Genomic DNA, 288358 nt, shown 5'->3' on the forward strand with positions numbered 1-288358 from the left:
TTACAAAAGTCATATTTAGCAAGTGGTCTGGTATACTTTAATTTTTCATTGAGTAGAAATGTATTTTTTTCTACATTTATTATGCTCAGAGAGAGCTTGTTAGAGAATATGAAGATGTTTCTCTAACTATCTGATCTGTTCCAGATCTGTTGTCCATGACTGACTTGGGGTAAATGACTGTTTATCAGGAGGGCACCTTTTCCATTCCTGTGGCCGTTTATGACCTTAACATGGACCGGTTTTCAAGACAGAAACATGAACGTAAGTTTGATATGCAGGGCATTTCGCAAACATAAACGAACAGAAAAAAATGACCATTTGTTTCATAAAAATAAGCAAATGAAAGAAAAAACCTGTACTTGAAATTTTCTTTCAATTCGAAATCTTTGTGGAGGAGCCAGGAGTTTTCTGCGAGGTTGGGTCTCCTAGTAACATCAGCATTAAAAATATATGACATGCCTTCACTCAAAAGATGTATGTATGTGTATATGATGTATGTGTATACGATGTATGTGTATATGCATATGTATATGATGCATATATATATATGTATGTGTGTATATGTATGTGTATGTGTATATGTATAATTTTTACACTTTCTTTAGCTTGGTTAAAGTTGTTTTGGAGTGTCATTTTTTCCTTTATTTTATAGCTATTTTCTTTATTTACATTTCAAATGTTATCCCCTTTCCTGGTTTCCCCTCCAGAAACCCCCTATCCCATCCTCCCTCCCCCTGCTTCTGTGAGAATGCTCTCCCACTCACCCAACCACTCCTCCCACCTCCCTGCCCTACCATTCCCCTACACTGGGGCATCAAGCCTTCAGAAGACTAAGGGCCTCTCCTCCTACTGATGCATGACAAGGCCATCCTCTGCTACATATGTGGCTGGAGCCATGGGTCCCTCTTTGGGTGGTGGTTTAGTCCCTGGGAGCTTGGGGATCTGGTTGGTTGATATTGTTGTTCTTCCTGTGGGGTTGCTAACTCCTTCTGCTCCTTTAGTTCTTTCTTTAACTCCTCCATTGGAGACTCTGTTCTTAGTTCAATGGTTGGCTACATTGTCATTGTCATTTGTTCATTGTCAGACTCTGGCAAAGCATCTCAGGAAACAGTTATATCAGGCTCTGCTTAGCATGCAGTTCTTGCTGGGTTTGGTGACTGTATATGGGATTGATCCCCTGGTAGTGCAGTCTTTGGATGGCCTTCCCTTCCATCTCTGTTCCACACTTTGTCCTCACATTTCCTCCTGTGAATATTTTGTTCCCCCTTCTAAGAAGAACTAAAACATCTGCACTTTGGTCTTCCTTCTTGAGCTTCATGTAGTCTATGAATTGTTTCTTGGGTATTCTGAGAATTTGGGCTAATATTCACTTATCAGTGAGTACTTACCATGTGTGTTCTTTTGTGATTGGGTTACCTCAGTCAGGATGATATTTTCTATTTCCATCTATTTGCCTAAGAATTTAATGAAGCTATTGTTTTTAATAGCTGAGTAGTACTCCACTGTGCAAATGTACCACCTTTTCTGTATCCATTCCTCTGTTGAAGGACATCTTAGTTCTTTCCGGCTTCTTCTGGCCATTATAAATAAGGCTGCTATAAACATAGTGGAGCATGTGTCTCTGTTATATGATGGAACATGTTTTGGGTATATGCCCAGGAGTGGTATAGCTGGGTCCTGAAGTAGTACTATGTCTAATTTTCTGAGGATGATTTCTACAGTGGTTGTATCAGCTTGCAATCCTACCAACAATGGAGGAGTGTTCCTCTTCCTCCACATCCTCGCCAGCATCTGCTGTTACCTGAGTTTTTATCTTAGTCATTCTGACTGGTGTGAGGTGGAATCTCAGGGTTGTTTTGGTTTGCATTTCCCTTATGACTAAAGATGTTGAACATTTCTTTAGGTGCTTCTCAGTCATTTGATATTCCTCAGTTGAGAATTCTTTGTTTAGCTCTGTACCCCAATTTTAAATAGGGTTATTTGATTCTCTGGAGTCTAACTTCTTGAGTTCTTTATATATGATGGATATTAGCCTTCCATCAGATGTAGGGTTGGTAAAGATTTTTTTCCCAATCTGTTAGTTGCCATTTTATCCTATTGACATTTCCTTTGCCTTACAGAAGCTTTGCAATTTTATGAGGTCCCATTTGTTGATTCTTGATCTTAGAGCATAAGCCATTGGTGTTTTGTTCAGGAAAATTTCCCTATGCCCATGTGCTCAAAGCTCTTCCCCAATTTCTCTTCTATTAGTTTCAGTGTATTTGGTTTTATGTGGAGGTCCTTGATCCACTTGGACTTGAGCTTTGTACAAGGCAATAAGAATAAATTGATATACATTCCTCTACATGCTGACCTCCAGTTGAACCAACACCATTGGTTGAAAATACTGTCTTTTTTCCACTGGATGGTTTTAGCTTCTTTGTCAAAGATCAAGTGACCATAGGGGTGTGGGTTCATTTCTGAATCTTCAGTTTTACTTCATTGATCTACCTGCCTGTTTCTATACCAATACCATACAGTTTTTAACACTATTGCTCTATAATACAGCAAGAGGTTAGGGATGGAGATTTTCCCAGAAGGTCTTTCATTATTGAGAACAGTTTTCACTATCCTGCATTTTTTTTTGTTACTCCAAATAAATTTGCAAATTGCTTTGTCTAACTCTATGAAGAATTGAGTTGGAATTTTGGTGGGGATTGAATTGAATTTGAGGATTGCTTACATCAAGATGACTATTTTTACTATATTAATCCCACCAATACATGAGCTTGGGAGATCTTTCCATTTTCTGAGATCTTCGATTTCTTTCTTCAGAGACTTGAAGTTCTCGTCATACAGATCTTTCATTTGATTGCTTAGAGTCACACCAAGGTATTTTATATTATTTGTGACTATTGTGAAGGGTGTCATTTCCCTAATTTTTTTCTCAGACTGTTTATCCTTTGAATAGAGGAAGGCTACTGATTTGTTTGAGTTAGTTACATATCTAGCCACTTTGCTGAAGTTGTTTTTCAGCTCTAGGAGTTCTCTGGTAGAAATTTTGGGGTCACTTAAGTATACTATCACTTCATCTGGAAATAGTGATATTTTGACTTCTTCCTTTCCAATTTGTATCCCTTTGACATCTTTTTTTTTGATTGCTCTGGCTTGAACTTTGAGTACTATATTGAATAGGTAGGAAGAGAATGGGCAGCCTGCCTAGTTCCTGATTTTAGTGGAATTGCTTCAAGTTTCTCTCCATTTAGTTTGATGTTGTCTACTGGTTTGATGTATATTGCTTCTACTATGTTTCAGTATTGGCCTTAAATTCCTGATCTTTCCAAGACTTTTAACATAAAGGGATGTTGAATTTTGTCAAATACTTTCTCAGCATCTAATGAAATAATCATGTGGTTTTTATCTTTGAGTTTGTTTATATAGTGGATTATGTTGGTGGTTTTTCTTATATTGAACCATCCCTGCATCCCTGGGATGAAACCTACTTGATCATGATGGATGATTGTTTTGATGTGTTCTTGAATTCAGTTTGCAAAAATTTCATTGAGTAATTTTGCATCAATATTCATGAGGTTAATTGGTCTGAAGTTCTCTTTCTTTGTAGGAACTTTGTGTAGTTTAGGTATAAGCATAATTGTGTGTTCATAAAAAGAATTGAGAAGTGTTCCTTCTGTTTATATTTTGTGGAATAGTTTGAAGGGTATTGGTATTAGGTCTTCTTTGAGGGTCTGATAGAATTCTGTACTAAACCCATCTATCTGGTCCTGGGCATTTTTTTGAGACTTTTAATGACTGCTTCTATTTCGTTATGAGTTATGGGACTGTTTAGATGGTTTATCTGATCCTGGTTTAACTTTGGTACCTGGCATATGTCTACAAATTGTCCATTTCATCCAGATTTTCCAGTTTTGTTGAGTATATGCTTTTGTAGTAGGGTCTGATTTTTTTTTTAATTTCCTTGGTTTCTATTGTTATGTCTCTTTTTTCATTTCTAATTTTGTCAATTTGGATACTGTCTGTCTCTGCCCTCTGGTTAGTCTGGCTAAGGGTTTATCTATCTTGTTGATTTTCTCAAAGATCCAGCTCCTGGTTTTGTTGATTCTTTGTATAGTTCTTTTTGTTTCTACTTTGCTGATTTCAGCTCTGAGTTTGATTACTTCCTGCCATCTACTCCTCTTGGGTGTATTCTCTTCTTTTTGTTTTAGATCTTTCAGATGTCCTGTCAAGTTGCTAATGTATGCTCTCTCCAGTTTCTTTTTGAAATCACCCAGAGTTATGAGTTTTCCTCTTAGCACTGCTCTCATTGTGTCCCATAAGTTTTTGTATATTGTGCCTTCATTTTCATTAGATTCTAAAAAGTCTTTAATTTCATTCTTTATTTCTTCCTTGACCAAGTTATCATTGAGTAGAGCATTGTTCAGCTTCCATGTGTATGTGGGCTTTCTGGTGTTTCTGTTGTTATTTAAGACCAGCCATGGGATTGGGGATTTAGCTCAGTGGTAGAGCCCTGGGTTCCGTCCTCAGCAAAAAAAAAAAAAAAAAAGACAAGCCTTAATCTGATGAGGATGCATGTGATTTTTTCAATCTTCTTATATCTGTTGAGGCTTGTTTTGTGACCAATTATATGGTCAATTTTGGAGAAGGTACCACGAGGTGCTGAGAAGAAGGTATATTCTTTTGTTTTAGGATGAAATATTTTATAGATATCTGTTAAATCCATTTGGTTCATAACTTCTGTTAGTTTTATTGTGTCTCTGTTTAGTTTCTGTTTCCATGATCTGTCCATTGATAAGAGTGGGGTGTTGATGTCTCCCACTATTAATGTGTGCTTTGAGTTTTAGTAGTTTATTTTATGAATGTGGGTGCCCTTGCATTTGGAGCATAGATATTCAGAATTGAGAGTTCATCTCAGTAAATTTTTCCTTTGATGAGTTTGAAGTATCCTTCCTTATCTTTCTTTGATAACTCTTGCTTGAAAGTCAATTTTATTCAACATTAGAATGGCTACTCCAGCTTGTTTCTTGGGACCATTTGCTTGGAAAATTGTTTTCCAGCCTTTTACTCTGAGGTAGTGTCTGTCTTTGCCATTGTGATACATTTCCTATATGCATCAAAGTTCTGGGTCCTGTTTATGAAACTAGTCAGTTAATTCATGTCTTTTGTATTGGGGAATTGAGTTGATTGGTGTTAAGAGATATTAAGGAAACGTGACTGTCACTTTATGCTATTTTTGTTGTTAAAGGTGGAATTATGTTTGTGTGACTATCTTCTTTTGGGTTTGTTGCAAGAAGATTAGTAATTTCTTACTTTTTTCTAGTGTGTTGCGTCCTTCCTTGTGTTGGAGTTTTCCATCTATTATCCTTTGTAGGGCTGCGATCCTGAGCATGTTATAGTACCTGGAAGTTAGGCTTCCTCTCGGTATTGTGGGAATGGGTGTGGAGCCAGCACCCACGGTCTGCTCAGGGCAGAGGTTCAAACCAAAAGGACATATTTATTTATTTTAAGTTAATGTGTGTAGCTGGGTCGGTTTATGTGTACCACATTTGCAAGAGGCAATAAAGGCAGGAAGAGGACATGAAATGCCCTAGAGCTGGAGTCACAGACAATTATAAGACCAGATGTGGGTTCTGGGAACTAAACCTTGGTCCTAGGCCCTCTTATTAAGGTATTAAGCCCTCTTAACTGCTGAGTCCTCTCCACAGCCTCTTACCATGACATCTTAAGATGTGTAGACTGAATCATGTAGTGGAAAAGATGCCTATCCAGACCTTCAGACTTTCCCTCCCTGATGCTGTCCACTACCCACCCCTCAGCTTTGACATTGTCTGGGTCAGATAGGTGGGCCAACCCACCAGTGACAGAACTCAGCCTTCAGTGTGGATTGGTCAATGAAACTGAGTCATAGCACTACAGAGCCTGATGCCTGCAAACATGAAGAATTAAGCAGGAGGGTTCCTGTAGGACTTAAGTCCTCATTTTTGGCTGCACATTAGAATTGCTTGAAAAGTTTTGATATGCCAGATGTGTGCAGCCCAGTAAGCCAGATTCTTGTGATAGGGGATTAGACATAAGCCCTGTAGGACTCCCTGAGCAACTCTGCTATGCAGTGATGAAAGGACCCTCGGGTGTCACTGGCTCAATGCAAGAGAGAAACAAAGTATAATCTGCAAGCTTCCCCAAGGCCCTGTGCAGCCAGCTGTCCCCTCCTACCTCAGCCAGGTTCTTTCTGTGGGCAGTAGTTCAGTGTTGCAGCCACCTTAGACTAGAGCCTCTTGACTGCCTTGTCTCAGCTTCCAGGTATTACCAACTCCAGGGAGAATCTCTTTCCTCTACAGAGTCCACAGATACCACATCGGGATCCCAGTTGCCACCCCAAAATATCTAAGATCCTGGAGCAAGGCCTATTCCCTGGACACAAGAGACTCCCTGGAGACCCACCCATTTCCTTTCCGGCATAGAGTAACCAAAGCTCCTAGCCAGGAAGCACACACATCTGCAGACAGATGCTTGTGGCTCCCAGGCTTCTTGAGAATCTTAGCATATATTTCTGAGGAGAATAAAGGAAACAGAAATTTGAAATCGGCTTCCAATGGGGCTTAGCAAAAGTGGTGGATTTGCTCAAAATGACTCTGAGATCCCATCTTACATCTGTCAGAATGGAGAAGATTAAAAACCCAAGTGACAGCACATGCTGGTAAGGATGTGGAGAGAGGGGAACACTCCTCCATTGCTGGTGGGACTGCAAATTTGTATAACTACTCTTGAAATTAATTTTGGGGTTTCTCAGAAAAGTGGGAATAGTTCTATCTCAAGACCCAGCCATACTACCCCAGGTGGTATATCTAAAAGATGTACAAGGACATTTGCTCAATTATGCTCATAGAAGCTTTATTCATAATAGCCAAAAAATGGGAAACAATCAAGATGTCCATCAACCGTAGAATAGATACAGAAAATGTGGTTCATTTATGCAATGGAATACTACTTAGCTATTAAAAGCAAAGACATCATGAAACTTGCAGGCAAATGGATGGAACTAGAAAATATCATCCTGAGTGAGATAATCCAGACCTAGAAGAAAATATATAATATGTACTCACTTATAAATGGATATTAACCGTAAAGTACAGGATACACTATAATCCACAGGACCAAAGATGCAAAATAACAAGGAGGATTCAAAGGAGGATGGTAGAATCTTTCTCAGAAGGGAAATAAAATAGATATCAGGGGTGGATGGAGGGAATGAATTGAGTGGGAGAGGGGATGAGGTGGGGGTTAGGTGGGGGGTGATTCAGGTGCAGGAAGAGTCAGAAGAGAAGAGCAGGAATGGAAATCAGTGGTGGACAAGGTGGGAGCCATCGCTAGGACACACCGGAGACCTGGAATGGGAGAGGCTCCAGGGAGTCTATGATGGTGACACTCACTGGGACTCCTAGTAGTGGGGAGATGGAGCCTGAAGTGGATACCTCCTGTAGCCAGGCAGGACTCATAGTAGAGGGACAAGGATACCAACTCACCCACAAAACCTTTGACTCATAATTAGTCCTGCCTCCAAGATGTGCAAGGATGATGACAGAGCAGAGACTGAGGAAATGGCCAACCAATGACTGGCCCAACTTGAGACTCATTCCATGAATAAGTACCAATCCTTGACATTGTTATTGATACTCTGTTATACGTGTAGACGGATGCCTACCATAGCTGTTCTCTATTAGACTTCACCCAGCAGCTGACTGAAACAGATGCAGAAATCCACAGCCAAACATTGGATAGAGCTTGGGCAGTCTTCTGGTATTGCTGGGGGAAAGACTGAGGGATCCAGAGGGAATAGGAACTTTATAAGAAGACCAACAGGTTGACTAACCCAGACCCTTGGAGGCTCACAGAGACTGAACCACCAACCAGACCTAAACCCTCACACATATGTTGCAAATGTTTGGTCTTCATGCAGGTCTTCTAACAACTAGAGCAGGAGCTTCCCTAACTCTGTTACCAGCCTGTGGATCCTGTTTCCCTAACTGGGCTGCCTTGTCTGGCCTTAGTAGGAAAGGATATGCCTAGTTCAGCAGTGACTTGATGTGCCAGGGTACTTTGTACCCATGAGGGGTCCTTCCCCTTCTCAGAGATGAAGGGAAGGGGAATGGAGGAGGGGCCATATGAAGAGGGAACTTACGGGGGCTGTCATGGGGGATGTGAAGTGAATAAATATAAATTAATAGGGGAAAGGTGGTGGATTTGCACCATCCTTTTGGCTAGGAAGTGGTTTCAAGAGACTCCTCTCTCCTCTGCTGATGGGCGACTGTGGAAGAGTAGTGTTGAAGAAGTCAGGAGTTCAGCTCTGTGATGTCTGAAATCAGGATTGGTACATTAGGGACAATGCTGGTCTCTAGAGAAGGGCACTGTTTTCTATGACTGAAGTGACTATTGTCTTCTGATTACAGCCAATTGTGGCTACGAGTTTTGCCTCAAAGGAATACTAAGAAAGCTGTGATTATCTGACCCTGTGATTAGCATTCCCAAATCTTCTAGGCCCAACTGTACACATAAAGTTCAGTCATCAATAAGAACCCAGAGTCAGTTTAGCAGTACATCCACCCTCATATCCAATAAGAATCTTCATCCTCCATGGTCACCAGATGATGTCTTGTCACCCAGTCACTCAGAATCCCCATTAGGCCAGTTTCTTGGAATCCCTTCAGATGTTTCCCATTTTAACTATCTGTCTACTTACCCTCAGCCTGCTTTCTTCTATAATCCTTACTTCCTGCCAGCTGTCAAGCACGCATACACACACACACACACACACACACACACACACACACACACGGATGGATGAATGGATAGATAGATAGATAGTAGATAAATAGATAGATAGATAGGTAAATATAGGCAAACAGGCACATGCAGACACACATACACACAGAGAGACACCCTGCAAAACTCTATTGAGTTGTCCCTGTGCCTGTTGTGATAGCCCTGTGTGAACTCTGCCTTCTGCTCCTTCCCTAGTGTCTCTCCAAGAGGCCTTGCCTTCTGCTGAAAGGGAGAGGGGAGATCTCTGCTGCCTAGTGTCATCTCAGACAAGGCTGGGTCATATAATACTGATGTAGATATTACTATGAAGCGCTAGGGAGATCACAGTCCTGGGACAGCATGTTCACAGCCTATGGCTTATTCTTTCATCCCTGTACACTGCCCATGTGGTTACAGCAAGATCTAGCAAGGGCTTTGAGGAATTCCCACTGCACCACAGTCCAAGGGTACTAAGCAATGCATGTGGCAGATTTAATTAAACTTTGGAAACACTGCGTAAGAATAAATAATAAATAACTTTCTCCATGGCAAAATTCTTGGGAGCTTGTAATGACTAACAGGCATGCTGTGCTCCTGAGGGAAAGGAAGAGTCTATACACATTCCCCAGATTTAGGTGACCACAGAGTACTTCCTTCCTTTAATGCATCCCTTGGGTCTATTGTTGCAGAAAATACGCTTTGGAAAAAAACAGCTTCATATCAATTTTAGCTGCAATGCAAAAAGAAATAGAATGAGGTATTATTCTATGCAAATAATAACCACACTGTAAAGTGTTGAGTTTATGTCTGATTCCTGAGAAGCAAGCTCTCAGAGACAGGCTTTGCATGAAGATGATGAAGGGGAGCCGGAGCAGCTAGATGATGCCAGATGGTTCAGAGATGGGGGTGACCCTCCCCAGGGGCTGGGGCTGGCTATCCGCAGGGCTGCCTGGAGACACCTGCTCTATTCTGATTGTGTGGCCGTAGCTATCCTTGCTTCATAGACCACCAGTCATCATATCCCTCACCAGCCATCCAGGTCCCACCTCAAAGCCAACTTCTTTCCTGGGTAGATTTTTTTTAGAAAACAAGGAAACTTGATTGAAGAAGTTGACTAGAGAGTAGCTAGAGGGGTTGGGAGGTAAGGGGGAACATGGGGGGAATCAGGGCAGGTGAGATGGATGGGAAAGAAAAGTGAGATGCAATCTTCTAGAATATTCTAACTTGTGGCAACAGCTGGTTTTTCTGTAATGTAAGTGAACCAACTCTACCCGGGGGAAAGGCTTGACCTAGCCAAAGGACTCCATAGCCAAGCACAGTCCCTGTGGAGGCATCTGACATTACTCCTGCATACTTTCCATGCTAAATGCCCCCTAGAAGTTTACTTGTTAAAGTCTTGCTCCCCGGTGTGGGTCTAGTAGAGCTTCATGGGTTGCGGTTAGTAGGAGATCTTTATTTTCTTTTTAATTGATTTATTTATTGTGTGTGCATGTGTGTCCATGCATGCGTGTGTGTGTGTGTGTGTGTGTGTGTGTGTGTGTGTGTGCATGTGCATGTGTGTGTGATAACTGCATGCATAGAGGTCAGAAGATAACTTTCAGAAGTCAGCTCTTTTATGCCATGGAGACAAATGCAAGTATCAGTGGTCTTTACCTGATGGGCCATCTTCCAGATCCAGATGGAGGTCATTAAGTCATTGGCATGTGCCCTTGAGGAAGACAGTTGAATGCAAGCTCACCTCAGCCTCATTGAACAATGAAGTGAATGCTTTGGCTACTCTTCCACACATACCCACTATGGTTTGGCAACCCTACCCAGAGGCTGAGAACAATGTGTCAGTCTGATCATGGCCTGGAACCCATAACACAGTGCACCTAAACAAGTCTTCTTTCTCTATAGCTCATATTTCTGGTATCTTATAAAAGGATAGCACAAGTGTGTCCTTTAGGGAAGGAGTGGGCAGTACATTTTGGCATTCTCTGCTACAGCTCACTTCACAATGTAAAACATAGATCAGGGAACCATCAGGCAAGGTGTATGTGAGAAATATTCACAATGTGTTTATTAATACCAAAGGCATTAAAATATTGCCTTTTTATAGCTGTCTAAAATTAAAAATTTTTGTTCTCTCTATTTTTCAGCAAGTTGAAATTCAGAGTTTTGTATCTGAACAATTGTTTAAAATTTAATATTGCCATTTTTTTCTAGTAATCACCAGTTTAATGTGATTACCATCAAAATTTGCTAATGCATTTTGAGTAGATGACTGGTTCTAATCCCCATGGAAAAATAAAGGAAAAAAAACATTTCTACAACTACCCATCAACTGTTTATAAAGTTAGACTCACATTTGCCAAGGGACTAACATGTGAGCCAGTTTTTGCATTTGCCTAAGAACAATAAAAACATATGTTTAAATATGACATACATATGACCATCCACAGTAGCCCCACACCTAAGGACATGCCTCTCAAAACAGATATCAACATTTTTAAGTAGCACAATGGATAAATATAACTTGAAGTATCCAAACAACCAAATGCTACTCAGCAAAATCAATAAATCAATCAGGTAATTCTGTTTTATTTCTCTGCCTAGGTGGGTCTCAAATATGAACATAAAACAGAATGATAAACCACCACCATCAACAACAAAAGACATTCTCATCAAAAGAAGCCAGCTATAAGGAAGGTGCCCTGAATCTTCCATTCATGATCTATGGGATCCCAGAGCAGAGTTAAGTCAAGAACAAGCCGCTGAGCCTGAGAGGTGTATAGGAGGACTGTCCAAAATGGAATAATGGACCTTTCTAAAGTGATAGAGATCTGTTTTCCAAGTGTGTCTTCTTATATGTGAGAATGGACGTGCAGTAAGACGGCTAACCTGCTCTTCGACAGATTCGTCTTAAAGCATGAGGTAGCACTGGACAGACGAATGTCTGTACCCACAATAGGTGATACTTGCTGTGGTTTGCCCTGAAGTTATCTGTATTTTGATGCTAATTCCACTGCCCCAAGGACAGCTTCCTCGTCCAGACTCAGGAATCAGGTGACTTCACCAGAACCACCTCCCCATTGAATTTGTAAAGTACAGGTGAGGGGCAGGTACAGGATAGAAGGAGGCCTGTCATTGGAGGAGAAGGAAGGATGGGCGGGAGAGAAGTTTGAAGGAAGAGAAGGAGACTAGGAGAGAAAGGAGGAGACAGAGAGAGGAGAGGGTGAGAAGCCATGGCTGGGGATGTTAAGATTCTGCTCTGTGTATTTACAGGTTGTTATCAATGTTCCTAAGGGATGGATGGTACCGGGCTTTGTATGTTTAAGTGGGCAATTATATCTTACCAATGGGGTCAAAGATTATTGTGTTGTATGTTCTTTTATGTGTGGGTTTGAGTGTAGGAAAGTGTGAGGAAATGTGTTTCCGCCCAGATATCTAGCAGATATCTTGGGACACCGTGGTGCGAAGCAAGCCGGGTAAAAGACAAACCTTACTTTTTTATTTTTATATTTTTACAACAACAGTCTGTCGGCCTTCTGTGCTGTTAGTAGGAGTAAATGTCAGGTGATTTTTAATCTTCTCATGGCTGTTACACTAAACAGAAGCAATGTGCAGTCTAGCAAGATGCTGAGGAAGGACCCAACACAGGCACAGGTATGTGTAGGCTTAGATTTTTTTTAAAAAACCTACTTTTAATAAGAGTTTTTAATGCTTTAACATCTCCTTTAGCCCACCACCCATCACAGGTAGTAGAAAGGAAAGATTAATGGAGTCAAGGAGGATATGGACCTGTTTAGAAAGATTTATTTGGAGCAAATCTAACTTGCCTAGTCAGGATATCAGCAGTGTAGTTCACATGAATTGGCAGCAGCTTGATCCATTCTTAAACATTATTCACAAATCAGCGACCACAAGGCCTCACAAACACCATTTACGCATCAGCAATGGCAGGCAGATCCAGAAGAAACCCTAAGGCCCTGCCAATCTGCCGGAGTCCACAGAAGGGGCAAGACACAGTTGGAACACCACTAGAAGTTTTTTGGTTGTGTTTTTCTCTATGAAGTCATGACAAACAGTCACCAACAAAGAATGGTAAGGTGCAACAATATCATCTAGCATCATCCACTATCTTTGGGCTACATTTACATCTTTTTAAACATCATGTATTCTCTTAAGCATCTGCTCTAACAAAACATCATATGCCCCTTTTTCTAGGCTGCCTCCAGAAAAACTCCACGTGTCTGTTCTTAGCAAAACATCCTCCCACATGCCTGCTTCAGCAAAAATATGGAAGACAGCTTCCAGAGAAACATCACATGACACAACTGAGTCTCCAAAGAAACCAGAATTTTCCATTTCAGGTGTGTGTCAACAAGCATCTGTTGAAATGCCATCCACCTGCCACTGGATATGTTTCCAAAGAAGAGCCACACACATGCTGCAGACAGTGACGACCCTCGGTGGAACACTAGATGGACACTAACAGGGATGGATCACAACCATGGGCACTGTGGAGGCTGTCCTCAGCTGCTTAGCTCTGACTGTCAGAAGACAAAAACACAAGTATCTGAGTGACTCTAGCTTAGACTCCAAAGACAGACAAGCCCTCCAGGGTGCCACCGTGACAGCGTGACTTATCTTGATGGAGGCTATATTGATCAAGAGTGGACTTGGGGAACTTGATGAGGGATGGCTATCACTCATCTGCACAGAACTTCACACTTAGTAGAAGTTCAAGCTGGGCATTTATTATTCGTGCACTGTTCTGCACAATGGGTCTCTTGAAAAGAATCTATGTAGAAGGTCAAAAATGAAGAAAACCATAAATGTCCTGGTAGAATATGAACAGAAACTTAACAGAACTCAGAGAGACTGCCAGGATTGAAGTTGCATTGTCAAGACTGTCGGGGGACTCAGGAGGCAGCCACTGACCCCTCAAAGACCCCTGGGTATGGTTTTTGAAATTCCTTCTGGTAGAACCATGTGGGTGTTGGCTTACAGGTGTGTTTGTGTACGCAGAAGCTTAGAAACTTTAGCTCTGGTGGTTCCTGGCTGTGGTGGCTCCTGAGGACACACTAGTTTGTGTAGGGACAGACAAGTTCTTTGAATCCTTCACTACCACATTTACCAGCCATTTATCTGTACGTCCATAATGAACCAAGTCAGCAAGGCAACATCATCACCCACTGAAATCAATAGTTCTGCTTGATGTCAATTAGAGAGAGTGATAGGAAGACCGAGCCCACAGAGAATAAGCAAATCTAAACAGGCACCTGCTAGTGGCCTGCTCTACTAACAGAAGCAGGGAAAGTCTCAAAGAACAGGCTTATCCTGGCCTCACTGTGTTCTGAGAGGGGCAGCTGTTTTCTTCGTATAGTGTTGAGCTCTGAAGTCGTGTGTGTGTGTGTGTGTGTGTGTGTGTGTGTGTGTGTGTGTGTGTGTGTGTGTGATGTTCTGTGTGCGATATCTACACATGTTGATGTTAGGTGTCTTTCCTTAATTGCTCTTCGTCTTCAATTTTGGAGACAGGGACTCCTACTGATTCAACTAGGCAGGCTGTCCAATAAACTGGAGAGATCCACCTATCTCTGTGCCTCCAAGGCTGGGGAGTTACAGGCTTCTTATGTGCATTCTAAGTATCTGAACTTAGGTCCTTGTACTCATACCACAAGTGCTTCCTTCACTGACTGAGCCATCTCTCCTGCCCTCCATCTTCCCAGCCCTCTTACAGAATCTAAGCTATAAGAAATAATGGTTTCAAGCCATTCCAGGGAAAAATCAGAAGTCAGTTGTGTAGGTCCCTCTCTTTTTATAGACACATGTCATTTACTCAAATTTTGTGACACTGGGTACCATTTAACAGAAAAAATAAATATGCTCCTGTCTGCATATGAGTCTAAAACCGGTCTGAGAAGCTGATGCTGAGCTAGGTGTGTGCTGTCTGTACTTTGGTAGAGATCTGGAGTAGAGGGAAGAAAATCTAGACTTTGTTGTTTTTGTTTCTTCCTCTGAAGGTTAAGCTCCCAGCGCTGAGGAGCATGGAAAAGCTGGGCTTGCCCATCTGGCTTAGTTGCCACCTCCCTCGTGTTCAGCTTTTTCATTTATCACGACAGAATGTGTAATGAGAAGAGGTGGAAGAAAGTGTTTTCACTTGTCTGAGGCCTTCCATGCCACCCTCTAACTAGCTTCATTCATAACCGGCTTTATGAATGAAGAAAAGGGCTCAAAGATGTGGGGTGGAGCAGCTCACCCAGACATGATTGAGCCCGACTCCCAAGTCCTACAGGTCCATGCTTAACGTCCACCTCATGATATTTTTGAAAACCTTGTTTGTTTGTGTTTTTTTTTTAATTTTCTTACCTGGCAAGGCAAACCACCTGGTCTGCTTGCTCTTGTGGTGTATCTTGCTTGTGCTAGAGTCACTGAGCACCTGAGAGCCACCCAATTGCCTTGGAGATCTCCCATTCCTCAGGATGGAGGAACACTGAAAACTTGCACCCTTTCCCTCTTAGACGTACCGGTATCCATTAATACCATGGTGAGTGGTCCTTACTGGCATTGAAGATGTTAAAGGTTAAAGTGTCTTGAGGCAGTGTTCAGAGCCAAGGCATGGGTCCATGACTGGCTTAGGAAACATTATTGTTCCAACAACCAACGAGTAAAGTACCTAAGACATTTTAAGTTCTTCTGTAGAACTAGTTTTTATAAAACACACTCTGTGAACCCACAGGGAAAAGATAGGTAGGGCAGAAATGGTTTAATTTACACATTAGCAAAGCATCCAAGGAAACATGGAGCAGCTTGAGAAAACAGTGCTGCCAAGAAACGGGACTCAAATTCAACTCCACTCTGCAAGGAAAATACTTCTTTCCCGCTTGTACAGAGCATAGAAGACTGAGTCCTGAGGGCTCCAAGGTGGCAAGAAGTGGCCGTGCGGAGATCCTGATATCTCATTTCACCCACAAAGGTGTAGAACACCTTAACATTGTTTACCAGACATCTGGGTGGCCACTGTCCAGAGGGAAGGAAGAATTGGGACTGGGTCATATTTAAAATCCTGTCCTGTGATTGACATTTGCTGTGTATGGTCCTGAGGGTGGAGAGGGAAGATTGCTTTGTCAGCCAGCACTACGGTAAAGTTGAAAGATACCACACTGGCACGAAGAGGTAGGTTCTGGATTGGAGATGTGGCTTAATCAGCAGAATGCTTACCTCTCATCAAGCACAAAGACTTGGGCTCAATACTCAGCATTATGCAAACTGGTGTGCACTTGAAAGGTAAGGAAAACCAGATTCAACTACATAATCAGTTATAGGCCAGTCTGGACTCCATGCGATTCTGTCAAAAAATAAATTGAAAGGAAAGAAGGGAGGGAGGGAGGGGGAAGGAAGGAAGGAAGGAAGGAAGGAAGGAAGGACAAAAGAATGAGAGAGGGAGAGAGGGGGGAGAGACAGAGGGAGGAAAGGAAAAGGGAGAGGAAAGGAGAGAGAGAAAGAGAAGGGAGGAGAACATTTGTTCACAGACCAAGGCTAAGAGAAGTCAGAGGACAGACTGAAACACCTACAGGATTCATTAGAGTTGGAACCATGCATGGTGCATTCTCAGGTCCCCACATATGGACCACATCAACAAGTATCATGTGTTGACTCAGTGAGTCCCAAATGCATGTTAATTGCAGCAAAACCAAAATGAACCTGTGATACCCACAGGCAGTAGCGCCTTCTGCCTAGGGCACTTGCTGGGATTCTCAGTCTTCAGGACAGAAATCTGGATTCGGGATCCTCTTTGGGGAAGTAACCTGGTAACAATCATACTCTCAGTGGGATACAGAGTCATGGCTCTGCCTTACTTTGGGAATGGAAGTCTCTTTCTAGTGTTTGGCTCTTATGGCAGAAACCAGAGGCCAAGAGAAGAAACATCACAGTAACACTTCATCCGTCCCAGAGACCAGAGGTGAGGAGAGCCAAGCTACAGGAAACTTCTGTACAGTCTATTTACACAATGTTTCTCCCCCAGGCAGGCTCTTGGTTCCATGTGCTCACAAACGACCTCATTCCCAGGGTATGCTGAGCTTCATACATCCTCAGTTCAATGTCACCATGGCCTACATCTCAGCAAGGTCCTGATTTAGACAGGAGACGTGGTACATATGGGATAGATAAGCCATGCTAGGTAGATAAACGCAACTTAGAGGAGCATTGTGTGAAACAACTGACCTCTGTGCAGACAGACGTCACCTGCATAGAGAACTTTTTCTGGGTCTCAAAGGAGGAGTGGATGGTGGGCAGCTGGAAAGGCACAAGGCCAGTTGAAGAGAATGACACACTGATGAATGGCTCCCCTCAGCACACAGACAGGAATATGCAAGTGCCGCTGATGCCTCAGAGAAAAAGACATGCCAGGTATCAGGTTCAACACCATAAACCCCTCTACATTTCCCAGGAGTCATGTATGGGGGTGGGGGACTTTGAGGTGGAGAGAGACAGGAGAGTTTGTGGTTACCTCCTTCTTGGATTCTCCAGCAGCGAGATGGAGAAGGGGGGGGCGAGTATTGGAGGATATGGTCAGATTGAGAGGCTGACTGGCCTGACTAGAGCTAAGTAGTGAGGGCATGAGGGTAGAGGATGGACCAGGACATCTGGAGTGAACACTGGGCATCTGAATCCAAGTAGAGACTCAGGAGGCCAACTGTTTGTGGTCTGGGGAGACCACAGTGAGCTGTGGGCATTTTGATTGTGAGGAGTCAGCTATGCAATTGCAACCCAGCAGAACCTGAGCTGAGGAGTCAGGAGAATATCCCAGAACTGGATGAGGCTCCATAGGGAGGGCAGCTGAGGGGAGAGGTGTTAGAAGCTGAATTAATCAGAGGATCCTTGGTTGGCCAGGCTGGACTTAAGAGATGGCAGCAGGTACTAGAAGTTGGTTAAAGAGTAGACTCAAAATCATGGATTCCAAGGTAGAAGAAGATGAAGGTTGGCTGAGGCATATGTGGAAGTAAAGACAAACAGGGAGAGAGATCCCTATTGTCATTCATCATGCTAGGATGAAGCTCGGATTTTACTCCTGCCCCTGGCTATGACCAGTGATCACTAAGGTCTGGAACATTCTACTGTGGGTTCCTATCTGTGTGTGTTGATGTTTGAATTGAGCATTCAAAATGAATTAGGCTTCAAATGCATCCTCCTTCCCCAAATGAGCAAGGAACAAGCCCTACAAAATTTTTAACACATGCCCAGTACAAATCCACAGCATTTAAGACTCAGTCCTCATTAGACTTAAATGGTTCAGTCCTAAAGGATTAACTGAGAGTGAATACTACATTGTGCCTCTAGATCCAATCCAGCGTTCAAGAGACTCAGAGAGAGACAAGGTTGAGGATTTTCTAATGAGGATACCCAGCTTGCCACCCTCAGCTCCCAGCTATTCTCCTGCCCACATCCTTGTGGTGCCACCACTGTCCTCTGCAGCAGGGCTTGTGGGTAGTATTTGCTTCTCAATGTCCTGAGCCCATCATTGCCCACCCAGAACTGGGCCCTTTAAACCAGTCAGATCTTCCTCTCTGAGGAAACAGGACTCTGAGGCTTAACTCAGGCCAGCTCCCTGATCTAAAGGCACTACCACTCCACCTACAGAACTATGGATATCTGAGTCTAGGCTGAGCAAATGTGTATGAGCTTTAAAGGGCCATCTTGAAAAACTGGTGATCTTTGGGGCCTTTTCCCTTGAATTGAATTTGCCATTTGGTGACAGGCCTTCCTCTAACCAGCCCTGCTCATATGCAGGGATGCTGAAGTCCAATCAAGCCTCTCAGAATCATATCTTGCCTGAGTATTACTGAATAGACAAGACAGAGCTTAAGTAGTCTGACTCTGAGTTTCCTACATATGATGAGTGCCATTTTACCCAATGCAAGATGGACTCCTCTGCCTCCAGGAGCCCAAGCATATTTCCACAGCTACTCAGTCACTGTGGGTTAAGGTGGTCTGGAGAGCAACATTCCTCCTGGGATTAAGCTTTGGGGAACTCTTGCTACTGTGGTATAGCCACACCCATGGTGACAGATATGTCTTCTGTAAATGTTAGTCTTTCTTCCCAGTCCTTTGCACTAAGCTCCTGCCTGGTCTTGTTGCTCTTCAACCCAGTTGGGGTCCTCTCTCATTCATATGTTATAAACTGAAGGGGCATGGTGTGCTGAACTTTAGATACCCTACAACAACCTTCTCCACTGAAACATGCCAAACATGTGGACTTGTGCATGGATATACACACACAGCACACACACACAAAAAATATGCATACAGCCACACATGCACAAACATACATGCAACACAACAGACATATATGGGTATGCATATTCTTGTGTGAATCCACAAATAAATATTTATGTGTATGCAAATGTATACATACAGATGTGCACACCCATCTACAGATACATGCATACATTAGAAAAGGCATGTGTCCATGCATGAACACATAAAATACTATATTGCTTCATGATCACACATACACACATGCATACACCATCGGCTTCAGCTAGGTGAGAGAGTCCCCTTGGTGTGATGACCAGAAAAACCCATTGCAAGCTCAGTCTGACACAATTTTCTGTGATTACACTGGAGAAGCCACTGTGGCCATGGGCATTTTTGTCATCTGATGTGTTGACAAGATTGCTGCAGACCCTTATGTGATCACTAGTTAACAAAAAGAACTTTATGTGCTTTGGGGGGATTTCTCTAAGTGTTTTTCCATCTCAATTTCAAAAGAAAATCCACTTTGTGTGCAAACCTTGTGAAGAGACAGTCAAATGCCCTGGGACATAAAAGTGCGAAGGCAGGAGAATGCTCTGGAAGCCTCAGAGGAGAAGGCTGTGCATCTGACCAAGCCACAAACACCAGTGTGTCCAGCTTGCTTGCTAGAGGTTTTTGTGCTGTGGGGGTCGGTCGGATGACAGGTAGCTGAACCCTGGGTGGGTTCCTATTCACACAGCGCAGAAAAGTGCTTTTGAAGGTAGGGAAGCTTTCCCTTGATTTATTTGTTTGAAAATTTCCAGTAGGTACTGTCTGATCTGAAGCAATTCTGTTATGAGACAGAAAACCATCATGTGACAGAGAACACAAAAGAAAAGAACCCTCAAATTTTGGGTCCCCCTTGTGGTACAAGGTATGTTTACTAAATGCTTCTATCTTATGTTGGGGCCATCAGTTCTGACTTGCAAAGCCAACCTCTGGTGCAGGGTGGGTCATGGGGCACCTCAATACTTGCTCGGGTCCAAGGGGTGCAGGCAAACTCCAAGGAAAGGTTAAAGCCCCTCTTCCTCCACCCACCCCGGATAACTGATGATGAGACTCACAGAGTCATCCGGAGCATCCACCTAGCCCTGTCTCTCTGTCATATCATCAGGAGTAGAACATTTTATCTTGCAGAAACAAGGCAACAGACAAATTAATTAGACAACTGATAGTCAGAAGCACTGAATACAGAGTTCCAGACACCAGTGGAGAAATCCCACCCCCTTTCCTTTTATGAGGAAAACAAACTGTCCTCAGAGCATGTTTGGCTCTGAGCTGCATGGTCAGAAAATGGGGTGGGGGGGACTTTCTTATTAGTGTGGAAGAGGGAAACGCTTGTGCTGACTTGGCACATTTCTGACTGTGGTGGAGTTTCATCACTGTTAGAGAAAATACGCTCTGTTCCTTCTCACCCTTCTGTTGCTAAAGTAGCTTTGTGTGACTCCAGCAACTACACCCCCTGTTTTTATGTAATAATTAACAGTTGTATCCGGTTTCTTTGCCAGAGTGGGCATTCAAATTCCTTCTTCTTTGTCATGTGAAAGCAACCTGGGCCACCTGGGAATCTGAAAGGAAGAAGCCAGAAGCTGCTCTCTCAAAATGACAGAGAAGCTTCGTGAATGGTTGGCTGGTGTTTAAATGACTGACACATAATTAATAAGGGGAATGGTTCCTGTTTGCTCAGTATCTTTATGAAGCACAAGAGGCCAAATCACACAACAGTCACTTGGCAGCTTGAACTCATGAAGGTCTGGTAAGTCCCAAGAGATGTCAGGACTCCACATGAAGCCCTTGTGGTTTTAGTGAGCTATGTGTGTGATAGGGTGATTCTGTGGTTTTCTGTTATCAAGGTAGGAACAGCCAGGATTTCTCTAAAATCAGTGGGTTCAGCATCAGTGACAGACAACACTATCTGTCACTTGTGATAATCATGAGTTCTGGGTCTAGCATCAGGCTCTCACCCAGAACATGGTAGCCCACATAGTGCCTGCTGTATGTTTATGTTACTCATGAAGAGCATCACACTTGGTCGATGTCATACAAAGTGAGGCTATAGACTGTGGAAATGAAAACCAAATGGATGCACCTTCACACATGACAGAGCTTTGGTAACTGTCATGTAGAAGCCATCTCCACAGAGGTAACATGGTCCCACAGTGGTCTTGAGCCCTCTCTGGTTGACTCTTGTCATGGTGCCAGCAGCATTAACATGGATAACATTCTGGGCCAGTTACAGACTTCAGGCTCTGGTTGACTTGTCTTCCCTGAGCTCTTTGGTTCCATCTCCTCCCTCTTGACTTCTATCAACTTCTGAATAGTTAAAATCATGGTGTTAAGAGAAAGCAGAAATGGCGGGTCAGGGAGAGGAGAGGCTCTGTGGTACTGTGCACTAGCCACTTAGAAATATTCATTTGTGACAGTTAACAGTCCCAGAACAACTGTGAGTCCAGATAAGAGGAGAGAAGGGAGTTCTGGCAGTGGGCACCATGTAGAAGCTGGGACTGGGGGTGAGATGAGGGCTGTGACTCTCATGCCCTTTTGCCCCTCCTCCATTCCTACACAGGTGTTTGGAATGGAAAGAGAAGCAAAGACAAGCTGTAGACCCAAGAGTTTCTGCCCATTCCTCTGCTATGAGCTTTCAGGCTCTTAGGCAAGCCAGGGTCAAAGGAAAGCTTCCATGCTGCGTGTGGCAAAGGGGAGAGGAGAAACTACTGGATCCTGCTGGAAGAAAAAGCCTCAATACTTAGGGACTCACTGGATCTGGCAGTGCTTCAAAGCCTCTTCAGCTTCTATTTTAATAAGGTGACATTGAAAATGACCCTAAATTTCCTTTCAAACTCAGAAAAAATGAAAAATCTCTTCAGATATTCCCTGCCATAAAACTAAGTCCAAATGTTAGGTGAGGGAAAGCTAAATTATAAACCAGGTGCTTGTTGGGCTGCCCCATGACTTTAAACCCCAAATTGATGTAGTGAACACGGTCATTATTTTCTGTCAAGCACAGGAGGGAAGCGCGGAGAAATGGCTCGCGTACGGCATGTTCCTTTGATTTCTGTATCATCAAATGGTAAGAAGGAAAAATGGAAGGTACCGACCCAAATTTCAGGGATACAACTAAAGTGAGCTAAAATAAAGGAAAGCTCACCTCTCCGTTATGAATGTCTTTCAGAAGTGAGGGTCACTAAACAAAGAGAAGGCTTGTGCTGTCCAAGGTGCTGAAAATACGGGCTTAGTGCACCTCAAGCAAGCCCCTCTCCCATTCTGAGACTTGGAGGGATTCAGCTGTGGTAGTATCGATTGTCAACTGGATTTGATTGAGAAGTTTCTCAGAGATTTACAAAGCACACTTCTGGGTGTGTCTGTAAGGCTATTTCTAGAGATTAGATCACTAAGACTCTGACCTAATCAATAGATTAATTCCCTGATAGATTCACAACATGATGGCGATGGGGGGGCAGAGGGCGGAGGTGGTAGAAGGCAGGACATGGGGCCTAGGTACATGAAGTGACTCCCTGGAAGCTTATCTTTGGGGCTGTAGCTTGCTGTGACTTCTTCCTCTCTTAACTCTGACTCCTGCCCACTATGAAGTGAGCAGCTTTCCACATATGTGGCTGCCACCATAATGTTGTACCCAAGTGCTTGAGTGGAACCTTCTGAAACCATGAGACCAAATAAAGCTTCCTTCTTTTTATTAAAGTTGTTTCCGACATGTATCTGTTACACTAGTGTAAATGGGTCTTACATATTGACTGACAGAAACCAGCAGAACCTGGCTAGGTTACACAGCCTATGCCAAACCTTGAGCACACAGATTGTAATAAATTCAGAATGTCTTGAACCTCTCCACCCAGAAAAGAAAGAAAAATAGAAACCTCACCAAATCGAAAAACAGGCAAAACAATAACAACAGAAAGGAAATCCCTGTCCCCTGGAGTTTATAACTTCATTCTAATGTAGAGACATAATTAATAAATGGAAAGTAAAATGAGATATGTGGTAAACTGGGTTATAGACAATTGGGGAGAAACTCAGAAGGTTTAAAGGGGGCATAAGCTTTGGGGCAAGCCTGAGAGATGACAGAAGGCACAGCCAGGACTGGTCCCTAGGGAATGAGGCAATACAAACCTTAGCCAGTTGGTTGGTTTTTTTCCCAAACACAATGGCCAGAGAAGCTGCAAGAGTGACCGACAGCATGAAGGGATGTAGGAACACTGGTGGCCAGGGAACCCTGAAGGCCAGTGATGTCTTGTGAAAGGGTAGTCAGAGTAGAGAGCTGCCCAGACAGCAGGTGGCGCTGGGGACCAAGTCATTTGGTGGTAAGTCTTAAGAGCTTTGGATCATGAACATGCAAAGGAGTAGAGAAGGCTGGGTAAGGCAGAAGGGTTCAAAGGAAGAGTATAAAAAACTGTGCATTGAAGGATTTGCTTAAGGTAGAAAGTGAAGCAATCACAGAAAAGGGTGGAGGTGACACCCAAGAAAGTGAATGGGACATAGCCCCCATCCAGAAGCAGTCTTGAAGATACATATAGGGTATTTGGGAATGCCTTGGCAAATTCCAGTCTGAAATGAGAAAACAAAAAGCCAAACCTAGTAGTCCACTTATAGCCGGGGTCCTGTGTTGAGGGTCAGGATAATGAACAGGATGTGTATAAATTAGCTTGGGGTTGTATCTTTTAGTGAATGAATGCTTTGTGGGTCAGATCTGGGGTGGCAGTGGGCCATGGCAGGTGAAGAGCCTTCTGTGCTCCCTGTCCCAGCCACCCTCAGCCTGCTGTACTGCTGGAAGAGGGCACGGCTTGGTTGCCACATACTGTAGGCTGAAGTGTGAAAAGAAAGAAGGCAGAGAATGTCAGGCGTCCGTCCCTATTCTAGCTGCCAGGGAAGAGTCAGCATCCTGCTGATGTTTTTTATCCAGCCCTTGCTGTTTGGCAGGTTGCACCAATCTTGAGTCTGTTTTCAAATAAAGGATTTGAAGCTCGGAACATTGACAGGCAGCCTCTGTATGAGGGAGCTAGGACTCCAATTGCCAGATTCTTCATTCACACTGGTTTCCTTCCATCATACAGACAGAGAGACACCTGGTGAACAACTACCTCCAAGGGTGGTGGGAGAGTTTAAGCAGAGGCCTGGTCAGCATGGGTGAAGGTCATTTGCTGATGGAAGTGAATTTAGCCACGGTCCTGTGACCAGTCAGAGCTGTGCGTCAGCACAACCAGAGGGAGGGTTGGACAGTGTTCCTGAGTTGTATCTGAGCTATTTACTCACCTACCCTGGGATCCAGTGAGAGGACCCTGTTAATATATGTCCAGAGTCACTCACTGTTCCTCTGCTCCCTGTCATTAAGCCCATGCCCTCAACAGTCTCTGGGTTGCCTCAGAAGCAAAGAGGACAGTACTCTGAAAGAAACCCAGTGTCTTTTAACTGACCTGTCCCTGCCCACGTTCCTGGAGAAAGTCAGAGTTAGAGTTCACCTGCCACAATTCCCCCCTGGGTCTCCAAGGTGACATGGTACCTCTCTGTCTCTACCTCTGCACAAAGGAAATACAGATGTGTTTGTTCTCAAAACAAGCTCAGAAACCTTTGGTGCATGACGTCATCCCTGAGCGTTCACCCAGCTGAACCTCAGAACAGAGCTGGAGCTCCTCACTGCCTGGCGTCTGCAGTTAGCATCCTAGAAATTCTTCTTTGACCAAGGTTGATGCTCGAGGACATGGGTAGACTTTAGTGTCAGCAGAAACTTGGGTCCCAGGGGAGGATTCTGTTCCAGGTCACAACATAAACTCCTGCCTTCTTACAGACGTTAGACTTCCCTGGCTTCATCATCTTTCAGCTTCCTTCTGATCTGAATGGGTCCATCTGTCTCTCTGCCTCTCTGTCTCTATCTCGCACAAGAGCTTCTGATCCATCACAACACCCTGAATACATACTCCTCACTGTATCCACTCCCTGGCAGCCACTCTGGGGGATGTCATTGAACTGGGACTCCAAACATTCAGTTTTTCTATCACATCCTGAATTTCAGTTAGATGGCTCCACTACTAATTTATGTGTGTGTTCTTTTGCATAAATATCCAATTAACAGGTAAGTAAAGTCATTACTGTTAGTGCCAAAATTAGGGGCATCCTCTCCTTGGGTGGGAACAGCGTTTCTTCTAGAAGCTTCAAGCTGAGCTCTCAGGGAATCCATAGTTGCATACCCTGTGTCTGAGAAAAAGAAAAAGAAACAAACAAACAAAAAAAGACAGAACAAAATCAGAACCACCCAAATTCCCGCACTCTCTACTGCTACAGGCTATTTTATCTCTTTCATAGTCAGGAAGCAGCAACAGTAAGCACCCTGTTGATGATGCTTTCAAAGCTGAGGTGAGCATCGATGAAGGTCAGAGCAACAGAACTTACTATTCACTCACTCCAGTCCTCACAGGTAATGGTGGGGCTGTCTGCCTGGGAGACTCAGGGCTCTAGAGAATTGCTTTAGAGGAAGGGCAGCCGCTAGGCCCAGATTCTCCTAGGCCAGTGGACTCTGCTCCGGAGACTTCAGATCCCCAGTGCCTGGCAGTTCCCTGAGGTGATGATGCCAAGATGGTTTTACCAACTCCACAGGCTGACCCTGCTCACCCCTCAATGTCCTTTGCCTTTCTTGTAGGAGGTCCTGCTCCCCCTTTCCCAGGCCTCTCATCCATGCACTGTGTTTTTCGTGGGTTTACTGCTGTTGGCATCCAGTTATCCTTGGAGTCCCCAGTTAGGTGGATTCCAAGTCCCACATAGTGCCTTCCTCCTTAGAACAAGCTCTCTCGATGGGAAGGAAGTAGTTCTGAAGCTAGACTATCCTTGTCTGACAATAAACTTCCTGTGTATTCAGTAAGGCTATTAGTTTTGAGGAAAGTAGGTCTCTGCGATAGCTGGATTAGACCCACCACTGTGACATTAAGATGAGAGGTTTTTTCAATGTCCTCCATGCTGAAATCCCACAGAGAGTCAAGTAAATGTGCTTCCCTGTTCATCCCAAACCCTGAGCAATGCCCTCACCCAAATCCACCATTGCATGCTTTTCTAGAAGTGTTTGAAAATTGTAACGTGAAGAGTAAAAACACAGATGCTAAGCCTGACTCTATGTCCTGGCTCTGTCCTACCTAGATCTGTCATGAATTAGTTCACTCCTGTGCCTGGGGTTCCTTCACTGCCATTGAGGATAAGAATAATAGAAACACTGACCTCAAAGTCAGCCTTATGGGTTGGTGGAAGAAGTTTCTATGCAAGAGACTGAGACAGAACTGAACAACTGAGTACCTGGACTCTTTGTTGCTCCAATACCCGTCTCAGCTCAGTTCTGATCAACTTATCCTCTACACCACCTTCCTAGGGTGAGGGGCTGGTAATGATGGTAAGTTGGTGCCTAGGGCTCAGGTCTCAGAAAGTGAATGGTTGTGGAATGGGCCAAGTGGGAACTAAGGCTCTGATCTGATGAAGGTACACTCTCCAGGGAAACCCAAGAGAAAAGCTGGTATTTGTGTTTTCTTTCTCAAGTAGTATGCCTCAAAGAAATGGGACCAACGTCAGTCAGAGGAACAGCAGAAAGAAATGCTCATCCTGAGGGGCTCTCCCTCCCTGCAGGATGGAGATTGAGAATGAGAGGAGAAGGGAATACTGAGGAAGCACAGTAGCTGTTTCCCTGGCACTTCAGGAAAACTGCCTGCTATCAACTGCCATGCTTCAGTTAGGAAATGTCTGTTCATGGACACCATGTCCCAGGAAGCCTGCCCACACACTCAGCTCTTATCAGTCACTGGTCCTTAAGTGTCCCAAGGCTCTGAGAGGAAGAAAGGAAGGAGGAGAAAGGAGTGCTTGAAGGAGGACAAGAGACTGATGGAAACCAAGTTGTGAATCAGCACAAGACCCCCTTCAGGGCTCTGCACAGGTGAGATAGGCTATGTTGTGTGACTGTGGCTCTACCCCAGGATTCAGGGGTCCTGATAGAAAGCTTGTACCATCTGCATGCAGAAGCCAAGCTTAGCTCTGCAGGGCTTCTCTACGCTCTCTCTCCCCATAGGTACAGAGCATCTCTGTCACCTGGTTTGTGGATGTCTGACAGTGGATAGAGCTCTACCTGGTTCCCCTGTGAGGCCACGAACCTCAGAATGGCATTTTGTCTGCCCCACAGTCTCTAGCTCTTCCCTATCCTGCCCAAACTGTGCTTCCTTACAATGGAGACCCTAAGATTTCATGGAGAGATTGCCACCTTCCAGCAAGGACAACGGCAGCCTGGCTCTTCATGATTTATGGACAATAAAAGCTCTCACACAGAGAAAGGAGTGCTTGTGATGGCCGCATGAAGGGCCAGGCATAGCCCGCAGAGCAGGGGAGATGTTCCGGGGATGGGATCTTCTGCCACTGAGAGCTGTTTGCATTAGTGGTGTGGAATCTCAATGAGTCCTGATTTAGTCTTCGCCCCAGCTGGAGGACAAGCAGAGCACTCTGGGGAGGAACCCTCAGGACAAAGCAATAGCTGAGAGTGTGTGTGGCTAAAAACCTGGGCAAACAGCAGCAGGGGGCGACTGATCCTCGGTAATAAAGACTAAGCCCAAATGTTTGCCTCAGAAATGACTTGAAGCCTGGGGTGATAGCACCCAGGGTATAGGGCTTGCAAACACGAGTACCTGAGTTCAATCCCCAGGACACACATGAAAAAAAATGCCAGGCAGGATGATGCATGGGTGTAATTCCTGCCCCAGAAAGAGAGAGACAAGAGGATTCCTGAAGCTTGCTGGTCAGCTCCAGGCCAGTGAGAGATTGTCTCAAAACCATGGTGAATGACTTCCAAGGTTGGGCTCCAGCTTCCACACGCACATGTATGCACACACTTGCACACATATCTACACATCCGCACAAACAGTACACTCTTTCATTTTCAAAAAGGTGACTGCACAACTTATACTGATAGCAAACAGAATTCCCCTTTGCAAAACCACCCCGGACAGGGGGCTTTGCTAACTGCACTTGTGTTCACCCACTCCTGGCATGTGAAATGCGGCACCAGGAGGGAAAGAGCTAAAGATGGCTCACAGGGGTCATAGGCTGGAAGCATGCCCCAGTGACCGCTCCTTCGTTTCTCAGAAGAGACGAGAGCTCAGCGCCCATCGTATACTGAGGCATACCCGGCGCATACCCAGCATCTGGATATTGGTTCTGCCTTTGAGGCAGCCTAGGCTAAGGGCATGCCTGCTGCAGACTGCATACTAGGTAGGGTTGGCACGGAAGCATGTATTCGATGGGCTTCCCAGTGGGTTAACATTGGTGCAGAAGCTGCAGGCGCCCTGGGGGAAGTGGCATAAGGAGACATATGTGCTCTAGGGCACAGGCAGAGCATGGTGGCCGAGACAGTTTTGGGCCAAGGGCTCTGTACCACTGCTTCTGAGCTCAGCAAGGCAGGCTGGCACTGGAGGGCTCTGTCCAGGCCGTCATATTCAGTTTACTGAGCCACAGCTGATTAAAACAACCTGAGCATTGCTCATCTGAGACCTGGGGTCAGGGTGGGGGTGGGGATCTCAGACTTTCCAGTGGAAGGACACTCTGAAGAAGGCCACTGTGGGCAGTGTGGATCAAGTGTCCCTCCTGAGTAGTGTCCTTTCACATTATTTGGGCCTTTTTTTTTTTTTTTTTTTTTTTGAGAGGATGAGGCTGTGACACAGACACACATAATTGAAGTGCCCTCCCCCCACGTGAGAGACTGCTGGTGTTTACACAGTGAGGATGCCTAAGAGCCCTGACATTTTAGGTGCAGGCTCCCCCAATCTGACTTCAAGATCTGTCCCCAAGGTCCGGTGAGCTTCTTGTTTTTTTTGTTTCTTTTTCAACCTCAGCAAAATATGATAATCTCGGTACCACCTCCAAGGCTCCAGGAGACTCTGGTGCTCTCTGCAGAGTGATGGGGAGCCCATGATGCAGCCTTCTTCAGATACTTACTCCAGAGCTGGAGAACAGAATCACAGCTGCTTGAAGCGGATTTGTCTTCCTGCAACTGGCCAAAAGCCTTATCTTCAGTGAAATCTCCACATCTCCAGGGTGAGAAAAGCGTTATCAGCCTGTGTAAATATTAACAAGTTTGTTGTTTCCTCACAAGTTCATTGAGACCTGGGAACACAGCACAGTGACATTATCCAGGAGGCTGGCACTGCCATTGTCTTTGCCCTGGCACTTTAAGAAGAAGCTAACTGATCAACAGTCCTTCTTTCCTGGTGGTTTCTGCCAGTTTCTTTCTGATGTGAGCTGGGCCTGACCAACTTGCTATAATGTGGTTTGGGAAAGTTTGGAAAGGAAAGAATTCTCCTGGAAAAATATCTGGACTGCAGGAAACCTATAGGGCAAAAAACTACATCCCTGTGTCCTCTGGAAGAGAAACAGGATCTAGGCACACCTTCTCCCTCTGAGACCCTCAGAGAAAGCCTGGCACTGGCGTCTGGGCCTCAGACCCCAGTTGTATAAGCCAGTCTCTCAGGGCTTTAGAGAAGCAGCATACGAGGCTGCTTGAGAACAGGCGTTCTCAAGCCATTTCACAGCAATTTCACAGCTGCTGCTGCAGCTTCTGAGCACAGAGCTCACAGTGGACGCCTCTGCCCTGGATGTCTCTAGGAAGAATACCCATGAACCATTGTAGTCTGTGGGTCCTGCTGCTGTGGCTCCCACTCTGTGGCCAGATCTTTGAAAGTTTTCCTGTAGTGTCATTCAAGGCCAGTGCAAACCCCATGCATTCTGGTAGCCCATGGGCAAGAATGACAAGAAATTTGTCTGTTATAATGATCTCTTTATACCAAGACACACAGATCTGGGTCACATGACAGAAAGCAGAGTGTTCATTCTCCACCTTCTTAGCACCTCCACATTTAATCCACCTACGGGAGAGTTTCACATGTGCCTCTCAGAGTTTTCAACCACAGCAGACTAAATTCTAGTGACTCACACATTCAACAAGATACGATAATCAGAAGCATGATTCTATGGGAGTGCTTTGCTCACCTGACACGTGGCCAGGAAGTGTTTCACAAGTTGGAAGTCATAATGACAAAAGTTACTTCCAGAAAAGAAAAGATGGGCTGCTGGGATGGCCCAGTGTTTAAAGACCCTTGCAGCCAAGACTGATGATCTGAGTACAATCCCCAAATGCTTTTGGTCTTTGTCCTTCCCTCAGAGTCAAGATTCAGGTACAAAAGGTGCTGGGCACAAGTCTGGGGCCATAGGCTGAGCATCTTGTCCTATGAAGAAAGGTAGCATCTTCCAGCCACTTGTGTATGAGGAGCAGTCACTCCAGATATATAGGACCTCCTGATGGCTACTAATGCCCAGCTAAACCAAAGGACCATGTGGCCAACCCAAGGCATATGAGCTAGACCAACATCCATTCTTTAGATCACTGAGCATAGGAATGTTTGTTTGCTATGTGATGTACCTTGTGACTATAGCAGTTCACTAGTCATCGTAGGGTTCACGTGAACAACAGTTGCAGCTACAGCCCAATGCTTCTCTTCTTGGGGACTGGCTGATGACTAGAACCACTGAAACTTAGGTCATGTTTGAATGTAAAATATCTCGCACTGGCTCACATACTTAAATCCTTGGCACCTAGTTGGTGTAACTGTTTGGAAAAGTTGCAGGATCTTTAGGAGATGACCAGCCTCAAGCTCCCAATGTCATGGACAGAGTCCTTCCCATTTGTTTGCTATTATGGACTAAATCTCCCAAACTGTGAGTCAAATCAAAACTCTTCCTCTCTCGGTTTGTTTCTATCAGCGGCACACCAGGGAGACAAGTTATTAACTCAGGAGGGTTGGGGCACCTACCATTGGGTCCCTGGGGAGCATCCAGTCCTCTCTGGTGTGAGCCTTCCTTGATCAGACCCTGAGCACCTGTGCTTATCGGAAGTACAGGACTGCAGACTTGTCACCTTGCCTGGGGCTGGTTAGAAAGCTGTTGCCCCCTTTACAGTTTGAGTGGTAGCACTACGCATCTTGGAGGGAAAAAATGTAACTAGAAAGGTTGAACTATCTTCTTTCAAGAAATGAGCTGAGTATGGGGCCTTCCTGAGACAAGTTAAGCTCCCAGGGAGAGAACAGACCACTATTCTGAGGAGGGGCTGAATCACTGTGATTCCTCTTCCTGGAGTTGGTGTTGTAGTGGAAGGCAGCTCTGTTGTTTGATATGATCTAGCGGCACAGAGATGTAATGATCAGCACTGAGGAGATGAGGCGATGTGTTTTGTCAGTGATGAGCCACCCAGCAACAGAATTGGTGGAGTGGAATTAAGCAAGAATCCTGGAAACCAACAACACACCGACCTTCCATTATTCTATCTGTAGAGAAATGCATTTCTATAAACATTTTTTAAAAAAGGAGTTCATCCAGTTATTTCAGGATCTCCATTACTCTTGGAGATGAGACAGTTGGTCATTTAAAACAGCTTTCCTTTAACTGTTCAATGCCAAGGTAGAGAGTGAAGATGAGTCCGCCAGAACGAGAAAGACAGACTTGCACTGCTGACCTTCAAAGGCTTGCTTCCTATGAGTAGCCTCAGTCGCAGCATCCGGGCTGTGCTTTGCTTTCATAGATCTGAATAATACTTTAAAATATGTCTTAGAAACAGAAAGGTACCGCATGGGTCTTACTTTCCGGTGATTCAAAGAGGCGAGGGAAAGAAAGAACAAGAATGAGTTTCTCCCTGATATAGCTTTTAAAACTCCTAACTTCTGTAGACCTGGGGTTATAGGTGAAGGCCTAGCAGGCACAGGGAACGCTTCAGAAGTGGGGACTTTCACAGACAGTTTAAACATGACTGACACCCCAGTGAAGGAAGACTGGGTGACTGTGGGTGGCTCTGGTGTCTCCTAGATCAAGGTGGACCACAGCGAAGCACACTGGAGCCCTGCACACAGGCAAGAAGGGACATCACACGCATGTGTGTGGCTATCTTTCTCTTGACTGTACTCCAGTGGCTTTGCTTTAGTGACAATGACATGTTGACAACTAAGCTAGCCTTGACAAGCAGTCAGTGGCTCACTCTGCCCAGAGCAGTTTTTGTCTTTTTCTGCCTGGTCCAGATTTCTACCTCAGCCCTGAATAAGGTGTCTTCCCACTTGGCATCTATTTGTCGTGAAAGATGTAGAACAAGATCCCTATCTGAGGACTTTCCAGTCATGTCCTGCCACAGGTCTGCAAGCACCCCGGTGGTGTGCTCAGCACCAGCAGTTCATTCGTTCGTTTATTCATTCATCCATTCATTCATTCATTCATTCATTCATCCATCCATTCATTCATTCATTCACTCATTCATGCACCATGTGTTCGCTGAGTGTCTGGTTTTCAAGGATGGAATGACATTGCACAGTACGATGATGACGTACAGTGTGCTACGGGAGTGCAGCAGGTATGGAATGGTTAAGGAAAAGAATAATAAAATGTCCTTCATAGACGAAGATCCATGACTTAGGCTTTTAAGTCTGACAGTGTAGAAAGGAAATGGTGTAGTAACCCTAGGAAGGGCTTCTGTCTGGAAGAGGCTCTGTGTCACAGAGCAGCGAGCAGGGAATTCATGGTAAGAAATGCCAGGACAGCAAGCTGAGGGACATTCTAATGAAATGAACCAGCTTGGGCTTGCCTCTCAGTAATAGAGTGCTTGTGCAGAAGCACGAGGCCCTGGGTTCAACCCCACAGCCTGTCTCCCTACACACCAAACCTCACTAGGGAAACAGATCACTTGTTGCCAAGCAGGTAGGAGGGGTTTTTAAAATGGCAACATTTTGTGAAGCTGTGTGGGAGGAGCTGGCCTCACTCCTGGGCTGCCCCCATAGGCCCATGAAGCAGGAGTCAGAAGGGAGCTGCTCCACTGGTCCTGATAAAATCTGAAGGGACGACAAAGGTCTTTCTGACAGCTCTTCCGCACCAAGCACAAAAAGCTCGAAGCAAGCCCTCACCACGGGAAGATGGAAAACTCAGACATCATGTGGTTGTGAGGAATCATATTTATAAGAAATGTTTAATGACATGGAAAATCATGATGTATAAATACATATGTATGTTACAAAGTGCATAATATTATCGTCGTTACAGAGCAGAGCCATGCTTGGTTGCACACCTTTGGATAAAGAATGATGTGGCCTGACGCCGTAGCGTCTGCTGCAACCATAGAGTCATGTGCAGTGGTGGCCCAGAATAGACACACGGCCCAGGGGTATGTGGCTCTCTCCTACCTTTTTTCTGCCACCATCCCCAGGCTTTGTCCCTCCTGCTGGCATCCATCTCCATCAGGGCAAGCCATACAACAGCTGTTCCTCTTCTCTCTGCCTTTCTCATACAAAACTCTTAATGAGTTCACTGATTGATCAGCCTCATATATCTCATGTCTCATTGACTGTGATGACCCATGGCCATGCCAAAACTACTTCTGGATAAGACAATACTCTCTCCTGAAGAGGGTGTGGCTGTGTGCTGTGGTTTGAATATGCCCCTCAAATCTCACATGTTGGAAAAGCATTTCCCATTGTAGCTGTGTGGACGGGGACGGTCTGAAGGGGATCGTGGAGGGTATACCCCTGTGAATGGGTTTATCCATTCCTAAGACGATAGGCAGCTGGAGTAATGGATTAGCAGGTTATGAAAGAAGTGTCTTTGTTTGAAAAGAGAGATGGCTCCAGTACATTTGGTTCATCAGAGCCTCGATAGATGCTGGTACCGTAAGTGTGGACTTGTCTGGAACTATGAGCCAAACCAAACTCTTTTCTTCATGTTTCTTGATCTTCCTTATAACGCTATAGCAACATAAGATGGGCCAAGACATCATGTTCCACAAATGCAGCACCACTTAATACCCACTGAATTCCTGTTGATCTGTTTGGTCTGTCATGGCAAAATACCACTCCAAGCAGCTTAAATAATGAGCAATAATTGTCTCAAAGTTCTGAAAGTCCAAGGTCAAAGAGCTCACCTCTCCTACAGGCATGTAGATTTCTACCCTCTGAGTGAATCCTAATGTCTACTAATGAGGGTGCCCATCTAACAGGGTTAGGGCCCTAATTTTCTGCTGCATGTGCAACCTGTATGTCCTCTTTCCTGTGCAGCTAGCACTCTAATTCAAATAAAACAGAGAGGAACACAGTTCAGTTTATTGGTAAGGCAAAAGGCTCTTCCAAAAAAGAATTACTTACAGAGAACCTGCTGTTGAATTGATGGTGTATAATCTTTCACAATAGACCTAAAGTTAAGAAAAACATTCCAAAAAGAAAAAGAAAAAAGAGAAAAAAAGAAAAAAATTCCAGATTTTTACAGTGATCTTCTCTGTTGATTGTGGAACCATAGGTGAGTTCTAGTTCCTCCCTTGTGAAGCTGCAATTGCAGAGCAGAAGGAGGAAGCTGCGGGAGAAAACTCCAGGTAGGGCCATGGCCCTGTTTTTGCCAGGATAGTAAACTGCATTGTGTAATATAGAACTTTATAGCATCTGCAGTGAACCCCTGCCACATAGGTGAAAGCCACAACATCCCTAGGGCTAAGGCAGTAAGCGGTACTAAGGACGTTTGGGTTCCAACCGGTCAGATGAGGGCAAGGCCCTGACTTAGCACTGAGCCATTCTCTGAAGACCTAAGAAAATGCAATTTTGAAAAACAATGCACCATGGCATTTATAACTCGCACCAGAGAAAAACAGGTGACAGTGACACACACAGCGGGGAGCGAAGATTGAAGAGAGCTGCTGTGAATTTCTGTAGCCAAGGTGCAGCAGCTGAAGGTCGGTGGTGGCATTTTAATTATGCATGATTCCTATAAAGAATAATATATTATTATCAAGAGGTGATTGTTCCCAGAATACAAGAATGGTTTACATTAAAAATCAATCAATTTACTTCACCATATTGAAACAATAGGGGGAAAAATCATGACTTAAAGCTGGGCAGAAAATTCCTTTGTGAGGACCCCAGGGTCTACCCTGAAACAGTAAATAGAAAAGGGCCTCTCAGCTTCAGCACTGCCCCAAAGAGGGAGTGACCTTCCTACGACCTTGGCATCTCAGACCCTTCTGAATAAACTTTTGAATTCTATGATGCTGCCGAGTGTTTTGTTTATTTATTTGTTTTTGATTTTGCTTTTTGGCCCTTCCGGATCCTTGCAATTTTTATGTGACTATTCCATTTGATCTTAAGACTTACAATAAACTAAACAATATAACATGCTGTTTTGCCCACAGGCAGGTGGGCCACACAGACTGGATGTAATATGCAGGCACCAGTGGAAATGAAGAGTTACAGGGAATCGTTGCAAATGGCCAGAGCTTCTGGAAATCTGTCATTCTAGGCAAGCAGTGAGAACCCTGTAAAGAACTGTCAAATTCAGAATTCTTAAAATTAACTACAAGTTTGCAACAATCTTAGGAGCACTTGTTTGAGAAAAATGGTTGAATCTTGACGTTGTATCATAATATACAGATGACTCATATAACTTCGGAAGATAAACAATCTAATAAAAATGGTAAAAATATTTGGAAAGGCACTTCAATAAAGTATTACACTACATACACAAACTACACATTTTAAATAAATGCATTTTATCCCGTGCAAATCAAATCTAGTGTGCGAGTGATTTCGAATTTTAATATTAAAAGCTCAGCAACATATTTGAAACAGAATTTGGTGAGGGAGAACACAGGCACATGAAAAGTTGCTCAGTGTCTTTAGTGACTGTCCAAAGGTGGATTAAAACCCCATGAGTTGTGCAGCATTAGAGTGGGACAGTGTACAAGACCCTCTCAGGGGATGTGGGAATATCTACACAGTGACTGTCCAGTTACTCTAGTGCTGGCATTTGTCAAAACATTTTAAATGAATTTATTTTATTGCATGTGATGGACATTTAAATAAAATTTATGTAAGAAGCTGATCTAAAAAAAAGACTAAACTTATGAAAGGCAAAACCAAAACCATGTTCCTTCCAGTAAATTCTATCTCACAATTTAATGGACAAAACGCCAAGCATTTTTTAAGCAGCGTGTTGTGGAAATATTGAGTGCTGTGTCTCTGTCTCTTCTGTGGTGGTGTCTTATGTGTTAGTCGCTCACTGGGATGCTCTCAGAGGCAGCTGCCAGTGTGCACAGAACAGAGAAGCCACCCAGCAGAGGATCTCTTTCCAAAAGGTACAACTGAGAAGGTGACAATCTTGAAGCAGCCAACATTAGCCAGCAAAAGTACAGGACAGCAAAAGAGCCCAAGGCATCTCTGAAGAACCTGTGAGGGAGTTGTGGGCAGGGCGGAAGTCTGTCTTCTCCATGCTGAGTGGATTATGCACTGTATTCCTGAAGCAGAGTCCTGTAGTTTCAAAAGCAGGGTGCAAAGGATTACAGGCCCTGGTCAGCCTGCATTGTTGTGATGGGCAACTTTGATTGTCAACCAGAGAAGATCTGGACTCATCTCAGAGATAGGCCTGGAGGACAACCTATGAGGTCAGGTCCAGGAGTATTAGCAAGGAGAAGTCCCTCCCCAGAGTGGGCAGTACATTCCCCTGAGGGAGAAATTGTGCTGCCTGCCTGTCTGTACATCTTGCTGATAAGAGCATCTATTTCACGGCATTGATGACCCTGCCCTCCTTCACTGTCATCAGAGCCCCAATTCTTGGCCTTTAAGTACAGCTGGAAGACCAGCAGCTCTCCAGGGATCTTCCACCCTTCTGTGACAGCTTGAGACTGACTGCCAAGGCGTCCTGTTATGTGGACTGAAGACCTACTGTGCTCTCAGCCTTTCAGTGCCATTGCTGAACTACCCAGGCCTGACTCTAGTAAATCCATTCTTAAGAGATGAGGTGTGTGCATGTGTGATGTATATGCACGATTCATGACACTAATTCAGTCATGAGGCACCGAAGGAAGTGCTGGGATGTCTACTCTACTCTCCAGAGGAGAAAGCAGATGAACTAGAATAAAAATTCAAAAACACATTGTTCATAAAGACTGATGCATCTTGGAGCTTTTTATAGTTTTTGTCGACTTAGCTCAAGCACAGACATATCTGGGTGGAAGACCTCTCAACTGGGGAATTGTCTAAATCAGATAGGTCCGTGGGCATGTCCGTAGGGCCTTTTCTTAATTGATAATTGATGTGGGAGGATTCAGCCTGTTGCGGGTGATGCCATCCTTTAGAGCGGGTGAGCCTGGGCAGTACCTGAGCAAGCCAGGGACGGCAGCCAACAAGCGTCTTCTTCTGTGGCTCTTGCTTGAGTTCCTGCCCTGACTTACCTCAGTGATAGACTATAAAAAGAGACATGCAAGCCAAATAAACCCTTTCCTCCCAAGTTGGTTTTGGTCATAGTATTTATCAAAGCCATAGAAAGCTAAGACAACACAATAGCAGAGGAACAAAGCATGTTCAAAGGGATGGAAGGAGCAAAGAAACTAGGCACAGGGGAACTGGACCATGGCAACATAAGACAATTGCACCAGAGGAAATGACCAGAGGAGGAAGAAAACAAGCTTTCTGGTTTTCAAGTGTGAGAGACACCTCAGATCCTGTATCTTGTAAAAGGTGAGTTTTAGGAGATGTAGAGAACTTTTACCCACCAGTAACAGGACACAGATTTTAAAATAGGCAACAGACACAGTATAAAGAAGGCATACAAGGGCTGGAGAGATGGCTCAGTGGGTAAACCATTTGCTTGGTATGTGTGAGTGTTTGAACTAGGACCTCAATACACATCTGTAATTCTGCACTCCTACAGTCAAATGGGAGGCAGCGATAGAATTCCTGGAAGCTCGGTCTGGTCTATGCATCAATAGACTGGAGATCTAATTAGGCTGAAGGCAAAGACCGGCACATGAGTCTGTCCTTTAACCTTCACCCACACTCAAACACACAGACAGTCACACACACGGACACACACACAGACACACACACACAGTCACACACAGACACACACACACACAGACACACACACACAGAGACAGTCACACAGACACACACACACAGAGACAGTCACACACAGACACACACAGACAGTCACACACACACAGACACACACATGCACACACACATGGACACACACACATGCACACACGCACATGGACACACACACAGACACACACAGACAGTCACACACACAGACACACACGCACACAGACACATGCACACACATACACACACACATGGACACACACACACACACACACACTCTGAAACAAAAAAAGACATACAAAAGGCCAGTGACCAACACACACATAAAGAGAGGCTCGATGTTACTAATAATAGGGAATGGGACCAAAGTCTTAACAAATTGGTGTCTCCCCAAACTCATGAGGATGGCTGTCATAAAACTATGCAGAAAGTCACCAAAAGCAGAAGGATGCACGGCATCTGGGACTCTGAACTCTGGGTGGGCTGCAGGACAATGCAGGTACTGAGGAGCATGAAAATTCAAAACAGGAAGGCCATGCGATGCAGAAGGGGCCACTTTCGCATACATACCTCCAGTTCTTCTCTTCTTGAAATGAAATGAATGGCGGTGATGGAGGCATGGCCTGACATTTTCTCTGTGGAGAGAAAGCACAGGGGAGATCCCCACTTGCAGTGAGGGGGCAAAGCCCTTGCTGTGCTTCAGGCGAGCTTGAGCATGCTCTGCTGAGATGGGACTGGTCAGCAAGCACACAGACCTGTAGAAAATGATACAGAAAACAGGTACACACAATACTTCCATCCCACTTCCACGCCCATACGCTCTTCTAAATAACTTCTCACGGTCCACGTACCAACTGTCCTTTCATGCAGAGGCTTCTCACAGCAGCCCTTCCTGGCAGTGTGTGGAGTGATGAAGCTGTGTGTGGGCTGATGGTAATTAGTGCCTCAGGAGAAGTCTGTCCTTGGCACAGAGGAGGACTCCCTCCTCACTGCAGAGAAAGCATCGGCTCTGCTTGGATCTGGCTTTGTGGTAGGATGGTTGGGGCCTGACAGGCTGTGAATCCCCTCTCCTCATACTTGAAACCTAAGGGGGCAGCTTTTGCATTTGAAGTGAACCCCCTCTGAATATCCCATGTTATGACTTCAATGGCTTACCATCTTAGGTTTGCTAAAGGGTTTTGCAAATACCTTGGTCAGTCGAGGAGAAGAATGGGGCCATTTTACGATCTTCATTTTTTTGAAGGGTTGTGTGTAATCATCCCGAACTTTCCCATTTGTTCTGTTTCAGAGCGATGTGTTAGGTGGTGTCTGCATACCTGATTTGCTCATTACCACTCACAGAGGCCACACTGATAACATTGAATCGCTGTCTATTCTCTCTAACTCTCTATTCTCTCTAACTTGGGTGGAGGGACAAATAGATCTTCCAGTGTTGGTGCTGTCGTGGTCATGAATGCTCAAGCTATCTTGAGAGTGTAGTCAGTAGAGTAGGGCAAGACCAGGTGCACAGGACTTAACTTCTGGGTTGGAACTTGGGGAAAATGAAGAGTTACTGGTGACAAAGTATGTGACAGGTGAAGGCCTTGCAGGGAAAGAGGAAACAGCCTAATGTCCTCTTGGTCAGGGAGGGAGGCATGCCAATGAACTGGATGGGATGTTACTTTCTGGGATATCCTGAATAAGCCTGTGTTGGAGGGGTCCCAGGGGACGTCTTGCTCAGCTCCCCATGCTGGGCAGTTATTCTCCTCTCCCTCATTAGACTGTCTATGAGACTGTGTTGGCTCCTCCATGAAAGCTCACTCTCTGCTTGATTCCTTGAGTTCTCCATGTTCCTCATAGTCCAGTGATTCTTGGAGGGACCCCTCCCATTCTGGGGCATTAGTTTGTGTTCCTCAGCTCTGGACAATAAACCAAATCTATCACCAACGGCACATGACTCAAACAGGAGGCATCCATCTCTCCCACTTCTCATGACAGCTCCCTTTCTAGCTGGAAGGTGGCCACCTGCTTCTCTCTTCATTTAATGTAAAAAAATTACTCCTCCCTTTCTGTAGGGACACTAGTCCTTCCATAGGACTTACGACTCTTACCTGGTGGCCTCACCTCCAGACTTCCTCACCCAGAGGGTTCCAATCATGCATTAAGGAACATTGATAGCACTCACTGTACAGGCTTATGAAAGGAATAGAGGTAGCAACATGGCCTCCAGTAACCGTCAAGTGCAGACCCAGCACTGCCTGCAAACTCTTTTTCTTCTTTATAACCTACAGGGTGTGTCTGCAATCATGGGAACCACTTACCTCTCTGTCATTATCTTCCTGATAATTTTGTGGTCTTGTTTCAGCAGCTGAATCTGTTAGGAGAGTCTGGGATGAAGTATCATGTATATCAAAGCAACTTGTTTTCATATGGCGAACGATTTCTTCAGCTACCTTCACAGCAGAAGACATACCCCTAGGGTTAGTCCTGTGCTGGACAGGTCATTTCTGGTATTTTGAGGCATGCAGGCTTCCAGTGTGACCATCCACTATATTATATACCCCTTTCTAGCATCTGCAGAGCTGTAGGAGTACGGACATCTTTCACTTGATTTTTCTGAGCCAGGACACTCCCACGGGACTGCAGCTGCAGCAGCAGAAGCGGTCACCATGTGATCTTGAAGCATCTTGCTCTTGTTTCTAAGAGTGGTATTATTCTTGTAGTGCGGCTCATGGATCCAGAACCAAGGTCATGCTGGAGGGCACTAACATCAGTGGATTGGTTGAGAGCTGATTGCTGCTTGTCTTGATGTTCATGTATGGAGATTGAACACTTTGAAGGGCTGGGAATGGAGCTCAGTGGAAGGGTGGTGCTTACCCAGCATGCATCATGAAAAATAAGCTTGAGTGATCATAAACCAACACTCTATAGTTGCAGGAATAGCTTCTCACATTCCTTGAGGTGGAGAACATTCAGAAATTCATAATTGAGTCTTTGTCAGGTTTTGTGCTTTGTCAGAGGTAGGAGGTAGTTCTCATCATGTAGACCCTCCTGGATGAAATAGATAGAAGGCAGACAACCGCTGGGAGAGGGGAACATTTGCTTCAGGGCAAACACAGAGTGCCCAGACTTGAAAACTGGTGACCAATGGACTTGGCAATTTGCATGCTAAGCTCTAGGGGAAGTGCAGGCAGGGTCACTGTGGAACCTCTGCTGTGCTCTGTGATACCGTACTCAGTGAGTATATGTGGTCCTCTTAGCAGGCATCTGGTACATTTAGATACAGTTATGGAATAGCACACTCACATCTCCTCAGCCAGGGTGCCTTAGCCTAAGTCCTTTCGGGCACGGTCTCCCCTTATTCCTCAGCAGCCAGTATCTGAGTCGAACAGTATTCTGGCCTCTCTGACATCACAGATTCTGAGCACACTGGGCTCCACAGACATCATGAAGTCCTGGAGCAGACCTAGCAGGTGAATCCTGTTGCTATTAGGGAGAGTTAAGCAAGTGCTGAGCTCAACAGCAGTAGGCTGTCTTGGTGCCTGAGATGAGCAGACAAGAGGTTGAACTTGGACTTGGAATGGAGTCTCTAGACTTTGTAGTCCCCATGGAGACTCCAGTCATAGGTTGATATATTTTAAGAAATGTCTAGAGTAGTATTTTCTTATTGGACTGTTAATTGTTGATGATGTGCAAAAATTCTTTATATATATTGGGATTGGGGATACTTGTCTGATGTATGGGTTATGACCTTTTTTCTTAGGCTTAGAATTTCTTTTTCAAATTTAGAGTGATGTTTTCTGAAGGGTAACACTTCAAATACAGTATTGATGGGTACCAACTTCTCATTGTTCTTTTAAAATACTATGCTTTCTGTACCATATAAATTTTTTATCTACCCAAAGGCTTAATAGTTTTATCTGTTACTTTTAGTTCTATGATACATATTGAATGAGGGACGGATTCAAGATTTATTCTGTCTTCATGTTCTTTTACAGTTTTAGCCAACACTATTTTAAGACTCATTTTACTATTTTTAATTACGTGTGTATATATGTGCCTGTGTGTGTGTGTGTGTGCGTGTGCATGTGCGTGCGTGCGTGCGTGAGTGCGTGCGTGCGTGCGTGCGTGCGTGCGTGCGTGCGTGTGTGTGTGTGTGTGTGTGTGTTGGGTGTGTACTTATGAATGCAGGTGCACCCGAAAGCCAAAGGCATCAGATCTCCTAGACCTTGAGCTATAGATACCTGTGAGCTTCCTGACTGGATGTTGGGAACTAAATTCAGTTTCTCTGGAGGAGCAGTAAATGCTGTTAACTGCTGTGCTACTTCTTCCGTCCCGCCTAATACTTTTGACTGAGTGCTTTGTTTTGTTTGGGAGTGATTTCATACTCTTTAGCCCAAGCTGGCCTTGAACTTGCCATAGTTTTGTCTCTGCCTCCCAAGGGCTGGACTCAGAGGCGTATGCCACAGTGCCCTGTTATTCCAGTAAGGCTTCTTTTGTTTGTTGACAGTGTCCTCTTTCAGAAGGGCAGTCCTGTCCCAGATAGTCTTGCCCTTTGCCCTTACAGTGTATATTTGATAATAAACTTATCACGGTCTATTAAAAACCATCTCTTGATCATCTTAATTGCATTGAAATTCTGCATACATTTGTGAAGAATTGGTATATTTAATACATTATATTTCTATCTATAAAAGTGGTCCATTTCTCTCCTTCTAAGTGCTTTCTAAATGTCTCAATAAAGTTATACAATTTTCTCCAGGATGAAATTACACATTGTTTTTTTTTGTTGGTTTACTCTTATGGACCTCATCTTTTTTGTGGCTATTGTAAATACTGCATATTTTTAAATTATGTCCCCCATTTATTGCATACATTATGGAAATGCAAATAACATTTATATATTGATTTTTAAAAAACTTGCCAAATCCTATTTTTATTCTTTCAGCATCCACTGTAGAAATCCCGACATGAATATTTAATTTGGCAAAGTTAAATTTTAATAAGTATCTTTACTTTCCCTCCAAATTTACATGCTATTTTGGTCAAGTACTTTGGTTTTAGCTTAATTTGTAACCCTGCAAAGTGTTTCTTCATTATTGCGGCCTCACAGGACTGGATGGGTTGATGGACTTTCTTTCTATGCTCCAGCTTTGGGCCAGTGTTTCTAACCTTCCTCAAGAGGGGACTTTCCTTCCTTCCCCTGCACCTCACTTTGACTGGCTTCTGAGGTCTGTTACTTGTCCTGATGCCATTATTTGTTCCTTACTTCTCTTATTAGGTACTTTTCTCCTTGCTTTGACAATGCACAGCACAAGAAGCAACCTAAGGAAGCAAGGGACTCAAGGTTGGCTCAAGGTTGGAGATTACAGTCCCTCATGGAGGGAAGGCATGGCAGCAGGTAGCTCCGTGGTGGCAGGGATGTGCATCTGGGACTCCTCACCTCACATCTTGGAGGCATAGAGAGGAACAGGAGACAGAAGGCAGGAAGTAAGTGGGGCCAGGCCAAAATCTTCAAGGCCTATACTCAGTGACTTACTTCTTACCACAAAGCCCCACCTCTTAAAGGTTCTAAAACCCTCAAAGAAAGAGCGCAGCAGCTAGAGACCAAGTGTTTACACACCAGAGCCTGGAGGGGTGTCTCACATTCAATCCACTCATTGACTGCTCTCTTCTGGTCTCTTCTCCATCACTCATCTGTCTGGTGCTCTCCCTAGCTGCATGCTCACACTGCTTGATTTATGCTGCTCACCCTCACTTCCAAGATCATAAAAGCTGCCTGGGAAGGAGGGGATTCTGGGTAAATACTTCCTATAATTTTCAACTCGAGCTCTCTATTTACTTGTGGTTTTATTAGCATGTATTCATTAAATATAATGATAAGCTTCATATAGTTTCATGCATACATATGATCTGATTCGTATGTTTGTATTTTCTATTTTTATTTTATCATTTTACTTTGTAAGTGTGTGTGTTTCACATATGTCTGTGTACATGTGTGTACACATAGGCCAGAGGTCAATGTTGAGTATCTTCCTCTATTACATTCTTTTTTTTAAAAGACAGAATCTCTCATTATACCTAAAGTTTTAGCTGGAATGATGAGACAGCGAGCCTCTGGGATCTGCTTGTCTCTATCTTCTCAGAATTGGGGTTACACACATGTGTCCCCATGACTGGCTTTAATGTGGGTTCTGGAGATTCAAACTCAGCTCTTCATGCTTGCACAGCAGTCACTCTACCTGCCAAGCTGCCCCCCCCCAGCTCTCTTTTCTGATTTTTAATCCACACACATTGTGTTTCAAACCTCACTTTTCATGGAAGGCTTCATAAATTAATTTACACATTCACCTAGAAATTTTTAAAATAATTTTTCATTTTCAGCCTCAAGTTCATGATGCTATTTTAAAATATTTTTTAAAACATTCATGGCAGAGCCTTGTAACACATTTAAATTTTATTCAAATGAATCCCGCACACAGATTTCCCTGTAATTCCTATACTCTCTTTGGGAGATTTGATCCTCATCTCAATGTTTCCCTCACATCTCTGTCAGGAAACTTCTTCACTTCCGGCACCTTGTTTTGAGGTACACCACTGACCCTTCTGTATGGCAGCTCTTTGGGGTCTGGATTTAGGCTGTATCTTTCAGGTTTTTCTATCACAGGATGAGGCGGAATCCAGGGCCTCTGTGTATGTTTTGGGCTGAATTGTTGGCAAGAAGCTGTCTTCTGAACCAGAGGGCTGAGCAGGTGGGTTCTTCATGACAGGGTAGAGGAAAGTGGACAGAGGATCCTCAGGGCAGAATGAACGGGCTTCTCAAGAGACTTCAGGGCATGGAAGGCAGGCTGCCTGAGAATCCTGTGGTTTGAGTGCCAAGCTTCAGATGATCCCCTGACAGAGCATTGTCACTTTATAGGGATGCCAATTCTACCTGGGATTCTCTCAGGCACCAGACTTGATTCCACAAGGAAGCAATGGCATTGGTCACTTCTTCATGAGCCGATGACAGTCCCCACAAAACAAGGAGTTCAGCTTAACCAATTTTCTCTATTTGGGGTGTCCTTGCTGTTTACAAACATTTGGGGTTTCCCCGTCTTTGGGGACAATTCAGCCTTATATCTTCCAAAATAATAGCCAATAACACTAAGGATATGTATATTCCACACTAGGAGGGGTTTTGTTAAGACACAGAGTCAGTAAGATGCCCCCTCAGTTAGGGATCCAGGAGCACCCAGGCCATCACATCTAGGATTTCAGCCCAGTTCCAAGTCTAGCAGATTTGTCCCCAGTCTTGGCCTTTCCTCGCCTTCAGTGTCACCACATAGGTGGGTTACTGTCCCTAGAGCACATCCTCAATTACTGGAATGAGGAGGGTGACAGGTTATCCAGAAAGGAGTATGGAATGGCCAGGCTAGTCTTAAGCACATGAAGAAGTGGATCTGGGGATAAGTGCTGGAGAAAATGCCTTCGATAAAGCCTTATTCCTTTCTTCATCCTAAGGAGGTCAGGGGAGAAGGAGGCAGTCTGACCTGTGGAACAGCTGTAAACAAGAACTGAGGAAGCATTGGAGAACTAGGAAGACCTTGCAGAAGCACTCGACAGTGTCCCTGTGAAACTGCCCTCCACAGACTCTCTCCCCACAGCAGTTGGCAGGCTGTATCTACCCATCCCTAGCTCACTCAGTGTGAACTCATCAATAGATTAACCCACTAAGTATCTTCATGATCCCATCACATCTATAACCACACCTTCAACTCATGAGCCTCTGGGGAACTCGTCATGTCAAAGCACAACAACCCCAGGCCTCAGCCAACTCCTGTGACATCCCTATGTCCTTTTATCACATGTTCTGTCTCCTGGTGGGAGAACCCAGTGATGGTTCCAGATGAATTAGAAAGACACTGTGCCTGACACCAGGGTCACATTATTGAAGAAATATGATCACTTCTGTGTGATATAGAAGGCTACATCTGGTTGGTCTGGAGGATCTTTTGTTGTTGATTAAAAAAAAACTAGGTTTGCAGGTGTGTGCCTATAATATCAGTACTGGCCAGGGTGTGGATATGGACAGATCTCAGGGGCTCGCTGGCCATCCTGTCTAGCCAAATTAGGGAATGAGCAATTGAGAAAGATAGCCAGTATTGACCTCTGGTCTCCATATGAATATACACACACATGTGCTCACACCCACATATAAAAGTGAGTGTACTCAAACATGTACACACATGTAGACCCCACACACACACACACAAACACACCAATAACCCTTGTGAAAACCCAAAGGAGAAATACACCCTGGCTGAATCTTGACTCAGACCATGGACCTCAGCTCTCTTCACTGTTCTTCCAGATGTTCCTGGGACTGAAGAAAGATACAGATGAAATGGGGTGGGCAGGACTCAGAAGTGATCCTGGAGCTCAATCTGCCTCTGTGTGTATCTCAGAAAGGTACCACGTGTGGCTGCAATAGTGAAACCTGGATGGTGGCCTGGAAAACAGATTGGATAGATTCTTGCTGTTCCTTCTCCATAACTGGGTATCCTTGCAGGGGTAGATAAATGACTGAGCCATAGAAAAGGCAGATAGACTGATGGACAGGTAGATGACAAATAGATGATCATTAGGTGACAGATAAGTAGGTGGAGAGATGAGAAAGTTATTTTCATTACCCTTTATTCCGTGTGTGTGTGTGTGTTTGCGTGTGTGTGCACGCATGCATACATATGAGCATCTGGTGGGTGGGGTACCCTTCTGTGTTTTCTACTGAGTTTGCTATTGGGTAAAGAGATGGTGGATCCTAGGGTTGCTCTTTCCTATGAGGCAGCTCCATTGTCAACTTCACCTGCCTATGGAGGAAGAAGGACTTCTCCTCTATACCATTTCACCTCAGACCATACACAGATGGCTGGAATTGTCCAGCAAAATCTCTGAAAAGGAACCTTTCAGTGTGGATGGGACAGCCATCAGGCATTGCGTCTGTAGCTCTGATTTGACATCATACTCTTGAAAAGAGAGCATCAGAAAGAGGTAGGGCAGCTGGGAAAGCTTCCCTGCCCTGGGCTTCTGCACGTCCAGGGTTGCTGAAGGACGAAGTGGGCATATGGCACAGTGTGGATACCAAGACAGGGGCACTTCCCCTCCTCGAGCAAAGGATGAGACACCATAGAGGTTAAGAGAAAAAAACACAGAGTGGAGCCGGAATAGAAGTCCTTTCTCGAAACCTAGCCATTAGGAGCCTCAAGTTCCTTCTCAAATCAACCTCATTTCCAAACAGTGTGGATCCCTCACACAGGGTCCCAGTTCATATCTGTTAGGATAACTGAAGAACTTTCAGTTTGTGTGTTTAATCCAACTTCTTGTTACCTGTGACACAAAAGGTAACGTTAAGAGAGAGAAGGGCAGAGATCACAGAGTCCCCTTTCTGGATCCAAGGCAGGAATCTGTGCAGTACAAAGGAGTACTTAGGGTGACTCCAGAAACAAAGATCATCTGAGATATAATGGCCCATAAACCACTTGATCTGCCCCAGTACATAAACAAGAGAATAAATGAAGTTTAGGATATAGATGTTCAACACATTGAGGGGAAAGCTGAGAAGGGCAGAGTGGCCCAGAACAAGTTCTAGGTTTGGAATCATTATGCCGGGGGTCTCTCTTTTGAAATTATTTTCCTTAAAATGTAATACATATTTATTTAATTCCTTTTCAATTCTTCTGTAACATCATTTTAATCACAGAATAGTAGTCCATTTACATGGATATTTTATTGTTTCTATCACTAGTCTTTGATTTCCAATGGTTAATTTTTTTACACTATATGGTGTTCTGTATATTTGAAACTAAAATCTTAACACTGGACCAAGTACAGATCCCCAGGATGTGCTCATTTTCGTAGCCTATCTTCATTGACTCCCTAGGGACCATTTCACTGGGCAAGATTACACAATGTTAAGGTAGGTGTGTCCTTTGAGGTACGAGTCAGCCCAGAAGAGCAAGTCTGTAGCCTTCTTTTTAGTCTAAACCTCGTAGCAGAACTTCATTGAGGCTTCCAAAGGGGAGAGATTTCGGGATGACCTCAGTGGTTGAGGATGTGGGGACAGATGTTTTGGAAGGAAGGCTACTGAGCAGAGCAGGAGGTGGAGGTGTGTTAAGGCACAAAAGTGGCCTAGCTCTTCAATATCGCAAAGAAGGTCTTTTTGAGGCTTTGTCCAGAAATGCACTATTGAGAGAAATGTGCACCAAATGCCACCAGGACTTGGCTGCCTTCCTGAGCAGGCAGGGACCCCGGAGGCTAGCAGATGCAGGACTGTCTGGGGAGCAGGCTTAGGCAGCCATAGCAGTCCTAGCAGCGAGAGGTGTCACAGGCAGAGAAGCACAGTATTTGGGTCTGTTCTCTTTGCCAGTTTTGGACACTTACCAACGGTGTCCAGTTCTCATTGAGATATGTGCTCAGTGTTAGTGAACGCGCTCCTGCAGACTCTGCAGTATTGTGCAAAGCTCACACGCTGCTGTACTGTATGCAAGTAAGATTTGCAATCATGCATAGTAGGATCTGATCTAATGTTCTTTATTAAAAAAGAAATGATATAAAATGCACAATGACAAGATGAAACATACTAGATATACACAGCATACATGTCTGTTTCCACATCGTAGGAAGAAAGATGATAGAAGAACGTTGTTGGGCCAGGTACTGAAAGGGGTCTGTCACAAAGCCTGGCTTCTTCCTAAGTTCTATTTCTTGGGCCAACTCTTGTTGGAGGAGAAAACCAACTCTTGTAAGTTGGCCTCTATACACTTCTCTCTGTCTCTGTCTCTTTCTCTGTCTCTGTCTTTCTCTCTCTCTCTCTCACACACACACACACATGCTAAAGATATAATTTTTAAAAATCTAAAAATCAGGAAATCTTGTAGAGGGAAGTTCATGAAATGTTAGCATTGTTTTTCCCTGTGTGCATTGACACTGCTTTCCCGTATTGTCAAGATATCTGTACTAACACATAGAACAGCAATTACATCCCCCTTTCAAACACACCCTGGCCTGTACAGGTGCATCTTGCTTCCCTCTGTGCTTCCGAACATCAGGCTACTTAACCCCCAAACTGCTGCTCTCTCTCCACCATACTGGATCTGTGCATTGGAGGGCATCGGTGACATCCATGACTACTGACAGCTGTCAGTCTCAATTCCAGCTCCATCCAGGACCTTGCTCCTGAACTCTGGCTTGGAGTTTCCAACAGTGACAAAGACAGATCTTCTAGGTGGCCCAGGAACATTCAGAATGGCCTCTGGAGGGACAAGGCTGGGGAGACCTCTCACATGCTACTCTACACGATTCAGGGACTTGGTGTCACACTGTCAACTCTCCTCCCTCCAGCATCTACCAGCACCCAAAGTGGTGGCTTGCTTCTTTGGCTTTTGTCCAGGACTCTGTTGTGCCACCACAACGAGTTTCTGCAGCAAAGGACCTGATAAAATCCTTGGAGAGGCAGCTTGCGGGTGGGCAGGGAACTGTTGAGGGAAGCCTGGGCCCTGAACCTCCCCCAGCTTCCCCTGACAATATTTTAACTCTGCAGGCCTGCAAGGAAGCATTTGCATTTTTCCTCTTTTCTTAAAAAAATCATTCTAATCTTTCTTAGGAAAACAAAATAAAAAAAAACCCACCTTCTCCAGGTTGCAAAATCTCATTCCATCGACCTCTCCCTAACATCCCCTATTATTTCTTCCTGAAAGAGGATACACAACTCAGAACTCATTAGTATCTGAGGATAATTAGCCCGTTTTCCTCCTTCTGCGGATGGTCTGCTTACACAGTATTCTGTTTTTCTGTTTCACCTTCACTGATGTTATTGTTGGGTTTGTCTAAATATAAAGGACAACTTTTGGCTGTCAGGATGGTTGGACATGAAGCAAAGTCCCCACTGACTTTTGTAGGGAGATGGATAGCACACATGCATTTAATGAGGTGCCACTTTCTGTCCCATGTAGGCAGACACCCCTAAAGTGCTGACCAGTAAGCAGACACAGCCACTGCACTCCCACATCTCTTAAGTGGGTAGCTTAAGATCAAAGAGGGCTGGTCTGCTGGTTTCTGACCTTCAGCTAATGCTGCCTGGTTTGATGGTCATATCCTCCTGTACCACCTTCTTATTTCCTATCTCCTTGACCCTTATACCATCCTCATGACACACAAGTAATCTTCACAGGAATGATCATGGAGAATCCTCTTAAATAATCAGGAAGCCAGGGTGCCCAAGAGGAGAACTCGCATCCTCTAGGTATAAAGTTGTTCTTGGATTATATGGGGGCTGAGGCAAAGGCTGGGTAGCCGATGAAATGAGAACCTGAAGGAGGATTTAAACTCTCTTGAGCCTCCTCATAGCAATAAACTAGTGGGGGCTGGGTTTTTTCCTATGTTAACCAGAATCCAGCACAGAGCATGGTGCAGAAAAGTGGCTCCAAACATTGAGGTGCTTGGACAGTGTTGAGCCTGTGACAGTTGACAGAGAAAGACGAATGTGGCCATTTCGAGGCTCTTTGAGCCTGCTCCTTCTTTAGAGTCAGGGAGTGTCCAAGGTGTCAAGGCCTTTGAACACCAAACAGCCCTGGCAGGGGCTTAGCCTTTAGCCAAGTTAGTTAGCAGAAGCATTGTGTGAGAACCGGTGTAGATATTCCCCAGGATGTGAGGTATCCACAGGCTTGGGTTGACTCCCTTCCTTCATTCCAGGAGCTAGAGTTGCTGCAGGCACACAAGTTTGCTTTGCTCAGTACACACAGCCCAGACAAGGCCCCTGGGAGTCTTCTGTACCCCCAGATCACGCCAGGACAGGATGGATGAATCCTGTTCTGCTTCTCTACCTAGCAACTGGACAGCATCCCACTTTGACTGGGAGCCTAGAGACCAAGTCGGCCATATGACATGACTTGTGTATAGAGGCATACACGTGCAGCCTCCAGTGGATGACCCCAGTGCTCTAATCTGCAAAGCTTTGGGGCTCTACATGGAAAATAATCTTGTCATTACTCTGGCATCAAAGAGAGGGAGAAGCTCACAAAGTGTAAGTGGTTTGGGTGGAGAAAAGTAGCGATGTGCCAGCTATGTAAATCAGCATATGCTGAGATCTAAAAGAAATCATGACAGGCCAGGAGGAAGGTAGGAAGGTAGGCAAACCAGGAAAATGAGGAAGCAACCCTAGAAACTGTTTGGAGCCATGTGGGTGCTTCTGTTTCTACCAGGAGGGGCTGCTAAAGGGCTGAAGAGTGGTGAGTGTGCGCCCGACCTAGGCGTGTCTTTGGATGTAGCTGGGTGGACTGTACTTTCCCTGGGCCAGACGGTTTTCATAGGCAAACTCCTTCTGCTTGATACCTGAAGTCTGGTCAAGCGCTTTTAAGAAGGGCTTGGTCATAAGGTTGGGTGCCTAGGGTTTCAGGTTCTTTAGCACGTGAAAGTCTGCCCTGCTGTCGGCATGAACTGTTCAGGATTGGATTGGGGCTGGAAGCCGCTACCAGTTGATGTCAGAGAATCTGATGGAAGAGACCTGGCATTGGACCAGTCTACCCAGTGTTCTGCGCAAGCTAGGTCAGCACAGGGTCTGGGACCAGCGCCGCCTGGCGGAAACTGCTTGTGATGAGCGTAGAGTCTGGACCCTCAGCAGACGCCGGCTGAGAGGAAGGAAGCTCCGAATGGAGTGAGGTGGAGCAAGAGATTCTTTGACCCAGACTTCTGCGTGCAGCAGCACAGCAGCTTATGGCGAGGCATGAAGGAACTCAGTCCGGTGCCCGGAATGATTAAAGACAAGTTCACCGAGACCAAGCCCTCTGGACGAGGAGGCCACTTGTCTTGTCTGTTGCATCAGAGAGGGGAGAGGTTGGGAGTCTGTGGGTTAAAGCAGAGGCAAAGGAGGGCGCTGAAGCCAGCAGATATCCGGAAAGGGCGTTAGACCCAGTACTAAAAATTCGGATTTCATGGCACCGTGAACCTCTAGGGACTTGGGAAAATATTTTGCATATTTATTCAAGAGAGAAATCGACCCATGCCTAGAAGGGTCCAGGGCCCAGCTGGTGTCAACATCTGCAGTCTAGTATTCCCTCTGGGTCTGGGCCCTAGACTCACTTTAAACCAGGTAGATTATGCCGGCGCCCTGGGCTCCGCGGGTGGCGGGACCTGCTCCGCTCCAGCGCCGCCACCTCGGCTTCAGCTCACCATTGGGATCGCGAGCGGAGTCTGGAGCCCCTAATCCTGCCGTGCGCACCGTCAGCTAGAGCCATTGGCCACCAGTAGCGACAACGGAGTGGGCTAGGGACCAGAGTAGAAGAATCAGCCAGCTGGGTTGGGAGCGCCCCACCGTGCCGCGCTGTGTCCCCGCCTCGGGGGTCCGGGTCTGGGGGCGGGGACTGGGGCCCCGCCAGGCCCGGGGGTGGCGCGGGCAGGAGGAGGGGCTCCAGAGCGGGGCAGGGGCGGAGCGAGCGGCCGCAACGCGAAACCAAGAGAGTTCGCTCCGAAGCCCGCGCCGCCGCCGGCCCGCACCTCGGGCGCCCGCCGCCCCCGCCGCCGCCCGCGCGGGGGTGTAGGATGCTGGCGGGCGCCAGGCTCCAGCGGCGGCGGCGGCAACTACAGCAACCCCAGCAGCCCCGGTGGCGGCAGCCTCTCCCGTGGCCGATGAATGCAGACCCGCCGCCACCGCCCTGGGTTTGGATGGTCCCCGGCACCGCCGGGCTGCTCCGGCTTGGTGCCGGGGTCGCGCCCCCGCCGGTGCTGTTGGCCTCGGCGCAACCTGCCTCCGCCCCGCTGCTCCCGAGGCTGCCCGGCTGGCCAGCCCCGGGCGAGCCTCTGCTGCCCCTGCTGCCGCTGTCCTCTGCGCCAGACCACGCCGCCGTGCACCATTATCCCCTGCTCCACGGACAGGTAACGATTCCGGCCCCGATTCCATCCAGGCGAAGTATTGCGGGTTGCCCCGGTCCTGGGTCTGCCCTGACCCTCAAGTTGGCGCCTCTCCCTCCCTGGGTGGTCCTGGGTTCCCTACACCATCAGGACGCTGCCGCGCAGTCATACATTGGCAAGAAAGTTCATGCTTCGACGTCCGGCTTTGCTTTGGCAATTTTTTTTTTTTGCGATATTTTCCCTCCTAGCTCTGGTTAGAGCGCGTTAGACCCGGCAGCCCCTGGCTAAAGCCAAACAGCCTGGACTGAACTTTCCCCGGCGCCGGGCGCTGTCCAGAACGCGGTTCTGAAGTCCCTGCCGCCGAGCAGAGCGCTGCAGCCAACCGTGGCTGCCATAGCCTCGAAGTTAATACTTTTACAGTCTCCACCAGACTTGAAAGCAAGCTGCAGATCAATAGCTATTTCTGATTCTGATCTGGTCCCCCTACTCCTTCACATGGATTCAGGGAAGTGCTTAAGAGAATTCCAGCCACGGAAGGCAGCCTGGAAATCCTGCCATGAAAGCGTCTTCTGGGGGGAATTCCTCTCCTGCCCTCTGAATTCCCTTAAGCCAGATACCACTTTAGAAGAGTTTGGCATCAGAGACCCGAACAGCAAAGAAAAGTGACTGCACCTTTGATTGATGGTGGTGGTGCAACCTTTCCTAGCTTCGGCCAAATTCATTGTTCACTATCTGTGCAAATGAGTTTGAATCCAGGAATAGCATATATTTCACTCCGAGACTGGTCTCATTAGCACATTCAAACGAGCGTTCTGTCACAGTATACCTTTTCATTAATTTCAGCCCGCTACTACCTAGTGAATTTTTCTAGAAGATGTCATGAAACTCCTATAAGCTATTCCTTAGACTTAACAATAAGTATGCATGCTGTACTGGGCGTCCTATCTCGACACATTGCATTCGGCTTTATTGGATAAGCTCTGCTAGCTTTTGCCATGTTTAGGAAGGCTGCCATTTCAGAGTGTTACCACTAGAGGTACATAATGTCAAGAACTCCCCCACCCCAAAAAATCCCTGCCTTTCTCCCCGCAAAAATTAAAAAAAAACTGAAAAAAAAAAACAACTTAGCATTAGTCTTTTGACTAATGAACGAATATTTTCTGCTTTTCACTATCTAAATAAGGATAGGGAGAATGAGAAAGTGATTTTTACATATAACAAAACCAAAAAAAAATGTGACTTTGAAACAGAAGCCACAGAGTGTTCCCCCAACCTCAGGGTTACTGGGGTGAGGCCTGGGTGGTTTTAGTGGGTGACCCATACTCACTTGTCTGTCCCTTTCTGGGCTGGCTGTCTTATTTTCTGCAGTGAGATCTTCAGCGAAGTGGTCCTTACATTTTCTTTGCTGTAGAATCTGTTTGTTTTAACGAACCTTGGGAAAGTTACAATCTTAATTCCTTAAAAGAGTTTCAAAAATGATAAATGAAATGAAGCAAAGTGATATGCTGAAGGGGATGCCAGAGATAGAGCTCTGTGCACCCCATGACTGGAGGCTGGGAATTCAAAAGAAATGACCCCAGAGACAGCCTTTGCCCTTCCCATGATGGCTTCCCATCAGCTAAAACTAGAAAATCCTCTCTCTCTCTCTCTCTCTCTCTCTCTCTCTCTCTCTCTCTCTCTCTCTGTGTGTGTGTGTCTGTCTGTTACCCTTCCTTCCTTCCTTCCTTCCTTCCTTCCTTCCTTCCTTCCTTCCTTCTTTCCTTCATTAAGTTAGTCCTTTTACAAGCCTGTGTGATTTCTTTACCCCCACCCTCTTTTGTTTTCTTTCCTCTCCTATCATATACTCCCTCCCCATCAATCCCTTTCCAGGGTTGCTGACCTTAGTAGGGCTTGCCTCCTGACCTGCTTAGCTCATCTAGGTGTCTGTGTAACCAGGGGCTGAGGAAGTACTTGTGTGTCTCTCATTCTCGTATCTTGGAAGTTCTTTCCCAATAATCAAAGAGACTGAAATGATAATTTTATGAAAATCACGATATAAAATTTTTACAAGTTTCTTTGTACTTTATAAATGGTTATGGTATGTCTTGATTGGAAATGAGATCATTTTTCTCATCAAATTCCTATACTTTAAATCCCTTTATCTCAGAAGTTATTCCTGCAACTTTTGGTAAAAAAAAAAAAAAAAAAAAAGGCTGATGCTTCTTTCTTTCTCTCTCTCTTTTAAAATTTTGCATCCCAGTGGCTGTTTGGTGGTCATTCTCCGTCCATAGGACTAGCCCCCTCCTCTGCTGTGGAGTTGGTGCCCCTTTTCCCACATGTCTGCCCTTCTACTCTGTCACCTCCTGTTGGGAAAAGCTGGATAGATAAGAGGATGCCTAATTACAAGGTAAAGGTGCAAGCAATTTAATTGGATAAGTGGATTTTTAATTGATAAGTTGCTGGGTATCACCATGTTAACAGAAAACATTATGCATTTCCTAATTGTAATAGATTGATTATTTGAATACAGAGAGGGCTCATTTCAGGACCAGACTGACCTGTTCAGACATCTGCAGATAGGGGTAATTTTGATATAACTTGAATGAATGGATTGGGTTATGTTGAAAAAAGCACCAATCTCTGAATCAGATTTTTTCAGCCTTAAAATTTATAACCATCGACCAAACCCCAGTCCTAAATACTGGATGATGCAACTTTTCCATTTTGGGAAGACGTTTTTCTCATGATTCCCACTTTGTATTTTCTTCTTCCTGGTGGTTATGAATTCAAGTTTCCTGAATACCATTTACCTTCTTGCCTATGAAATATGGAGTAACACATTGACTCGTTCTACCACACAAAGCGGTGGTCTCATTGTGTGATTCTTCAGTGTGTCACCTGGCTGTTGGGCTGAACTGGCTAGGCTGGCAGTTAAAGATTAGCCCAGTCTCAGCGAGAAGACTTTTTCTGCTTCTCACAGCAGCCCTTTTCTGTAAGTTTTAGATCCACACTTTCAGGACATGCCTATAACACCCATCGTTTGACCGGTGAGCAATAGCATACACCCGTATCTTCTACCAAGTGATTTGTTTTAAATGGTTGTTTGCCTTTGTTTTGGACAGATCTTTTTTAATAATTCCTTTGCTCTGGACTCAACATGGATATACCCTGAGGAATCAGGACTCTTCCACAGCCATGAAAAAACTCATTTTCTGGCAAACCGAGTAACTCCATCTCTGTCTAGGCCCGCTCCTGCCTCCAGGCCTCTCCCAACTGTGGTATTAGCAGCTCAGCCAATACCAGGTCAGTGCCTAAGTAACAGTGATAATGTGACTTCTGTGCCTGTCTGTGCTAATCATAAGTCAGCTTGAAAATGAACTGTTGCTTTCATGACACAATTCTCTTAGCAAATTCTCTTATGACAGATGCATTGCACAGTGTGAATCTTGTTGAAAGGTTGAATCCGGTCACCCAGCTGCTGCCATTCTTCAGCTCCAGGGTCAGTTTTGAAGATGGGGAGGTAGCTGAGGGGTGTGTGCAGGATAACAGATGATATTGGCTATGCTCTGCTTTCATGACTGGACTGTGTCTTCCGCGACTGGTGAACAAGGACACCAGATGAACAAGCGTCTTTCACAGTGCTGCTGGTTTGGAGTGTCGCATGCAAGGATGCTTGTGGGGCTGCCGGGGACAGGTCCACGCATAGATTCTGTGCGTTTTGCATTGTCGACATGGGTGTCAGGGGTGACATATTCTGGAACACTCTACTTGGAAAATGAGCTTTGTTCTATCTTTGGAACCAAATGACCCGATAGAACATTGTCCTGTAACATAGCCCCGCCACCCCAGCCCCGAAATAATCCCCCGGTGAAATATTGCATAGTAAACCTGTATTGTAACAGGAGAATAAAATCATCTTATGAATTTTTAAATTGATTTTTTTTAAATCACCTTAACATACGATCATATTACAAAAGCAAATGTTGCCGGTGCCAAACTTGTCTTGCAGCCCCTTCCATTATGGAATATTTTATGACTGCAGAATTACATTATCTTCCTGTAATTTCCTACCTACCAAGCTTATCTCAATATGTGTCTCTAAAATTTAGTAATAAGAAGCTGGTCCTGTGGATACCAGCACCAGGGTGGGGGATGCATTTACTTCCTTCTCTGTTTGGCTGCATATTTATTCCAATTTGCGAGGACTCTCGTTTAGCAATAACTCAGGAAGAACAAGGCAGCAGGTCCCGCAGGCTTTTGTGATTCTCCGACTGAAAAGTGCCTTCAGTCCTTGTCGTTATTCATTGCTGATTGATTGAGATCTGACCGAACAACAGGTGTACGCGTGTTTGTAATGTCTCATAGAGTGACGTTCATGTTTTCTTTTTGCATTAATAGTCGTGAAAGATAACTTGATGACACGTGCTGTATTATATGAGTGTGCCGTGACTTTCAATGACTCTTGGAAGAATAATACTTCCCAATGCGTGGGTAATGTCGCCCAGTCTATCTGTGGAGTCCCTCCTTGCCACTAATAGCAGGAGACCATGCAGACATTACTCGGAATGCCTCAGTCTTCCCAGGAAGCACCGGGAAACCGATACCTTCTCAGGTTGCTTACTTACTGTGATGTGGCACATATCTTACAGTCTATTCAATCCGTATCAATTAATTTCACTGTCTGATTTGGGGATTAAAGGATGACAAAATACTTATTACAAGCATAATGTTATAGTAATCTTTCATTCCAACCTTTCCCGCCATTAGTCAAATCCTCGCTTTTAATCTTCCCAGGGTTTTCTCTTTTGTTTTCTGAATCCAACATTTGAGGCTTGACTTACCTTGAGGAAAATGTGGACCTGTCTCCCAAAGTGACTAACCATCGGATACATCTCCTTGAGATGGGAGTTTCTAGATTGCATCACTAAGGTTGACTTTTTGATAAGTTTCAGGATTCTCAGAAATTATTCACCTTTGAAAAGAACAAATTGAATAATGCCTGATGAACATATATGTAAGAAGTTATTTATGTGTTATTGATTGCCTAACAAAGTACTAGGGAGGGAGCAAGAAAAGGTGAAAGATAGAGTTAATTCCCAAGTCAGTGAAAATTTGAAATATATCACTTCAATTTTACCATGAAAGCTAAAAACTATACCTTTAATAAAGCATATATATGTAAATTATGAGATAGAGTGATATTAAAACAATTATATTTTATATCATATAATTGGATAATTTTGCATATTATATTTAATTAAAATCGCAATTTATATTCTACAGATATGCATGATTATGACCATGTACATTTTTATACAAGCACATAATATATCATTATAAATATAGTACATGATTGACATATTGTATTGGCCAACTTTGTTGTACATGTTTTCTATTCAGAATTCAGTGGCCTTAGAATCAGATATATATTATTGATTTCTTTCAAATTAGTCAAAGAGGCATAATTAGAATTTCCAGAGAACAGGAGAAGTGAGTCTTAAGCTCTTATTTTAAGCAGTGCCACTGAAGTAAGACTTTACTTTTCTTGGCTGGTTAGAGGTTTTCATGTAATATTGTTCTCTAAGTGCTGTTCATTCATGCATTGACATTTGAGGGACAATGGAAGGTGACATGCCAGGGACTCAAGTGGTGCATGCCTAGCAAGCAGTTTGAATAACTGTGCTATTGGCTGCCTTCCTTAGAGGTCACTGTGGATGGGGCGCCGGGTGAGGAAAGCTGAGGCTTAGACTAATGTCAGGCCTCCCTCATTTATGCTGGTTAAGAGTTAACTGTAATTTCAGAGGTTCAGTTCATATGAGCTCAATGTGACTGAGCTTGGAAAACTATCTGAAGTTTGACTTACTACAAAGGATTTCACTTGTTAGATAAAGCGTGTTCGTGCGTGATTGCTGTTCTACACAGAGCTAGAAGCAGCCTCCACTGCCTCAAATGTGAGGAGTTATGATTGATGTTGGTCTCTTTTTCTTCACTCTCCAGGCAAACCATAAGAGGGGGTAGCCATGAGAACTGGGCTATGTAGTCTATTGGGGGAATGGAAAACAATAGATCATAATCATGTGACATAGTTAGAAAAGATGGGGCACCTAGAGGGAAGCCTGTGGTGCTATCTGAGAGCAGCAAAGTAGAGTTCTAAGCCAAGCAGTAGATACGAAATGGTGCAAGTAACTCCAGGCAATGAGGTGATGCTGGGTTTGTAGGAGTCAATGGGGAGCCTAGATAGGACAGCAGTTACCAGGTTATGGTCCTCTGTATCCAGAAACATCCCTGAGAGCTTAGGCTTTATGAATGTCATGAGATTTTGCATTGTCTTCCCGTACGTCCTCTAGGAAAGCGGGGATCCATCCCAGGAAGCTGAGGAGTGTCAGGAGGCCTAGTATCGTCTCACTGGCCAGTAGACCCAGGATGCAAAAGCATGGAATCACAGCTGTAGAAAGCAAGGCTGTGATAATAATTAAGTGGAAATTATCCCTAATGATGGTGTTAATGGGCCGAAGTGAGAAGTAATCCAAGCCTCCTTCATTCCCAGCCCACAGCAGCTGATTCAGGGTAGGAAATGGGCAGGCCAGAAAGTGTCAGGGGTCAGGACAGTCCCCCTGATCAGGTTACGGGAGGCACCCTCGTCATCTCTCCATCCTCCTCTTCCTCCATGGAGCAGGTGATTCCCTGGAATGTGGCAGCATGTCAGGACACTATTCAGAAATAAAATAGCCCAGGCTGAAAGCATCAAGCAGTGGGAAAAGATCATTAACTCACTCGCCGTCCACTAGAGACACAAAATGAACAGTGTCCTGAGGGAAACTGGAGATTCATGTGAGAGCCCTCTCTATAGCAATAGCCACTAGCCTGAGATCAGAAAGTCTGAGTCCATAGGAGTGCAAACCACTCAAACTAGTTGTGCCATCCCAACTAGTGTGAGAGGCAGATGGGGGAGAAGGCAAAAGTCCAGCTGTACAGCATATAAAACTCTCTGCTCAGAGTTCTAAAGATGCAGAAGAAAGGCTTACACAGGACCTGGTCACCCTTTGGGGTAGGGCAAATTTTAGTATAATTTAACATGCATAAATAAATAAGGAACCACAGAAGATCAGCAAGGGTTGTAATAAAAAATGACTGCCGCAGTGGAAGAGCATCGGAAGAAATGAAAGAGGCAGGGCGATTCTGAAAGATCCTGATTAAAACCACCAAGGAGAACTGAGGGCAGTCTGCAGACATGCCCAGTGTGCCACGGTGACTCTGTAAAGCATCCCCTGTCCAGAGAAGGCGGTGGGCATGGACGTGAAAGGCTGAAGCACAGATCCTGATGCCCTGACCTTTGATAAACAGAGGGAAGGTACAGTGTTAAATGGGCTGAGGAAGGGCATCTCTGCTCCCCAAAGCCTGGCATAGTCATCACTTTTCTCATTGCTGTGACCTAATACCCAAGAAGAAGTAACTTAGAGGGAGGAAGGGCATGCATTTGGGCTCACAGTTTGAGGGGGGTGTGCATTCCATTATGGAGGCAAATGCCTGAGCCTTGGAGGTCGTTCCACACTCAAGCCACAGTGAAAGCACTATATAGGAGAGCTGAGAAAGGGGAATGGCTGTTAGCTCAGTCTATTCCACGATGCTAGGTCTGCTCTTCATGTTGAGAAACGTTAAGGGCTGTAGGCGAAAATCATTAAGTAATTATGTCTCACCAGAAAGCCCTGTTGGTACCCAAGTGGGGAAGGATTCTCTCAGAGCAGCAGGGGGCAGGGGGGCCGGTCCATAAGAAAGCAGCTCTCTTGCCACAACTGCTGCCTTCGCTCTGCCCATAGCCAGTTTTAGTTTTCTGATTTGTTTTTGTTTACGCTTGGGTTGTTGAAAAGCACAATATCTGCCTTTCAAAATAAAGCTTGGTGTATTTTACACTTTATATATCTCTGTGTGACTTCGGCACTTTGATTTCTATTTTCTTGTTGTTCCCTGCTTTGCAGTTTCTAGACTGGTGGCATTTATGTTTTGTTGACTTCTGAGTGTAAGGTGACTAGGAGTATGTCACATGGATTCTATTCCCCCCCCCAGCAATTACAAAATGAGATTTTAAATAAATCTGACTTGAGTTTATGTTTTGTTCACTTCAAATTATGAGACCACCACTATGTTAGAAGCCTTCTGTGAAACATGAGACATTTGGAAACATTCATCTTGTATAGTCTTATTATTTTCTTCTAACTTCTACTAAGAAGTAAATCTGTAAGAAGAACTTAGAACAAGGAAGTCAGGCTTCAGAATATTTGCAAACGTCAGCATTTGTGGTTAATAATAGTGGATAGATATGAATGCTTGCAGTTTGGTCACTGGAGCAAGCAAAAAGCTCTAAGCTATATTAAAATGCAAAAGCTCAAACTTTGCTGTCAGAACCCCCCCAAATACACAACTCAACGCAAGATTTCCTAAGTCTGCTGCTGAACCGAGACCCCACCCCCTAGGTAGCACAGGAAAGGTGCATGCTGTGCCCCCGTTGTGGTATAGGAATATAAATGGCCATATGTGGGAGCACAAATGCTAAAAGAGATGGCCAGGTACCCCAGAACTCAAAGACCCGTGGAAAAGTCATTGTTAAGGGAATGTGAACCCTATGCAGGCAAACATGACAACAGGGGTCATGTCCAGGTCAGCTCCTGAATATACTGACCCTCCCTCCCATGCTGACAGTTTGACACAAGAAGGTCTGCCATGCTCCCCAGAAGGACCATGCATGGCATTTTCTACTGTCCTACTTATAAGGGCTAGCATTTGTTAAGAGCATTACAAGACTTGCAAATCAAGCAAGAAATTCATCCATCAAGAAATAATCAGGAGAACCAGAGACCTGCAGACTGGCATTCTCAGCACAAACTGGTTAGCATCTTAACTGCCTGATTTGGGGGACAGGTGTAGGGTTTCATCAGAGATATGGAAATAAAATCATGGAAAAATGAAGAAGACTGTAACATCTGAGATGGGAAGAGGACTTTGATGGGCTCACGACCAGATGCGATGAAGCCAAGGAAGGAGTTTAAGGATGGGATGATCGAAATCCTGGAACTTGCATTTCCGAGAACGCAAGTGGTAAAATGGAGCCCGCATCCTCAGAGCTGAGAGATAGCATCAGATGGTTAACATATGTGTGATTGAAGTCCTAGAAGAACACATGGCACGACAAGCATTTGGAGAGATAATGATCAAAGGTGATACGAAAATAAATTCTGTTGTCAAACTGTAAATTCAAGAATCTCAGCCAACCCCACTGGAAAAGAGCAAAGTGAAAAGGAGACAGAAACCGACTGAGCGCTCGGTAAGTCAGAGCCGAACTTGTAAGGAAAAGACTCGAAGCAGGCCTGGAAGATAGAGAAGACACATTACACAGACAAGAACGAAGATAGAAATCTCACCAGTTTCATTGCCCTGAGGAAGCGATATGTTTGAAGGGCTTCATATTGTTAAAGATCTCTCCATCTACAACTTAGACCAATGAAAAACAAGCAGAACCTGAGGTGAGGTGCCATCCCAAATAAACTAGAATGGAAAAGAATTCATTGTCCTGATATCATCAGCTCGAGGAATTATAAAGAAATTTCTTAGGAACAAATAATGTAGCATCAGAGAGACATTTACCTCCCCTAGACAAGAGAGTAAGTGATGGAGATGATAAAGATTGTGTTGCTCTCTCTCAACTGCTCCGACAATAGCTGGCGGTGTCAAAGAGCCGTGAATAGCGGCAGAGCATGTCTGTACAGTCTTAAAATAGTTGCGAAATGCAAGATGCATGCTGGCTTCCACGAGGGTCTCAGAAGAGGAACCAGAAGTGTGAAATCAGAATGCTTTCGCACCATCTACTTATGACACACAGTGATAACTGAGAGTAAGTTCTGTAGACTTAAAGATAGACCTGGTACCTTTATGTACGACAAAATAATTGTAGACATAATCAATTCATAATAAATAGTTAACCCAGCCACCCGGGGATACATGGTGAGACTCTTGCTTAAAAAGCCAACAGACATACAGACAGACAGACAACAACAACCAATACAAAACCAATAAATCAAAAGCCGAGTGTGGTGATGCACACTTTCAGTCCCAGCGTTGGGATACAGAGGCAGGTAGGTCAGGTCATTCTGGTCTGTAGAGTAAATTCTAGACTACCCAAGTCTACACAGTGAGACGATGTCTCAAAAACTAAAACCAACATTCTCTGGGGACCCAAAGACCACTCTGGCTAGGGAAGCAGGTAAGCTAACTCCAGATTTTCACCTCTCTCTCCTGTCATCCAAATCCAATCCCCCAGTCTCAGCCCCAGCTCTGCAACAGACCACCTGCTCCAGATTCCCCGTCTCTCTGTTCCCGTCTCCAACAGAACTCACAGATCTTCTCCTCCAATCTTGTATTCCCATCCTGTTCTCACAGCTCCCTCCAACAAGCATCCTCTGGTAACCCTGGCAGAGAAAGAAGTAAATGGATGGAACTAGGAAAAGCATTCATCCTGAGTGAAGTAAGCCAGACCCAGAAAGACAAATACTATCAGTGCCTTGCTCAGCCATCGTCAGAGAAGCATCCTTCTGCCACAGATGGGAACAATACAAAGCCCCACAGCTGGGCAATATGCAGAAGAGTGAGAGACCTTGGGACACTTGGCCCTGAAGATTTCTCTCCACCAAATCCCTCTCCCCAGGGCTAAGGAATCCCTGTGGAAAAGGACGCAGAAAGTGTGCAGGGGTTGGGGATTTAGTTCAGTGGTGAGCGCTTGCCTAGCAAGCGCAAGGCCCTGGTTCCGTCCCCAGCTCCGGAAAAAAAAAAAAAAAAAAAAAAAAAAGTGTGCAGAGTCAGAGGGGACGAAGGACACCAAGGACACAAGGTCTTCTAAAGCAACACAATCAGAGCTCATGTGAGCTCACAGAGACTGAGGCAGCACGCACAGGGCCTGCTCGGGTCTGTGCCAGAACTGGTCCTGGAGCTGAAAGGAGAAGTGGACAAATGTCCCAGAATCTATCTCAAATTGATAATGAAGATTTAATTTTCTCCAAAGGAGTCTCACTGGGGAAACAACTTCTCATAAGGGTGGGTTGCGTGCCTAGCAGTAGATGACCAACAGGAAATAAACTCAACCACACCTTTGGAGGTCCCTTGCCTTATAATGTTGTGTCAGGACTTTAAAATAATCTATTTATTTATTTATTTGTTTGTTTACTTATTTATTTATTTATTTATTCCCCCACCCCTCTCTCTGTTACCCTATAGTCTTTTGCATGTAGATTATGGCTTCTAGTCTTGCATTTTTGTGGGATTCCTGAGTGCGTGAACAAGTGGGCTTCTAATTCTGTATCTGTTTTTTGTGCCTTTTCTTGGGTTCTTTTCCTTCTGTTTGCTTGTATATCCTATTCCAATGTGTTAGTTTTTGTTTTGTCTTATGTAATTATATTATTTATTATATTCTTTTCCTTTAGAAGCCTGCCTGTTTCCTAATAAGAGACAGAAGGGTAGATCTGGATGGGAGGAGAGGTAGGGAGGAACTGAAAGAGTAATCAGGATATATTCTATGAGAAAAAGTCTATTTTCAAGAAAAGGAAAAGGAGGAAAAAATTCATATGAGCAAATAAAAATGCACCAAGAGAGTTTGCTGAAACTATCTTAACCCCCCAAAAAATATGAAAAAAAATCTATATAACTATTCAACACAAAATCAGGTATTAAAAAGAACAAGAAAGACCATAACATAGGAAAACAAGATAGACACACGCGATAGATGCTCTGCGCTTGCACTCAAACACACGCTGTCCCCCTGGCCAGAGTGGAGCAGAGACTCCTGTCAGTTTTCCAAAGCTGAAACTGTGCCACCTTCTTGCTGCCTTACATAATATGTAAAACAAACTATAAAGTGGATATTGAAATGTGAAGCTTAACTCCCTGTTGACAGGCAGAGGTTTTCAGACTCTTAGCACGATATGCGATGTCTATTCAGAAACTTGCTTTTAATACAATGCCACGAACGAGGTAAAAGTTGAAAGGTAAAAGTGTGATACCTGCCTCAGAGTGAGTCCTGAGGACTGGGAGGAGGGGGATAACTAATAGGCGGAAAAGAATTCAGAGATGGAAAGGAGCTTGCATAATTAGAAATGCACGGAAAGTATGTCTGGAAGGACAGAGCAGTTCCAACCAGGAGTGTCCACACAGGACGAACATGGACAGAACAGAAGTCCGTGTGGCAGGTTTCAGGTGCAGCTGGAGGCTTCAGCAGCACCGCCTGCAACCGCAAGAAGGTGACATGTTTTCACCTTTGGAAAACCCACAGGAGTCTGCCCTCCACTCTGGCCAGAGCGACAGTTACAGACGTCCTAGGACAGAAGCCATGCGTTTATGTGCAAGTGTAGGGCATCTCTCATTCCCACATTCTAGGCTACAAAATAACCCTACAGATACTGAGTGGTTAAAATCTATATGAGTTATCTTCTGGCAAAAATAGCATTAATTTAGAAACCAGTAACGGAACAGAAAAAAAAATCAGAAAAATGTCTAAATACCCGAAAATAGAATAATACTCAAGTAACAATAGGTCACAGAGGTAGAGGGAGTCAGAAAATATTTTGATTCAAATGAAAATGAAAATCATTATAAGAAATCTTGTGGGGCACAGCCAAAGCAGGACACAGACAGAAATTTATAACATGAAAATGTCTGTATCGGAAAGGAAAATTTAAATCAATGCTTACCCTTAAGCAACTAGAAAAGAGAGAGCTTTCTTACCAAAACAAGCCAAAAGAACTGAAAAAAAACAAAACAAAACAAAACAAAACAAAAAAAGACATAATGACTTGGTTTTGTTTTCTGTTGCTATGATAAAAATGCTCCAACTTGGGGGAGAAAGAGCTCACAATTGCTGGTTATAGTTATTCATAGCAGGGAAGGCAGGGTATCAGAAGCATAAGAGCACCGGTCACATCTCATCCATAGCTAAGAGCAAAGAATAATGAATTCATGCATGTATGCTAGGGTTCAACTCACTTTCTCTGACTTAATCAAGTTCAGGATCCACAGCCTAGGGAATGGCACCACCCACTGTGGGTGGGTCTTCATAACTCAATTATCATAACCATGACAACCCCCTAGAGGCATTGCCCACATCCCAACTTGATCTAAGTCCTAAGAGTCCTAGGTGATTTTAGATGGTGTGAAGTTGACGATTAAAATTAACACAGAATATAAAAAGAGTAATATATCCAATGCCACAGATGGATGTCACTAGATTACAAAAGAGAACACAGAGGTAAAGTAAAGAGAGAGAGAGAGAGAGAGAGAGAGAGAGAGAGAGAGAGAGAGAGGTGCAGTAAGAAAGAGACCTCTCTGCCTCAATCAGGGGGTGCAAAGGCTTAGGCATGGAACACATATTATGGACAACGCTTTCTGCCAGAAGAAATTTACTGAGCTGACATCATCACTTCACCAAATAGTTCAACGAGACAGAATAGGGAGCAGTGTCATATCAGGCAAACATGTAATTTCCTTTACATTTTAAGTGACTTTCTATAATTTGGCACTAGGGGTATGCAGTTATGATGGCTGATTAAATTCAGACTTCCAACTCAAAGATTTAATGCATGGAAATAAAAGCTACAATACTTAAAAAAAAGGAAAGAAAATGGATGAGAGCAAAGCTGAAGTTTCAGAAAGATCAGTACAGTTGGTCCTCTTCTGAGTGGAGCGTAGGTAAAAAGGAAGCCAGTGACGATGAGCAATGTGAAGAACAAAACCAGCCATGACTCTAGGCTTTATACACAATGCAGAGAAAATGTGAGTCACTACCTTGTGGAGTGTACTCAAAGCTTTAACAAAATAGACGAACTCTTTGTACAGAACAAGCTGAGTGAAAGACGCAACAGAATGGGACTAGAACTGAGTGCATATGAGCAGCAGATACATTTAGAAGCCTTCCGGTGTCGGGTAATGTTTTTCTCCAACAGGAAAAATCTCCAAGATCAGAGAAGTTCTCTGGTGAGCTCCATCTGCTGTTTCCAGGAGAAGTACTAGGTACATTTACACAACCTTGTTCAGACAAGAGGATAGAAAAAAAAATGTCCCCCAACTTCTTTCCCTTAAATCAGCCTTCTTCTCTTACAAAAGCCACATGGATATTACAGGAAGGCTCCTGAGAAGCTTCACTAGCACAGATTTTAAAATGTCCAAGGGGAGGTACTGTGTCCAGCAGTGTACAGGGTAGGCAATGCCTTGTGACTAAATTGTAGCTTTCTGGGAATGAAATGTTAATTTAACATTAGGAAATGTTATTTACCAAAAATGAAAGAAGAAAAGTAGTAAGACATTTCAGTAGATTTAGAAAATGTGTTAAGTGGGCATGGGTGTGTGTGTGTGTGTGTGTGTGTGTGTGTGTGTGTGTGTGTGTGTGTGTGTGTGTGTGTGACTGTAATCTGAGCACTGAGGCTGAAGCAGAAGAATCTCAAGTTTGGGGTACAAAGTTAGACAGTATCTGAATATAAAACAAAAACAGTAAAATTAATTTTCCAACTCAACATCCATTCAGATTAACAAAGAAAAAGTAAAGCATGTGCAAGCAATGAGAGATTAAAGAATACCTCCTTGAATGAACAAAAGATGCTCCGAGAAAGCCACAGGTGATGCTACATTCAACAGCTATAATGGCGGTTTCCTCCAGGGGAAGAGCTAGGCAGGGACTTGGGCTTGCGTCACTTCCATGAGAAACTGTTCTAGAAGCTACAGGGGGTGCATGCAGACAGATAAAGAGGAAGGAACTGAGGAAGAGGGATACAGACTGTGTTCAAAGCCATCTCTACTTGAATGCAGACAGGGCATTGCCAGTGTAGACCACCTCAGGAAATCAGCCAAAAGCTCCCAGTACAGGGTTTCCCATGGTTTCAGGGCAACGCATCAATGTACAAATTCAACTGAGTCCCTGTGTTTTCTATGAACAGCTGGAAAAGAAGCTAAAACACACCTCAGATAATTAATATCCAGCCTGGGAGTTAATGGCAAGCATTAAAGAAATGCTTAGCAACCTTGAAGACTTCAGGGGGCAAATGAATGAATCAATTCGGAAGTACAGAAATAAACCTGAAACGCATGTGGAGTAATGGCGAGCCTTTCATTCTTGGAGATGGATGGAAATGTGAAATGGAAAGTCTCAGTGTAGACTGGTTTTCAGATACAGGCACAGGGAGTTAGAAGATGTAAAACAAATTATGAAAAAAGCCAATAACAAAAGAGAGGCAGATATTCATAGTGTAAACGATCATAAATAAATTAGATTGATTAAAAATGTTTCCCTCAACCCTGTGGACATGAAAAGATAAAGAGAAACATTTACTTTCTGTCACTTGTTGAACTCTCTAGCTTCCAGACTTCTCTAATTGGGTACGTGCTTGGTAACCACGTGTTGGCTCTTTCCCTTGCCTGTGAGTCTCTTCTATACCTGAAATATGTGTTACTTTCTATGATGTGTGTTTTGGAACACAGGAAATGCTGAAATTATATCTATTATGAAAGTGGTTGCCAATACTAGCAATTTTGCAAAATAAACAATAGAAACTTTTACTATGTGGATAAATCCCAATTATCTAGATAGTTGTAAAAATCTGAAATACAGAAGGTATCACTTTCAGTGATGCTGGCATCTGCTGGGATCAAGAGGAGCATGTTTCACAGTCATGGAGCTGTGTAATGTCAAGTCAGGCATTGACCATGGCATCAAGCCCATTGGCTTATTGAAAAATAAGCATACTCACGTCAGTAAACTACATGAAGATGCATTGTGGGATATGCCTAAAGGCAACAGCCATCTGTAACAATCTGAAATCTGGAACAAGATGTGGTTCCAGATATACAACACTGAGCTTCGCTTTCAGCAGTGGTCAAAGCTCCCAGACCTTCAGAGTCATTGACCACTTTTCTTCCAGAAGCTCTAGCCAAGAAACGTAACAACATGGAAGACCACTTAGGGATCCCAGAAATCTCAACAAGATCAACATTAAAACTCTCAGGATTAATTAAAAAGACAGCTCAACAAAATTGATTAATGAGAGATATATTTCCTTTATCTCAACAGCTTTGTAGACATGGCCATGTCAGACATGGGACCACGTTTGTTTGCAATGGCCTTAGAGAGCTAGCGGCATGTACATCTTGACAGAGCTGCAGGAAGTTTAATGTCTGCTGTTCAGAGGCATTTTCTTATTATGTGTTCTGTGAACAAATAACCCTGATGCCAGTATCTGGACGAAAATAAAGAATCCATTTAATTAGCATCTAAGGAACCCAGATGCAGCTGGTCTGGATGATGCTTACCTGTGCAAAGATCTTTTTATTTTAATTTACCCTGTTTTCTCAGTATGAGAAGAATCCGCTCTTTCTATACAAAGAATTGGAAATTATTAACTTGTTGGAGAAAAAGGGAACATCATCCACAGTGCCAGGAACTATCCATAAGTAGCACCAGAGTAAAACTATTTCCAGACATGCGCTGCACAAAAACACTTGAAGATTAAGTATCATTTCTTTATAGTAACTTTCCAGGCATTTAAAGGACAATAGAGAACACATTGTAGAACCCACGGAGATGCTTACATGCAGGGAAAAGACTTGTTTCTTCCTCTCTTCCTGTTCTGCTGTTTCCTTTGTTTACATTTTAATATGCATATTATTTTCATCTTTGAGAATTTTGCACATACATGCAATGTGTTTTAATTACATCCACACTCCCACTTTCCCACCTCCAAGTCCTCCAAGAGTCCCCCTTACCATAGACCTCTGTCAACAACTTGTCCTTTTTTTATTTATTTACCAACTGAGTCTAGTTAGTCCTGAACACTCGCAATGGGTCTGAACCCACCCCACTGAGAACACGGACAGTCTGTAGAGGCCACATCCCTGGAGTAAACCCACTCTCCCTCCCCCTAGTAGCCAACGAAAGCCAAAAACTCCTCAGTACCCATGAGACTTCAAGATCCCTCCCCAATTCATGCTGGGATTTGCACTTTCAAACTTTAATTTTTTTCTTTCATTATCTAGGACTTTGAATGCATTGTTGAAATAGTAATGACGTAAGTGTAGGCATACAAATAGTAGGACTGACTATGGCATTTGCAACGCCCACCTTGTTTGCTTGTTCCTCTTCTCCACTCCTGCCCCTAGTGAAACTTTCCATCCCCAGCCACCCCCTTCTATTTTCATGGGACATTTATTCTCTTACCCTTTACCCTGCTTCTTTCAAGCTTCTTTTTTTTCCTCTCAGGGTTCCCTTTCTATTTTCATGACTTACATTCATGCTCATGACCACACAGAAATGCACACACACACACACACACACACACACACACACACACACACACACACACACACACACACACACACGGGGGAGAGGGGCTAGGATCTGCATACCAGAGAGAATGTGCAGTATTATGCAGTTATTATGGTTCTAATGGTTTCTATTATCAAGCATAATGATAATATTATAGCGTAAATGATAGTAACTTGGGAAAGTCCCTCCATGTTAATTTGCCAGTGGTTACTTTTTCTCCCACGATGCAATGTTGATATTCTTGTGCAATTTTCTCTTATTCTACTAGGGTAATGGGAATTTTCTTTCCTTTTTCTCTTAACTGGTGTGCTGGTTAGTTGTTCTCAGGTTGAGACAGAGTGAGGAAGAGGGAATCTCCACTCAGGAATTGTCCTCATCCACTCGGCCTGTGAACGTATCTGTAAGGCATTTTCTGGATTGATAGTTGATGTAAGAGTGCCCATCCCCCTCTGTGCAAGAAAGCTACCTGATAGAGGCATTGGGAGCAAGCCAGAGAGCAGGGTAGGATTCTCCTTGATCTCTGCTCTAGTTACTACCTCCGGGTGCTTGCTTGAGCTCCTGCCTTGGCATCTGTCAATGGTGGACTGGGACCTGTAAGCCAAATAAACTCTCCCTTCTCCTCCAGTTTGGTTTTGAGCAGAGTGGATATCACAGTGTCAGAGAGGCTAACTGGGAAGAACTGGTTGTTTTACCTGGATTATGTAAATGTTAAATGACATGCGTTCCTCAGAAGAGCCCAAGCTCCTCCTGGCGAATCTTGAAGCCTGTCCTGGAGTTACTCAAGTTCCTTTGTCTAGCGTGTTTGATTGGGTGTGCGAAAGCGCACTGTGTCCTGTGACCGTCTATTATGTTTGGCGTGAAAGCTCACTGAGAAACGGCGACACTCCACTTGAATTCTTTGAAAGCTTTATATTACAATATCAGAATACAGCATTTGTTAAAATGTAGGGCTTGCCTGTTAAAACAGAACCTGGTCCTCCATTTGTGGTACGATTTTTAGCTATTGGTTTAATGCATTTCTTTTCAGTTGACTATTCAATCTTGTTCCTCACTCTGGTAGGGCTGACAGAGGGCGTGCACTTCCGAATCCATCCTTGCACTGAGCTCTGGAGGCCATATTCCTGTAGTCATCTTTCATGGTTCTGTATGGAGTACTACTTCTAACCCTGGTTGACGGTTGTCACACTTTGCATATGCAGTATTACGTGTTTGCATCTTGCTACTTTAGAAATCACTCATTCAACATAATTAACAGCTGCCTTTTTCACTGGTTCCTCCAAGAAGCAACTGTCAGATTCTAAGGTATTTTTCTATGCATTTTACAGCCTTGTGGACATGTGTGCTTTTCTGTTTGTTTTTGTTTGTTTGTTTGTGTTTGGGGGTGGGGGTGGTTAATCCTGGTTTGTTTGTTTCTCTTGTTTATGTATTTTCCCAAGTTGTTAAGACACACATCGGCACATCAGCTCCATGTATCATTTCACTACTTTCGAGAACATTCTTTTAAAAAGACTTTTTATTTTAAATTGTGTGTGGGAAAACTTAAGATGTGCTATTTTTGTTATCACTCAGTTTATTGATTTCTAAATTGTAATTTTATATCCTGTGGATTAAAAAAAGATATTGATCTTTATTGTATGTGGTGGTAGGTTCGAGTACCACAGCACACACGTGAAGTTTGAAGATGACCTTACAGAGTAGGCTGCCTACACATCGAGTGCTTTATGTCAACCTCGCACAAGCTTGGGTCATCCGTGAAGAGGAGAACTTATCTGAATCAGATTGGCCTGTGGGAGAGTCTGAAGGGCATTTCTTTGTCTGATGATTGGTGGGGTTTGACATAGATCACTTGGGCAGGGCCACTGCTGGGCAGGTGGTCCCAGAGTCTATAAGAAAGCAGAAAAGAAGGCATGAAGAACCACCAGGCAGCAGTGTTCCTCTATGGCCTCTGCTTCAATTCCTGCCTGTAGGGTTTGCCCCACCCTCCCTTCATGATGGACTTTGAGTTATAAGATGAAAGAAACCATTCCTCTCCGGCAGCTTTGGCCATGGTATACAGCAGTAGAAACCTAACCAAGAGACTTGGTTTCTGGGTATGAACTCAGGTGCCCAGGCTTTCCTGGCAGGCATGTCACCTGCTCAGTCACTTGCTCTATCAGGCTTCCTGTGGATTTTGTTTTCAAATAAAGTTCTGTTTAAGCATTGGGCATAGAGCGGTGTGAACTACAGCCTCCACAGAAAATTTCACTGGAGCACATTTTCGTTTGTGGAGACTTGTTAATAGTGCTTTTTTTCCAGTTTCTTCATCATTTTAAAGGTTCCAGCCATGTTCTTGAGCTGTGGAATAAACATTTCTTTAACATCTGTGGAGCACTTCCTTAAGCCAGAGTCCTACTCGTCAGAATGTTTGAGAGAACTTTTTTTTCCTATCAAAGGTAGAACTCTTTTTTTTTTTTTTCTAGCAGCCCAGGGCTAGTATTCCACAAATCACTCATGCCTGTAATCTCCCTCACCTTGGAGAACTTTTCTGTAACTATTTTATCTCCCCTGTCTGGTAAAACTTTTGTTTATATGTCCCCACCCACCTTCCAACTCCTAGAATTTGATGACTTGGAGCAGTGACCCCTGACCTCTTTGCTTTATTTCCTCTGCCCAGGTCCTTTGTAAACTGGACAGCTATGAAACACTATGAGGTCTGACCCTAGCCAATAGGAGAAGTGCACACTCACCACCTGCCTTATCCATATATATTTTTAAGAACCCAGCACAGCCCGCATCCTGGCATGCTTGCTCAGCCAGTTTGAGTTATGGTACACTGTTTTGTTTTTTGTTTTTTTAAAGGAAGTGCCTTACCAAGCGACTACTGCTTTGTTCCTGTGCTTCTCCGTGAAACATGGAGATCATCCTTGGTTTTGAACACCACCTGCATGGTTCACCATAGTGTGTGCATCTTTCAGCGTTGGGAGCACAGAGGTTTTGTATAGGTTGGCCTGGACAGGCTTATAATTATCATTATGTCTAAATTGTATTTTTTCTTTCTAAAAAATGTTTGCAATGAGTCCTCTGAACAACGGGAGGCGGGGAGGCTATCCCCAAAGCTGTTGCCTGTCCATGGGCTACGTTCTTCTAGCCTCAGTGGGAGAGGATGCACCTAGGTGTGCCAGGGTTGGGGAGGATACCCAGAGGGACCCCAGCCACTCAGAAGAGAAGGGGGAAGGGGTAGGAGGAGGATTGTGAAACGGGGTGACCAGGATGGGGGGCTGTGAGCAGGAAGTAAAGTGAATTTAAAAAGCATGAAATAGAGGAAGAAAACGTTTGCAGAAGGCAGCTAAGTAGTGCAGCATGGAGGCGATTTCTTAAGCTCCTCATGGTTTAGCGTCTTTGCGAGGATTCCATGTGTATTCGGGGATCATAGTTTTATTTTGAATTTTCCTTCCTATTCTTTGCATGGTCGCGTCACTTCCTACATGGAATATTGGGCAGACCCTCTGCCCTTACAGACTCTCTTCTTAGACCCTCTGCCCTTACAGACTCTCTTCTTAAACAGACCAGTATTTCTTTCTAGGATTGGTGTCAGCTTCATGCGTTCTCAGAGCTGAAATGAGTATTTTTGACATTAAGTGGCTGGTTTTTTTTCTTAATTAGCAATCCATCTTCTAGCTAGTGAGTTAGCCAATTAACATTTATAATGAATATCGATCTTTGAAGCTCATTATGACCTTATTGCTTTTTATTTTTATTTTTATTTTTTACTGCGGTTTCTTCTCAATTTTCTATTCTTTCTTCTCATATCTTACACTTTGCTGTTAATTTAACTTTGTGGTCATTTGAAGCTTTTATTATCCTTTATTGTCTGTAATTTATATCATAACTGCTTAACTCATAAAGTTTAGCGTTAAGTACCATGTTGCTTCACCCATTCCTGTTGAACACTAGACACTGTAACAATTTGATCGTGGCATCCATTTTTACCGAGGACTCAAGTTAAGGGTTGATCATTAGCATATTTTTGTAAACATCATTCCTGGTATTCTATGCTGGCTAAATATTTAGTTTTCCCAGATGATGCTTCCAAGAGTATTTTGCTAATAGACCTACTTAAGACACTTCTGCTCAAGGCTGCTTTCTGGTAAAATCTCTCAATATTGCCTCATCTGAAAAGCACAGATTTACTTTCCCTTATTTTCAAAGATTTTTTTTTCTGGGTGGAAATTGTTTTTTTCCCTTACTCTGAGAATCTATTCTATCTGTGTTTTGTGACGTGAATATAATAGCGTTGAGATTTTCTGTCAGTCTAATTGATACAGCGTGTAGGTTATCCATCTAAGTTCACAGTGTTTCAGAGAGTTTGCCCCTGACTTTATGGGTTCATCAGAATGTGGCCCTTTAAAAGGTCCTTCCCGTTTACAGGTTGTTCTTCTGAGGATTTTTTTTTTTCTCTCATCATTTCTGGGATGCTACTTCCCTCTCCCCTCCCCTGCCTTTAAAATTTTGGTAAGAAATTTAAAGTTTGTTATTCTAAATTCTCTCTCCATCTTCCTTTTGGGGCACTTGTCTTTCTTCTCTGGCCTTATTTAGGTAATATCTTAGGGGGTATTTCCCAGTTACTAAGCCTTTCTTCATCTACAGTGCATCTCCTGTTTCAACGACCTGAGGATCTTTCGCTTCCAATGGTTACATTTTTTCATCTCTAGACATTCTATGTCTTTAAAAAGCCCACTTCCTTATTCATTGTCTTGACCCACCCTCCCTCGCACTCTTAAAAACACTTTGCACACAGTTACTTTGTATTCTGTGCACTTCTGACCCCTGGAGAGGTGGGTGATGGTTTCTCCCTGTTGCTTGGCTGACTCATTGTAGCTCACTCCCTTCTCAGCTTGGTTTTGAACTCTGTCTGGCTAGTTGCTTATCCCCTCATCTAGGGATCTTCGCTTGTAGAACTGCAGAGCAGCACCAGCCGTGGGTTAGACACCCCTCCAGCAAGGAGCAGCTCCTGATTGCGTCTGAGATCCTGTAGCTTCTGCAGACCCTCATGGGTCTACCTTTGCCCTCAAGGTAGACCGGCCTCTTCTATCCGACACCTGTGGACCCATGGGAAATGGAAAGGCGCTAAACCATTGTGCTTAGGCTCACGTTTGGTGCCCTGGCCCTGTCCTCCCCCCCCCACCCCCAACCAGAGTTCTACTGCAGCTGCAGACACACCCTGGAGGGAGTCTAGCTCAGAGCCCTGTAGAAAATGTATTCTGGTTCAGCTCGGTTGCTTGTTGTTGTTCTTGTTGTTGGTGGTGGTGGTGGTGGTGGTGGTCCCCCCCACTTCCTGAAAGAACAGTCATTTTGGTAGCCTGCGTGCACTTACCTCTAAATTGTATAGTAAGAAATATTCTTCCAACAGAGAATACATTTTCGTCTCAAAGTATATAGCCTCCGATTATAGAGCGTGGACAGCCTGGCACACAGCCAGGCACACAGGTGCATAGATGCCTCTGGATAGCAGCGATCACCGCAGCTTTCATCTGTCAGAGAGGTGGTCCTCAGACCGGCATGCAATAAAGAGATATCTCATGGAAACACAACGTTCCATCCCATCCCGTCAGCTGTCTTCTCTGTCATGTGGGTAAGGGGTGGAAGTAAGGTCTCGGAGGCAGAAGGGATTTATTGCTGACTCTTTGGACCCTGGGGAGCACTTAGAGGCAAATCAATAACCAAAGGCACGATCCAGGCTGAGCATCCTCAGTGTGGCATATGTGGCAGACCTGCTGAGGACGACAGGGTGACAAAGCAGGCACAGCGGCCCGCATCCTTGTGTCTTACCCCTGAGGGTATCCTCTGAGAATCGCTTGGTGTTAGTTTGAAGTAGTGATTGGACAGACTCAGTGAGATTTTGGAGGTGGGGAGGCCCAGTCTTCATGGCGTTTCGCTCATGCTGCTTTCATTGCTTCTGTGAAGGGAGATCACTCTCCCCTTTCCCGACTGGGCCTTATGAACCATAGCACATTTTCAGAAAGAAAAAAAAATCCTCAGTAATAGTGTTAGAGTCTAAAATGCCTCCGTGCCACAGTTCTGGTCCCCTTAATTATATTTTTTGAATTCCTGAGAATGTGACTTCAAATAGAAGCCCAAGGAATTTCATAGCTTATAAACCAAATGTTTGGCTCGGCTGTGTGCTCTAGGGACAAAGAGTTGGGTGAGTTTCCTCAGAGTGGCTATGGGAGTGAGACTACTATAGAGCCCTAACCAGTGTTGGGAGATTGCACTAACCCTCCTCAGCCTCAAGGTGCATCTACCTTTAAAGAAAGGCAAAACAGAAGGAGGAATGTTTCCTTGTGGGCAGACTGTACTAATTACAGTTAACAGTCTAGTGACCTTAGGTTTCACCTACGGGGATACAAATACTTCATATAAGCAACAGGGCAGTCTCTCCTATGAGGAAAACACTCTCCTTTCATGTGCAGCCTCTCAGCACAGTAGGCTTTTCAAACTGGAAATGAGCCTTGAATGCCCTTTGTTGGGATGAGTCTATACCTTCATGGCTTAGGACTGAGACAGACTTTGGCTGTGGGTGGATTCCCTTGGGTACCCGGAACCAGGAACAGAGGGCAGGCCCTGCTGGGAGATCTGCACGAAAGGGATGGGTCCTTGTGATTTGTCTGCTGGATTCCTGAAAGGAGGATGGAATTCAGTTGGAAATAGAGTCTAGAATTTTCATATGTACGAAGAGAGGGAAGGCTGGTGAGCACTGGGGATAGAACACTGTGATGCTGAGGAAGAGACATCTGGGCATGGATGCAGTCGAGAGAAGCAAATTCTTGCAGAGGACCACAACGGTTACTTTTACAATGACATTTGGGACTTGCCTCTGAAAGGTCAAGATATGAATATGGAAGACTATAGAGCAGGAAGAGGAAGGTGAGGTGGCAGCTTGCTAAGGGAACATCTTTACTTTATACCACAGGATGAGCAGGCTGGGGGCTCTGGCTCCCAGAAGGACCTGACCCAAAGTGCTTGTGGAGAGCTGGGACATAAGTGTAGCCTGTGTACACATGAAAGGTAGAAAGGTATATGGAGAACAGGGGTGTGTGTGTGTGTGTGTGTGTGTGTGTGTGTGTGTGTGTGTGTGTGTGTTGTGCCCACGGTGGCTGGTATGAACACAGGCAAGAGGCAGGAAGTTCCTTGGGACGCTCAGGTTAGGGACAAGCCTCACTGGCCTGCAGGGGTTTTTCTGCTGTCGGTCTGTGTGGCTGAAGTGGCAGGAGCTTCCAATACAGCAAGCATGCTGCACTGCCTCAAAAAAGGTTTATGACTCATTGCTGGGCTCCTCGGGAGGAGCTATCAAATCTTCAAACCTTCCAGAGGCTCCAGGTGTCTGCTGGGGCTATGCCCTACTTTCACTGACTGCAATTCACTCTGTTGATGGAGGAGCCAAGAGCGGACCAAATGATCCAGCCCATTTAGACCAGGTGTATCTGTGGGAGGAGGGCCCCCCAGGAACTCACATCTCCTGGCTCAGCCAAGGGCATGGCTGTCCTCAGTCACCAGCTGTGAGGCTGAGAAAACTCTTCTGATAACTTCTGCCTCAGAGTTCCCTCGTATGCACTGCCCGGTGTATGTGGAGTTCTGGTCTAGAGGCTGACTTCCTGTAAAGGTGTCTGGGGATTTTAGGTGTACAGTCGTCTATCACAATGGACATGTTCATCTAGATCCAAGTCCTCAAGTCTTGAATGCAAACAGCCGCCCGCATTCACCTGGGGAGGTTCTGGAGCAGGCACCGCTCAGGCAGGTGCTGAAGAGAAAAGCATATTTGGTATCTCCGTTATGAAGCATTCAATCACCTTAATTTCATAACGAAGATCAGCACTGCAAAGCAGGAAAGTTCCTAAAAACCATAGGCCGGTTGATTGCATTGCTGTCTAAATGTGTCTCCGAAGAGAAAGTTGTGGCTCAGAATGATTTCCGGTGCTTTATCACCACCATGGGGCATTCCAGGCAGGTAAGAGGTGAGCATCAATTGTGTGCACATGGAATGTGAGCAGAGAGCTGCCTGGTGATAAACAGCCAGTCCCTGAACCCATAAGGAATCCTGTACCCAAACTTCTGTTCTGCAAACAAATAGGATTCTACCTTGCACAGGAGCTCTCTGTGTGTTAAGAATAGAGCTAGCCCACTCTACCTCTGTGAACACATCCATTCTTTAGTCTGATGGACTATCAGAACCATCACAGTCCATAGAAAACACTCTCTTAGTCCATAGATAGGTACTCTCTTGGGACTCTGCAGGGAGGGTACTGAATGACTTGTTCAGAAGATGAATGTCTCCGGCAGACACACATTTTAAGTGATCGAGGGTGACAGGGCACAGTGGGCGTCTTCTGAGCTTGGGATCACTCAGGAACCTGTTTGTGTATGTGGTGGAGGTGAGGGGGGCTGGGGTCTTGATGGACAGTGAATATGGGGGAGTCAAGGGGTTCTCATAAACCAGACCCGGATTCTGGTGTGGCCAGGGTGCCTGGGTGTTGTTACTGTTCTCTTTCTGCCAGGCCCGTGAGCCTAGGCTGCTACTCTCCAAGCTTCTTCCTATGATGGAGCCTTGGCTTCCTTCTCCAAGCCTTTCCACATTCTAGAAAGTCTATTGCCACCATAGGTATTGGTCAGGTGGACACTGGGACAACAGCTGGTCAGGTAAGCATGAAGCCACCATCATCACTTACGAAGAACATTGCTGCCCTGGCTTCCTCCCTTCCCTGACTCAATTCATTACCAAGCTGAGGATGTTCAGACTACTTAGTTTTAGCAGCAATTTGTTCTTTGGAGTACTGTAATTAATCTCTAGTTTTAATAAAACTGAATATTCAAATTATTGTGTACCAAGTTACATGAAATCATAAAATAATAAATTAGTATTTGTAAAGTGACAAAAAGAGCTAAATGAATTCTCCGCCTCCCTGGGATTAAATAACTTGTCTCTTAGTGTCGGCACTGGTAGGGCTGTGAGAGCAGTGTGCACTCACGCCTGTGCATGCGTGCATGTGTGCATGGGTGTCCGTGTGTGTGTGTGTGTGTGTGTGTGTCTGTGTGTCTGTGTCTGTGCGTGTCTGTGTGTGCACGCGTCCGTGTGGCGTGGGGACTAGGCATCTTGTTATCTATCCAGTGGGGAATGTGGAGGTAGAATAGTTTGAAAAGTGGGAACCAGTAGGCCTTTTGAACTCTGGTCTTCTGCTTCCTTCCTAAGATACCCAACAAAACTATTTTAGCTTTCAGACTCTGGAAGGAGACTCAGGTAAAATGGTCTTGATGCCCTGGGGGCAGGGGTGGGATGGCAGGATTAGTCCTGTCTTTGGCTCCTCAGTACTGAACTGGGAAAGGCATTTCCCCCCCAGGAGTTTAGGGAACAATGACCCTGAAGAAAGCATCTATCATAGGCCTTTGCTTGTCAGTTCACTTTACCTTGGGCTCTACTCTAAACTCTTGAGCCTGCTGGGTGCCACCCAAGATAACAATCCAGACTGGACTAAAGGGATGGGCAGCCTGAGGCATTTACATCTTTACCACCAGGACTGATTGGTGACAGCACTGGACAGAATGTCACCTAGCTGGTGCTTAGGTCCACCAGAGAAGCCAACAAAACATGAGCTATTTTAGGGACCTAATCCTGGTGCTTGAGAGGAGATTTGGCAATTTGGGGTATGCATACATACAGGTAAGCAGTGTGAGCTAGACACTGTGGAGGGGCCTACACCCATACCCAGCTCCTCAGGACCAGGTATTTGAGGCCAACCAAGGAACATTGTCCAACTGTGAGTCTGTCTTCTGTGTTAGTTCCTGTCTACTGCAAGAGGAAGCGTCTCTGACGGTGGCCGAGCAGGGCACAGTTCTAAGGGCATAGCAGAATGTCCTTAGGAGATATTTTATTGTTAATGTCCCCTTAGTGGAACAATGGTATTTGGTTTTCCTCAGAGTCATGGCTTATCCAGTCAGGCATTCTTGAGATCCGGGTGGGCCTGAGGGATCCATGGAGGACAAAGAGCTGGGAAGAAGAGGGGACACAGCTAGGGAACAAGTATGAGAAGTGAGTGGCTACAGGAGGCCCCAAGCATGTCATCTAGTAGAAAGTGGAACCTTCACGGGAGAGGGCAATAAGGACTGTGCATGAGTTAATCATCCCTCACTCGGTACCTGCTATGTATCTAAACCTAGTGTGGGTATAGGGTAAGGAAGCTGGAAGGAGGGGCGAGAAGGAATAACATGGGCTGAACATGGACAGCACCATGTGTTCAGATACCCTGGGGAGGAACCCGAACTCCATGTCTAGGTTCCTCCACAGTTCTGGCTACTGAGGCGGAGAAAGCGAACCCCAAGGCTTTGGCCCCAGGTTCCCTGGAGTCAGGTGAATTGGTGCAATAGTTTGGTCAGAGCTGTTCCTCAAACTCAGCAGAGAGACCAACAGAACAGATGGGAGCCCCAGACAGAAAATGCTCTCCACCACTTCCAGGGCCTCCAAGCTCCTGCTCAGGATGACACACACGGGAACCCAGGTGGGGTGTCCTGGTGGTGGCTCCCAGGATTGCAGTTTAGTGACACCTTTGTCATAAGGGCAATATTCTTCCTAGAATGAGGCTTCAAGGAAGGCAAACACGGGAGTGGCTTGTAGAGCTACCATGGGGAGGTCAGGCCAGAACCTGGTAATGACCATCTGTCACTCTTGTGTGAAGGCTTCCTAGCCTGTCCCTAGTTGGCAAGGGACTCTCTGCTTATGCGGCTCTTGGCTTGGTCCTACAGGGAGAGACTGAAAGAAGCAGCAGCTTTGGAAGGGCTCTGCCTGAGATGCTACCTGGGGTCTGAAAGGAGCTGAACTCTGGCTAGACATAGAGTATAGTGGACCCCAGGAAGGGTGCAGTCTTTGTCCTCACTCACCCATCTGGTTCTGGGTACCTGAGTACGTTCAGTTGTACATTTCCATTCCAGGTCTCTTTGCTTTCCCCCTTGCTCTAGATTCATGTCCAGGATGATACCCAGTGTTGTAAATTCTAGTGACTAGCTAGCAAAAGGTTTCTTCCATGTATGTTTTGAAAGGATACCTGACCTGGACAAGCTGTTAGTTGACAGTAGCCAACGCTGAAGAGCACTTTACAGCCTTAGTGCCTCATAGGGGTGCAGTCTGAGACAGCAGGACATTGCACACAGTCCCCCTGAGACTTCCTCACATTTAGAGGATGAAGAATACATTCTCAGAAAATGAGCCACTGGGGCTCAATGGGCCAGTCAAGGACCTCTAAGCGAGGCAAGGTGTCCAAGGCCTCTTAAGTCCAAAATGGCATCAAGACCATCCCTGTGCCTCCCTGCATTGCTCCATTGATGGGAGATTGCCCGAGAGTGTGGCATCCCTCATTCTTGAAGCTCATTGTCTGTGTCTGGGACAAGGAACCAGACCAGGAAAAGAAGTGATGACAAGGGTTGTCCTTCTTACCCGTCATGGGTGTTCTATTCAAATGACAGTCCGAGCATCAGGGTCCTGTGCTGCTGTCAGCCCTGGGAAGGCCGGTGAGATCGGTGCAGTGAGTCCTTGGGAAAGCCAGCGAGATCTCACTGGGCGTGCGAGTGTCGCCTATGGAGCTCAGCAGATGGTCCAGCACAGCTTGCAGGTTTGCCTCCTTGGCACCTTCAGCACTTGTAACAAGACCAGGAATTAGATGTCCCTTTCAGAAAACAAGCAGAACAAACAACAAAAACAAGCAAATATTGGCCGCATCATTAAGCCACAGTTCAAACACAAGGAGGATGGGGTTTGCATCAGCTTGTCTCATAGACCCATGAAACGTGTCGCCACTCTTCCATAGACACAGGGTTGGGTTCTAACAGATCTTCTTCCTTGGAGCACAGGAAACCAGTGCTCGCACAGAATGGGAATGAGGAGACTGTTGATGGCTTCTCCAGTGCCCTCTAGAGTCCCATGGTCTCTCCACCATGCCTCCCCCACCCTGCCCAACACACACTAGACCTCCTGGAGAGCCCACCATCCTCATCACTCAATCCTTTCTGCAGAAATGATTGCTGGTCAGTAGCGCAGCGCCTGAAGGATTTCCACCAGAGCTGAAACCATTTGCTAAGCAGACATCGCTAACGAATGGTTGTTTATTTCTTTGAATGCTCTTCTCAGCAGAGAGGGTGACAGCTGGTGCTCATCAGACTCTGCTCTCACCGTTCTGCTGTTTACCCAACACTCCACAACTTTGAGTCCTAAAGTTTGCTCCAATATGGGTGTCCTCCCTGACAGATGTGGATTGTCAGAGTCGAGGTCCCCTACTCTATTAAACACTGGATGTTGAATATTTAACATCTCGCTTACTCTGTAGCCACTGCTATTCATGACCACTAACAATAATATCTAAGGATGGATGCTAGACCCCCTTTGCCAGCATTCTCCATTTCAAAGCATAAGGAGATTTTAAGGGCTGGGGACTTATCTGTTGCAGTATATGCTGAGAGATATGGGAAGGTCCAGCCAGCTGTGGGACATCCCTGGTCCTATGCTGTGCCAGCTCAGCTCATGTAACCTCATGTCTATGGCTTTTGAGTTCCTGCTTGGGCACTGTCCCAGACCTCACATACATTCTTCCTTCTATGTTGTCCTAGGAAAGCAAATTTCAGCCCAAATACTTTCAGAGTCTGGAGGCAGGTTCCAAGAGGACAGTAATAGCACATCAGTTGCCCTGTAGGGTACATATAGAACCCACTGCCTACCTTCACTTCTGAAGGGAAGTGTCTTAGTAAGCCAGGGCTATTAGCAACCAGATACCTCCTGTGTCCATGGCCCTGAAGAGTCTGAGCACGTCAGAGTCTCAGATGTGTCTTTAAGGGGGGGTACATCAGGAAGCCCAGCTTTCCTTTGCCACAGCAAGGCACTTAAAGATCTTCTCTGTGTGTCTGTCTGAGGACTGCCTTCCAAGAGAACATGCAAACAGTCCCTTTGTAGTTTGAGAGCAAGGATAAGTGGGGTGGCCTTGACAACTCCAGCAGCAGAGAGTGTTACCAGTGGTCAGGGTCTGGGTCAGATGTTTACAGGGGTTTGGGCTCGTTGCCAAATAACTGGAAATAATGCTCACACAGATTTGCAAAAGCAGTGAGATGAATTTATGTGGAGAAAAATGATAGCTAAAATATAGAAGGTTGCACTGTTAAGATTGACAGTCACATGAGTTAGAATACTCAAGAGCCCTCGAGGGTACAGTCTAGGGTCTGTGTTATGGGTTTAAGGGGGAGGAAGGACTGGTTTCTAAGGGTAATTATCTACTTTGATTCATAGATTGAGTTATTTAATCATGTATGTACTATCCGTGCCCCATTCTGTAATGCATCTGGCTTTAATAACATCCACATCAATTATGTATATGCAAAAGATGATACAAAAGGGTCTCTCTGCATATGCCCTCAAAACCAGTTTAATACAGATTAACTCTTCTATTCTTTATACCTGGATACATCTGGAATAAACTTGAGTAGACACTGATTGTTACCAGGAGTGGGGAAACATCTTTGTTCAAAGATGAGAATGCATGTATCCTGTTGCAGGTGAGGGATGGTGGGGTTCTGGGTGCTTTGTTTGGGGAGGGGTTGTAGGTACAGTACATACAATTGAAGGAAGAAGTTTACTAAGTGCATTGTTAAAAGAGTCCAGGTGTACATAAACTCCAAACCCAGTGGGGGTGATTCCCAGGATGTAAACTGTCTCCTATGCTTGCTTGCCTCATAAGAACAAGGGCAGCAGCAGCTGAAGTTGAGCCCATACTGATGTGTCTCATGAACCCGGCCCCATGCTGCTTTCAAGGAAGCACCTAGTTAATTACTGGTTTGTTTAAAACATTGACTTTTATAAGTAATCCTTATGGGATGGCTGTGCTGGCTTCTGTCTTCGCTGGCTTAGCAGGTTTTTCTGGCTGTACCTATCTTATCTTACTATTTATTTACTCAACTAAGGGATTTTCTCAAGTCCTTTGGGGAAAGGCAGTTCCTGTCATTATTTATCAGTTGACACAGGTTATTGAGCACTTGCTTGCTTATACTCCAAACTCAGCTGAGAGGCAGATCTCAGGGGGCGCAGTTGGCATCCGGGTTCTCTTGGCTCCACACATTTCCTGGCTGGTGTTCTCAAGCAGCAGGTACCCAGCAGCATTTATCTATTTGTGTCCAGTGATGCCTCATGCCTTGCATCTATCATATCGTCTTCCAGTCCCATAGCTGTGTGCAGCTTGGCACAGAGATGCTCTGCTGTGATCCAGGACTGGGAGCTGAGATAGAAGGAGAAGCCAACAGCAGCCTCATTCTTTCTCCCACGCTTGTAAACTCTGAATCTCTGTGCTAAAGGCCACCAGTACTGTGAGTGTGAATTCTGTTTGTGAACTTGATTAGATTGAAAACAATTGGGGGTGAGAGTAAAGGATCCCTCAGGGTGTGTATGCCTGAGAGGACTTCTACAGAGGATTAAGTTGTAAAGGCTCAGATATTTGCATAGAAGAACGTCTGGATGGGTTCACAGTGGGACCATGTTACTGGTAGGTAGTGAATGGGAGGAGGCAGCGTCTGTTTGGAGGAGCTAGGGGCCCATGCCTGTGGTGTTGGCCTTTGGCATGGCCTAGTTCTGTACACTCTTACCTCTGCATCCTGTCTGTGGTGATGTAAGCTACTCTGCCATACCTTTCCTGCTGTGGTAGACCAAACCCTCTAAAACTGTGAGCAAAAGATATTGGTCTCCATTATGGTGTCATGCCAGGTGCTGGGTCACAGTAACGGGAAGACATAGGAAACACAGCGCTTTCCTTCTCAAAGCACCTTCTGTTTGCTGTCATGATCTGTGGCCTGTAGAGGAGGGTTAGCAACTACTGTGGGCCTCTCAGTGGCTCTGATGTCTTTGAGGTTAGGGGCCACAGGGGCCTGGGGCTCAGACAGTCTGAGGGAGATGGGACCTCTTCTCTCCCCATCATCAACCAACACTGGATCCACTGTCCATGCTGCTTGTTAACTTTTTGTCACCACTGGTATTTGACAGATATTGTAAAGACATTGGGAGGTGGTGCAATTTTGTATGAAGCAAAATGAACTCAACATTTTTTTTTAATCTCAGTTTTTAAAGGGAAGATTAATGAGTCATAGTTATTTTGCTTTTAAGTTGACAGATGATTTTTGGCAACAGAAATCACGTGGTGATTAAAAACGTTTTCATATTTCTAGCTGCAAAATGCTTTCACCTGCGTTAGCATCTGTTTCTTTTTATAATGGTAACTTTCTCTTTCATTAGTCAAGGTCACTTTCATTTTGAAGACTAGAGTAAGTTTATTTCAGAAACTTCACCAGGTGGCACATGGCTGAGATCCCCAGGCCTGACTCTGTCTTATAAAGGGAAGACATGATGACATGACGTCCGTGTGTTCTGCGAGGTTCCCAACTCATGGTGTCTTGCTGGAGCTTGCTTTAGTAGTACAGGTCTTTTTATTTTCAGACTACATTGTCGACTTTGGAGTGTATGGTCATTAACACTTCTACAGGGATGGAAGGAGGGTTCCACTCACAGGTCCCATTTCAGTCTGTCTCTGCGGCCTAGACACTGGTCTGATGGGAGGGGCTTCTGAATAGGGAGCTCATTCCATCAGAAGATCAGAAGACAATGGAAGAGAATTGAGCCTTTAATATGTACTGGATAGAGTAGGGGATCAAGGAAATAATGACTTTTCACCCTGTTTCTTCTTCAGAATGCACACAGAATACACAGTCTAGGCTGGGGCCCTAAACTTGAGTACTCAAGGTTTTATGGATCTTGACTTAGGGGTTGGTGGAGGCAAGGACCTAGAAGGGGAAGCGTGGGTCAGCATGGGGTTTTGTTTGATTCTTTGGGGTCTCTCTCACCTGTCCTCTCAGGTAGAGAGATTTGGATAGAAAGGTACAACCTCTGCCAAGGAAGCAAAATAGAGGACCATGACTATCCCTGGGGATGGGGTCTTGTCCCCTCCTTGTAGAACTTGCCTGTCATTTATACCTGCTGTGCACACAACCTGATCAGGAACACAGCTTCTGAGATGCCTGCTAGGGACATCCCTGGTAATTCCCGGAAAAACCACTCGCATTCTGTACTGACCTTCAGGTTCCAGTCTGTGAGCTGTGTCTGGGGGACACTAGCACACTAACCATATCTACAAAAACCTTAGGTCCTTTAGATGTCCCAAACTGTCCTGTCCTTCCTACACAGAGCTAGGTTCCCTGTGGAAGGCTGTTCCCTAGAGCTCTCAGTGGGCTCCATTCGGACAGGGCTGCAGAGAAGCTAGAGAAGAGGCAAATACTTCTTGTCTGTATCCTATGGCTCGTGAGGGACTGTGCTTGGGGGGCTAAGAGTCAGTGTCCTGGGCAACTGGTTCCTATAAGTTTCTGGATGGGCACAACTTGGGTCTAGTATGGATGAGAGACATTGTTGTAGAGTAGAGAGCCAGGTATTATGGAGAGAGAGTTCCCAGGAGCACCTGGCTGGGCAGGATGAGGGTCACATTGTGGAAGCCTGAGGGAGTTTACATTCCTCTAGTGTAGTAGGGGTTTCTGAGGACTCTTATACTTGGACCCTCCTACTCTCCCTGAGCCCCACCCCCACTGCTGCCTGATCAGCCCTCTGAACTTCTGGCATTTCTTCATGCTACTGAGCATATCACATGCCTAATTACATTCTAACTATATTTTCTGTAGCCATAGTGAAATGAATAGATGTGGATCCTTGAGGGGGGAGATGGCCCTTAGTAAGAAACACTCAAGTAAGACTTAAAGTGTATCAGAACATTCAAAATGTCCTTGTTAACTGACCTTACACACTGAAAGTGCTGACAATGTTTTGGCCTCCAGCACTGTTTTATGGTGACTGGAATGAAGTAATTTATTGGCTCAGCTGTGTACACATGGCGACTTCCAACAGGGAGCACCTATGACGAAGGTGAGGATGTGAATATGGCATGCGTATACAGTACTCTGTTTTCTGGGTGTCCTGATTCCTTGGCTTTTGGAAGCTGTGTGAGGATGAGGCTGTTGATTCTGTAATTCATTATGATGAAGGCAAACACACATGGGGATTTTGACACATTCCCTTATTGTTCAGACTTCCAACAGAGAGAAGGGCACAGGCCTCCGTAGGGAATAGGACACTTGCTCCATTTCACCAGTCGTCTATGGTGTGTTTCTAATCATAAAGGTGGTACATTCATGATAGCAGTGATTTCAAATGTGTGTATGGTAATACAGAACTCCTATAGTGAGATGGGAGATGGAGGCAGGAGAAATTCTGGAAGCTTCTGGGCCAGCAGTTTGGCATGCACAATAGCGAGCAAGAGACCACTTTAGACAAGATGGAAGATGGAAGCCAATGATGGATACCTGAGGCTGTCTTCTGTCCTCTAGGTGTGTGCCCTGTCACATGCCTGCCTGCCCATACATACATGATCATGCACACATATCGTACACATGTGCAAAGATTAAAAACAAACAAAAACAATGCCCCAGGCCACGTGACTCCTCAACTGTGTTGTTTACCGAAGGAACTAAAAAGCATGCCCATGAGAAAGTCTGTGGGCAGATGCTTATAGCAGCCTTGAGCATAATTGTCAAAACCTGCAAGCAGCCAGAACGCCCCTCAGCATGCAAGGGGAAAATTAACGGTGGTATGTGTTTATAATGAAATATTACTCAATGATAAAAAGAAATGTGCTATTGAGTCAGAACAAAGATAGGAAGGGAACTGCTGTGATGCTCACTGAGTGGAGGCAAGCCACCGAAAGGGCTGCACAATGATGCCTGGCAATTGCGTGATGCTCTGCAAAAGGCCAAACTTTGATGCTTTGGGATCAGTGGCTGGGTATGGTGGTGTGTGTGTTGGAGGTGAGGGCAGAACAGAAGGGGCAGGTGCAGCAGCTGCCTGTTGTTAAACTCTTGCATGGGATGCTACGTGAATACATCTCACAGCTGTCGCAGTCCACAGGGTGTATGCCAGAAAAGAACCCGTGGAAGGAAAGCTGGCCTTTAGTTAACAGTGTGTCAGTCTGAGCTGATGGTTGGTGACATGTAGCACCCTGGGGAGGGTGGTAATGACAAGGGAACTGTGGAGGGCTCTGGGGGAGCCCAGTAGCTCCTGCCAAGTTGTTCTGTAAGTATAATTTTAAAAGATGGTCTGTGCCCCTCTTAGGGAATTTGTAAATGTGGAAAGACAGGGAGAGAAAATCAACTATGATTCTGACACCTGGACATGTGCAGTCAGAACATCTCCCCACCCCCACCCCCCATGGCTATGTTTCTTAAATCTGATTTCACAATGTCCAATACTTTCTTAGTTACCTTCAGACTTCTCTCTCCCTTGTGGATACCTCCCTTGAGGTCCACATTCAACACCCTGTCTTTTAGCCTGTTCAGAACTCAGCCATGTCCCCTGATTGATCATATACAAAAGACAGCCAGGGTAAGACCTTGACAAGAAAGCAGATCTTTCTCCCATCTGAGCCTGCCCACTGTTCTGCAGCAAACCTTACCATCCACACACCCGTGTCCACCTGCCTCACCTCACCACTCTACCACGCCACTCTTCTTCACTTTGCGTCTCAGTTTCCTCGAAGCTCCTGTGTCACATGGGGCAGCACCTATCCCAGAACTTTTACACTTTCTGGTACTTCTTCCCAGGGACCAGCATGACTCATTCTCCTGCTCCAAAATAATTGTGCTATGGGTTCTCACCTCAGAAAAGATCTTCCCTCAATAATGACACTCATAGGTCCATCGCCCTTGACTTATGCCCACCAACCTACATCATAAAACCAACTTTGGAGAAATGTGTCCACTGTCCACTTCCTTTTGGAAAGGTTTTAGGAATTCAGGCATTCCATCTGGTCATTGCTTAGCACCTTGTCAACTCCCAAAAGATGATTGGTTGTAGGGCCATAAGGTTGATGTTTAAAAGTGAGTTTGCAGCTTGAATTGCTTACTGTCAGTAGCCTTGATATCATCCCTGGATTCTGTATTAGGATCATATGGGAGAGCCTGAGTGAGTACTGATTTCTCTGCTGGATTGGGGCAGGTGGCCAGCATCCTGAATCCCAGTGCTTTGGGACCCATTCCATCCTGACCTGGCCCATAATCACACCTTTCTGCAGATCCTCCTCACCTTGATCCTCTAGGGTCATCCTCCAGGTTACTTCAGATGACCCACATCACACATGTGTACTACAGTGACTCTATTTCCCTTTATGGTGTGCATGTCCTGGCTCTTCCTTGGTGACTTCAGTAACGTGGCACTTTGAGCATCACACAATGAAGTGTATGTATTGAAGGATAAGATTCTCTCTGGGGACAATGCTAACCAGTACAGAATGTCACTGAAGGGGGTGGCGTTCCATGTCTTCGAGGGTACTGTTATCTGAAATGGATGTGTACGTGTCACATGTGCTAACCTTGGTCTCTCTCCCACAGGTGGTTGCCATGACAGCCTTAAGCCAATCAGCAGGGGTCCCACCATCACCATCACTGCTGCCACAGCTGCTGCAGCTACTGCCATGGTCTCTGTAGACCCTGAGGAACTCCGGGGTCTGAGCCCCTCCATCATGCAGCCCTGCCATTTCCTGACATTGACCCCCATCAGAATCCCCCTCCGGACTGCCCCATTCTCAGGTAGGAACATTGTGCCACCTGAAAAGGTCATAACTGCTTTCAGAACTGAGAAGCAGGGCCAGCTGGGCCGAGGGGCTCGGTGTCTTGCCACTGTCTCTGGACACATGCCGTGGGTTTTTGGAGGCCAGATCAAGTGTATGTGGGGCATTCAGTTGGGATTGTGTGGTGCTTGCTCAATGCCAGACTGTACAAATACACATGGACTCCATGAAGCATGACTTGACAGTGTCCATGTGGCTTTTCGTATGTTCCTGTGTGAAGAGATAAGACCCCTTTGCAACTCATATAGATACTTCATGACCCTGAGATCTCAGCCATTTCCTTGTGTGGCGGCACATGTCAGAGAGCAAGGGTGGCTCACCCAAGTAAAACAACTGACGGAGCTAGTGATACGGCAGGTCTCACTGCTGAGCTCCACGCCGCTCTCCTTTGTCTTGATTTGAGCTAGTGCCGTGGGCATGTGGGAAGTCCTGCCCATCTGGCAGGGTCAGGGGGTGGCAAAAGGCATGATGGCCCCTGAAGCATTGGTCCTCAGGGTACTGAGCTTTTGTGGAGAATTGGAGAAGATGAACTTGAGGTATCTCAGCATCCTGAGGTGCAGAGGGTCAGAAGTGTGGGCTCTTGTGTTGTGGAATGGGTCCCAGGCTGGCCATATTATCTGCTGTGCCCATGTGATGTGCTTGCTGCTCTCTGTGCTGTATTTGTTGGCTGGCATCAGTGTGCCCCGTGTCCTGTGCAATGCTGATTTCTTCAAACACGATAGCAATGTCAGCTTGGAACGTTAGAGGGTGACTCTTCCATCCCCGAGTCTTAGCTGCTTTTGAGAATTGGCCGTGTGCTGTGGTAGAGCTTTTCCAGTAAGTCTTCCGGAGAGAGGTTGACATTCCTATATCAGTAATCCAAAGCCAGGAATTCTCAGCACTGATTTGATTCCATAGGTCAGAGAATTCCACTTTAGAAAACTTTATGCATGAAATTGTTTAAAACAGTATATGAAATAAACTCAAGCCTGTGTACATATTATAGAAAATGAATAAACTTGTGTTTAGACTTGATGTCTTATTATGTATATGTAAATATTCCAAGATCTGGAAATATTCCAAAGTTTGCAACCGAGCATTTGGATACGGGATGTTTAATTGCTGTACTCTCAACAACAGGGAAGCTATCACTAGGTGAGACACATGCATGCACATATATGCACATGTAAGCATATGCTATGCATATGTGCACCCACATGTTCTGCACATGGATATTATTTCACATGCATACAAGGCAATGATAACCCATGTTCCAGGTTTTTAATGTTCTTTCAGTTAATGATTATCTTCCTGGTGAATCTTACATGGTTCGTTTCAACTAGACCTTTGGCCTCTGTGTTCCTCTCTCAGGCTCATACACTAGCTGACTAGTAGCACGCTTATTGCCCAGAATGAAATCTGTATTCCATTCCAGTGTGCTCTGAGCTCTCATTTAGATGTGATGGGAACACGCCCTTGGGCAATCTGTGTTTGAAGCCCACATCCTGCTGTGTGAAGCTGGGGGCTAAAACCCCTCAGTCCACTGATGCATATAAAAGTTTATCTTGAAACTAGACACTGTACTGCCTGCCCTGGCTTTCCTTTCTAGCTCTAGTGAAATGTAGGGGTGTCCAAGCCAGGGCTTCTTTGGGAGGTGTGGCAACCTGGTTGTGTTGGCCAGAGTCTCTTGTCTGACTGGGCACAGAAGGCCGTTGAAGGGTGCTGGATTTAGTTCTTGTGAAAAAGCCACCTCAAGTGCCTTTGAGCTTCTGAAAGGAGCTGGAAGGATGCACGACTTGCCCATCGTTCTGATTAGCTTTATGTAAACTTGACAGATGCTCAAGTCATTTTGGAAGAGGGAACCTCAATTGAGAAAGTGTCCCCACCAGATTAGCATATGCACAAACCTGTGGTGCATTTGATTGATGATTGGTGTAGTGGGGGTCTCAGTTCACTGTGGGCTGTGTCACACATGGGCTGGTAGTCGTGGGTGCTATAAGAAAGCAGGCTGAGCAAGTCATGGGGAGCAAGACAGGATGCAGCACCCCTCTATGGTCTCTGCTTCAGTTCCTGCCCTGACTCCTTCAATGATGGACTGTAATCTGGGACTTGTAAGATGGAATAACCCTTTTCCTCTCCAAGTTACTATATATATATATATATATATATATCTCGCAGCAATACAAACCCAAACCAAGACTCCTGTTAAGCTCTAGGCCTGTTTCTAAGCTACTTTCAGGAGTCCATGGAATGAGAGAAGTAGTGAAGGAACAACTTTTCAGAGCACCAGTTTGCCAGGAAAATCCTGGCACCCCTGCAAATGGTGAGCCAGGCTGGGATCAGGAAGAAGACAAAGTCCTCACTGAGCTCGGTGTGGAGTGAAGTGGAGGAGACAGGCTTAGATGGACAGAGAAGGCAGGTCTGACGCAGCATGTTGCCTATGCAAGCGTCTCTGCAGCCTGTGGTATATCTGCAGTGAGCAAACTGTGCATGATGGAAGGGTAATTCCCATTTAAGATGATGAGTCTGCCTAGTGCGTGATGTAAAAAGCCAGAAGCCCCAGAGGCTTCATACAGTTTGGGTTAATGAGGCTCAACTGAGGACAATTTTGCCTCTTGGGGATATCACACAACCACTGGAGATGAATTTTGGTTATGTCAGCATGTGTATGGGGGTTGGATTCTGCAATCCTTATGACAGCCCCATGTCCTACCTCCATATAAAACCCCTGGTTTAAATTAGAATATCATTTACAAAACTTTGAGACCTTGTATTGGGGCAACATGGATAAGCTCTGCTGGGCAGGGAGGACAGTGTGTGTGTGTGTGTGTGTGTGTGTGTGTGTGTGTGTGTGTGTGTGTGTGCATGTGCATGTGTTCCATTAGCTGAAGTACGGGAAGGAAATATCTCCGTGAAGACAAGTAAGCCAGAGGAGTTACACTGTCTGTAGCCCTGGTGTGTGTAGAGTTCTAAATGTATTTTCAAAGAGCCAGGGGCCAGCTCCTAGCTCAGTTATAATGAAGCTGTCTCCTTTGATGTGTAATGTGCATGGCCAAAGCCTGTGGCTGCTCTCCATGGGCCAGACACCTGTGGAACTTGTCCCTCTTCTGGACTGTGTGTCTTTCCTGTACTCCTGAGTGAAGGATAGGTTACAGATGTGGGTCTGTGGACTCAGTGACATCCCTGATCCAGCATCCTGTTGGGTCCTTGTTGGGTTGAGAAGAGCTGCTCTGTGGAATCTAATGCTGCTGGTCTCTCACCTGTCCCTGAATTCCACTTGGGGCAGAGGGCAGTAGGAGCAGGGTCATTTGGAGACATCTGTTCAGCTGACAGGGCAGGCTGGTGGCTGAAGGAGCCACCAGGGAAGGAGAACAGAGCAGGGACCTTCACTTTTCACTGTTCCTCAGGGTTTCAGATTACAAAAGCAACATAAGCAGGGGAACAGAGGTCTTGGGCATCACAGTCTGGGTGCCAAGGACAAGAAGGGGGGCAGAGGATGTGGAGCAGAGCCCACATGCCTTTCTGGTGTTTCCAAAAAGGACAGGCCTGGCTTGCAGTCACTGGACCAAGTTATGCTAAGACCTTTGCTAGGAAAAGTGAGTCAGGTACCTGATGCCCTTCCCATCAGATGAAGTATCTGACATGGCTTTTCTCCAAAGAATGATAGAGTTGATTTTTAAAGTGCAACCCACCCTTTCCAAGGCTCTCAAGTGAGGAAGGTGATATGGGAGCATGGAGACACTGTCTCTAGTATCGCCAATTACGATCAGATACAAATATTAGAAAGTACCATCTGCTGCAGAGACCGTTCGCCACCTGTTCTCTCGCTTCCAGAACTATTTATTGGTTTAAATTTAGCATGCCGTTTTGCCCCAGAACAGCTGGGCAGTGACGATTTTCTTTGTCTCCCAGTGACTTGCCAGCTAAGCCACATACCAAGTTCAAGAACTCCCAGGGCATCAGGGTCGCCCATGGCCTTTCAAGTGATGGCAGCTCTCTCATTAGGGAAGTCCACAGCTGCTAGGCTACCTCTGACTACAGAGAGCCAGCCGCTTGGGGTAAAGTTGGCCTCTTTTTCTATTTTATTATTATTTTTAACTACATGAATTATTCCTTCCTCCACTATAATAAAAAGTGTCATAATACATATTATGGTTTTAGAGATTTCCAGAGACAAAAATTCATAAAGCCTGTAGCAATATAATCACTGATACTCCCAAATGCCTGGCACCTGGATGGAGGTCACTCTGCCTAGAGGGAATCATGATTGAATGTAAACAAGCGAGCAGAAGGCTCTGGGTAGTTATTATTTCTGATGGGGAGCTCTATAAGAATGCCCTGAGCAGGCAATCCTACACGAAGCTGTGGGGGAGGGGCAGAACTGACTCTGTGGGAATCCTGTTGCTGGGATCTCAAAGAAAGGACTGTGCACACTGGAAGTCCTCCACACCACATTGCCCACTTCCTACCATTACCGCCCAGAACCTCCCATTCCTCACTCCTTCTCCAGGAATCTACACACTTTGGGGGCGATATTTGCTGTCTCTGCCATGATATCCTACCCACTCTGTCTTTGAAAAGGAACCTGGAAATATATCCTCACCCCAAAGGACTTTAGTGCTGGAGACATCTGCTGCCTCCCTGAAAGGGGGCTGACAGGACACAGCCATTGATCTCTCTCCACCTGGCCCCCTCCATTTCAGAGGTAATGAACCCCTACAGTCATTTCCTCTGCAGCTTGTGAAATGCCATCTTCTCCTGTAGATGTGTCAGCCCTGGCCAGGCTGGATGCTGCCTAGTGGGGTTCTGCTGAATTTAACAGAAACAAGATGCATTTACACATTCTTCTGTGACTGTGTTTTTGTATGTGGTCCTTAGTGTGTCCCTAAAACTCATGCTAGCAGGTCACCTGTTCACACAGGCTGCATGCTTGTGGCCGGCAGGGGGGGTGGTGGTGGTTGGTGGGGGCATCGGGGACACTTTCAGAAACGCCACAGAACACTGCACCTTCCTTTTGAGAAATGCTTTCTTTCTCTGCTTCTGACTCCACTCTGCTGGTGCCCCTCCCAAGAGCCTTTGCCAGGTCCCTAGAAATGACCCATTCACCTTCCGCATTCCCATGGCCTCATTCTGGAAGGAACTCCCTCAACCTGATATCCTATGTTTCCAGAGGTTCCTGAGTTTTTCATAATAGATCTCAATATGTGTATATTATAGAGAAGGCAGAACCCCATGTCTTCTCTAGTCTTCTAGTAAGTAAACTGATTGCATGGTAGTTCAGAGCAGCAAATATGCCCCCATATGCCAAGCAACTGTCTCAATAGCTTAGGCTGGACCCCTACTCCAATCTTAGAGTACTCTGTCTGTGGTCAGCTTGGGATGTTGCCTCTCTGTACTCTTCTTATCTCTAGCACAGCAAGCCCCCTAGCTGCCTCAGGGCCTCTCAGCCTCTCAGTGCCACATATGGCTGCTTGACCACCACCGAGACAGTGGTGGCCAGGAAGGTGGCCCAAGACCCTGTTCAGCAGTGCACTCTGGGATAACCACCTTCACTTTCTTGTATGCTGACTTTGAGACAATTATCATGGCCAGCAATGATCTTTGGTGTTAATATTTGCTTAGTCTCACCTTCCCCTCTCACCTGGAATGTCTGGTTCACATGTCTCTTTCCACTACATATAACCGGGCTTGAAGAGTTGTTGTCAATACTTCTCTGCTGCATGGCTACAGCTAATGCCCCATCACGGCCTAGTAGCTGGTGCACACATTGAGTGTTCAGTAGAGAGACCCTGGAGTGAGAGCCAGCATGGCTATCCATTTCCTGTAGGACTGAAATGAAAAGTACCTTCCTCTGAAGACGTCTATTCCCACTGGAGCCTGCTTCTGTAATGAGTCATGCTAGAAGCAGGTGTACTAGCTTTGAACCATAGTCATCCTGGGTCTGGTAGGAGCCAAGCTCTCATCACAGAGATGGGTTCAGGACAACTCTGATCAGGTTAGGAGGAGAGTAAGACTGCTCAGTGAGGGGCTTTGAAGCAAGGCCATGATCCCTCCCCTGTTTTCATGATCTCTGCCTTTCTGAAAGCCAAAATTTTCAGCTGAAAGATTCAAGGTTCTCATGTAGCCTGAACCATTACACTGAGGCCAGTGGAGACTGAACCTGAAAGCCCATGTGAGTGGAGGGTAGGATGGCTAGAGGAGACTTAGCCCTAAGCCCCATGTTGATGGAGGGTAGGATGGCCAACACTGAAATGCCTTTCAAGGATCTCTGGTCTTTCTATTGCATCCAGTGTTTCACACCAACCATAATTCACACCCAGTGTCAGGACCATTGTGTTACCCTGATGATCTGGCTGACTTAATGAGAGGAGGCTGGTCTGGAGGTGGTTAAAGTATGCTATAGGGTGTCAAAGCCCCTGAAGCCTGGTGATGGACCATGTTTTGGGGAAAGGTGATAGTCACCTAAGGGATGAGGCCTTGATTGGATTCTGTGAAAAGGAATCTCTCACAGCCATGCAGATGTTCTTCCCAAATGTGTCTACCCTAGTCTCTGAGGGAAACTAATGTACTCATAATTGAGTTTAAAAAAAAAACCCTCAAAATATACAAGGAAGCACTTTTTCATCTCATGTTGTGCATTTCTGGCATTTAGTAAGTTGGCTGTACTGTGTGAGCATCCGGCTGCCTTATCCCAGCACCATTTCCTGATCTGAGAGGAAGACTTGTCTATACCAGGTATCAGTCTGCTTCTGCTCAGAGGCAACCCTGGATGTTTCTACAGCCTTGCCTCTGCTGGAAGTGCCTTATAATGGGGCTGTAGTATCATGATGCCTGTGTCCAGTGTCTCCCAGGCAGTCACAGATGTTTTTCATTTTACTTTGGAAGAATCTTGGTACCAGGGATCTGCTTCTTGAAGTCAGAGCTCTTTTGTCCATTTACTTGGATTTTTTTAATTTGTTGAAAATTCTTAATAATTACATGAAGTTTATCACCAACATAGGTGTCAAGTTTTCTGTACTTTGCTGATTCAGTTTCCAGAAATTTCTTCTTCCTGTGGCATTTGTGCATTTCTTACAGGTCTAAAATTTAGTGATAGGAGGTTATTTCTGGGATCTTCCTTCTTTTAATGTCTAGCTATGTTATGCAGATGCTCTTAAACAAGCAGGTCTTACTACACAGCAGGATTCAACTCTACCTTCTTTGCCCAGGGATGTTCAGGACACCTCAGCCCTTTGTTCCAATAGCCACCTACTTCCATTGGGTTTCTCCCTCTGCCTGTCTAAGGCTACTGAAGGAGACCTGAATTTCCTGTGTCTTAATCTCTGATGCTTTACACAGACTCACTCACTCGAAGGTTCTGCCTTATGTTTTACTGTCTGTGTTTAAACCATTTGACATGCATTATGAAATATGTAGATAGTGGAATGGTTAGTGTAGCTAACCAAATGGGCATCCACCTCTTATATGGGTACCTGATTTTTCCAATCTCAAGACCATCTATCATCCATTTGAATAGTAAGGTCATATTATACATTTGGTATTTAAAGATCTATCTATCTATCTATCTATCTATCTATCTATCTATCTATCTATCTATCTATCTATCTATCTATCTAATTTGCCTGTATGTATATTAACCTGTGTAAGTTTATATATACCACATATGTGCAGGAGCCCTCAGAGGCTAGAAGAGGGCATTGATTTCCCCAGAACTTCAATTACAAGCATATATGAGCCACTGTTGGGTGCTGGGAACCAAACCCAGGTCCTCTGCAAGAATAATAAGTACTTTTAACCACGGAGCCATCTCTTTAGCTGCACATTTGGTCTTTAAACTTTGTCCTGAATAGAGCTGTTACTGCTCCCCCACCTCCGACTATTTGTTTAATTTATTTTTTCTAGATTTGCCATGTAATAATGTCATACACTACTTTTCTCTCCATGCCTGGTTTATTTCATCCAGTGATACATCTTCTGTGTATACATCAGCTTCTTCAGTCATTCATTGAATACCTTGTCACTATAATTTGACTCTTGGGAAGAATGCTACAAGGAGCAGGGATTTCTTTTGAAGATGACCACTTCATTCCTTTGGGTATATACCCAGAGAAGGGAAGTCTAGATCATAAGGTAGTTCTTCTTTAACTTCTTTTGAATCTTATGTGCTGTTGTCCATCATGGCCACATGGACTTCTGTTCCTGCCATCAGTGAGCAAAGGTTTCCCTCTGGAGCCCGTGTACTCTATTCTCCACCAACGCCACCATAGCAGGCTACTCGGTCTCACAGTAGTCTTCATATCCATTCCCTGATGGTGGGAGATGCTACCTGCCTCTGCCCCTACCTTCTGGCCATTCAAATCCCTCCAACAATGAGCAGTCTCTCCTATCCACCCTTTTGTTAACTGTTATGTACATTTTCTTAGAATTATCTTATGAGTACTTAATTTTTTATGTAAATTCCCACTACATATCCAATTTTCACAATTTTTTCTCTTATCCATGGGCTTTTTTTTTTCTTCATTTAGTTGATCTTGGTGGAAGTAGAGGAGGGGGAGATAACGGGGTTTTAGTGAGAGGCAGCACTCAGTGTGGTGGTCCAAGATGTGATGGTTCTACTTTCAATGAACAGAGAAGTGGGTGGGTGCTAGGGTGGATGCTGTGAAGGTTGGGCCAGAGCACAGGACAAAATGTTTTAGGGGATGTTAAGCAGGGCCTTGGAGAAGTTCCTAACCCTTCTTTGGGATCTGGAAAGCTGTCCTTCCTCTACACTCCATATCCTGTTGTCAAGTTTATACTGTGCCAGTGGACTGAAGAGAACTTGCCTCAGGACTCTGGCTGTGCAGAGTAGGGTCTCAATTTCCCTGAAAGTAACATGGGACATAAATGGAAGCTGAGAAGAGTGGGAAATGGAATGTACTAGAAAGTCTGCAGCTTCCCATAAGTAAATGGACTCAGATTGGGTCTCGGGCTACTCAGCTAGCAAAGTTCCACATTTTCATTGTCTTAGTCCTAAGAACTAGGGGTGGTTCAGTAAGGACAGAGTGCCACTTTGACACCTGAGGCCTTGAACTCAGAGCTCTGGGACTCATAAGTGCTTTCTTGCTCTGTCTGTCTCTGTCACTGTCTCTCTGTGTGTCTCTAGGTCTCTGTATGTGTCTCTCTCTGTGTCTCTGTGTCTCTCTGTGTGTCTGTCTCTCTCTCTCTCTGTCTCTCTCTCTGTCTCTCTCTCTCTCTCTCTCCCCTCTCTCCCCCCTCTCTCTCTCCTCTCTCTCTCTCTGTCTCTCTCTGTCTCTCTCTGTCTCTCTCTCTCTCTCTCCTTGCTGCTCTCATTAGGAGTGGTGACAGAGGATCTGGGGCTAGCTTCTCACCCTCCTGTGGTCTTAGAGCTGACACTTCCCTCTGCTTCTCCTCAGCTGAAGCCCCAAGCTGGCTCTGAATCAAGGAACAGCCAGGAATATATGCAGAGTGTCAGACTAATTTGGGGACAGTTTGTACCACCTGTCCTGTCGTAGCTGTGACAGGTTCCTGGTGAGGATGGCCTCTAGGTTAGCAGTTGGAGAACTATCAGCCTCTTTTCTGGCTGCTGATTTCCTTTCCATTACGTCATTAATTCCCCAGGTATTGATATGATGAGTTTTCACTTGGACACAGTGGAAGAGAGCACAGATTAGAAAATTAAAGTAGCCTCAACTCCATTAGCCTTAGGTGAATTCAGCTCTACAGGCAGCCTGTGAGTAATGGGGAGGGTATGTTCTGTGTCTGTGAGATTCTGTACATGCATTTCATCCTTGTAATGGCTAATCTTCAGCTTGACAGGATCTGGATTCTCCTAGGAAACAAGACCCTCCCCATGCCTTGAGGAATTACTAAATCTATGGCCACACTATCTGTACGGGATTATGTTGATTAGGTTAATTGAGGTGGATGGTATCTAGGTCTTCTGCTTCCTGATTGTGGATGTAAAGTGATCAGGTGATTCATACCCTATTGCCTTGATCCCCATTAAGATGGATTGTGTCCTAGCCTGTGAGTTGAAAATAAGCCCTTTCAGGAGACAGGAATATCAGGTTCCTGTCAGCATATATTTCTTGGCATCAGCAATATTGTCTGGGTTTGGTGGCTGTATGTATGTGGGCTGGATCCCCAGGTGGAGCAGTCTCTGAATGGCCGTTCCCTCAGTCTCTGCTCCAAACTTTGTCTCTGCAAACCACCATCCAAAACGTACACATGGACAGACCCATGGCTCCATGCATATGTAGCAGAGGATGGTTTTGTTGGGCACCAATGGGAGGAGAAGCCCTTGGTCCTACTAAGGCTTGACCCCCAGTGTAGGGAAATGTCAGGATGGGGAGGCGGGAAGGGGTGAGTGGATGGGTAGGGGAACACCCTCATAGAAGTAGGGGGATGGGGGATGGGATAGAGGGCTTATGGACAGGAAACCAGGTAAGGGGATAACATTCGAAATGTAAATAAATTAAAACAATCCAATAAAAAGAAAAAAATGAAAATAAGTCCTTTCTCCCTTCAATTGCTTTGTGGGGGTGTTTTACCACAGCAACAGAAAAGAAAACTTAGACAGTCCTTTTCAAATGATGGGCTGGAGACTCCATCAAGAATCCCAGTCAGCCAGCACGGTGGTCCTCCTGAAAGTCTGTAGAATATGGTGGCACACAGGGCTCTGGTGGGCTGTCTCGGCTTCATCCATCTCATTATTATAACTAATACACAGGCAATGTGTTAGCAACTTTTAGATCCTTCTATTAGTTCCTTTTCTGTTGCTTTAATAAAACACCATGGCCAAGCGTCTTAGTCAGTGTTCTATTGCTGTGAAGACACAACATGACCCAGCAGCTCTTATAAAGGAAAACATTTAATTGGGTCTGGCTTACAGTTTCTGGGGTCTAGTCCATAATTGTCAGGGTGGAAAGTGTGGCCATATGTGGGAGGACATGGTACTGGAGAGGGAGCTGAAAGTTCTACATTTCAGATCAGGAGGTAGCAGGAAGAAAGAGAGACGCTGGGCCTGACTTGAACATCTGAAACACCAAAGCCCAACCCCAGGGACACACTTCCTCCAACAAGGCCACACCTTCTAATCCCTGTCAAGTAGTGCCACGCCCTAAAACCAACCATTCAAGTCTTTGAGCCTATGCAGACCATTGTTATACAAACTGCCATACTAGGGCGGTTAAAGAAAGAAGGGTTTGTCTGGGCTTAGGGTTCTGGAGGGATAAGTGTTCATCTTTTTTCTGGCAGGCTTCCGGGACAGCAGGTGGCATGAACAATAGCAGCAAGCTCACATCTCCACCTGAACACAGGAAGCAGAGAGAGCTCACTCAAAATAGCATGTGAGACCTCTAAGTCTGCCCCAGAGCCATAGTTCCTCAGTAAGGCCACACCTACTAATCCTGCCGAGGCAGCCATCCACTCAAATGCATGAGACTATGGAGGACATCTTCCAAACCTCCACAGTCCACTTGCTTTCCCAGAAACCCAGCCAGGTCCAACTGGTGTCTGCTCCCTGTTTCCGGGTGCTCAGTGGGGGTGGACTGTTTATTAAGCAGAGAGGCCTCTGTTTGACCCGTTCTCTGAGTAAGTACTGAGCATTGTTTTCTGTCCACACGTTTTTTATTTGCCAGGTTGATGTTTTTGCTTCCTGTGATGTTTTAGGAAAGAGAGGCCAGGATTTTGGGCTTTGCATCTACAGACTGCTCATGTGCAGAGTCCATGTGTGCACACAGGCCTGCAGGTGCAGTGCTGAGCCAAGTTGAGCCAGGGGAGGCAGCCGGATGGAACCATATTTTGCTTTAACTGGAGCCCTGCACCATATGGCAGTGTGTACAGGTGGAAGGAAAGTGTCTGAGGCTTTTCTAGAAAGAAAAGAGATTGCGACAATCACCAAAAGAAGGAATACACTTCTTCTGCCAGGACCTGATGTATTTGTGTCCATGGGAGGAGTGACCATCTTTAGGTAGCTATATACAGCACCTAAGACCTGAGGAGAAGCTAATTTCTGGGGTCTGGATGGCACCAATGGTGAACCCATCAGTGTCTTTCCCTTCTGTTCCTTCCTCCAATTGATTGGTGTCTGCTATTATGGCAGAACAGTGCCCTTACATCTGTTTAAGATAATGGGCTTTTCTGAAGAAAATATAAAGAGACGATCTGGCTTTTCTTTTGACTTTGCCTGCTCAGTAAGTCAGTCAGCCACTCCCTGCTCATGAGCCTTTTCTGGACAATCTGAAGTGAGTGCAGGGAGGCCACCCGTTTCCAAGAGGAGACAGTTACCTACATCAGTTGACCAGGTCATTACCTCTGATCTTCCCTAGGGATAGTTAGTCCTGTCAAGAGCTGGCCTGAGGTCTTATTAGGGGCTCAGAGCAAACAAAGCCTCTACCGGGTAGGACACTTTGGAGCTTAGTCCGACTTGGAATGTGGGCAAGTCTTAATGTCTGTTCTGAAAGCGCCCCACTCTAAGAGCCAGGAGACACAGTCTTTTCTCTTGCATGTGTCTGGTAAGGGCAACTCTTGTGCCTCTGCAATACATCTGGGTCAAGACTGTTAACCAGACGTCAAATGGAAGCAGGGTGGTCGCAGGAAGAGATTATTATCTTGTATTATCTCTGTGAGAACTTTACAATATTTTGCCTGGGCATATGAAGCCATTTGGGTGTGAATTTATTAGTTCTTGGCCAGTCATCTGAGCAGGGAAGCACCATAGCCACTATGCAGGTGGGAGAGAGATGCTAAAGGCTTGGACAAAGCAGATGGTGGAGGATGCTGTGTAGAAGTCGGATCTGGACCAACCTCATTTAAAGATATAGGCAGCAGGCTTGTTAGTAGAGCATTTGGATGTGAGGGAAGTGCAGTGTGGGGTCAAAGGTCATCTCCAAGGCATCACTCTGCCAGGAAGAATGCATTGATTCTTGAGCAAGCTGGGCTCTGTTCACACGGAGCCGAGTGGCACTTCTGACCCCGATTCTTCTTGTGGATACCAACTTTCCCTTCCTTAAACAAGATTCCTCCCAATAAGATGTATATGCTTGCCCATCAAAATCTCTCCCCCTCCTAATTTTTTTTTTTTTTTGGACTCAATTCTGGCAAACTTGGACACATCTACAGCCTCAATACTGCTCCTGTCAAGGTCACCAGCAGCTTGTGCTTTTCTGTATCTGAAAGGTATCTCCTGTGTTGCCATTACCGAACCTTTGTCAGCATTTGGAGGCCTTCATCACTTTCTCCATACCCCTCCCCGACACCGTCCCTAGTCAGGTTAGCACTACTTTGTTATATGGAGTACCCCATGTCCTGAGCTGTTTTTTGTCTTGTCTCTAAAAGAACTGACTAGGCTCAGTCCTGGGATCCCCTTTCCAAGTCCACACTCTACTACCACAACTCAGCTGCCAAAACCACCCAGTCCCACAGGTCCAGTCATTGTCCCATGAATTCTGCTCAGCCTGACCACTTCCCTGACTCCAGACTCACATGCTGAGATGTCTCTGTGACTTGTTCACTTGCATATTTAATGCCCACATTGCATCAAATGGATCTCAAACTACATTCCAACCTCTTTATAATTTTATTGAGTAAGCTATAATTTTTATTGTACTCATTTTTCTCAGGTGACATCTGGGGAAAGAAGTAACAGAAAGAGACTCTCTGGCATGGAGTGTAAAGATGGTGTTATGCTATGCAGAGTGGCTGTGGGGCAGGGCAGAGCGGGGGGTGGGGACAGGGCAGGGCAGGGAAGGGTAAAGATTCCTGGAGGCTCATACCAGGATTCTCCTAGAAGCTTGCTTGGAACAGGGAAGAGTGTGGTATTTGCAGGGTCAGCTCCGTACTATGGACCTGGTATGACTACTATTACCCATCAATATGTTGTCAGGAAGTTTATGAAAGATTCATGTGCTCTTGTAAACATACCCATGCAAGACAAGAAACCAGCTTTAAAACAAAAACAGCTTAAAAATAGTCAAGGACTTCAATGGCAGGTGGGCACAGAAAGAAATCCTCAACACCATTAGCCATCAGGAAAGTGACAATGACTGCATTCTCATCCTTTGAATTTGTTACTTTTCTGCTGTTGTGATAAAACACCACGACCAAGGCAGCTTACAGAAGAAAGAGTTTATTGCACTTATGTCTCCAGTGGGATGGGGTCCATCTTGTCAGGGAGCCATGGCAGCAAGCAGCAGGCATGGGGCAGGAGCAGGACCCTGAGAGCTCACACCTCCCAATACAAGCACAAAGCAGAGAGAAAACTGGAAAGGGCACAAGGATTTTAACCTCAAAACCTGTCCCCAGTGAATCCTTCCTTTAGCAAGGCTAAACATGAACCACAAGCCTTCTCAAACAGCTACCAACTGGGAATCAAGCGCTCAAGTGCCCCAAAACCATGGGGTAGCGAGCATTTCTCATTCAAACCACCACATCCTAAAATCATCGAAAGGAAAAACGTGCATGGGTGATATAGCATTGGTGAAACTGTAGAGAAATCAAGGCTGTCCGTTCCATCAGGGTGGCATTGCAAGCTAGCAGAGCCCTCACGAGGGAGCCAGGCAGCTCCTCTACAGTTGATACAGGGTTACCTTGTGATCAGAAGGTTCACTTCTAGGTACAAACCCAAGAGATGTGCAAACACATATGCATTTCAAATTTACTTGCAGGATAACAGGCTCACAAGAACAACCCAGTGCCCATCACCTCATGGGTGGATATAACATGTGGTCTGGATATAATTCATCATCCTAAAAGGAGTGAGGGCCCATGAATGCTTCAACATAGACAGGCAATGAAAAGAACTGAAAGTTCTCACGAATCATGTGTTCTAGGACTGTTTCCTTAAATGTCTAGATCTGGTCTAGATTGATAGACCAGATCACACAGAGGTGAGGTTTTGTTGTTGTTATTTTGTTTCATTTTGTTTTTAAAAGGAAGATTGCATCTAGGTGACAAGTGAGGAAGTGGACAGAGGAAGACCTGGGACTCCTTTTTAGCCATGTAATTTCTCACTGTGCTTGTGATGATGGGCACATGATCCTTACTTTAGTACCAGTCACTCATTGTGTGCTGTAAATGGGTGAGATGTAAGGTATGTGACTCAATTACCTGCTTATAGTGAGGTCCACCTATGTAGCTATGCTGGAGGGAGTACACACACACACACACACACACACACACACACACACACACACACACACACACAATGTGCACATGTACAGAGAGGAGGGAGGGGGAAGGAGGGAGGGGAGAGGAAGGGAGGAAGGAAGAGAGAGAGAGAGAGAGAGAGAGAGAGTGAGCTTACTGTTTAGAATGGTCTAGAAAAAGTGGGGAATCACTACAGATCACAAAATTTAGACATCTCTTCTGATGGTAGAGAAGGCAAGGGTGCCCTGCTTTTCACCAATATCACTTCAGTTCCCTATGGGGCCAGAGCATGGATGCACTAGCCAGCCTGCTGCTGCCTTAGAAACCAATAAAGTCAGGGCTTTCCCACCTTGACAGGTAAAACTAGTAGAGGGAGAAGACTGCCTGCCCATCCTCCATTCTCAATTCTTTTGGGGACTTGGGGACTCCTCAGACTCGATTTACAGGGAAAGTTCATTGTTTCTTTCAGACCAGCCAGCATCCCTGGGACTGGATTCTCATTCCGGTGTAATCCCCTTCTTTAATTATGCCAGGGACACAGAACAGTGGAGCAAAGATGACACTATGTCCCCAGAATGTCCCCAGAAGGAGAGGTACATCCTGTATGCTTAGAAGAAGCTGAGTAACCAAGACACTGGGAACATGATGTCCAGAACCATCCACCTGCTCATCCAATGGGGACTTCCTGCTCGGGTCTTTTATAGAGTTCAGTCTGTTCCTTTATAACCCACTCTGCCCTGCTTCCTGGGCCTGAGGAAGGTGTCCCACAGGCCCCATTACTCACATCTTTCTATCTCTTGTTTTCAGCTTGGCACTGGACAGCCCTGTACCTGGGCTAAATATTTAACTACTAGCAGACTGGAATCCATCACACCAGCCTCTTCAGAAGGGCCCAGTCCAGTCCTGGCCACTGGGCTGTAGATTTCTGGGGAGGTTTGGTATACATGTGGTATGGCTGGTGGGTGTCTTGCGAGCATGTGCTGATGGCTCTTCTGAGCTCCACATACCTGCCCTGGACAGCTATGTGGATGGATAGTGTGAGATACTTTAAAGGGGAAAAGGGCATCGAGGAAGAAAGGAACCCGTGAGATAACCAGGCACTTTAGAAACTCAAGCTGGTTTCAACCTCCTGGGTTTTATTTTTTAATTTATTATTTTAAACCTATTAACAAGCTATAATGTTGGCTGTTATTCCCCAAAATAATTAATCATAGACAAACTCAGAATTCCAAAGAGGTTAGGCCAGGCAACCCCACCTAATGGATTAAATACTATAATTAATATCGCTCTGGTGCCTCCTCTCATTGGACTCTTTAATTACATTCTGCAGACTATTTTCCAGCCTGTGGCAGAGTCACGGTTCCTGCACCCCGGGCTGGTGGCAGTCATACCAATGAGCCCCTCCAGAGGAGCTCAGGCCTGGCAGGCTTCCATCAGCTCAGGTCCTTTGCCAAGACGGTCCTGCGTCCTTTAGCAGAAGGATTAGTTCCTGTGGGGTGTAATTGACACCAATGGTCCCACAGTGTGGCTATGTCTATGGTGAGAGCTTTCAAAGCTTGTCCTTGTTCCACCGACAGAGCCCCACAGGTTCATCTCCTTCCTCGTGCACTGGGCCCTGGTCTCTTCTCTACACTTGACTCTTCCAGGTCTCATGTTTTTACTCCTCAGAGTGTCTAGGGCAGGATGATATTGGGCCACCTCTGGGCAGTTGATGTAGAGCAAGCTGTAGTCCTCACAGGAGGATATGTTCAAGGCACTAGGCTGTATCCAAGCTCCTCTGTCGTCTGGGGATAATTGACTTAACCAGGCCCTGTTATCCCTATTGTACTGTAACGTCCGGGACAACAGTATTTGGGAGCCTCTTCAGCCAGCAACTTAATCTGACTTTACCTTGATCTTAACCTGAAGAGTTAAGAGTGTGTGTACAGCACTTTGAAACTTCTGACACCACAGTCTAGGCATGGCCAGTGAGGACTGCAGCATAGTGGCTAAGCTTGTAGTCCTCACTGCCCAGAACACCTGAAATCTCATCACCTTCCCAGACTGCAGAGAGCAGAGCCCCACCCTCAGATTCACTACACATGGCTACTCGCCCAGGTTCCCACATTGCAGGGACACCTGTCTCTGCCTCTTTCTCTGTCTGTCTCTGTCTCTATTTCTGTCTCTCTATGTCTTTGTTTCTCCGTCTCTGTCTCTCTCCTTTTCCCTTTCCTTTAAATGCATGAAACCCCCGAGGCCTGAGCCTTTGACATAGTAGGAAACACTCATCTTTTTCCCTGGACATTTTCTTGGTTTTTCTTAATATTTCCTTCATATTTATCTTATTCAGATGCACCATAATTGTGGGGCTGAAGACCAAGCATCAATCCCTGCCTCCCTGTCCTTCCTCTCTTAGGTGACGCTGCTTTTGCGTTATCCTTTAACACTAGCTAGAGTGTTGAGCTCTTTGCCAGTTGTGTCACCTTTGAACACCAGCCATCGGCACTCAGTGAGAGACGAAGTTCACATTTAATATCGTTCTAGAAGGAGAGGCATCGCCTTCTATGTACCCAGACATCCAAAGCAGAATGGGCCGTGATAAAAGCCAATTGAATGGGTCAAAGGAAGTTGGCCGGTCTTAGGGAGGGTGTTCTCCTCTTGATACCAGATACAAGCTTCTGGGTTTAGATTCAACAACGGGGAAACCCACGTGTGAGTTTGAAATGCACCTCTTCTAGAATCACAGCAATTATAAGCTTAGACCTCTATGGGGCTGTGCATGCAAGCCTTCTTAGATAACATTGCCTCTAGCTAAATTGTCTGCTAGATTCCAGAATCAATCTTTATTTTTACAAGGTCTTATAATCTGGCCTTTGGTTCAGGACTCATTCCGCTTTGAAAATCATTCACTAAGTGAGGGTTCTGTAGCTTGAATATGCTTAAGTGTGTCTCCAGAGGTGCTGTGTGAAAAACGTGGCCCTCGGAATGAGAGCCCAAGTGGTGACAGAACCCTTAGGAGACTGAGCCTACCACAAAGTAACTATGTCACTGGGGCACTACCCTCAGAAGGAATTGGTACTTTACTGGTTAGTTCTTATGGGGTGGCAGCTAGAATAAAAAAAAAATGACACAAAACAAGACAGGTTCTCATCTCTGACTTCCTGTCTTTTGCTAAGTAGGAGTTTCCTTTTCCATACACTCCCACCATCATCCCTTTTACTGAGATGTGATACGGCCAACGGCCATTACCAGAGCCTATATAGTGCTCTAGTATGTGTATAGTACTGGCTGATTGTGTGTCAACTTGACCTGAGTTAGAGTCATCAGAGATGAAGGAGCCTGAGTTGAGGAAACGCTTCCTGAGATCCAGCTGTAAGGCATTTCTCAGTTAGTGATTAGTGGGGGGAGGCCCAGCCCATTGTGGGTGGTTCTGTCCTTGAGCTAATGATCCTGAGTTATATAAGCAGGCTGTAAGTAAGCCAGGGGAAGCAATTCAGTAAGCAGCACCCCACCATGGATTTGGCTTAAGGATCCTGCCCTGATTGAGCTCCTGTCCTGACTTCCTTTGGTGACAAGCAGTGATGTGGAATTGTAAGATGAATAAACCCTTTCCCCCCAGACTTGCTTTTCATTGTGGAGGTTTGTCACAGCAATAGAAATCCTAAGACAAGTATCGTATCCAGCCTTGGGTATTTTGTTACAAAAATGAAAAGTATACTAGACAGGAAGATTGGGAACTGCGGCAACAACAACAACAATGACAACAACAACCAGTTGTCAAAACCCAGTTTTTCTAATTCAACAAGGCTTAGTCTCTCTCCATTCTACTTGCATACTGAGCTGTCCTTTGCTCAGTTTGTCATCTCAGATCTTATTGTAGGCAGTCTATGGAAGCAAGCTGACAGCTCAGGATTTCCCAGTAGCCATCTTCCAAAGGCTTTAGGGTCATCATACTGGGTCCTCCAACATGTCCCAGAAGTAGCACGGCTGACTCTTCTGAGGCCACTTCCCTTGGAGCTCTTTTTCTGCTTGTGAATTTTCCTTGTTCACTTTTAGCCTTGTCAGTTGTTTCCTAATGAAGTCTCTACCTGGTCCAGAAGAAAATGACTTTAGTAACTTTTTATGTTTAGCCTGAACTGCAGCCCTTTCCTGTATCTGTTTCTGAGCCAGGCACTGGACAACAAATACCCACAAAACACAGTGGGTTAAGACAACCTTGGTCACTTAACTTTCCTGTCCACACATATCTGGGGTGGGCTCAGTGGGGCATTTAGCTTGCCTCTTGGTAAATGGTGGTGTTTTGCCTGTAGGTAGAATGATCCAGTACAGTGTCACTGACCAGCCTGAGTGGTCATGTGTCTCTCTTCTCCAAAGCCACATTCCTCATATTAACCGAGACAGAATGATTGGGCTGAGGAAATGGCTGATCAAGATGGAATGGCAGGCTTTCATTAACTAGCTATGGTGAGCTGAAGATTGGTAATTTCCCATTGGTCATCCATACAGCTTTGAAATATATTTTTCTTCTTTCACAACAATATTCTGGTCTAGGGGCTTCCCATTTAACAGGTGGTGAAGCTGGCCTGGGAGAGAATAAATGTCCCAAACAGTTCTTCTAGGATTCTGGTAGGTCTGAAAGATGTTTAACGTAGTTCAGCTTGTGGAAGAAAACCTAAGAGCATCTGAGAAGACAGTCAGCAGCTCCAGTGGGCAATGGGTCAAGTCAACCTGTCACAATCTTCAGAAAAGCATGCTTTCAATGATCACATGTCCACAGGCAGAGCTGAATAGAAACTGACCCACATGTAAGGAAGCCAAGGGGACAAACACAGCAGACGAACCATCTCATCCCTTTCCAGTCACCCATCCACCTGCAGGTCTGACAGAATTGCATTTCTGGCAAGCATAGCTTAAATGTTCTTCACGTGAACCTGGACAGCTGTTATCATAACCCATGCATCAGAGTTAGGGCCTCAGAGCACAGTTGACAGGAAGAAATAACCTATTGCTTGGCTGTGTGAGTTTTAAGTCAACCCAGGGCAATTGCTGTGATTTTGCTGTGGTGGCCGCTCCGACTCCAGGGCCATGGAAGGCATGTGGTGTAACAGAGCCCTTTGTCTGTGTTTACCCGGTCGTACTGAAACTTTGGAATCTATTGGAGGTCATTTATGGAGCTAGGCAGAACCTCAGCGATCTTGGCTCAGCTCCAGATCTGTAAGACTAATGGTCTAACCTATGCTTTATGGCAGAGCAGTTGGGAAGGTTATAAGAATGGCAGCAAAAGAAAGCACAGAGTGGTCTTTAACGGGTGAAAGGTGCAGGGTGTATCTGCTCTCTGCTACTTCATGGGTTCTCCTTTTTCCTACACTTTATCACCCAGTTTCACCCTCTAACCCTAGACATGAGAGAAAAGGGGAGAAAGGAATTAGGAAATTCTCTGAATCTAATTTCTTTCTTTTTGTTTCTTCTTTGACTGGGGCTACTTACAAACTGCAGCCAACCTCCCCAAACAACCAACAGCCATTGACCCAATCTCGTGGGGCCCTCACATCAATATGCCTTCTGAAAAAGTCCCCAGAGTTCCAAATGTCACGCAATCACACAGACTGTCTGCAACTGGTAAAAGCATTGCTCTGTTAGCGCATAAGGCAAATCATAGTCAGCAGCTGTGGACAGTCCGAAGCAACCCCATGTCCTCACATCTGGGATTAAAACAAAAACACATTCTTATAATATTTATGTGATATTTATATTTATAATAATGAAGAAACCAATGTTCCAGAATCCTCACTACAGCAGGGTCCATTTACCTATTGATTGTCCCTTAGCACATGTCTCTTTCGAGGGGTGGCTATAAGAACAAGAGAAGGAAAACCCAACACACATGTGCTTTCAACTCTCCACTAGCTACTCTCTCAGTGGCAAGTGCAGCCATGCTGGCCACACCCAGAGTCAGGGAGACAGGGGCAGGTAGAAGGACTGGCCTTAGAGACTCAGGCTAGGGACCATCACTAGAGACCTGGCCTCCAGAATGCAGCCCTGAATACCATTCCACATAATCATCCTTAGTTTCCGATACTTACGACTAAGTGCCCTTTAAATAAATTGTAATGAAAATAAAAACACTTAAACTTCACATAAAGTGATGAGAATCTCCTGTGGAGTGGTGATTCTCTTGCCTATAACCCGAGGCTCTGTTGCAAATCACTATTTTCTATTATAAATCTGCATTTTCTAGTATGAATTTTCATCCCAGTTTTCTGAGGTCTAATTTCTGCTGCCATGCTTTGCTTTCTTATTTTCAAGTATGTTAATAATTACATTCTGCCTTAGACATGCCAATAAGTTTTATGGTTTTGTTCCCAAACTAATCCTACGAGTTAACAAATAGGCACGCTTTGATAATAGGACTAGGTAGATGTCATTCCACCGGGAGCCACAAGCCCTGCGACTGTGTTCACATCCAAGGCATATGGACACACCTACTCATCTCTTATGTGTCTGAGACCATGCCACTCTCTAGGCTGTGCAAAGATGAATGGCTTAGTTCTTCAGATACTTCATTTGTCTGTCCACCGGTGTGTCCTTCCTATATCCCCTCCCTTCCCTTTGTTCTTCCCAGAGTTACTTTCTCCTGCCCTCACCAAGAACTTGGTGAAGGCTTGTCTTTGTCAGAACCTATGCTGGGTACTCAGTATAAAAGCCCCGAATCCTTTCTCTCAAGAAGGTTAGGGGAGCAGAAAGAGATAGATAAGAATCCAAGACTTGATTCCATATCTGACTGTCATCCATGGACGAGTTAGCCTCTGCTTTTCTAAAGGAGGTCGTGGGATGTAGCTTTGTGGTCTGAGCTGACCCTGGCATCTATGCTGGACTTCCAGTGCTGCTCCTAACAACATCTATGCTTAGAGTGGGCATAGCAAGGAAAGCTTCAGGCTTGGGATGTGTTCTGAAACAGTGTTGTGCAATTCTCCGTGGAGTTAGTGTCATAGGGACAAGCCAATAACTGCTGAGCTCCTGTGATGAGTAGGGCTTAGTTCCATTCTAGGCACCAGTGTATCCATGGCAGTCCAAGAAGAGGACTATTGACTCAGTTCACATACCCCATTTCTGACCCCATTGCTGTGCACGTGTTTGCTGGGGGAATTCTCTTTTCTTGGGGAGGGTACTTTAAGTAGTTCTTCCTATTCCAGGTCCTGGAGGGTCTCGTCTTTGGCTAGAAGCTGGTGTTGGTATCTCTAAACACAAGGGAGAGGCTGCCATTCTTACTGTGCAGAAGCCCGGGCAGGAAGTCAGCTGACAAGGTTTCTACCTCCCCAGAAATCATACCTGCTAGCATCCTTAGTGTCTATAGTCTCCAGTGTGAGGCCCACGGAAACCCCCCTGTAGAAATGGCTGCGAATCTCTCCTGTCCTCTACCCATCATCTCTGGGGTCAGTTCTGGTGTGCTAGGGGGTAAATGGCTGGCTTGCCTAACAGCCAAAACCCCACCCATCTGGGGCTGAGTTTGATTTTCCTGAAAAGTGTTGGATTAGCACCACACTTGTCTCCAATATTAGACCACTTGTCAACGTTGCAAAGAGCTTTCTTTAAAGGCAGCAAACAAACAAATGGGTAGCAAGGGGGAGGAGTCCTTTATTTTAGGAGATAAGATGCATGCTGACATTTAATTCTCATTTTATTCCGAGCATCACTATAAACAACTTCCGCAGGATGCTCTTTGCTATGTGCATATCTTTGGTCCCACATCAGCAAACAATTTATAGGCCGTTGATTATTTTTAATATCTGATAAAGGCTGCCTCTCTCACCGAAGGCATGGAATTACATTTCAGAAAGGCAACTGTAATTTTCCTTCTGTTCCAGTGGGAAGGAAAGGCCCCTTAGGGTTTGATCTCTGGGCATCATCCTGTCTCTGCTCTGGGAAGTCTGTGCTGTGAGTCTGAGTCTCTGGAGAAGTAGTGTGTTGCTCGTCACTGGAGGAAGAAGCATGCATAATCCTGGCCCTTGGGTGGGTAAGGATCTTATCGTCCACGTATAAATGGCAGGGAGGCAGAGAAATGAGGTGGCCTCCTAGGTGAGCGGGGACATCAGCATGCAGCCAATGCTTCTCAGAAAACAGCAGTGACCAGAATGACAGATTCTGCTCTACACTAGGTAGGAAAGGACCCCAGACAGCAAGGTGCTGGGTTAGCATGAGCCCACCTGTGTGAGGACCGGAGGATGAACCTCTCTGGGGCAGAATCACAGTACTGGGCTGGAGTACTTTCTTGTGTGATGTAGGAGGGCAGAAAGGGGGCAATGGTATTGCTTGTCTGGGGTAGCTGTGAAGCTATTTCTGGCATAAAACCCTCAGCATTTGAGGTGATTTGAATAGGTTTGGCTCCCATGGACTTGTGTGTTTGAATGCTTGGCCCACAGAGAGGCATGTCCTTATTAGAATATGTGTGGCTTTGTGGAAATGTTTCACTGTGGGAGTGGCCTTTTAAGTCTTCTGCTCAAGCTCCACCAAGTATGAAAGGGAGCCTCTTCTTGCTCCTTCTGGCTCTCTGTGGATAAAGATTTAGAACTGTCAGCTCCTTCTCCAGCACCACCTCTGGCTGGATGCCACCATGTTTCCCACAGTGATAATAATGGACTGAAGCTCTGAAACTGTAAGCCAGCCCCAGTTAACTGTTGTCCTGTATGCAAATTGCCTTGGTCATGGTGTCTCTTCCCAGCAATGAAACCCTAAGATAGGACTTCTGGAAGGTTCTTCACCAGGGTTGTAAATAGAAAGTGTTCTACTTCACAGACTCAGGACACACAGAGGTTACATACAGAAGAAGGGAATATGGAGGCATTTCATTGGCACAGACACAGTTTCCCAAAGCCCCTGCCTTGGGGAGAATTTCCTCCATGTTTCTGGTGGCCCTGGTAAAGTCTCTCCCTGGCTGCTGTCCTCCCTTGTTGAACTGCCCTCATCCCACTCCTAGTGTGTGGAAAAGCTTCCCTTAGCATTTTCTATAGACTCACCCACAGATGTCATTCTGACAGAAAGAAGACTCCTTGTTTACACTCAAATGCTGGCATGTATTTCTTACTAAGGTGGCCATGCTAACTGGAGGGCCGATGGGAGCCATTTGCTGTCCTGTCTTAGTGGAGCCGGGTGGGTGGGAAAAAACACCCTGCAAGGCATGGAAGGCAATCATGGGTCAGGATGTGAGGACTATGAGCAGTGAGAGAATCGAGCAGAATCGACTGTTGTTATCCTTGACGGTTACTTGACTTGTCCAAAACGCAAGCCCCCACCCTTTGGGGGGTAAAGATGAGACAAGTTCTTGCAGCATGCTTGATGAGGCCAGTTCTCTAGGAGGATGTGGTGATTGGCAGAGGGCGAGGCTATTGAGCAGATGCCCAGAGGGAAATCAATAGAATATCTAAACAAGGGAAACACAGATCATGAACCAACAGTGTGCACTCAGAAAGAATGAAGGGACAGACACTGATACCCACGAACTGTGAGGGTCAATGGGTGAAGACCCTTCAGGTTTGGCTCATCTGCAAAGCTGACATTTTATAGCCCTTTGACACCTGGCTCCATTGACTCCCCCTGATCCTTCTGACCTTGACCCCACTCCAGCAGTTCTTTTTTCTTCCTTCCTTCCTAATGGAAAGCTATTGAAGTGGCAGGGAGGTGATCACACAACATCATGCCAGCTACTGCTTCCCTCCTGGCTTGCACTTATTTTTCTTTAATATCCCAGCACAGGTCTCTGGGACAGTTCCACCAATCTACCCTGGCTGCAAAGCTATGAAGAGGTTTTAGGTAGATGTTCACTGTTTTCAGAGCTCCTGGCCTTCTGTAAAGTCCCTGACGGGCAGTCATTCAATAATCTCTTGGGCTCTGTCAGCAGCAGCTCACAGCACCTTCAACCACCTCGCTTCTCCATGGGATTCACTCCCCTCTGCCTCCCTCTAGACCAGGAGAGCATACTGACCAGCAGCACCTGCTCAAGGGCCATGCCGAGCTCTACCTCAAAAACCCAGCATTAGGATCCACTCCAAGCCTTCCTGTGGAAGAATGGCCCTTTGGGAGATATTAGTAACCACCCATGTACTATATGCAATGATGGAGTTTCATGTGTAACCCTGAAACCATTCTTCTACAGATTTACATAATCATATATGATGGAACTAAGTCAATACACTTGGAAGTATACTTATTTGTCTTGATTAATTCATTCACTCATCCATTCATTTCAATGATTACTTCTTAACGCTATGGTAAAGGTAAAGAAATGTTCCTGATCCTTAGAAAAAGTTGGGACGTAAAAAGGAATTCTCACTGGGCCTTAACCCAGGAGGAGAGACATACACTGAAGGCATGGTTTGCTACTAGTATACTAGAAGGTGACACATATTCTAGAAAGTGGGCTCTTTAGGAAAGAGGGAGATGGCCAGGGTGCAGCAAGGCTGTGCTGCTGGGATTGAGGTGGCCCATGATAGCACGGCCTGTTGGCCACATCTTAGAGTTTACCATGTGTCTCTATGGGCAGTATGTTCTGCAGAGAAAATGGAATGGCTCATATGAAGATCAGTCAGCTAACACCGCACATCTGCGGACCAGCAAGATGCTAGGGAAGGAAGGAGAGGAGGTGGGCTAGAGGCCATTAAAGGCTGGGTTACAGAAAGATCTATGAGACAGCTGTTTAGGCCAGGCAGAGTTCAGGACAGAGGAATAGCGCAGAAGGAATGTCATCTCCCAGAACAAACCACGGGAGTGAGGGCGAGGCATGCAGACAGGTGTTAATAGGATGAAACATGCAGAAACAGTGCATTGCCGAGACCTGCAAAGCAAGTGGATTAGATAGACTTTTTCTTTGTGCCAGCCTGCAGGGACATGTGTATATGCTCTCACTTATCCACCTTAATACTCGTCTTCTCCGAGTGTAAGCTCCTGGTGGAGTCTCATTATAGACACAATTACCTCCATTCAGCATCCCCACTCCTGGAACATCAGCAGCTGTGCTTCAGAACGGGAGGGCGAGAGCTGATGAAGAGATTTGCAGCTCTTAGCTCAGTGGGGATGGTTGACACGGAGTAGATGCCATTTTAAAACTGCAAACAAGTTGAACAGGAGGATGTGGGGAAGGGTCCAGTGATGAACGGGCATGGTACTTCCTCAAGTGTGATTCTGGAGATCCTGCAATGCTAACATGACCTCCCAGCATGTCCCATTGTTGTTCCGAAGCTGTGCGCTCTGGCTAATGACTAAATAATTGTTTTAATTAAATTGTTAAGAAGGTGGCATAGTAACTTATTTACTGAAACCACTGAACGTTGGTCCTGGTTGAATTTATTAAGCCATGAATCGGGATGGAGGAATGTGGGCCTGATATGCACAGGCTTTGAGGGCTGTTGTCCAGGGATGGGATACCATAATAAAAACCCTCAGGTTGCCCATAAGCAGGACATCAGTATCTTGGGAGGCAGGTGTATTGGAGTGTATTCTGGAGTCCCATATCACCTCTGTTCCGATGAGCTTCCCTGCATTGCAGAGCGTCTTACTTACCCTGAGACATAATGTGAGGTGTTGCTACAGTTACTGCACCTCTTTAATTAAAGGGTGGTACTTTATATACATGTAACTGCTCTCTCTCTCTCTCTCTCTCTCTCTCTCTCTCTCTCTCTCTCTCTCTCTCTCTCTCTCTCTCTCTCTCTCTCTGTGTGTGTGTGTGTGTGTGTGTGTATGTATGTGTGTGTACATGTGCTTTTATATGTGTGTGCATATATTTATATGTGGGGGTGTACATATTCCTTGTTCATGTGTGTAGAGGCCAGAGGTCAACCTCAGTTGTTCCTTTATTAAGAATAAATAACAGTTCTTTACCTTTGTCTTCCTTTGGGACAAAGTCTCTCCCTGGCCTGGAACCCTGATTTGGTGAGGCTGGGCCAGCTCGCCCTGGGGCTCTGCCCCCTTTTTCACTCCCCTTGTTCTGGGATCACAGACGCATGCTACCACAGTGTGGGTTCTAAACTCAGGTTCTCACGCTTGCCTGGCAAGCACTTAACTGACATAGTCACCTCCACAGCCTATCACTGCTGATTTAAAGTGATAAATGCATGTATTTCCAATTGATGAGTTTCACACGCAGTGGGAGGACCCAGAGAAAGACTTGTAAGCTAACCCCATCCAGCCCTGCCAGCCATACCTCTTCCTTCAGCCTTTGGGGGCCCAGCCCGGTAGACCCTTTCTGTGCTACAGACCCATATATAGGGCCTCTACATGGGTCGTGTCTCATTTGAAACTTAACCATCTCTTAGGAGTCTCCCTTATTGGTGCATAGAAATCCACCCAATTCTGTTCAAATGAGAGTTCTCAAATGTCAATTGCTAAAGCCCTTGCCTAACAATACCACTTTTACATTTTGGCAGAGCAAATACTACACACACAACTTTGTCCTTGTTTTCCTTGTTTCTGGATCTTCGGGACACACTGCAAACATGGGTTTCATTAGGTGCAAAATAAAGTCTCTTCAAAAGGTGTGCTATGTCTTTCCATATTTAAAGGTGGCCTATGGAAAAGAATCTCCCAGCCTCAGGATCTGAGAAGTAGGAGAGCCATTTCTCTGTTGGTCTATGTTTCTACAACAGTCGGTACCATTTTATCTTTGGTTTAGTGTCTATGGTTCGTTCATGTGGTTAGCATTGCAATTGTCTTAGAAAATAACTTTATTGGCATTTCTCTAGGCACTGGGCTTCACTGGAGGTGGTTTAGGTATAACTGGTCTTGGCCGATACCTGTTTGACCTGTGAAAATGCAAGCACTGTGTGGCATGCAGGTCCCTCGCTACTGTGACCCATGCTGGCCTACAGGAACATGCCTCCCCAACGGGCTCAGCATCTTTTCTACTTAGTGTGACAGACGCAGGTCAGGGGAGCGGTAGAGCTCCCCAGGGACTTCTACCCCATCCTTGGTCTTCCTTTAGCTTTGATCAAGAAAGACTGAGTGGATTCTCATGTTTCAAAGACAGTGTAGGCCAAGGTAACAGTCTTGGTTTCTCGTGCTCACTAGGGAAAGTCAGGCCATACATCTGCTCAGGGCTCTCTCAATAAAGGACACGGTGATGTATTCAAGTTCACCACTCTCAGACTGGTGTACCTCAGACCTAGTGAAGAACAAGATTATCATTTCTAACTGCAAGGATCCATGAAATTGTGTGAGTAAATGTAGCCAAGTAAGCTACAAGGCTTTCCGACTGTGTGCGTCAATCAGCATGGGGTCCTGGGTACAGAGGTCAGGGCTGATGGCAACAGGAAACATAGGAACAAAAGGAGTGATGGTCAGAGGCCAGGAATACTTAAGGAGTGAGACAATTCCCTAAAAGGTTAATGCATATGAAAATGGTAAATGCTGTCCAACATGTTGTTGTTAGTTTCACAATTTATGTTTAATGTAACATTAAATGTGTTATAAACTCATCTATGAAATGCAGAATTAACTAAGAAAATGGATGAAAGAAAAGAGTCACAAAAACCAGGACTGAGAAATGTGAAATTGAGTCTGCATATGTATTTATATCTTACTTATTGAAATGTGACTGTTGTAGAGAGTTGTGGAGATGGCTCATTCAGAAAAACGCTCAGAAGACTCAAGTTCAGGTCCCCAGTAAGCATGTCAAAGCCAAACATGGCAGCACACTCCTCACCTTTAGTCCCAGAGCTGGAGAGGCAGAGACTTGGTAGCATTCTTGGGGCTGGCTGACCCTGGTTGACTTTCTGGGTTCACTGAGTCATCCTGTCTTAATAGGGTAGAGATGGATTGAGGACACCTGACACAGTCTCTGGCTTCTACAAGCAAATGTATGCATGAGTATGTCCAGATGGACACACACACACACACACACACACACACACACACACACACACACATATTTGTATGTGATGACTGTGAAAAAAACCTCAAGTAAAAGTGAATTCAGGAGTTAAAAAACACAGTAAGAGTAAAATCAAACAATAGAAACAGTAACTGAAATCTTAAGCCTTCGCTATACAAACTCCCTTCCTCTAAAATTTCTCCTCCTCCTTCCCTGTTTCTCCATCATTAATCCCTCCTCCAGCCATTTCATGACTCCATGCAGGAGAAGCTGTGACACAACCGAGTGATAGACACTGCTGTCAGCAGAAAAAGGCTCTCAAAACTCTTGGGGAGAATGAATCCCTGGCCTTGGGGATACTTGGTGTCCCCAACTGTGATTCTCCTTCAGAGAATTGAAGGCACAGGGCCTTTCCTCTGAGCCGTTTGTGGAGGCTAAAGTCACCATCAATTTGCTTTTTCCGTATTAGAGAAGAGAGGTTCTTACAAGTCTTTGCTCTGTGAAGCCTTTGAAAAAGCAACTCCCCAGGCTGTACAGTGCTGTGCCACGTGATAGCACACAGAAGTACTTACCTTATGCTTAAGTAATGTAGTGAGAACATTACACGTGAGCGTCTGCTGCCGCCCTGTCCTACCTTTGCGAATGAAGGGAGGGAAGGAGAGAGGTGAGATAGGAGTAAGGGGCTTTTCCTGCTTGCTGAGATTTGGACCTGAGATGCTCCCAAGGTCGTTTGATTTGGAACCATGATCCCCAGGGCTTGGATTTTCACAGGTTGCCTTCAGGAGCTGAGTGGATCACGTGGGCTCTCAGCTGATGACAGAGCTCTGATTGAATTGCAACTGAGGGCATTTGAGGGAAGCTGTAGAAACTAGAAGTGGACCTGCTTGGAGGGACTAGGGAAATGAGTGTGAGTCCTTGAAGGGCATAACCTGTCTTTGTCTGTCCCTCCTCCCATCCCCCACTTAGCCAATACAAGATGAGAAGCAGTTTCCTACAGATCTCTGCTTGGTGTTCTACCTTACCAGCAGCCTGAAAGACATCAACCCTAAGCCACCATGGAATTAACCATCAGCCAAAACAAATCTTTCATTTTTTTAAAGGCATCTGTGGTGTGGTATTCTTGCACATCAACAGCAAGATACCTTGTACAATAATACTCTTGGCAGCCACTTCTGCCAACAGACTCTGAGCCTGCTACACCCCCAAGTTCAGGCTCGATGGGAACCTGACAGCTTCTTTTTGAAAACTGATTCTTCTATATACTTCAATGTACACAAAATGAAAGGCATACATTTTAAAGCTTTTGCCAGGACTTCTCAGCTGTCATGGTTTGGGTGGTGATGGTGGGAGTTGTGGGTTGTTTGTTTCTATGATTTTGTTTGTTCGTTCCGGTCCTGGAGATTGAACCTAGGGCTTGTGCATGTTAGGCAACATCCCCAACTCTTCTTAACTCCGTTTCCAGGTATGGTTTCACCTTGTTTCTAAGGCTGCCCTCGAACTCCCTCAGTAGCCTGAACGGATCTCAAACTTAGAATCGTCTGGCCATAGTCTATTAAGATCCTAGGGTGACAGACCTGTGCCACCAAACCCATGGTCATGTTTTGGCTGTCCAGTGGTGGAGTGCCAGGTGCTGGCATTAGTCTTGGGTGCACAGGTGATTTATGATGGCTTCACAAATGGGATGCCCGAGAGCAGCATCTTGATCTTGGGTCTGTTGGGCAGCTGCCCATTTTGGCCATTCTTCTCCAGGGTGAGAAGCTTGGCTCTGTTGCCTGGGTTTCCTATCCTTATCTTTTGTGACCTGGTTTCCTCACCTGACTCAGCTGCTCATTACTGTCCAAAGTGCCACACTGTAATCAAGGCGAAGTTTCCCACAGTAGTCTTGGGCTATGTCCCAGCTCCCTTTCAGGGATGTCAGTCTTGTTGATCTCTAGCCACACTGCCCACACAGGAGTTGCTTCAGGGTTAGTGGCTGAATCCATAAATGAGTGTTAAGTACCTTGTGAGTGGGATTCTTCTCCATCATATGTTTAAACATTAACAATGACAATTTCAGAAGTGCCGATGAAAATGAAGGTCAATATTTAAAAGTGTGGCCCAGGGTACACACATATGTCCGCCTCATCTGCATATGCAGACACAAACACAGACTCAGGCAGGCACAAAACGGGCATGCCTAACACCAGATGCTTAATTAAGCAGGGAGAGCCCTGTCCTCTTTACAAAATGGTTTAATTATAAAAGTGTTCTTAAGTAGTGAAATGCATTTAACCCCAGCCAGGTTAAATGGGGTCACAATTGAAGTATTTGAACTTGTATTTTAGGTTTATATGCTCTGATTAAAATAGACATTCTTTCCCTGGACCCCCAACTGTCCCCAGCATTTAGCTCTGCTGTGTTACAGGTCACAGAAGATGCGACCCCTGAACACAAATGTCACTACTTCTTGCAAACAACCAGAGACTTTCAAGGTAGTGGCTCGGCTGATGGTGGCCAGCAGAGTCCTCAGGGTTATCTAGGAGTGTCTGCATCTTGGTAGGCAGTTTCCATTCACTGTGCTGTCTGGATCTTTGGCAGGTGGCTGGGATCTTGCCAGGGCCCCTGGAATGTTACCAGTAGGAGACAGACACGTGTTGGTGACTTTCCTCATTTATCTTACAAAATACCTGACAAAGACAACTTACAGGAAGGTTTGTTTTGCCTCACACTTTGAAGATACGGTCCACAGGGAAGGGGAAGGCATCATAGCAGGAGGGTGTTGTCACTGTGGGTCCAGAAGCAGAGTCAGGAAGGCGACAGAAATGATTCATGCTGCTCAGATGGCTTTTGTCCTTTATCCCATTTTATTATCTTGGTCCCCAGCCCATAGGATAGTGCTGCCTACATTCAGAATAAGTCTTCCTTGCTCAGTAAACCTCTATGGGGACATTCTAACAGACATGCCCAAGAGTGTGTCTCCTAGGTGACTCCAAATCCAGTTTAAGTTGACTGTAAACATTAATCATCATAGCAAATACTGCTCAAAATCTACTCAGCTCAGGGACAGCTCAGGATGGCTGCTCCTCTTGTGCTTCAAAGAAATCTTGGCACTACAAAAGTCTTCAGTTGTACTTATACATTGTACTGACAGGGACGGGAGCCTCAGCAAACCAGAATCACCTGTCTTGGAGTCAGTTTGTAGACATGGTGAAGGGGACAGAGCTAGTCAGGTGCTAAGAGGATGGGGGTGGTGGGGAGGCGGAGGGGAAGGGAGAGGGGGAGAAGGAGGGAGGAGGACTCCTGAGGGTGGGTAGGCGCTGGGGCTGGGTAGGCTGGGTAGGCAAGCCTGGAAACTCTGAACAGGAGCAGCCTTCAACAGTTGCTTCCAGGCTATGTCAAATCATCCATTCAGAAGATAATTACTCAAATTAAAATTTAAATATTTGATGGAAACTGAGAAAGTTTTTTCATCTATTTAAAAAAAAACAAGAAAAGGTGACATCACTCATAAGGGACGAATATGTTAATGAATGTGGTAGGTAGTCTTTTCTGTGGTCATAAAAATGTGACCTTAATTCTCACATCTATACCATGGCCATCCATTCAACCTTAAATGGCCAGTTCATGAAGACACCGGCTTGTCTAACTGATACACTTCACCTTACCTGGCACTTTGGTTGAGTCTGTATGCTGGATCCATAAGTGGCCTCAGTGTGCACAAGCTTCTCCCAATGGCTCTAGAGGGGACAGCTCTGGGAGGTATCATTGCCTGGGTGGGTAGGTGGGTGGGTGGGCACTCCTGCAGCATGAGGCCTCTGGCGGGACAGGGTCCCTCCACATCCGCCTACCTCATGGCATTCCCAGAGTTCTCTGTTCTTGTTTGCAGCTTCACAGGAGAGGGAAGTCTAGATCCCCTCCTTCACAGGCTCAGGAGAGAGAGTGGTTCCAGGGTTCAAGAGCTGGGATAGAATTAGATTAAGCCTGGTTACTTTTAGTTGCAGCAGTAAACCCCTTGCTACAGAAAGTCTCCTTTTCTTCAGCCATTAGCCATTCCCCATGGAAGATGATATCTTTGAATGAAATATCATACCCACCTGTGGCCAGTGAGGGCCAAAGAGCTTGCCCAGAGACAAAACAGACCTAGTTGTCCAGGTGAGTACTATTTGGGCCGTCCTCATTGCCCAGAATCCACCTGACTTGGCCACAGGCCTCCTCCCTCTCTGCTGAGGGCCACCAGCAGATGACAAAACCTCTCTCTCCTGTTTGGCTTCTGATTTGGAAGCTGGAGGCTTTGTTCCCTCGTAAGTTTTAGACAAACATGAAAATACAGCTCTTTATCTGTCCATCTGCCCCAGGCAAGCTCAGGATACCTCTTTGTTTAAAATGAACCTAGTTTTTGTTGCCTGTGCTTTTAAACTTCTAAACTATAATTATTTTTGATTACATATATTTACTATGTGGCTAATTTACCTTGAATAGCTTGGAATTGCATTTGTGGGCTGCCCCCACCCTCTCTCACACACCAGCTGCTGCATTGATTATTTCCACCTCCTTCAGTTGGCGGCCTAATGAGAATGGGCTTCGGTGCTCTGCAGAGCAGAGAGCCCACTTCTTCTGCATGCTGATTTCCGTGGCTGGAATTCCAGTCTTGGTGGTTCTGAGGGAAGGCTTGGAAGTGCCAGCCATCACTTTCCGGATCATGCCATCATTCTGGGAGGTGGGCACCTGTGTCCGACACACCTAGAGTTCCACTGAGCAATGATGGGGCCAGTGAGTCTTAAAAGAAGCTTCCCATGGGATCCAGGGTGCACCTCTCGGAGACATGTATTCTTCAAGATACTTCGTCTCATTTAGATGATGTAAAGCAAAGACATAAACGGTGAAACACATTGCAAGGCACCGGGGTTCATCTTAAAACTAACCTAAAAATTATTTGCTGCAAGGTCATGGAGACAAGGAACACTGTTCATGGCTGTGCATTGATATGAAATCCTCCTTTTATACTCTGCCCAGCAGAGCATGGGCATACTGAGGTGAGCACCTTAGTGCTGTTGTGTCAGCGCTGGGGTACCCCTTAGTGTGCTTCTTAGCTTATTGGAATGAGATGGTGACTAGGTCCTATACTGAGTTAAAAGCACCCTTGCTAAGCAGCAGACATGAGGCACTGTGTTCTCAGATGCTGACCTAGAAACCATCGGTTTTGAGAAATGAGGAGTACCCTATCTCTACACATTGTAGAATGATATGCCTGCAAGATTAGTATATTTGTCTTCTCTAGGTTCTGGTCTGCAGCCCTAGCTGGTGACTCTAGATTTAACATGATGTTTCCTATCTCTTCTGTGGACTTTGCTATCAACCATGGCTTTCCTCAGCCATGCAGAGGCAAATTTAATGTGCTGGAACCGTTCGGTTCTCTTCTGAAACCTTCTCAACCAGCGGACAAAAATTCAATAGGAGTGAGTTAGAGTCACAGGTCTGTGGGGCCTGGGTCAAGGGCTGCACCAGGTGGGAGCTCATTCACTGGCAAAATGAGCTTTCCAAGTTGGTGTCTCTGGCATTAGAAAGCAGTTCCCAAAGCAGATGTGTGTCCCAGAGCAATGCTCGTGATGTCTGGGACTTATATTGTCCCTGTGGTCAGACTCACTGACTGGAAGCATGGGAATCACCCCAGTGGCCTCCCAGGTCTATCTCTAGTTCTGTTCAAAGGAATGACAATCTTTGATGGTCTGTCCCTCCATCCTGGTAATTCAGAGAGGAGTAGAACTTGGGTTTAGGGAGAGGCCTGTCAAGGATTATGCAGCTTACAAAGATCCAGTCAAGATCACCTCTGTCAATAAAATAAAGTAGCTGGCTGGAGATTTTAGGATTGGGATGGGAAGGCAGCCACTCCCTGTAGTTGACATGAGCCTCAGTGTATCTCCTGTGACCTCTGAAGAGCTCTGTCATGGAAGGGGGAAATTTCTACATTGAAACAATCAGTGAGTAAGGCCAGGAGGACATCAAGGGTATGTCCATGGGAATAGTCATGTCTAGGGTTGCAGGGACTCAATGTTGTCCTAAGTGGCCACCCAGACAGCTCTCAGTGAGGCTCATGTGGAGAAGGCTCTGCATGCTGAGGACCTGTCCAGAATGTTCTCCTTATGAATCAAGGCCCTGCTAGCCTCTTGAACATCACAGCAGTGGTGAGCTTGGATTGCTCTTGAGTTTCCTATCTGCCCAGTGAGGACATACTGTGTTGAGGACAAGCATGCTGGGTAAGAGGGATGACAGTTTTTAGACTTAGGCCCATTGGAATCACACATGGACTAAAGTGCAGCTGTCACAGTCTGAATGGAAATATCTGTGGGTAATTTTTGCAGTGTTTGTCACATTGGGGCCTTAGGATGCCCAAGCATGCACCATTGGCTCATTGTTCTGATGGATGGCTGTTTTTGATGTGCTAATGCTTGCATGCTGTGGCGACACAGCCATTCTAATGGCCTGGAACTTGTAAAGGAGTCTGTATTGACTGTGTAATATGTCACAGGCCACTTTCTGGAAGGAGGGATGTGGTCATTGTGTGGACTGTGAAGTTAGCTTACAACTTTCTCCATAGGAACAAGGTGAAGATCCCTGGGAACTACAGGAAGTGGGAAAGACCCCCCAGGGCTACAGCTGTCTTTCATCACTTCACATGAATGGTGAGGCCATTAGCCCAGATGTCCACATGGAATCTACCACACTCAGGAGCTCACAGTTCTGCTGGGTTTTTAGAGCACCATGAAGGCAAATCTGGAGTTTTCATTTGTCTTAGAAGAATGTAGGGGCTGGTCAGTGAGCACTGGATTCCTGGAAGTGTCCCTGCGAAAGATGGGAGCTGACACACCATTTCAGAGGAAGTGAAGTGTGTGTGTAATGAGCTGTGATAACAAATACAATCTTGAGCACAAGCTCAAGTGTTTTAAATGTACAGATGCCAGCCCTAGATACATGCCATAGTAATCCTTCCTAGGGTGCCAGTCCTAGATACATGCCATAGTAATCCTTCCTAGGGTGCCAGCTCTAGATACATGCCATAGTAATCCTTCCTAGGGTGCCAGCCCTAGATACACGTCACAGTAATCCTTCCTACAGCCTCACACGGTCTTTAGCTTCCGGCTTCTTTATGGCAAGGTCAGGCTGCTGTCTCCTTGTTTCTTGGGTTTTCCCTCACTGCCTTCCTTCTTCCTTGATCCCGCCCTCAGGGCTCCCTTGTAGTGTTCTTTATCTGATGTTAGGAACACACACAGCCCTGGGTTCTGTTTGCTGGTGGTGCTGGCCTTCCTGACTACCTCTGCAGTGGGCTCTTCCTTGACCCGGCCATGTCCTTTTGTCAGAATGAAAACAGCCTCTGCATAGTCATGACTCCACTGACTACACATCAAAGGAGAACCTATGGTGAAATCTGAAAAATTAGCAGGAAAGAAATCCTTTAGGGATCTTTATAAATTAAAGAGCTATAAACGTAGAGTTAGTAACACCAATGAAATTTGCCTCTGAAAGAGAGATGATTTCTCTGATAAAAATTTCATATGCATTCTGCTCAAACTGACTCTAAACTGCCCAGGATTGGAAATGACAGTATGCTTGCTTTAAACTCAAGCACGGAATACCAGAAACTGCACGTTCTTTCAGCTGCAAATTCTAGGCAATCCAGTGGGGTATTTAGATTTAAGACATGGAGGAAAACACACTCTTCAACCGCTGTCTTCATGAATGTAGATAAGAAAGAGGTAGAAGCTGCAACTCTGATCCCCAGACCCCTCTGTTCTGGCTACTCGATATTTTCAACTTGACACAAAGCAGAGTCACCTAGGAAGAAGGACTCTCAACCGAGCAATTGCCATATCAGAGTGGATTATGGAGAATTGTCTTAACTGATGATTGATGTGGGAATGCCCAGTCTGCTTGGCGTTGCGCTTCAGCTCCTCCTCTGAAGGATTGTGACCTGAATTGGTAAGACACAGAAATTCTTTTCTCCCAAAATTGCTCTGGCTAGAGAGTCTTATCAGAGCAACAAAAAGGAGACTAGAAAATAAATAGGTACCAGGAGTGGAGTATTGCTGTGATGGACCTGGCTGTGCTGCTGTGTGGAAGCATTTGGAACTTTGAGCTGGAGCACTTGGAACTGGAAAAGCCATTGAGTGCTGAGAACTTAATGGGCTGTGCTGTGGGAACTTGAAAGATGAAAAATATTGAAATACATTCAGGCAATGGAAGCCCGACTTATGAAGTTTAAGACAAAAGCAAAGATTTTGTGTGATATTTTGGACTAAGACCCTTTATGCGATGATTAGCTGTGTTTAATGAGAGTCTAGCATTACTGTGTTAAAATATGCAAATAGGAACATGTTTTCTCAGGGTTAGCACATGGAATCTTTGGCTGAAGAGGACTAAGGCTGTTGCAGGATATTTGATCACACTATAGAACTCAAGATTGTGTTATTTACTAAAGCAACAACAGTGTGATTCAGTCTTTAGCACACGCCTTTCTTCTCCCTGGCTGGAATACAGACATGCCCTTAGCACATGCCTCCATCTCAAACAATGAAGGTAAGTTAGTAGAAGGAAGCATCCATGTTTGAAAGTGATGTCTAATTGAGTGGCAGACAAAGTGATAAATCTCAGAAAGGTGTGACAGAATAGGATATGCATAACTCTCACAAGAAGAGAGGGAAAATGAAAGATACCTAAGGGGCAATGCAGAGAGAGAGAGAGAGAGAGAGAGAGAGAGAGAGAGAGAGAGAGAGAGAGAGAGAGAGGAAGGAAGAAGAGGAGGAGGAGGAGGAAGAAAGAAGAAGAAGAGGAGGAGGAGGAGGAGGAGGAGGATGAAGAGGAGGAGGAGGTAGTTTTACAGAGACAGGTTGAAGAGAGAACAAGCTAGACACAGGTAAAGAAAGAAGAAGCCAGAGAATGACAAGGACCCAGAAGATTAGGACAGATTGCTAGAGTTAGTTTGAAGTCAAACAGAGCAATTCAGGTGAGGCTAAAAATGAAGCAAGACTGAATCAATCAGCTTGGAGAGGAGTTTGAGCTAGTATTAGCCACCCAGAGATTAGAAAGAACTAGAAAGGGGTGAGCTTATTCAGCAGTAAGTCTCAGAGGCTGAAAACATTCTAGGCCTAGATAAGAGTGTATGGAGGCTAGATGCTTCCAGAACTAGACCTAGGTTAGCAGATGAATGCAGTAAGCCTTGGAGACAACAATTACATCAGATGAATAAGAGTCACATTAACATCAGGCTATATCTTATAAATGTGTAAGAGTTGCCCACACAGTACTGGTTTTGAAAGCATGAAACCTTTAATGTGGAAAGAAGCTGAGGCTTGGCACCATGTGGGAGGGTATACGTCTTTACAGAGAGGCACCGAAAGGGGAAGCCTCTGTTGCAGTGAAGATACCAGGGTATTAGAGATACCAAGACAATGGAATGGACCAAGGATAGTGTCAGTTGTCATGTAGAGTTGGCCTTCCCCTATGAGACAAGTTGTACATGTTGTAAATGGCAAATCCAGAGGACTGGGACTGTCCAAGCCCTTTGGAGCCATGACATATCCTGGTCAGGTACACTGGTGTATGGTTTCTTGGAAGTGGAAAGAGCTGGGTCTGAAATCTGGATTGTCTACATCATGAGCCAGTCACTTGGCTGTCACACTCAATGTGAAAAGGGAGGCTCTTGATATAAGGGGAGTTGAGAGCAAAAGGCAGTGAAGGCCAGACTAGCCCACCTGGATAGGGACTCCATATGTTTTACTAATATCCCAATAACTGGACTAGACACATTTATCTATGTATTTCCCAGAAAGCAGGAACATGTCGCATAGGAAAATAGACTATGTAGATGGTAGAGAGGAGAGAGGGAGATACAAAAAAGGTGGGGGAGGGGAATTCAGGAGGGAGAGGGAAACTCAGGCATCTACAGCAGCCTTCATGCTACTGTAGCTACACTTCATTACTGCTCACTTCTCCTTGAGTCATTCACTGTGCTTACAACCCATTCACTCTGCAGTCTGTGGCCTGTAGCACCTTCTTTTCTAGGGTTGCTACCTCACTGCTCATTGTTCATAGTACTCAGCCTTCTCTCCCTCAGGGAATGTTTGCTAGCTCCATCTGTCTGCAACATGTATGGTATTGGAGGCAATTGAAGCTTAGACGTAAAGGAATTTCTCTAGACAAGGCACCTATAGTACTAATGGGCATATCTGCTCCCAGAGAGAAAGGACAGTGGCTGGCAATCACTGTTGTTCTAAACAGCTCTGAGAACAGGAGCTAGGGGTGACCAAAGGTGGCATGCGAGAGAGGATGCCAGGCATGGAGGTTATCAGAAAGCACAAGATGGTCACTTTGTTTTCAATAGCTGTCATAACTGTGAACTCCTGTCCCACACTGACCTTGGGACAATGGAGGCACCTGGAGACAAAATGTCCACTCAGCCTACCCCGTCCAAGGTGGGGAATTGGGAAATAAACACAATGGTTTATTTCTCTGTTGATGGTCTGGTGACTTGGCTTCTTACACTAAAGCCTCTGTTCAAACCACTTCCATCCCAGGTATCAACGATAATGCTGGCTCTCATGCCTCTGCCTTCTGTCTGGGTTCTGCACACACACACACACACACACACACACACACACACACAAGTGCACATTGCTTTTGGCCATTGTTGTAATGGAAATTTTTTCTCAGGACATGATAGAACCATTGGCCACCATGAAGGAAAATTGTTTGGTATTTTATAAGACTTTCCAGAGATGTAGATGCCTTTGAGTCAAGTTGGACAAGATTAGAATCCCATCTTTGGTCTTTGATGCTCTCTGTAGGGTGAGTAGCATTTCTTTACAACTCCTCAAGATAATCATGTGAGAGTCTCCTCTGACTGGCTTCTGGGACATACTTAGATTTCTTAGGCTGTGTTTTACTCTTTTAGGTAAATTTGCATGAGTTCAGAATGAGTCACTTTGGGCAAACAGCAAGGGTTAAGAGGAGCTAAGGATCAATTTGCCCTGTGCTCTTGAGGAGAAGGAAGAAGAATGAAAGAGGCCTGCTTTGACCAGGATCCTGGTTAGAAGGGACGCTGTGCAGGGGGTGTGTAGAAGGATGGTGCAGCTGTCGGTAAGAGAATCTCCCAAAGCATGAAGGAATGGGCAATGAATGTTTATTGAAATACAGAGAGAAACAGAGAGCTCCCAGAACAACCAAAGTGAGGGAGAAGTTACTTAACCTTATGGTCCTGGGATCCTAAACAGGGCCCATGACTAAGGGGCAGGTGGATATCACATTATCTTGTTAAGTAGAAAGTTTTACGGGCTGAGTTGATTTTCGTAAGACTGTCCATTTGTGTAAGGTGTCATGGGTCGTTAAGGTCACTCCAGAAGTCTACACAAAGTACCATGAGTCACCAGGATTATGACCTGATTGTTCAAGCTTGGTAATTTTACTTCTATTTTTTTTAACCCTTGGTCTCCACAGTTCCTTGCAAGAGGACTTTGGGGAGGTGATCACTCAGCCAGCTATGACCTGGACCTCCATAGGTCCTCAATATTAGATTAGCACTGATGGAGGTGGTGTGAAACTTATATAAAAAAAAGCAGACAGAAACCTCTAAAAGTAAAATTGTTCTTTAATTAAAACATTTGAAGTGCCACCTTTTCTCTATGGAAGCAACACTGTGCTCATGTGGATTGGAGGGTTTTACAGGATGGAAAAGGGGCTGGAAATTCCCAGCAGGGTTAGTGTGTGGAGACCCTGATCAGAAGTTTTCACAGGTAATGTCAGTCAAGTCAACTTCCAGAGCCTCTCAGTCCTCCTCGGGCTTTTAGGTCATTAACCCTTCACGTCAGACCCTAAGGACAGATTTTAAAAGGGGGAAGGTAGCATATTCTCTCATTAGCTACCTCTTGTGGAGGGGGATGATGGAGGACAGGACTAGACTCTCTCCCCAGAATCTAAGCAGGCACACACTGGATTAATTTTATATAGGAGAGTTTTAACTTGATCAGCTGCACTGGATCGTGGCATTGCACGTATACTCTCCTAAAGAAACTTAAAAAAATAATCATCAGAGGACTGAAAATAAGTGATTCGGTTGCAGACTGAAACTGAATATTTTTAATCTGGTACTCTCATCTTTGAGCCCCATTTCAAACCAGTTTGGGTTTGTTGGTGCAGAAGAAGCATTGTTCTTGAAGGAGATCACAGAGCCCATCCTTAGTAGTGGTCAGATCCAGTCTCCCTTAATTGTGAAGTACCGCCACAGCTGAAGAATCACGTTGGCCTTGAAGTTGGTGAGGCAGAGAGAAGCCTTAGTCCATCTGCTTAGTTATGTGTCCTAATACAAACAAACAAACAAACAAACAAACAAACAAAAAACCATTCAGAGTGGCAAGAGGAGTTCACCTGAACTGCATTTAGAAGTTCGGTGTGTGCAGGTATCTCTTAACTGCTTTGCATATCAGTTAGAATGTGTCCCAGGAGGGCCCATCGAAGAGTCCATGATAAAACTTTACAGATGACAGAGATACAGAATATGACACAGTCATTTGGTGATCACATGTATTCTTAGATTGACCTTCGTGAGGGAGTGAGTGTTACAGCCTTGTGGGGAACAGTAAGAAACAAAGGGGACGAGGAAAAGTTTTAATGCAAGTTTCATTTGCTGAGGTGGAATGTAATCCTACAGCTGGCTGGACATGTAGCAGAGGCCTGTAGCAGGATAAGGTAACTACAAGCAGCTGCTTGTTACATTAGACTCCTGCATGAGGAAGAAGCACCTGGAAGCTTTGTTTAAAAAGTCAAAGTCGGCATCTAAACGACAATTTCAAAGACAAGTAGAACCCCACTGAGTCCTTTCACACAATCTTCTCGCACTGTCTCTGGGACATCACTTTGGTATCCTGAATACTTTCCAAAACACATTGAGCTTGGTGACAGAGTATCTGGCAGGCTCTTTACATCAGGGAACATGGGTGATTAAGGTTTGGAAAGACACATTATACCTGTGAGAAGAACTCTTTGAGAAAGCGATAGTGTTCCACAGTTGGTAAACACAATCTTTAGATTTGGCCATCCTTAAGAAAAGCCTGTTTTCCTCAGCTCTGGGTAGATGCTGCAGCTGCCAATACAGCTGAGGTCTTGTACTATATCTGGAATCATTAGTGAGGAATAGCTGTCCAAATAACATTTCATACTGCTAAGCATAACATCTGAAGACTGCAGTTCCTTGAACGGCTAAAGAAACATATGGATCATTCTGATCTTGGTTATACTTTCCTGCAGGGTGGTTAAGACCATGCAGGTGGCTCCAATTAATTTCTGTCTCTGTACTGCCAAGGTCAGTTGAGGATCTGGTCCTCAGGGAATCACTTGGGCTTGAGAGGAGCCTTTGACTCCCTGAGCCCTGAGTTGTCCGTATCTGTGAGATTGTGTAAGGTCTTGCGTGGCCTGACTGTGGCTTCCCTCAGAAGCACTGAGGAAATCTCTCCTCTGTATTGACCTCCTTTGCAGGAAGGATGCTGGTTAGAACTCACTGAGTAGGTCTCCATGGCCTCCCCGAACAAGAGAATAGGTGACTGTTCACACTTACAGGACATTTTGAGATGGACCACAGTCCCCTGGGACTTCAGTGATCTTGGAAGGCAAGAGACAAAATATTCTCCTGTTAATCCCTCTAACTGAATTAGCATGGTTATTTAACATCCAGAAGATGAATCGTACTAGTTTGGTACTTTCAACTACTGTATAATATTTTAAAAATCTGACATTCACTAAACTTGGACAAGAAATACATTTTAGCCAGTCCTGATTACTATTGATCCTTGACCTTAGAACTTTAATGCCACATATTTCATCTCTAAGTCTTATCCTTTATATGCCTTAAATAACTTACTCGACTTTCATAACTTTCAAGGGACTTCTACATTTTTTCACTCTGAAGCCATATATTCATTTTAATCCTCATACACACACATCCTTCTTTACTAAAATAATTTCTGTTTTCATACTTATTTTTTAGTTGCTTAATACCATGAGACACAATAGCATTAACAAATGAATTTACTGTCTGTTGTGAGAATATTCTTCCTGGGCGAGGGGGATCTAAGCAATATCTATCCCCCTTTCATCAGGTTTTAATGACAGACCAAAGTAACATTTCATCTAAGTTCACCCTTAGGAACCAGTGGGTGTACTGGGCTTATTTCCAGAAAGTTGGTAAGATATAACAGAGTGTGGCTTATGGAAGCAGTCACACTGCAAAGTCTACTCAATATGTGTGGGGCCACTGTACATTCACACAAACAGATCTCTCTCTCTCTCTCTCTCTCTCTCTCTCTCTCTCTCTCTCTGTCTCTCTCTCACACACACACACACACACACACACACACACACACACACACACACACACACACACACACACACACACACACATTTTTCCTTCTGTTTGTATAAAACTGTCTGGGATGGCCTGGTCATCTCCTCTTTGTGAAGGAGTATTCACATTTAACAAATTCAGCTTAAATCATTTTAGGCCAGCACAGCCATCGGTGTAAAGAGGGCAGTCCTTTAACTCAGAAGAGAGTTAAAGCACTTGTGTTCATTTGTTTGTTTTTAAAGTCACCATAGTGGTTAAAAACATCCTTAACATGTTTGTATTTATGTATACATTCATTTACATGTAGTAAGAAGATATAAGAGAGGGTGATTGTCTGATAGGAAGATGTGTCCTGGAGTAGACACAATCACCTCTTAAAGTTAATTTATGCCCTCAGACATCTGGGAGCATGCTGTGGCAACCAGAACTGGGATGAGGATTCAGGAGATAACATCCTGACAAGGACTGTATGATTACATATGTCTTGTCACTAAAAGCAGATTTTAGAATTATACAATTAAAACCTCATGTTAATTGTTCCAAAGAAAGATTTAGGATCATCTCTAATACTTAGACACTTAGACATCTCTATTTTATCTATTATACCAATGGTGTGGGAAGCTACTGAATTACACTGCTTTGTGGGTAGAAAGAAACAGTTATTGTGGATCAAGCTAACAAGGACACATCTTGGATGTTTCTGGGCAGAGAGGAGCAAAATTGTGGAAAAGCAAGCAGAATTTTTATGACAGTCAGTAGGTTGGGGATCTGAGCTGATACAGGCTGTCAGAATTGATGGGGAACTAGGTATCCTTGGCCAAGGTAGGGGACCTTTAGGAGAAAGTTAAGGGAGGTTCCTTGAGAATTCAGGGTACCTGCCTTTAGACTTGTTTACTTGACTAAAGTCCTTCTGTTTGGACAATGCCACCAGCACTACCATTTATGTTGGGTGTGTGTATTCATGGTAGTGGGGACTGTGGACCTAAAACCTGTATGATCATATTAAATATATATGATTTGTGTTTTATCAGTATTTTAAGTATTTTTTCTTTCCCCCTTAATTCTAGTTTTATTGTAAACAAAGTGAAGTTGAGCCAAGTTAACAACTTTAGTTTACATGAGCATTTACTGACAAGTCAATTTTATATTACACGTTGTACATGTAGTACATGTTGTAAAAACCCTAATCACCTGTAGTCTACATACTTTAGTCATATGTAAGACAATGTTAATAAGCCAAGATTTCAAACATTATTGTTTGTTTGAATTGTATTTTTTATAGTCCTCATTGTGAAATGCAAATATAACTAAGATCTTTAGCAAGCTTATTAAGAGTGAGCAGAAACAAAGGCAGAAATATGCGGTCAAAGGGGTGTGGGAGCATTTTATCTCAAGGGAAAGTGGCCTGGAGATACGAGGTGGAAATGTTAGGCACTGAGACCCAGCAGAGCCTACCAAAGAAGCTGTCAATGGCAATGGCTTGTCTACAGCTTGACAATTTATCCTTCGAGTCTCCACTGGGACCTGTGGATCTCACAGCACTGTTTTTCTTTGTTAATATGCCAGTTTTAGAGGAATGTGGCCAAGAAAACTCTTTGGTTCTCATTAGAAGCCAGTAAGTGTATCATGGACAAAACTGTATCAACAAATAAACACTAACATAGCAAAGAATACCTTGGAGGTGTGTTTTCTCCTTAGAGAAAATGGTGATAAAGTCACATGGCATTTTCCCTTTTCAATGATATTATTAGAAAGACTGTGGCCAAGTCACATGGTTGCTTCCATCTTGATGAGGCCTATCAGCCTACATGGTATCAAACTACAAGGGTATTTCCTGCTGAAGGTCAATTCTGTCACGTGGTAAAGTAAGCCCATTCCCCATTAGGGCATTCTAAGTCCCAGTGGAATCTACACTTTTGAAAATCAGATATGGATAATTAGACCTTTAAAAAAAGACACCAGTTCGGTTAATATGGCTATAGAAGGAAATGGTACCTATGGCCTAGGCAGGTAGTTAAGACAGAGAAATGAAGGAATCCCATGTCCTAGCTCAGAGAAGCTGAGTCTATAAGTGGCTGGTGGAGTAGCATCATCTCTCAGAGTTGCTGAAGAGTAACTGCTAAACAATGTTAGCTATCCAGTTCCAAACTGTGGTAAGAACTGTGCTCTCTTACTCTCCTTTCCCAGCTAGAGTCAGGGACTAGCCTAATCCAGAACATGGGTTTGGAGAACAAACCTGTGAGTCTGAAGTTGGAAGGCAAAACCCATTTAGAGCCAGCATCTTGGCTTAAACAGTATGGGAAATTTTACTAACATTACTTAATATGCTCTGGTATTGAAAAGGAGAGGGCTTATTAGCCAGTTTAGCATCTAAGAGAGAGAGAGAGTTTAGGGAAATAGGTTTAGCCATTTGAGCTTGTAAAACCTAAAATGGAGGAGTACATGGGACAGAAGTGAAGAAAGCAAGGAGATTTGGAGGTGGGGTTGTCAGATCTTTCGTTACTCTGTCTTATAGAATTATGCGAGTCAGCGTGATTTGTCAAGTCAAAAGCATTATCCAATTTGTGTTGGGTGTAGACCCTGGTGGACAGGCATACTAACACCTTGAGGTTTGTTTTAAGACAAACCAAAGGTGTGTAGGAATGGATGAGGCCCAAGGTCTATGGCCAGTCCTGTTATGTAAAGTGTTCTACTTCTGATAGAGAAGTGAGTTGTTAGCCAGGTAGCATGTGAGAAAGAGGGGGTTTAGGAAATTAGCCTTACAAGCTGCAGTGGTAAAGCCTAAAGTGGAGAAATAAAACAGAAAACAGGAGTCACCTTGGGCAGGGTAAGGATGAGGCTAGTTTCTGGTAATAAGCCATATCCAACAACCAGAAAGTGGCTGAAAATGGATGATTGGGGACTTGAACTGGTGTCCTCAGTTCCAGCAATCTGAAGGCAAAACCAAAAGACTTTGTGCCTTAGTTGTGGTTTTATTGCTGTGAAGAGACACCATAACCAAGCCGACTCTTATAAAGAAAGACATTTAGTTAGGGGCTGTCTTACAGTTTCAGAGGTTTAGTCCATTTCCATCATGGCAGGAAGCATGGCAATGTACAGGCAAACTTGGTGCGGGAGGAGTTGAGAGTTCCACATCTTGATCCATAGGCAGCAGAAGGAGATTGTGTCACACTGGCCAGACCTGAGCATATATGAGATCTCAAAGTGACACACCTTCAACAAGGCCACATCTACTGCAACAAGGCCACACCTCCTGATAGGGCCACTCCCTATGAGCCAAGCATTCAAACATAAGAGTGTATGGGGGCCAAACCTATCCAACCCATGACATTCAGGGTCTGGACAAGGATATCAGTCTAGGCCACTCTTGAGTGAACCTTGCCTTGGTATGTGGATGTTGAATGTGCGCATGACAAATGTCAGAAGGCCTCTGTTCTGAAGGTCAGAGGACAGTGAAAGAAAAAGATGAAGCAGGTCACAGAATTGCCAAGCTGAGTTTATATGGCATACCGAAACCCCGGAAGTTTCAGGTTGTGGCCGGTAGATGTTAAGCCCTAGTAAATTTGGTGAACAGCCATGGTATAGGTCTCAGAAGAGAGAAGGAGAAAAGAGGAAAGGTCACCCAGATGGAAGGGTTGGAGTATAGGATCCCAAAACCCCTACCGGTTTTCAACACCAAAATCTTAGATTGGGGTTGACAAAGGAGTCCTAGAAATGAAACGAAATAATAAAATAATAAAATAAAGTAGGCTTCTCCAGAGCGACCTGTTCTGTAATCAGAACAACTGGAGAGCTGGGGTCTCTCCATCAGAGTACTTTATGTGTGTGGCTTGGGGACCTTCGGGTTGTATAGGATTGAAAAGGGAAACTTTAGAGATGAAAAGTCCACTTACAGGCCACTCCCAGCACTGACTTTTTGGATATGATATGACTATCTTTCCCACAGGCTGCTGGCAAATCTATGGTTGAGAAGGTTCATCATGACCTGACCTCTGAGACCCTCCTTCAGAGGCCAATCTTGTTTCTGTTTTGCCAGGTCTGGAGAGCACCTTGTCCTATAGCCCCAGCCAAAGTAGATGGGAGATGAGGTTGGGAGAGGGCAGAGGAGCAGGGCGAAAGCCAAAGTGATCATACCCCTCGTGTCTCACCTGTAGCTTTCTGCAGATATGGATGAATGGCATGGGAGGGGAAGTCAGGAAGCAAAGGGTCCATGGAACAGCTAGGATGGAGCACAGGGCCTGAGATGGACACGGCGGGAGTCAGTGGAAGGAAAGCACATGGAAGGGAAAGGGATACAGAAAAGGCATGAGTCCTGGGAGGGGGATGGGATGTGGGGGAAGGGAAAGGTCCTAGAGTACCAGGAGAGTGGAGGGAGATATAAAGGAGGAGAGGGTGCTATAGAAGGGAGGAAGAGGCTGTGGGTGAAGGGAGAGGTCCTTTGAAATACTTGGAGGAGGGAAGGTGTAGGATCGTGGGTAAAGGAAGGGTCCTAGAGGCAGCTACTGCTTTTCCCAATGATCCTGGCCACAACAGTGATGGACGGAGAGGCTGGCTCTGTGAATTATCCCTTCAGTGAGAACACTTGTAACAAAGCTGATCCTTGGCCCAAAGCATTCATTTGTGTCAGCTGAATCCATTTAGGAAACGACTGCTTCAGAATGGATCTTTTCTCCCTGGCTCTACATGGCAAGGCTGCCTGAGACAAAGATCTCATGGGGCCTTCTGCGATTATGGTAGGCCTGTGTCCCCCAGTGGCTTGATTGTGACCACAGATCTGGAGATAAACATGGGGTCTTCCATTGCCGGTTTGCTGAGGAGTCTGTGAAGGGAAATAGTTCTCTTGATATTTTTCTGAAAACCACCTTACTCCAGTAAGCTTTGTGGCAGATGCTGACATGTTTGCTGGGCCCTGTGGAAAGTTGGTGTGGCAAGGCTTTGTGGTGGTTGGGATGCCTTCTGTTCCCACACAAGACCAAGATTCATTAGGGGCTGTGGTTGGAAACTAGCAGGCCTAGTCTTCATTTTATCTCCAGCAATCAGTAGATGGGCATCTTGCCTCTGGCAACTCAGCCTCCTAAAGCCTCCAAGCCCATAATCAAGGGTGAATGGTAAGGGTTTCCCGAAGTTGTGTGGATCAGTGAGGATGAGTAAAAACATCAGGACACATGAAACACAGGCCATAACACCAAGATCCCTGTATAACCAAGTAGCTTCCCACCCACAGTGGTGCTGGCAGCTGACCTGGGAGCAACAGGCCAAGCTTACACATGGAAACATGACTATACATACAGCACATACATGTGTTCATTCACTCATACACACACACACACACACACACACACACACACACACACACACACACACACACTTCACCCATACACTTTGGCGTCATAGCCTTACTGAGCCTTTCTGAAGCCAATTTTCCCAGTGAGAAAATCAGAAGTTAAAACCTTGATTAAAAGTTTTCCTAACATCAGGGGACATTGATAGATGCTTTAAAAAAAATCCCACTCAGCTCTGGAATACATCCTAAGAGGAGCTCACAGACCATACCACCCACTTCTCTATTCCACTCAAGTGCCCTGGAAACATGTAAGGCTGTATCACAGCCCTCCAATGTGCAGGATTCAATCATCTCTTCCCAGACTTCCTGAATTCCCAATTTAAATGTCTTTCTTTTTAGGCAACTTGTGTAATTCACTTATGACTGTTTTGTGTCCACACTCAATGTCTTCTATACTTGTGAGTTTATTTTTCACAGCAGTCATGTTATGTCATACTGTCTGGGTTCCAAGTAGATGGAGCACATTGGGGCCACTAGGGCAATGTGAAATTTTTAGTGATCATTCAGCCCCAGCCTGGATGCTGAGGAAGAGTGGATCTGTCTCTAGAAGGTGGGGACAGTTAGAATGTAGACACCCAGGAGCAACTGTGGTATACATTAGGTGCCATGCAGGTACACTGCTAGTGGTTGACTACTACAGCGTCCTCTTCTAGGTCTGGTCTTACTTGCTCTCCTTCTCTGTTTAGAACATTCCAGCAATGCATGGTATTTGCTCCTTTCCAGGGTTGTGGTCACACACATTCGGCGGTGTGTATCCACATCTGCATGTGTGTATGTGTGCATGTTCATGTATGCAGCATGTTTGTGTATGGGGGCCAGAGGTTGATGTTGGGTATCTTCTTCAATTGCTCTCCACCTTAGGTTTTAAATCAGGAGCTCTCGCTGAACCTGGAGCTTAGCTTGTCTGACTTTGTTAGCAGATGTAGTCCTGATCTATATTTCAGCATTAAACTTCGGTAGAGTGAATAACATGTGTCTTGCTGATGACTGATGACCCAGGCTTGATTTGAAGGACATGGAACCTCTACTCCAGGCTGCTCTAAGGTCAAGCTATCTGTTCACTTGCCCTGGAACATGCCATGTACCAGGGAGAGCCTTCCAGTCCGAGGCACACAGAGTGTGGCTACCCATGCTTCTGAGCAAGTAGCCAATATGCTACTCTGAGCTCTCAAGCCTGGTCACTGCTCTTCTTGAAGATGTGGTCATACATGGAAAATAACTTCATGTTTCCCGGCAACCATTTTAGCATATTCTTTTCTTTAGATGCTTTTCCTGTTTCTGATCCACTGGAGAGCAGGGTAAACCTTTGGTCAAGATGACTTATTGTTATTAGCAGTTTTCTGTAAGGCTCCAGTGGTGTAGTGTGGGGTGTGTGTGTGTGTGTGTGTGTGTGTGTGTGTGTGTGCGCGCGCGCGCGCGTGCGCGCGCGCTCAGCTCCTTTGCCTAACCATTCTGTCTGAGCAGAGATCATTGTTGTGATTTGAATGTGAATTGTCCTATGTGTGTTTGAAAACTTGGTCCCCAGCTGCAGCTTCTGTTTTGAAACATTGGGAGGTAAGGTTTAGAAAGAGGAAGAGGATTTCTGGGAGCCAGGCCATAGATTTCACATAGCTAGGCCTGTGTCCTGTCTTTTCTCTGTTTCTTAATTCACCTACATTGGAAAGGCAGCCCCACCCTCCTGTGGTCACAGCTGCAAGCTGCTCCTGGTGTCATGCCTTCAGTACAGTCATCAACTGCATTCTCAAATCAAAGCCAGGACAAATGCTTCCTCTCACATCGCTCTGCTTGGGTATTTTGGAACAGCAATTAGGAAAGCCCCTCATCTAAGTGAGCATCTTTCTAAGAGCTGAGTTAGAATGCAGGTCTCCACATGTGACTCTGGAAGGTGATTGTTGTCCCAGGCTGGATCACAGTACTGACTGTGGAGCCTAGATGACATTCTGGTTGGAGTCCCTGCTGTCCATGGACACAGAGCCTTCACAAGGAGCTAGGCTTTTGCCAGCCGTGCTGTAGAATCTTCAACTAAACATTTCCATTCCTGGTGAAATATAAAATTCGAGGAGATTTTTCTCCCAGCAGTTGATGCTTATCTGGTGGTGTGCTCCCAATTTAAAATGCTACCTTCAGCTTAGAAACACCCTTCTATCATTAGCCATGCACTTCCAGCTCTCCGTGGGGCTGTGTGAATTCAATGTGAGCACCCTTCTAGGTAAGGGGCTTAGAAGAATCCATGGGTAATTTATAGTGGGAGTGGGGTTTCAGATCATAGAAGTGGTTGGTGGTGCATCTGGGGGCCAGTAACAGCAGTACCCTTAGATCAAGTGGTGGTGTGTGCAAATACTGGAACTTGAATGTGTCACACTAGGCAACAATTGATGCTGATTGACCTCTTTCCTTACACTGTAACTGTGGGCAGTCTGTCCATATCTGCTCTGAGCTCCAGATTTCCCATCTATAGATGGGGTGATACTCAGGCTGCATCAGACCACAATGGAAATTCAAGGTGGTCTGTATAAAGGGTGCAGAGGAGTGTTTGTCCAGCCCTGAGTTTTAAATCTGTCTATCAGCATGCACTTGATGGCTCTTGCTACCAAATTCTTTCTTTACTCCTGTGGTCTGAAGAGAGAATTTGGTTACAGCTGAGGAAGGAACCTGTCAGGTTTCCTGGCACCAGCTGGGTTTTTCCTCACCAGAGTTGCCCTTGCTGCAGTGAAACCAGGAAAGGCCTGGGAAGCCACAGGATTTCCTACTGAGCATGGTCACCCAGGACAGTGTCTCTGTTTCCTTCCTTTTCTTAACCAATTCTAAGAGCACAGCCAGCATATGACCCTATGCTTTTGTGGAAATGAATTCTCACGTAGGTGTACTCCCAGGATTATTTTTAGCAGACACACTAGGTGGGGGGCTTGGAAGCAGGAAACACAAAGGTTTGTGGGACCATGGAACCATACCTGTCATATAAATCAATTCATCACATTTTTCTGGGGACATAGGTGTGGATTCTGAAGTATAGACAGTTGACTGGAGTCCCAACTGTTGCTGCAGCTTTCTAACCCCAAGTGCTCAGCTCCTTAGAGTCACTTTTTTTTCCATAGCTGGGGACCGAACCCAGGGCCCTGTGCTTGCTAGGCAAGCGCTCTACCACTGAGCCAAATCCCCAACCCCTAGAATCACCTTTAAATGGTTTCTTGGAATTTACAAATATCTTGTCCCAACCAGAATAGAAAAATTGGTATTATAAATTATGATCCAGATTATATCTACTTTCTGCAGAAATTTCTAGACCCTGGAAGCCAAATGATTTACATTCAAGGGTGAATCTGTACAGATGTAACCTCTGCCTTTCTTCTATGCCCTGTGCATTTTTCTAGTTCCAGGAGTTGAAACTGGTACAGTCTCTTTCCTCTGGTCCCCAGAATGGCCTCAGGAGGACCCCTCTCATCTCTGGGACACTATAGACTTGTGACCAACATGGGGTTCTCATTGCTAATTTAGTCTGCTGGAAGTTGATCAGGGTACAGCTTGCTTGGATGTGTGCTCCACATGGGAGGACAGGGGTGTTTTGGGCAAATGAATGATTACAGTCTTGAGGTCCAAAGTACATCTGTATATCAGGGGGTATGGTATACTTCCTCTTATAGCCTACCCTACATTCTATAGGCCAGCACCCATGGCCCATTCTAACCATGCAAACCATTCAGGCCTGAAGTATACATGCCCTCCTCTAATAAAATGCACAAGTATTTGTATCTGTGGTTTCTCCTCACATTCACAGGAGGAACAGTGGTGTTGTCCATAGGTTTGTGGATGTACAAAGTAGAGTTGGGAAGTTTCAAAGGGCAACTGAAAACATTTCTGATAGCCTGGACTCCCATGTCTTGGTCAGCTGTTCTACTTTGAAGGACACAGTTATAGACTGGCTGGGTAAAGCCTAACATATAGATCTGACTGAAATGTCTCAGTGTACGATGTCTAGATGGATGAAGGTTGCCATCATTCCTTTGTACTAGATGAAGTATCCTACCATGCATGTGAACTAGATAAATTATATCCCATTATGCATTTGGGCCAGGAAATGAAGTTTCCCACAGTGAATATAAGCTGGCTGGATGAATGAAGCACCCCAGCATGCGTGTGGACTAGTTGAATTAAATTTCCCATTATATAGTTGTTCAACTTGAATGAAGTTTCCCATCAGGTATTTGAGCTAGATGCATTAAGTTTTCCATCATGCATGTGGGAAAGGTGAAAGAAGTTTCCCTATGTTTGTTGACTAGGTCAATGGAATTTCCTATCATGCCTTTGGAAGATAACGTCAAAACTATCAACTGCAGGCCAATGGTGGACTTGAAGGAAGGAAAAGTCCATTACTTTCAGCACCTTCTTGTCCCTGTCTTGCAGATTGAATGTGAACCTTGTGTCTGAGTCAGAGTTAGCGAGGAAGGGTGAGAAGAAGCAGCAGACACAAGTTCAGTCTGTAAAGTGGGGTCTGACGCCCAAGCCCAGGTATGAGACAGTCATTCTCATCCACCAAGGGATGAAGATGATGGACACAGTCCCTGTACCTCATGTGTGTGTCACACAGTCCCGGAGGTTTAATCTTGGAGCTTTTCTGGACTGGAGGTGAAATCAAGGTCCAGCTCAGCAGGGGATTTTAGCGGTGCTGACGATGAGCCTCCAGCCAGGAAAGACAATTTTCTAATCTACAACATGATTTCACCCATCCCCATGTATATACATCAGTCTAATTTTCAATGAAATTTCTCTTTTTGGAATACCTAACCTTTAGGGACACTAAGTAACCAGTTTGTTCCAGGGATCCCTCATTTCTGTCTCCTGCACACTGGGATGGATTTACTTCAGTTCTGGGGACAAGAACTCCAGTCTTAATGCTTGCGTGGTAGGTGCTGTGCTCACTGAGCCATCTTCCTCCCCCTTAATTACATTTTAATTAGCTTTCAAAGTAATGGCTTTCCAGATGGCTTTTTCATATGCCCCTAGTTTTGAATAACCATCCCTGTGCTCTCTTCTCCTCTATCCCCCCAACCCTCACCCCATGTGATATGAAAGTAAGAGAGGGAAATGGTGAGGGTAGAAGGGCAGAAAGTCTTTCTCCTCTTGGCTTAGCTCAATGCACTGTGGCTCTAACTTGCAGCTTGAGGTGCAACAGTAAAATCAGCATAGATTTCTGTTTTATGAATGAAATCATAATCCTATCACCAATCCCAGCAACCTCAGTTTGGCAAATTTCCTTTTTTAAACAGAGAGTGTTCTCACTTTATCTTAAAGGAAACACTTACCTACTTCTCTTTGTCACACCCAAACTGCCTGCATCATGAATCTGGGGGGAGGGGCTCTTGCTAAGTAAAATAGGAGGATACATAAGTGCCACTGTTTTCTGGTGGTCCCTCTGACAACTGAGAGAGCTACCATGTGGTGAAAGAGCCTAAAGAGCAGGTGGTGCATTTATGCTGCAGAAAGCAGTGAATTCTGGGTTGGAAGCTTGGGACATCATCCTGTCACACAGAACAGCAGAAAGAGGAAACATGGATTCTTTGATTCTTGAATTTTCCATTGAATATTTTCAGACTCAAGTTGGGTTAGGTAATTGAAGCTAAGAGTAGCAAAACTAAAGATGCAGGATCATCTTGAGCTCCACGCAATCCTATGGGAAAAGGTCCGTGAGGCACTCTGGTCATGGTCTCTCCAGGTTGGGCAGCTGAGGTACCTAGAGACTTGGCATCTCTTCAGAGATCACGGAGCTGAGGGGCAAGAGAAGTTTCCTCTGATGCCTCCTTGTGTGAACCTACAGAGGCATGGTGTGTTACACAAACCTTAGAGTTGCCTCATTTTACAATTTGGAGTAAAGAAAGCTATCTAGGGGCCCACAGATCTTCTCAGCAATAGTGAAGAAAGGACTCTGCTTCGGGCCCCATTGATCTGGTGACTGGAGGCTTTATGGCTCTGACACATAGCTCTTTCATCAGAGTCATAGGCTGTGCCTCTGGTGCTCCTGTGTGTGTCTGCTTCTTGGTCTGAATCCCACTCTCATGGTAGCAAACGAGGCTGTCTATACAGGAAAGCCGCTTGTTGTTCTTCATACTTCTTTGCTTAGACCTCTAGTTCTCCCAACTCACACTTGACCTTCATTGAACTCATTGTGGAAGATGACTAAAGAGATCCTGAGCAGGGGGACATTATTTATCATGGGGACTTATGAAACAGAATATGTTCTAGCTAATCTAGTTCCTGGTATAGCCTGGACTCGGGACACCAAGCAGAAGTTAAACAGGAAGCTTCAGCATGGTAGATGTAGTAGGGCTGACGCTCAGCATGTATGTTCCTGATCTGAGGCATCTACTGCAACATGAGCTCTACCTCCAGCTTTCTGAGGACCCAAAGTGGCTCCTGGCTTTTTGGAGGCCGAGCTGACCTCTTGGTTGCAACTGAGGGTAAGCTTGCTGTCTTCTAGCTTTTTCCCTGCCCCACCAGCATCCCTAGATGTGCAGGATGCCAGTGTGAAGGAAGGACTCTGCTTAGGGCCCCAGAGGTGGTTCTCTGTGCACAGCAGAGTTGGAACAATGTCTTGGAGGTATGATTTTGATTCAGACATGAAGGTGCCTAGCAGTGCCTCCTGTGAAACTATAAATCTTGACTGGAGGAAAATGAGAAAATGGTCCCGTCATGGAATAACGACTTGGTGCTTTGGCAGTTTGCAAGGCCTACTTGATTTCATGTGGGAGGCTGTGCGCTGTCACTCCCAAATTAATTTTTGGAAAATGAGTTATTGACTGCAGATATAATTTATTACTAATAAGCAAAATATGCTTGTAGCCTGGGCATGACGGAGTAGTGAGCAAAGCTGGAAGACAGAAGTATAAAGAGGGAGAGGAAAGGAGAATGGAGAGGAAGGGAAAGGAAGGCAAGGAAGATAAGGAGAATGAAAAGAAGAAAGAACGGGGTTGGGGATGAGAAGGAAGGAAAAGGTAGGAAGAAGGGGGATGGCAGAGAGAGGAGAGAGAGAGACAGAGAGACAGAGAGAGACACAGAGAGAGAGAGAGAGAGAGAGAGAGAGAGAGAGAGAGAGAGAGAGAGAGAGAGAGAGAGAATATGAATCAGGAGACCTGCTAGACATCTCTTGGCATTGTCATGGCCTTGTATCACACACAGTGGTATGTTTTCCTTGTCCCCCTTGCTGCTGTGCAGTCTGGAGGGCTGGAAAACTTGGCAGAGCTGGGTCATACCCCATCAGTGTCTCACTGAGGGTACTTTCCTCAAATAATCCTCATGCCTCATTCCTCCTTGAAGCCAACCATAAGTATTGGCTTTAGATGTCTGCGATGGAACTTTTTGGAGAGAGTGGTCAATCACAGGCGACTCTAGCTACAGAGGGGATTGCAGTGAGGAGTACAGGGTGATCTAGATGAGGGCAGCACAAGAGAGGAGTGTCCCGGAGCTGCCATCTTGGTATCTGAGCTGATGCAGGAAGGACACACCGTGTCCCTCTCTATCAGCTGGCTACAGAATGAACCAATGACATCTCTCAGTCTTCTTGTCAATGCTGTAGAGATGATGAGAGAAGGAGAAAGGCTTTGAGTCTTGGGTAGGGCTTTTATTTCCTCCAGGTAATCATTTCTCATGATGCTCTTTCTCCAGGAAAAAAAATGACTTTTTTTTTCCCCAACAAATTCAGAAATGTGTCTTCTAGAATTCTAATTCTCACTTCCAGTGGAATGGCTCCTCTTGTGAATTTACAGGGACAGGATGTGGTCTGATCAAAGAGGGCTGTGTTTCCAGGTGAAAAGTGGCTGTCACGCTGCTGGTCTGAGTGTGGCCTAATTCGAATTTTGATACATTAACAGGCACTATTTTAGAAGTGTTTATATTTGAAGATTAATATTAAAAACATACAAACTTCTTTATGTTTAAAGTTATTTAAATAATTGCATGCATTTAGACAATTACACAATGGTTTATTTCAGAACTTATTTTAATGGCTCCTTAAATAACTGTGAAGCATAATTGCTGCCCAGCTCTGAGGCAGTGTATGTGGCTGTGGTGGGAAGACAGATGGGCCCTCAGCTGCCAGGTCCTGTGGAATGAGAGTCAGGGTGATTATGCAGAGGAGGTGGCTGGCTCCAAGAGGGCAAAGGCGATCCGTTCTATATTTATAAGGACATTTATCTAGAATATTCACACTTGTAATGATAGGACCATTTCACTGGTTATACCATGGGTGTGTAAAAATGTTCATTAACATTCTAATAGCGGTCTCTTAATGCTTTTTGAAACAACATTCCTATTTTAAATTGTAATTACAGTAGGCAAGAATCCACTTTATTCTTCACATTAACTAGAGATTATCGGTAAACCTAGTCCATGTTTCTGTTCAAGTAATTCATGACTTTCCAGAGTCTGGATTATTTGCTTAAGCTGGGCTAAGACAGGATGTCGAATTTGAAGATGTCTCTACCAGTTCCCTAGAAAAGTTGACCAAAGATGGGGCAGAGGCACTGGTGAGCTGGCTCTGGGCGCTAGCTAGACTTTGATGATAAGACTATTTCAACTATAGGCTGAAAAGGATTCTGAAGATGTGGTATAGGCAGACAGTGGGCTTGAATTCTACTCTGTGCCTGCCCTGAAGGACCATCCCCTTACACAGCAGACACCTCTTCACCAGCACTGAGTGTAGACACATTCAACATTACATAGACACTTTGCTCATCTGAAAAGCAGCTGTGAGGACCACCTCTCTAAGGACACAGCCTTGTTTTTGAGGCAGGAAACCTAGATGTGTTGGAGCTAGATGCTCAAGTGGTCAGGTCAGAGGATGGAGACCTGGGGCATCATTACAAACAGTGGTGCACCTTTTCTCTAGCTTCTACCTGTGGTATGCATGCACGCATGCACGCATGCACGCATGCATGTGTGCATGTGCATGGGTGTGTGCATGCGTGTTTGTGTGTGTGATTTCGGAATCAGGTTTAGGAGAGGCCCATGGATAGCAGTCACCTATAGAGTGACAGCACAAAGACCTGCTTGGGAATTGGGGATGGATAGATTTGAAAGTGAGGTTTCGCTCACCCTGACCCTTACTTGGTATCAAAGACCTCCTGATCTACCTGGAAAGACTCCCCTTTCTCCCTGGTACTGTGTAATATCTATTGTAATCTTGGGACTTAGCCTATAACATTGGCTCACCCATGACTACAATGTCCCTATCCCCTTACTGAGTGCATTTCTCTTTGGGGCTACTGAACCTCCATGTTCATGTCCTTTTATCATTGCAGTCAATTTACAGGGAATGAGGCTGCAACTGGCCCTTCTTCACATGACATTTACTGAGCTGAGCTGGGACACCCTGACTGTGTGGGCTCTGCACTTAGGGTCTGTGTTATGCCTGGCCCATGGTCAAAGTGGAAAAATTCTAGGGAAAGTGATGGACTGTCCACAATGCTGCCTTCTCATAACCACCTTGCTCAAGATCTGCCTTTCTCTTTGTGGCTTGCTGATTTTCTAGATGACTTTAGATCCTGTATGTGACTTCTGTCCTTACTGCCTGGGTGAGCTGAGGTAGGAGGACCTTGAAGACAGCTGCCCCTTAGCAATCTCTCTCTTCCCAGCTATGCTATACATAGCCCCCATAACGTTGACCATCCTTGGACTTCATAACCTATCTACAGAGTGATTCACTCACACCTTTCTTTCCTTGGGGTTCTTGGTTGATGCTACCCTTTTCTGGGTGCATGGTTCATTTGCTGTCTGCGGTGTTTTTAATGTGCTGGAAAGTACCCTTTAAGCCCTTTTCCTCTCAGAGGCAGACTCTGGTGCTTATGAAGGTAGTGTCTGTGCCTCCCTTGCTGTCTACAAAGATTCTTCAGAGACTGTGGAGACATGGGGTGGGTGGGACCTGCCTGCTTTGCTATAAGTCACCAATCACATCCCGAACACTGTCCCCACACTGGTGGCCCTGCTGCCTCTTATCTCCTATGTGCCACTCCTTGGGAAGGACAAATTCTCTGTGGGTCTTGATCCTGTAGGACTGTAGTCTTCAGGAAAGTGACTCAAGTGAAGGGGAACAACAGTCTTTCTAGAGAGGGATGAAGCATGACAGTGGCCCCAGTGACACAGAAAGTGGCTTGCACATTAGCACTGACCTAGCTTCCAGGTTAGTTAGGAAGATTTTTTTTCTTAATAAATGTTCAGTGGGACCCTGACTTCTGTGGTGTGAAATATGGGCTGGAATGAGATAATTCCCTAGAGAAATCACTGTCGGAATGACTCATGTTTAACACAGTTGTCTGGATGCTGTTTCCAGGGCCTTCCTTTATCTCCTCTTTTCTCTCACTTTTTGATTTTATTGCCATTTTTTGACATTAGGAGAAATTGAAAACCTGGTTAGATTTCATAGCTCTCTATTTCAGAAGCAAGTGACATGGCCAATAGCCCGGTGTGTCTAATTCTTGCTTTACAATGGACCCTCACTTCGAATTTTAATTATATGGCATTCCACACGGGAGAGCTGTTGGGATAAAAGAATAAATTGCTAGGATTAACATTTTCTTTCCCTTTTTAAAAGGAATCAGTTATCAGTCAGTAAAGACAGTAAAAGTAGGTATGTTGGAGTTGGACAGAGTGTAGATGGGCTTGATTTTATGACATGGCTCGCTTGGTCTGGCTTGGCTAGATTCTCAGAGCAGACCAGAATGAACAGAGAACAGTTTGAGACTCAGAAACAGAAGACAGGAATGAATCCCATTCTGGGAAGGAGTCAGCCCTCTGCTGAGAAGGACCCTGCACTTCAGGCAGGAGCATCTCTGTGCTGGGACCTGACACCATGCAAACCTTGGAGGACAAGCTCTCTTTTCACATCCAGACAGATTGAGGAGGTGCGGTCAGGTTCCTTTACAGAATCAGGGGTTAGCGACCATCTGAACACTGACTCTCTCGGTATATCCCTCTGCAACTTCACTTCTGTCTCTGTATGTCCCTCTGCGACTTCACTTCACTCCCTCATAGTATCAGCTTTACCAACCTGGAAGCAAGAGTCGGACTTTTCAACTTTCAAACATAGTTCTATTTCTCAATAGTACTTGGACAAAGTGTCCCCAAAATCACTCCACACAGAGCCTCAGACTGTCATCTTAGCTAGAAATGGGAGTCTTTGCAGATGTCATTAGTTAGATGTCTGACATTTATATAAGATGAGAGGACACAGACCTATGGACCATGTTATGTGACGATAGAAGTAGAGACAGCAGCCATAAGACAGGACATACCAAGAACCATAAAAGCTAGGAGAGGCAGATGCCCACCCTTGGCCCCTCACAGGAATATTACCGTGACTCAGCCTGGGAGTTACACTTTGAGCCCCCACACTACAGGAATGTGAGTTCTACTGTCCGTAAACCTCAACTTTGTGACAATTATCTTGGAAAGATCATGGTAGTGAATGCCACTGACCAAGGACTTACATTGGGGACAGAATAACCATCTACTGTCTAGACATTGTAGTTCCTGTTCACAGGCTACAGGCTGGTTGCTGACTCACTCTCTCGGACCTTACGGGAGGTGGGAGGGTTCTAGTGAGAGGTATCCTGTACCAATGCAGGGGGCAGGGTGCACTCTCTTGAGGAACTCCTTGTCCTGAAGAATAACTCTTATCATAAGCTCCCTGGCTTCTTACAGACACCAGAGGCAGATGCTTAGGCAAATACCCTTAGACTCAAGGACATGAACTTTTGGGAGCACTAAGTAGATAGTGGTGGTTTCAATGAAAATGGCTTTCTATAGGCTCCTAGAGAGTTGCACTATTAGGAGGTATGGCCACTTGTTGGAGGAAGCATGTCACGGGGATGGTCTTTGAGGTTTCAGATGCTCCAGTCAGGCCCAGTGTCACTCTCTCTTCCTGCTTCCTGTTGACCCAGGTGTAAAACTCTTAGCTACTTCTCCAGCACCATATCTGCCTATGAATGGCCATAGTTTCCACCGTGATGACAATAGACTAAACCTCTGAACTGTAAGCCAACCTCACTTAAGTGTTTTCCTTTATAGGGAGTTGCCATGGTCATGGTATGTCCTCACAGCAATAGGACACTGACTAAGACAATTGCCATATAACAATTGTCAATGTGGCTTCACACTTCTGTATCCCAATGCTCCTATCCTAGACACCATCAGGCCAAGAATCAGCACTTGACTTCTCAGTGAAGTGTTCTGGAACCCATCTAGTTTGGCAATACAAGAGCCATGTGACCCCACCACCATGACTATAGTTAAGGGAGGGAGCTATATTTCAGTAGCAAAATCACTAACCACGTGAGGATTACACTGACCAGCTGAGAATCCTGCTCCTCCTTGAAGCATTTCTGAGAGATAACAATCTATCAGTTGAGCCCAATGGTGTCCAAGAGGCCATATAGGACTTCAGTTCAGGAGCCCAGCAGAGGCTGCTGGGCTGCTGAGACATGAGTCCTAGGGATTGAAAACTGCCTGACAGGTGGCGTCAGTCATACTGTCTCTCTTCCTTAGTTCTACCAGCACGCTGTTGTTTGCTCAGTGAGCCATACCCTGTCCCCACCATGCCACAGTGGAGACAGATGCAGATGGCTGTTTACTCAGATTCTCTACCCATCCTGAGCTGTATGGCTGTAGCTGGAAAGTGACCTGGAGTATGACAGCACAATCTTTCCCTCCCCTTTCCCCCATGTCCCAGGCAATTCAAGGCTTGGTCTCCAGGGTGGGCAGTTTCACCTTTGATGATATGACCACAGGGTACTCCAGATTCTTGGCATGGCCTTGAGAAACAGAAAAGCTTGGAGGACATAGTTCTAAGTTCAGCCTTTATGAATGCTGTTCCTGGCAAGTGTGGGATGAATCTAACGAACCAGACTTCATTGTAGTTTGACCCTCTTTCCAGTGAATCTTCAGACTAGAAAAAGCCCCTCCACTCTATACTTCCTCATTTAAAGTACTTGTCCAACACATCTCAAGACAATGGGTCATTGTGGCATTCATGTTTATTAGCTCTTTTTTTCCTTAATCCTTTTATTTTTGAGATTATAATAGTTACATCACATCCTCCTCTTTCCTTCCTCCAAACCCTCCCATGTCCACCTCTTCTATTGTTCTCTTTCAAATTCATGACCTCTCTTTTGAAACTGTTGTTACACTAACACACACACACACACACACACAAATATATATGCATGCCTAGATATATAATTACAACATACTCAGTCCATATCTACCAATTCCTAAGGATTTCAATACTTTTCTCTTTAAGTTACAAAAAAAGGCATTCTTTAAATTCTTTAAAAATAGAAACTACAACTCAAAATTTATCTATCCTTTCCAGTTTAGAAGCACAGAGAATCCTCTATTCATAATGTGGAAGAAAATTCTAGAAACAGTTTTTTCTCAGCAATGAATTTTGTGCATGTGCATGTAAATGTCCACAATAGTAGTGATCTCTCTCTCTCCCTCCCTCCTCCCTCCTCCTCCCTCTCTCCTCTCCCCTCCCTCCCTCCCTCTCTCTCCTCCCTCCCTCCCTCCTCCCCCTCTCCCTCTTTCCTGTTAGGGACTAAATTCAGAAACTTTCACCTGAAAACTAAGAACACAAATTCTACACAAGATTTTGTACTGTTGTCTGTTCTGCAGAGCTTGGGGTCATACCCATGACCTTGCACTTCTGGGGTGTTAAAAGCTTGAGATTATTAGTCCACTGATTTCTGTTAGATGACATGAGTGCAAGTGCGTCCTATGGTGACATTGCCGTCTCCAGTCTCCAGTCTGTGAAGTTTTCAACAGGTATACACATTCTTGATTTGTGGTGGAGATATTCTGCTCCCAGTGTGGACACTCATAGGCAGTGGCTGAGACTTTTTAAACTCCTTCATGGCAGCTGGCAATAGTAGAACACAGACAGTATATTTGAAATAGTAGTCTCGTTTTTCCCTTGTGGTACAAGACACTGGGTCTATCCTAGAAACATTGTCAGTAGGTCTATCTTCAAACCTCCATCCACTAGACTTGGGGTGGAAAACCTTGTCTCTCCCATCCCAGTTCACATAGCCTGGTACTTGGTGGTCCTTTCTAACATTTCCTGTGTGCTCTTTCTTCATCCCCAGGAGAATGCTGGTAGGTATTCTGTCAGCCCAGGCCCTTGTGAACCCTGAAAGTGAGATAAACTCCGTGAGACTTGACAGAGTGGCCAGTAGATCTTACACTTAATGACAACTGGATGTGTAGAAGATCCTTACAGGTCCCCAGAGGATGACTGGTGAAGATATTCAAGGGACAGAGCTCAGAACTGGGAACAAAGGATGGAAAGGGTGTGGATACCAGAAAGCAGGGCAGAAAAAAATGTAGCATGTCTCTCTGCTGATGCATTAGGCTCCATTAGCATTGTGCCCATAAAACAGCGTGCTGACATGGAGAATGTGTGTGTTAAAACACTGAGCAAAAGGAATGATCCTAAGTTGTCATGGATGGTTTCTCAGAAACACTAGGAGGCCTGAACTCTGAGATTCTCCCTTAAGACTCTGCCAAGGAACCATAGTGCTCCTGGTATTGCTCTCTCATGCTTTTGAGTTCCTGCAGAACTGGTCAGGTTGCTCCTCTGCCTCCCTGAAGCTACATGTCCTTCCATTCTACCTCTCTCACAGTTCCCATCCTGCCTGGATAGACTGTGTAGGACATGCCAGGGTCCAGCCAAGGGGACATGATTTGGGGAGTCTTCTAGCTTTGCTGCTGTGGGAGGGATAAGGGACTCTGCCAATTTTCATTAAGGCATAGCCTACCAAGCCAGGCATGACTTCCCTTGGTCCCTTACACATGCCAGGAAGGTACAGGCTAGACAGCATGTTCTGTTGTCAGTGACGCTGAAGCAGTTGACTGTGGGAGCAGGCGGGAACAGGGCCATGTCGGGGCCAGGTAACCTGTACAGAGGTAGAAGGTGGCCCATGGCAATTTCTTCCTTGATAGACATGACATATTTAAGCAGTGGTTCCATATGCCACCTTTGCTTTTGATCTTTCTTAATTTTCAATCTCCTCTCTCTCCTTCTCATCTTCTCTTTCCCTCTCACCGTTTTGTTTCTGAATTCAGGCTCTGGTGTCATGTTAGTAGATCTTCTCCTGGACACCAAGAATTAGATTTCTACTTCTAGCTGAGACAAATACTTGTCCTCAGGCTTGTGCCTCAACTTACCCTTATGTTGATAACTCAAAATAGCCAAAGAGATATTTGGAATGGTCAAAAAGGAAAATTGCCTCTGTGGATTACCTGTCTTGGATTTCTCCAGTTTTCTTCTGTCCGCCATGGACCTTGGATCTGAGTGTCTCTGGCATGAATTGGATAATGGCACCTCCTGGAAAGAGGGACCCATGATCTCCTGGTTAAGCGCCCATTTCCTAGGCACTCTATGTTGGAGACCAGCAGGGCACACTTATTCTTATTGTGTTCCCTTCTGTTAGGCAGTGCTTTAATCCCCACTATTTCAACTCATAAACCTTGCCATTGATGAGACTAATTGCTTCAGAAACAGCCAGGGAACTTCACAAGCATTTGAAACACATAAATAACACCACCAATTAGCCACCATGGTGCTGAAGCTCTCCATCTTCTTGTCAAAAGCTGGAGCATGCTTTGCTCTAATTGCACCCGAGGAGGCAGGGAATGGCAAAGTCCCTGCCACCCCTCGCCCAGGAAGTATGCTGGGGACCAAAGCAGGAGGCTGCTTTTTAGGAGGCAAAGAGAGACCAGGGATGGAGGGCATACCTTTGACTCGTGTCTAAAGGGACCCCCTTGACAGCAAATCAGGCCCATGAGCACAAAACAAGCCTGGGGAAGAGCACAGAAGGCAAACCTTGATAACACCGGCTCCTTCTCTTCTCTTAATTGGCACGTGGAGCTGAGTCCTTCCGAAGCTGCTGGACACAGAGCCTGGTGGGTAACAGATACATTGGGCCGGCGAAGGAGATTCACAAAGTACAATGGTCTGACCCTCCACTTAGGACAGGCTATGGTTGAAGGATAGCGGAGGGAGGTGTGAAGTTACTGCAAACTCAAGATCACAAGGAGACCCAGGAAGACCCTTTATCCAGATGCAGCAAATATCCTAAGTCTTGGTTTCCCAAAATGAAGCCAGGAAAGATGATGCTTAGCACCGAATGCCAGGGATGTCCTTGCTAATGCTCCTCTGAGCTCAGAGCAGGGGCTCAGTTCTAAGTGAGACAACTCATGGATGTCAGGAGTGGGCCGTCAGGCTGAATGCTTCCTGCTGGGCCAGTGGCATGCATTCTCAGGTTTAGGATAACAGAATACAGATGGCAGACTTGAGGTAGAACAAATCTCTTGATTTTAGATTAGCTTGGACCCTGGAAGATGTATATGTGAATATCTCAGTGCACACATCCAAAAATATCTGAGCACCCAGGGTCCCGTGTTCCTTGGTGCTAACATTGCACTCTGTCTGTTTGGAAGAGCATCTTCACTAATCTCTTAGAGGATAATATGCAGGCTCTGAGCAGGCCTGATTTCCTTCCTCTTATATGATTCCCCAGTAACCCTGTTGGTCTGTCTCCTACAGCTATCTTTATTTCTGCTGCTGGCTTGACTGCACATTCACACCTCAGAATGGGTGACAACTGTCCCTTGCTGTGTTCTCAGAATGAGAGCTGTGGCAGCTGGTTCTCATTTAAAAGTGGTGCACCCCTGTCTGCCATTTACTGCTGAGCCCTCTACATGACTGTGGCTTTGTTCTGGTAGTGGAATTCCCATAGCAGCTGTCCTGGCTCTTGGTGGACACTGTGTCTCTCTGCTTGTTTAACTTCTGGCTTGTTTCTCTTTCATTTGATTTTTCTCCACATGAGAAGTGGGAAGGGCAGGTGACAAGCCCATTTGTCTCTTCCTGTAGATAGCAGGGTAGTCACTTTTATATTCTTCTATGAGCTACGCATTATTGATCAGGCAACTAATGTATGTCGATCACACAGCTGATTTATAATTGATTGAAGATTAAGAGACATGGCTTCAGTTCCAGGGCTCACAGACATGAGATGGGTCCATTATGTGTGATGCACAGGAATGGAAATATGCGCACCATATTTAAAATCACACAGGCAGTGAGGAGCCTGCTCAGTGAGGCAGCCTGGGCACAGGCTTTGAGGGGTGTGAGATTGGGACTCCCCACTTAGAAGAGGAGGCCTTTATCAGGCAAAAATGGAGTCCCCAGAGTCTGAGCCATAGAGGCCAACGGAGCTGTGTGGTAGTTCACAGGAACAATCTACGTTCCTGTCATTTGACGTACAAGTAATAGAGATACAGCCAATCTATAGAGGCTGACTGAGCCTCGCCTATAAACAAGGATTGTGAAAAGAAATGTTGAGGTCAAGGTTCCAGGAAAGTAGAACACACAGTCATCAACCATTCCAACCTGTAATCAACACACTGTCCTCCATGTGGTCCAGAGACCTAGGGAGGACAGGTCTCTAGTTCATCTTGGGGAGAAATGGGAGCTATGAGTAACAGAGATTGGGGTCAGTGTCACTCTGGAGAAATGTGGTCATGAAGTCTCATGGGAAGGGCTGTGGACAGGGGTGAATTCCTGAGACTGAGACCTGATGAGGAAGAATGGGATTGTCTTCTAACCTGCGGAGAGCAGGGAGAGCCACTGAAGGGCAATCGAAGCCCAAGGTCAAATTTGTAAGCAGAAGTGTTAGTTTGTGGGCCAGAAATCCTGATTCAAGTTTAACAGGGAGTGAGGAATCCCTGGGGTACAGGGCAATGGAATATTAGAAAGATGGGCCCTGGAGAGGTGCTGTGCTTTCCAACCAGAGGGTCTTGTTTTACCAGATGCTTCAGAGTAAGTTAGAATTGATCACTTTAAATTTTTAATATCACTAAATGAAATAGGCATAAAAGTTGCAAGTTCCCGGGAAAACGCCTAAGGCCTCTGAAGCGATCAGATCTCTGCCGTGGCTCATGGTGTTAGAACACAGCCAGCTGCTTTGGACCTTTCTCTCCCCATCCCTTGAAAAGCACTGTCCTTGTCATCCATTCGCCTGGCTTTGGCAGAATATCTTTCTTCCACATAATGGGTGGTTGGTTTGCTTTGGTGCCAGCCTGAATCAGATGCTATGGCCTGATGTGACAAATGACATCTGTGTGCACAGAACCGTTCCCATCCTTCAGTGCAGGGCCCACGATCCCAAGCCTGCATTCCTTAAAGGTTATGTTTGCCTTAAGCTAATTAAAGCCATTTGTATCAAATGACTGGGATAGCTTGCCTTTTGAAAATAGAGAAAATAACTGAAGAAGTTGGTTAAGAAAGTCTGAGTTAATTTCATCAACCGAGCTGAGAACTGCGCTATTAATTTTATTACATCTAAATGCGAGAATAAATCAGTTAGGTGAGGATTGCATTTCCATGTAGATTAGTCTGCAGAAGTCAGCACTGACTCAATCCGAGCCCTCTGGAGGAGAGCGGCAGGCTCGAGCAGCAAGCGTGTAAATCAAATCCTACTCCCTCAACTTGCACGAGGGTGCCCAGTGTTCTTCTGAAATCACCCTTTGCTTTCATGGTGTGGGCCTGCCAGCACAGTAAGTACTAATGTGCATTGTTCTCAGGCTGCCTAAGTATCTGTTCATTTAAATCATGCAAGCGCAGTGCCCTAGGATGAATTCATCCTAATTCCTGAGTTATGGCTGGGTTGTGTTTAGGTGCTTGCTTCCACTTTATCACACTGGGAAGATTTCCCAGAAATAGCCAGGCCATGAAGATACTCTCCATGGGGTGCCTAAGACTAGCTTGAACGAATTTATTTTGCCCAGAAGGCACTGAGATCCTGTATTGGGACCACCTACTGTACTGTGTACCATAGGGCACCATGGATGGATGCATCTTGGTCCAGAGCCATCATCCTGTTTTGTGATCAGAAACATTGAAATCCAGAGAAGAAAACCAGGTCTCTTTCATGGCCTCTGAGTGGCTGAATTGGATTTTGACACTTTGCCCATCTCACTTTAACCTGTGGCCTCTGGGTGGAGCCCATATCTCTCTCTCTGGGAGTAATAGGCAGTATCCTAGCCTGTCTCCAGATTTCTCAGATCAGGTAGAGGGAAAAAGGCTTCCCTCATCGGAACCAGCTGCAGCTCTCTCCTTCCTTCTCTTTGTCCTGGTGTCCCTCTTCTTCAATGTCCTGGCAGAGAACTGTAGGACAATCTCCCCTGGTGATCAGCCAGCTGAAGATCCCTTGGCCCCAGGGTTATGAACTCTAGTGGACAGTGCTGGAGGCCATGCCCTTCCCAGCCAGAGGTCCAAAGAATCAAAGAATAGAGTGGCAAGACGGAGTATTTCTTAATACAGCATATACCCTAGACACCCAGCAACACTGTCATCCTGGGAGTAATGACATAGCTTAAAGCAGGATCCACTCTGTGGTTATAATTACCCCATTCTAGAGATGCGGGTGTAACAAATCTCTCTCTCGTGTTACAATTGCTTTAATATTGAATCCCATTTTTACAAAATGTTCCTATTTGATATAATTTAATGACACAATTTAGAAAATTAATATATTTAATCATGCCTTTCTCTTCTATATTTGGCTGAAGGTTATATAAAAAGGTACTTTGAGGAAGTTTTAAAATATGAAGTGACGGATGCCCCCTGCCCGTATTTGGATGTTAGGACAGACATACTTAATTTTAACCTTGTCATAGGTTAGACAAGCACTAACTACTCTTAAAGTCTCATCTCTTCTGTAAACTCATAGTGGGCAGGAGACAGGCGACTTAAAAAAATCTTCAGTGTTTTGCGGTGCTGGCCATTTGGTATTGGATACACAACTGGTACAGGTGTGCTCTTCCCTAGAGAAGATTATTTCTCCCACTCTTGGCAATCCTTCGTTGGTTTTAGGAATGTGTAGTGTCTATGTCTGTCTGTCTGTCTGTCTGTCTGTATGGTGTGTGTGTGTCTGTGTGTGTCTGTGTGTGTGTGTGTCTGTGTGTGTGTGTGTGTGTGTGTGTGTGTGTGTGTGAGAGAGAGAGAGAGAGAGAGAGAGAGAGAGAGAGAGAGAGAGAACCTACTAATGTAAAAGATGACGTTCGGAGGGAAGAGGGGGAAATAAGAGTCTTCAATATGTCAATAAAGCGTGTTTCTATTTGCTTGTATTTGTAATATACTATATAATATTCAGTATAACATGCTCTGGAAACACCCACCCATGTTTCCAGCTCTCACAGGCCTCAGTGACCTTCTGCTCCCACCATAGAGAGAGGCAGGGGTGGGCATTAGTAGAAAACCATGACAGTGACAAGACTACTGCCTGCTGCCATCAGCACAGGCTGAAAGACAGAGCTAAAGCCACATGTGTGGGAATTTTGGGGACAGCAGCCCAGGGGCAGCCTTCTTGCAAGTGTATAGATGTGTCACAGACTCGTGTCCATGAAGTAGGTACCACACAGCTATGGCGGTGCTTTGTTTTCACGTCACACGATGAACTGTGGCTCTCTAGAGTGTAGTGCCATCATCCCATCTGTTGACTCGGAGTCGACTTAACGAAGGCAAGAACTAACAAGTGAGGATCAGCCTCCCCAGAGCATTTGTGCTGTGATGGATACTTCTGATGGGGCCTGGGGATCCCATGGGTCCTTGAGATAGGCTTTGGGGAAGGTAGCATAAATTCTTACTTGAATGTCTTTCGTTCCCCCTAGCTGAGCTTTGATGAGTGGGATCTCAGGCATCTCACGCCTGGTTCTGAGTGGTTTTCAGACAGCTGGAGGATCAGTAGATTGGGCCGTGCTCACAGGAGAGGACAGCGGAGTGCTATGGGAACAGGAGTTGATGCGCTGCCCTGGGAAGAGTAGATGGTGGTGTACTTGTGTGCTATTCTATAGTGTTGTGCAGTGGGGCCCTTGGCAGTGTGCTTGTCTCCACTAAACTCCTGGGAATTTCAATTGTGCCATCATTTGCTTGAGCATACCATCTTTTACAAAGTACGTATGTAACCTGCAGGTATGAGGGTTTAAAAGCACCTGCCACAGGCCACAAGCTTCCTGCTCTGAGAAGCCCCCATCCGCACAGTCCTCAGAGTCTCTTGTTCTGTGATCTTGTGGTGGGCTGTGAGGATGAGTTGTGGAATTTTCAGGCACCCAGGTGAACACCCTCAAGTGATTCGTGGCCCCTGTGAAGCAGCTGGTATTGCAGGTCCTGGGAGGACACCGGGAGTTTGAAAATACCTTGAACCAGGAGGAAGGGAAAGACTTCATAACTCTAAGAATGTAGAAGCTGCTAGATGTTTTTTAAGACCATAAACCAGGGACACATCTACAGATGAAAAATAAATAGGAACTGATCCAAAATCATTGAAGAGGGGAGAGGTGCTGGAGTATTTATTGTACTGCCCTTGCCTGGATGGTAAACGGAAAAGCCACGTATACCTGTGATGCTGCAAACCAGCAATTGTATCTGCGAATATGTATGTGTGCGCATGTGTCTGTGGGAGTGTACATGTGTCTGTGGGAGTGTATACCTGTGTATGCATGTGTATCTTAGTCTTGTCTTTTTGTGTACATCCATGTGTACATCTCCTTGTGCATAGCATCGGCAACTTAGAGAGTTGGAGAGCTTGTCCCACTTGTGCCAGGCCAAGTACTAGGGTACAAGTATGAGAATCCTGAGCTTCCCAGAGCACCAGCTTCCTGGAGTACAGAGGAGCCTCTTCAGATGTGGGGAGGGAGTCTCAGCTTTCCCTCTCCCACAGCTGTGATCCCATACGTTCCTTGAATGGTGGGTATTGCTTGAATAACATCTTGCTACTGAAACGGATTTCCGATTTGGGGAGAAACTGCTACACTTGTCAAGGTCACATGAATCTCTCTCTCCCTGCCCCCTTCTATCCCAGCCTATGCCTCTGTCTCTTCTTTGTGCCTGCCCTTCTGTAGCCCTAGCCCATTTGTTTGTCCTCTCCCCTCCTTCAAGCCTGTGGCCAGGTCCCACTGCTGCCACTTGCTGACCCCAGTGTGCTTGCAAGATGCGTACTTTCTTGTAGGAATGGTCTAATTTAATGTTTCCGCCTTTAAAATCTCCACTTCAGGCTGGAGATTACAACCTTGTTACTCTTGAAATTGTGCAGGGTCACTTACTGCCCGCTAATTCTCCTCAGAACACATGATTATGGAGGTCAGAAAGGTAGGCTGGGAACTGGCTCTGTGCTCACTTTCTGGATCCAGAATGTACATGATATCAACTTCCTCTGGGCACAGCACATAGCACATAGAACACAGACTGCATCTGGGGTGGATGGTAATGGTGCCCTGGTGGCCTGTAAACAGCTCTCTGGGAAATACATGGCATTGTCCAGTACATTCATGGATACCGAAATGTATTTGCCACACTCATCATCAAGGAGCCCTAAGTGTATCTCAGGTTCTCCTCTCTTCCTGCAGTCCCACAGGACAGCCATGTTATATCCTCCTTCATATGGCTGACACTGTAATGGGTAGTGTTTCTGTATCTCATGTGGTCTGTCTGCATCAGGCATCAGTATTGTTGCTTGCAGGTTCTGGAATGTTCTAGGGAAACTGGTGGCCCATTTCTTCACAAGCTATTCTGTCCAATGGTGACATAGAATTCCCCCACAGTCAAGTGAACAATGGAGGAATGGAGAAACTGTTGTCTGTTACAAGGCAGAGTCACAATACAGGGTGGGTCACCTTCAGGGCTGGGATGGATGGTCTTATAGCCCGGGATCCCCACACCTTGAGGAAGCTCAGCCCTGCCCTCCTGTCTGAGTGTTTTACCACCTCATTGGCATAGGAAGTTCCAAGAAAATAAAAATGGGTGGAAAATCAATTCTCTCTGTCACTTGTCAACTCTGAAATCACAACCTGTGAAAAATTTAGGAGGACTCAGAAGTGATTTGCTCTGCCATGAAAATGATCTTCAGTTTTGTGGAGCTTCAGGAGGTCCCTGGGGCTGTGCTGCAGAGCTGGAAGCCGGGAAGGCTGCAGGATGTCTCACAGATGAGCATTACAAGCCCAGGAGCCTGCACTGACAAGACCCCGTGTCCTCTAGATGACTGTAGGTCTTGAGCAGAGCTTGGCAGTGCCTTCATGGAGTGGTGGATATTATTCTGCCATTTCCTTCCTGGAAGGAGGTCTCTGAGGCTGTGCTGGTGTAGCTATCATTGTGCTCCTGGCCTTGCTGGCAGGGCCGATTCTTGGCCTGAGCATCCTGGGATGGGCTTCTCGGTCAGGAAGTCAAATCCTTGTCCTGCTCCTGGAGCTGGGCATCAGGATAGTTCTGTCTTCTACTGCCATGCCACTGGATCCTGAACTCTTGTTTTGATTTTTGGCTGCACCCCAAAGGATTCTGAAGAACCCCTTTGTTCCCTGGCCAGTGTTATAGTCCTCAGAGAGCACTGATTGATAGTATCACATCCCTCATCCCCTCTCCATCAACAAGGGAGCACTATGTAGGACCCGAGAACAGTAAGCTGATACCCACCAGTCCACAGCTCTGGCTCATTTCCTCCCAGTCTGCCCTGTCATCATCCTATTTCTCCTGACCCTCAAGATTGCCAAGAAGAAAAATCAAAGGGGAAGCCCCTAGGGAGCCTTCAAATCAAAGTTGGGCTTGATCAATAGGCGGATTGCAGGAAAGACATTACCATCAGGCCTTGCTCCTAGGTGGAAATATATTCTGCACTCCCCCAGGTACATGGGGGCCTGAAGTCTTACAACTTGTTGATTTTGCTTCATAAACCAGCTCTCTCTGCCACTTCAGGGAGTCCTTTACGATGGCATCATTCGAGTCTGTGGAGAGGCCCAAAGCAAAGAGTACTTAAGCATGTCAGAGTGGACCCTGGAAGTGGTCTGTGGAGAGCTGTAGAGTAAGCACTTCCACAGTGGAATGGCTGAGGTGCAGACCCAATTATGTCTGGGGGCCCAGAGAGCTTCCCCCATGCCCCTCCATAGGGTCTGCAAAATCAATGGCTGTTAAAAAGAGTTGGCGATTAAGGAAACCACACAGGGCAAGGTGCGGACATTTGTCACAGGTATTCAGGGGATATGTGTCTGCTATGAAGGGCTTTAAAATGATCATCAAAAATATTTTCTCCAAGAAGCACTCAAGAGGACCAATATAAAACCATGAATCTCAAAGGCTCGGCTTTAAAACCAGATCTTTCCAAAGACTAACTGTTTCCAGTAAGATAAAGACCTCACTATACTGTCTTAAGATAATGGGAGAATAAATATAAGCCTTGCTTCCTTTGTTCAAGAATAATATTTTAGTCACCTGGCCTTGCTGTCCATTCTACTGATTTGTTTGGCCATGAATATTAATTCACATGCATGCATGCCTTTTACCATGGTCACAGCACTGTGATCATAGACTATGCCGTGTAAAGGTAAACCCAGCCTTGCATCTTCTTTGCAAAGTCTGTCCTGTCCTGCTCTATACAGCTTGCTCTTTATGACATTTGGAAAAAGTCCAAACCAAATGGCTCGTGGCTCATTCTTGGGTAATAAAAACCCATCCACTCACTTCCAGTCACAAAATAGCTCTCAGTTCAATAATTAAATATGTGGAGTCCAGGGCAGTAATCAGAACATACAGCTTCCCCTCAATTGGCTGTTCTCTTCCCATACCTGGGTCTGCTCTGGGCTGGGTCACTGTGGGCAAGGGGTCAGTCAACTTATGTTTACCTCACTCCTTCTCATTCTGCACATGAGGGCTGCGTGCAAGGTGGAAGGACAGGGCCCCAGAGGGTCACCCTCTCTTTCCCATAAGTGCTCCCTGTGACTGCTGCATCTCCCCATGTCTCTGTAGTTCTGATGTCACAGTCCCCTGGACACAGGTCCATGTATTTCTTTGGCTAACCAAGACCTCCTGCTACAATTATTCACAACCACATACACCTTAGTCCAAACCATTAGCCATCCACTTTTTTAGGGTGCTGGTGAGGCAAACTAAGAGTCCCATATCTGTCTCTAAGCCTATAATAAACTCCACTTTGTGCTCCTATACCCTGGGTCGCTAGGCCGGACCTAGAACTGGAGTTTCTTATAAGGTCCAATGAATGACAGGAAAGTGTTTTGCCCTTATGACCACACCCACATCTTACAATACCTCCCTCATCTTGACCTCTTTGGGAGGCAGGAATGAGTTTAATAGCTTGGCCGATGTCCTGTCCAACATGTCTCCATTTTGAGACTCCACTGAAACTGGAAAGCAAGCTGAAGATCTTACTGGATTAGAAACATGTTCAGTTGCCTAGAGAAGTTGTAAAAGCATCAGGCCTTTTGCCATTCCAGGACCAGCGTCAGTGACAGTGACTGAATCTGGAAAGCGAAGGAGCAAGGATACTACCACTATTAACTGAATGGCCTTGCACCTGCTTTATGCCTCTGAGCAGCAAAGCTCTGTTGACTTAAATCCTTAGAGCATTAAATCCCCACTTTAGGCAGGAGAGGGAGAGAGAGCAGATGACTGGGTGGAGAAGCAGCAGACTGGCACAAGGTTGACACCAAGGCCCATCTATCTGTGTGCATTTTAAATGAGGTTTTGATCTTGGAGGAGGGTCACAAAACAAATGGTTGTATCTCTCATCTGTGTGCCCTTTCTTTGCTGGTCTGTGGGATGGTGATGTAATGACTTACTGAACCTGCTCTGTGAGAGGCAGAAATGCAATTGCCCAGTGTGGAATCAGGGCAGAGACCTGTGCCCAGGCCTTCTTCACACTTTGGCAAGGAATGAGCTTAAGATATGACCCCAGCATTAAAAGTCTTTTCCAATCTATCTATCTATCTATCTATCTATCTATCTATCTATCTATCTATCTATCTATCTATCTATCTATCTATCTATCCATCTATCTAATGTGTGTGTCTGTAGAATTCTCTGTGTATAACATTCTTTGTGTGTAACATTCTGTGTTTCTAGAGGTCAGCTTTTACTTCTGAGCAATCAAAAAGGCACAGCTAACTCCCTCCCTCCTGTCCTCCCTCCTTATTTTGTCAGTACTGGAGATCCAGTTCCAGGCCTCATACATGCTGGGTAAGAGCTCTTCTTCTGATTCCCATCCTTTTACTTTCCCAGCCAATCTTGAAATGGATAAGTAGAGGGTTTGCCTAGGCCTAGGGAATGTGTCTTGGTTGTGGCTGTGACTAGTTGTGCTGGAGCTCTGTCTGCCATTAAGGGTATGGGCATAAGCTCAGTCCTGCACATACAATGACATGAGGGAACCATGACACCAGATTGCATGCTTGGCTTGCTTGCCTACAGCTTAAACTAATAGTGACTTCTTAAAATGCAAGTACTGGCCATCAGACCTCTGGAGAAAATGTCAGCCAGGACTTCTCAGAGTGACAGTGGTTGTCAAGGGGCCTCATACTTAGGGCATCTCATAGGCATCCACACCCACTCCTTCAAAGAGAAAAGAAGCTGGAGATGAAGCATCCATCCCTTCCTGCCCGGTCCAGATGCTGTGCCTCTGTGCTACAGAGTTACCTTTTCCATGGTCAGAGCTTCCCAGCTGCTCTGTCAGAAGCACAGATGCTTCAGTGAGTGTTCTCCTCCTCACAGCTTCGGGACAGGCTCCTCTGCAGCTGCCTGACTCTGCAGCCACGCCTTTAGGGTAGATACTCACAGTGAGAATGCTGGTAACCTCAAGTCCAGTGTAGGAATCTGATTGGCGTGACTCCAACCACCAGCCAGCGTGGAATGGGTAGCAGAGGGTGTTGACAGTGGACAGGGTGTTGTCAGTATACAAGATATTCGCAGTGGTAGATCAAGAAAGATTGCACGTAAAAGGTGTCAAAATGGTTCTCCCACTTCGCCCTGCATGTTCCAGCTCCATCCTGCAGGCTTAGCTGTTTTTCTAGAGGAAGCCATTCGTCCTCAGGTCAGCACTTTTGCATGTTTTTGTTTGCACGGGCGTGCACATATGTGCATATTTATGTGGGAGAGAGAGAGAGAGAGAGAGAGAGAGAGAGAGAGAGAGAGAGAGAGAGAGAGAGAGGCAAAGCGGGGGGAGCAGAAAAGCCCTAATGTCGTGTCTCTCAAACCGAGAGAAGCCTGCGCTTGCTTCTCTGGTGGTCTTGCTTTCTGTTGGGCTGGTATGTGGTTAGATAGTTTGGTTTCCCTTTCTAGTCTTGGTTTTTAAAATAGTCATCCATCTACTATCTTTTACTGAAAGCATTTGCTATTGTTTTAAGGCATTGAATAGAAATATTTTGGAAAAGAAATTTTAAATTTCAACTTGATTTTCCTGTGGCACTTTGCCAGATCTGGTCTTTTGCTGTATTGCTTTGCTCACACAATTATTGTTCAGATGTCTTGGACTCCAGCCAATGGAAAAAGCCCTTCCCCATTTGATGATGAGGAAGGGATAGCTAGAGGTATGGTCACCTGGGAGTCCTGTCCACACCTGGCAGAAATGGCCCATGATGGCCATGATGACCATTAGCTATCAAAGGTTTACTGAGGCTGGCTTTGTGTCCCATATTGTTCTGTGGCCTTATACCTCCCCAACCCAAGTACTCTGGCCACACAGCATTACCAAAGGTGATTTAGACTACGCTGAACACAGGGCCGAATGAAGTTTGATGAGATGGAGGAGGCTCCCAACTGTCTGGACAGAGGAAGCACGTGGAAAGCAATGTCGGCCCGATTGGCACATGGACCTGGGAACATAGAAGCTGAGCCATGGTGGTGGCTAACCATTTGCTGGTAGAATTCTTATCACCTCTCATCATGTGCTGACTCGCTGGCAGGACTGTTCCAGTCCTGGGTGCTTTTCGTTGGAGACACTTGCTATGTACTTGTTCTTCCTGGGATTCTTCATCTACAAGATTATGGGGGACAGAGTGGGACCAGGCAGCATCTTCAAGGACAGACTGAAAGTAGGGCTACAGGGAATCATATACGCGGATGTTATGGGTGGTCTTTGACTGGGTCAGGAGAGTGCCCAGGGGAGAGACTCCTGTCTCTGAGACTCAGCATCAGGGTCACATTGTCATTAGGCTATAGCTGAAAATCTAAGACTGCAGAGACCGCCTCTGTACTCTGCAATGTTGGGAATCGATTTGGGGATTTCAAAGCCACATTTTTGTCTGTGTTTAATTTTTCAAGTCATGACGGACATGACAAATGGAGTACTAATGACTATTATTTTGGTCCCACAGATAAAAGCAAAGAGCGCAGCCGTGCACCCCGTCCCCCTGCTCTAATGCTACGTGCCCCAGAGAGGAAAAGCTTGGTGGGAGACAAAGAGGATAAGGTGAGTGTCATGGAGACACAGTCCCCGGGGTCTGGGATACCTGGGGCCGGGACACTTCCACACATGTTCCCACAAGGGGTTTATAAAATGGCTTTTCCAGTCTGCCCTGCACTACAGCTGAACCCAGGCTGGCAACTTCATATCCTGAGGGAGAACAAATCCCAGACAAGGTCTGGTAGAGCCCCTTTACCAAGTAGAGCTCATGGGTGGGATCCTGTGGGAAGGAGTATGGCTTCCAGCTCAGTTCACACTGCACCTGTTTTCAGAATGAAGAGAAAGCAGGCATGGGTCAGGTTTCTGCAGACTTTCAGTTCAAAGTTAGGCTTTGACTGTTAAAGAAATCCTAAAGACATAGCAATTTTTCTTTAAATGTTCTAATTTCAGGCCACCCTTTCAGACATTTGTCAGATGGCCTTTTAAGACCTGCCTTGCCTCTGAATAAGCTGGGATTCCCCTATGTCACTAAACTTGAGAATAACAAAATCACAGGGTACCTGCCCTCTCCAGGGTCCTGGAGCCTTTGTGTCTCAGACATTTTCTTCTTACTTTCTTCATGTGTTCCTACCTCATGCCCACTGGGAGTGCTCTGTCCTTCCTGGCCCACAGTTACCTTCATCCCAGGATGTAGTCACCCGGAAGCTTACCTCTCCTCACCCACCTCTAGTATCAGTATTGGATGGTGAGCACCAATCATGAGTGTGTGTTGGTACAGATTAAAATTTGCCCCAGGGGATGAGTTTTCCAGGAGAGATTAGCACATCTCTGCCAGAATTACACATTAATTACATAGCTAGCCTCGCTGGTGCCATTCGTAAATACTGGCTTGATTACTGGATTCTGCCAGTCTGATTCACTTTTATTACTTCCTCGTCAAGCAGGAGTTTTACACTGTGATTAGCCATTTTTATCACCAATAGGAAATCATAACCAGCATGTGCCTCGTGAAGAAGATCTTGGTAATTAGCTGGAGAGAATCCTAGCAGTGCCAAATTTAGAAGTTGGTACTATCACAAATTACACTCTACCATATTTACTTGAATAATTTGGTGCTTGGAGGCTGAGTGCTATGTTCTATTGTTCAATTAACTTCCAAATGAAACCCCCCTCCACTTTCCCTAATTGGATTCACAATATAAACCCTGGTCTTATTTATGCGTACGTGTATATACGTGTGTGTATGTGTGTATATGTATGTGTATGCATACACACACACACACACACACACACACACACACACACTCACATATATAAAATTTGCAAAGACAAGTGCTTCTTAATACTCCCTGTTAAGCCAATTATTCATCCTGATCTTTTTTTTCTCACAGAAAACAAAAATATCTTCTACTTCCTGAAATTAAAAAAAAAATCCACAAAAGTTTTGTTTTCATACTTAGGAATGTAAAGGATGGCTATAAAAATGAAAAACCTATGTGTTAAATGAAAATATCAACCACAAAGAGCAGAGGCTACTAGAGACCCCAGAAAGATATGGGACGCACATGCACAGGTGCATCATGGGTATAGTGCTCCAGTCACCATCTTCTCAGATTCATCTAAACGTGCAAACAGGGCAGGTCATTTTGTCACCATCTGCTCCCTGTTGGGAGGGAGTACCTGGCCCTTTTGATAACACAGTCAACACAAAGCGACTTTGTTGCCTATTAAGGATTTTACAAAAAAGCTACACTCAGCAGATTCACCTGTCTTTGTCTGGGTGGGGATATGTGCACTGGAGCGTGGGTGCCCAGGAAGGCCAGGGAGGATGTTGGATTCCCAGGAGCTGAAGTTACAGGTAGTTGTAAGCTGCCCAAAGTGAGCACTAGAAACTGAATGCAGGTGTTCTGCAAGGAAAGTGTATGCTCTTTTTTTTTTAAACATTAAAATGATAGATTTATTCAATGTATTATAGCAATTAAGAGAAAAATTTCATAGTTTTCAATCTTTGATATAAAATTTCAATCGATATAGATTGAACTTGAACATATAAAATAGGAATGTTGTTTATTAAATTTATGATTCTTACATCCTATTTTTTGATTATATTTTTTATTGAAAATAGATTTTTTTACACAATATATTTTGATAATGTTTTCCTCTCCCCCATATTCACCTAGATCTTCTCAATTCCCCTTCTCATCTGAACGCCCCCTCTTTTCTTTTTTTCTCCATCTTTATTAAATTGGGTATTTCTTATTTACATTTCAAATGTTATTCCCTTTCCAGGTTTCCAGGTCAACATCCTCCTAACCCCTCCTCTTCCCTTCTATGTGGTTGTTTCCCTCCCCATCCTCCCCCCATTACTGCCCTACCCCCAACAATCCCATTCACTGGGGGTCCAGCCTTGGCAGGACCAAGGGCTTCTCCCTCCACTGGTGCCCCTACTAGGCTATTCATTGCTACCTATGAAGTTGGAGCCCAGGGTCAGTCCATGGGTAGTGACTTAGTCCCTGGAAGCTCTGGTTAGTTGGCATTGTTGTTCATATGTGGTCTCAAGCCCCTTCAGCTCTTTCAGTCCTTTCTCTGATTCCTTCAATGGGGGTCCCATTCTCAGGTCGGTGATTTGTTGCTGGCATTCGCCTATATATTTGCCATATTCTGGCCGTGTCTGTCAGGAGAGATAAACATCCGGTTCCTGTCAGCCTACACCTCTTTGCTTCATCCATCTTATCTAGTTTGGTGGCTGTATATATATGGGCCACATATGGGGCAGGCTCTGAATAGGCATTCTTTCAGTCTCTGTTCTAAACTTTGCCTCCCTATCCCCTCCCAAGGGTATTCTTGTTCCCATTTTAAAGAAGGAGTGAAGCATCCCCATTTTGGTGATCCTTCTTGAGTTTCATGTGTTCTGTGCATCTTGGGTAATTCGAGCATTTGGGCTAATATCCACTTATCAATGAATGCATACCATGTGTGTTTTTCTGTGATTGGGTTACCTCATTCAGGATGATATTTTCCAGGTCCATCCATTTGCCTATGAATTTCATAAAGTCATTGTTTTTGATAGCTGAGTAATATTCCATTGTTGTATATGTACCACATTTTCTGTATCCATTCCTCTGTTGAAGGGCATCTGTGTTCTTTCCAGCTTCTGGCTATTATAAATAAGGCTGCTATGAACATAGTGGAGCATGTGTCTTTGTTATATGTTAGGGCATCTTTTGGGTATATGCCCCAAAGAGGTATAGCTGGGTCCTCAAGTAGTGCAATGCCCAACTTTCTGAGGAATCTCCACACTGATTTCCAGAATGGTTGTACCAGTCTGCAATCCCACCAACAATGGAGGAGTGTTCCTCTTTCTTCACATCCTTGCCAGTATCTGCTGTTGCCAGAGTTTTTGATCTTAGCCATTCTGACTGGTATGAGGTGGAATCTCAGGGTTGTTTTGAATTGCATTTTCCTTATGACTAAATAAGTTGAACATTTCTTTAGGTGCCTCTCAGCCATTTGATATTCCTCAACTGTGAATTCTTTGTTTAGCTCTGAACCCCATTTTTAATAGGGTTATTTGTCTCCCTGCGGTCTAACTTCTTGAGTTCTTTGTATATTTTGGATATAAGGCCTCTATCTGTTGTAGGACTGGTAAAGATCTTTTCCCAATCTGTTGGTTGCCATTTTGTCCTAATGACAGTGTTCTTTGCCTTACAGAAGCTTTGCAGTTCTATGAGATCCCATTTGTTGATTCTTCATCTTAAAACATAAGCCATTGGTGTTTTGTTCAGGAAATTTTCTCCAGTGCCCATGTGTTCGAGATTCTTCCCAACTTTTTCTTCTATTAGTTTGAGTGTATCTGGTTTGATGTGGAGGTCCTTAATCCACTTGGACTTAAGCTTTGTACAGGGTGATAATAATGGATTGATCTGCATTCTTCTACATTCTGACCTCCAGTTGAACCAGCACCATTTGCTGAAAATGCTATTTTTTTCCATTTGATAGTTTTGGCTCCTTTGTCAAAAATCAAGTGACCATAGGTGTGTGGGTTCATTTCTGGGTCTTCAATTCTATTCCATTGGTCTACCTGCCTGTCTCTGTACCAATACCATGCAGTTTTTATCACTAGTGTTCTGTAATACTGCTTGAGTTCAGGGATAGTGATTCTCCTGAAAGTCCTTTTATTGTTGAGGATAGTTTTAGCTATCCTGGGTTTTTTGTTATTCCAGATGAATTTGCAAATTCTTCTGTCAAACTCTATGAAGAAAGTTCCACCAGAGAACTACTAAACCTGATAAACACCTTCAGCAAACAGGCTGGGTATAAAATTAACTCAAATAAATCAATAGCCTTCCTCTACACAAAAGAGAAATAAGCTGAGAAAGAAATTAGGGAAACACCCCTCATAATAGTCCCAAATAACATAAAATACCTCGGTGTGACTTTAACCAAGCAAGTGAAAGATCTGTATGATAAGAACTTCAAGCCTCTGAAGAAAGAAATTGAAGAAGACCTCAGAAGATGGAAAGCTCTCCCATGCTCATGGATTGGCAGGATTAATATAGTAAAAATGGTCTTTTTACCAAAAGCGATCTACAGATTCAATGTAATCCCCATCAAAATTCCAAGTGTAAGCTCTTAACGTCTGAGCCATTGATTCAGTTCCAGCTTTAGTTCTCTTGGCCAATGATTATCAACCTGTGGGTCGTGACCCCTTTGGGAGTCAAATATAAAATACCCTTCATATCAGATATTTACATTACAATTCAAAATACTAGCAAAGTTATAGTTATGAAGTAGCAAGGAAATAATTTTATTGTTGAGTTTCATCACACAGTGAAGAACTATATTAAATGTCACACAGCATTGGGAAGGTTGAGGACCATTGCTCTTGGCTCTTATAGTAACTCAAGGTCCTTTCTCAGCACATTAGAAATTTGTGCCTAGGATGTCCATAAAGCAGTGCATTTGTGTCTCCATGTCCAGAAAAGTGACAAGGAAAACAATCTGTGGCTGCTACATTGTCCTGAACTTTGGTCACCGGTGCCAGGCATTGGTGCCACCGCTGCCTCTCTCACGCCGACGTCTTGTTGGGTGTTTCTACCAGTAGGATGAGTACTAACTACCAGTAGGATGAGTACTAACTTCATGTAGATTTGGTTGGGTACATGGTCAGCCATGGTTTCCCACACGTGAGTTAAAATCCACTGTCATTATTGCTACTAAACTCAGATTCTAGAATGCCAAGGTGATATTCAATTTTGTAACCCTCAGTTCAGAACAGGTTGTCATTTGAAACAATCCACCCACCCTTTAATCTCACTTGAATTTCCAGATAGAAAAAGAGGTCATCACCTTTGTTGTGGTTTTGAGATCAAAACCATGCAAACTTATGGGTGTGGCAGGGTTAGAAAGGTCTGTATCCCCAGAATGTATGCTTTCTGAATTCCTTTCTTTCCTAGAACCATGGCAACGTTGTATTACTGCCTGTTTACTTTTGAAGAATCTCTTCTCTTGATGCTGCTTTTCCATGGTGGGAATTAGCTCATTGTTGATCCAAGAATCCATGACTGTCTTAAGTAGGACAGCTAAGTACGGCAGCCTGACCCTGGCTATGGATCCCTATTGAACTTGTCATCATCCAGAGTTTTTAATTTCCAACAAAATTTGCCTCCTCATCCCAGTTCCGTCTGAGAAGAATACAGAAAAAGGCATGCTTCTGCTGTTTTGAACTGGAGAGTATAAATCATTTCTTTCCTAGGAGATACAAAGTTCAAACAGCCCTTATTTTCTAAATGGGGAGCAAAAAAAGTGACACTTTCCAAACCTAGCTGGGCACGAGAATCACATATACCTTGAAAAATAACCCCATTAGCTCTGTCTGAGCAACATGATCCAGAGAGGTGGGAGTACAGCAGCCTCCAGAGCATCCAAACCTGTTTAGGACTCTGATCTCCCTTGAGGATGGCAGATTGAACCAGACGTGGTGGCTGACACTGGGAAGGCTAGTACTCAAGTGGCTGAGACATGAGGGTCACTGCAAGTTTGAGTCCAGCCTAGACTACATAATAAGTTCTAGAAGAGCCTGGAGGGGGCGGGAGTTGTCACTTTGAACCCAAATGTATCGTAATGAACCCAGATGTGTCAGCCCTGGTTGTGTCTAGGATACCTTGGAGGGTGGAGGCTCTCTGACTCTGGACATCGGGATTTCATGGCACATGACTCCAGCCCACGAATCCTGGATATGAGCACAGTGATATTTTTCTACCCGTTCCCTGCACCCCAGAACTGCAGCAATCTCATGACTCCCCCTTGTCTCTGGATCTGAGAGCAGACAAATGGGGATCCTAGAGGCTGCCTCTTGCAGATTGCTCTACCTGTGCACCTAGTGTAAGCCATTGTCAATCCAAGCCTTCTTGTGATTGCTCAAGCTAAGAGCCTCCTGTCTGTGATGTTTGACTCTGTAGTCATTGCTGGAGACAGCTGAGTCTGCCTGGGACTTGGTTACTTTCCACTTTTTTCTTTTTTTCTTTTCTTTCTTTCTTTTTTTGTTTTTTTTCTACTGAAACTGAGACAGTGTTCAGAATTAAAGCAATCATCTCTCATCTTCTCTTTCATTTAAAGGAGCCTCCGCCCACATTGGTAAGAGGGGAGGATACTGCAGCAAAAGGCAATAAACCGGTGGCCTCCACGCCTGTGCCTGGATCCCCCTGGTAAGACACCCCTAAAGCCAAGAGCTGTAAGACACAGCTTCGTGCTGTCCCAGAGTCTGCTTAGTATCATCAGAGAGAAAGTGCATGCTTCTTAGGCACATTATGCTTAAGAAACACAGTCTGCACCCCCGGGCAGGTATAATTCTCCACTTTTGTCACATCTGTAGAAAGGGAAATGGCACTTAATGATGAGTCCCTCCATCCTGGTATATTTATATGTATTGAAACAGCAACACTGCTGCATATAGATCGGTGAGAGTCAGCGGCTTGAGGTAAATGTAGCATGCCAGGAGCTGCTAAGGATTTTCTACCCTCTCCTGTGAGGAGGAGCATCGGGAAGTAACTGTTAATTAAAGCTGTGCCTTGTTCTCTCCGGCTGCCCTGAGAGGATTCCTGATCTCTGAGTATGCCTTACTCCAAAGCACCTTCCACGAGGGAGCCACAGTCTTTGGTTTTTAAAAGTGCCCTTTTCTAATGGAGTAATTTGGAACCAGGATAAAAAGGTTATTATAGTAAAAATTAGTTTTAAAACCTGACAATTGGAGTGCAATATACAGCTGGGAGGAAATGCTCAATCCAACCAAGAGAAATAGCAGCGACGGCATTAGGATAACGTGCCCTCCAGGAACAGCAATGGAGGTATTGGAGTGATGTGTCCTCTTGGAGCTGCAATGGAGGTGTCAGGGTAATGTGCCCTCTGAGAGCTGCAATGGGGGTTTTAGAGTACTGTGCCCTCCGGGAACAGCAATGAGGGTATTGGAGGAATGTGTCCTCCTGGAGCTGCAATGGAGGTGTCAGGGTACTGTGTCCTCTGAGAGCTGCAATGGGGGTGTCAGGGTAGTGTGCCCTCTGGGAGCTGCAATGGGGGTGTCAGGGTAGTGTGCCCTCTGGGAGCTGCAATGGGGGTGTCAGGGTAGTGTGCCCTCTGGGAGCTGCAATGGGGGTGTCTGGGTAGTGTGTCCTCTGAGAGCTATAATGGGGGTGTCAGAGTACTGTGTCCTCTGAGAGCTATAATGGGGGTGTCAGGATGTACCATTCTCTAAGAATAGCAATGCTGTATCTGAAAGAGTGACTTACTCATTGTCTCAGAGCCTCCCATCCACCATGCAGGGCTTATTGGGCCCATGGCATGAGCTGACTATCTACCCTACTTAGAGAAAGGGTGTCCCTTCCTTCTATGCAGGGCAATGTCCATATTGTAGCATTAGTGACCTGCTGCTCACCACCTCCAGTTCTGCCTCTGGACACTGCTTCCCCAAGCCCATGGTCCCCAGTGCTTTGAGAGTCTCTTGTTCAATTCTGATTCTAGACACCAGACTATGAGTTGACATCACATCTCTGGGCTAAAGGCTTAGTCTCTGGAGGCTACTTCATAAAGATGCTAGCCTGCAGGCAGCCTCAGCAGGCTGCCCACACTCTGTATAGATGACTATAAAGACAGGGCCTCCCACTGCCTCCCTTTGATTTCAGTGATAATTCTCTAGAGTGACTCACAGGACTCAGCAAAGTGCTTAAGTGTGATTAGCTATGATTGTAGCTTTATTATAAAGGATATGACTCAGGAACTATGAGATGGAAGAGAAACACAAGGCCCTGTAGTTGGGACATGGCCTAATGCTTCTATGACTTCTTTGCACACCTGGCAAGTGAATATATTTTCACATCTGAAAGATCCCCAGCTTCTAGTGTCATTTCAATGGCAGAGTCCCTGTGGAAACATATTTAGATATGTCTTTGGCCGAGCAATTTAAATCAGCCTTACCTCTTTAGGAGGCTATGGTAGAGCTCCAAGCTCTTATAATGAGATATCACAATCTATGGAGACAAGTCCCCATCTTGAACATACTAGCAAGAAATAAGGTATGGTCAGAGGGGCAAAGCATGCCCCTGTCTATTCTGTAGGTCCCAGGAATCTCAGTAGTTCTAGGCTGGACCCAGAGTAGGCAGGAATCTATGAATAGAAACATCCATTGATCTTATCTCATGCCATAGCTTCTATGGAGCTTCCCTCGGAATAATGTGTCTGCAGATATGACCTTAAACACTAGACCCTAATGGGATATGGGCCTGGCTGGTGGGTCGTGTGTAGGCTCATGGGTTGTATGTAGCTCTCTCATTCCCCATGTGAGGATACTTGGCCTCCCAATTGTTAAGTCAGAATGTAAGCCTTCTTGCCTTGAGTATCAGGAGTCCCTTGAGTATCACATGAACATGATATAAATGAATCTCATTCTTACTACAGGAGGTGTTTGGGAATCACAGAATGAGGACTGGGTCCCTATGGAATGAAGCATTCTCTCTCAGGAAAAGGATCACATGACACCATTGTAGGCTTCTGAAAGTGGAGCCAGGTTCATGATTCTTCTAGAAGATAGAATGGATGAGCGATTTTCTGGGGTGACTAGGAGCTGTAGCTGCAGCTAGAGAGGGTTCAAACCTAAAGGGAGGGACAGAACCTCGGGGGCCCCACTGAGTACACAAAGTCCATGACATTCCGTTGCCTCAGGGTGGTGGAAGTCTGCCCCTGGCCCTCTCCTCTTTGGTTGGCAAGATGCTATTAGCAGGGACTCTGCAGCAAAGCCTGTGTTGAGGAGCACTAAACACCAACACATGGATAGAAGGGCTCATTCCATGAACCAATCAGAATTGGGCCTCCTCACTGGACCCTGTGCAGTATTACAGAGGGTGAAGAGGGTGATGCTGCTTCCCTTATGTCCTTTGCTTTGTGTGTTCCTAACTCCAGCACTGCTGAAGCTACAGTTCCCTGCCCTTTAGCTAAGCCTGTGTGTGCTGGGAGATCTCACCATACCTGAGAGGGGATTTGTACTTGCTCTGACAACTAGAGGAACCAGGATTCTCCACTGAGAATAACAGCTTCCTGGTCTCACTTCGTCCGCTAATGTGTTTGAGAGGAACTGTGCAGGCACCTGCACGGACAGACTCATTGAGCCTGGTATCGCATGTATGGAGTCTTAGAGGCCAGACTCTTGCTGACAGCACCGTCTGCTCAAGGATGGAGCTTCTTCTCCACCTGGGGAGCCATGGCTGTCTTCCCCAAGAACAGAGTTCCTCCACATGTGGAACTGTGACCATCTGTTCCAGGGATGGAGCTCCTCCATATGACAATCTGTCTCCAGTATCTCAAGTCATTGCTGCCATCACAGTGACAGTGAATCCTCCGGGGCTCACCAGTGTCTAGTTAGCCCTGGTCAGCCAGGTACTCTGGGAATCCCTGGAGGCGCAGGAGCAATAGTGCATCTCTCGGACCCATCTCTGCTCACATGCACCATCTGTAACAGTGGTATCATGGATCCTCGCCGTGGGAAGTAGCGGCCACCTTAAACTAACTGCTAACAAGCCACTCCATTCAAGTCAGAGGACAGAACCTCCTTTGTGAACATGGGCAGGGCCAGGACAAGTACAGCCTGGGGGTAGGGGTGGGAATGCCCCATCACCAGCTTCTGTAGATATGGATGCACATCACTGCCCAAACCCAGGAAGCTCTGAGATCTGTCTCAGCAATGGAGGCTTAGACCACAGTCAGCCTGACAGCATTTCCTGAAGGTGATGCTCATCTAGATGTGGGCAGGCCATGGCTCTTTCTTATCCCCTCAGGGCACTGGCCCTTCTGTGCTCTAAGGTCAAGAAGTTTCTGTGCTCAATGGTAGAGCGGAACAAAGGATAAGGTCCTGCACCTGGGGTCAGGGCCGCAGCAGAGTCTCTGGAAGGGGACACTTTAGCGAAAGTACAGAAATCTTAGAACAGAACTCCCCTAAGGACCCATGGCTGGGACGGTTTTCATAAAGGCAGAACTGACATGGCTGCAAGAGCCTCAGAGCTGCCTGGGAAACTGGAAGCAGAGCAAGCAGAAGCTGAAAAGTACAAGTCAACCTGTTGAGTTTTTATTCTGTCTGCATACTTTAGCAAACCGAACTGAGAAACTGTTTGATAGGACATCCAGTAAACAAGACGTGAGTCTCATGCGCATAGGTGGAGGAGACTATTGAGTGAAGACGGACAGTTAAAACCATGCATTGTGTTTCTTGTTTGTGTCCATCCTGTGCAGTACATCTGGCAGACTACTCAGGTTGAAGAAACAACTTCAAAAGCATGAGAGAGAAACAGGTGGCCCCTGACTGCTCACAGGGACTCTCTATGCTGAAGAACTAGTGAGTCGAAGCATCCCGAGACATCCCTAACCATGAAGGATCCTCTCCTATAGTCCAGTTACCAAGATGGCCAGACCGACGGTCATTTCACACACATTAGTGTAAACTTAGAAACACAAAGCCGATGCCCAAATAAGAGGGGATCCAGGCTCCTGCCCATTCTCCTCTCAGGGTGGATGCCAGTTTAACCATGAAAGGTGTTTCCAGGTTCCAAAATAACATCCTCGCCCAACTCTTCATTACAAAACGACACAGAGCTGAGCACTTTCGGGTGGTTTGAAGAGACTCAGGTTCCAGACACAGCTTTTAGGACATTGAGGAGGGAAGTGTGTGTACCCACTTACACACAAAGTGAAGCCCCACCTGGGGAGGCTGAACTAGTGAAACACCTCCGAAACATTCTCCCATTCAGCATTGAAATGCTTTTCTCACAGTTATTGATGACACAGGGACATTTCAAAGGTAATGGCTAAACAAAGTGTAAAATCCATGAGGCTTTGGCTCAAAGGGCAATAAATGTCAGCATCAATGATTAATTAGCATCCGAGAGTCATTTTAGAGATTATGGATTTATAAATAATTAGCTATTTTCATGAAATTTAAACGATGTGTACCGAACATTTCACATCAGTTCACTTTTCTAAGTAAGTCCAGGTTGACATAGTGCAAGCTTGGTCAGCGACTTACCACCAAAGTTCTTAATGAGTGCTCTGGGAAGAGAAAGATATGTCCTGTCAAGGAGTCAGGGGACACGGTGTTATCATAGGCACCCCTCCGACAACAGCTGGGTTCTCTCGTACTTTGTTCTGGTCCTAAGAAGAAGGTGTAGTTAAAATACTTGCCCAACCGAACATGGTGTATTGCCAGAATCTGGTGCTTCTTGTCCCACTGAGAGGCCAATGGCGGGCAGGCCATGTTGGTTAAGAGACATGTTTGGGTAGAACCTCTATAGGTGTGGCTCCTAACCTGATTCTTCGAACAGCTGGGTGGAGTTAGCCATCCTAGGCACGCTCTCTGTCCCTGATTTTGTGCTAATAGCATGGCTTTTATCCTGACTTAAAATATCACTTGATCTTTTAAGACTATCACAACTATCAATTAGTTGCATACAGCTTTATAAAACAATAGAATCCCTGGATGTCTAGCGTTACAAGTATTGCGTTTATTTGACTTAAAAGAATCTGCATAAAATCCTGTTCTTGGATGAAGTTGGCAGAGCGCTTCAGAGAGAGAGGGGAGTCGCTCCTCAGGCATGACGAATATGGATGTTTGACTGGAGAGAGGTGATTAGGAATCACAGTTATTAACGGAGAAGCGGGCTGGGCCACATCAGTGCAGTGTCAATTTCAGATGTGACATGTGATCACGCTCGCTCAGCTGCGAGCAAGCATCACTCTTCTTTGAGTACATACTGCTGAAGGGAAACCAAATGTCACTTTGTCCCCTTTGCATAATTGAGCCTTTTATTATGTCAGAGAAGGGACAGGTAAGGTGTTACTGCTGGGGAGGGGAGCTGAATGCTGAGTTAAATGTCAAAGTGCTTAGTTATGGCAGACGAAAGAGGAGGCAGGAGGAAGCTACCACTTAGACCCAGGCTGAAGAGGCCTCTGGAGGCTGCCTCCTGGGTGGGTGAGGGGAGGATTAGTAGCTCCAAGCTCTGGGTGGTTTTTAAAATCAGTCTCCACGATGCTATACTTGAGTCCTGAAGCAGTGCTAAGCTGGAAGACTACTGTGGCTCCTCGCCTGTGATCTTGACTGCCTTAGACTAAGAAGGTCAAAGGTCAGGGTAGCTGTTTAAAAATCAAACAAACCCCTACAGTTTATGGAAAGCTAGGACCCTGGTAGGCAAGGACAAAGAAAGGCAGTTTTATGCCCTTACATGACAGACCCTTTAGACAGCCTGGACCCCTTCCAGGTTGGTTTACCTGGTTTCTTAGTGAAGGAAGGCTTGAACCCATGTCCCAAAAGGCTGGATGAGGAGTGGTAGGAAACTAACAGGCTGGTCAGTCTGCTACTGCTGATAGAATGAGAAAATACGAGTCTATGAAACAGCTAGGGATAGCTAACTGCAGCATTGTCAAGGCATGGAAAGAAGTGAAAAGGACCAGCCCTGGGTACGCAGTGTTGGAGCCCAGGTTAGGCACACCTTGAGGAGTCATTCCTGTAGCTTCTCTGGGTAGAGCATGTGAGTAACAGGCAGGATTTTGTCAGTGCTCCATAGCGCCCTCCTCCCTCCCGGCTTCTGTTCCCACCTCAGAAAGTAAGTAGCAGAAACAACAGCACATGAAGGAAGGCATTGCCTTCAGGAGCTGGGCCTCGATTCCATGTTGTGCCTCTGCAGATCCCGGAGAATCATCCCTCTGGCATGCAACAGTCATGTTACAAAGCTATATACATTCTCAAGCACCGTGCTGCTGGCAGTCATGTGTCAGCTGCTTTTTATCCCTGCCCTGAGTGTCAGATACAATGTTTCTCCTCCCTATGAATTCACTCTGAAAGATATGGGGGGTGCAGGGGAGGCAGGGCCAAAGTAGTTGTGTTAAAAAGTATGTTTCTCTCGCCTTGGTGATCAGACTCCCCAAGACTCATGGTCCTCTTCCTCTCCTGCAACTGCACCACAGAGGACCCAAAACCGTGTCCAGGTCAGTCCCTTGTAGAAGCAAAGTCCCAGAGATCAAAAGGGACAGGGGGGCTGTTTACCCATTGAGGGCATACCAGATACAGTGAACTTCATCCAGAAGAAAGGATGCTTGCCCTGGACAGAGCATGCAGCGCTGAGTTGGTAGAGCAAGAAGCTGCTGGTTTCTTAGAGAGGGAGACTTGAACCCCTGGAGTTTGTCCTGGGTTAGTGGAGGCAGCAGGCCAGACTCGATTCCCCACTCCAGTGGGCTGAAGAACAGTGGTTCTCCCATACCTCAGGACTTGCTGTTCAGAGGGAGACTTTATAACTAAACACCCTTTTCTAGAACAGATCAACCACCACCAGATCTCTACACATGGGGCTTCTCACTGTGGGGATCCTGTATCAGACTTAAATAACTCCAGGGCACTAATTACATCCGCCGAGATCTAGGGACATTTTGAGAGAAGAGGGATATGGCTGCCATCCAGGAGTTATGTGGCATGATGAGAGAAGGGGAGCTATCCATGTACTTAAAATGGGCATAAAATGAAACATAAAATTAATTTTGCATGTCATAGCCAGCTCCGTCTAGTTGAAATCAACCGGAACAAGTGGACGGGCAGATTTCCTCTTGGGAACCCCATCTATTTACCTGTCGCTGGCTCTGCAGTTCAATTCCACATGCTTCCCCTGGGCACAGGGACGGGTTCTTCGAAGCCTGGATATAAATGTGTACTCTGTTAATTGTCACCACCCCCACCAGACACTGATGCTCCATTAAGTCTCTAATTAGCCCCATTCCTCCCTGGCTTTAGAAGTTCGGTGGTGGCAGGATGGGGAGGGGACAGGAGATGTTTCCTCCACCTTGAGGAATGGAAGAGCCAGCTCTTCCTAGGGTGGGATGGCCTTGTGTGCCTTTATAGTTGAGCAGCACTTTCTAGAGCCATTGCCTCCCCAGGGAACTCTGAATGTGCAACAAAGATTCATCTTTGTAAAAAATGAGGCCTGGGATAATTTGGCCAAATAAATACACATTTTGAGGTGTAAAGTCTTGTTTCTTCAGTGAATCAGAGAGCTTGGGACATGAAGGGGAGATACCTGGGAACCCAGAGATGCTATCCGAGCCTCCCAGCAGAAAGATTTCGAGGTTCGTGTCTGCAAGGAGCCTTCCATCTTTGACTTCAGGGAAGGAACATAACTGCAGAAGGCTATGAGCCAGGCTCCCTCATGTTGATCTGGACAATGGTGAAATTCAGTGGTCCTTTCCAGAGATCATTCTAACCTGTCCTTTGCTCCCTCCACTGGAGACCATGTGCCCAGCAGCCCTCTCCTCTGTTCAGCCTAAACTCTAGGGAGCCTGCAGTAGAGTAGGGACTCCTAACTCTTCACCACATAGCTTCCTGGACCGTCTACATAGATCTACCTGCCTAGATGCACCTGTCTACACCCAGTTGTGGAAGCAACCTGTCCAAACCAGACACCCACCCTTTTCAGCTCTGTTGATTGCTTTGAGCCAAGTTTCCAGTTGATGGGAGATGCCTCTGTGTGGCAGCTCAGGGTCCACAGCCGACCTGTCTGACACTATTAAACTCCAGTGCTATGGACAGGACTCCTGTTTGTCTCAACCCAGAGACAAAGGATTGTTTTCACCCATCTGGTTTCAGCTTCTCATCCTCTAGTCCTCTCATGCCTGAGCCGCCTCTGACCAGAGTTCTACCAGAACTCAATGTGTGGCCCTCAGCCTTCTGGACAGCTAGGGTCTTTCCACAAGCAGAGATCCATCTGCTCGACATTAGGAGAGACTGCAGGAGCCCTGCTGGGGACTGGGATTAGCTGAGACTACTGAGTGTTGTTCCCGCCCCACCAGCTTGAGCTTGTCCCTTAGGGTTGACCTGAAACTGCCTTTGAGCTCCCTCCCTTGGTACCCTGCCTCTTCTCTCAAGCCCCGTTCTCCAGTAACGTTCACACAAATGCCAATGCACTGTGGCATTGATTTAACAGCCAGTACCTCCTCAGCTCAGCAAGTGGTAATTGGCTGGACACTTCTCTGTGAGCTTTTCTCATCAGTGCTCTGTGGCAGGACCTACAGAGACCTGAGCCTAGGACCTGAAAACCTGGCAGCAGGTGTTGGGAAGACAAGAGCCCACTGAGTCTGTTGTCATCTCAGCAGCTGCCACCAAACTCCCCTGAGCTTAGCCCTCCCCAAGCATTGGGATCATCTTGAGCGGGGCTCCCCGGACACAGTGCATGAGACACAGGTGTAACTACTACTTGTTCTCTAAGGGGTCTCCAGGGATGGAGAAGAAAGAGACCAGGGTCTCAGAGAACATGGGATATATGTGGAGCCCAGCTCTGTCCTCTTTAACCCTTTTCAGACAATCAAGGGCTTTAGAAAGCAAACCAGAACATCCAGATTCCTGTGCATCCCACCCAGTAAAATAAGTTAGTAGAAAGGGGCCACGGCAGTGACCATGATTAGAGAGTCCTGGAGCCAGCTTATTTAAGAATAAGAACTAGAAGTTAGACATGTAGCTGAGGGAAAAGTTCTCTTTTAGAAGGGAATAGCTTAATAAATGGGTCCATGGTAGGACACCCTTGGTAGGTCCACATAGCTCACATTGGATACAGGCCTCCAAGGCCATGTCCCAGACCAGGGACCTCTCTCTTCAGAGTCAGTTGCTCAGCTCTGGGTAGGAGCACAAGGCTAAAGTATGATGCCAGGTCCCAAGTGACTATGGAATTATGGGATACATTAACTTCCTGTGAGGATGGTGCCCCCTGCTTAACTGCTGAGGTGGAACCATGGGAACAGATCCCTGTCTCCTGGAGACACCACACAACGGTTCAAGTCTTAAAGAGACAGAGAACTAGGGATGCTTCTAGAATTTTCCACTCAGGCAAAGTTCAGTCAAGCTTCAGGATGAAAAGATAATCCAAGTAAGAATTGCAAATGGCTCACCCTAGCTAATAGTCTCCTCTGCCCTTCTTATGACATAAACTGAGTCGCCTCTTATGTTCCTGGAAGGCAAGAGCAAGCCCAGAGCTGAGGACAAGAGGTTGAAAGGCAGGTCTTTCTTCCAGTTCAGACCAAGCTTGGGCCCTGTTTAATGGAAGTTGACACCAACCTGAGGGTTCTTTGACCAGTCACAGCAATGTTTATTACCAGAAAATGCCCACTACACATTCCCGAAGGCCACAGAGGGCTCACTGCACTTGGGGAACAACATGGAAACACAGACAGTTGGCATGCCTGGAGGGCAGGCTCTTAAAAGGGGCTCTCTTCTCAACGCCAGTAATGGCACCTCCCTCTCTCTCTCTCTCTCTCTCTCTCTCTCTCTCTCTCTCTCTCATGTATACATCTAATTGTATCCTCAAGTCTCCTCCTCCCTCATATGGACTCTATGAAGGTATGTGAGACCCATCTGTGACTCAGGACATTTCCCCATCACAAGATCTTCATTTAAGTCCTTTGTCATGTGAGCCAAGCCATTTGCAGGTTCTCAGGTCTGAATGTGGACCTTTGAGGACCATCATTCTATTTATTCCACCAGGGACCTGATGTAATCAAAATAAGATACCTGATGGGCCTTCTCAGGTTGTAGGGTCCTAATCTTTGCTAGCACATGGGAACCAAATCTGGACCCTCAGCACAGCTCATAGAAAAAAGCTAACAGGGCTAAACATGGAGTGGGTTCCTCTGTGCAAACACGCATGCTAACCTTCTAGGATATGTGAGCAAGACATTGAGAGATTGGCAGTGTTTCATTATACCCTACAGGCGGCCAGTGGCCCTCTCTTGGATGGAGTTTTTGTATGCGTAGCCTCTCTTCCCTTTCCTAGCACAGATAAGCATGGAGAAGGACATGTCGAGAGAGGGGTATGGGTATTGCTCTTCTCCATGTGTGTCTCTGAAAGTGACTAAGGAAAGTCTTCAACTTTCACAGGTGTGTGGTCTGGACGGGCGATGACCGGGTTTTCTTCTTCAACCCGACCATGCAGCTGTCAGTCTGGGAGAAGCCAGAGGACCTGCAGAACCGTGGGGACCTCAAGAGAATCATCGAGGACCCACCGCACAAACGCAAGCTGGAGGCCTCAGCAAGTAATTAGGAGGGAATGCAGTACCACTGGGGAAGGGATGCGCTCTGTCTGGGGGCAGGAGGAGCCATAGCTGCTGTCCTGGTTATGCTGGGAAGCAGTTCTAATGGAGTCGTGTTCAGGACTGCAGACTCACAAATTAAATTTCCGTTTCACTTCACACTGAAAACTTGACCCTCTCAAGTGGTGGGTTTGGGTTTCTTGCTGCATCCCATGAGGTCATTAGTGCAGGGACAGTACAAATGGCCACTCGCTGTCCTTTGGCTTTCATTCCATGCATGTGCTGCTCTGCTCTGGGGAACAGATGTGGGCAAATGAATGTGTTTCCTTCAACCCCACGGCTCACTCTAGCCCCTGATCATGGAGGTCACTGTTAGGTATCAATGAAGCCCACACATAGGGTGGGGCAAGGAGCCTTCTGTCCTGTAGAAGGGGCTGTTAGGCAAGGAAGCAGCTGTTTCTGAGCAGCCCTGTGAGTCCTAGCTCACCGAGAGTGAGAGAACACCCGGCACCTTCTGAGAGGCTCCTTTTCAAGAGAGCAGATATATATGATTTATGAGTGATGAATGGGAAACTCTGACTCCTCAAGCCCATGGATTAAAATAGCATCATCTCAGAGGTGTGCTGGGGATTGAACATGTCTCACATATGCTAAACAAACATTGTACTCACTGCCGAGCTGTAGCACAGGCCTCTTTCTGCTTGTTATTTGTATACAGAGGCTCATTAAGTTGCCTGGGTGATCATTGAACTCGTAATGTAGCCTCCAAAGGCTTTGGACTTTCACTTCCCCTGCCTCAGTTGTTCAAGTGGATGGAATTAGAGGCCCACACCAGGTCTCATCTCCATGCCATGAGTCATTATACACTCTGAAGAAAGCCAGAAGTCTGGGCATGAGATCTGGACTCATTTTAAGGCAATTGTTGTTTAGTCTTAGGAGGTATTTTTATAGAGCTTGTAGTGTAGTTTTATTTCACATTAGCTAGCGCTGAACAAGATGGCATCGACTCCCACTGACTGTTAAATCAGAGCTATTTAGAAGGCTGCCCATTCCAGCCTTCTTAGCTCTCTTCACAGTACTAAGTGACATGGAAGCCTGCACCCTTAGGAAGCAGGACTTAGTCTTCAATAAATGAGAATCAGCAAACGTAGCATGTCTACGTCACTTAAGCAGAACATTTTCTGGAGAGTTTTTCTAGCTGATGTTGGGAAGATAAAGATATCCTAGGTGTATATTTTACTGAAGAATGAAAAGATCCTGTTAAAATGTTTCTATGTCCAGGGATGATGAGACTGGGCTTGTGAGTGCTTTTGTTTTTTGATGAAGTGATGTCTGAACTAGAGGGAACATTTTCATCCCCAACAAGGCTTTATAAACCCTGCAGATCAGAGGCTTCTGGCTCTCAGATGAGAGAAGGTACACAGGTCATAGAGAGCAAGAGGATTTCAAGTCCTTCGAGAAGCTGTTGGCACATCTTACCCTGGCAGTGATGTCATTTTCTGTGTGGATGGTGACAGTGCTCTTTGCACCTTTTAAAAGATGTGGCCTCTTCCATGAACGTGCATGTGCTCCCTTGATCTCCCCCAACAGACTGGCAGGAATGAGAAGGAAATGAAGTTAAAGAGAGTTAAGTGAACAGCTCCTCTCCCACTTCTGTTGTCTGGACCAAACTGGGCCAGATCTGAAGAGTTAAGGATGAGTCTCTAGAGCGTCTACAATGTCATCTCCGGAGGGGACCGTGGGCAGAGGAAAGGAACCTGAATCACCTAGGTCGTGTCCATCAGTGATGCTGTGTTTCACCCCAACAGGGATTACAAAACATAGGTACAAAAGCAGAGCTGAGTCCCATGTCTCACAGATGCATCCAAGAATAGCTTAGCATAAGACCACAATCTGGGGACAGTATGTATTTGAGGCTAGGTAATCAGGCAATTTTAAAGCATGCGCCCACAGAGTCATTCTTCCTTTTAAGAGATGATCTTGGGCAGTAGGCATTTTTTTCACACAATTCTCATTGTTTAGTTTTTGTCCATTTTTTGGTTTGGTTTGGCTTTGCATTCTGACCATAGTTTCCCCTCCCTCCTTTCCTCATAGTCCTTCCCAAACTACTCTTCTGTTCTCCCCCAACCACTCCTCCTCCATGTCTCTTAAAGGGCAGACCTCCTATGGATATTAACCAAACCTGGCATATCAGGTTGCAATAAGACCTGGCACCTTCCCTTGTATTAAGACTGGAAGAGGCAACCTAGTAGGAGGAAAAGGGTCCCAATAGCAGGCAAAAGAATCAGAGACAGCACTGCTCCCACTGTTAGGAGTTCCACAAGAAGACCAAGCTACACAACTGTTATAGATAGATAGATAGATAGATAGATAGATAGATAGATAGATAGATAGATAGATAGATAGATATAGAGATATAGTATAGATATATAGTATAGAGATAGTATGAATATAGATATAGATATAGATATAGCCTATAGGTATGAATATAGATATGATATAGATAGATGGCATGCAGACTCTCTGGTTGTTGGTTAAGTCTCTGTGAATCCCTCTGAGCCCAGGTTAGTTGATTCTTCAGGATTTCTTGTGGTGTCCTTGACCCCTCTGGCTCTTACAGTCCTTCCTCCACCCCGTCTTTCACAGAATTCCCTGGTCTCTGCCTAATGTTTGGCTGTGGGTCTCTTCATCTGTTTCCATCCACTGCTAGATGAAACCTCTCTGATGACAGTTGGGCTAGGCACCAATCCATGAGAATATCACTTGGAATCATCTCATTGACAATTTTTCTTTTGTTTTTGTTTTTGTGGGTGTTTTTGACAGTTGTGTTCGATAGACTTCCCAGTGGAGGGATTGGAACACCAACCTAGCCACATAACCTTCGTTGTGTAATTTGTGTTGCCTACAAGATGTGGTAGGGTAGGCAGAAATTATGGGAGTGGCCAACCAGTGACTGATCCAGCTTGAGACCATGCCATGAGTGGGAGTCCACCACTGACACTGCCTGGAGGGCCAGGACCCAGAGGCTGGACAGCCCAGAGATCTAAGATAGAATCAAACATGACTTTCCACGGAATTCTTAAGGACATGAAAATGGCTTCCATTTTCAATTTCTAGTAAACCTGTAGTTAAGAACCTCGAACTCTGTGAGATCTGACAAGCAGGTAGGATTATTTCTGGAGGATTAATTAATAATTAATTAATTAATTAATGACAAGAGAGGAGGGATGATGATCTCCAGCCCACTGCAGCCTCATGGCATTTTCGCTGGCTGCTGGTTCTCCATGTTTCACAGATGATGTGGCCTTGCTAGTATTGCTAGTATAACAGGTTCCAGGAAAGTGGTTCTCAGTGGTAAATTTTATTTTATATTTTCTTCAGTTGTGATGCAGTCTGGATTTGAGTGTATTGATACATTGCTTCTTTCTATTCTAAACAGAACAATTCTGTCCTTCCCACTGTTTCTAAGAGGTAAATAAAATGAATAAACTGTACAATGTCAGACACATGGATCAGCATCAGTGTGTGTGTGTGTGTGTGTGTGTGTGAAAGAGAGGGAGAGACAGAGAGACAGAGAGAGACAGAGAGACAGAGAGACCGAGAGAGAAGCACATAGACGTGAGTAGATGTAGATGTGATAGTATATATAAATGAGGGGGAGAGTGTGAGGTTTGGTGTATGAGTATGAAAATATTTATGTGTATGAACATGTGAAAGTGTGTAAGAGACAAAGGAAACAAGAGAATTTGTATATATGAGAGGAAAGTTGTATGTGTGTGAGTGCATATGAATGTGTAAATGTATATGAGTCTGCATGTGTTTATATGTATTAGTGTATATAAATATGCATGAATGTACATGTGTATGTATGAGTGTACATGTTTATATGTGTGTGAGTGTATATGTGTGTTTATATATGGTGTATGCATTTGAATATGCATATATGTATTTGTGTTTATGGGAATGTGTATGTGAGTATGTATGTTTATGTATGTGTATGGTAAGAGTATGTGAGAGTATATGTGAGTGTTTAAGTATATGTGAATGTATGAGTATACATATCTACATGTGTGTATATGAGTATGCATGTCTATGTGTGAGTGTATGTGTGTGTATGATAGTGTATATGCATGTATATGTGAATATGTGTGTTTTGTGTGTGTTTGTGTATATATATGTGTGTGTATGTTCATATGTGTGTACATGTGTTATTTATATGTGCATATAAGAGTGTGTTTATTGAATATATGTGTCTGAGTATATATCCATATATGTAAATGTATGTAATATGTGAATAAATGTCTATATGTGACTGTGTATGTGAATGTACATATGTGTATGCATGCATACATGTATATGTATATGTATATGAATGTGCATGTGAGTGTATATATGTATATGAGTGTGTGTGTCCATAGGTATGCGCATGCATGGTGAATATTGATGATATAAAACAAGGGAGTGGGAGTTCTCAGGATCAGTTTACTGGGCATGGCCCAAGTACTAATCCTTTGTCACTCAGCAGGTAAGGAGGGAATCCACCTTCTCATTCTCCTGGTCTTGCTGAGGGATTCGGAAAAGATCTAAATTACCCTCTAATTACTGTATAATGCATCCAGATGTTTTATAGCTCTGCAGTTTTGCTGTTGAACTAACGTGAAATGAGAAGCACTGGTTTCACTAGAACCCATTGCTACACTCTAGGAGTGTATAAACTCCTCCCATCAGACACACTTGCAATTGTGTCTCCATCACACTGTTCATCAAGCCTATCAGAAGTGCAGTTCTTTCTGTGGTAATCAGCAGCTGCAGTATCCACTCTTCTGGGAATGATAGGAATCTCTCGCCCATCTGGCTAATGTACTGTCAGCTTTATCTCCTGGAAGCCCACCTGCTCTGTCCACAGAGTGCATTCTGTTCCTGCACTGGGAGGTCCTTTCACTAGGAGGTCTAGCACAATGTAGCATTAAATATCAGAGTGCATTAAAAAACCTGACCATTGAGCTCTTCCTCTGAGGTAGAGGAGAGGCAGGAAGAATCAGGTAGTGATTGCTCCATACTCTCTCCTCCTGTTCTTTCTCCTCTCAATGGCAGAAGAGTATATGAGGCCTGCATATGGGACAGAGGCATCAGGCATCTTCTTGGCAGAGGCTAGAGAAAAACATGTAACAAGGGGCTCCCTTACTTGCTTCTGGAAAAATCAAACAGCCCTGCAGGCTGGCACCACAGGTTTTGAGCATGAGTTGCTGATGTCAATGTAACAAACTACCAAAAGTTATCCTATAACAAAACAAAAGACCAGATTTCAGTAGGAGAGAGCAGTCCAGTGTGAGTATCCTGGTGCTGGCAAAATATGTCCTTGCTGAGGCTCAGAGGAGTGACTATTTCTCCTCTTCTCCGACGTCCGTGGCCCTCTGATTTTCTTGCCTTCTTCCATCTTCAAAGCATCTGGGAGGCATCTCCATTCTTTCTAACATTCCTCCCCCTTCCTCTTTAGGCACTTTTCATTATCCAGGACAACTCGGTTGTTACAGGACAATCCCCCATCACTAGGTGAACTGCATAGAAACTGGGAGTCTCCTCTCCGAGTGATCCTAAGTATTTCCCAGTCTTCAGACAAGGTTGGCAACATTGTTGGGAGACAGCTCTGCTTTCCCTGATCTCTGTACCTACTTTACAGAGGAAGGAATCACAGAGCAGGGATCTTGATCAGCTCACAGGTCTTTCATGAGTGGGATCAGGATTGAGGCCTGGTGGGTCTGACCTGAGGCTGAAGAAAAACTACTTGAGTAGGCTTCACAGGTGTTGCCTAGCTGGTAATAAAGACAAGCAAGAGCTCATTCAGCATCAATTGCTGTGCAAATATTTTAGTCATTTATATTCAGGACAAGTGTGGATTCACAGTGACATGCATTTCACTAAGTAGGATAAAAATCATCCTGAGGGTAAACACAGCTGCAGCTGGTGAAGGGGCTACTTCCTCGGCATTGTGTGGCCAAGACAGTGTGTACTGGGTCTCCACATCACAAAGGGACCAGGTGGCCACTAAAAGGCAAATGTTAGAACCCTCCCCCCCCAAAATGAGGGTATGTTTCATTAGCCCAAAAAGAATCAGATAAATGCGGGAAATTTTATGCTTAGCTAGCTTTGTCTGAGGGACTGATGCTTACACAGGAGCTCAGCATGGTGTATTTTTCAATCATCCAGGCCTCTGGCTGATAGTTTTACAGTGAAGGCAACAGGAACCTTGTTTTCTAGGGTCTATTCCAATGGCTATATATATTGGTCAATCTCTGGTCTATGTGACATCAGCTAAACAGGGGGAGGAAGCCGTGGTCTCTTGGAAGAGTCCCAAATGGACTTTAGCAGGTAACACTGGATAGGAGTTTCCAGCTAGGGAATGAAGAAGTCAAGTCAAGAGGAGTGGACCCCAGGGATGTTATGGTGTTATGGATGCTACCACAACACTTTCTTCACAGCTGCATTTGGCCTCCATTCATCAGGAAAGGCTAACAGGGAGTTGAGGGATAAGCCAGTGTTTTCCCTCTTCTTCAACCTGTGTCATCTTCTGTGCTTTCAGTTCTGCCTGTTATATGGAACTGTACAACGCTCATCAGTGTGGTCTCCCCAAACCAAACTTCTACCAATTTCTCACCTAGGATAAGAGAAAAGGAGGGAAGAAGGGAACATAGTTTTTCTCTAAACCAATCCGTTTTTTAAAGTTGGGTTTAATCAAGCCCAGGTTTGACACTTGACAGTGCCTCAAATAGTGAGCACAGGCCAATCAGGAAGCTGTGTGCCTTCTAAGGGTGTGGAAACCAAGCACAATGAACAACCAGATCAGTGGCTTTGATCTACCATGAGATAAAGCTCATGGCATTGACCTCACATATTGAATACAAGCATGTGGCATGTGGTAGGCCCTGAGACAAGAGGAGCAGATCAGTTTGCAAGACCCAGCCACCCATCCCTGAGCTAAGAAGAGGAAGCCTGGAAGGTTCACTGTGGTGTTAGAGCATAGGATATAGGGATAGCACACTAATTGAAACCCTTGAAAATGATATTGAAGATATGTCTTCAAAGATCTCTACCAAAAGGCTGAGTTTCCCCTATGAATTTCAGCAGGGAACCTAGGTCATCCGAACAAAGCAATCCATAGAATCCATCTCCCAGCTAAACCGCTTGCAGCATCAGCCCCCACTCAGCCCATGCTCTTTCTCAGCATTAGCTTCATTGCCATTGCATTGGTCCCATAATTCAAATGTGCACTAGGAGTGCAGAGAAGACAGTGCTAGCACCTGTGGATGTCTGAGTGCAGTGGGCGTGTAGATGGAGCTGTTGTGCAGTGGACTTAGTATGACTACATCCTCCAAGGCTTTGTCTCTACTGTAAGCTAGCTTCCCACTCTGCTGTAGTCATCTAATTCCATGATGGTTTCTGCTACTAAAGAATCCTGACTTTTCCTGAAAAGGCATAAAGAAAATGTATCTGGATTAAGGTACCATCAGATAAAAGAAAAGACTGTCCAAGTCCGCTTGTAAGGCTATGCATTTACTGTGGTTGCTTACATGGGTAAATCAAAGGCAACCATATTGGCAGCCAGTCCTCTGGGTCACTTAAGCACAGGTTCATTGGTGAGAGTCCTACTTCAGTAAATTGTTTCTCTCTCATATAATCTCATAAAGGAAGGACCCCATAAAGGCCTTATAAAGGTCTCATCAGAGTCCCATGAGCCTTGTAAGGCACACCTTCCACAAGAAAATTTGAATAGACTGAGGCTGGCTCATGAGCATGCTCACAGCTACTCTGCTTCATGATAGTAGTGAGCATGCCCAGTGTGGTTGGAACTGCTCTCTTTGTTCTAGCTCTTTAATCTTTCCACACCTTCTTCTATTATGTTTCTTGATGTCCCTGAAGCCTTGGAAAGGTGTCTTACACATACATACATACATACATACATACAGAGAGAGAGAGAGAGAGAGAGAGAGAGAGGCAGAAACAGAAAGAGACAGATACAGAGACAGAGAGACAGACACAGAGATTCACACACCCAGAAAGAGAGAGACATAGTGACAGAGACAGAGATACGGATTCACATACATATACAGAGAGAGAGAGAGAGAGAGAGAGAGAGAGAGAGAGAGAGAGAGAGAGAGAGAGATTTTTTCTTCCATTTATGGCCTAGTGTTAGCCACTGTGCTGCAGCAATGGAATAGACATTTGTTCTCAACAACCTCAGTCTCCATGAGTGAGACCTCTGCAGTAACTGTTGCCCACTGTCAAAACAAGGCTCCTTTGACTCTGAGCCTACAGCAGCAATATCTACATGCATAAGCAAGATGTTAGGAAGAATTTGACAGGCACATCCCATCTATTTAGCATAACAGTAGCAGAAACCTCCCCTCTGAGGTCTGTGCTGTCTGAAGTTAGGCATTTTTTTTAACTGGATTATAGTGCCAAACATGGATTCCCTCCTGTGGACCAGACCTTAAATTCAACCAGGAAATAGTTGGTTGTTCCTATAACATCTGTGCCACTGTTGTACCTATGGACATACCTTGCCTGAAATGCTGACAAGGAGGGGTGACCACCTCTGCCTCTACAGGTTGTGACTGCCTGGAACTCAGGTACAAATTGCACCTTGAGGATCTCACTTGAATGCCCATTTGTCTCACCTACCACTGTTGGACTCTATGATTCCCAATTAATTTCCAACCACAGATTACTCCTTATGCATGCTGAAATAGTCAGAGTGACCCTTCCACTCCGAGAAAAGAACATTGTTTCAGAGATACAGGGGATTTTATGCTGGCTAATGAGTGCCGTTTTATGAATTCTATAGCTTAATGTGTGTTTGTTTATATCAACATATATCCACATCTTCGCAGATCGTCTATTGTGTAATTTCATATTATTGGAATTGTGATATCATCATGTACATACATCTTAAATTCTTAATATTGTGAAATCTTCCTCTGAAGGGCTCAATCAATACACACTCCCACAGATGTATTCTGCACTAGCACTGTACATCACCAGAACTTAATGTAAAGCTATTCTTTATTTCAGTTGGCATTTCTTTAATTTTGAGTGAGTCTCAGGGATTTGTCAGCCATTTGTTTTGTGTTTCTGGGAATACATTCACATTTGACTTTCTTGTTGAATTATAGGAACTCCTGTAAATTGAGGGATTAATGTGTTTGACTATAATCTTTCCCCTATTTTTCTTGAGCTCTGATCTTTTCCATAAAACAGTTTGCTCATGATTTTTTTTATTCTGAGAAAATATATGTAGCAAGAAGTTTACCAGTTAGCCACTTTAAAATGTACATTTAGTGGCATTAAGTTTATTTATAATGTTGTATACCATCACTACTCCTAAAGCTTTTCCATCTTCCCAAAGAGAATCTCTGTCAGGATTTGACAGTAGCTTTATGCTCTCCTCCCCTTCGCTCCTGGCACCTTCCTATCACTTTCTGTCTCTAGAGAAAAAATGCCTCTACGCCATGCCAGAAGGCTGTAGATTAATCCACGTGCATCTTGCCTGTGTCACTTAATGCAAGGTTTGCAAAGTTTATTCGGGTTATAACCTGTTTTAGAACTTCATTCCTTTTATGCAGAATGACATTCCATCAGGAACAAACTCTGCATTTTGTTCATTAGTTCATCTGTTGAGGACATACCTCATTTTCACTTTCTGGCTGAGTGCCACAAAAATTAGCAGAAAAAATGCTGCCCTGTGGCTGGAGAGACACCTAAGTAGTTAAAAACACTGGCTCCTCTTGTAGAGGACCTAAGTTCAGTTTCTAGCATCTACATGATAGCTCATAGCTGCTTTTAATTCCAATTGTAGGTGTCCTGAATGTATATGATGAATATATGCATCTAAGAAGTTATAAAAATTATTGTTGCCCTATTTTTAAACCTTTTAGGCAGTAACTGAACTGCTTTCCATAATGTTCATTGTACTGTTTATTGTACATCCTTGGTTGCAAGGCCCACAGCACTTACCCTCTTTCTCTGCTGACATTTGTTTATTTCTGTTCTGTTGTTCACGTTGTGAGCATACTTACATCCACCATCATGAATTTGAAGCTGTGTGGAGTCATGTGTTTGATTTTCATTTATTTAATAATTGATAGCCTTAGGCAACTTTCCCTGGGATCCTTGGCCATTGTAGATTCCTTTTTGAAGAAATGTCTACTTAAGGCCTTTCTCACATTTTAACTGGGTTGTTTTACATTGTGTTGAGTGTTAGGCATTCTTAGACTTCCAGTTGTTAGTCCTTTACTGGGCATACAATTTACAACATACAATTTGCAATTTCCACTTAGCTGGGGGGTGTATCACTCCACTGGTATAGTGTGTGGTGCACAAATTTTTTTCCATTTTGAGCTTGTACAATTTATTAGTTTTTCACTGATTATGGTTTTTAGACTTTTTTTAAACTACATATGTCCTTTGGGGGAAAGTAAGTGTACATGTGCAAATGTAGGTGCCCACAAAGTCCCAAAGAGGGTGTTAGGTCCCTAGCGCTAGCTCTATATAGATATTGGGAACCAAACTCTATCCTACGCAGGAGGGGTACGCACACTTAACTACCAAGTCATCTTCTCAGCCTCCCACATTGACTATACTTCTAGTGTCATAGTTAGGAGATTATTGTGAGATCTAATGTCTGAAATTTTCTCTTTGGTTTTGTTACTAAAACCCTTTGGATTCTAAGTTCTTTAGTCTATGTCCACTCTATCTGAGTGAATGCAGACTATGCTTCTTCCAGACTGACCTTGTAAGTTCTTTCCTGTGTCTCTGTGTGCCTTCTAAACTGGTTCAACTAGACATTCTGGGTACTTTCAGGTGGAAACTCCTCAAGTATTGTTCCTACTTTGTGGGAATTGCTGACCTGGCTTGCTGTTGGCTGGTACGAATCACTTCTGACTTTTCATGTGAACCTCATGTAGTATGTTGTCTTCTCTGTACATGATTGGCAGCTGTTTCTGCTCCAAAATCCCTGAAGTCAATGGAGGACGGCAACCTCTCCCAGCATTGCCCTCATAGATAGCAGTGCTCGTAGACTCCCAGAGAGGTTGGTTTTGATCACTGGCAATGGCAGTGAGACCAACCCAATCAATGTATTTTGTGTGAATTCCTCTTTGACATTGTGCTTTTAAAGTCAGTCAAAATTGCAAACATTTTTATTTGTGATTTATGTGATTTTATATCTGGGCAGAAATTTTCTACTCATGTTGAGATTATTTGAAAAGATCAAAAGGTCTCCTAAACAATAGCCGACATTACACACCTTTATGTTGAATAGCATCTGTAAATACTGGGTATCCTTTGTACTTGACGTTATCATTCATCATGGTCTCCCTGGAGTGTGCTAGGTGAAAAGCTAGAGCTGTCCCCATTCCCCATGATATCTTGTCCCTGTATGTCTGCTCACCCCTAAGCAAGTCAACACTAAAGACAAGTTGATACAAACTGGTCAGTCACTTGTCACAGTGAAACTAGAATCATCCCTTTGTACACACAGGTAGGAGAAGCACTTAGAAGACAATGCGCAATCTCATGAATGAGCTAAAAGCCTCCAGATCTGGCCCTCTCATCTTACTAACAGATGTATAGCCTATGCTGAGAATGGAGTTATGAATAGACTGGTTGAGCATAGTCAACCGAGGCATTCCTAGGATCCTAAATGCAGGCCATAAAAAGTGTAGAGTTTGATATTTTATTTATTAATTTTTTATTGATGAGAATTTTAAATATGAGTATCATGTGTCTTGATCAAGTACACCCATTTATTCCTTTCCTCCAACCCCACCCCTACCACTACCTTTCCCTCCCAATGTCATAGTTCTCTTTTCAAGTCAAAACAGCTCATAGAGTCCACTAGTACTGCCAGTGTGTTCATGGATGTAGGGTCATCTACCAGAACACAGGTAGCCTCTCAGGGGACACATCCACGAAGAAAACTGCCTCTTCCTCTACCAAGCAGTCATCAGTTACCAATAGTTCTTCAGCTAGTGGCAGGACTTTCTGACCTCCCCCACTCTATGATAGTGTGAAATTCTATCACACAAACACACACACACACACACACACACACACAGAGAGAGAGAGAGAGAGAGAGAGAGAGAGAGAGAGAGAGAGAGAGAGAGATATGAAATTACTGTTCTGTGGGGATCATACTTGTTAACAGCAGGGGCACTAGGCCTTCCAGGAAGGACAAGGCAGTGAAGAGCCAAGGGGAGGATATGACCCAGGTAGCAAAGTAGGAACCTGGAGGCACAGTCTACCAAGCTGACTCTGCCCCTACCCACCCATGCTGTCAACATTATGATTGACTTACAGAGATGGTGAATTTGAGAGTATACAGACACAGAAGCAGTAAGCAGGCTAGGCCACCTCTTGTTATACGGGGATGACAATCTGCACCATGGGTCAGAAATGGCAAGACTCTGGAACCATCTGTCCCTAATCCCTGCTCTCTTGTGGCCATACATGAAATCCCAGGGCACCAATACACACTTGCCATTCTGCCATTTTATGCAGTGTTTCCGGGGCTGTATCATGCAGCTTGGAAACAGTAATGCATCTCCCAAACATTTGGGCAGTCTGTAGTGAGATCATATGGTATGCTGCACAGGTCTGGATAGAGGGAAGCCCTGGGTACCAGGAGACCAGTGTGGAGAAACTAGCGCCTCAGCAGCCAACCGACAGAGAAGCAGTGCTCATACCAGCTTGGGAAGGGCTGATCCTGAGGATGGGACAGTGGTTGGTTTTTCTCTTATTTACTCATTAAGCATCTGAAGAGATGGTGATATCTGGAGGCACAGGGGCTGGAGATGGCCTCTGTGACATCAACAGTCGGGTGTCTTTTCTAATGAAATCCAAAGGACAAAGAAAGCAAGTTCATGCAACTAGTGTCTGTGTCTAAGAGAAATCCAATTAGTTTTCAGATGGGCTGGCTTGAGCACCTCAGCTGCCTGCTGGCTTCCAGGGCACCAAGTCTCACCCTTCAGCTGTGTTATTGTGATGTTTCTTTCAGCTGAAAGCAGTGATGGATCCAGTTCAGAAGATGGCAGTGAGGATCAAAGTGTGAAAACCAAGAGGAACAGGTAGGTGGCACTGTCCTATCCTATTGTGTCTTCCCTTGATGCTTTGGTGTTGTGAAGAGAAAGTACTTTGACTGCATTAAATTTGGACAAAAAAAAATAATAATAATTTAACTGGGAAGCAGATGGCCGGATTATCCCTTGGTACCTGCTCTGGGAACCTCAATGAAGTTCAGGGTCACATGCTCAGCTTCCAGAATCATGAGGAAGTGGCCATGGTGGCTCACTGCTCAGTGCAGACCTATGCTGTGTAAGATATTCAATCAAGGCAGGCAGTTCTGCTGGACATTGAATCTCTGGGTCTTGCTTGGAATCCATCTAACCCTTGTCTCAAAAATTCCTCTGCAAGTAAAACTATGGGCCTGTCTGCAGAAGTGCATGTGGCACTTAGTGACATTCAAGAATCTATCAAGCTGTTTTGTCATTGAATGGCTGCAAGCGTGAGGTGGGAAACCTGTCCCTTCTCTTTTAATGGTCTCCAACAAGGCCACTGGTCTGTTCTCTGTATACTTAATATCATGTATAGGGGCTACTCTGGGGCAATGTAAGTATCTAAGCCCTCAGAACAGGACAGATAGAAAAAAGGATGGCCGCAGGCACCTTAATGGGCTGAGAACAGTGGGGTTCAATCTCCAATGCCAAGCAGTACTTCTAAGGCTACGTCATGACTTTAGTTGTCTTTGGCATAGATAGGACCTGGATCTATATCCTACTGGAACCTGGGAGTTGCTTAGGCCCATCAGGCACCTTCACCAGTGCACCTGACTTCTGTATCATTTCCTCTCTGGAGCTCCTTCAGTTTTGAACCAAAAATTCAAAGGTGCTGCTCAAGCATGTTGGCAGCATTTCCTCTTCTAAAAATGTCCATTAGAAGAAGCAGACATTTGTCCTAACAAAGAATGGGATTTTGCTCCATTATCCATTTTTTGCTTCTTCACTCATTCATCCTGAGATATTTCAGTAAGCAAAGGAATGGTGTGGGAACCAGATGCTAGGCCAGTGTTCCCAGACAGCTGAAACTTTGAGTGGATTCCTCTTTCCAACGAATACACCAGTTAAATTGGAGGGAGAACCAGGGGAGTTCAGAACCAAGAGGAAGCCCACAGAACTTTACAGAATTAAGTACTAAATTTTAAGCTGAAAAAGTATGCAGGTAAAGCACTAAACACTGTTTTTCTCATCCCTGGGCTCCTACATGCTGTGCCTCCCTCTGGAGTTCGTGCTGGGTGTATGAAGGGTGAGCTGTCACGAAGCAGGGACGGGAACTCTGTGTGACCCTGGGACCAAACCTCTCATCCCAATCTTAGGGTCCTTTGCCTTCTGACTGCCTCAACTCTTGTCCTTAAAAGGCCACTTTGTAGGAGGGTCAAAGAGTACTCGTGTGGCCACAGGAGACTTTTATGCAGGGGCTTTGCTGGTTCAAGGATTCTAGGAATGGGAGGAAGGGCAGTTTTTGGGCTTCCATGCCCACACCATGACTGGCAGCCAAGCTATCCCAGCTGGTCTGTGTACCCACACCCTGAGTTTGAAACACGAGACAGCTCCCCATGATGCAGGGGACATGGACTGGCCTCAGATTCTGAGCAGTTGGCATTTAAATAACAGCAAAACATTAATTCCAGTTTTAATCATCTGAATGACTTCCAGAATTAAAGACTGACTTTGAAACAAGCACAGATGTTTCCTGTGGAGCTGCTCCAATGTCTGCAGTTGTGCACTGCACATCCACTGCAGCTGTAGGAGGGACTGGTGCCTGTCGCATGCTGCTGTGCCTCCAGGCTCACCTGGTCCTCACCCAGGCTGTCTTGGGGAGACTGTGTCTGCCTAACAAACTCAGGCAGGAAATTGTTCTGTAACCATGAAGCAGACAGACTGAGGATCTAGCATATTCTTGGAAGCTCTGGAAATCATCCATTTCTGGGCTGATGTATAGAGAGACTGGGTCTTCCCTGTACTTGCAGAAGGTAGGTTTGCTCTACCTTCCCTGATGTGCAGAAGGTAGGCCACCCACCTTGTGTTCAAAGAAGTTAAGTCTTCCTCTGTATGTGCAGAGGGTGGGCCTGGCTTGCATGTGTTGAAAGAGGGTCTGGTTCATTTGTCTGCCTGTACCTCGTAGAAGGCAACCCTATTGTGTCTGCAGCTCCACTACGGTGCAGTTTCTAATTACACATTTTTCTGCAGTGCCCATGACATTTCATGCCTCCACTGCATTTTGCCAGTGGCACCTCAGAAGTCTTGGCACTATATGCATTTGATATTGCAGAATATAATCTTGACCTGTCCTGTTAGTATAAATAATTTTTTTTATACTTTCCAAAGCACTGAAAACTCTCTTACAAGGGGTAACTGCTGGCCCACTATGCCATGTTATATGGAAACAGGGACTAAATGATGATGATGGCGATTCTAGATTCTTCGCCACCCCTGCATTTTTGACGAGCTCTGGCACAGCTGATACCCACTTGGGGCATTCAAACACAGATGGAATTAAATTGATTGTGCAGATAATGTAGGCGCAAATGATACTTCTCCTAAAATTCCCTTGGAGGAGAAATATGTCACAATGACAAGCTTTCAAAACACAAAAGTATTTTAAACTACCTGGTGAGTGCCATTTCCGAGGGCTTGTTATTTACTATTTAGTGGAATGCGTTCCTGATACAAACTCATCCATCTTCTCTGGGACCAGAAAATTGACTTACTGCTGTGCGTCCTCTTCTCGTGCAGTGCTTGGCAGCCCTGCCACTTCCTACCTTCTGAGGAGTGGCTCTTTTTATTGTTTGGGCCTGCTTTTGGAGTGTGCTATCTATTTTAGGGAGTTGAGACTTTATTTCAAATTCAAATGGAATCATTTTGGGGAACTCAGCCAAAAAGATGTCTTCTAGTTTAGAAATCAGAACTGAAGTAAGCACAAAACAAGATAGGGACGTTGTCATGGGCATCGATGGCAGCTTTGTCCTGAGAAGCCAGGCTTTGCCAATCAGGAATAGCAGGTCCCACTGAATAGATGAGAATTGTCCTTCAGTTACCATTGGTCCCTAGGCTTTGATACAGTTTTGCCATGACACTGGTATAGATTTCTTCCACTAGGTTCACTAAATGATGGGGTCGTGTTGCCTCCAACATTTGGGGGTGCAATTGATGGTTTTGGATGCACAAAACTGACTGTCTCCTGCCATAAAAGTGTCAGATCAAGGAGAGAATGTTGGTGATGAATCTGGATTATCAACTCGCCAGGATTTAGAATTACCTAGGAGGCATTCCTTTGCATGTATCCGCAAGAATATGTCCAGAAAGGTTTGACTGTAGGGGAAAGATCCACCCTGAATGTGGACCACAGCATTCCACTGTCCGAGATCCCAAACTGGTTAGAAATGAAGGAAGTACCACATTCATCTCCTCTAACCTCCCAACTATAGACACCGTGTGAGCAGCACCTCACTTCTTTGCCATCAAAGCTTTCTCTGCCATGATGAACTGTGCCCCCAACCTTCGTGTCAAGATCAAGTCTTTGATGGGTGTTTGGTCATATCTGTAAGAAAAGTAACTAACATAGGTATCTTTTGCAAGTCATAGACAGCTCTACCTGAAGACCCAATATGCTAGAATGAGTAAAAAGTGACTCATTTTGTTGCTTTTTCCAAATCTGCCTCTACTGATTGACTCTGAAAGACCAAGATTTCTCAGATGGAACTGAAGTATAAAGCAATTTCAGACCCTAGGAAGAGGTGGGTCTTACAAAGTCTCTCTTCTACCCTTGTGATCATAAGAGTCTCTTCCAGAAAACATATGACTATGATTCATCTTCTTGTAGGTAATTATTCCAGACATGACCTTAAGGCAAGGAGAGTCCTTTCAGAACAAATGAATGTCATCATCCAAAAGACAAAAACAAGAATTTAATGTAACTTTAGATCTTAGGCCAAAAAGGCCAAATGGGAGATTTTGAAGCTCCAGATCCCTAGACAGTCCTCAAGCCAAGTCTATCCTGGAAAGTGTTTTCTGGGTTTGTGGGGAGGTGCTTTCTGTGCAATCAGAGAATGGTTGTCACCTTGTCAGCAGGAAAGAGGCCAATATACTGAGTCCCTGTCCTCACAGTGGAAGCTGAGCCCTTCTCCTTCTCTTAATTAATTTTCTAAGTGCTGTGACAAAATACCACGTCCCAGGTAACTTATACAAGAAAGCATTTAATTGGACCTACAGTTCCAGATGATTATAGACTATGATGGCAGGAACAGCTGAAAATTCACATCTTGATCTACAAGTAGGAGGCAGAAGAATTCATAGGAATGCATGTTCAGTGCCCCTAGTGACACATCTCTTTCAACAAGGCCACACTCTCTAATTCTTCCCAAACAGTTCCACCCACTTAAGACCAAGTATTCAAACACAAGAGTCTAAGGAGGTCATTCTGCAAAATTAAGTGTTGAATGTGGGATCTGTTTAAAAATTCTGTACAATGATGCTTTGAAATCACATCTCTTGAGGTTTCCCTGGATAACAATAGAATTCTCTTCCTCTCTGTGCCAGCCCTAGAGGTCTGCCTAATTCCCTGGGGACCTTGTGAGACAAGAGAAAGGGTGAGCTCTTTGTGGTCTTTGTCATGTGCAGTGATGAACAAATTATTCACCTCCACTACCTTTTAAGTAATCCCTTTCACTTAATTTATTCTTTTAGGTGGACAATTGACTCTACATAGAAATCTGTGGCTTTACAAATGTACTTGGGCCTGTGCCATATCATTAGATGTTCCACACAGGACCCTTCATTGACATCTGCCTGTGAGAAGACTGAGTGCAGAAGCAGCTGTTTGTCATGGGATTTCAATTTGTCTTTTTAAAGCTACAAAATGAACCATCCCCTGAATTTATTTGCTTGCTGAAAGTGACGAAAAGACTCACATATTTCATAGATGGGGGAGGGGCATTAGCCAGGAGACCACTGTAACAGTCTTTGGTGCCATGTCTGGATGTAGGGTTATTACCTTGTGGGTGGGGTCAGGAGAAGTTTTTATTTCCCATCAAGCTTTTCATTTAAACTAAGTGAAGTCTAAAATCTGGATGGTATGAAGCCAGTCTAGAGTGCCTGGCCTCTCATTGTTCTTTATTGGTTCTCAACTGTTCCCTACTTAGCTGTCATCCATCTCACTTATACCCAGTGTGTAGTGAGCACTTGGCCTTTGTTGTCCCTGTGATCTCCATCCTGCATGGGAAGGGAGCTGGCAGGCATCCTTGGGGTGACCCAGGCTGGCAGAGAACTTGGAGATGAAATCATGCCACTTCTGATCTTCCATTTCATGAAGGGGACAGCCCATTGCAGAATCTCCTCCAAAGGTCTCTGCTCGTATGCTTGGCTCAGGAACCTTACAGTTTGGTGGTTGTTAGAGAACCGTGGACCTTCCTGGATCCTGCAGCATAGCCCTATGCACAAGCAAACCCTTCCCCATATCTGTGGAACAGCAGCAAACCATTCTTATATGAAGAAAGGAAGCCATTCTTTCCACCCCAAGGTTCTATCTGACTGGTTTGTCAGTCTATGGACAGGGCCCTACCTACTGGGCCCCAGTATGATTCAGATCTGATTGCATCCTCATCTTGCTAGCCTGATGCAGAATTCCAAGATAATGCTAGGTGAGCATCTCCTGCCAGATAACCATGCAATCTCAGGTACTGTGTTGAGACTCAGGAAGGCAGGTAGAGTGAACAGATGAATAGGCAAATGGAAATCTCTAGATGACATGAATCTGGCCCTCTTCATTTGCCATATGCTGAACAGATATCCCTCATCACCTAGTGTTTGGGGTGCACAGACAGAGGCATAGAGGACAGCCCATGGTCTGGGACCTCAGGGTTGTGTTGTACTGGTGTGTGTTTCTGGTTCTGGGACTACGCATCCTTTACCTCAGCACCCAGCTTTAATATCCAGCTCTACTCTGCTCCTGTCTTCTGATTCTCCCTTCTGCCTGGGATCCAAAGAGCTCTCCACTCTCAGAACCCCTTCCCTCCACCAATTATCAAGCTCCAAGGTCCAATTTAACCGTTTGCACAGAGAGGGAAATTTCCATCACTTCACAACTTTGTCCATAAGACCAGCAGCCCACAGACCCAAAGGACAGTTAGGCTTTCTGAAATTGCTACAACTTTTTGAAATTGCTAGGCAGTTTCTTAAGTGTGCAAGTAGTTTGTGCAGTATGTGAAATGGAATGAGGCAAAGCTGGCTGGCTGGTGCTCACAGGAGGGCTGGGGTGTGGTGATTCCTTTCCATAGGGCCATCTACATCCGGTAATCTGGCAGAACTCAACTAGTCAATGTTTATTGTGTGGTTATGATCTGCCAGGGATTCTAAACAAATCACCACAGGAATACAGAAGGGCACTGTCAACTGGGCTAGGAAATCCACCACTCTTTTTAAAAAAGAATAAAACTGATTATCAACAGCTTAGCCATTCCAAATCTTTCAGAGGCACTATGGCTATGTAAGTCCCTCTCTTCTCATCTCCCATGAAGGACACTGTGTTTTCCACGTGACAAATAATAGGATATTTTTGATCCATGTGGTTGTTACTCTATTATAGAGACCACTCTGTTTAGGGAAGGAATGCAGTATTAATTCTAGTTGATCACCAGCCAGCAAGCCAAGATAGCCAGTGTGTGGTCCTGAAGAGGCAAGCTACTTCAGGGCCTTCCCTGAAGGCAGGATAGCACCAAGGAGAGGATGATGTGAGGAAAGAATGTAGGTACATTTGTAACACAGATTAGACAGAGCCATTCCATCAGAGCACCCAGTCCTGGAACTGATGGGAAAGAGAAGCCAACAGACTCTCCTGCATTAGGGAGATCCCACAGTGAGGAAAGCAAATGACTACTTCCAATTTCAAAGACGTGGCTATCTTAACTTTAATTGCAGAAGAATTTGATACAGTAAACAAAATACACCTAGCCCTCACAACCTGAAAGCTGCCACAACCTCCAGTCACCCAGGAAGAGTCAGTAGTGGACTGTGTACACTGGGTTGGACTGTAGGCATGTCTGGGTGTGAGGGATCTTTAGTTCATGGCCTACACAAATACTGTGTAAATTTCATTTGTAAATAATTTAGAATAATGACTAAATGTAAGCATTAAAAAGAAACCATTAATAATCTTCTAACATTATCATGTGGTCTCCAGTCATAGAGTATTGAAGTTTCCTTGATTTGTTTTTTGTTTTGTCTTGTTTTTTTTTTCAAGTTCATGCTTTAAACAAATATCTCAATCAAGTTCAGATCCAGCATACTGTTGCTATCTTGTGTAAGTTTCTTTTAACCTATGGATTTATCCCATCCACTCTTCATCTGTCACTTCATTGTTACATTATAATTTCTTTACAGAGCAAGGTACTATGTAGTCTGGACCATGTGACCGTGTACCGTTGGGTTTATGGTGGGCAGGAATATTGGCTGGGGGTGCTGGAGCTGAGCCCACCTGACCATGCCATTCTAGGATATAGCGGGAAACTGATCTGTTCATACTTTTTTCCAGACTGGCAAACACTGGTGTCTGAATTCTGCACTTAATAGTTTGACTATTGCTTTTAATGTTGTTTTACTTTTATTTATTATTGTGTTTGTTTATGATGAGTGTGGGGAGATACATGCATGTTATGATATATGTGGAGGTCAAGGGTATCTATCTCTGTTGAGTGGGTTCTCTCCTTCCTCCTTTACATGGGTTTTAGGGATCAAGCTCAAATCATCAGGCTTGTGTGGCAAGTACCTTTAACCACTGGCCTACTTTCTGTTGCTATAATGAACCACCCTAGTAATAAACCTCTAAGGGGAGGAAGGATTTACTTGGGCTCACAGTTCCAGGTGTCAGTCCATGATTATTGGGAAGTCAAGAGCAGAGAAAAATGAATGTCTATGCCCTCTTTCTGTGCTCAACTCCATATTCCCATCATATAGCTGTAGGATCCTCTGCCCCTCTGCCTAAGTGACAATGCTGCTCTCATGGTGCTGGGTTTCCCCACATCAATTAAATGAATTAAAACCATCCGTGTGTGTGTGTATGTGTGTGTGTGTGTGTGTGTGTGTGTGTGTGACAGAGAGAGAGAGAGACAGAGAGACATAGACAGAGACTCATAGACCCAGAGCCAGAGATACAGAAAGAGACAGAGAGATGAACAGACAGAGAGGGGTGAGGAGGTCAGAAGATAACTTTGTGGAGGGTTCTCTCTCTCCATGTTTGTGTGGGTAACAGGGATTGAACTCAGGTGTGTGCCATTAGGCAGCAGCCATCTTTACACACTCCCAGGTCTGTCTCACCGGCCCCTCAACTTCTGTTTCTGTTAAGACACCATCACCCTTGGTTACGTTCTGACTACTATGTTTTTCTGTTCTGTTTTCCTTTTACTTTTAAACATTTCCTGGATTTTCTTAGATCCCCTTTTCAGGTCTTTATTTTTGCAGTAGCCTCCTCCCTTGTGTGTCCTGTTCTTTCTTGTGGTGCTGTTTAGGATCATCTGTTATACTCTTTCTAAAATGTTCAGCTCATTTCCTGTAGTTATGCTTCCCTCAGGCTCTTGGCTATGCCATCCTTGCTTCCTTGCTGGTGGACACACTATTTGGTCCTTATTCTCATCTGTGTGCTGGCTCTGAGTGAGACTAGGTTTCCATTTGCTTGCCCACATTGAAACTATGTAGTAATGGGGTAGGGTTGGGGTCGTGCTGCTGACCTCTCTGAGTAAGGGACAGTCAAGTCCTGTGTCCTGGCTCTGTGCTGTCTTCCTCACAGCTTCCTTTGCTGCCCCTCGTGCTTCTGTCTGTCCTAATTTCTCTTCAGCAGAATCTTTAATCTGGGAAAGGGGTTGTCACAGCCCTGCTACTCTAGCTCCCCCTTTATCCCTTGTATTTTTCAGCAGTTTAGACATTAATGGCCGTGTTACATCAGTCACAATTTGAAGAGCTTCTCCGGGTAAGGACAGATCATCTCTAACCCTGGGCCTTTGCTCACTGTGGAACTTCGCACTGGATGGTGCTCGGATGCTTAGGGTGTGCAGGCTCCATCTGCCTTTTCTCAGGCAACTGCTGATGCTGAAGACCTGTGAGCTATGATCAGGTGGTACCCAGTCTCAAATCAGTGTGTCAAGATAACTGTGGCTTTTTGGTTTGTCTGTCTTGCAACTCTGTCTACTTTTGGCTACGGATTTAAGGTTTTAAAGAGTAGTCTCTGCCTTTCCTGTATTGATCACAGGAGGTTTCTTTTCATTTTAAGTTAGATATCCAAAGATCCCTGTATTCTGAGATGTGTGTGTCCATGATCTGTTTCTTTTCTCTAATAGTCCCCAAAAGGTATAAGGTACACAACAAAACCACCACCACCACCATAACCAACCACCACCACCACCACCACCACCACCACCACCACCACCACCATCATCATCATCATCATCATCATCACCACCATGGCTATTATGCTGCTTGAAGGCAGTAGGCAGAATCAGGGCAGCAGAGATCTTTGATTGTTACATGCTCTGTGAATGGTTGATCAGTCACTATCAGTAATGCTCCAAGCACCTACTGGTCTCCTGTGGCCAAGACCTGATCTGGTTGAAGGCTTCCTTGAAAGTGCATACAAGCTCCCTGAGCAGGCTTGTCTGGGAAGTTAGTGCTGAATTTTATTTCGACTGCAATAGATGTCAACTTCCAGACCCACCTTCATGTGCTCCCAATAAGATACTGCAGGGTCACATTTGAGAAACTCATATCTACTAGTGATTATGACTGTGACCACTGGGAAGACCTTCCAGATTAAGCTAATCCAAGCACAAGAGAAGGACAGGAAGGACACAGTGCCTGACAGAGCCACTCATGAAACAGGTGTACCAGCAAGTGCCTGCTTCTTGGTTAACTATAAAGATGTCTTGCTTCTGGTAGTACCAGGAGTAAGAGTTCCAGGTTCACAAGGATTCCACCACAAGTCAAAAAAGGTCACCACTACCATCAATGAAAGCAGTACCATTTGCAGATCAGCCATGGTCCAAAGCAATTTGAATGCATTATCTCAACTTAGAGAGCTTAAAACACAGAGAATTGTAAGCAAAGGACTTTTCAGCAGATAGTTCATAACAAGGGACCCATGGTTCTTTAAATGACAAAAGTCTTTGCCTTCAGGGCATGCTGCAGGGCCACCAGGCACAGCTGTGTCCTGATCCCATGCTCCCATCCTTTCTCATTCTGTCTCCTTGTCTAGTGTGACACCTGATTCAGACTGACATTCATAACCACAAAGTCAGCAGGCACAAGAGGAGATAAAGAAATGTGACCACCCTGAGGATACACAGGACAGCTGCCCAGCCATGGGAGACCTGCCTAGCCTGAGGCAGAGTAGATACAGGGTTTGGTGAACATTGAGAACCTTCTCTGTAAATCATCAGGGACAATTATTCATTAGGGAGCATCAGGAAAGCTCAAAAGAGCACAGCAAAGTGGGATGGGGATGTGTGGTTATCAGTAGTTAGTCAGACAAGACCAACAATCAGTGAAGTTAAGGCCAAAAGTTAGGTTACCTCAAAGCCCTGGATTGACCCCTTTCGTGCTTCTCCAGATGCACCTTGATTTCCTCTTACCGAGGGCCTGTGCTGTATTAGGCAGAGTTTCCTCTATATAACAGCATAGGAGCAGATGCTCTGCACAGCCCCTTAGCACATTTCCAGCTTATAACTGTGCCCAGGTCCCACAAGCGTAAATTTTGCCTATGGCCATGATCCACCCGAGAGAGGCATTTGTCCTGGTGACAGCATCAGCTTTGAGTCCATACCTGAACAGTACAATGTGGGTGGATGGGCAGAGTTGAGGTTCCCTTGCTCTGGTCTTTTCCAGAGCCCTTGAGCCCTAGATTGATGAACAGACCTGCTTTACAGCTGCCAGAAGCATTCCCCTGCACAGCTCAGTGTGGAGGCTAAATGCCTGACATGGAGATCGCTCAAAGTGTGCTACATCTGAAGATCATTTGTTACACTGCACACGATAAGATGTCTGAGGCCCCATAAGGCAAAGAGATTCACAGAAACTTTGATTCCTGCAGAATTTTATATTGTGTCTAACACCAGAGTTACAGGCTGATGATATTTTGATGATAAATTCCCAGGCATCTTTGCTGGAAGACAGAATAATTCTCCCCATTTATTAAGTCAAATAAAAGGGGATATGTTCCCAGAAGGACAGAGGCTGGAACTCATCTGGGGAAGAGCTAATGTGGATAGCTCGAAGCCATCATAGAGAGTGCCACCACCATAATCACTATTGTGATTACATATGTGTGTGTGTGTGTGTGTGTGTGTGTGTGTGTGTGTGTGTGTGTATAGAGTGGGACAGTGAGGACTTTGGCTTATCATTCACCATCATCCCTGTCATCATTTCCATCATTGTCATTAGCACCAGCTTCATCATTATTGTCACCATCATTACCATCATTGTCACCACCATTATCATCATTCCACCATTACTTTTGACATCATTGCCACCATTACTAAGAGCATCACCATAGTTACCATTATCACTACCACTGTTGCCATGTTACCAATAGCATCCCCTATCATCATTACCATCATCACCGTTGTTACCAAATTCCAAATCAATACCATTCACAGACTAAATTGTTTGTTTAACTATATAATATCAACTTAAAGAGGGTATTATACAGAGAATTATAAACAAACACCAGACATTTTTACTTCATTTAATTTTCCCAAATCTAAGTATTAAAACGTTATAGATAAAATGAACGCAATGAAGAAACAGAGTTCAGGGACAGACTTGCCTGAGGTTTCAGTACATTTTAGGGCCGGGTCTAAAGTGTGTGAGACTGCAGAGAGCAAACTACTAATTAGTGCCCAACATTCTTCCCCCGACCTCACAAGGTGAAACCTATGTTATTGCTAGTGGGGGCATAAAGACAAGAGGAATGAAGAATTTTATGTGCATCATGGCAGAGGTCTCTCATGGACCACACTGGGACATCCAGCCTTACTTGAGCCCTGATGCTTCTCTCTTGGCTCCTGCTTTGTATGCAACAGTGAAAACTCAGAAGTAGAGTACATTTGCAAAGATAATTTCATCTCATAAATTCCTTTGATTACTCTCATCAGTGACAGTAGAACTCCATGGCCACACATTCAGAAGACTTATACATGTGGCAGTAATTGCACAGTGGCCAGCTTCTTCAGTCACCAGTCAACAGCGCTAAGACAAAGCTGGGATAGAGTTAGGTAGTGAGGACTGGGACTTACAGGTGTCACAAGAAGGAATGCTGACGACACCAAAATGTACTCTTTAGGAAGTGAACCTGGAATTGTACTTCATTCAATGTCCCATACTAATCATCTCTAATGAGATACAAGAAGAGAATAAGAGCTTCACTGCCCTTTGAAGACTAGGGGTTGTGCTATGCAGTTGTGGACTATAGATATGGGAATGGCTTTTTAAGTAAAACAAGATGTGCCCCATCTTGCATAGAGACTTCATTACTGGGACAAGGGAGTTAAGGTTCTCAAGGCAGGTCCCATGCATTACAAAGACAGCCAGGTGACATGCAGAAGCTGAGTTAGGCCTGGATGGATAAAGGGTAAGATGACATCTGAAAGACTATGACAAAGATGCTCCAGGGGAGCAAGAGAAGATGGCATGGACTGCATGAAGAAATTCTGCAAGTGATGAGTACATGAGAGGCCTGTGGCTCCTAACTCAAGGTTGTGCCCAGAAGACACACATGAGAGTCACAGGCGTGCTCCATGAGGCCTGGAATGCAGGACACACTGACCCTGTAATGATACAAGCTAGAACGCACCAGGGATACCAAGAAATACAGAGGAGCCTACAGTTGAGCAGAGATACCTCAAGAGAAGCTGAGACCAGCACACCTAAGAGTGAACACAGTACCAATGACCAGTGAGCTGGGTGTTCACTTCTGGTGGCATAAGATGGTGAGAGTGAGTCTGGAAATGTCTGTCCTGTACACCACACTCCAAGTCACTAGAATGCTGATTTCCAGCCCAACTTCTCCCAAGCTGACCACAGAAAGGAGCTAATCTCACAAAAGCCCCAGGTCTCACCCAGCGACGATGAGCCTTGCTGTGTTGAGAAAGAGGAAGGGTAACAAATACAATATTAGTACATCATAGGTGGCCTTTCACAGATCAGCATCCAATGCTAAGCCCTTTAATGCATCCAGTCAAGGCATAGACAGAGCACAAACACTGGCAGCAGGGGAAGGCATCCTAGGCAAATTCACATCAACCTAGTGTCCACGTGATAGAGAAAACCAAGTGTCTGGGTCTGGCTACAGTATAGAACCATGTCAGTCGCCTTGCAGGAGGGCTTCTAGTGGGATTCGCACCTCCTGGTCAGTTGGCACATCCTTGTGTTGATGGCTCCATCAATATGTTTCCATTCAAGGTGTTGGATGGTTTCAAATATCCATCAAGGAAAGAGTCATTAAGGAATTATTTTATATCTAAAGAGTCAATTTGAAATTCATTTGAAGAGACATAGGTGGGCAAAATCAGTTCTGCAAAATCTGGACAGTAAATATGTTTGTGCTCCCGGGCAGATCAACTAAGGTTTCCAGAGCTACTACTGAGGCCTTTCTCTGGACCTCATGCCTTGAAGCTAACTGGGCCAAGCGATGAAGGGTTTCAGGAAGAGGGAACCTGACACCAACACGTTTCATTGGGATCCTCATATCCATGAGAATGAAAATCAGACTCTTCTGGTTGACCAAGGAGACTATAGGGAAGTGGTCCCTGTTGACCCTAGTCCTGCCCTCTTATGCCCCCTCCGAAGTATCTTCTTGTACCCTTTGGAACATTCTCTTGGGTCTGAAATGTTCTTCTGGGTACCCAAGAGGTGCCTCTTTGCAGCATTTGTTCCTGCATCAGCCCCACACCCTCCCCCACTCTAGGCTTCTTTCCTGTTTAACTTCTCTAATGTTTAGTGTCTCTAAATACACTAGTGTCTCCTAAGTAGCTTGCTGTTCTGTGTCCTGTCCATAGAAGAAGAGCCTTAGTGGGGAGGACCATTAGCTTGGTGCTGGGAGCAGGATTCACTGCAGACCCAGGAGACCGTGTGAAAAGCAGGGCTCATGTGCCATTGGATGTGCCCTTTCAGTCAGTAATTCCAGTCTAGCCTCATGATGGCTGTGTGGAGTCAGAGGACTCTGTGGGGTCTAAATCCTGTCACACACATGTGGGCTGAAGAGGCCATGGCAGGCCTCCCAAATTCGTACCATGTAAAATAGGGGTCACTGGAGCTAATTGTGACCACACCTTTCTGACCCATAACTGGGTGCTTTACACATCTGTTCCAATATCCATACCAATTTTCACAGATAGCTCAAGCCTACAGGTCAAAGACTCTGTCCCAGCAGAGTAGCTCCCACTGCAGATACCAATCGTAAGTGGCCTTAGGTGTCTTCATCCATATCTGTTGTGATAACTGAGTGAGTATCAGAAACTGTCATTTATAAGGACTAGGGGTTAATTTCAGCCACAATGTAGAGGTTTAAGACCTGATAAGGCAACTTTTGACAAAGCGTGGAAATTCTGAATTCTGCGCTGTCACAGGGCAGCACAGGGGGACACAGAGTACACTTGCTACCCCAGGAATCTTCAGAATGAAGCCAGCTGCTCATACCCTTACCCTAACCTCATCTAACTCTAATCACCCATTGAAAGGTCTGCTTGTCCCATTGTCCATATTTCCACAGCAGTGTGATGAGGCTATCCAAATATTTGCCCACATATTCACATTTGGCCACACATGTGGCAGCTCCCTGACCACCTCTTAGGTTTACTAATTTGCCAAAATATCACAGTATTCGCCAAAAGTGACATACTTTTACACAGCCATAGTGAGGGGTCAGAGCTGAAGCCCTCATGTAACAGGATGTAGTAAAATGTTCCTTAAGTGGGCCTCTGGCTGACTATTCCCAACACCGTGTTATTTTAACAACTTTGCAGAAATATGAGGCCTTTGGGTAGCCACGATCCAGGGTAGAACATGAGAAGAGAGAAACTGTTACAGCCAAATGTTACCACCTTGAAAAGAGAAAAGCTGCTGTCTGAGGAAACAGTGTTGCCAAGACAGTGGCTGCCCTGATATTCACTGTTTCAGTGGTGTAGATTTAACAGGACCCCATTGTGTCACAGAACTATGCTGTAGGAATGTCAAGATCATCTCGTTAGAACTTCATATCTTACTGAAAAAAAGATCCAGAGATTTCCACAGCTTGGCTAGGGGCGCACATGAGGCAGTCTCACTGTGAGGTGCAGGGCACATTATATATCACATGTTCACACTGGCACTTTCCCTTGAGCCTATCAATCCACAGAACTCTATGCTAGTGCTAGCATCATCCCAGACAACAGCTCTCTCTACACAGGTGGTGACCTCATGGTTCCAGTGGCCCAAGGCAACCATCATTTCTCTCATGTTCAACCCTAAGGCCTTCCATTCCTGAAAAGCTGTTGTATGATAGGGTAGTGGGAATGTCATCCAAAGGCCCAGCCCAGGAACACCTATACTATGTCCTACTACGCTAGAACTTCAGCTCTGTCTCCCACCATAACTTGTGTGTATACACCTCTCCTCGATCCAGTTCTACCAGACTACATGGCCCAGGTGAGGAAGGTACTTGGCTTGCAAAACTCTATGTCTGTTACAATGCAGGTCACAGGGAGAACACATGGATGTGAGGGGTGGCATGGTTAGATAACTCTGAGGGAATGAGCTCCAGGAGCTCACATTTGAACATAGACCTCATGGCTTTGCCCGACTGATTCTAGTTCTAGTCTGTGCATTTTCCCATGTGGAGAGTAGGACAGAGGGCATTGATGAGATGGGCTGGTGACTCAGGCTTGCAAAGTGAACTGAGTCCTCCAGACTATAATTGTCATCAGTTTGAGTGTTGCCATTTGGTTGCTTGGGTAACTAGTTTAGTCTTTAGATGGCCCCACAGGGAGGACCTAGGTGAAGGAGGCATCTGAAAGGCTGTGGTGATCTTAATGTGCATAGAACAGCCAGGGGAACACAAGAGCCTCTCTGCAGAGATGAGATGATCACCTCAGTATCTTTCTGCCTAAGAGAGGAAATAGGAAGGAAGTAGTATGTTCTTCCTTGGAGTTAAGAGACTCTGGGTTGCTGGCACCTATAGTTAGAGAACATCTTCTGTGGGTGAGGGGTTGAACAAAACCAACCCCTCCTAAGTCCAGTTTGAGAGGGGTTGAGCTAGGACATTTTCCAAAGCAAGATATGGGACGAGTACAATTTCTGTCCAGCCATTTACCTGACACCAGAGCAACATGCCATGCTAGGTACCAAGCTGGGTGCTCAGGTGACTTTCTTTCTGGGCAAAACTCAAAATGAGCAAGATTTAGCATCCACAGAAAGCAGTCAGCCTTACCTTTTATTAGAGATATAAAGTCCATTCCAAATCGAGAATGCAGACATACGCTCATATTTTTGCATTTGCTTCTAACCAATCCAGGCAAACTGAGAGCCCCCTACTCTGGAAGGCATTCAGTAGCTCTGAACAAAATATTTTGTTGGGTAAGCAATAACAGGAGATCGTGATGTGCTCAAGGTACAACAATATAAGTCTTGTTTCCACACTTCTATTTTGGGCTAATGAAAACTTACTACAAAGAAGTCCTAATTATATCTTTGCCGTGCCGTCATAGGAGAAGCAAAGACAGTACATTTCCCTAAAACAGCTGATCTATAAATAAAATCCCCTCATACACTCAGCACCCCTTGCTGTTCCTTCACGTATTTCCTACTGGTTTGCAATAATCTGCACTACAGCCTTGTGAGCCAAGACCCTTGTTAGGCACAGAATGCTGGATGCTCTCAGAACATGCTAGATGCAACAACAAACAGCTCCACAGAGCTTAGCTCCATGTGTCTCCCACATGGGTACTTGTGCTGGTGTGGATAGTCTGTCTTCAGTGTTGTCTGTGTAACCTCAGTTTGCCATCACTGGCCAGCTTGATCTGGGAGCAGCAAGGACAAGGGTACTGCAGAGGGGTGCCTGGTGTTGGGGCCGCCCAAGCAACAACATGACTCAGCTAGTCATTTTGAACAGCCACTGCCATGGCCTGACTAGAGACAGATATGGGACTTGAGCTAGGGAATGGACCCTCTGAGAAATCAGACTTGTCAGGGTAGGGCTGAAGTCAGGACTACAGGACAGGGCAGGGGCCAAACTGCATCCTACATGATGAGGGTGTCATAGTAGTTTGTCTGGGAGGAGAAGATGGTGTGTGGAATAATGGTATCAACTTGGGTCAAATATTTTCTTGCAGATGTAGGCATGCATGTATTCAGGAAGGCTCCCAAGTGTTTCTAGAATAAGGCATGTGCTATGAGAAGGCCTATCAGGGGCCCCATTAACTTGACAAGTATACCCCAAGTGGTATATCAAAATGGGGGACCTCCTTTTTCCATCTTCCATCTGTCCTCAGGCAGTAGACATTTCAGAGACTGGTCTGTGATTCTGCCTCAGCCTTCACCTTCTTGGGACATGAAGCTGTAGGCCAGGACTTCAATCTCAGTCTCCTCTCAGAACACAGCAAAGCCTTTTGCCTTGAAAGGCAATCATTTCTTTCCTTCCTTCCTTCCTTCCTTCCTTCCTTCCTTCCTTCCTTCCTTCCTTCCTTCCTCCTCCCCTCCCTCCCTCCTCTCTCTCTCTCTCTCTCTCTCTCTCCTGTTTTGTTTGTTTGAGACAACATCTCATTTTGTAGTCTAGGCCTCACACTTGTGGCAATCCTGCTACCTCAGCCTCTCATGAGCTGAGACTGTAGACTCGAGCCATCAGATCTGACTCCAGAGTCTGTTCCATGAAGAGTACTCTCACAGGGATTTAAAGTTTCAATGGGAACCAGTTCCTGGGATCTCCTTAAGCATGGTGAACTCTGTGTCTTGTGCCCCTGAAGGACTGAAAGCTGTGAGAGCCCTGGACCAGAAGACACACAGCAAGTGGACAAGGGACCACAGACACCACCCCCACAGATTCTCCTGCCCCTGGAAGAACGTGTGACCCATTTCAGAGACATGCTGCTGGAGAGAGGGGTAAGAACCCAGAACAATCATGAGGGGATAGAGGGGAAGAGCAGGGCTCTGGGAGGGGGAGGGAGCTTGGGAAGAACTGGTCTTCCCTACCTTTAAGTAGTTCAAGGATTTCAGGCCTGAGCAAACCAGGAGAAGCTAGCTGCCTCTGCTTCCTGTCTTAAAGCAGAGTCTACAAGGCACAGGCTGCTGGGATGACAGAAATGTACCAGCCAGTGTGGGGAAGATTTCTGCTATCCCCAGGCCTGATTTTAGGGCCAGAACCTCACAGATGACCCCCTATGGGTATCTTCACCCCACAGGGAATCTCACACCTCTGGATTAATTAGACTGTTTTTAAGTAAAGCGATTTCTGAGTCTCATTTTGAGTGGAAGGAACTGCATGTGAACCTCCTTCCAAGGACTTTTATTTCTTACTTTGGCTTTCGGGCACAAAATGAGCCAATACAATATTGTAGCCCAGTCGGGTTTCTTCACCGAGTGCAGCTGAACACAGAAGGCAGTAATGAAGTCTGTGTGAGCGTAATTGTAATGAATACTACGGTAATGGCCCTGTGAATACAAAGCAAATTCCCAAACTCTGCAGCGGCAGACTTCTCTCTGCCAGGTTGTCTCCTGCAGACACCTTTGCCTTCTCTGCAGCAGACACAGAGAGGACACAGAGCAGGGGTGTGGGAGAGGGCAAGGGCTGGATCACACTCCCACAGCAGGCAGAGTCCAGCTGAGCACTGGGTGCTGGCCAAGGAAAGGAAGATTGGAGGCAGGGACAGCTCCTCAAGACTAGCAGAAAAGCATTCACCCCCACTTGTCCATCAGGTAGTTTTCTCTTGGCATTATGAACATGAGCATGTATACCTATTATGTACCTGTCACTCAGGATGAAACCTGTTTTTGGTCTCAGAAACGGGAAGGGTCAAAGGTGACGGAGTAAGAATGGGTTCAGGTGACTCACTCATGTCTAGCCTTAACAGTGGAGCCTAGTGGTAAGTTGATTGTACAACATTTCAGTCATTTCCTTCACTCAAACATCCTCCTCAGTCTGTCCTGGGACACTCCATGTGGGCTCCTGTCCCTGCCATGGTATAATTGCTTGTGCCATGACAGACCCGAGGGCACACAGGATACACTAAATCATTTCCTTGGGGTTTCCTGGGTGTCCTGTGGAGGTTGTTTAAGCTGTGACTGGTATCTTACTCATGTGCACCCAGCTGACTCCTGTAAGCATCAACGGAGCTTGTGGATTGTGTGAGGAAGATTTGTTCCCTAGAAGGGCTGGCTGTTGTTTGCTTCACAGATTGCCCCACAGAACAGACACAGGATGATGTGGCAGTCGTTAGGAGAATGGACTATACATCCATCTCCCCCAGGGCCAAGTGCTTGAGTTTAGCTCTGTGGCCTCCAAGATTCCTTGAGATTCTCTCATATGCTACTAAACTATCTCAACCTCCTGCTCTCTACTCTGGGGAGCTTCTAGTCAGGAAGACCCTGTCAGATCATTTCTGCAGGGTTCCAGTCAGATGGGCCAGCATGGTACCATGAATTATTTTTAAATTTTACATTTATTTACTTCTTGTGGGAGTGTGTGAGCCCACATAGGACACACAGGACACGGGACACATATTGAAGTTAGAGGACTACTTGATAATCACTGTTCTCTCCTTCTACCCTGGGGATTGGACTCAGGTCTTATGGCACTGTAGCAAGAACCCTTAAGCCATCTCTCATGAACTTTGGAGAATTACAAGGGGGAATTTCACTCCATTCTGTATTTTGGAAACTATTGAGTCCAATTTCTTAACGCAGTCTTCCAACAGTTTTCAGGGATAGCGATCGCTAGCATTGCCTTCCTGGGCAAGGACTGGGTGGGGTAGGATCACAGAAACCTAAAAGTCTCCAAAGAGTTTTGCTGGAGAGATTTTCCTGATATTTCGGCTCATGCTTAACTCATCAGGGTGGATAATTCAGCTCAGCGTTTGATTTTGAGAAGCTCATATAAAAATCAGCAAGAACAATAGGTGTGTGAGAATCAATGTCCCAGTGCCACACTGACCCCAAAAAGGCCCGAGAACTCCTTCAGTTCTGGAGTGAACAGGCCAATCCAAGTTTACTGCCCCGTCATAAAGCAGTGCTACCACCGGCGAAACTCAGACTTTATAAAATATGCCAGCCAATTTCATAAGTCACTCATGCTCATGAGAATTTGATAGCTCAGCCCAGGAGACTTCTAGCTGCTTAAAGAATGAGCCGTAGAAAGGTCACGCTTTATGGACTGAGTGATTAACAAGATTTTTATATTGCATTTGCTGAGTACGTAGTTCAGAAACCTGTGTGCTTATGCAGTGATGAAGCCAGGCATGGAGGATTTCTAATGCTTTCAAAAGACAGGTCTTGGGTTTTCCCAGGGGATTATGGGCTAGGGAGGGGCTCTAGTTATGTGCTTTTGTAGCCGGCAGGAGATGGCTCAATAAAGGTTTCTGTTTTATTTATTTAGTTCTTGTACAAGCACAAATCACAAGGGGACTTTTTTTTAAAGCCCTATTTAATTGAGTAGCAGGTTGCTGGTTTTCTCCTGCCTGTTTAGCTGAGTCCATGAGAGAAAGGGTGTTGGGAGTGTCTCTTTCTATAGCATCCTTGGTGCTTGTGTATCCAGGGATAAAGGGAGAAGTCCTTTGCTGGACCTAAGCAATGTAGGAGCTCAGAGCTGCCTCTGGGTGCTCCCAGAATCAGTCTGTCTGAAGAAGTGAACTTCATAGACATTGGCCAACACCATGGCCGACTCCAGGAGAGGCCCTGGAATTTGAGTTTACAATTATGTCAAAATACAGAAAAGATTGATTAATAGGTGCACTCATCACATAGTGGCTCTTGATCACATTGAACAGCCTGGATCACTATGGAGTCCTTCTGAAGCCAGTGTGGACAGTGTGGAACAGACAGGCTCCATAGTGAGCCCTTCAGCTTAAAGGCCGAGGGGACATGGTACCCATCCCAAGTCTGTGCACATGAGCATCAGTCCTCAGCCTGTTGTGTGTCTGGTTCCCCTTCCTCCCTAAGATACACAGCAAATGGCTATCATCTCTGTAGAGATTTGGCAGGCACTGGGCCAGGATGGTGCTGAAAAGAGGGGCTTATTGTCATGATCACAGGAGAAGACGACATGTGTGTGGTTCTGAGGACAGGTGTGTGTGCTATCCGATGGCCTTGAATTTTAGGAGGAAGCTTATCTGCTCCATGTTCTTGGGGGCAAGTCTTAAGTACCGTGGGGATATGACCTTTCACTAATAAAATAAAATGGTATAACCTATGCTTACCATGGAAAATAAGAGATGAACATACCAAACTGCTTGTTAGTAAATTAATCAATTTGGCAAAACTGTACTAAGATCAGAAAGCAACACAAATCTTACCCTAAATGGGGACTATTCACCAGTGGAATATACTTAATTTCAGACTTTTTTCCTTAGAAATGGTTTTTAGGTGATGGGGTACATATGTAGTATTCCATGGCCCTGGGTTCTATGCCCAGGACCTCAAAACTATAAAATAAAATTTAAAGAGACTTTTAAAGAGTCAAGACTGAAGACTTTTATAGGACATCTGATAGTGAGTTACATTGGACACACCTGAACCAATTTCTTCTTCTCAGTCAATCCCATCAGATTCAACCTTCACAAATGTGTGTGCACACTATCTGTTCTTGTAAGTAGCTCATAATTGAATTAGTATGAACTCTTATAAAACCTCTCTCTATATCTTTCCATCTCTGAGTGGTGTGTGTGTGTGTGTGTGTGTGTGTGTGTGTGTGTGTGTGTGTGTGTGTTTGATATTGGAAAACTTCATAAAACAAAGCCCCTGGAAAATACTCTTGATAAATCATGGACTATTTGATAGAATACTATTTATTGTCAATTTGGAAAGCCTGCATCTCAATTCATGTGCTGTATTTTCCAACTTTGCTCTTTAAATAATATACATTTTCCAACTTTGATCTTTAAATAATATACATTTATCTACACACATATAAATGTGTGTGTGTTTGTGTGTGAATGTATGCTTCTGCATGTGTCCATGATTTATTTCCTTCTGAATATAAACATTTGACTTCTGTTACAACATTGTTTTTGAAGAGGCTGATTTAATTCAGCATAGTCTCCTACCATCGATGTCTGAGGACTCCCAAGAGTTCGTTTTGCCAGCACACTCGACCAGCACTGAATAGCAAGAAGGTTAAATATTTGCCACTTACTGTTTCTTTCTTTTATTTATTTATTTTTTTTTGGTCCATTTGTTTCTCTTGGCCTCTATGCTTTCATTTCTCTCTCTGGATGGGTTGCTCTGGGAATTGACCACATAACGACTCAGGTGTGACCCGAGCCTTCTCTCTAGAAGCAGTTGGATAATGCTGCAACCTGTGGGGAACCACGGTCACCTGTTCTGATTTCCAGATAGGATAAAAGTCCCTAATGTGAAAATAATCTTTAGATCGAATGAAGTCAGTTGGGTGTGGAATGACCAGGTACAATTTTATTAATAAAACTATAAATAATTGCCAAAGCTATTATTTGGCAAGACTGCAAGCCCCAGAGGTGGGGCTCAGAGTGATACATTCCAGTGTGAGGACAGTGCATCGTTACTGGTGGCAGCCCTGTCTTATGCCAAGGCTTTACTTCCACAGTTCACCTACAGTTCACCTCAGCTTATCTGGCCTCAGGGACCAACCAATTTCTACTCCCTGAGGCCCACTCCCACCCAAGAAAAAACACACACTTGAACTCCAGAGAGGAGTCTTGTGAAAAATCTGGGAGTCTCCTATGTTCTGAGGACCCCAGTGGTTCCCAACTCAGTTGTGCATTCTGCACTCACTTCTTAAGATATGCGGACTGTGCCAAGCCCTTGTGCTAGAGCTGTGCTTAGGAGACCTCAAACATCGACTACGACTTCACATTCAGCAACGGAGAAGGCAACCTCCCTTATCAGGCCTGATACTTTTGTCCCATCTACAACCATCTATACTTAGCAGGGACATCAGAGCCATAAATAGAGTTCTTGAAACATGCTCAGGGAGTCCAATAAAGAAAGCAGCATTCAAAAGAAGCAAGATTCTGTCCCTACAGAGCATGCAGAAATTAAGATGACAGGCCACAGGAAAAGGGACATTGGGAAGGCAACCTATGCTCCTTCAACATAGTCCTTCCATGTGGAATTTGAATCTTTAGGACTTATGTTCACTATTTTCCTCATTGCTGTAACAAAATACCTGAATAAGGTAACTTAAGAAAGAAAAAGGCTATTTGGCCAAAGGGTTTGAGGATAAAGTCTGTCACAATGGAGAAGTGCAGAGGTAGGAGAAGCTTGAAGCCCCTGGTTGTACTGCCTTCTCAATCAGGAAGCAAAGAGTAGATAGGGAGTAGGGGCTGGGCTATAAAATATCACAGCCCATTTCCTGTGACGTACTTCCTCCAGCAAGGGTCTACCTCCTAAAGGTTCCACAATGTTCCAAAACAGCTCCATCAGCTGGGGCCACAAACCCATGAACATGGGGAGCATTTCACATTCAATTTCCAACAGAGCTAATGGGAAAGATGTCTCTGGGGCCTTCTTGAGCATGGCCAGCAGTCTGTCTTACCTCAGAGCCCTTCTGGCCTACCTCAGAGCCCTTCTGGCCTCTGTACTCAGGGAGGAAGGACTCTGTATCCTTGCATGAGAGCCAAGAGTGGAAGGAAGGGAGATGTTGGGAAGGGTGGTGTGCTCACATGAACTGAAAAGATACTTGGAGGGTTGGGGGACACGTCATAACCAAGAGACCCAAGGGTCTCTCAGCAGCTATGGCAACAGGCCATTCCACATACCTGTCTGTTTTTCCTGTGTGTTTTAACTTACTTAAAATAATTTTGGCCATATCATTAGATTGAATACACACTTTATTCATTGTATTAGAGTATAGGAAGGGGCGTAGAACACTTACCTTTACCTCTGCTTGTGGACCTCGGGCTGAATGGAGGAATGGACTTTTGGGGGAGACTGTGACCAAGGCAGGCCTTGCTTTGGAGGTCCATGGTGCTGTCAGGAGTTGAGTGTCCTAGAGTTAGATCACTTCCTCCGAGGGCACTTCATAGCTAATGAAGAAGAAGTCATTTCTAATTGGCTAAGTAGTCGAAGTCCAAGTTGAAGGCAGTCATCGCAATAAAACAGGGAATCAAGAGAGACAATATAGTGCTTTGTAATCAAATTTAGTGAAGAACATTAGTGTCAGAAGTAACTGGGTTTGTGTCAGGGATGACAATCAACTCTGTGAGGGGACCCCAGCTCCTGACTGCCAGGCCAGCTGTCAGTTGCTGTCAGTGATATCAAGGATAACAGGCTTGAAGCCTGACTATGCCAGAGAGGCAGTGTGAATACATGGTTAGACACTGTAGATCACACACTGCAGGAGTGAATGGCAGCACCCAAGTGAAGGCATCCGGTGGGACCCAATGTGACTATTAGTGCCTGGATTATCTACTCTGCCAACACCTCTTTGGAGCTGGGATTTATCATACAGCCACCACCTGAATACCAGCACATTTCCCCTCCAGAGCATCTGGGATTCCCAGATTCAATGTGATTCAAGGATCAGAAACTATAGGGCCTTTTAACTGGGAGGATGAAGGGAATGTTCTGCTTGCTATGACAGGGTGGTTAATGACAGCTCTGGTCACTCCCACACGCCTGCTCAGGTCTGACCCACAATAATAACCCCAGATGGCCAGGGCCTGTCAGTGCCTGACAGGACCTGCGTCCTTGCACTTTTGGCCAGCTTTGAACATGCCTGATCATTTTGTTTAAATGAAATCCATTTGTCTCAGAGCTGAATCATCCTCAGGAGAAGCACAAAATCCGATTTCCTCAGTTTCTGGAGAGGCTTGGTCAGTGCTGGGACTGAGGTGGAATGGTTTCCTCTGGCTGTGCTTTGTAAATGCCCCCTCCCAAATGCCTCAACTCCTCCAGCACTGCCCTCAAAGTCCGATGGGGCCTCCCCTACTCATCTACAGTGTGGGGAACTAGGTAGCCACCAGGATTTGGCATACTTTGAAGGAATGTTTTCCTCTACAGACTTTATTTGACTAAAGTAGATGCTCAGGGGTCCATGGGTCTCACAAAAAAGCAGGTCACAGCCAGGTTGTCTAGGAGGTGGCCACATTAGAACTGAGAAGGGATGTAGGATTAGAACAGGAGGTTTCTGGATACCCAGCTGAAGAGGAGATGGACTCTGCCTTCCCGTGGAGAATTACTGATAAGAGCTTAGGGTGTGGGTGGAGCAAATGATGCTGGGGATGGCGAACTACTTGGAGAGGACGTACTTCACCCAGTGACCATCACCAGATGCTGCAACCCAAGGTCATTGTCTGGCCACTCCATCTGGGAAGTATTTCTGGATTTGTCTACAGGGTTGTTTTCACATGTTGACCAATGGAGATCTCAAAATCCAAGTTCCTGGAGCTCCAAACAGGTCAGCTGTTCCTCCTGCATAGGGGATACCCCTTTACCCACACCCTATTCAACACTAGCTTCTCAAGACACAGTACTACACAGTACTACAAGACACAGTACTACACAGCCTCGGGGTCTCATACTAGCCAGCCATAGCCTGGGAGATTACTCTTCAACACAGGCTTCAACCTGCATTTGTCAGGATAGCACACTCCCTCTCCAGTCACCTCTAGACTTGTGGCTTCCTCTCAGGGCCTGGGTTCAGGACAAACAACCTGGTTTCCTCAGTATGGAAGTGATGAGATAGCTTGGAACTCAGTTGGCAGAGATAAAGTACAGGAAATCCAACTGCCATCTCTGGTTACCTAGATAGTGGATGGACATGTTCTTGTTCTATGGTTATTAGGATATGTGACAGTGATCACAGAGTGTTGCAACAGAGAAGACTGACATCACATGTCACAGTGAGATGCAGAGAAAACACTGCAGGAGGTGGCCTGAATGTTACTGAAGAATTCAACCATTTGAGACCAAATCAAGTAAAATGCTAGATAATTAAAGAAGCATCAGGTGACAGAGGGTGGTAATACCGTCAGGAAAGCAGCAGTGAGTGGCAAGGGTCTCTGGACCCACAATGGCCCTACACATGAGACCTGTCATGACCATGAGTGAGATGATGGGGTTGGTTTATCACTGTAGATTGTAGCCAGGATGAGAGTGTCTTTTTTTTCCTCCTTAATGGATGACAAGCTCCTCGGAGAAGCTTTATGGATGTGTTTTTACACTGCCTTATTATACCTCCAGAACTCCCCAAATCTACACAGTTTGTCACAGTATGTCAGCGTGTGACATACTTGATAGTCATCCTCAGACCTCTCTGAGGGACCCTTCCCAGGTGGTCACCACAGTAGAATGTGCAGATCTGGCTGAACTGGGTGAGTCTGGCCACAGCTGTCTATCACTGCTCCAGATACACCCGTGGGAGTCACTCTCCCAGAAAGCCCCTGCACCATATGACATCAACAATGTGCCAAGTGCTCAGTCATAAAACATATTCCTATGTGCACATGAATCACCTCACCAGCAAAAGAGCTTGTGGGATATACAATGAGAATTTTGACTATTAAAGATAGAATTGTTTATTAGGAAAACCTGTCTGGAACAATGTACGTGCACACTTGTGTTGGTTGAAGTAGGTCCTTAGCCAGGAATATCTGAAGGGTTTGGATTGTAACCTTTGTGTCACTGTGACAGGAGAACAGTTTATCTTGACTTGTATCTTCAGTCCATTCTGGTGGGGAGCCTATGGTAGAATGCTCAGTCCACAGTGATGGGATTCTGTAGCTATTCCTATTACTATGGAGCTGCAAACAAAGCAGGAAGTGGGTTATATATGCCATTTAAAGGATTCCCCTGGTGACCTACTTTCTCCAACTAGGCAGTATCTCTGGAAGCCTCCACAGCATCCCAAATAAGCTCCCTGAACTGCATAACACGTGCCCCAAACAGGAGACACGAACAGGAACATGAGTGAATTCTGTTTTGTTAACTTGGTTAGTTTCTCTCCCTTCCTGCCCAAGGTCCCACCCCCCATTTTGTTCCCTATGATTTTTCCAAACATGTATCAGATCTGATCTTTGCCCTTAGGATAACATCCAGGCTCAAACCACCTCAAAGTCCCCTGCGTGAGCCTCTGCGTGTCTACTTGTCCCCAGCTTCCTGTGAGCTCTTTCACTCCAGGCCTGTTCAGTTCATTTAATTTCCACCTTCTCTATAGCTCATGAATGCTACCCCTTACAACCATGCACAGCACATCTTAGAGCATCCTCCAAAGTCCCTCCCTAAGCCTGGATGAGTATCCTTATTTCCGAATGGTCCTTGAGAACCTCTTAGTTCCATCACCTGTGTTACCCAAGACAAGGGACTGTCTCATACCAGGGTCTTGATTTATTTTCTCTCCATCCTTGGTATACAGCATGGGGCCAAGGCAGAGTCAATATTAAGTCAATGTTTTTAAATGAACAAATTATTTTTAAATGACTTAAATGTTCCCTTGTTTATCAGCTGAGAATCTGGAGGTAAGAGCTTCTCAGTGGCCATGTACCAATGCCTAGCTGTCAGCTTCTATTTTTGTCCTCTCATTAAGCAAACTAGGGCTTTGGAGAAGTCAGCTGATTGCAGGGCTAAGGCCCACAGTGTACAGAGGAACTTGGAGCCCCGGAAACACCAGCAAATGAAGTAGTGCCCTCGAGGCAGGATATGAACACAGCAGAGTCTTAGAGACTGGGGCCTAACCACAGACCTCTAGAGAGCTGGATTTGCGGTAGCTGGGCAGCCTCGAAAATGAGGTGACACAGGCTAGTCATTGAGGAGATGAGCATGCATCAGTTTGTCCTCACAGCTATCAAAACAGGGCAGAATAAAGAAGTCACTGTGGGAGATGGAAGGATATCCCCCCAGAAGGATTCCAAGTCACCCATAGAGGCAGAATAGGACCTCCTGTATGGGAGGTGCACATGGCTCCTGCAAAAAATGCAGTATGCAAAGTATGGAGAAGTGACCTACTTGCTGCTCAGCCTGGGTCCTGGGTTCCCATCATTAATGGATCACAAGCATGGTGTAAACTCAAGATACGATGTGCTGAAGCAGCATGCTGGCTCTGTGGCTGAAGGAGTTCTATAAAAAGCCAGAGCAACACATCTGCCAAGGACCCAGGTAATCAAAAACAAGGAGAACCTGGGAAAATGACCCAGTGTAGAGGGACCTTAGCAGACGTGAGACTCCGTGGACCATAAAATTCTAGGACAGGATGTGCCTAATCCCGTAAAGACTTAATGACCCCAGGGTGAGGGGATATATGGGTGGCCCCCCTCTCAGAGGTGAAGGGTAGGGAAGATGAGGGAAGAATTCTTCGAGGGGAGTACTGGGAGGGGGCAACATTTGGGATGCAAATAAATAAAATAATTAGCTAAAAAAAAACAAAATCCAAATGATCTGGGGGCTTTTGTTCAAAATGGCGGGCTAATTTTTGTATGGTACCACACCAAGCTCACTGATATTAGATTTCAATATGGGGGGAGCACTCTCAGAGGCAAAGTGGATGGAAGATGGGATGAAGAACTCTGGGAGTGGGGACCAGGAGGGAGGTAACATTTAGAATGTAAATAAATAAAATAATTAATTTAAAAGTGACACATGGAAGTGGCTATGAGACCTTTCTTGAGGATTCTTCGACATTTTCTATAGGTCTGTACAGTACTATGAAATGTAACCTACCTAAATAGAATAGAAAGAGGACTGTTTGCTATTAATTTTAAAATATCAGTTGGAAGTCTGCTAAGACCAGACTATTGCCGGGCTTCCTACACTGCTGTGACCTGGCCTGCAGGGCTCTGAGGACATCTAGAAGAATCCTTTTAGCATTCAAGATGTAAGGTTGAAATGCCTTCTCCCATTCCTGCAGGCAGCATGGGTCGGGGGAGGGTCCTGGAAGATGCCAGAAGAAGTAGTAATGTCGTACATCTGGAAATTAAACTACCTCATATTTTCCATATTAATTTTCATGGTGTGTCTGATGTATCCCACATTCCTATACAGGACACAGTCCTGAACTCACTGTACCATTAATGCTGCCTTTAACAACAACAAAAAGAAAGGAAAGAAAACAAACAAACAAACAAATAAACAAAAACAACCTGTTGATCATTTCAGCACACTCCAGGCTCAGAATCAAATGCTAACAGCAGCTCTATTGAATATCTTTCTCCAGGTGTCAGCGTTTTCTACTTGGGAGAAAGAATTGCATAAAATTGTGTTTGATCCACGGTATCTCCTGCTAAACTCTGAGGAACGAAAACAGGTAATGCTGGGCCAGGCGAGTTGGCAACTTAGGGACAGAGCTGAAAGGCTCCTAGCTAAGTCTGCTGCCAGTCTGAGGGCTTCGGGGTGACATTGGAGGTACAGGGGAGTCTCGTGCCTGGAACTGTTCTGTTCTGCTGTCTGGTTGTGACCCCTGAAGGGAATGACTCTAAGATCAAATTGAAAAGCTTGGAGCATCAACCACATTCCAAATGCTGCACTCAATGTGTTGATAACACCACTCTACCTAAAGGGACATGCTGTCATAGGAACACCAGGAGTGGCCAGAGACCAGAGACAAAGAAAGTAAATGATATGGTCTGGAAAACAGACGCCAGAAAAGGTCAGGGCTGGGCTGGAGTGAGTGCTACCAGGCTCTTCAGAAGAATGGTTTGCTCAGGCTTATTTGTGAAGAAGTTCACAGAGTCAGCTCTGCCTTTCCAGGTTATGTAGACAGAGGGATGACTGGGAGGCAGGAGGGTATGCTGTAGGTAGCCTGGGAGAGGCTGAGAACACCACCCTTCAGTTGGGGCTGTGGTGCAGCATGCAGGTAAGACCTTTAAGGACAGAGTATTATACCTAGAGTCACTAAGCTGGCAAGATTCCTCTTGAGGTCCTGCCATTCCCCTGCTTCCACCTCAGGTATGTTCAGACACAACACAACTGCAAAAGAGGGAGGAACTTCAGAGTTAGCAGAGAGGAGGAGTTGTTCTCAAGGATCTCCAGAAACCTGCTGATGTGTGAGCTGGCAGATTCTTATCAAGATCTGGATAAGTCATAGAGTGTAGTTTATATTGAGTCTGCCACTGGCTGTAAGCAGACACTGAGATGGCACAAATGCAGCCCCCATGGCCTCAGCCAGCTGCGACCCTTTGTCTCTCCTACTTCTTAACTAAAATCTCTTCCTCTATCAGGCTGCGTACCAGGCTGGGAAGCACAGGAGTATCTTGAACTAGCCACCTAGAATGTGCAACTTTGCCTTTCATAAACTTGGAGTGGATTCTTTTCATGGCGTTTATGTGAAAACACTAAGCCCACAATCCAGTGAGCTGAGTTTGGGCTACACGTGTGTTCTTCTATACCTAAAGAAAACTGTTCGGTTTAATAATTGATACTATTTCACCGTTTTGTTGCATTATTAAAATGCAAAAGTTCAATCGTTCTTTGTAAGGAAGAAAGCTCATCTACACCATGAGATGCTGTGAGCTCCTAAGTCAGCCTTGCCTTGTGTGTGAAGGGTCATTAGAAACAGTTAGTGTGTTAAGCCATCCTATAAATAAATAGGCTGTGCTTTTGCAAATAGTCATTTTTTGCTTTCTCTTAGGTGTGTGGCCATTGTTCTCTGCATGCCAGTGGTATATTTTAGAGACTATTTTCATTTTAGAAGATGGTAAAAGAGAAGCCCTGTTTAGTATGAGGTCTTCCAACAACTTCAGTCTTATGCGTAAGTTACATCTCTTAACAGGTCTAGGAGAGCAAGGGCCCAGGTAGAAAGGAGCCAGTTCACAGCCTGGACATTACTAACCATCAGCCACTTCCTGGTGTCTAGGGGCAGAACCTACTGTATCAGATCAGCCCAGGAAGCAGGAGAAACTGGGTTTTCAGAGACCCAGGTTAGAGGGGGCAGATGCCAGTCTGAGAGGGCTGTTGTCATTGACCTTGGTGGAATAGTCAACCTTTGCCTACGTACATTCTTCTGCATCTTGAATCGTCTTACATCAAGAGTCCACTGTTCAGTAAAAAAAAAATTCAGATGTCCCTGTGAAATCACCACGGGAGATGTTGGTACTATCTTAATGTGCTGCCGTGGGAAGGGAGCCAGCCTTGTGGTCCTCATGAACATCCTGGTCCAATGCCTGTCCCTGCTGCAGTTGTATGGCCGGTGGCACAGCAACGGCATGAGAGAAGGAGGAATGCCTGGGGCCTCTCTCGGGAAGCCAGATTACAAATGGATTGGAGAGCGAGCATCAGATAGGATCTGCAGAGCCCTCCCATGGCAGCGTTCTCACAGGGGAGAGCTAAGGCTCATGGTGTGAAGTTATCCAGGCTGCAAAGGAGATGGTGTGAACCTAAACAGAGAGCCAGGCCTGGGGAGCGCTAATCAGTCCAGTTTCTATGGTAACGAGAAGTGTTTCATTTTATTACACCAGAACCCACAGAAAACGAGATAACGGCCAGTGCTCTCTTTTAAAAAGTCGTGCTCCAATTTGGGTAAAACTGGTGTAATTTGTTAGAGGGGAAATATACCTGCTACGTTGACTTATGGCCGCGTGCGTAAAGCAGTGCAGGAAAAGGAGAGAGAAAGGAGAATGATTTGATTAGGTGGATAAACGGTTCTAGGCAGGGAGGGAGATGGGCATTTCTCATATGTTCTGACCCCAAAGCCGGCCAGCCTTTCTGCCCACATTTAAAATTAATGGAGCAAAACTTAGCTGATGATGGAGCCACTCGCTTTTATTTGGCTAACAGTCCTGCATTTGCTTCTTCTCTCTGTTTAAATTAGAGTGCTGCTGGAGAGCACACTTCACTATTTGCCTCGAAGGTAAAATAACCCAATCATATTCTTACTTAAATGTGTGTGCACATGGTCAAAATTTAAGTTGTCCTCGTGAATATTTCACTTTAGCCCTGCTGAGGCCTCTGGAGGCGAGTACCATTTCGTGCATAGCAATCTGTAAGAGGTTCACCGTTAAAGAATAGATCGGAGGCAAGGGCATGGTATTGGTATGAGGAAGCCGAAGCAAGGAGATCAAGAGTTCCAGGCCACCAAGGGCAACATATTAAGACACTGCTTCCCCTTCTTAAAATATCGGAACCAAAACGGAAAGATATGAAACAATAAGACAGCATCAGATGGAGACAATGGTGGTTTTAAGTGGGCTATCACTTCCCCTTCCCTCACCGTCCCCTGACAGGGCTGCTAGGGACCAGTCAATAGCTCTTAGATCTGCGTGGATTGATACAGAGCTGTTATGGACTGTACCGGTAAAATAGCATGCAGGTTTTTAATTGATGGCTGATGGTTTTGTTCACATAAATATTTAAATGATCTTCTGATTATTCTTTAGTGTTCTGGATGCTTGGGTAGCATGATTAGAACAGCGTCGTCCTTCTTCCTTGACTTTATGATCTGCAAGTGACAAGTTTTCTCATGTTAGAGCAATGAGCAGCCTCCCTCTGACAAAAGGAGAGCATTGAGGCTGTGCCTGTAACTCAGTTGACAGAATGCTTGCCCAGAACGCATGAAGTCCTAGATGACATCCCCTGTGCTGCATAAACCAGACACAGTGACAGACACCTGAAATCCTCACACTCAGAGGTGAAGACAGGATGATCAGAAGCTCATGGCAAGTTCAAAGCCAGCCTAGAATACATGACTCCCTGTCTCAAATAAGGGAAACAAACAAGCAATAGCAATGAGAGAACATTCTGTGGAAAGTAGTGAAGAGAAGGTCCGTAGTTCTGTGTGGTACCTGGTTTCCAAGAGAAAACAGCCTGCTCTGGAGTGTTGAATACTTTTTTACATGCCAGACAGTATTTTCGTGCCCTAGACTGGGAACAAGGTTGGCTGTTTGGTTATTCAGAATACACTTCGGGTCAGGTTTCCTCCTTTGTAATTTCTACACTGATGGTGGGTACAATCTAGATACTGCTTGACATCCTTGAGAGAGGCCCCTCATGCACCCCAAACCTTCAGGGTCACATGTAGAAGTGAGGTTTCCTGGAAACTAGAGTGTGGGACCTGGAGATGCCAGAGTTGTTTATGTTTATAGGTTCTTGTCATTTTTTAGAGATTTAGAGGTCATTTACAGAACCATAGAAGTGAGTATAGTAGATTAAGCATCTTGTGAATGCTTTGACAGGGATGTGAGTGCTGGTAGGTTATGTGCCCTGTGAACCTCATTCAGAGTTCAAGCTGCAGAGGGGCGGTGCAGACGGAGGGGGTCCTAGCTTCCAGAGCCCAACAGAGCTTTTCAAATCCACTCCAAGTCCCTGAGCTGGGCTGATTGAGGATTGGCTCAGAAGTGTGGAGGGAGCACACTGGGCCTTGTAGGAACTGGAGCTGTGTTACTTGGAGGTCTCAGTTTTGGAAAGTGTCACAATGGGAGCTTTGCTTACAGATCCTGTAGCCATGACAAAGAACCCGTTTCCTCAGATGCTGGGCTCCTGTGCTGGCTTTGGCATACACGGTTTAATTTCTAATATCAATTTCATGATGACGTTCTTCCATGCATTTGTTTTAAGATATTCGAGCAGTTTGTCAAGACGAGAATGAAAGAAGAATACAAGGAAAGGAAAAGTAAATTGCTGTTAGCCAAAGAAGAATTCAGGAAACTCCTAGAAGAATCGAAAGTGTCACCCAGGTAAGGAGGGAGACACACTGGGTATTTTCTGGGACAGGAGAAGTGTTGTTATTACAGAATCCTTACTTCATTGTATCTAACAACATTTCAAAGACATTGAAGTATTTACTGGAAAGATCTGTTAGCAACAGAAACCTGTTGGGAACCTGGTGCTTCTCGGTCTGGAGGACAGTGTGATATACTAAATAAATCCCCCACAGTGATTGCATTTCTGCTACACAGTTCAAAAGATTGCAAACCCTGGCTCTGCAATCTGATGGTCCTCCTGTCTCTGCCTTCTCAGGGGCAGAGTTATAGGTGTGAACAGGGTCACATCTGGTTTACTACATAGGACCCAAAGGCACGTCCTTATGCTCGGTTATGGAGGCAGCTCTCCAGCCTACAAATTTTTATTTTAAATTGCAACTAGCAATATTATATTTGGAGCGTATATTAGTCGTTCCTTTCTGTGAAGACTTGGGTTTCCATAGCATGGTCTCCAATGTGTTTGATTCATAATTGAGCCCACAGCTAATATTGGCTGCATGGTGCTCTACAAATCACTCTTCCTGTCTGGAGGGCTTTCCGAATATAAAAAGTGCATGCAGTTTGGACCTCAGGAAGTGCTAAGGAAAAACCAAATGTGTGTCTGGTCATCTGAAAATGTGGCTTCCAGTCAAAGAGTCTTGAGTATTGGGCCCAGATCTGACCCAGGAGTGGTCACGAGAGGGAGGCAGGGATGAAGGAAGGAGGTCAAAGCTGGTTCTGGAAACGTGCTTAAGTTCTGGCCTGGCCTGACCCAGGGGTAAGATGCTGGATATCCGTGTGTTTTTATGATTGAAGTAATCATACTGACCTCAAAAAGTGACAGAAGAGACAGCACAAAGTTCTGCCATGTGACCCTTACTCCCTGACCAACACAGGGCACTCAACAATGATAGCTGGCACCCCTGCTACTCGTTGGTGAGATGTTAGTGACAAGCCTGAGGTCCCACAGTGTATGATGAAGATAGAGGGGTTATAGATTGTACTGAGCAAATTGAAGAAAAATCTCACATACAACTCACAATACGCATCCATTACACACATTATACACACCTCACATGTCACACACACACACACACACACACACACCACAGAAACAGACACATATACCATAACCCACAACACACATCGCACTCCATCCATATTACATATACCCACACAACCTAATACACATACAGAGATTCATCACATACACACCCTACCACATACATTACATACTCACAAATCCCACAACGAACACATCATACATACTGTCACATACTCCTCATTACACATGTACTCCATTATATACACACATCACACATACATCCCCACTATACACACACACACACACACACACACACACACACACACACACACACACACACACACACACTCACATGTGTGCGGCAGGAGAAATCAAATAGGCTTAAACACATCCCTATTTAATACTAACTTTCCTCTTCCTCCGTGCTGTAGGTAAATGTTACAGTGTGTCTAAGGGAGACAGTGTGACTTCCAGGAAACACGCAGACAGTAAAATGCTTACTGCAGTAAAACATAGTAAAATAGTATGAAAACATACTTGGCATATGTTACTTTCATAATTACAAAGCTGTTTATAATCTTAAAAGGAGCCCGATCTGCCCTTAGATGCCCTTCTGTCCTCTCTCACTATCACCTTGCCCTCCCAAGATGTAGACAGCTCAGGCTTGGGGTAAAATGGTGGAGTTAGCTCAGACTCCTGAGGGTGTTTTCAGCAGTAGCTACTCTGGCCTCTAGTACTCTTGGCTGTTGTCCACACTAACCCTGGTGCTCTGTCTCATATTCCTCCTGAGAGCATGTGAGAACAGTACCCAGGGGCCAGTCTCATGCTCCTAGACAACCTAGCACACATGCCTCTACGCTTGGGTTGTGAACACCTGGGAATGCACAGTGAATGTTGGTGCCATCTCTGTCCATCAGGGCATAGCCACAGGTGCATGGCAGTCACTCCAATGACTTCTTGAGCTCCCCAGAGCCAGCAGAAAGCCAGATCCACACCCCCCCAACACACACATGGCTGAGGCATATTGGGCTATCATTCTCCCTCCTCTTCCATGATGCATCGCTGAAGAGATGCCCCTAATGTAATCTGAGTGGGAGCAGCATTGCCTGTCAACCTTGAAGAGGCCTTTACAGAAGTGCAATGCTAGCTGCAGCTGTTGCATGGCCAGAGGAAGAAGCAGGGTTGAGGAGATGGAGAAGGAAGGACAGAAGTGAAGAAGAAGGAAACTGAAGAAAGAGGCTTTCCCTTCAGAGGCCCCATTAAGCAAATGCCCCTGCAGGCAGATCAGGAAGCTGGCACCTAGACACAGAAAAGGGACGGTGAGGAACCAACTTCTAGGGCCACCCTTTTAACAGCCACATCCATACACGCTTGTCATTTGTCCATAAAAGGCTATAAGCTGCAATAATTTAACACAGTAATTGGATGCGCGGAGGGAGGAAATGTAAACTTCTCTATAAAGATAATGAGCAAGAACGGCACAAGCTTCCTGAGCGAAGAGTGATTTCCTATGCACAATGAGTGCTCATAGCCAACCATCCTCCACAATGGGAACTCTGGGTGACAGACACAGCAAAGCTGTGACTGGGAGAAAGGCTGGTTGGCTAATGCCAGATTCTGGGCCCTTGACTACTCCATAGCCTCCATTCTTAGAAGCCCCATGTGGGAGCAGGGCAGGTTGGAACCACTGCCTCTCCAGGGTCTGGCATTGGTCCAAAGTCCTGGTGCTATCTATCACCCATTAAGCTCCTATGATTGGCAGGTCTTTCTTCACTATCAGGTAGTGCTGGCCTCTATGGTTTCCTCCAGAAGATCCCTGGTTTGGCAATAGGAGGTTTTCTGCAGGGAGAACCAAGAACTCCCTATCTGCCAGCCATGGTTAAACTTTCAATGTCAGCAGAGACTAGAAAGCCAAGCTGATAGTGGTGTCCCTGCCCCAGTTCAGGGAGGTCCAGTTAAATTCCATGTTAAGGGACCCAAAAGATTGCCTCATCACTCTCTGGGTCTCTAGAGGGCACTAACTTCCCAAAGAAGACCAGGACTTCCAAGAAAGAGTGGGTACCAACTAGGGAGGAAAAGAGGGGAAGTTGTCTTCGCTGCATAGCTCCAGTATGTGTAGATCCCTGTAACATGAGGGTATTCAGCAAGAGCAGAGGCTTTCATGACTACAGCAGCATCAGAGACAGGGCTCCAGAGGCCAGAAATGTGTAAGTGAAGTCAGGTCACAGTCCTGCAGGACCCAGCCCCTCACAGCTCACAGCCCCTTGGCCAATAGAGATCCTGTCCCTGGGAGCTCGCTTGTCATGCTGAGGTAAAACAGGACACATTCTTCGGGAAGATGTCTCAAAAATGTCTTTCTTCAACTTTCAGGACCACATTTAAAGAGTTTGCAGAGAAGCACGGCCGGGACCAGAGATTTCGTCTTGTTCAGAAGCGAAAGGATCAGGAGCACTTTTTCAACCAGTTCATACTTATCCTAAAGAAACGGGACAAGGAAAACAGACTAAGGCTCCGGAAGATGAGATGAGTCTGTGCAAATGCAATACGACAGCGGGCAGCTGAGTGTGCACTTGGGGGGACATAGGTGGCAGTGGCCAGCTGCTCTGCCCAGTTCAGGTGGCCGGGGCACTGGATGTTCTCAGAGAATTACTGTTTCATATTGAAGCTCCCTCTTTTGTACATTGTTCCCAGTTTGATGCATTTCTAATTGCCATGAGATGTCAAGTCTTTAAGTGTTTTAATTATGCAAATTACTTGTAATATACACAAATTATAAACCCACTGCAGGTTTGTGGCAAAGCAGCAGCAGGAGATGGAGGTAATCATCCTGAGGTGTTGCCTCCACTCCAAAGGACTGTCTAGAACTTCCCCGAGATTTTTGTGAATCACCCCCTTTTGTGCAGGCCTCCTGTGGTGTTCCTAGATCAAGGCCCCTTGTTTCCTGAGTAGTAGAAATGGGTTCCATTCTTCATTACAGTGACAACCAGACATTTGACACTTGTGTGACTCGTGATCACCTGCAGGTGACTAAGAGTGACTGGCTTCTCTGAGGTGTATCCCCGGCCAGAAGGGAGCCATGCCGGCTGTCAGAGATTCTTCCTAAGAAGAATTATTTTGTACAAAAGTCATCATATTACGATTTGAGTTATTTTTATTGTATGCCCAGAGTTTGCATGAGATTTTTCTCATCATCTTTGTATAAAAATTTTAAATTTTTTTTAACCAATAAATATTTTAAACCAGCATGTTTTCTGCTTAGGTATACCTCACTCTCTTAGACAGCAAAAATGATTCAAATAAAGACTTCTCATTTCAAAAGATTGCAGACAGAGGTAAGTACATGTCAGGATACTGGAACAGACCCTGCCTGCCCACATCTGCCTATTGGTATGGACTGGGGCACACCCTGGTGAAAATCTCAGCAGAATAGGGGTGTTTTGTTTTGTTTTGTTTTGTTTGTTTTAATTATTAAATGTCAGCTCATTTCTTTCAAGGGTATGGAGTCTCTCTTGAGAGAGTGTGCCCTTGTTCCTTGCCGACCACTGACAGCCTCCTTGACTGCCTTCATGGTCTCACGCATGTTAGACTGCACTTGGGTGTGGTGGCATCTACACCATGCTCGCTTGACAAGCTCTAACACCTATGCCATTTAACCCTTTGAGTCTCCTCTAGGTGACTCATGGACTTGCTTAGGTTCTGCATAGCGGGGGATCTATAGCCTAGACCTGACCTCGGAGATGCTAAGCTTTCCAGTCAGGCTTTAGAGGGCCTGGTGCCAAGTCAGCATGCCAGTGAACAGTCCTGACTGGAGACCACCCTGTGACTTGAACCAGACTTTTTGAAGAAAGAATTGCTAATATCACAGGTGTCTGGGGTTATGAGGTCGAGGTCCAGGTAGTAATAAATAATGTAATGACAGGTGACCAGAAAAGCTATTCCTTATCTGAACAGAGGCCTTTGGCCATGGCTGCAGTATAACCTGACTGGACAGGGTATAGCCCTGTCTTGGTGAGAGGCAGGTAAGCCAATTATGGTCATGCTGGTAAGAACTTGGTGGGATTTCACCCCAGAGCCTAGGAGAACCACTCATGTGTCACTGTCTCATTGGGTAAACTCTATTCCAATCTGCCTAGGCAGGGTGTCAGGGTGGGGATGTTGCTGACAGTAGGAAACGCTGTCTTCTGAGCCTTTGGGACAGGGGCTAGAGAAACAGTAGAGGCTTTGGGGTGAGGCTTGGAGGGTGGAGCCTCCAGGTCACCTGCATTTGGACTAAAGCAATTCTCCTTTCCACATAAGGTGGCATCGACATGAAGGCCACCAAGAATTTATTTGCCCAGCGAAATTGGTAACCCGATCACAGAACACCATACCTGCAGCCTGAATGGAGTTCTTAAATGCCTCTTACCCACCCAGCGTAGTGTGGGATATGCGGAATGCAAGTGGGCCCTGTAAAGTGGAAATAGCGGGGGCAGGGACGGGTCTGAGCACCTCTGGAAGCTGTCAGTCCACTCACTCCCAGTTCTGGCCTTGCCCCTGTAAAGTTGATCACTCTCTCTGCACCCACACCTCTGTTGCAGTTGGACTCCTTGTCATCCGCTGACAGCAGGAAAATTACAAGCTTTGGGGCCCTTCACTCCTAGATGCCTCCAGGTCTAGCAACAGTGGAAACATGGGAGGGGAAGAAGAATTGGGATTGGTTGTATCTCCTCCCTGGTCATTCTAGGGGCTCCAGATAAAAGCTCTTTGGGCAACTGTCCCAATGGGAGCCTACAAGATGAAGGCTACCATTTCTGCCCCTTTGGAACCTTGTCTACTGAGGACTTTACCATCCCTGACTTTAGTTCTGTTTCTATTTTTTTTTTTTTTCGGAGCTGGGGACCGAACCCAGGGCCTTGCGCTTGCTAGGCAACGCTCTACCACTGAGCTAAATCCCCAACCCCCTGTTTCTATTTTTGCTATAATTACTGCTCCATTGAGCCTTCTCAATGGTGCTTGTTTAGGGACCATATGCTTATTGTCAGGCCTGACTGGTGCCATCACCGCTGATACCAGCACTGCTATTGTCATACACAGCAGAGTGGGTGTCACACGGTCAGTCATACGCACTGCACAGTTGCATCTGAATTGCTGTCAACAGGATGTGGAGGGGGCCATATGTTCCCAGCCTCAGCAAGGGACACAGTACAAGGGCAATAACTCATAGGTATCCCTGTCCTATTAGAAAGCAGCTAGGACCTTCATCACATATGTGGAAGCTAACATTTTTTGTGCACATAAACATGTCTATGATTCTAAGAAACTCAGAAGCAGCTCTTCTATACTCGTGCCTATCTGTGGATCATTGGGCACATATATGATGCCGATGAGTTCAGCTGTAATCAGATATGAGCTCAGGGAGAGAAAGGTGCTCTACAAATCCAGGGGAATGGGCATGTCAGTGACATTTGAATCCTCCGCCTCCATGGAGGGCTGCAGGTGTGGCTAACTTTCTGCAATCTTTAAGGTATTCCAGAAAGACAATGGACTGTTGCACAGGCTCCTCTTGCCACTCCCTTTACGTTCTGCAGATGTCACGATGATTCTAAATGCCAGTAACGTGACAAGGGGTGAGCTCCATAGTCACCTCTCTGTGTTAAATAATAATCATAAATAATACATCGTCCGCCTGAGTCAGTCCATCAGCTGACATCGAATACTCCCAAAGGACCAGTGTATTGGGAGGCCAGGCAGTCTTCCCCCAACAGCTGCTGATGCAACTTCAGAACGTTGCTGTGGTACTCTCATGCATGCCATGATCTCCATGTGGGTGTGCCTTTGACCACCCTGACCTTCTCTCTACAACATTCCCAAGGATTCTGTACCCACTCCTAACCTCCTGGGTCAGGCTGATGAGTGCCCTACCCAACAGTTCTCAGCTTCTCATCGGTGGTGAGAGTTATCCCTTCCCTGTCACACTACAACTTCCTGTCTGATGTAGATGCTCCTCAGGGAACTTGACCCCTGACTCTGCTCATTCTGAATGTGCTGTGACCACGCAGGAAGAGGGGCCTTGGAATTCTTTGGCTTTAAGTAGCAGTGGTCAGAAGGGGAGCTTAGGAACCATTGGCAGCCATAGTTAGGTGGACTGTTGTCCCAGCAGCCTCTGTATGGGCAATAATGACGCATTCCTTAAGCCTGGTCTGCCAAGAGCTCTGGCTTCGCTCAGCATCTGCTGTTCTTTCGTTCAAATGCTTGCTGTAAACAAATGCACTGAGACAAGAACATTGTTCACTTGTGTTATTTCAAAAGCTTTAAGCTTTGCTTTGTTTCTGTTTTTTTCCACCATGCAATAGAGTGTGACCTGGGTCAGAGACTCTAGATAATTCACAAAATGTCTCAGGGAAATAAACTGGTGCCTTGCTGGGCTGCCCCAGTGATGCTCTCTGCAGATGGTAAGCTGGGCAGGCAGTCTCAGTGACACTGAGCTGGTTGTGGACATAGCCATGGTAGGGGCCAAAGGATAAGAGTGTCTAAGCTCCTTAGGAGAGCAGAATTTGAGGCAAGTCTTGCTGAAGTTTTGCAGGTTTGTGTCAGATGATATAATCCTTCTCTGCTGGGACTCTTGTTTCTAAGCCTTTGAGTCCTATGAGGGAGGATGGCCTGGAACTCAGCCCTGAGGACTGAGTGAGGCCAGGGACAGGAGCATGGGGCATGACAGCTGTGTGTGGAGCACTTGCCAGGCAACTGTTGGTTGACACCTGGCTCATTTATTTACCATTTAATCTGGTGCTTGTGTGGCTGTCAAGGAAGACTTGTAGAGTCCATTCTTTCCTTCCATCATGTGGGTCCTCGGGAATGAAGTGAAGTTTACAGGCTTGGTGATAATACCTGTCACCGGCAGAGCCACCTTACCTGCTGGCTCCGTGTTCTGAGACACAATATTGAAAACTTGCAGTGTAAAACATGACCTTGTGGTCATAAAGTAATCTGAGAGCTCTGAAGATACAGGTAAGACAGGGGCTGCAGTCTTCCTATGGCCACGGGGCTTCTCAGAGGAGAGAACTATGCAGCTTCCCCTCCCATTCCATCACCCAGGTTAACATATATAGACACAAAGTCAACTATGTCCCCTGTTATCCACCCCCTGGGTAGGGTCTTGACCTCTTCCATCAGTAGAAATCGGGAGAAGTCCCACTAGTCAGGTCATCTTGGCTTGAGGACACCTCTCTTAGGCTTCTTGAAGAACTGACTGTTAAGAGGAAGCTTCAGCTAGAGGAAGACTATGGGTTATGTTCCAGATAAGCAATATCAGTAGGTGAGGGAGGAAACTAACCTTCAGATGACTTGACTCACCAGCCTGTGAGAGGAGCAGATGACACCCAGGGAGCAGACCTCAGTCCTCCCAGATCAGGCCTCAGAGATGAACAAAAGCTACAATTACTGTAAGGTGCTATGTCTCCAGAATATTGACTGTCATCCCTGTGGCTGGCAATTCCTGATTCAAATACATCAATCAACAGTTGATTGGCAAATGCCTCTCAAGCAGGTATCCTGCTGATGTTCTTGCCCCTTGCCTAAATCACTTCTGTCCACAGTCCTTACGATGAGTTCCAGAACTCTAAGGCTAGGGAACCAGAGCCCCACATACATCACTTGGTCACAAAACTATTTAACTATTGGTGTTCAAGCTACCACCTTCCTGCCCTCTAGTCTCTGAGGACTAGAGTCTCTAAGGACCTTGAGTTTCTGAGGACTCCTTCTGGTTGTCCCTCATTTCCTGTAAATCTCCACTTGATTCCATTTGTATTCTCTGCAGCAATTGGACCTGGTACCAGGGAAAAGATCTCATGAGTAGAAATTGGGAGTAGAAATTTTATATAACTCAAAGGCTGTCTGGAAGGTCATCCCAGGGGCACACAGCTGCTGTAGAGCATGTGAAGGGCTGCCTGGGGGCATATAGATGCAGGGCTGGTAAAAGCTAGCATTGGTACTTTTCTCAATGCTGTGATCAATTAAATATCTGACAGAAACACCTTAAGAAAGAAAGGGCTTGCTTGCGCTCACAGCTTAAAGTTATAGCTTATCATGGCAGGGAAGACATGGCGGCAGGGGCAGGAGGCAGATGCACACATTACAAATGCAGTCTGCAGTAAAGTAAACACTGGAACCCAGCTCACACTGTATTCGTTAAGTATAGGACCCCAGCCTATGCAGAGTGCCACAGGCAGAGTGAGTTTCTAATTAGAGTTTAAATGTTTCCGGAAATGCCCTAGTAGACACACCCATGGGTGTGTTTCAATGGTGACTTAAAATCCAGTCAAACTGATCATGGAGATTACTCTGCTGACATTTGCCCATTTCTCCTCCATTTTTCCAAACCCTGTCCATCCACCCTCACTGGCCTTCTTTGGAAACTTGACTACTTACTCATACAGGATGACAGCTATTCATCAAGCCGTGACCTTGAACAACTCCCCTTTGAGCTGTGATCTGTAAGCTTATTTCACATTTAATTTGGGGAGCAGTCCTAGAGCATCTTCATATATGACTCCTCCTTGGTTATCCATACTGCAAGACAAGCTTCCAATCTCTGAGGTATCAGTGGCCTCTTGGGTGACTGAATGAGTGGACACCCTAGCAGCATGAAAGACCAGCCAGAAACAAGCACATAAGTCCATTTCTGCTCTACAAACCTTGGAGGTGCAGGAGGGGAGATGTTTGTGGGGTAACAACTCCTCTGTTCATCTGGCACCTAGGCGCTTGTTTTCTGAGACAGCCTATTCAGGCTGCACGTGAGTCTGCAGCGCTGGTGACACTTGCCTCAAATGATGAATTACTTCCATCGCAGTCACCTCATCCAACGCTCTCACCCTCCTATGACCTCTGTTTGCAAACCACAAATGAAAACAGCTGCTGTCCTGATCCAGAGGCTTCAGTCCTCTGCACATAAAAGTTTGTAATCAAATGACTTTGCCAACTCATTGCTGTCAAACCCTGGAGCAGACAATTTGCTCTGGGCGCTGATGGGATAACCCCCAAACAGAGATTGTGTTGAAATGGAACGCTCTTGTGAGTGAGCAGCCGAATAACAGCTTCATCTGCCTTCTGCCGAGCCCTCGAGCCACCTGCTCAGGCACACTGCCATGAGGCACCCACAGCACTCCATCCTGACTCTCCCAGCTCCCCTCTCTGAAGGCCAACTGCAATGCTGGGAATCTTCTCCTGATCTCTGGGATTTGAAGGATGCTTGGGAAAGAAAGGGTACCAAATTTTCTATACCAGCATATTGGGCATAAACAACAGAGTTGTCATATTCTGCCCAGCTCTTACAGGCCTTGGCATGACTTAGGAAATCTCAAGAATGGCAAGAGGGTCTCATGAGTACAGGTTAGCCCTTGGTGCCCAGCTCTCTGGCGGCTGCCTGCTCTTGTCTTGGGGGACAAATTCCTTCTTTGTGTATCCCATGGCCACCAGTTCTCACTATGCATATTCTGAATACCTTCCTTCAGCCTATTGCCTTTCCCCCATGAGCCCAGCACCCATCAGAAGCTTTGTGTCAGCAGGTCTGTGCTCATACAGCTCCTGTGCCTCCCACAGGTAAGCTAGAATTTATAAGGATTTGTCAGTCCTGTGCCTGCCCCATTTTGCCTGGGAGTCTCTGAAGGACCCTGCCATGGAAAATTCTTGCAGTCCTCATAAAGTCCTCAAATACTGAGGTGACCCAACTTGTGGGGAGATCTTAATTACAGGCTTTAGCAGGCCACCTGGCAGAAACTAGCCCATCTGAAGACAGGTGGCCAGGTGACTTTGAGAGAGGGAACCTTGCCATTGGCTGCTTTTACACTTTCAGCGTAGTAGGAGTGGGAAGGAAAATAGGCTGTCATCTATGGCCAGGGTTTGTAGGGTATGGCAAATACCTTCGCATTCACTTCATCTTCTCTCCCAGAGTCAGACTCTCATTCTCCGTTCCTTAGACTTCTAGACCTTGACTATATCACAGCCTCATGCTGGTTCCTTCTGTGGCATTGGGGTAGGTACCAGGCATATACATTCTCACAAGGGTCAGATGGGAGATGTCCATCTGCAGGTACTCTGTAGGCCTGCCGGGCTAGAGGACACTTGGGGAAGCTTCTAGATTAAGAAGAGACTTCACCCTGGTCTTGCTTGTTCAATATCTCGCCCTATGCACAAATCCCTTCCCCTCAGTCTGAATTCTCACTTCCCTTGAGCTTCCCCAGCCTCCTGCCCAGACAAACCAGGACTCTGGTTTGTCCTTGAGCTCAGCAGCCTCCGGGGCAGCACTTCAGATCCAGTGTGCTACACACAAAGACACCTGTCACTGCTGGGGCTTCAGACATGAAGACGTGAGGCCGTTTGTCAATAGACATTCCTACAGCACAGCCACCTACATAAGCCCATTCCTTCTCCCCACTGCCAAAGTCTAATGTAATCCGGACCACATTATAATTTTTTTAGAAAAATCCTTTTGTTCTCTACAAAATCAGAGTAGAGTTTTAACCTCTGGGTTTCTGTGACTTTTCTGAACTGTTGCATGGCCAGGGAGGTGTGTGTGTGTGTGTGTGTGTGTGTGTGTGTGTGTGTGTGTGTGTGTGTGTGTTCGTCCACGTATGTGTGTGCCTCTGTACATGTGCCACAGGTTTTAGTTCACTGGACACAGGTTCAGAGGCCACCCTACACTGTTCCTTCCACCTGCTGCTACATCCTGTTCCTTTTTACGAAAACTGCGATTCATCTGTCTACCTGCTCCCTAATAAATCAGTGTGGCCAGAGAATAGAGGGGAAAGAAGATGCATCAAAATCACCATTTAAAGAAGCCCATGGAAAGAGAAAGACTGGAAGCCCTTCAGCACCTGGGCTTCTTACCACAAACAGAGCATGCTTGAGGAAAGTTCGTGGTATACAGACATGGGAGAGTGGTGCTGTGTAAATGCCCTTTTAGTCGTGGGCCTTGTGGTCCAGCATTTTAGGTCTTTTCCTCAGCTCATTAGCCCACTCTTGCTCTCAGGAGTGCTCTCTACTTCTTAATAGGCATTCTCTTTCTAAGCACATGTCCTCTGTCTAATTCTTGTCCTGAGACAGGAGACCGCAGGTACTTCTGCAGGGTCCTCCAGACTCTGTTCCACTCCCATATCACCACCTCTCTGTGAGGTGGAGATGGAGTTAGGAGGTTAGATGGAGTTAGAAAGGCGTCCCTTTCAGGGGAGAAGACATTTCGGGTGCAATGTTTCATTCTATAATATTTCTGCTGCCTAAGCCTTAAGGATGTCCTTATGCACTGTGCAGCCTCGATGTGATTCTGATTCTCAGAGGCTTGATGGCAGTTTCTGAAGATGACAATGTCCTAAACAAACTAGCAATGTTCCGGGAGAGCAAAATTTTCTCCATTAAAGTTAAAACTGGAATATGGTGGGTGAATGTGTGTGTGTGTGTGTGTGTGTGTGTGTGTGTGTGTGTGTGTGTGAGAGAGAGAGAGAGAGAGACAGAGAGAGAGACAGAGAGAGAGAGAGAGAGAGAGAGACAGAGAGAGAGACAGAGAGAGAGACAGAGAAAGAAAGAGACAGAGAGAGAGAGAGAGAGAGAGAGAGAGAGAGAGAGAGAGGAAGTAGCCCCCACATCTCTATGCCTTCATGCACCCCTATTCAGATCCTTGAACTCCCTTCAGTGCAGGGCTCCTGTGGGAAGTGGCCTGGCCCCGTGATCATCCTTTGGCAGGCTCCTGTCTCCTGGAGTGTGTAGAAGTCAAGGAAATGAGAACAAATGGGATGATCGCTCCCGTGAGAGGACAGATTGCTCCTTGGAGCATTCCGACAGAGGCCGCGTGGACTCCAGTGGGGGTTTCCCTTGATTCATCTCCACGTCCATTGGAAACGAATCTCTCCATTTTAGTCCTCTAATTCTGCCACGAAGTTGCAAAATGTGGGCGTCCCATATGCTCTTTACAATAAATCACCCCTGGCAAAGTGTGCTGAGGAATGAATCACTTTTACTGCCGCTCTGACGTCCTCTGCTTCTCCAATGTTCACATCTAATAACAAAGTCAGGGCTCTGCACCCCTCCTCCCCTCCCTCCTCCCCTCCCCCTCCCTCTCTCTTGGACTAACAGCATTGAAATGCTTTCTTGATTCAGAGGCACTTGCAAAGAGAAGGTCTCTTCTTATCCATTAGCAGGCCTATGCTTAAAGGGAAGGCTCTTGATAATTCATCACCCAGATGAGAAGCAAGCACATTGTGTGATCCACCTTCTGGCTGGACTCCCAGCCACAGCTCTACTCCATGGCACCCAGTTACCTGCTAGGGTGGGACTCCTCTCAGCTCTATGGACCATGAAGGGACAGTTGTCCCAAACAGCTCTTTCCCCGGGGTCAGAGAGAACTCTTTGTAGCACATTTTCACTACACTAAATTTCAGCTAAATCACAGGCCCAGGACCATAATGGGAAGTCATAAAAGAGGCCCACAAAACACTCTGAATTTTTAGATTTTATTTAGGATATAAAAGAAATATTTATTACCATCCTACACATAATAAATAGTTCTTGCAGTTTGCACCCTCCCTGTAGCCTACCGCGTATTTTAGAGTGGAAATGGCTTGTACAAACCCTGGCCTCTCGCCTCTGCATGCCTCCACCAAGCCCGTGGAAGCAAATGAAGTTCTGCCCTCGCTCACCAGCCTCAGCAGTAAATTGTTTCTTGTGCTGATTCATTTAGTCTCTGCTTCTCGGCCAGGCTGAAATCTTGCAGCTACTAGGAAAGTCAAGACAGCAAATCTAGGGCTGACATCTGAAGAGTGCTGGTCCTCGGGGGCCTCCTTGGCTGTTTCAACTCCATGTCTCCACCTTAACTCCAGCCGCAGAGAGCTAAGTGTCTAAGTCTTGCCCTACCCTTGGAGAGCTCCCAGAGTGGGAGAGAAGTGGGCATGAACCACCCCAACCAGATGTCTTATCACAGAGGAAAGCTGTGGGTCAGTGGAAGCTGTGTCCCTGCAGAATAGGTCTGTCCATGTCAGGTGACCCCCTGCCCCCAGGATCAAGAAGGCATCTCACACAAGCCTCACATAGACACAGAAATCTCAAATGACAGCCCCACTTTATAATCGAGTCACCGAGAGGCAGTGAGCCCTCAGGCTGGTCCTAGAGCATTGGCAGGATGGCTTGAAGACTTGGATGTCCAGCGTAGCCTCACTGTCCTGGGACAGCTGATAAGAGATGAAATCCATTAGGGAGGTTGTTTGTTTGTTTGTTTGTTTGTTTGTTGGCTAAGCTAAGAGGCACCCACCTACAGACATTAGCTTCTCAGTACCCATAGCATCTGGTAATAGAGGCCACATGTAATAGAGGCCACAGAGGAGAGGGGTCAGGTATGAAGCCCCTGGACCATAATGTGCTCCAGTCTCATTGGATGCTACTGGCATGATGCTGGAGATGTGTCCTCCTAGGTAACACACCAAGGGAAGGAGTCTCTGCCCTAGCTTCCTTGGGTATGGAGCCAGTGATGGGCTAGATTAGGCTAGAGTATGGATAGGGAAGGGAATCAATATCTACCAGCCCTAGCGGGGACCTGGGATGATCTCGGTCTGCTCTGTGATTGCTGAGCTTAATCGTCCCTGCAGAGGTATTACTGTAATCCTCTCTTCTTATTTTTCAGGCTGAGATAGGATGGAGAATATATAACCTGATTATGCACCATATAATGTATTAAGCCAGCAAGGCCTTAAAATTAAAACATTTAAAAAGGACTATCTAGGGAGGTAGTTAAAATCCATTTAAATCTTTATCAAATAATGAAAATATCTTCAGAAAAAAAAACACCAGCCTCTTAGGTGCATGTTCACCTCTAGGAATGCTTGTGTTTTTAATATGCATCTGAAGGCAGATTTGCCAGGAAGCCTCCTGAAGATTTAAAGCTCTTCTTGGCTACATGTTGCTTAAGGAGGTTGGGAGCAAGGTGAATTCCTTAAGGTATCTGGAGCCACGCATGAGGATTGGGGGCTGTAGAGCAAAAAGGGCATCCTGGAGGAGAGATGATGTTTTGCTGAGCCATGGCCCGTCCCTTTCCTTCGAGCTACTTGGCTCTGTTTTGTAGACGTCAGTTGGGGCAGCCTGAGCCAATTCTGTCCTCCAGGTCTGGGAGTTTTAGACTATGTCATTTCTAATCCACATTTTGCTTTGATGACAAACTAGTAGGTCCTCTGCAGACAGCACTAGGTTTAAAGTGTCATTCCAGGACTTGGGTATAGGATTTGTGGCACCTGATGTCATTTCAGCACCAGCTTATGGGAGTCATCACAGTCTGATCTGGTTAGATAGCCTTGACTCCATCTCTAGGTGAGCCTAGTCCTCTGTTTCCATCTGTAGACTCCCAATCCAGGGCTTTGCTCTGCTTTTCTCAGTAAGATAGGCAGTGTTGACCAGAAATGCATGGACATGTGGACAGCAAGTCTGGGCAATGCAGGACACTGGGAGGTCCAGAGAGACAAGTGTGTGGGTATGTATCTGGGAGACAAGATCTTGGCCCAGTGAAAATGTGGGCCTATGTCAGTGTCATTCCTGTCCTCAAAGCATGGGTGCTGCAGGGAAGGGCTGTGTATGTGAGTGACATGAGTTAACACCTGAACACTGGTGAGGAAGCAAGCAAGAAGTAAGCATTTACCTGTGTATGTGTTTACATGGGTTGAGCAAGTTTGTCCCGTGCATGGTCTACCCAGAGCTGAGTCCAAGACTGCCTCAGAAATAATAGCTGTTTCCCGGTGTGAATGAAGGCACATTTTCATTTACCCCAGCACTGTTTCTAATTTTTCCCACTCTGGAAAATGCAGGTGTTTGATAATTACGGCCTCAGAAACTTGAATTATGCAATATCTTTTTGAAATATTTATCTTCTTTTACTATAAAAAGCATTTTCTAAAATGAGCATATAAACCAAAAACATCTTGGGGCTGTTACATAAACAGAACCATGAGACTGTGCGGCAGTGTGAGCGTTATTGTGTAGTGTGAGCATTATTTGTGGTGTGAGCGGTACTCAGCTGTGTGAACAGTATTTGGTGGTTTGAGCAGCCTGGCAACATTCTTGAGGAGTGTCTTTCAGGTTGGGAAAGTTCTAAGGACCTCTAACAGGGTCTGAGAACCAGCCACAGTCAGGACAGGAAGGACCCTTTGTTGGCGGAGCCTGGACTAATGTGACAGGAGTGCTGTCTTCATGTGGCCCACGAAGCTGTGTTCATCTTCAGTGCATCGTCCCAGTGAACTGTAGGTACAGCTCAGTCCTGAACTGGATGGGTACTCTCTGGGGTGAGAGATGGGATCTGGCCTTTCAAAGTAAATGTTTGCTTACTTTGCACAAAAATGCTTCAAGAAACCATGAAGGATAGCACTGGGTAAATGCCTTGACCGGTATGAGTGCTTGTTCTACAACATGAGGACTTGAGATTAAAATAAATCCTCAGGACCAGTTATGAAAATTGAGCATGGCCTCCTGTTCCTGTAATGCCAGCATTACAAGGTGAGAGCAGATCATTAAAGCTCACTGGTAGGCCAGACTAGTCTAAACCATATACATACATGGGTTTATGTGCCCACACACATATAGGTACACCACCCAACACACACACACACACACACACACACACACACACACACACACACACACACAAGGGGGGGCAGACAGACACATGTGTATGCACACATAGCTTCATATACTCACACACCTACATAGGTACACCACCTAACACACACACACACACACACACACACACACACACAATCGGAGGCAGACAGGCACATGTACTCACATGGGTTCATGTACCCACAGCTCCACACACACAGGTACACACAGGCATATGCACACACACTACACACACAAACACACATGCTCATGCATATGCATACAGGCACACACACACACATGGGTTCATACACCTCTACCTCCACACATCCCTATACACACACAAGTACACACACACAGGCACACAAGCACGTAAACACATTCTCACACAGTCTCGCTGAGTTCTACCACACAACTAAAGAAGTAGGTTGTCCCACCCCTGATCTACCAACCTTTTCACTTTATTGCTATCCAGTCTGCACCTCAACCAGACACATGCTTCCAGTTGTCATGGGAATCCACCTTAGAAGAGCACTCATACACAGTCTAGAGCCCATTGAAAGTCAGCTGGGACCACACTCAGGTATTCAGGACCCAATTGTCGTGCTGAGTGTTTAGAATAGAGGATTTTTAAGGGCAAAAACCACATCCTGGTATATTGACCTATACCTATAGGGGAGGTTTTCCATAAGTAAGCAGTTTCACAGACACTAACAGCAAACCACTGAACTGAGAACGGGACCCCCTTTGAAGGAATCAGAGAAAGGACTGGAAGAGCTTGAAGGGACTCGAGACCCCATATGAACAACAATGCCAACCAACCAGAGCTTCCAGGGACTAAGCCACTACTCAAAGACTATACATGGACTGACCCTGGGCTCCAACCTCATAGGTAGCAATGAATATCCTAGTAAGGGCACCAGTGGAAGGGGAAGCCCTTGGTCCTGCCAAGACTGAACCCCCAGTGAACGTGATTATTGGGGGGAGGGCGGCAATGGGGGGAGGATGGGGAGGGGAACACCCATAAAGAAGGGGAGGGGGAGGGGTTAGGGGGATGTTGGCCCGGAAACCGGGAAAGGGAATAACACTCGAAATGTAAATAAGAAATACTTAAGTTAATAAAGAAAAAAAATAAAAAATAAATAAAAAAAAATAAATAATAAAAGGAGCAAACCAACCTGAAATTGAACAACACACATTCACTGCACATAGATTAAATGCAGCTTACTTTAAAAAAAAACGATTAGCAGTGTGGAGGGGAAGGTTTGCATAGGCAGGCAGTTTAACAGAAGCCAAGTTAGTTGGGGTATCTTGACCTCAGGTTCCTAGAATAGAATTGGGTAACTTTCCACGAGGTTTCCCATTGAGGAGATCAAAATGGTCTCAACACAAGTGCAAGGTGGAGGAACCCTTCCCCATCTTGTCTTGCCACATCTAGGTTTGGGAGAAACTCGCCTGCTCCTTTCCTCGATGTCTGCATGTGTCCTCTATTTACACTCCGGTCTCGGATCCACTGTAACTCTGATCTGTGTGCATAGGGAACTATAGCTGCAAGTTTCAGGGAGCCCAGAGCTTTTCAGGTACCCCAGAAGCTTCCTGTTTCCCTGAGTCCCGAGAGAAGACTTTGGCTTAGAAATATGCTCTGTTTCTACCTGTATTTAGGTTTATTTATGGAATTCCATATCTTCCATTGTTTTGCTGAATTATATCCCAACAATATACTGTTTTAATCAGAGGTTTTATCATATTTTTAATATTTTTACGAGATATGATTAATATCTAGTAAGTCTGCTTTCATTGTTCCATCTTTGCATTTTAAAGCTATTTTCCATTTTTAATGTAAAATTTAGAAAATACTTATTTGATTTCCGAAAAAAAGAACTTATTAGCATTTTTATTGATACTCCATAAACTTGTACATTAACCTAATGTATAGTTTTAAATAGAACTCTTCAGGAACAGGGGATCTGGCTCTATTCTGGCGAATACCACATTTTTAAGAGGTATTTGCAATTTTGCTGGGTAGGACACTGGCCTAGTATGTGTGAGGCCCCGACATCAATCTAGACTCTGAATTCACCCCATCACGGCAGAAACAAAACAAAATAAGCAATCCAAACAGAAGTACAGGTTTTCCTCATGTGCTTTAATTTTCTTGTCTATATTTTTCTTCTGAATTGCCATTTAGATGGTGTCTTCCTATCTGCCCTGTCAGGCTTTGCTCGTAATTGAGCACATAGAAAGGCAGTCCATTATCCTATTCCATCAAGTACTAAGACCAACCAGGCCTTAGCTTCGGATGCATTCAGGGCCGTATGGATGCAGACAGATGTTATCATTCTCACATCTGGTTCCTGTCCTGGATTCCTTTTGTTTTTGAAAACTTACATGTGGCAGGAGGGTTGGGGTATGTGTGTGTGTGGGGGGGGGTGTTTGAATAAAAACATCTTCCACAAGCTCCCACATTTGAACACTGAAGACTTAGAGATTCCTTGACTGGTGACGCTGTTTGGGAAGGCTCTGGAACTTTAAGGAGGTGGAACCCCGCTGAGAGAAGTATGTCACTGGGGCAGGCTTTACTGGTTTATTAAGTACCCCACTTCCCGTTCTCTCTGCCTCATGCTTGCATTTGAAGATGTGAACTCTCAAGGCTCAGTCTCCATGTCCATGCCTGCTTCTTGTTGCCATGCCTCCCCACCGTGACGGACTCTTATCCCTCCGGAACCCTTCCTGATGTAAGTTATCTCTGGCCATGTGTCTCATGGAAGCAGCAAGAAAATACCTCACACAGGCAGCTTTGGCTCAACATTTCACTTTCCCCGTTTCTTCCTCTGGCTTTGTCAGGATGCTCTTACCTTCTGTAGCCAAAGGTGTTTGGTTTCAACCCACACAAGGGACTGAGGAACATTTTTTATTTATATACCATAGCAAACCTGGCTTTCAGGTTCTCTCAGCATCACTCAGTCCCTACTTGGCATACCCTGCCCCCAACCTAGAACTTTCCAGCCCAGAGGCTGGGCTGCCTTTTCCTCAGAGGATCCTTTCTATATAATTCAGACATTTTGGTCTCTCTCTTCGTGTCCTCTTCTCTGTCTACACATCCCCCCTTTCCTCCTTTTCTCTCCCTCCTCTCCATGTCAACTTCCCTGGCCTTGGTCCATGGGGCCAGTGAACTCAATCACCTGAGAACAGCTTCCCAATAAACCTGACTTTAATACAATCTAATCTGGTTTAAATTGGCTCATTTCACCGGTGGTGGAGAAATAACCTATCAAAGGGCACTTTCCTTCCCTTTCCACCTCCTATTGCTTTTTCTTCTCTTACTTCTGTGGCTAACTCCTAGCTACAGAGACAGTGGATGGCCTTGCCACACCTCTTTTCCCAACAAGCAAGAGGCCTTCTTGGAACTGAGAAGTGTTTCTGTGTCCAGCATGTTACTGATTGCTAGTTCCTGGGCATGGACATCTTTTCATCTAGCTCTCTATACCTGACTCCTAGTGAGAGTCTACAGTGACAGGGCTTCCTCAGAGCATAATTTGTCTGCTGGTGACATGGCCTTTTACATGCGTAGTCACAGTAGTGACTATAACATTTGTGAAGAGCCAAGCTCCATTACAGGAGGAAGGCCATTCTATATTCACCCCCAGAGCTTTTTTTTTAGATACAGATCAACTGCAGAATTCCGGGGGTTACAAGCTGAGTATCAGTCCATGGTTCTAGTCTGATGAAGCTCAAAGGCCTCCTCTGGTTTGTCTTTACATCCTAAGGTGGGGAATCAAACCCTTGTTTCTGGGCCTTTCCAAGGTTTGTTTACATTTTGAACTCTCAGCAAAGTATATTGCCGGGAGTTTTCAGTGGTCAGCCCTGGGCTTTCCTTTCTTGTACTGAACTAAAGCTGTACATGCTGTGCAGTCTCCTGACTGTTGTCTTTGCAAATAAGCACCTATTCTCCTGCATTTTCACCAGCCAACGATTCCTATCGTGTTAACATTGATACAACAATACACAGTTCAACTATGCCTTTACCATGGCTTCTTATAGGAACACCCCAGGCTTCTCAGAGAACAACAGCACTTGGAGGTCTCTCAGGATTATTTCCTTGTGTGCTGGTTGGTGAAAGAAGATTAAGTGATGAAAGTAAAGGACTCCTGAGGGAAGTGGGGAGACTGGATGCACATAGACCTGCTGAAGGCCAATCCATGAACAGACCCAGATGTGTAACTCAACCCAGTATCCATATGATGTGAGTGATTTTTTTTCCAGAGAAGACTCAGAGTAATGTATGCATAACTTTTGCATAATTTATAATAAATAAAATGGGGGGCACTTTGAACAAAACACCAATGGCTTATGCCTAAGATGGATTTGAGGCAAAGGACACTGTGGTCAGGACAAAACAGCAACCAAATAGGGGAAAAAGCTCCTACCATGGCCATGTGCATGAACTACAAAAGGACCGACAAATAACCCATAAAATGGGGTTCCCAGGAGCTAAACAGCTTGGAAAACCAGTACCTCACTGAGTTCAGGAGTTTCGGAAAAGCCTCAGAACAAGGGGATTGGACATGAACTGCCTGAGGATCACAGCCCCAGTCTAAAGCTGACTGCCAGATACATGCACCAAAGCATCCCTGTTGCAGGAACGGTAGGCCTCCTCTTTGTAAACACCAGGGGCCAGGCAGCCACAAAAATCTCCTGCAGGAGGACGTAATTGAGGGCTGCCTGCGAGACCAAGGATTGCTGGTGCAGACAATGCCAGCCAATCAGGAAATGCTATTTAGAAGAGATGCTTTCTTGGGATCAATGGGGCATGAGTGGAGGGTATTAAAGGAGTTTGCAGCAGTGCTCAGATGTGCTTGATGCAATGTTTCTCACCTGCTCCCAGAGTAGGGCTTGAACCCACGACCGTAAGATTAGAGTCTCATGCTTTACTGGCCAGAGAACCTGGCCCTAATGCTTAGGGTGATGGCAGCAGTGGCAGGTGCAACAACGTGTTTTCAAGTGTGGGAACATCTTTTGTTTACCTCTTTATGCCATCTGAACTCCCTGATAGTAGGATGATGCCACCCACATTCAGGCCAAGTCTTCACACTCAGCCGGCCCCACATGCCCATGGGAAACATCCTCTGAGGCATATCAAGAGAAAACTCTTGATGCCGCCCATTTAACATCCAATATTCACCATCTCTTTTGTCTTCCATATCTGTCACATAGGAGTAGCCTAACTCATTAGCTAATCATTCAGAAAGGATTTGTACCTTCAGATTTTTGTCCAGTCAATCAATAGATTGCAAAAATTTTGCATTTGCCTTACCATTCATGGCTGTCCTGATTCTATAAAGATCTAACTTATAGCTCTTTGTTTCTTAAACAACTGCTACTTCCTTTTTCTGTGCCAAACATGTTTTCAAGTCACACTCCGTTTACTCTGATATCAGGAATAACAAGCTGGTTGCTTCTGCTAGTGCACAGCAGATGCACTGCCTGGGTGAAGAAAGATGCTGTCATTGTGAGTCTAGTTCTATTGACTCATTTGCAGAGTGGTTCGAGGAGTGATTCAGCACACACAGTTCTGGCATCTAACTGGGCCTGTCCTGCAAGTTCTGGTTTTTAAATTTGGTTCTATGAACTGAGAGACTCCCATGGAGGTGTGTCTATTACCGATAGCCCGGGAAGGCACAGGGAGTGGGAGTGGAGACTGGGGAAGGTGGGAAGCAGAGAAGATCTATCGTGGTGAGAGCTGATCTGACAAAGTAGACTCTGAACAGGGAGAGGAGGTCAGTGGTACAGTTAGCAACGGGCATTTAACAAAATTTAGCCTGGACAGCCTTGAAAGTCCATCTGTGGTCTGGATTCCACTCGCCTGTGGTTGCCAGTCCACTGCAAAGTAGCGATTGCAGCAAAGAGGCGGGGTGGGGGAGCGATGCTCATTTCGTACTTGGGGTCTCCAAACAGATTGCCTGAGCTAGGGCTAGGACACTTGGAGAATACACAAGCATTTGAATAATGAACAGGTCAGAAGAGCTAAAGCAGTATGAAGAAAGCCTTAAGATGTTATAATCCTATAATACCCAGAACCGTATAATGCTACTGAAAGAAGAGGGAGATCCGTGGAGCAGAAAAAAAATAACCACACTCCGCAGCAGAAAAAAAATAACCACACTCCGCAGCGGCCTTGCTCCTCCACCAGGGGACCTCGAGAAGGTGCAGAAGTCAAGAAGGGGGTGGGGCTTGGAGGGTCCTCACATCATACCATTAAATCTAACCAGATACTTCATGAAGCTACTCCAGAAAGTGCAGAAGAGAGAAGGTAAAAATCAATGAAGGAATTCAAGCTCTTGCTGCTTGATGGGAGGAGTTCATTGGCTGTTGTGTGTTTGTTCAAAATATAAGCAGAATAGCAGCAACAGAGCAACAACAGCAGCAGCATCAACAACAACAACAGCAACAGCAACAACAGCAACAGCAACAACAACAACAGCAGCAGCAGCAGCAACAACAGGCATATTCCAGTCTAGATGAAGCTAAATGGATGTTTAAGAGCTTCCAAAGCTTTTAACTGACTGGAAAGCCTGGGCCTTCAGATACTAGAGCCAATTTAGATTTAAGGAAACATATTATTTTGGCATAAATGAAAGTGATTCAGAAGGATAAAAAAATTCCAGAGAAAATGATAAATTAAGAGTATTTTGGTTTTTTGAACAGAAAGGGAAACACATGGTTTATCAAGATTTTATTCGTAACTTAGTATTAAAGAACTCAAATTTGCTGATATTTAAGGAGAAGGTATGCAGCAAAGTAAGATACCAGTTTTATTAATTAGGAAGATTTCTAACTAGTAGTATGCATTTTCTGTAAGGAACAATGAAGCAAGCATGTGCCTGCTACTGACGGACTATTAATTGGCTCATATGCTTTTGATATTCATAATTTGATTAAAATATCTCTTGTTTGTATCTATCTTAAGAAATAGTCATATTGACAATCAAAGAATTCTATTTGCAAAGATATTCATAACAATATTATCCACAGTAATGGAACAAGAAATGAAAAAATCTATGTCCAACAATAGGGGAATAATTAAATTGTGTTGTATCCCATCTGAGATAATTACATAGCTATTAAAATGCTTCTCTAAAATTGTCAATGACTTGTAGAAAGTTTTAAAATGCAGTATTAAGTGAAAAAAAGTCAGGATATAAAATTGCACATGCAGTATAATCTCAATTATGTAAATATATGTGCATAGACTAGAAGAAAATGCAGATGGATTTCACAGTGCTTACCCCTGGGTTACGGCACTGTGGTCTTTAAAAGATGTCTCATCTTTATACTTTCACATGAGTGTGTATGACTTCCAGAACTCATAGCAGTGGGAAGGAAAACCAATGGGAATGCTTGAAGATGAAGAAATGAATGAGCTAGGGGCAAGTTGACTTATGAGCTGTTCTCAAATGCTGATATTATGATGTGGAACATGACTGCCAAAGGCCCAACCTCCACGAGCGTCTACACAATCAATCATTTCAATTCCTCTCTCTATTTGATGAAAGAGGAAGGCTTCGCAAGACCGTGAATCTTCAGTTCATGAAGCGATCTTATCATAGGAAGGCCCTGGGTGCCAGCACCTAGAAGCCTCAAGTCTTATCATTATGTTAGATGGATCCCTATGAAAAGAACAGGCTCTGGTAAAGCCAGAAGAAGCTAGCTAGCTGGAAGGTGGGAAAATGATACCCAGGGGCTTGTCCTTACTTCTGAACTCTTCCTTTGTAGCAGATGCCTCATGGACTGACTCAGATAGCCCTCTACACTGGTTTAGCATGGAGAAGAAGCCAAGAACGAGGGTACTGGGATCACTCATAGGCTTTGTGATTGGCACTGTATGTCTAGGAGGCAGGAAACCTCAGAGCCTGTTTGAACCAATGAGCAGGCCCGTGGGGCTGCATGGTCTCTCTATTGCTGCTAGTTTTATCTGTGAATATCCAGTAGCCACAGGTGAGTCACTTTCCTCAGTGATGACAGTGTGTATGTGTCTGTGTGTGTGTGTGTGTGTGTGTGTGTGTGTGTGTGTGTCTGTGTGTGTGTCTGTGTGTGTATCTGTGTGTGCGTGTGAGTGCGTGTGCACACACACATATGCACATGCCCATGTATCTTACCCTAGATCTGCACTATGGCCTTTAGCCACTATCCTTTCTTCCCTCTTTCTCTCTCTCTCTCTCCCTCCCTTCTCTCCTCTGTCCCCATCTTTCCCATCTGTACCACTTGTATTCCTTCCTTCTTCTCTCTTCTCTCCATCCTGTCCTCTTTACCTTCTTTCTTCCCTCCCTTACCACCTCCTTACTTTCTTTTCTTGACCAATGGTTTTTCTTCCCTCTTTCCTTCTTCCTTCCCTTAAACTGGGCCTGAGGCAGACCATGAGTTTTTAGATAAACAGGGTCTTGTGGGAGGCTGGAGTTAGACAGAGGTCATAAAAGGAACAAAGGTCACCTTTGCCCTAGGTTCATTGTGGGCAGCTGATGAGAGAGCTTTGTGGCTTCCCTCCTTTTTTTGGTAACATAATTTTCTGCTGTCTTGTCCCTGTATCCCAGTCCTGCATTGTCTAAGTTATCTGCATTTTGGAGGTGGGAGCTGAGACAAGATCTATTTCAGGCAAGGGCTGGCATAAGGAATTCCCATCCCTGAGTGAGTGGGGCAATACAGGCATGACATCAGGTTGGGCTTCTGAATGGGGAATCCTGAAACTCATCCTCCAGACACTTTAAGAGCATTGTGACTAGTTGGTAGGCTGGTGATATCACTGTCAAATGGAAATTGTGACTTCTGTTTTCCCATGAGCCCATGTTCTCATGCATGAGCTCTGAGTGCCCATGATTTGAGGATCTGTGCTGCCTGTTCACTCTCAGCCCTCACAAGCCAGAGACATTATCATACTTCCCCAGGCCTCAGAAGTAAAGCTGTCCTTTTAAAATATATGTGGTCATTTTCAAATAGACTGACAGTGTGCTCTTGGGAGGGACCACAGCACAGAGCCTGAGCAGGGAACACACTCCAAACCCAACACAGGGCTCCCTTCTAAGGACAACAGCAACTGCATTGTCATACCTTAAAATAAATATATAATATTTAGATGATATAAAAATGCTCTTTGATGAAATGCTTTTGAGAGATCCATCTACGAAAGTTAAAAACATCTTGTACTTTAGATTTTCAGTGACTCCTCATCTTTTCCTTAATCATTTTTGTGGTGTTTGGTTTTAAGAGCAAGGAACTTCAATTGAGAAAATGCCTCTATGAGATCAGACTGTTAGCCAGCCTGTAGCCTGTCATTAGTTTCTTCATTAGTGATTGATGGGGAAGGGCCCAGCCCATTGTGGGTGGTTCCATCCCTGGGCTGGTGGTTCTGGGTTCTGTAAGAAAGCAGGTTGATCAAGCCATGAGGAGCAAGGCAGTAAGCAGCACCCCTCCATGGCCTCTGCCTCCAGATTCCTGCCCTGTTTGAGTTCCTGTCCTGACTTCCTTTGGTAATGGACAGCAATGTAGAAATGTAAGCTAAATAAACTTTTTCCTCTCCAACTCACTTTGGGTTATAGTGTTTAATCCAACAGTAACCCTAAGATGATTGTCTTCTGAGGTTCTGAGAATGGCTTTACCCACACATCAGCTTCTCAACATCTATACATGGCTGCGTTTCCCTGAGAGAGAGAGAGAAAAAAAAAAAAAAAAAAACTTCCCCCATCACAGATCTTTCCCACCTGAGGAATTTTTATGAGACCTCAGGTATAAAAATCAAACATTTCCTGATTATCAATCATAACAAATTTTATTTTAAAACCATCTTTGCTTACACACACACTTTTACCATTTAATAAGGAGGAAAGCAAGCTTGTATATTAATGAGATGGTGTGCTTGTTTATCTTAACATAAAAATTCAATCCTGGCTGGATATCTGGTGCAGGAAGCAGAGCTTCTTCAGTGTTCTTCAGAGATGATCAATATTTTGATTTTATAATTGTCAGTACTGAGAGCCCTGCCTTGCATAACTATGCAGTACAAATGGTAGAAATATGTCTAGGGCCATTTCGGAAACTGCTGGAAATTCTGTCCTAATCCCAAGCCAGAATTCATTTAGTGATTTCTCATACATTCCAGTCAGTGGCTCAAACAGTATTTTTTAAAAATCTAACACAATGCAATCTAAAGATAAGCTAATTTGATACATACTGAGACATGAGGATAGAAAAATGCTGTTTTATTTTCAATAATTAAACAATCATATTTTGTTTTGTTTTGTTTTATTTTGTACTGGAAAGAAAAACTCCACAGCTGATAACATGGAATAGTCCTGAATCAGAGCCAGGGTGCTTCCGCCAGTTTTTCTCGGTGCTGTGTGCTGAGACAGCATGCACAGTGTGAAGAACACATGTTGTGTGGTCAGTAGAGCCAAGGCTGCTGTGAGGACGTGTGATGTAACATGGATGAGCATGACCTGGTTTGATTCTGAATTAATTTTTGGTCATTATACATTCAGAACATTTCACTATTGCCGCCAATCTTGGCAACACACATAGATGATCCCATGTGAGAAGCCAAAGTGCTAACTAACCCTAGATATGTTTGAAAGTGCCATATGGGAACATACTCTTTTGTTTAAATAGGGGATAGACAGGGGGTGGAGTCTCTTCAGATGCCATAGACTTTAGAACAAAAGGTCTAGAGCCTTGTGTGACTTATCTTCCTTTGAGTTGCCAGTCTGTGAGGCTCCACATAAATAGATGATAGATAGATAGATAGATAGATAGATAGATAGATAGATAGATAGATAGATAGATAAGACAGACTATTGCCATTGCTCTTGGTTTCTCTTCCAAGTATGACAGTAAGAACCTATTGTTCCAGATACCATATACTTGATCATTGATCATGAAGAAATCAAAGTGCCACTGACCTGCAAGCTTCATCCCTACTGGTTCACTCATGCTCCCAGGGAGGAAAAGTCATCATTAGTCTTACCCAGCAGTGAGCCTTACGAACTACAGCAACAATTGGCCTGGCAAGAGATGACCACTGGTACAAGAGTGGCATGAAAGGTATGAGAGTAATCAAATGCTTTGTTCATTAAATTTAAGGCCTGCTTCTCAAGATGGATCTCATGCCTGCTATTGTTCGCTAGGTCAAGAGCCCATGGTTGGGTAGGGCATAAAGTCTAGGGAAGAACCTACTACCTTTATTCTGTTAAATATTCATAGAATCAAACTTCCTCTGGTGCTTATCTTTTTAACAATAGATTAATGTAGCTCTCAGCTTTCCTCAGAGAAGCTTCTTTCTGAAGGAAATGGCGATAATGTGGAGATCCAGAACTGGTTCAAGTGCAGAGGATAAGAGACTAAGGAGTGTTCGGTTCTAACTAGGCCATCTATATCTAGCTTCTGCCCATTGAGGCTCAGGGATTATCTTGAAAGAGGAAGCAGAAAGATTGTAGAGCAGAATTAGAGGAGGATTGCTATGAAGCAGTGTTTTCCAGACATGACAGAGTAGTTGCACACAGGAACCCACAGTAGCTGTGACTATGCACAAGACCTGCACAAGATCAAGCCATCGTTATAGCATGGTTGGGGAAGAGGCTCATGAAGTCTTACCCCAAGCTGGAGAGCTAATAATCAGTCACTGCTGGGGAACAAATCTGTTTTCTTTATATGCCCCCTAAACCTACACATATACTGATGGCCCTAGGTAGATTCAGTTGGTTTCTAAAAGGAGTATATGAAGTTGGGAGAGAAATGTTATGGGGAAGAGCAGGGAGGGAGGGAATGGGATGTTTTGATTAAAACACATTATATCCATGTACGAAATTCTCAAACAATGAATAAAATTCTAAAAAGACTCCGGGCTGTAACTGCACTATCAATGCACACCTTCAGCAAAGGCAGTGGTTAATATGAAAGATCTCATAAGTCTCACTTTCCCGTGCAGCCAAGTGACTCCAGCTCATGGAAAACAATTGGCACAAGCCTCACTGATGTGCTAATGAGAATGGCAGAAGCCAGGCAGGTCTGGGTGCTTTCTATGTCTGGTGAGCCTGCCTCTTCCTTAGGCTGTGCAAGAGATGGAACTGGTTTTCATGTTGAGTTTAGCTTTTTACTCCTGCTGCTCCAGGGCCATTGATGTCTTCAGTCCCAATTGTAAGACATATGAAGAAAACACAGACACACACACACACACACACACACACACACACACACAATCACACAATCACACACACACAAACACACACACACCACAGAACTACAAGTGTAGCTTTCTTGGATTCTGCACATTACCCTGCATCCAGCTTTTTCTTACCCTCTGTTGTTGAGTTTTCTGTACTATGAGCTGTGATACAGAGGGAAGTGAGGCTAGCCCTGTTGTACCTTCCTGGAAGAAGAAACAGTGCCGCCAGCCCTCAGATTCCTTTTTAACAACGAAGAGAAAGATGTTCCTTGGGAAGCCACTTCCATTCGAGGCAGGCAGACCCTGCCACACAGGGAGCACCTTTGACACCTATAGCAGGTAAGCTCTGCTTCTGCTCCTGTATCCACTCTGCCCAGCATAACGAAGTTCACAGGTGAGCAGGTGAGCCCAGCCAGGAATCACATCTTCTGCCAGATTGTCCTCAGGGCTTTTCTCCACTTTCCCCAAGGGAAGTGCAAGCAAGAACTTAAGAATTTATATTCTAGGAAGCAAACAGGATTTCTGTGGGGACAATCTGACATTCTCCTTCCATTTCTTGACAAAAAAATCTTTTGAAAAGCAGCAATTCTGGAAGGTCTCCTGTGACTCTGATGAAATCCACAGTTGCAGATGAGGCATGTTCAAAGTTATCAGCAGGCTTCAGGCATAATCTGGGGCCAGATCAAGGCTACTCAAGGCACTGGCTTCACAAACTCCTCTTACAGCCAGGCACCCAAGCAGCTGGGTTTGCAAACGAACCCTTTCCTTTTGTGTAGAGAATACTAAGTTTTGTTTTGCGTGTAGTCGCAGACACTGTTGGAAATGAAACTTGCCAGATTCAAAGCTATGTACAGCCTTTGAAGCCGAGGACAGGAGCAGAAGGAGGAGGCCTGAAAACACAGGACGCTGTGATGGAGATGCTGATATTATGTGTACCAGGTTCTGGTGGCACGAAATGACACCAGCATGCTCATCTGTCCCGTGACTGCGGGAACCTGCTTAGAAATATCACACAGAGTGCCAGCGCTTCTGAGAAGCGCTACAGCAGTTGACAGGAGTGTTTCCCTAACCCTCTTGGCTCCAGGCCATATCCCCCAAACCACCCTGAGCGTCCTCCCAGGACCCCTGTTTTGGGGCTGCTCTGCCTTTCATGTGGCTTCCTTAGCTTATAAGGGATGAGTAGCCTTCCAGGGATTGTCAAGACAAGGTTTTTGCCTTGAGGCCAAGTTGAGTTGTTTTCCCCCACTGTGCACTTTTGCAGACACACAGAAGGAAATTGCTGCTTCATAGGAGTTACCAGCAACCTTCACAAAAAGCACCCTGCCCTGTGGCCACCCACTGTTTTCAGGGATGAGAAGAAGTGCTTCCTTTTGCTCACCTCAATCATAATTAAAAAGAAAAATGTCAAAAAAAAAAGCAAAAATAGAGCAGAGGGTTTTTTTTTTGGTTTGGTTTTTTTGTTTTTTGTTTTTTTTTTTTTTTGTTGTTGTTGTTTTAAAATTGCTTCTGCTGATCACATGGGTTCTCGAGGCTACAGGACAACAAACAGAACAGGATACATTTCACTCAGTGGCATCCCATTCATAAAAATGATTGTAAGTGCACGGACCACATGAAACTCAAGAAGGATGACCAAAATGTGGATGCTTCACTCCTTAAAAGGGGGAACAAAAATATCCATAGGAGTGGATAGAGAGGCAAACTTTAGAGCAGAGACTGAAGGAACAGCCTGCCCCACATGGACACAGATCTCTCCTGAGAGATACAGCCAGAACATGTCAAATACAGAGGCGAATGCTAGCAGCAAACCATTGACCTGAGGATGGGACCCCCTTTGGAGAAATTAGAGAAAGGACTGAAAGAGCTGAAGGGGTTTTCAACCCCATAAGAACAACAATGCCAACCAACCAGAGCTTCCAGGGACTAAACCATTACCCAAAGACTATACACGGACTGACTCATGGCTACAACTGCATATGTAGCAAAGGATGGCTTTGCTGGGCACCAATGGAAGGAGAAGCCCTTGGTGGACCCCCAGGGTAAGGGATTGTCAGGGGGGGGGTAAGGGGGTGGATGGGGAGGGGAACACCCTTATAGAAGGGGAGGAGGAGGGGGGAGGAGTTAGGGGGCTGATGGACAGGAAACCAGGAAAAGGAATAACATTTGAAATGCAAATAAGAAATGCCCAATTTAAAAAAATGGAAAAAAATGGAAAAAGTGATTGTAAGGCCCATGATATCATTTAAACTCGCAGTATGTGAAAAATCCAAGAGCCATGATGTATGTAGAAGACCCAAGTAAGTTCATTGTTTCTTGGTTTTTAATAATAAACACAGTGAAAGAAAAAAATCTCCTTTAAGATAGAACTCAGGTGGCTGGGGAAACACAGCAGCCTAACACCCATGTGTGAGGACCTGGGTCCCAACCCCCAATGCCTATGTAAACATCCGAGCATAGGACTCCAGCAGGTAGCTCCATAGCCAGGGACAGAGACAAGAGGATGCTCAGTGGCAAGACAGTCAACCTGAATTTGTGAGTTCACACGTAAGTAAGGAAAAAAATAAGATGGAGAGAAACAGAGAAAGACGCTTGATATGGACTTGGGTCTTCCAGAGTGCGTACACACTTGAACACACAGGTTCACACACAGGGATTAAATAATAACGTTAAATAATAAGATGCAATGATGGCTTCTTTCCGCTCTTCTAAAAGCTGAAGTTGTACACAGACAAGACTGTACACAGGCTTTGAAGCCTGGGATTAAGAAGCCGGGGCTGGAGGTGGCTCAGAAGGAACTCAGGATGACCTCCCACACCTCAGTTACGATTTCCAGGGTCAGAATGTTAGAAACCGCCCACTCTGCCAGTCAGCTCTTGAAAAATGGTAGGTTTTTGCTTGCTTGTTTTTAGAATTTACATCCTAACAGAACTAACAGGGAAATGAATCTTGAAGGAAATCTTTTTTTTTTTTTTTTTTTAAGTCTCACCCTAACCCTCTTTTGCTTTAAGATGTTGACTTAAATAACTAGGCACTTTCTTCTGTGTCCTCAGGGGACAAGATTCTCCCAGAGTGACTTTGGGAATATCACTACCAATGATAACCAATAAACTGTGTATGCTTGTACACAACTTTTATTTCCTGATTTTAGAGAGAACCAAAGACTTAATCATTTTTGATGTATTAGAGATGACAGTGGATACCATGCAGTCTTCTACGTAATTTGAATAACTCTCTGTCAAAGTGAGTAAATTGTTCTTTAACCTGGCCTCCTACAGGTGCATGTGAGTTCTTTTGATTTTTAAATAAAAGCCCATACTATTGTTCTTGAGGGAGACCCTTGGGTTTACTCCCTAAGTTCATGTTAAAGAATGGTTCTTGGGGAGCATCCCTGGGATAGGACTGGCAATACAGAGAAGACCAATTGTGTGGTTATAAGTTTTGTGCTCGATGGTGTCAACCTGACTGGTGAGGAGAGAGGAGACTGGTGACTTAGTTTAATCAACCATGCCTAATGATTGATTAATGATATAATTAGCCACTCCTAGTCACCCAAACATCAGTAGGAACTCTGGATACTGAGGCTCACTTTTCAGTGCGTGTCTCATTCTGACTCTGTTAGGAGAGTATGGAAGACCTCCTCACACCTCCTGTATGTTCACGCCTCACCCAACTGCACTTGATCTGCGACACTGCAGTGATTAGCATGGTGCTTTCCTGAATTCAAGATATTCTAGTGAATTATCCTGCCTTCCATGTTTGCTGTGACTGCCAGACAGTTTTAGAGCAATGAAAAAGAAAACCAGAGAGGGGAGTTGTAGCAGGAATGACGGGGTCACCTCTATGTAAATGCCAGGGGCCATGCAGTCACAAAAGTACCTCCTGAAGGAGGACCTAATAGAGGACTGCCTGAGAGACCAAGGATTGCTGAGACAATGCCAATCAATCAGGAACTGCTGTATAGAACAGATGCTTTCTTGGGACCAATGGGGCCTAGTTCGAAGGTATTAAAGGAGCTTACAGCAGTGCTCAGAGTCTGTGTCATTGACTCTGCACCACCTCACCTCCAACCTCCAAGGGCACAGGTAATGGAGTCACTACTGAGAGGCATTTTAAAGTTGCTTCGTTGCATGTTTGTGAATAGGATTTCAGGGGAGCTACTCATGTTTAGAAGATACAACCGATTTATAGTAAAGAGGATTCTGGTAAGTTTCCCTGTGTGTCACAGGAGATGGTCTCGCCGCCCCTACCTAAGACTTTGAAGAGCATTCATTTTACAGTGGAAGGATTCTGGAGTCAAATTTACTTTTCTTGGCTGTGTAACTAGGCTTAAGTGGGCCTTAAAGAAAGTAGAGAAAACACAAAGGTTTATTTGGACTTCCTAATAACTTGGGACTGATCTGTGGTTGGTTCTGGCATTTAAAAGGGGGAAAAACCTGAGTGAAGAAAAGAAAGAAAAGAGAGAGGAGAGATGTTGATTTGCATAATGTCATGAAGTTACTAATTAATTTAACATGTATCTAATGGCTTGGCTCTGTCTACTGCTTGAGATCAGATGGCTTTTGAAGGTAGATGAATCCCCACTGTGAATGGAGCTCAGAGGGGCTCTTGACCCTACCGTTCACATGCCAGGTGGAGCAGACCAAGTGCGTGCCTGAGAAACATAAAATAATCCACTCTATTTCTGGGTCAATGTGAAATTATGAATTCTCCATGTTTCTCTTATTTGCCAATTGCTTTGGAGAATTTTCCTAGCACAGAAAAGTTTTATCTATGAGGTAAGTCTCCAGAATGCCCAAACAGAAGCCCAAGAGTAGAGTCTGGCAAGATATCTCTCTCTTCTCTCCCATCTCCCCCCTTTCCCCTCCATTCAACCCTTTCTCTCTTCTCTCTTTGCTTCCCACTGTCTCCTCCAACAATCCCCTCCACTCCTCTGTATGATCCTCTCTCTTCTCCTCCCTTCATTCCTCAGTCCCTTCCTCCCTGCTTCCCCCTCTCTGCTTTCTGTCCCCCACTCTTGCTGCTCTTTTTAATAAGATCCCCAAGAAGCAAGGTTGTTTTCCTATCAAGAAAGCTTTGCCACAGGCTTATAGCTTCTTCCAGACTAGAAGAACACACATCCAGGGGCAGGTGACTCAAACTCCTTCTCCAAATTCAGTGCCCTGACCTGCTGGGGATTTGTGGGTACCTAGACACTTGATTATCAACACCTGGCTGTGACCTGGTTCACAATGGGTCCCACAGATGATGGCTGTCCTCCTCTGATCCTGACCTCCTCTCCCATGTTTCTATTCATACCATGCTCAGGCTTGGTGATGCTCAGAGTTCGGTCTTACCTACATGGTGCTCTGAGAGAACAAAGGAGGAGTGACACTGGTGTACCTCTTGTCATAGTGATAACAGCCAGAGCCAGAGGGTCTGGTCATGATGTGCTCCCCTGGTTTCTGATGTAACCTGAGTGTGTCTGTGTTTTCCTGGTGCCTGCAGAGATGAGGTAGATATAAGACCACATGGGCTCTCACCTGGGCTTCAGAAGCCTTGGCAGGCTGCAGGGTTGGAGGCCCAGAGCAGGCGGTCATTTCTCAACCAGAGTCCCTTCCTTGCCATTTTAGATGTCCTCCATTACAGAAGATAAACACCAAAGATTCTCACCAGAGCTTTCCAAACACCACAGGCACCCAGGTGTGTGAGCAAGATGCAGCAAAGCCATGGAAAGGCCCCCAGGAACTCTGTTCTGATGCTTACTACACAAACTGCTCAGCAAATTTTTGGGATGGAAGTTGGTAAGCACTGGAGACCCCAAAACCCCACATGACCTTTGAGAACTGGGGTATCCCCCATTCTGTCCTATTTTTGAAGTGTGTTGAAGTAGGGCGGGAGAGAGCCTTGCCCCTGTCTGCCTTGCTGAAAATCAGCAGCCTGGGGTGACTCCTCCCACCCACCACCCTTCCTAGGGAGGAAAGAAGTAGTTCCCTCTGCTCGCATAGCTTCATGTGTCCTAGCCAGGCATAGCAAAATAAACTCCTCCCCCCCCCCCCGGTACCAATCTTGAATTCCAGACTTCCCTGAGACCCATGCCAACCATTTCCACCACAGTGAAGGAGATACCCACATTCTACTGCCCCTTCCACATATCATATAACTGTCAGGAAAGGAGAGGAAAGTGGTGTTGGTGACTGGCTTTCATAAATAACTTTGTCTCCCAGAAGTCTTACTTGACTTCAACATCTTGGTGCTTTGTTCCTAAGGCAGGGGCAATTGCTATTTAAATAACTGACAGTGTCCCTCAAAGCCAAGAACCTGAGATGCAGTTCCCTCCCTGTGGTTCACCCTTGCTGTCTCAGGGTCATCAGATGTTCATAAGTCCTCAGAACCACTGACTGATCCAACCCCTGGAACACTGTAACACTCTATGCCACCTCCTTGGTAGCCTGGTCAGTCAGATAGAGGATCCCCCCTACTGTTCCTCTACTAAGCCTCTGTAGCAGAATCCAGATTAGCCCAGGGTAATGGTCTCTAATCCACCTGTCCATCAGAGCAGCAGTATTGCTTTCCCAGAAAGCCCTTGGAATGTTGCTGGGAAACAAGCTGTGGCTTCAGGATGATAAAGCTATTGTGAAGGGTGTGTGGTCAAGACACACTAGGAGGGCCCACCCATCAGGACTGAGCCTGGGTGTGTCTCTGTTCCTGGTCTGTGGTTTCCATGTTCCCACCAAACCTCTGCCTGGCTTCATGGAGGATCCTCCACTATAATGAAAATGGTTGGCATGGTCTCAGTGAAGTCTGTGATTGTGATCTTGTGGTTTCCATATTCTTATTAAACTTGTCTCCACACTTGCCCCTGTTCATCTGAAGCTCATGTCAGTGCATCAGAATGGAGATCAGTGATCAGAAATAGGACCAGAGACTGACTTCTCCTTGAAAGCTTTCCTGACTTGAAACAGGTTTACCAGGCATAATGAGGACATTCAATTCTCCAGACCCAAAGTCCTCAGTGCTAGGGACCATCCATGCCCCTTTGAAGTTCCAGACAACTTTATCTCTGAGTATCTATTCATCTCTTCATTTAAAGTCAGGAAATGTCTCCCAGATATCATTGCCATGAAACCTCCTTTTCCTTCTCCAGTCTGAAATCAAGTTCCCTCTCCTTCTTCTTGAATGTTCTTGGAACCCAGCAATTTAGCCAATGCCTGTGAGCAGAAGGTAGTTCTGCTTATCCTACTGCATCTCCAGAGCCTACAGAGGAGCCAAGAAGAAAGCAGGGCACGTGGGTAATGCTACTATAACTTCACCCTGACAGAGACAGTCAGAGATTATGGTATGGGGATATGGGAAACCCAGGCTGGAAGCCCTCAGGGATGGAGTTGGAGACCCCAGTAGATAAACCACTTAGGCCAGGAAAATTATCAGCCAGAGAGGAGTTGCCTAGAGCAGCGGTAGAAGAAGGAGAGAAAGGCTTGTCCAGAGTCAGCCACACCCACAGGGGCTGTGCTTCTTCTCCACCCATGCTCCTGAGAGTATTGGTTGTGTCAAGTGGACTCACTGCTAAGAGATATGGACCACACATAGCTAGCAAGCATGCTGCCTAGAGCCCAGTCATGGCAGGCCCATTCATTCCCTTACCTTAAACAGTTCTATGATGTAGCCAGTCTCAGCATGCATGTTCCTACAAGCCTGTTTCTGGCCTTAGAGCTCATCTCTGAAGAGGGACCTCCATGACGCACCTGTGGGATATACACAGCTCCCCCACCTTCTACAGCTCTGCTTCTAGATAACTGGGCATGGCCCTTGTTGCTGTGAAGCTCAGGACATTTGGGGGCTTATTCAACATGCCTTATGCCTCTGAGGTACTCACATTTCAATGCCCACAAGGCTCTCTTGATGTAGGAGAGGTAAATAACTGAGCCATTAGCCCCCTGCCAAGATGGTTTGTGTGGTTCTCCCAAACTGCTTCTCTCAGATACACCTCTGGGTCTAAAATTAGGAGTACAGAGTCTGACTGAGAACTTCTGACACTGTTAGCATTAATATTCAAAATTTATCCCCTTTCAGATTTATAGAGTGTCTCAACTGCACCATGATCACAAGCCCTGCAGCGTTTGGACGATGGCCAGGCAAGCTGAAGTCCTCCTGGGCACATTCCCCAGCAGTTTCACTATTTGCATAAGCATTGGCATTTGTCCACTGCTCTCCTGCTACTGTGGTTAACCATATAGGGAGCCAAGGCCCACATCTCTAGGGCTATGGCTTGATATGCAGAGAGAGCTTATATTGGATTCTTGAAAATCTGTTATAACTATCTTCAGGAGATGATGGGTGGGGTGAGTCTGGCAGCAGTGGCTGGAGTCCATTGCTCTGTAGCAGTAGGCCCTTCTGGGCATCTATCTTCTGTGATCACACTTAACCTTGAGCATGAACCTTAAACATTGAATGCTCACATTCTAGAACTCCTGAATATGGGAGCATGGCCATTGGTGACTTGTGAATATTTTCTTCCCTCCTCACAGATGGGACTGGCTGCCCCTTTGTAATTTATATCAGAAAATATGAGGACTTTTTTCCTCCTGCCCATGTGCTTTTATAAATGTGGACTCTGAGATTGACATGTGCCAAACAAGCATTGACCATGATGGGTACCCATCAGCATGTACTAACTCCAAACCCACAAAGGAGGGAGCTGCTAACCATCAAAAATGGCAGTGCCCCAGCAAAACATTCACCAAGGCAGCACCTATTTCAGCTGACATGTTATAGTATATCACTGAGGGGAGTCAGAGCAGGAACTCAAGCAAGAACTTTAGGCATAAACCATGGAGGAAGGCTGTTTGCTGGCTTGTCATGGGATCATGCTTATCTAGCTTTCTTATACAGTCAAAGGACCACTGTTTAGGGAATGACACTGCCCACAGTGGACTAAGCACACCTACATCAATTAACAATCGAGACAATGCCCCAAAGACATACTCATAGTCTAATCTGATCTAGTCCTTACTCAGTTGACTTTAGGCTGTGGTGCCAAGTTGGCTATCAAAGCTAACTAAGACAGAGGACATCTGTCATTACTCAGCAAGGAGTGTGGAGGCATCAACTCTCATGCTTGGCCTGATGATCCCCTTCTTCTGCTCCCTCTATGCTATTATACTAATTCTTATTATATAAGATACTATTGTAGGGGATGGTAGTTGGTGACTCACTGTACAAATGACTCAAGTTATTTCCAAGTATACATATATTTCTGCATTAATATATAATGTAACTAAATAATATAATGTAGTAAAATGTGCTATGCAAATATAAAAGTAGCACCCAGGTGACTTCTCTACTCATTTGCTAAAACTGGGTCACATGCATCTCAGATATCTCTTGGGTACAGTGGAAGCAGACAGAGTCGTTGATACTGATTCTTATCCTTCCTCTGGGGCTGTTCACACTGCTGTTTAATCCCAGCAGGAGTGTTAACAGGAAAAAGGATTGCAGAAGGGCTGTGGCAGACAGTCACAGGCTCAACATACATTCCTGACAGGGGCCATATCCCATCTATACACCAGTGACTCAAAGGACAAACTGGTGACTATCCACCTGAGGATCCCTAGGTACCCTTCCTGATAAACACAGAGGTCCTCTTGCGTAAGGCCTATGCTTGCTTTGCACAGTGTGGGCCTTCCTTACACTGTGTGCTTCTTGAGTATGGAACAGGTGGATGTTACCTAAGGGTTTGGCCCTGCTGGCTCTCCAGAAGTGGCTCACAGCAAAAATTTCTATAGTATCAAGTACGCTAAGGGTTGTTAATGATGGGATTTCCAGCCAAGAGGTAAACTGATTGATTCATAGACCTTGTCACTCAGGTAGCTTCAGGCACAGTATGATCTAGGGCAGTAGTTCTTAATCTGTGGCTTGCAACCCCTTTTGTCAAACTTCTATTTCAAAAAAAAATTCATGTTACAATTCATAACAGTAGCAAAATTACAGTTATAAAGTAGCAACAAAAATAATTTTATGGTTAAGAGGTCACCACAACATGGGGAACTATATTAAAGGGTCACAAACATTGGAAGGTTGAAAAATATTATTTGAGGACACAAATAATGTTGTTAGCCCTCTCTGCTCCTCTTTGTCTTTCTTTGCCTGGGCTGCCTCTGAGTTCTTGTGGTGGTAGAGACAGTGGTTGGCAGCCACTGTCTGTATCTTTACTTATTAAGTAGTGTTCTCTTCACCTTTCAGGAAGAACTCAGAAAGGGGCAGCTAGGATCCTACCAATGTCCCATGGACTACACTCTGACATGCATTCCACATGGATAGTACTTTGTCTCCTGTGAGTAACTATGCAGATGGATTGAAAGAGCTGGGGATAAAGTATGACCAGCAAGAAGGAATAAGGATCCATGCCTGTCTTCTAGAGCTTTCTTTCCTGTATGCAAATAGCTGACAAAAAGACAAATGACCACCATGCATGTGAGCCAGGGAAGCATGGTCAAGAAGAAATAAAGAAGAGAAAAAGGGAGAGAATTTTATGGGGACAGAAGTGTTGGGATGGGGAAGGAGGGTCATGGCTGAGCAGAGGAAGAGGAATGGAATCTCCACAGGGGAAGGGAAACTGCTAGAGCATCATCCTCAAGAAGCTTCTGGGTTCTAAATAGAGGATGGAGCGCCAATCCACACTGAACGATGGCCAGAGCTGTCCAGACCTTGGGAGACGAGGTCACCATGGAGCCCAAAGGAGAGCTATCTGTCCCTCTGCATTGCCACTTGAATTTACATATGAGAGAAAGAATGGCTTGTGAACAAATACATTTGGGAGAGATGGGCTCAGACAAAGTGAACTGGCGTCCTATAGGCCGGCTCTGTTGTGACCTTGGGTTATTCCTGCAGACAGCACAGAGCCAGGTCAGAGCCATTGCTGGTGTAAACCCACAGAAGCCCTCAGTGTACATTTGGGTGCTTCTCTGTGGTTGATCAAACCAGTATTTGAGGCAGTGAATGGAAACCTGAAAGGATTTCAGGTTGCAAATACTACCTTGGGATACACATGGATTGAGAAAAGGACATTCCCTCTTGGGATTACTCCCACCTGCCTTTGAACTCTGGACTTCATTTTGAAGAATTGACTGCAGAGAAATGAGAGACAGTGTATCCTGGCTTCTCACAGAGTTTCTATTTGCCAAGAAGATACTTCAAAGGCCTTTTCATGATGGTACCCTTAAACACAGGAGAGAAGGGGCCTGTTTGACAAGTTCACTTGCCCCCGTGGCTCATAAAAATGGGGACAGAAGCCAGGGAATATACCCTTGGCCAAGGGCTGTCCTCCACCTCTGTGCTGGTCACACAGAGTGGCTGCCTCATCCCTACAGGCCCCGAGTTCGTGAGCATCAGAGCCACTCCTGAGCAGGATGACTGCTAGGTATAATTCAGTGCCTCCCACTCACTCACTTCCTATGCAAATCAATGGCATAATATACAGGGCAAGGAAGCCAAGGGGACAGCATGGCTCCAGCATAACCTCAAAACATTGCTGCATGCCAGAAATAGATTTTAAAAAACAGGAATAAAAGAAACAGAGTTTTAATGGTTTTAAAATACGTTTTAGGAGAATTTCTTTAACTCTGAGGGTAGGAAAAGATTGCTTAAATTAAAAAAAAATTCACAGAAGAGACAGTAAGTGCAGTTGTATTGAGTTTTTATGTTTCCAACAATAGACAATACAATAAATAAGACGAAACAGAAGGTGCAGCTGGGGGGATTGCAGTACAATCAATGCCAGAGGTGGGTGACGGTCACGCAATCAATGGGAAAGTGAACAGCAACAGATGAAGAGTCACACACAGCCACGCACCATGCTCTGTGTTTCCTTCTGAGCCCTCACCAGAAATGATAGCATTCATACTGACAAGAAAAGGAGATTTTTGCACGGGCTTCCAAACTTCGGACATCGCACCACAGCCTTATGGTCTATCGTGTGTCAGAGCTAGTCTAGGATGCATGTGGACCCTGGGTGTGGTGTGTCAGAATCAGATGTGACAAGGAACAGGGTCGGCCACATTTAAGACCACCTTAGTATAAGCTAGTGAAGGCGAAGAGGCTCTTAAGCTTTTCTAGGCAAATGCCCTTTAGAAGGAAACCTCGTGTGTGTGGAGATATGGATCCAAATGTGTTGTTGTGTCATTCATGAGGCTGGGAAATGGGGTCACTGGATTCCTATGAGGAGGAAACGGGTGGATAAATCATGCAGTGCTTACAGGACTCGTGGGTATGTGGCAGAAACTCAACATGGGGGAGTCTGCACAAAACAGCAAGTCCCAGAACACAGACGAATATGTATATGGAATGTCAAAAGATATGAGCTATGTGTGGCCGTTCAGGCAAATCACAGCCCTCCATAACATGTGGAGTGACCCTCTGCTGCTAGGACAATCCTTGAAGGGAAATCCTTGATGACAGCTGCTGTGGCCCCGCAGAATCAGCTGCTGGGCTCTTGCATATCAGCTCCTCCTTGTTCAGGAGGTCCAAGTCCCCTCATGAGGAACACAGCATAGAACCCTGAGCCAGCATGCATCCAAGCTATGCACGACACAAAAGGGCATGCCCAGGAGGGGTTGGAGAGCTAGGAAGACCCCACACCTTCTCTGCAGCCCAGCATCAGAGGATGATTTCACTGAGAGGGAGTGGCATGAAAGCCAGCAATAGGAGCCATGAAATGACCAAAGTGCATTACATACTTATATGAAATGGTCAAAGAAGTAAAAAGTGGGGAAAAATGGGAAAATTAACTGGTGAATTTTAGCTTTATTCTATGCTTTCAAGGTCCTGTTGTTTTCCTAAAGTATCCATCAAGATGTGTTAGGGCTTGGAGAACAATGAAGAGAGTTGCCAAGGATAACGGCAATATCTTCTAAGGAGAAAAGAAGATTGGAAAGCGATGCAGCAGAGTGGGGTTTTTGTTCAAGCTGCCAAATGGGTCCCTGTGCTTTCCATTTGATGTTGTTTTGTACCTCTGTGTTTTAAAAATATTGTGTAGCAACAAGATAAACCGTTAAACATAAGCGCCACCGTAGCAATAGAAAGCTCCCCCTGAAGCTTCATCCTGAAAGGAGCCTCCCATTTTGCCTGTCGCCACCTCTTTCAGAAGTCCCTTGGCAGAAGCACAGGGGCCCTTGAGCACAGCCTCCTTCTGTGGGAAGGATATAGCCAGGCCACTGGAATGAGTTCCACCCACCCTTGGGACTCCATGTTTCTCTGGAGATTGTAAAGGGCAGGGGTCTGGAGCCAGGTATAATCAGTGTTGCCACCTGCCTATGTCCCTACTCAGTGACTGTCACTGTTGTTCAGTGACAGAATCTTTATGACTGCTGTCCTAACTGTCTGCCTCCCTCAGAGCTCGGTGTATTAGAGATGCAAAGAGGCACTTAACCACTTGAATTCTCCCCAGCTCTCCACACCCCTCAGCATATAGAACACCTGGTAATACGGGACGAGTTCCTCAGCCTGGATTACTGGAGCTCTTGCCTCTGCCCCTACTCCTGCACCTCTCTCTGCTAGACCTTCGAAACCAGCTCTCTCTGCCATAGCCCATCCTATGTCTTACATGCAGAGGCTATCACTGACTGTTCACACTCAGCAAGTATAAATGTGGAGCATGTACTCCCAGGAAAGGAGTGAGGCTGTTCAGTTGTTAGTGAGGCCACATGACTTGCTATCCTCAGAGAGACTGTGTGGCTTCCTTCTTCAGTGGGATCATGTGACTGGCTTCCTCTTTCCAATAGGACCATATGATCCTTTGGATGTTAGTCCATAACTCCTGGCTTCCTCTTTGCATGCACAAAGCTCTTACAGTCCAGTTCAGCTTCCCAGCAACATCTTGACATCTTTTAGTAGATTTGGTCACTTCTCTTTGAGTGTTCAGTAGCTACACAAAGCCTACACAAACTTACAGACATGAGGCCCACTGGTCAGCACATATCTTCTTTCTGGGCATGTCAGAGCCAGGGTACCTCTGTGGTGGCAGCCATGAGACACCCCCTGAGGAGCCTCCATCTCTGAGGAGCCATGGCCTAGGGCAAGGTGGGGAGATGTGCCCAGATGAAGCCATTGAATCACATTCCAGAAAGGGATCTGGTATGGGCCTGTCATCCATCCCACAGATCTAGATCTATGCCTAGAGTTGGATTAATCAGATTTTCCCTTAGAAGGTTGCTGTGCCCTTGAAAAGGGAAGAAGACTTTCTCTCTGAGCTGTCCTGCCACAGACAAGGTGCTTTTTTTGTGCAGTCAAGCACATTCTTTGTCTGCAGACTTGACAGTGAGAGAAGTTGGTGATCATATCCTGGAGGACCTTGGAAGAGAAATCACTCACTGCCTTAGAGCAGTTGTCACCCTATGAGGTCAGGGTTCAGATGGCTCTGTGATTGGGGCTTTGCAGATGAAGACAAATGAGCACAAAAGAAATTGTTATTGAACATCAGTGTCAGGGACAGACTCCTGAGGCTCCTGTTTCCTCACACCTAATCTCTCTCCTGCCCCTTGTGGTAGCTACTGGCTCCATCTGTGCTGTGATATCTGTTCAGGGTAGAAGTAGGTGTCCCATGAATTACAAATAAGGAGAGGAACAGAGTACACATTGACAACAACATAAGCTTTTGTTTGTTGAGAAAAATAAATGTTTAAGTTACTCTCGTTGTGTATGTGCATGATGAGTGTACATGTGTGTGAGTTTATGACTATAGGCACACATGTGCTACAGTGTACATGTATTGGTTAGAGGACATGTGTATTGTTTCTATCCTCCCACCTTTATGCTGGCTAAAGGGATTAAATTCAGATCATCAGGCTTGCTCTGCAAGCACCTATACCTGTTGAAACATCCACTGCTGATAGATAGGTAGGTAGGTAGGTAGGTAGGTAGATAGATAGATAGATAGATAGATAGATAGATAGATAGATAGATGATAGGTAGGTAGATAGATAGATGATAGGTAGGTAGGTAGATAGATAGATAGATAGAGGTAGGTAGATAGGTAGATAGATAGATAGATAGATAGATAGATAGATAGATGATAGGTAGGTAGGTAGGTAGATAGATAGATAGATAGATAGATAGATAGATAGATATCAACCTTGATCTGTCATAGTTTTCAGATAGATAGATGTATAGCTACCAGGAGGAAATCAGAGTTTAAGAGGCAAAGGCAGTCACCTTGTCCCATGCTCACTTGGTATATGGAAATATGTCCATAGCCATTGAATCACATCCCAGAAAAGGATCTGGTATAGACCTGTCATCCATCCACCTTTTCTGGTTAGGGCTTGACCTAACATCTCCCGAGGGCCACCTCTCTGCACTTGTATTTTGGCTGAGCTCAGTGAACTGTTAGCTATAAGAAAGGTATGGGGGTGGGGCTGTATGCTTCCATTCATTGTCTCTCCTTTCCCTCACCTTCTTTCTGAGTCCACCTTTTCTGGGCTGCCTAAATGGCCCAACTGGTCACTCACTGTATGAGCCATAGGCTTGAAGACAGAGACTTGGACAGAGTGGTTCTGAGTGACTCAAAGAACACAAAGGTAACTAAATTCTCACATTGAAGGCAGTGACCCCAGGGACTCTCCAGTGTGACCCTAGAGTGCAGTTTTCTACAGAACAAAGGCAGCTTACAGTTATACTTAAGCCTCAAGACCCTACTCACCTGTATTTGAGAGGTCATGTAAATGTTGTTTGTGCTACTTCACTACTGTCATGTCAGACTTAACAAAGTAGAGCAAACATTAAAGAAAATCAAAGGTCCAGGCATGGTGTGGCTCATAGAAGACCCTGGCTAGCACCAACTCATCTGAGTTCAAACCATGATTTCCCATAGTGGTCTCACTGGAGCCAGCAGTCCAAATGGCATTTCCAGCCTGGTGAATTTGGCGATAATTTGTGTAACAATGAGTGCATGTGTGTGCTTGCACATATATTGCAAGCTTCAGGCTTGGCGAACTGTGAATGGCTTAGCCACATGCATGTAAACATCACTAACTTAACAATCCATGGTAGAAGAACTGTTCTCCCTGACATTGGGGTTCCAAAATGCTACCTAACAGCTCCAAGAGTTCAGGAACATTTTTATCCTTGGAAGATTACTGTGGATTGGCCCAGTAGCAAGAGTCCAGAGGAAGCACCAATAGTAGTAAGAGATATTGGGAGGAGATAAACAAGAAACACCCCCAAGCAGCAGCAGCAGCAGCAGCAGCAGCAGCAGCAGCAGCAGCAGCAGCAGCAGCAGCAGCAGCAGCAGCAGCAGCAGCAGCAGCAAGACTGGTTCCTTCATCATGCTGGATACTCAAATCTCTGAAGATATCGAGGTGGTTAGGACCTGTCTCTGCTCAGATGTCCTTGCCACACTCCTGATAGACTTCATTTAATGGCCCCATGGTTTTATTACCTGTGCTCTCAATGGGTCTCAAAGTGCATATTTCAGTTTTAATGAAATTTATTCAGATCTATTTTCCACTAGGATTTAAATCACTTACATGTTGCCTGTACCCAGAGAGTACGAGGGCCACACATGAAAGCAAGGTAAATGTCTCCCTCCAGAGAGCTGCTGTTTCCTTTGTGTTCCTGGTGCTTTGGGCTCTGCCATTGGGCCTGGCTTACAGTTCTTGGCTATCTCTCTACTCCCGACCTCTTGGCTCAGGTGGCCTTAAGACCCCCAGGCTCCATTCCTGACTCAGTCCATGGGTCTCATATGAAGTTGGGTAAACACGATTTTCATGTACAGCCTCAAGCTTTCTCTCCTTCAGAGACTGACCAGCTCTCTGCTTTGGGGAGGGTCTTCTCATCTTGTTCTGCTCCATGCCCTCTAATCTGGGTGTCTATTTGACTTACAAGGTACCTTAGAAATCTCTGGAGACTACAGTAAAGGGACTTTATAGCTCCTGTTCTCACCCTGGTCTGCAGTTAGCTTATGGTCAGGACTGGCAGAGTAAGGGAAGATGAACAGGCTGGAGACGGTCTTCAGTGGAATCCGTCTCCTCCTCTGGGGCTTGGTCCCCTGTAGTGAGCACTATATTTCTCTGCTTCTGACCCAATACAGTGAAAAGGTGTGAGTCAGAGATCCAAACTCAGGTTTTTAGTTCAGACCCATGGGAGAGAAAATGGCTTCTGTAAATGCCTGTGAGAGAAATCATAGGGGCTTCACTCTCCATGCTGGCTGAGAAGATACCCTAAGAACCTGCCTCTGCCCTATCGGTGACCTTGCATGACTTCCCACAGTAGGCAACACTTGGTGGGTAGGGGTGGTCCCAGCTTCAAGGCCTGTTAGACACAGGGATGTAATTGGCTAGTTACCCTGAGAACACTTTCTGAACAGTTTACCGCCTTTAAAGTGGAAAAAGGAAAAACATTGCGAGCTACAATTTTCTCTACTTACCTACAGAGACTCCCAATTTTAACACACTCAACTCTAACCAGTTTATAGGACATGTCTCACCAGGAGAGCATTCCAGTGTGACTGTTTTGTGTGATTTAGCCAAGGCTGTTGTCTCTGAAGTTCACACATGGGAAGCTTCATCTCCTATGGGACAGTCTGGAGAGGTGGAATTTGGTAAGAGGCCAATGCTTTATTTTGATCTCTGATGCTGTGATAAAAAACACTCTGACCAAAAACAATTTAGGACAAGAAAGGGTTTACTTAACCTATAGGTTACAGTCCATCACTGAGAGGAGTCAGGGCAGGAATCGATGCAGAAACTTAAGGCAGAAACTGTGGATGAATGCCTGCTTGTTGGCTTGCTCAAAGACTTATATAGAGAGAGCACACTGATACAGACCAGGACCACCTGCTCAGAGAATAGTGCTGTCCACAATAGGTTAGGCTCTCTTACACCAGTTAGCAATCACAACCCCTCTAGACATGTTCACAAGCCCATCCAAACTGACAGTTATAGCTGACCAGAGTGGTTCACAAGGGCTCTGCTCTAGGGAAAGGATTAAGACCATTATCTAACCAGTGGGTTCATTACCACAAGAGTGATAGCATTTGAATGTCCATCCTCCATTCTCTCTTCTTTCACTCTGGGAAGGAACAAAAGAAAAGTCCCTGCCAGATGCCGGTACCTTGATGATGAATCTTCCAGACTCCAGACTATGAGGAATGAGTTCTTTCTCTCTAACCTACCTGTCAGTGGTGTACCAGCAGAAGGCAGGTGTAGACAGATGGTAAACCACAACCAATTGGAGTTTCAGTTTGGCACAGCCTAGAGTTATGTGAGAAGCGTCTCTCCACTGGCCAGATTAGATTGGCTTGTGAACATGTCTAGAGGGGTTGTTGTGATTGCTAACTGGTATAAGAGAGCCTAGCCCACTGTGGACAGCACTGTTCCCTGAGCAGGTGGTCCTGGACTGTATCAGTAAGCTCTCTTTATATAAGTCTTTGAAGGCAGAGGTTAAACTATCACCTAGCACTCACTTGGCTGGGGAGAAGCCATCCTTACAGGTGAGCCCTGGACAACACTTTGCCTTGTTGAGGTGTGGTATGACCTAGGGCCAGGTACCTGAAGAAACAGTTTATTCTAGGTGTGCTGAAGAACACTCTCCATGCTTTTCCAACACCGTTCATTGTACACAAACAAAGAAAAAGTCATCTACCTGCCCCAGAAGCTCATATCCTACATAGGCACAAACCACAGGGAATATTCCTGAGGCCCATGTCTGAGCCAGTGCCACTTCTGCTACCTAAAGGTGAATGGGAGATGGATGGCACCATACTCTGCGGGGCAATGATCTCTGTTCACCAAGAGAGTTGGATGATCCTGGCAGCAAGACCAGGGTGGGGAAACAGAGCTCTGTGACTTCTTACAGATTAGGCTGTGATGAATGAGGGACCTGGGGCTCAAGGGGCAACAATGAGACTGAATAGAAAGGCCCAGGGTTCTCCTGGGAGATGAAGAACCCCACAGGATATGGAAGCAGGGAGAAGCTCTCATGACCTACCTAGATAATACTGGTAGGACATAGAAATCCAGAGAGGCCAGGAGGTCAACAGGATGACACACCCACTGGCCACTCCTGCCAACCACCCATGGCATCTGAATGTCATCCATTCACTGTCTGGCTCTGTTCCCTAAGAGAATACTGTGGTATTCTGCCTTGTACCCCTGAAAGGTGATCATTGCTACCTTACACAACTACCTTGCACAGAGTTCACAGAGACAGACTCCAAAGGAACTATAGAGAGAGGTGAGACCTAGGGACTTATCCCTACTGTCATTGGTCCATTCTGCTGGTCTACAGTTCCCATAGTGGCCATCCATCCACAGATCCCAGACATTGCCACTCCTCTGGTCAGTGATATATCAATCATCTTTTTGCAAACTTATGCTCCTGACACTGGTTTCCTGCCTTCAGGGCTCCCCTCAGCTTTGTTCTGTACACACCCTTTTGGATGATCTTCTTTAATTAAATCCATGCATTTTAATGGAGATGAGGGATTGGTAAGCACTGGCTTTGGAGGGTTGAAGGTTTTATTCTTTATATACATAGCGCAGACATACACTCAGCACACGAGTTACATATTGTCTGTACTTTTATGTCTAAGAAAGCAATTTCACTCTAAAAGGTTTCTAATTAGATAATAAGAGGAAAAAATCTGAAAAATCTTAGCATTGCCCATTTTCTATAACTGTAATGAAATACCTGAGACTGAGTGATTTCGTAAATAAAAGAGGGTTTACATAACTGACAACCTTGACAAGTAAAAGGGATGACACCAGCCTTAACCAAGGCCTCCTGCCCTTGTCTCTTTACTTGGTTCTCACATATCCTGAAGCAAGTCTCCAAGTTCTCCTGTCTGCTTGAGTCTCTCAGCTCAGCCCCACTTCTCTGCTTCACCAGGAGCCCATGATTTCTGGCTGCACAGCAGTTGCACCATAGCTTGAGTGTGCTCCAAAGGGCTCATGTATGAGAGACTTGGCTCTCAGCAATGGTTGACTGTGGGGCAAATGGACCATATCACTAGACCAAAGAACTGGAAAGGTTGGATGAGACCAAACACCAGACTCCAGGGAAGGGCCAGGCTTCTTCTGTTTACTTCTCACGAGAACTCAGTCCACCCAAACTATTTCTATTCCTCTGGAAGTATGCACAACTCTGAAAGGATCCGTTGTTAGACCACAGGTTCCATGGGTCACTGGTCCAACCAGAAACAGCCAAAGTGTTCCAGCTCTTAGAAGGGAAAGTCTGCACAGAGCAGGTAGCCAGGGTCCCAGGTCTCACCCACTACTGTGACAGTGGCTAGGTCCATGGCAGTGCCAATGCTAGTGGCAGGGGCAGTGGCAGTGGCTGTGGCTGCAACAGGGGCATGAACTGAGTCTGCCGGGCAGGTCTAAAATCTAACAATGAATGCTTCAGGAGAGAAAATCTCTTTCTCAAAGTGTTTAGTTCAGTAAAACAGTTACTCTCAGACAATTCTTGGTGAAATAACTTGTGCACCTTATTTCATGTGTTTACGAATTTTATAAACATTGAAGAGTAGGGTGAGATCCAGGGGTAGATGCTTCCCATTGGATCACTTAGAGGCAGTAGTGATGCTCTATTAGCATGGGGAAGGACTTCGGGTGTTTTTCTTATTTGACTGATGATTATGGACCTCTCAGGGGGTGTCATAGTTACCTGTCCCATGCCTACTGTACTCAACTCTGAGTTTCACAGAGTTTGGGCTCACTCAGCCTTACCAGTTCTTTGGTCTGATGGAATGGTCCATTTGCCTCACTGTCAACCATTACTGAAAGACAAGCCATACATGAGCCCTTTGAAGCACAGTCAAGCTATAGTAGCTGGAAATCATACACTTCCAGATTAGCTAAGCAGAGAGCTGAGCTGAGAGACTGAGGCTGACAGGAGAACTTGGAGACTTGCTTCAGGATATGTGAGAACCAAGTAAAGAGACTAGGGCAGGAAATGTGGGCCTGGGTGATGGCTGATGAAGCAATGGGCAGGTCATGGAGGAGCACTGAAGATCTGAAGGTTGTCACAAAGATAACACAACAGGTAGGAGGGAACTGGATTATGGACTAGTGTGGTGAGGATGGCCAGGGGCCTTCCCAAAAGATCACAGCACAAATACCAGCAGTATGAAATCAGACACACATGGACCTTCGTAACTGGAGATGTAACTGGCCCAGTGCTGTAGTGCAAGTGGCAGGCTACAAGTGCTGGAAAACTTACCCAGTGGTCACAGTGGCTGACAGAGTGTCAGCGGTAGGTCACAGAGTGGACACCCCTTGTGGGAAAAAGTGATTTGACATGATAATTTTAAAAAGTCACTGTTTTGTAATGTGCAAACTATTTTTTATAATATGGCACTAGAGAATTAGGAAAGGGGTCATCCTGGAAAGTATACATGGTAGCAAATGTGAGCTATTCAGTGGTTCGTCAAACCCCTCTTACCAAGGTCCTCTCACAAAATGTTCCCTCACAAGGCTTAGGTAGCACTTCCTGGTTCTGTTCTTTGCCACCCTGGAGACTGGGCTGGGGTCCTGGCTTCAGCCCAGACATTGTCAGGTACTCAGTTTGGACTTGCAGTACCCCTCCCCCAAGTCCACATGGAAAGGCTTGGTCCCAGTGTGGCACTGTTGGGAGGTGGTGACTCTGAGATGGATGCTTTTGCTACAAGACTCATGTCATGGCTTGTTACTTGTTTTATGCCCAAACAGGCTGGGGAAGAGGTCAGCAGCAGAGCATTTGCCGAGCATGTGTGAGGCCCTGGGTTCCATCCCTAGAGCTGAAAAATAAGTAAATAGCTAGATGATACATATGTAGATAGGTAGTTGATGGGTAGGTAGAGGATATAGAGATAGAGACAGAGATATATGCTTGTATGGATATATGGAGAGATGATAGGTAGATGATAGATATATGATAAACAGACAGATATATAATACATATATGATAGATTGATAGACAGATAGACAGATGGATAATAGAGAGATGACAGACTAGTAGATGATAAATGACAGACAGATAGATAGTAGAAAGATGATAGGTAGAAAGATAGATAGATAGATAGATGATAGATACATAGATACATAGATAGATACATAGATAGATGCATAGATAGATAGATAGACAAATAGATACATAGATAGATAGATGATAGACAGATAGATACATAGATAGATAGATAGATGATAGATAGATAGATGGATAGATAGATAGATACATAGATAGACAGACAGACAGACAAATAGGTACATAGATACATAGACAGACAGACAGAAAGGAAGGAAGGAAGGAAGGAAGGAAGGGAGGAAGGAAGGAAGGAAGGAGGGAGGGAAGAAAGGAGGGAAGGAAGGAGTACAGGAAGACAAATTATTCTCCCAAAGCAACAGCGGCAACTAACCCTGGGCTAAGACTTCACTTGTTAGAGTTGACTATCTCAGGTATTTGTCACACTAATTAATGTTAAGCTGCCCAACACACTATTGGACTGATCCAATGTGACGTAAGAATCAGAGGGACCTTGGATATGGGCCTGAGTCCTGCGACAGGAAGATCTCCCAGCCTGAGCCCCATGGCTGCAGAAGAAGGGTCTGACATACTTGAAGAATTGGATCTTCCCAGGAACAATCTCAGGATGAGATGGCCAGTCACGCCTGAGGCAACTTAGCCCAGGTCTCTGGACTTGGTACAAGGGAAAGCAGAGAAATTTGGTTCTTTCTACCTCTCCTGGCCATCTGCCCCAGGGTCATCACTTCGGATCCACAGTGTCATTCCACACAAAACTAGTCTCAATTCTTTATGCTCTACAGTCCCTTTCTAAGGCTGCAGGAAATTATGAAAACAAGGCACATATCTGGGCTTTGGATCTGGCTGAAGAGGCTCCTCATAGCATGTGTATGACCCAACACGGACCTGTGTTCTAAGTGTGGATATCTGGGAGCATCCTCAGTTTGTCCTCACGTGAGCCCCATCACCTCAACGCCTTGCTGGATGGTGCCCACTTGTCATTAAGGAAAGGCAGCTGGCTCCTTACAAGTCACTTTAAACGAAAACTAAATGTTTCTGCCTGAGCCTCGATTCCCAGTCCTTCAGCAATGTTCCAGGAAGGGTCTATGTGGTGGGAGAGGATTATACCCTGTATGATAAGTGGGAAGCTACTGCGGTTTGAAAAATGACAAAGCAACATTTTGGAGCCCTTTTAGTGAGTGTAGCAAGCAGGAGGTGGAACCGTCACTGAGAAATAATGGAGTGCTGAACGATGTGCCTGCAGCCCTCATTGGTGTGCAGCTCACACCGCAGGGAGAGGAGGAAACAGCCTGGCTGGGTGAACGCTGTCCTCGCCATCCATCTCCTTCCTGGAATTGCTAAATACCTGGAGGAGTGCTAGCCCAGACCTATGCCTGGCTGGGAAGTCAGTGTCACCACAGACAGGAGTCCGCGAACAGAAAAAGCTGAAATGAAAGCCAGGCAGTAAAACATTGAAGAAGGGACCAAGAGAGGGAGCTGGATTCATCCAGAACCTCATGACAGTGTAATCTGGGCCGGGTCTGGGGCTCAGAGATTCAAAGAGGTGGCAGAATGCAGGAGAAACACAGATGGGGTTATTGACAACTGCCTGGGGGCTCTGTGATTCATTTTCAAAGCATTCTTATATTCTCCTTCATCTATTGGGAAAAAAAAAACCAATCCATTTATCAACTGTGAACTGGCTTAAGGGAGATTCTGTAAAACTTAGACAATGTAAGCGATTTGAAGCAAACAGTGCCAGGCAAACATTTCCTGTGGAAAGCTTTGGATCCATTGTGTCTGAGGTGACTTTTTTCATGGCAATCACATCTCTGAAGGAGCTGTGCATGCAATCCAGGGCTGTGGTTCAGGCCATACTTGAGTCACAGGCTAGTTTTGTTCCATTACATCCAACATACTTAGTAGGTTTCTATCCATTCCCAAGGAAGCTCTGAGGCCTTTCCACCATGCTGTCCCCTGTTTGGGAGTCATTTCATCTGATCTCTGCTCCCTCTGGGGACCGGGCCCTGAGCATCTCTGGCAGGCATTCATAATCCTGGATACCTCTTTGGCTCCACGATGAACTGTTATCCCACATGAAAGTCAAGCTTCATGATGCCCACTTTGTGCAGTGCTCCAAAGAACATACAAAATCACCTTTCTTTCTGTCAGGAATCTAAACACTCTGAGACTGTAACATCTGCAGGTCGGTGTTGATGTGTCTCTATGACAGGGGACTTTCCTGAGGCTCACCTGAGGAAGGGAGGAATGCCTTTGAGCTCCTGTGAGTGGTTGCGGTGTTTTTGTCTTGGGTACTCAGACTGGAGTCTGAATTTCTTGCTGGATGAGCATTGGGGGCCTTTCTTTCTCCTGGCTTCGTGGCCTCTTCCTCAGACAGCTCAAGCATGGGGTCTTGTTTCTTCAAAACTAACCAGTGAGAAGGCCTTGGCTCCATCACAGAGCCATACACAACCTTCTTTTTGTTTTATTCTACTAACTAGGAGCAAAGACAGCTCCACCATGTTGCAGGAAGGGGACCACGAGATGTGACTCTGGAAGGAGGCAGGGCCATCTTTAAGTCTGTACATTGTTCTAAAGAATATGACAGTCACTTGACATTGATTAAAAATTTTGGTTCTTAACATCTGAGGGCTTTCAGCTCAACACCTCTGGCCTCAAAGAGGTCACTTACAGCCCTGTGGCTGCTCCTTCTAAGCAGGTCTGCCCTTCCTGGCTCTCTAATTTGGTTACTAATTCCTGAGGGACCCATAGTCTTTGAAACCCTGTAGTCTAGTCATTCCATCTGGGAAAATGCCCTAGAGGCTAGGTGGCTACTGTTACTGGAGCTCATAGTGTGAGTTCTAACCTTACAAGTTTGCCTGGGCCTTTGCACACTGCACCTTAAGGCATGGACCTGAGCCAGACCTAAGGTTCAGAGCGCAGTCGTGGCCGGTCATTGACCTGCCAGAAGGGGATCACCTTGTCCTTTGTGCAATCTGAGGAATGCCTCTGGAGTGCTTAAAATTTTTTTAATTAGCATAACTTATTATCAAGAAAGCAGGAGACTGGGGGAATATTTTAAAGCAGGATAGGAAGAACAAAGTTGGCTTCAAGTCTCAGCTTTGCCTGGACAAAAGGGCAGCAGCCATGGGGACTGAATGTAAAGGAGGAGCCAAGAGAAGGCCAAGCTAGGACTCCAGGTGCTGAAAATGGACTCCGGATGAGGAGGGCTGTCTCCACAACATTAAGAAAGAAAAATGCCCAGTTCAAAATGGGATACAGTCGCATTACTGTGTTTAAGAACCACATCAAAATAAAGCATGGTTATAGAGCCAGGATGGGCCATCTCCACTGGGCCTCGTGAAGAGAATTCTAGGTGAAGGACTGCACTGAGCCAGCTTTGCGGAAGGGCTGGGGTGCTCTCAGCCGTACCACCCTAGTTGTAGGTATGGTTAAAGCTGAATGAGATGAACTAGGAGACCATGGCAGGTATGCTGGTCATTAGAGTGTTAACATTTGGATATGGACCTGGGAGATGTGAGCACCCTGAAGTATTTAGAGGAGTCTGCTTCTCTGGCAGAAACTACTGCACTTCTCAGCTCTAGGGCTGATCAACAACAAGTTGAAAATTCCAGGATAGCTGCACAGGACAGCCAGAGGAACTAGGAGAGGTCAAGAGGTCAGCAGAGCAGAAGATGGGGGAGCTGTAAGGAGTCCATGTGCTTGAATAACTGCCTATAGGTCACTCAGGGTTTAGAGAGGCCTGTGACGTGTGCAGGAGGCTAGCCCAGGAGAAGTCTAATTAGACTCCCTCTGTGTGTCCTCCCCAGTACTATATTTTACCTGAAGAATATACCTGGGCTTCCTTTTTGAATGTGTCAGGTCACAGGCTATCCTTCAGTCCACAGGAGTCTAGAAGCTGTTAGACAAAGATGCTTTGAAGTCAACATTCACTCACCCTGCAGAGTGAGCCCAACCTGAACTCCCACTGCACCTCTGTTGCTTATTAATGTTAAGGATGATAGAGGCTGTTTTGTGTTCTAAGAGTTTATGAACTTCAAGGACAAAGTCTTCTCTTTGTTTTCTCCTCTATTAGAATTGTCAGAGCCAAAGGAAGGGAGTTTGGCATAATAAGAATCTCTCACAGATCGTCAATAGAGACTTTGAAAAGGATGTGCATGTGCTGTAAGAATAATTAGAATTAGACTTCTTTAGTTTTCTGGGCCTTGAAGTGGAGTTTCAAACCCTGAGGATGACATTCTGCAAAAAGCAAGCCTCTTTTGTATTCCACCAGAAGCTACTCATCTTTAATTACTTTCAAAATTAATTTTCTCCCCAGAAATGCTATGTATTTCTTCATCTATCAAGCTGTCAATACAAGTAATTTGGAAGCTGGAGAGGGTGTGAGTTGGCTTGGGAAGGGGCATGGACCACGGTAAATCGAGAGCAGTGTCTGTGCTGGCTGTGGAAGTGAAGTTTCAATTGGGCAGAGGTACTGTTCTCACCTTTGATCATAAGAATGTGTGGCTTTGGTCCACACATTCAGATGTGAGAAAGCTTTCTTCTCAACCCTAGATCAGCCATGCCAAACAAAAGCTAGAGTCTTTATCAAAACATCAATTTCTCTCTTGTAGAGGCCCCATGCTCTCCTTGGCTATGTATGTACTGCTTCCAAAGTGAATGTTAGACTTAATTAATGCTTATCATACCCATGTTTTCTTATGTATCTTTCCCTAAAATGTGCTTTTGTTAAGCATCTTTTTATGATGGCTGAATACCTTTATTTTTTTATTTTTACCATTTATTGAAAATGACTATCTTTCTCATCCGTATCCTGATTACAGTTTCTCCTCCCTCTACTCCCACCAGTTCCTCCTCATGTCTCCCTTCCAGATCCACCTTTTTTTTCTCAGTAGAAAACAAACAAGCTTCTATGAAATGATATAATAAAATAAAATATAATAAGATAAAACCAAAACTATACCAGCATGCCTCTTGGGTCCGTTTCTTGGGAAATCTTTTACCATCGTTTTATTTTGAGGTGATGTCTATCCTTGATTTTAAGATGTGTTGCTTGGATATAGTGGAAAGATGACTCCTGTTTTCACATTCATCCTGTTATTCTGTGTTTTTTTTTTAATTGGGAAATCATTGATATTGAGTTATCAGTGAGTAGTGTTTGTTGGTTCCTGTAATTTTATTATTATTGTTGCTCTTGTGGAAGTGGTTATGGTATGTTGGGTGTGTTTGCCCTTGTGACTTGCTGGTCTGAAATAATTCATTACCTGTGTGGTTAACTACTTTAGGTTGAATTTTTCCTTCTAGTGACTTCTGAAGGCTGGATTTATAGATAGGTATTTCTTAAATTTGATTTTTATTATAGAATGTCTTATTTTATCTATAGCGTTTGAAAGTTTTGTTGGGTATAGTAGTCTGTGGTCTCTTAGAGTTTGTAGTATATCTGATCAAGTCTTTCTGGCTTTTAGAGTCTCCATTAAGAATTCAGGTGTTAGTCTAGTATGTCTGCCTTTATTTGTTGCTTCGTCTTTGTCCCTTGAAATTTTAAATATTCTTCCTTCGCTCCATATGCTTAGTGTTTTGATTATCATATGCTAAGGAGAATTTTTTCCTGGCCCAGTCTATTTTGGTGTTTTGGCTCCCTGTACCTCTTTATGTTAGGAATTGTTTTTCTATAGTTTTGTTGGAAATATTTTCTGTGCCTTTGACCTGAGTTTCCTCTCCTTCCTCAATTCCTACTATTCTTAGATTTGGCCTTGTGATACTGTCCCAGATTTCCTGAATGTTTTGTGCCAAGATTTTTAAAGATTTAATGTTTTCTTTGACAGACATAGCCATTTATTCTATCATGTCTTCAATGCCTGAGATTCTCTCTTTCCTCTTTGGTGAGGCTTGCCTCTGAAGTTCCTATTCGAATTCCTAGATTTTTCATCTTCAGATTTTCCTCCATTTGGATTTTCTATATTGATTCTATTTACATTCCCAGACTTTGAACTGTTTTATTCCTTTTCTTCCACTACTTATTTGTGTTTTCCTGGATTTATTTAAGGGATTTATTCATTTCCTCTTTAAGGACCTCTGTCATAGTCATAAAGCTATTTTAAAGTCTTTGTCTTATGCTTCAGTTAGATTGCAAATCTCAGGGCCTACTGTAGTAGAGACATACTGTCCTAGCTGTCATTGATGTTTACATTGATTGTTATTGATTTTTACCATGACCCCTAG

The 288358-nt window shown here is 45.2% G+C and overlaps 1 protein-coding gene across 1 annotated transcript; it reads left to right on the plus strand.

Moving 5' to 3' along the window:
- The first annotated feature begins 52481 nt into the window (after positions 1 to 52481).
- Positions 52482 to 235583, plus strand: Tcerg1l (transcription elongation regulator 1 like). Its single transcript, XM_032892375.1, has 12 exons — positions 52482 to 52877; positions 55093 to 55239; positions 55955 to 56135; positions 89650 to 89847; positions 166755 to 166849; positions 173402 to 173490; positions 184227 to 184381; positions 197430 to 197499; positions 215463 to 215598; positions 226835 to 226924; positions 231169 to 231287; positions 234709 to 235583. The coding sequence occupies exons 1-12, from the start codon at positions 52545 to 52547 to the stop codon at positions 234863 to 234865; spliced, it is 1770 nt and encodes a 589-aa protein (XP_032748266.1). The 5' UTR covers positions 52482 to 52544; the 3' UTR covers positions 234866 to 235583.
- The last annotated feature ends 52775 nt before the right edge of the window (positions 235584 to 288358 follow it).

Source organism: Rattus rattus, chromosome 2, assembly GCF_011064425.1.
Source record: "Rattus rattus isolate New Zealand chromosome 2, Rrattus_CSIRO_v1, whole genome shotgun sequence".
Classification (NCBI taxonomy): domain Eukaryota; kingdom Metazoa; phylum Chordata; class Mammalia; order Rodentia; family Muridae; genus Rattus; species Rattus rattus.

Bases quoted from the DNA above. Each gene is read 5' to 3' on its own strand.
- Tcerg1l (XM_032892375.1), top strand. From the start codon at position 52,545: ATGCTGGCGGGCGCCAGGCTCCAGCGGCGGCGGCGGCAACTACAGCAA. The intron at 55,240-55,954 runs GTAAAGGTGCAA...TGTTTTGGACAG, and splicing joins AGAGGATGCCTAATTACAAG to ATCTTTTTTAATAATTCCTT. The intron at 197,500-215,462 runs GTAGGTGGCACT...GTGCCCCTGAAG, and splicing joins GTGAAAACCAAGAGGAACAG to GACTGAAAGCTGTGAGAGCC.